The following is a 243,793-nucleotide window of genomic DNA, read 5'->3' on the forward strand; positions in this document are numbered from 1 at the left end:
TGGCACTAATCCTACATTATGCTGTCACTGAGGCACATGAGAACACACCCAACAGTCAGTCTGGTTTAAAACTTTGCCCACCATAGTAACATAATCCTCTAAAGGATACCCACCCCAATACTGGTTATACTTAGGTTGGCACTGCCGGATGCAATTCTCATCAATTAAGGACCCACAAAACTCACAAATACAATAATCCTCAGATGATAGACCTTCACACTGTCTCCAATTTTCCAACATAGCAGATCTCTTAACAATTACTGTACTGGGTTTGGTCAGATACTCCCCCGGTTGGTTTAGCACTCCTTCTCCCAACTCCACTTCATTGATATCACCATCAGCTCCCCTCTCCGTCCTCTGTCCTCTGTCACAGAAACCAGAGATCCCGAAACAACCCAAGATAATGAGAACTCTGGGAGAAAACACAAAGATAACCACAGCAGACCAATCCATTGCTGAAAACAATGATCTACAAATTTCTTTAGCTCAGGTGTCTCACTGTAACCTTTAACCTTCCCGGTACAGACTCGCAATTGACAGGTCTACGTTATCTGCCTCGATTCTGCCTTGTCTCTCCACTGGTTAGTTGACCTTCTTACCGTGAGTGGAATTGACCTAAGTATCTCTCTCCGCCACTTTCAATGAAGTTGTACTCGTCAACAACACCTGATACGGACCTTCCCACCGATCTGGCAAACAACCTGAACGCAAGAAATTTCTGATCATATCAAATTCTCCAGGTTCAACATCATGACAGATTGTTTCAGGCATATCATGTGACAACAATTTCAGTTTTTGCTGTTTTAACTGTTTACTCATTGTTATAGGATACCTTACAGTTACCTCGTTGTTACTTTTCAAATCTTCCTGCGGACTTATAATCAAATGAGGTTGTCTACCAAACAGTATTTCAAAGGGGGACAGATTGAGAGGGGGTCTAGGAGTTGTCCTGATACTATGAAGGACAAGTGGTAGTGCTTCTGGCCAACCCAGTCCAGTTTCTGCCATGATTTTACTTAATTTATTTTTAATAGTCCCGTTCATCCTTTCCGCCTTGGCACTGGCTTGCGGTCGGTAGGGGGTGTGAAGTCTACTATTAATATCCATCAACTTACACATGTTTTGGAAGACATCACCTGTGAAATGAGTACCCCTATCACTTTCAATAATTCTAGGGTTACCGTATCTCTGCATACAAACTCCTGAACAATCTTCTTAGCAGTAAATGCAGCAGTATTAGTGGCAGCTGGGTATGCCTCAACCCAACTAGAAAACACATCAGTGCACATTAATACATACAGTGGGGCAATAAAGTATTTGGACAGTCACCAATTGTGCAAGTTGTTGCACTTTAAAAGATGAGAGAGGTCTGTAATTTCCATTATAGGTACACTTCAACTGTGAGAGACAGAATCTGGACAAAAAATTCCGGAAATCACATTGTATGATTTTTAAACAATGTATTTGTATATTCTTGCGGAAAAAAAATATTTGGACAATCAAAAAGTTTAACTCAATACTTTGTAAAGTAACCTCGGTTGGCAATTACAGAGGTCAAACGTTTCCTGTAGTTCTTAACCAGGTTTGCACACACTGCAGCAGGTATTGTGGCCCACTCTTCAATGCAGATCATCTCTAGATGTGTCATGTTTTGGGGCTTTTGCCAGGCAACATGGACTTTCAACTACCTCCACAGATTTTCTATTGGGTTGAGGTCTGGAGTCTGGCTAGGCCAATCCAGGACCTTGAAATGCTTCTTACGGAGCCACTCCTTAGTTGCCCGGGCGGTGTGTTTGGGGTCATTGTCATGCTGGAAGACCCAGCCACGTTGCATCTTCAATGCTCTTACTGAGGGAAGGAGTTTTTTCCCCAAAATGTCACGATACATGTCCCCATTCATCCTCTCCATAATACGGATCAGACGTCCTGTCCCCTTTGCAGAAAAGCATCCCCAAAGCATGATGTTTCCACCCCCATGCTTCACAGTGGGGATGGTGTTTTTGGGATGCCACTCATCATTCTTCTCCCTCCAAACATGGCGTGTGGAGTTTATACCAAAAAAGTTCTATTTTGGTCTCATCTGACCACATGATATTCTCCCAATCCTCCTCTGGATCATCCAGTTGGTTATGGGCAAACTTTAGACAGGCCTGGACATGTACTGGCTTACGTGGGGGGACCTTTCGGGTGCTGCAGGATTTGAATCCATGACGACCTAGTGTGTTACTAATGGTAACCTTTGTGACTGTGGTCCCAGCTCTCTTGAGGTCATTGACCAGGTCCTCCCGTGTAGTTCTGGGCTGATCCCTCACCGTCAAGATCATTGATACCACACGAGGTGAGATCTTGCATGGAGCCCCTGGTCAAGGGAGATTGTCAGTGATCTTGTATTTCTTCCATTTTTTAATAATTGCACCAACAGTTGATCTCTTCTCACCAAGCTGCTTGCCTATTGTTGAGTAGCTCATCCCAGCCTTGTGCAGGTCTACAATTTTGTCCCTGGTGTCCTTAGACATCTTGGCTATGGTGCAGAGGTTGCAGTCTGTCTGTTTGAGGGTGTGGACAGGTGTATTTTATACAGTTAACCAGTTCATACAGGTGCCATTAATACGAGTGGAGGATAGATGAGCTTCCTAAAGAAGAAGTAACAGGTCTGTGAAAGCCAGAAATCTTGTTGGTTGGTAGGTGTCCAAATATTTATTTTCCGCAAGAATATACAAATAAATTGTTTAGAAATCATACAATGTGAATTCTGGAATTTTTTGTCCAGATTCTGTCTCTCACAGTTAAAGTGTACCTATGATCGAAATTACAGACCTCTCTCATCTTTTAAAGTGCAACAACCTGCACAATCGTTGGCTATCCAAATACTTTTTTGCCCCACTGTACTTGAGATTCCTGCAGGGTGGTAATTGGATTAAATCAATTCGTATTACCTGAAAAGGTCCGTTGGTCGGAGGAATATGGGATGGTTCAGTAGGGATGATTTTCCCAATGTTTCTCCTCAAGCAGGTCAAACAGGACATTGCTTTCTTTTCTGCTTGGGAAGAAAAACCTGGTGCACACCAGTATGCTCTCACCAATTTGCACATACCTTGCTTTCCCAAGTGAGTCAGACCGTGCGCTGCCTCAGCCAGGCTTGGGTAGTACGCCTTGGGGGCCACTGGCTTACCTTGTCCGTCTCTCCAGAGTCCAGAAGACTCTTGCCCGCATCCCTTGGACCTCCAGACTGCCTTTTCCTGCATGGAACACAAATTTTGCATCTCAATTTCTGCATGTCAATCGTTTGAAACATCATTTGGTTAATTGGCACGTTCACTTTTAACCCTGCTGCCAATTTGGCAGCTTTGTCTGCCCTGTTGTTGCCCAGTGACACCAGATCATCTTCACATGTATGGGCTTTACACTTAATTACCAACACTGCCTTTGGCAAGTGGATCACTGTCAGTAGTCCTTTTATATGTCTGGAATGTGTGACTGGTGTGCCTGCTGCTGTCATAAAATTTCTCAGATGCCATAGGGCACCGAAGTCATGTACCACCCTGAAGGCGTACCTAGACTCAGTGTAGATATTAGCAGATTTGCCTTCTGCTAATTCACAAGCTCTTCTTAGTGCCACCAACTCCGCCTCTTGGGCTGAGTGGGGTGGACCAAGAGGTTCGGCTTCTATGATGTCTTCGTCATCTACCACAGCATAACCTATACATAACTGTTCAGTGTCAATCTGTCTATGACAACTCCCATCCATGTAAAATGTCACATCTACATTTTCTAAAGGTGTATCCCGTATGTGAAGTCTTGCAGTAAAGATTTGATTCAGATATTCCATACAATCATGTGCATCAAATACCTGCAGAACTGACCTTCCGCCAGTGACTCACCTCTCTCCACCCTTTGTGCATCCTGTTGCACATATGCTAAATACGTTGCTGGATTTAATGTACTGCACCGTTTGATGGTGATGTTTGCAGGTGCTATTAGGGCTAGTTCCCATTTTGTGAACCTAGCTGAGACATGTCTGGTTTGGGCAGAATTCAGCAAAGTAGATACAGCATGGGGTGTATAAACAATCACATTATGGCCTAATACTACATCCTCACTCTTACTGACCAATAGAGCAGTTGCTGCTACACTTCTTACACACGTTGGGAGTGATCTTGCCACAGTGTCCAATTGTGCACTGTAGTATGCTATGGGCCTACTGGCATCACCATGTTTTTGTGTGAGGACACCTGCTGCACAACCATTAGCTTCCGTACAGTACAAATCAAAAGGTTTTTCATAATCAGATATTCCCAATGCAGGTGCTCTTGTCAGACTATCCTTAAGATTAAGGAAAGCCTGCTCTGTTTTCTCTGTGTGTATGACACGATCGGGCTTTGAGGAAGAGACTAAGTCCTGTAATGGCAAGGCCAAAATAGAAAAACCTGGGATCCACATTCTGCAGTATCCACACATTCCCAAGAAGGTACGGATTTGCTGTTGGTTCTGCGGCAGTGTCATGGTCTGTATGGCTTGGATTCTGTCAGTGGTCAGATGTCGTAACCCCTGGGTTAGGCAATGTCCCAAGTATTTAACCCTGGACTGGCATGGCTGTAGTTTGTCCTTAGCAACCTTCTGCCCTGTTTGCGAGAGATGAAGCAGTAAAAGTTTAGTATCATTTAAACATGACGTATACGAATCAGAACACAACAACAAATCATCCACATATTGTATTGGAACAGATCCATTGGCAGGTTGAAAAGATTGTAAACTGTCGTGTAAGGCCTGGGAGAAGATACTGGGGCTGTCTATGAAACCTTGGGGCAATCATATCCATGTGTATTGTACCCCCCTGTATGTAAATGCAAATAGGTACTGACAGTCAGATGAAGAGGGACAGAGAAGAAAGCAGAACAGAGGTCAATGACAGTAAAATGGGTTGCAATTGGTGGGATCTGCATGAGAATGACAGCTGGATTCGGCACTACGGGGAATTGGCTTTCTACTACCTTATTAACCCCTCTAAGGTCCTGTAACAGCCTATAACCCCTCCCACCACTCTTCTTCACAGGAAAGATGGGGCTGTTGGCTACACTTGCTGTACGGACTAAAATTCCCTGTTGTAATAACCGCTCAATTATGGGATAAACCCCTATCTCTACCTCCTGTATTAGCGGGCACTGGGGAATTTTTGGAGCTTGCCTACCGCTTTTTAAATTTACCATTACAGGAGCTACGTTTGCCATCAATCCAGTGTCCTGTCCATCTTTGGTCCAGAGGGACCCCGGTATCTGAGATAACAGTTGTTCTACTTGAAATGGATTTTTATCTGAAACAATATATCCCTCACCTCGTGCACCACTCTCTCTGGAATATCTAAGAATATACCATAAGGGGTGCAATATATGACACATCCCATCTTACATAACAAATCCCTTCCCAGTAGGTTAGTAGGGGCCGCTGCTGCCAGGAGAAAGGAATGCCTGGTATGCAATGGACCGATAGTAACCTCTGCAGATTTGGTTAAAGGATAATGTTGCACTTTTACCCGTTACACCCATTGCTGCTACTGTTTCACTGGTCAAATATAAATTAGATGGAGATTTTATCATGGATCTGGTCGCCCCTGTGTCTACAAGAAAATAATGTTTAGTACCAGCTACGTCAATTATCATTACAGGTTCTTCTCTAACATCCCCAGTTAACCTGACTGGCTGTAGACTACAGGTATGACCTGCCCCCTAGTGTTGACTCTCACTCTCCAATACAGCATTTAAGGCCACCACTGGAGCAGGTGACTGTGGAACATTCCCTGCATTCTGCATATATCCCTTGTGTGGATATTTAGGTACTACCTGGTTAGGGGGTCCTACCCTCTTCACCTTACAGTTCCTAATTACACGTTCCACTTGGTTGCAGTTAAAACACCTTTGTGAGTTGGGTGGGGGAAAAGGTTGTGTGGGTTAGGCAGTAGAGAAAGATTGTGAGAGTGTGGGGAAGAATTTTGAGGGTAATATGGTGGCTGCCGGTAGTATGGGTTTTATGTAGAAAGGGAAAGGGGAAAAAGGGAAAATCGACGCACTGACCAATAGTAATGAGGTGTAAAGGTGCTGACATATAACCACTATTCCCTATTCATATCAAAATTCTAAATTTCGGGCAGTGGAGGTGCTCACTAGAGTAGAAACCTGATTGCAGACAAAAAAAGAAGAAAAGAAACTCTATTTTGTGAGCACTCATTAATAATGAAAAATAGATTAAAACATAACTTTTAATATCAACAAAGATAATATATCTATGATAAAGGACAAAAGACAACACAAATAACATATAACATGAATCCACCCACAATACAATCTGTAGGAAGGTCTATGGTCTCTGGATATATACCTATCTAGTGGTATGTCCTGTCGCATAGATCAATCCCTATTTGTCAATGCAGCGGAGGTTGGTGGTTAATAGAGATGAATACCTCTAGTAGTAATCACCATAAAATAAAGGTGATTATAATATCATTAAACAAGCGGCGAAAATATAAAGCAGCATAGTTGTCATGTAGTGTCCCAATAGCACTGTTTAAATCACACTAGTCTATATGACATGCCTCCTAATGAAAATGAAATAACAGAACAGTCAGGGTGAAGATTGATCCACCTATAATTCTACTGCCCCCCACTTAGCACAAGGCAATCAGTGAGGAGTGAGAGATCATCCAGTGGCGGTTAAACCCCTAGAAAGTACAGTGTAACCGCAACGTTACTCGCTATTTCACTTCTGCTGTTAAGGGTCTTACGTGACTGTTTGGACCTTATATGTGATGTATGACAATCAGATACCTTACATCTTATTTGAAGATAATTTCAATTAGTGTTATGTTTATTTTATTCTATCTTCTCTTGTAGAACATCCCCATTAATATGGTTGTATAGCTACAAACTGTCTGTAATCACTATTCTTATTTTCATGTCTTTATAAGTGAATATATATTGCACAGGAAAATATTCAAAAATGTCTTGATGGGGGATTCAGGTTAAATACGGGAGAAAAATGGTCAGAATTTGCGCATTAGAATCCTACTGTGTATTTGTCATATATGTAAATGACCATGAAATCCTGTGTTACCTTGCCACTACAGACAGTTCATACTTATTTCTCCTGCCTTATCATCAATATATACAGTGACGGGCTTTCTTTTGTTCTTTTTATATGCACCTGTCGACCTACGCTCTGTAGTTAAAACAATGAATAAGGAATAATACAACTGTACATGTGTCCATTAGAAAATGTTCTTCCAGGATTGGAAAAAGCTAAATAAAAAAATAAAAAATAAGTGTGTGTGTGCGTGTATATTAGATACATATATATATATATATATATATATATATATATATATATATGTTAGGTATGGGATCCCGGCTGTCAGAATACCGACACTAAAAGGCAAGATCCCTACCGCTACCCCTTCCCCATAGCCTAAACCCCCAGTGTTCTCTCCAGAATTTTTTTCCAGCCGGGTGGCATCCAAAAGTAGCCGGGTGGGGGGCCTTCGCAATTATGCGGGCTGGGAAAAGGGGTATCTCCCTTACCAATCCAGCTTGACAGGTCTCAGGCTGCTCCCTCACTGGCTCTCAGTCAATAGTGCCCATTATGCAGTGCCCCCTGTAGCTTTCCCCTATGCATTGGCCCTTGTAGTTTAACTTTGCCCTTATGCATTGCCCTCTGGCTGAAGTAGAGCCCCCAGACTGGTCCCTTATGTAGTGCCCTCAGGCTTAAATAGTGCCCCCAGACTGGCCCCTTATGCGGTGCCCACAGGTTTAATAGTGTCCCTTATACAGTGCCCCCAGACTGGTCCTGGCCCCAGCCCAGCACTTACTTTCATTTGCTGGCTGCTGCCTCGCACTGACTGGATTTAACGTCACCCGCGCAGTGCATCACTGGGAACGCTTGCCTCTGAAGCGATCGGAAGCTTCTTTAGTCTCCGGTCACTTCAGAGGCCAGCGTTCCACAACAGAGGTTGGCGGGGAAAAGTGCCGGGCGGCAGGCTGTTTCTGCCGGGCGATGCACCCGCAGAAAACAGCCTGGGGAGAACACTGAAGCAGCAAAGCTGGTTATACAAACATGACATTGGGGTGATTCATTTGTTTATAGCTCATGTCTAAAGTGACTGGGAGCTATTATGAATTTCTGTTTGTATCCTCCTGAGGTGTAAGCAGAAATCCATGTAAAGTAGGGCTTTGAGGCTGGTCGCAAGTGCCGGGCGCACCTTAACTGCAGTCTGCCTGGAACATAGCACAGGAGAAGCCGCATAACGCATCTAATCCCATGCATTAGAGTGGGAGAATGCATTTGTCATTACCATGACGGTGGTTGCTCAAACTTTGTAGATGCCACTGTAAAGATGATATACCTCAGGCTATTTATTTGTAACAGCAAATTTTGTCCCAGTTGGTCATGAACTGGAGTCATTATTATGGTTTTTTGTATGATGTCTTCCAGTGGACAAAGTGGGGTGTTTTGCCTTACTGGCACTTTCCTCATAGAATAGATAATCTAACTTACCTCTTGGTAATCAGTTACCACAAACAAATAAGACTGCAATGCAGAAGCCACAGTAGGTGAGGTTTCTGTCTTTCTACAGAAAATGGCTGCAACAAATCTCAGTAATAGACACTGCTTAGGATAGAATCTAATTCCGCTAAAAGTGATATTCTGATAAAACCTTTATTTAGCAGAATGAACAAAGCAGGAATTGTTTTGTTCTAGTTTACTCAGCCTCACTCTCTGCATCAATCTCGGGACACGTGCAGGTTTTAGTGATGAATACAGATTCTCATATGTGGAAAGTTGCCTGGATAATCGCATAATCCACAAATTGTTCTGAATTGCAGAGAACTACTGCAGTGATACTGGATCTAATTGTCTATCTTTTACATGCAGTGTATTCTCCATTTCTGTTTAGTGTGTGACATGAGAGAGGTGGGGGACACAGACTAGAGAACACTCCTTAAATTTATTTTAGCATTATTTATTAAAATAAGACATAAGCCTATCAAACTTCCTGAAGCTTCCGGCCATTCAGGTAGCTTCCGGCCATTCAGTTTTCCATACCTTCACTTCTAAATTCCAGTTTAGACCACTGTCTATATCTCCGCATTTTCAGCAATGAGCGTCACTTATCTTAATCAGAATCTTCCCTTCACTTATATGCGTTGTGTGACTATTAATATGAGCTGAGGGGAGGAGCTGATAGACAGGGAAGGCTGCTTCCCCTGGCTAGCAATTAACCCCAGGGTTGCCATTCCCGCTGCCAGCCTGTCACCCTGGTGGTCTAGTGGTCACGCGGGGTATGCCTCTGTGAGGGGGAGCCCGCTGCTAGCGCCTCCGGTCTGTCCCCAGAGACCGGAGGCAGCCGACGCGCGGCGGCCCGCTGCTTACTTGTTCACCGGCACTTCCAGGAGCAGTCATAGGGAGTCCCCAGAGCCCGGCTAGTACAGACTCTGGGGTCCCACCGTGATCCCCAGATCTGTACTGGGTGTAGGAGTGGCAGCGTGGACGTCCTAAAGGACAGTCTGATGCTGTCGCTCTGAAGAGTGAAGAAAAAAAAAAAATAAAACTCTTCTTCTTTAAAGAATCAGCTTAGGGGCTGCTCCTGCAGCCCCACTGCGCAAGGGTGACCCGACTTTGGCCGGGCACCAACTAAAACTGAGGTGCCTGTGGCTCGGGGGCAAGATATAGAGGAGGATGGACCCAAGTGCATCCTGTTAGCAGCAAAAGCTTTAACTGCGTGATGCCCGTGGATCCAGATCCAGCTATACCCCCAAGGTCAACCCTGTGGACTTTGTAGCAACCGAGATGACAAAGGTAAGTTCTTACCATATCTCTTGTTTTTCCAATATTCCTCTGTCCAATGTCTGTGTTCTTTTGCCCATATTAATATTTTCCTTTTATTGGCCAGTCTCAGATAATGACTTTTTCTTTGCCAATCTGCCTAGAAGGCCAGCATCCCGGAGTTGCCTCGTCACTGTAGACGTTGACACTGGCGTTTTGCGGCTACCATTTAATGAAGCTGCCAGTTGAGGACTTGTAAGGCATCTTTTTCCTCAAACTAGAGACTCTAATGTACTCGTCTTCTTGCACAGTTGTCCCACTTCTTTTTCTACTCTGGTTAGAGCCTGTTTGTGCTGTTCTCTGAAGGGAGTAGTACACACAGTTGTAGGAAATGTTCAGTTGCTTGGCAATTTCTCGCATGGAATAGCCTTCTAGATCAAGAATAGACTGTCAAGTTTCACATGAAAGTTCTCTTTTTCTGGCCATTTGGAGAGTATAATCGAACCCACAAAGGTGATGCTCCAGATACTCAACTAGCTCAAAGGAAGGCCAGTTTTATAACGTCTCTAACAAGCAACCCTGTTCTCAGTTGTCCTAACATATTTGCACAAGGGTTTTCTAATTATCCATTAGTATTCTAACGCGCTTGGCAAACACAATGCATCATTAGAACACTGGAGTGATGGTTGCTGGAAATGGGCCTATATATACCTATGTAGATATTCCTTTAAAAACCAGACGTTTGTAGCTGGTATAGTCATTTACCACGTTAACAATGTATAGAGTGTATTTCTGATTAATGTTATCTTCATTGAAAAAAAATGGTGCTTTTCTTTAAAAAAATAAGGAATATTTCTAAGCTACCCCAAACTTTTGAACGGTAGTGTATATATGATATATTCGTATAAGGTCTTTAGGGTGTGGGTTATAAGCCAGCCATTCTGTATGCCAGCCTCCAAGAATGAGGGGAATGTAATTAATTTAAACTGCATTTCATTACAGTGGTACAAATTATGTTGGTGTACAACTTGCATAAACCAGAAGACCCATGATGTGGTTTGCAAGCTTAAAGGCTCTATTTAGTACACATAACAACCTTCTCTTAGTGATATAGCCCCAAAAGGTATGCTATGATAGAAACGTTAAAATATATAAAGGATTTTAACAAGATAAGGAAGGAGACATTCTTCAAAGAAAGAGAAGTATTAGAACAAGAGGACATGTTCTGAAACTGGAGGGTGGTAAGTTCAGGGGAAATTTGAGGAAAAATTACTTCACAGAAAGGGTAGTGGACAAGTGGGATAGCCTCCCATCAGAGGTGGTAGAGGCTAAGACAATAGAGCAATTTAAACTAAGGGTGTGCACCGGCCACTTTTCGTGTTTTGTGTTTTGGTTTTGGATCTGGATCTTTCTTCGTGCCAAAACCACCCTTCCGTGTTTTGGTTTCTGGGTTTTGTGTTTTGGATCTGTATTTTTTTTAAAAAAAGCATAAAAACAGCTTAAATCACATAATTTGTGGGTTTTTCTGCTCCTATGCAATTATTAACCTCAATAACCTTCATTTCCACTCATTTCCAGTCTATTCTGAACACCTCACACCTCACAATATTGTTTTTATAGCCAAAAGATTGCACCGAGGTAGCTGGATGACTATGCTAAGCGACACGAGTGGGCGGCACAAACACGTGGCCTATCTAGGAGTGACACTGCAGTGGCAGACAGGATGGCAGTTTGAAAAAAAAACTAGGCCCCAAACAGTACATACTGCAAAGTATAAATAGGACATGCACACTTTAACAAACCAATCATTTCAGCGCCAGGGTCTGCCACATGACTGTGGCTGAAATGATTGGTTCGTTTGGGCCCCCACAAAACAAGCTGGCAATTAATGTGTCCCTGCACAAACTGGCTCTACGGAGGCAAGATGTCTTCCTCATCCTCCTCATCCACCAATTCCTTGGATAAAACAGGAAAAAGGGATTTAGGTGTCCCTGGACTGCTTACGGTCTTAGCCAAAGTTTCTGAACTTGACAGTAACTTTTTATGAACGCGCTGCAGGTGCCGTATAAGGGAGGATGTTCCTAGGTGGTTAACGTCCCTACCCCTACTTATTTCACCTTTACATATGGTACATATGGCAAGACAGTTGTTGTACGGATTTGGATAGAAATATTGCCAGACCAAAGAGGTGGAATGTTTGGTCTTCTGCCCAGGCATGACCGTGATGGGCTTTTTCATCCCACGGACAACAACTGTCTCCCCTGGAGCCTGATTTAAACAAACCACATCACCATCAGAATCCTCCTCGTCAACTTCCTCCTCAATGCCAGCTACACCAGTATCCTCATCCTGTTGTACTTCAACAGTGACATCTTCAATTTGCATATCAGCAAGTGGACTGTGGGTGCTCCTTTCAGCACTTGCAGGGGGCGTGCAAATGGTGGAAAGAGCCACCTCTTCCCGTCCAGTGCTGGGAAGGTCAGGCATCGCAACCGCCACCACACTTGGACTCTCCTTGGGGATTTGTGATATCTTCTTAGAACGCACAGTTCTTCGCTGTGCTTTTGCCAGCTTAACTCGTTTGATTTTTTTAGCGGGAGGAGGGCTTCCATCGTCATGTGAAGCTGAACCACTAGTCATGAACATAGGGAAAGACCTTAGCCGTTCCTTGCCACTCCGTGTCGTAAATGGCATATTGGCAAGTTTACGTTTCTCTTCAGATGATTTAAATGTTTTTTCAATGTCATTTTCCTGAACTTTGTCATTTGGGATTGTATGTGCCCTCTACTATGACATTGGGCATCGGCCTTGGCAGACGACGTTGATGGCATGTTATCGTCTATGTCATGACTAGTGGCATCAGCTTCAGCACTAGGAGGAAGTGGTTCTTGATCTTTCCCTATTTTATTTTTATCAGAGAAAGTTTGGTCCTCCATTTATGTTATATTGATATATACGTGCGGCTAAGGCGCACACAAACACAGAAAATAATTTTTTATTTTTGTTGGAGACTAGTGCACTTTGTGGGTTACACCACCCTTTAAGAAATGAGCCAGCCGGCGCTTTACTTATGGGACACAGGCGCACGCTTGGCGCTGCTCCTTTGATGATGCACGTGCAGCCACAGTGCACACAATTCACAAACACAGAAAATATTTTTTTATTTGGTTTGGAGTGTACTTTGGGGGTTACAGCACCCTTTAACGGTCAAGCCAGCCGGCCCTTTACTTATGACACAGGCGCACTCTTGGCACTACTTTGTTGATGCACGTGCGGCTACTGCGCACACAATTCACAAACACAGAAAATTTTTTTTATTTGGTTTGGAGTGTACTTTGGGGGTTACAGCACCCTTTAACGGTCAAGCCAGCCGGCCCTTTACTTATGACACAGGCGCACGCTTGGCACTACTTTGTTGATGCACGTGCGGCTACTGAGCACACAATTCACAAACACAGAAAATATTTTTTTATTTGGTTTGGAGTGTACTTTGGGGGTTACAGCACCCTTTAACGGTCAAGCCAGCCGGCCCTTTACTTATGACACAGGCGCACGCTTGGCACTACTTTGTTGATGCATGTGCGGTTACTGCGCACACATTCACAAACAGAGAAAATATTTTTTTATTTGGTTTGGAGTGTACTTTGGGGGTTACAGCACCCTTTAACGGTCAAGCAAGCCGGCCCTTTACTTATGACACAGGCGCACGCTTGGCACTACTTTGTTGATGCACGTGCGGCTACTGCGCACACAATTCACAAACACAGAAAATATTTTTTTATTTGGTTTGGAGTGTACTTTGGGGGTTACAGCACCCTTTAACGGTCAAGCCGGCCGACCCTTTACTTATGCCACAGGCGCACGCTTGGCACTACTTTGTTGATGCACGTGCGGCTACTGCGCACACAATTCACAAACACAGAAAAAATATTTTTTTGTAGCACTTGGGAGGAGCACCCCTGACGGACAGAGCACCCCCTGTACAACACTACAGCACCCCTTTAGGACTGGGACACTGCACAGGACTTTGGAGTGGACACAGCCCCTATGGACAACTGATTGAACAACACAGTCCAGCCAGCCCCTATGGACTTTGAAGTAGTGGACACAGCCCCTATTAACAACAGCAGCACAGCACAACACAGCCAGCCCCTATGGACTTTGAAGTAGTGGACACAGCCCCTATGGACAACAGCAGCACAGCGCAGCACAGCACAGCACAACACTACTCTGCACTACACTACACTACACTACACAGCCCAGCCAGCCCTAACTCCCACCCTCCCTCTTCACTGTCCACAGCCGAGTGAGAAAATGGCGCTGACGCGGGTACCTTATATAGGATCCAAAACCTGCGAGACCCGGAAGGCGGGATGATGACCTTTTGCCTCAATTTCAGATCCGAGTCAGGCGGGAAAAGTCGAGCCTGACTCGGATCGGCCTCGGATCGGGGGGGCTCGGGGAGGTTCGGATTTCAGAAATCCGAACCCGCTCACCCCTAATTTAAACCTGCATGGGATAAACATAAGGATATCCTTCAGAAGAAGTAGGGATCAATAAGCGTTGAGGTAACAATGTTTAAAAATGGGGCAGACTAGATGGGATAAGTGGCTCTTATCTGTCGTCAAATTCTATGTTTCTATGCTACTTATGGAGAAGAGAAACTCTCTTCTCCAAACTGTTCTCCAAAAGCTGACACCATTTTTACATGGTGTTAAGGTTAGATAAAACAGGAAAAACACACAAACAATGCAGGTACATAATTTTTTTAAAATATTTTTATAATTCCCTGCTCAAAATGCGATCACGGCCTTAGCAAGGAGACTAAAAGGACTAGAAATGGGGGGTGGGTGGGGTGCTTGGGGGCATGCCTGGTACTTACAGACATGCAGGGCTGCCCCAAAGCTCTCCTGTCTCTGAATAGATCCCGTGCGCATCTATCCACCAGCGGTGATCGCTACACCACTATTCTTCACACACGGGTTGGGATGGTACACGCCAGGTTTCAGCGTGGTGCCGCCAAAAGGGCAGTGCGCATTCAGTCCTTTTGAAATCGGACAGGATGCTATATATATATATATATATATATATATATAAATATATATATATATAGACACTCAATACAACACCAGCGTTCTGGGTGCCCAAACACTTCAGGCAGACTGCACTCACGCTGAAATTTCAATAATGGGTCCACAAGAACCTCAAGTTCAATGTTTCAGTTTATGAAACAAACTTCTGTCAGGAACAATTATAACCACATTAAGCTTACCTTTATAGATGCTCCACATAAATATGGATACCTAGCATCTACCATGATCCAGGCATGGCCCATGTGTACAGCAGCTGTCGGGTGGGTACTCCTCCCCCAGGATGGCAGCAGATCGGAGCAGGGATATTAGGCTCACTCGAAAGCCCTGGGCACAGACTTGCTGACCGAGGAGGAGTAGGCCTGTATTTGTACTTAATTCAACAATAACGCAGGGGGTTTCACCAGCGGTCACTGTAAATGGTGGCTGCAGATCTAGATGAGGAGGTCCCATGTGCTCCCTTTGGTAAAAACAATAATAAAAAACCTGATGACCTGCGCCTGTCAATTTAGTTGTAAATGCTGCAATTAATATGTGCCCCTTAATATTCAATTCCAAGGTACTGTGTGAATATTTGACTATTTGACCAATAAATATATGCTATTAAAGACAATGTAACAAAATAAACAATAACAGAAAATGGTATAAAGAAAATCCCTTTTATTAGATCACAGTGCTTCAAGGATGATGTGGAGTAGCCTGGAAAGGGGTACCATACGGAGGATATACCAGGCTTAGAGGTGGGCATCCCTCACCTCCAGTAAATGTGGATTATAAAGTCCTGGTGAGGCCCCACCTGTGATAAATCTTCAATCTTCTTGCTCCCTTGTTGATTCCTTCTTCAGGCTGCAGTCGATGGTGCTGACTATACAGCCACTTACTTAACTTCCGCAGTGCTCTCCAGGGTGAATACTGCCTCCAGTGCAGAATGAGGGAGAGTGTCTCTTGCGGGCTCGACTCTGCCAATTGCAGAGGAGACTAGATGGGCAGCCCATGCTATATGAGCCACTAGTAGAGAATGTGGCACCTTGCCAGGTGGTCGCAGTGTCTTCCGGGATTGATGGAATTTCTGGTGGTGCAGTCTAGCGAGATAACGTGGCCTGAACTGAGTCAGGTCCCGGGGATCTTTTAGTGAGAGTCTATGCCAGGATGTTAAAAGCAAACAGTCTTTGTGGGATAAACCTTGTAATAACAGGTGTTGATGACTGAACTTGAGTGTGTCGGTCAAACAAAGTCTTCGCCAGGTTCTTTTTCAACATTCGTTGCATAGCGAAATACAAATATTACCATTATAGTCAGCAAAAAGGAGATCAGTGCGATCACTGCAGTGATGGCGATGCAGGTTGGGATACTCGTTGATATTTTATTTTTAATCAGATCTACTATACTGATGTGTTCCCGTGTTGGCTTCTCTGGCTCAACAGTGATGTCTGAGTGCAGGACGTCATCGAAGATATTCTCTAGCTCTGCAATTTCCTTTCCTAGTCTCCGGGTCACTTTCAGGTAATAAAAGGACTCTGCTATTACATCGTTATCCTCATCCTTTATTTCACAAGCATATGTCCCCTGGTGGAATGATCGCGTAGGCTCAATTAGAATATGCAGGTCTGGTCCTGTATAAATACTGGTGAAGTAGCTCATATCAGTCACCCTGATGTTTCTCGCAAACTTCCATGTTACGGTTATGAACTCAGGAAGGGGAAAGGGCACGCTGCAATAAATGTTTGCCTCTGTCAGCTCTAATACGTCGATGTCTTCAAGTGGACACTCCACAGGTACCTGACAGTCCTCCACTGTGCATTCATCACACTTAAAGACACGTGCCGCTTTTTGAAGACCGCAGGTGGATATACAGTTTTCAGCTGGATTCTGCGAGACAATTTGTTTCACACCGTCTATCAAAGATCTTATCTTGTGTTCAAAAGCCGCTGTCCAATCTTTTGAAGAAAGTGATGGCTGGATCTCCTGGACAGTTTTATTAAAGCTTAACAGATACTCTCTAACTCTGATCATCTGTAAATACGGTAGAAGAAGCTCATCCATAGGTTGAAATCCTTTTCTTACTGTATTCAGGCATTCAACTGCATCCATCTTATCCAAGTTATGGGCATATTGGCAAATTCTTGCCTTATCCTCAGGTGTCACAAGACAGTTATAGCAACAATCATATACATCTGCTCCACAGAAAAGATATAAGACACAAAGAAGCAGGCAACGCTTCTGTACTCGCATGGTTTCCAGCAGCAGCGTTGTGTCTTCCTGTCCGCCAACAATCGTAGAAATTGTCACGCTTTAAAATGAAGAATAGCCTTAAGTATGCATCTCCTTCGGTTATAAATACCTTTAGGTTCAGCCTACCATTAGGTTATGAGTCTCTGTAGACTATGTATCATCTTAAGTAGGAGAGCATGTGTGCAACAATAGGCCATTGTGAGGTCACAGTACTGGTTTGTCACATGTCATGTGGTTACCAGCAGACTTTTATATGTGATGTTTGACAATCAGATACCTTACATCTTATTTGAAGATAATTTCAATTAGTGTTATGTTTATTTTATTCTATCTGTCTTGTAGAACATCCCCATTAATATGGTTGTATAGCTACAAACTGTCTGTAATCACTATTCTTATTTTCATGTCTTTATAAGTGAATATATATTGCACAGGAAAATATTCAAAGGCAGCAAAAATGTCTTGATGGGGGATTCAGGTTAAATAAGGGAGAAAAATGGTCAGAATTTGCGTATTAGAATCCTACTACTGTGTATTTGTCCTATATTTAAATGACCATGAAATCCTGTGTTACCTTGCCACTGCAGACAGTCCATACTTATTTCTCCTGCTTTATCATCAATATATACAGTGACGGGCTTTCTTTTGTTCTTTTAATATGCACCTGTCGACCTATGCTATGTAGTTAAAACAATGAATAAGGAATAATACAACTGTACATGTGTCCATTAGAAAATGTTCTTCCAGGATTGGAAAAAGCTAAATAAAAAATAAATAAATAACAGTGTGTGTGTGCGTGTATAATATACATATATATATATATATATATATATATATATATATATATATATTATATATATATATATATATTATATATGTATGTTGGGTATGGGATCCCGGCTGTCAGAATACCGACACTAAAAGGCAAGTTCCCTACCGCTAACCCTTCCCCCTTCCCCCGTATCTATCCCTCCCGCCTTAGTGCCTAATCATAATCCCTAACCTAAACCCCCAGTGTTCTCCCCAGAAATTTTTTCCAGCCGGGTGGCATCCAAAAGTAGCCGGGTGGGGGCCTTCGCAATTATGCATGCCGGGAAAAGGGGTATCTCCCTTACCAATCCAGCTTGACAGGTCTCAGGCTGCTCCCTCACTGGCTCTCAGTCAATAGTGCCCATTATGCAGTGCCCCCTGTAGTTTTCCCCTATGCATTGGCCCTTGTAGTTTAACTTTGCACTTATGCATTGCCCCCTGGCTGAAGTAGAGCCCCCAGACTGGTCCCTTATGTAGTGCCCTCAGGCTTAAATAGTGCCCCCAGACTGGCCCCTTATGCAGTGCCCACAGGTTTAATAGTGTCCCTTATGCAGTGCCCCCAGACTGGTCCTGGCCCAAGCCCAGCGCTTACTTTCATTTGCTGGCTGCTGCCTCGCACTGACTGGATTTAATTAGATCCAGCAGCCACGCAGGGCAGTCCCCTCACATTGCAGGTGACGTCATAACGTCACCCGCACAGTGCATCACTGGGAACGCTTGCCTCTGAAGCGATCGGAGGCTTCTTTAGTCTCCGGTCACTTCAGAGGCCAGCGTTCTACAGCAGAGGTTGGCGGGGAAAAGTGCCGGGCGGCAGGCTGTTTCTGCCGAGCGATGCACCCGCAGAAAACAGCCTGGGGAGAACACTGAAGCAGCAAAGCTGGTTATACAAACATGACATTGGGGTGATTCATTTGTTTATAGGTCATGTCTAAAGTGACTGGGAGCTATTATGAATTTCTGTTTGTATCCTCCTGAGGTGTAAGCAGAAATCCATGTAAAGTAGGGCTTTGAGGCTGGTCGCAAGTGCCGGGCGCACCTTAACTGCAGTCTGCCTGGAACATAGCACAGGAGAAGCCGCATAACGCATCTAATCCCATGCATTAGAGTGGGAGAATGCATTTGTCATTACCATGACGGTGGTTGCTCAAACTTTGTAGATGCCACTGTAAAGATGATATACCTCAGGCTATTTATTTGTAACAGCAAATTTTGTCCCAGTTGGTCATGAACTGGAGTCATTATTATGGTTTTTTGTATGATGTCTTCCAGTGGACAAAGTGGGGTGTTTTGCCTTACTGGCACTTTCCTCATAGAATAGATAATCTAACTTACCTCTTGGTAATCAGTTACCACAAACAAATAAGACTGCAATGCAGAAGCCACAGTAGGTGAGGTTTCTGTCTTTCTACAGAAAATGGCTGCAACAAATCTCAGTAATAGACACTGCTTAGGATAGAATCTAATTCCGCTAAAAGTGATATTCTGATAAAACCTTTATTTAGCAGAATGAACAAAGCAGGAATTGTTTTGTTCTAGTTTACTCAGCCTCACTCTCTGCATCAATCTCGGGACACGTGCAGGTTTTAGTGATGAATACAGATTCTCATATGTGGAAAGTTGCCTGGATAATCGCATAATCCACAAATTGTTCTGAATTGCAGAGAACTACTGCAGTGATACTGGATCTAATTGTCTATCTTTTACATGCAGTGTATTCTCCATTTCTGTTTAGTGTGTGACATGAGAGAGGTGGGGGACACAGACTAGAGAACACTCCTTAAATTTATTTTAGCATTATTTATTAAAATAAGACATAAGCCTATCAAACTTCCTGAAGCTTCCGGCCATTCAGGTAGCTTCCGGCCATTCAGTTTTCCATACCTTCACTTCTAAATTCCAGTTTAGACCACTGTCTATATCTCCGCATTTTCAGCAATGAGCGTCACTTATCTTAATCAGAATCTTCCCTTCACTTATATGCGTTGTGTGACTATTAATATGGTAGTCGCAAACTGTAAATCATTAATAGTAGTTCAAAGAAAGTAAGTTTGCCACCATATATCTTGCAGGAAACGTGATGGATTTACGTTTTAATATAATAAACAATCTTTAATGGGATTGCTTCTTCAATGAATGATAAAAGCAAATGTAATGCACAGCACGGTTTAAATTAATGTTTGATGGATATTGATTTCCGTAATAGTTCAAATTATTCTTGTCCTTGTTCTAGGAGAGAATGGGGGGAATTCAGTTCAGTGCGATATAGAATAGCCGCGGGAGGGAGCTCCTGCAGCTATAAATACACCGTGCTGTTTTGGCAGCTAAAGGATTTCTTCTCGCACCCCCCTGGGGATGCGAGGAGAAATCCAACAAAGTGTCGGGAGCGCAGCTGTTTGCTGGCTTAGCGCGGCGCTAACATCCGCACGCCCGGCACTTTGAGAGTGCCGGTTACCGCGTCTTAACAACCTGGTTAAGTCGCGAGAGCCGGCATTCTCTTACTTGCCTGCTTCCCGACAAGGCACACAGCACATTGAATTGAGTAGCTGCGGGGGGAAGCAATCGGCAGCTGGCAGTCGGCTTCCCGACTGTCTTATCCCGGCATGGGTGAAATGCCGGGCGTCTAGATGTAGACTCCTGCATTTCCCTGACGCCGGGAGACCGGCGCCCGGCATCACGATCGTAGTGATGCTGGGCGCCGCGAACGGACAGCCGCCGGGGGGGAGCTTTAGGTTTAGGGCTCCCGGGGGGGACTTAGGGTTAGGCACCCCCCCGAGAGGGTTAGGGTTAGGCTAGGGGGAGGGAGGGTTAGGGTTAGGCACCCCCGGGGGGGACTTAGGGTTAGGCACCCCCCCAGGGGACTTAGGTTTAGGCAGCGGGGAAGGGGGTGGTTAGGGTTAGGCACTATTAGGGGGGATTAGGGTTAGGCACTTGGGGGGGAAGTTAGGGTTAGGCACCCCTAAGAAGGGTTAGGTTAGGTTGGTGTATACTTACCTATCCACGATCGGGATTTCCAGCGCTGTCGGGCTTCCGCTGCTTCTAACTCTGCTCCTGTCGGGCTGCCGCTGACGGGAATCGAACATGCGGCCGGTGGTATATCATACCCATTCCGCTGCGGGAGCTCCCTCCTGCAGCTATTCATCATCGCGCTGAATTGAATTTCCTCCCCATTGTATTTTTGTCCCAATTGCGTGCTCTCTGTGTTTCCTTCCCCCTGTCTTAACGCATTTGTTTCCCCAGCTACAAAAAGAAAGATGCTGATCTGCTTCATGCACAACAACGCAATAAGGACCTAGAGGCCTTGCATTTCCGGAGTGAGGCAGAACTGAGTGCAGCCCTTGATCAGAAGCGAAATCTGGAAGGTGAACTGGCTGATCTACGAGCTCAGCTTGCTAAGGTATGTTGTGATACTGCTGTTATATATAATCATTGCTGCCCGTATCATTGCCTGCCATAATAGTTTCTAATACAGGAGACCTTCCTAAGTTTATGTATGTTTTAATGTTTTACAGCAGTACAATCTGTAAGACTGCTCATGATACATAAGAAAAAAATAAGATTCCTAATGTGTACTTTTATTTTATTTTTTTTTCCTCATGAGACTAATTTTTTTTTTTTTTTAACGGTATGTTATTGTGTCTTAGCCTAACCAACATTGCTAAAAGAAACCCATATCCCTACTCTTTATTGCTATATATTTTTTTCTGTTAATCTCTAATAAGTGCAGGGGCGGCTCTTAAAGCGCTCGACCAGTGCGGTCGAATATAGAAGATGCAGTTCTCCCAACCATCCCGATTTCAGGGCACTATCCCGCTGTTCCACCCGCAGGCCGAAGTATTCAGCAAAAGGATTAAGCTTTGAATTGGTGTCTCCCTGCATCTTACTAAGGTTTTGCATGGGCGGCCTTCTGGGGTTGGAATACATATGTATGAGCTGCTTCTTGGTGATCTTGTGATTTTATGGTGGTTATTGGCTTAAAGTTAATAAATGTAATCCTATAATAAGTGTTTAGCTTTGTAATGAAGTAAGGGAGTAATGAAGTCACTTATTGGCAGTATGTTGGTGTACCATTACTATGCAGCAATGCTTGCATAGGCATACTACATTGTGGGGACAGTTAGCTTGTGCACCACTCTTGAATTTACCAAATGTATCTGGGTGTTTTCGTAGAGGACTGTTTTTGGAAGCTTCTTCCATGCTAGTCTGTATGGAGGAGATGCCCAGCATAGGGCATAAGTCTTTAAGAGAAACTGATAAATGAAAGCTGTTATTATAATTACTAAACTGCTAAGTGAAGGTGGCATCTGTGTTTTGCCCCATATGAGCAGACCAGATTGTGTATGTTGCAGTCACCAGGATTATTTTAATATTGCGTCCCATATCCAAGTGACTTACTATTTACATTCAGCCACCCGTTTTGCCATTTTTGATCTTATTTCTACAGCTACTGATCATTCACAAACCCAATGCTAAATTTTCGACCTCTGTTTAAACAGATACCTATGTGCCCTGTTGTCGGTACTCTTATGGAGATTATATTCGCCAATAACGGCCGTAATTGCTTGTACATGGGGTGTTTGCCATGTAAGCTGTGAGACCTTGCGTGACATTGTATGAATTTACTTCTTGATGCACCAATGGGTTAAATTATTTTACATGTTTTAAAATAATTTGAGAGATCTAAGTGACCTTGAAGATTGCTCACTGAATGGCTACTCAACTAATATGTTCACTAAGGATTCATGTGACTCTTCGATATAATATCTTTAGTGCTAGACGTGACCTATTCTAATCAAAATGGCCATTAGAATCTCCCCCTATATGTTTGTCTGCTGCCCTTAGTAGGGGAGTTTGGGAACCCCAAATACATCGATAAAATTGACAGACTGATATATCAAATATTTTAATAAATTCTCAGCCCAATTAGAAAATCAATAAACATTAATAACTATAAATTTACAAGGAAGCTATACTATGTTTTAATCATCCTGGAAATATCACAATAACTAGAGTGAATATATCAATGTGAACCCAAAGACCCAATACATTTCCAATAAGGCACTCATAAACAATATAGATCATGATTAGTCGCTCACACACTTGTTACGTGGGTTAAAGCAGGTAGTACAGTATTAATTCACTCACTGAAGAAATGCTTGTAACCATAGGACTCTTTTGGAATATTGCAAGCTTGCTTATCGGCAGGTTATTTAAAAGGTCAATCTAATTGAAATGTATACACATTGGCTAAATAAAAACATGCTCACAGTTTATACAGTCACTTGTACAGTGTTGGGTAAATGTTACATTACTACTGTAAAATGTATTGCACGTGAATGGACTAAGTATGGTGCTTTAACAGGCTGAAGATTCTCATGCTGTTGCTAAGAAGCAACTGGAAAAGGAGACTTTGATGCGTATTGACTCTGAGAATCGCTGCCAGAGTCTGAGGGAGGAGCTGGAGTTCAGGAAGAATGTACACGAGGAGGTGGGACCATTTCTACACCTTTCCTGTTACTACATGCAATGGTTATAGACCATCAGGGGCCATTCCTGTATCGTAATTTCATGTTACTATCTGCAGGAATTCCGAGAGACCAGGAAGCGTCATGAGCGCAGTTTAGTAGAAGTAGACAAAGGCCAAAAGTATGACTATGAGTCCAAACTGGCACAGGCTCTGGATGAGCTGAGGAAACAGCATGATGAACAAGTTAATATGTACAGAGAAGAGCTGGAGCTGACATACCAGGCAAAGGTATTATTTTTGTTTTTTTTACATTATACATATTGTTTGTTACATTACCTCTGCACCCACACAAATGTATCCATCTGGAAAACCACTGGTGAAAAGGAATCCTATGCAAAAGGCAAAATGTAGATTTCAAAGCATGTATGATGTTTATATACAACTCTTGTGTTTACAGCAGTAAGTAAGAGCTAAAACCTTTCTTCTTGTAGAGGTTTCCGTGTGGTTAGATATCTCTTTACTCCTTGCAGTTGGACAACATCAAGCGTTCTTCGGATTACAATGACCAGGCTGCAGACGTAGCTCGTGAGGAGCTGTCTGAGGCACGAATGAGGATGGAGACTCTCAGTTACCAGCTGACCGGCCTTCAGAAACAGGTACAGCCCAGGAAAGAACACGCTTTTGTTTTTTATGCTGTTCTTATTCTCATTTATTATTGTTAGTTTGTTTTATGGGGCTTATATATATATTATCTAATAGTAAATGAGGTTATATTTTAACATTGCTCAGTTTTTCTTTGGTATTTATAGGCAGTTCTGCTGCTGAATATACAGTTTCTGACTTTTATAATATGTTCATTTCAGCTGAATGCAGCAGAGGACCGCATACGTGAATTGGAGGATTTAGTATCAAGTGACCGTGACAAATACCGCCGACTGCTGGACCATAAGGAGAGTGAAATAGCAGCACTGAGGGACCATATACAGCAGCAGCTGACTGAATATCAGGAATTGCTAGATGTGAAATTTGCTCTAGACATGGAGATAAATGCTTACCTCAAGCTGCTGGAAGGAGAAGAGGAGAGGTAAAGAGTTTTCAGTCAGTGGTGACTTTAATGGTGTACCCATAAACCCAACAAGTCAATACACAAAGTACTGGTATGTGTGTGTTTTTAAAGCTGAAAGGGATTTAACTGCACGTAATTACCTTATTTGTATTTAATGTACTGATACTTTAGTTACTTTTCAAATATGTTTAGTTTGTAGACAACAGATTTTTTTTTCATGAGAAAATACACCATTAATCAAAAACTGAAGCCCGGACCACAGATTCATGTGGTGCCTTTGCTTTAATGAACAGAAATTGAGGATATTCTATAGTAAATAGCAATACTACAATACATTTTTCAGGTTATGATTTTAGGCTTTAATATAAAAATAACACTGAGCTGAATGAATTCTAGTTGCTTAGTGACTGGCGTAGGGACATTAAGCCGAACAACACAGAAATCTTCCTTTTATAAGAAAACCTAGATTACACTAGTTATAAATGCTGGTACTGTAGGGACTAGGAGTAGATGCTGGTTTCGATGCTGGTTTCCAGTGTGACCAGCCAGCTGTAGAGAGGACACAGTCAGGTGTGTAGGGTCATTTGATGTTGATATGTGGGGTCTCTGGTGCTGGTATAATGTGTTGGGTCACTGGTATATGACGGCTCTGTTTATGCTGCAGATAAATTCCAAAGTTATTTAATGGATTAAATTGTGTTTTTAGCGGTAATTCTCTACACCAGACTGCCTTCCAATTGTAACAGATGATAAGCACATCTTGCATTAAGCAGTGTGGCCTACTTTAAGAGAGGTCATATAACATGAGAAGAATAAAGAAACAATGGGTAGCGCTACTAAGAGTCCCTTTGAATCCAAAATTTTGTACTCAATATTCACTGTCTATAAACACTTCAGCTGCTGCACAAAGAAACCAGGTAGTGTCCTGGTGTAATATAGAATTATAAACCACAAAAGAATACAGCAGCGCTTGGAGTGTTCAGTCAATGAAAAGTACTTTAATTCTTAGGTACTATATACAGATGTTCGTAATAACCAGTGTAGAATTAACATTAAAATACAGGTTGAGTCTCCCATATCCAAAATGCTTGGGACCAAGGATATTTTGGATATCGGAATATTCCGTATTTTGGAATATTTGTATATCATAATGAAATGTCTTAGGAATAGGGCCCAAATCTAAACACAGAATGCATTTATGTGTTATATACACCTTATACACACAGCCTGAAGGTCATTTTATACAATACTTTCAATAATTTTGTGGCTCAAACAAAGTTTGTGTACATACATGAAATTCATTTATGTTTCATATACACCTTATACACACAGCCTATAGGTGATTTATACTTTATTTTTAATAATTTTGTGCCTTTAACAAAGTTTGTGAACATTGAACCATCAAAAATCAAAAATCTCAGTCATGCAAAAAATATTCCGTATTTTGGAATATTCCATATTTCGGAATATTTGGATATGGGATACTCAACCTGTAATACATTTCCTTATTGAGTAAAAAGAGGAAAAATACCCACATGAAAAAACATAAAAATCACAGGCTATGCATAGGCCGAGGAGGGGGTGTGTCCTTGGGACTCTCCTCCAATTTGTCACACTTGGGGCTTCCAGAGGTGCTGGGCTTACCCCAAGCACTCCCCTCTAGGTGTAGAGATGCCGTGCGTATGGTTACCTGGCGGTGATCTGTCACCGCAACTTTTCCCACCCTCAGGACACTGTCCTGTGTGTAGGGAAAGCAAGGTGCTGCAAAAAGGAGAGGGCGCATTTTGCCATTTTAAAATCGAGCAAGGTGCAGCGCCCCGCTAATACATGATAGCCGGAACACTATTAGAATTATGCAGTTTCTGCCAAGCTCATTACTGGAGAAATATTTGTCTATTTTCAGAGTGACAGTTTTACAAATGATTCACACACTTGCACATTGTACCCTAGAAATGTCTGGGCAAATCTTAAGATGTTCACGGGTTGTTTATTTTTTTTTTCATTAGAGAGACTTGAAATCTTTGTATAAATTATTTTTAAATGTTGTAATAGCATATAAACTATTTTGACCACCCATGTTTTATGGCTACTGTAGCGATGCATAAAGTAAGAATTACTTTGCTTTTCAAAATGCTAGAACTACTTTTAAATACTGACTTGTGTTTCAATTTAAAGGTTGAAATTGTCACCAAGTCCACAATCTCGTGTTACAGTGTCACGAGCTACATCCAGCAGCAGCTCCTCTACCACCCGCCAATCTCGTAGCAAGAGGAAACGTGTTGAAGCTGAAGAAAGTGAAGAAGGTGGCAACATTCAGACTTCTGGTAGCTGGAGTAGGATCTCCTCACGTGGTTCAAGCAGTGCTGGTGGAGTAGAGGGCTCTGGCATCACTAGTGGACGAAGTAGTACTAGTAAATTTCATATATCGCAGCAGTCAAGTGCTACTGGTAGCATCACTATAGAGGAGATTGATCTGGAGGGAAAGTATATTCACCTGAAAAATAATTATGACAAGGTGAGTGCCCAGACAGAACATATCAGCATTTTATTGCACATTATTTTCATATTTGTAGATTAAAATCTCAGCATAGTGTTTCTTCTAGGGTTGGTAATAGGCAGAGCGTCTCTCATTGAAGGACACTACTCTGCGCATGCCTGAAAAAGGGGCATGGTCACTAGAAAAGGGCATGACCGTGAGACGCAGTTGCCCCCCAAGCTTTCCCCGCAGTGTGAATTGATGCCATGCTCATTGCCAGTGATTGTTTCACCTGAACTCCCGCAGTGGATCATGTTATTGTGGCCCTTCCCCCTGCTTCACGAGGCGGGGCCACGATGTGGTTAAACCCCCAATGCCATGGCAAGTTCCTACCACACCCCCCCAAGTGTGCTACAACGTGTGTTAACCTGTAGCATGTAACACCATATGGCTGTTTTTCTTCTCATAGGGGTGTATCCGATTGGGCCCAATAACCCGTTTTTCTCAGAAGCTTTAACCAACTTTCTCCAAAAATGGTTATTGGGCTATCTTATTAGCCGTGGCTTTCTTATATGCGAAATCTTGGGACCAGGGGTATTTTGGATATTGGAATAATCTGTATTTTGGAATATTTGCATACCATAATGAAACATTTTGGGAATGGGACCCAAATCTAAACATGGAAAGCATTTGTTTCATATACACACAGCCTGCATATAATTTGATACCATATTTTCAATAATTTTGTGACTCAGTTTTTGTACATGCATGAAATTAATTTGTTCATATACACCTAATACACAAAGCCTGAAGGTAATTTTAGTTTTAATAATGTTGTGCCTTAAACACAGTTTGTGTACGTTGAACCAAAAAGCAACGGTGTCACTATTTCAGGCATGCTTAAAATATTCCGTATTTCTGAATATTTGGGTTTGGGAGACTCCAGCTGTATAGGAATTATTCCATATTTCTTTTTACTAACTCAGAGCAGGTGATCAGTTCTGAAAAACCCCTATTTTTGGCAATAAAATGTTGGGACTTGGTGCAGGACCACTGGGACACCCTCCTTAATTACTAAATAGGCAAAGCTAATTTTTAATTGGCTTAATTTGGCCAATACTGACATTTCATTTTTGGGGTGAAAAGTTAAGTGTTGGAAAATGGGTTTAAAGTAGTGGGACAGGTATGCTGGATGGATGGGACAGGTCATTTAAACATTGGAGGTGCAAGTGACAGGTGTATTTTTAACTTTGAAAAGATAATGTCCTTTAATGACACAAAATTACGTACACCTATTTTAATGTACCCCTAATTTTACTACAGCATTTATTTTAGCCAAAAATATTGCTTTCTATAATTTTTTTTGCTGTTAGAGAGAAATGCATATAACCTTGGATTATGGCCACTAACGCCCTTCTATACCATTACCCTACCTTAGTTTACCTTTTTTGAGGTACAGGCTGATTTAACCACCTGTACTTATCACCTGTCATCCATGCAAGAATTATAGCGAAAGTTGGTAATCTCCTGTTTTGCAATAGGATAGCCCGATAAACGGGACAGCGCAAACATGCGATAAGTGTCAAATTTGGGAGAATAATCCAATAGGTTTTCAGCGAGATAATTATTATCGGTGCTAATTGGATATCCCCCTGAGTGTAGTGTATGTGCTTCTGTAGTGTCTTACCTTTTTAAAGGATAAAAGAATTGAGGAGAAATTTAATTGCTACACTTTACATCTTTTACTTCCTAGGACCAATTTCTAGGGAGCTGGAAGCTAAAGTTTCAAATTGGAGAAAAAGAAATCGTTTACAAATTCACCCCCAAGTATGTGCTGAAAGCAGGCCATTCTGTTAAGGTGAGGTGGTTTTTTTTGTTTTGTTTAATCCTTTAAGGGGCATTTCACATCTTGTGAGTCCTCAAGTAGCTTTCTGTGAAGTATGCTAAACCATTGATTTTGATGTGTAATAGTTTAAGTTGTCTAGATTTTTAATGCAGCCATGTTTCACTAGATATACAGTGCAGATGCAGGCGTGGCCCATAGCCCTCCTTCTGTCTTGGTCTGGAAGAACCAAACTTCTTGGGGAATAGATGGTAACTTCAAAATCTCCTTGGTGAACAGTGATGAAGAGGTACGTCTAAAGTATTATATTTAGAAGGCATCAACATTACTTGGATTAACCGCAGGCTAACTGATATGACTTTTATTGTATTTTTGTTATGTTTGCTTTTGCAGCATTCCCTTAAGTCCAAGGCCTGTTTTTACGTTTAGGACAACTGGTTAGAGCATTGCACAAAGTGACAGTGTTTGGACATTTTGTGTCATTTGTGACCTGATCATTTCTTCACACCATTCTAACAGGAAGTGGCGGTGAGAACACTATTAAAGTCTGTTCTCTCCAGTGTAGAGGAGGATGAAGAGGACGAAGAAGCAGATTTTGGGGATTTTTGTGCAGGAAACATAGGCCCGTATTCAATTTGAAGCAAAAAGACGTTTTCACGTGTTTTTGGCGAAAACTTTTCGCCGATGACGTCATTTTCGCCTGTTTTGATTTTACTCCGTATTCAATTTGGAGGACTTTCCGCCTAGGCGGAAAGTCATTGAAATGTAATAGGCGAAAAAGTTTCACCTATGAATACCAGACGGAAAAAAGTGCAGAATTGGGGTTTTGGGGTGCAACATTGCGGGAACCCCCGTGCAGCCTTCAGACAGTTTTTAAAAAAAAAACTTAAGGACACCCCAAAAAATCACTTTGAATTTGGGGGCACAAAAAAAATGTTGGGGGACAAAGTTAAAAACTAGCGAACTTGACTCTGGGGACAATATGTCCCAGGTGATTTTTTTTTTTTCCATCGCAGGTGCTTGCGGCAGGTGGATTTTTCACAAATTTTTTTTTTCAACTTCACTTTAGCAACTTTAAAATATGCTGACCCCCATTTTCAAGTACCCCAAATTTGCTGGGATAAATTATTTTCTGCAAAAAAAAACCCAGAATACTATTCTGCATCACTTATACAAAAACGCTATTTAGCAGCTTTTGAGCCTGTTTAAAAACACCAAATACATTCAGCAAGCCAAATCGGGGGGTACCATAGTGAACCCCCATGTCAGAGCATTTTTTGGGGGGTGTCAGGCTGATTTTCCCAAATCTGACAGGACTTTCCACTTATTTAAGTTTCGCTGGGTACCGTTTTCGCGTCCTTTGAAATTGAATACGGCAAAAAGGGTGTGCGGAAAGTTTTCTCCAAAAACATGCGATGTAGGCGAAAAATCCGCGACTTCGCCTCAAATTGAATATGGGCCATAGTCTGATGCCAAGAGAAGCTCCTAACTACAATGTACGTATTATGGAGAGTAGTGCGTACAGGCCTTATTTAGAATTAGTCTTTGTTGGGTTTCCAATTCTATTGTCATTTGGTAAAAAGTAAGAGTACTCTTTTATACAGTATAAATCAGTTTATTTTGTTATACTATATTTTAATGAATAGAATTTGAATAAGGTGCAGGTCATTTCCCCTATTGCAGCCACCTATACTGTATGACTAAATATACACAGTACTATCTGGCTCTCGATCATTAATACGCCCCTATTCTCTGCACCCTCCACCCCTCCTTATTTTGGCTCACCCTTTCATTCCCACATTTTGTCTCGTGAATACTTTATTTTACACTTTCTAAAATGATAACTTTATTACATATGCAAAACAATGTGTATATTACTTTCAAAGTATATTTTGGTTTTGCATATTTATTCATTTATTTGTGTTTTAGTATTTTTGGAAATGAAAACAAATTATTGCACCCAAGAATATATAATTACAATGTCATTAAACAGGAAACTTGAATGTTTGTCCTTAATTAGGCTCCTCTTACCTCAAAATGAGCAAATGCCCCCTGGAGTGATGTATCCAATAAAGCCGTTCTGAAGCCGGGTACACACTTGTACGACCGGCAATCTTGCCGATGGTCGCAGCGATTTACCTGCGCCTCGGGCCATGCAAGATTGCCGGTACACATTACAAGCTTTTTTATTGGTTAACTTGTTTGTGACACTGATGGCCTACTTTTAAAGTTTGAAATGTTTTTAGGACTCTTGTTTCCGTTGCAACGTTAAGATGTTCTAGGAGTATATATGTAGCTTAGATGCTCAGAGGCCAGGCTAGAGCTATGTGTCTAGTCGGCTGGTCACTGGCAGGTCTCTAACGCTCAAATAGCCAAATCTTTTGTTAGATATCCAACCAAGTGATTTCAAGGCAGAAAATCCCAAACACAAGTTGTGTCTTCTTATCAGTAAACCATTGTATTTTACCCCATCATAGCTGACACATATACATAATTTTTTTTACTTTATCTGCAGATTCTTAGTATATCTGTCAGCACTGGAAAACTTAATAGATAAAGCAATGTTTAGTGGTCCCTCAAACTTCACACCATAGTTGTAAAGGCTGGTGCAGTTCTAAAAACAACTTTAACTGGTAAAAGCTATGCTGTGAATTGTTTTCCTGTGTTCATACATTATGGTATTGCAGGATGTTGGGAGAAAACTACCATATTAATTGCAAAAAGAGTCTTATGTAGGTTTAAGTTTGTTCTATTTAAAGTTACGTAAAGTGATATCTGACTTAAAAGGTAATTTCATTTGATCTCAGTATCCTTCATTTTCCCAGCTAAAAGCACCATGGGGTCCTTTGCCAGGTACCACCTTGGTTTGGGAAACCTGTCCCTGTCGTCGGCATGCTTAACCCAGCATTGGGCAGAGCTGCAGCACCTGTATTGGCATTGCAAATCTCCTGGTTGCCAAGCACTGGCAAACTTCTAAACTAACTCTGATTTAAACAGCTGCTTTTAGTCAAGTGGACAAGAAGTATTGTGCTGTGGTCCATATTTCTAAACAGTGGTGCCCGGCATGGAAAAATTGGTTGTATAAATTGAGGTGAGGGGAGATGTTGGTAGATTGCTGTTCTAAAATGTGTGACCTAATCTTTCAAAGCTGATGAATCGTAGCCATTTAAAGTAGATTTGTTTCCTTGTTTGTTGTATGACTGTATCACGAAGCTTTGGGTTAGTTGGGGAATTGTGCAGAGTGTAGCCATGTACTACACAAGTATACTGGCCAGGAGCTGCACTTTATGCAACAGAAGGAAAAAGGTTACATCCATTGTCAAATCATCCCAGCATGTTTCTTATAGATTAGCTACCACTAAAAGATTGATCCATCTCATCAGCTATCTGGAGGTGAGGCAGTGCTTTATGGGGGGTATCCACTTAGTGATATACAAACGAGAGCACAATTGTGACATTGCAATCGTGCTGTCGTTTGTATAGCTAGTGATGTGCCTAGACTGAACGCTCACTCGTTCAGTCCCGGCACATCCCTCATCCCCGCACATGCAGAACCTGATGAGATTGTCAGGTTGACCTGCATGTACGGGCGATGTCGGAAGCAACCCGCGGGCACACACATCGCAGGTCGCTTCCGTCCACAACATGCCCGATGCATGCATGATGCATGCGCAATTTGCAAGCGATTGCACGATAACGACATCGTTATCGTGCAATCGCTTGTTTAAATTGCAAGGTGGATACCCCCCATTAGACCATCTTCTGATTTGTGTATGTGTGTTGCATTTAAAACATTCATCCCGTTCCAATAGCTTTGTTACAGATGTGTCTATTTTCCAGGCAACCCTGGAATTAGAATCTACAAAGTGCTGACATTAGGGCGGTTCTATCTTCAGGCAGCAATAACCTGTTGAGAGGAGGAACTTTGCTGTTATATAACTCTAAGCTCTTTGAAAAGTGTTTTGTTCTACCTGGGAGGGGGGAGAGATGTGGTGGCTTATGATGACTTAATGTTCCAAAATATAATGTTCATATTTAAATTTTAAAGGTCACATTACTGTGTTAATCAGGAAAAATAATTTCATGGTTGTGTAATACTGTTGTTTTGCTACTAAATGTGAGACAGGATTGATCCATAATTACTGTCAAATCACGTTCACACATTGCAATAAATATTTCTATTCAAGCAAACTGCAATGTAATTGAAATTGCTATATATTGGAGTAAGTTTGTATGGTAAATAAGTTTTATGTTTTAGTCTATTAAGCAAAAGTGGTGGTTACCCATTTATTCCCACCAACCTTTTATTTACGTCCTATCGAGTTGTGCGCTCAGGACTCCAATATAGATAAACAGCAGGTTGTACCATCATTGCAGCTTGGTTGCTGGTAAGAGCCCATAGATCCAGTAAGGGGGATGGAACAAATTACTTTGACTCTTGGGGCCTGATTCAGACTTGGGAATAGAGAGAGAGATATCTCTCTCACCTGATCATCTTGGTGAAGCCATGCTGCACTGCAGGTGGGGCAGATTTAAATGTGCAGAGAGAGTGAGATTTGGGAGGAGTGTTTCCAAACTGACATCTAAATTGTAGAGTCATAATAAAGCTGTGCAGTATTTGTGGGCTACATGCAAAAGCAGCCAATATTTACCCCACATGCAAAAAAATGTATGTATTTACACCCCTTGCATTGCAACATGGTTTGTCCAGGTAGACAGTTAAGTGCTATCTCTCTCTCTCTATTCCCAACTCTGATCAGGCCCTTGATTGCTTACACTGTCTTCAGTTGTAGTGGTTCCATATTAAGTGATGGGGGGATACACAGACAGGGTCACCCCTGCATACTAGCTCTATTATATTATAATCAACTTATTTATCAGATTTTGAATCCAAATTACATATGAGATGCTATCACTTTTTGCTTTTTAATACAATTTTTAAACCCTCTTTCAAGGAAAACAGTGTCCTACATTGTTACAGTAAAACATTCTGAGAGCGATTAATGTCACTGAAAAGTAAGATTGTCCCCAAATATCAGTTCACTTTTGGAACTTAAATTGTGGAACTGTATCGGACCTTATTTAAAGTATAACTGTTTTATATCTTTATACTCAGAACTGCTCAGTTACATTTCGGTGTAAAGTTCTCGACAACACAACTGCATAAAGTAACCACAATCATGGTAAAGTATATTTAATTTTCCTGTTATAGAATGTCTGGGAACTATATCTAATATATTCTCTATCCAACACCACATTCTTAGACAATGGTAAATGTTTTAAGACCTCTTCTGACCACCCACCACGTTTGTATTTTGTTCAGTTTACCATTGGGATTCCATACATTGGTTTAATTAGTACATTAGTTTATTTTAGGATCTAATCAATATTTTTCTCAATACTAGTTTGTGTTTATTTTCCAAAACACATGTTTATGCACACCTTATTTTTTTTTGTGTAAAAACACAGACGTTTGTCTTGCAGGTGAGGGATCACATCATACGCCTTCTGGTTTTAGATGCTACATGTTAAATAGATTGTGTTACCGCTAATCTAAGCAAAAGGCATGATTTATAAATAGCCATGCTGTTTCCATTGTACAAGTGCCTGTTGGAGCTGACCCTCCTAAAGCCTGTGTTTTGGCACCTTTTGATCACTGGCCTTTACTAGTTATGGTGTATTTTCACAACACAAGTAATATATCGTTTTCTTTCAAACAAGTATCTAAATGTTTCCACGCACAGTTAATGTACTGTATTCATGAATTTTATGCATTAAATGGGTATTTTGCTGCACAGACACCACTGAGACTTTCAGCTGTCTTATTAGCATTGTGAAATTAGGCCTATGTATCAAGCTGTTTTTTACTTAAAATTATGCAGAAACTGCAGTTTCTGCATAATTTCATGTAGTGTACCTATGTACTAAAAACACAATGCAGGAGATTTCCCAGAAATCTCCGGCAAGTGTTATTTAGCGCTGCAGATCGCAGTCCTCATTATCGATGAGGACTACGATCTGACCCCTATGTACTAAACTCCAAAAAGCAAAGCTTTTTGGAGTTTAGCCACGGTAGTTTACACCATCTTCAGATGGTTTAAACTGCTGTAAGCCTATGGAGGCTCCAGGGGCAGTGTCTCTTTCCCCCGGGAAAGTTTTCAGTTCTATGAATGATTTCCACAGGGACAGTGGAACCCGCAACCGGTGTCCCTGTGAACCCCCATTGGTACATAGCGGGGATATTTTCTTTTAAAAAAGAAAAATATCCCCTGCGAGTTGGACTAATAATTGTGGCAGTAGCAGGATTATTAGTACATAGAACCCCAAAAGCAGCAAGCTTTATATGACATGCAAGCCTCTGCTTGCAGTGTATAGGTCGGCAGGATATTTTTACTAGCACTACTGTACAGTTTGTGACTCTAAGCCATATATAATTTATATGCAGTTCTATTGTGAAAGTTGCTTATAAACTTGCTTATGCAAGTCCTCACATTAATGGGAAAACATCATTGCGTTTGAAAACTAAACTGAAACATGATTTTTCTTCATCCACTTGTACTTTCTAGCAAGCGAAAGGTTGCAAAGCGTTGTTACATATGCTTCATAAATTGTATGCTCCAACGATTAGTGGCATATGAAACGCTATTCCCTTAATTCCAAGGGGTCATACACACTAGCTTCATAGTGATGTGTTCACCTGATGTCTTAAACTGCATTGTGCAGGGAGACTGACCTACTTTGTCCATATACAATGCAATTTAATGACATTGTGACTAGTGAAGTGAATAACACTCCTGTGTATGTGTCGGGCAGATGCTATCTGTTCCCTGAAGTATGTGGACAATGGGCTGTTAAATACTCATCCCAAAGCCTAATTTAGGTGAGGTAATATTGCCTCATAACTAGCCTTCTATTTTCTATTATTCTGTCAACTAATTTTGTATTGCTTGCTTTATTTTGTAGTGCTTTGATAGTTTATACCTTGCATGTAACACAGCTAATGCTGAATACTTTTTCGCAGACTCTAATATTCCATTTGGTTTCCATTGTGCAATCTATGCAGCTGGTATACAGATGTGCCCAAATACGCCTAACTTCTATACGCCATAAGGAGCGTGATGCCCAGCACAACTGAGCCTGGGCTGCAACTTTAACGGTACAGGAATTAGTATTAATCACATACAAAGTCGCAGATGAAGCACAAGGGTACACAATGCTCTGCTCCTGGAATTCCCAATGAATTTAGGATTGCTGTCACCTGTGTTGAAACACCTTTCTCCTCAATTAACTAGTTTGACACAGGTGACTGTAATCATAAAGAGAAGTCCAGGAGCAGAGAATTTTGTACCTGATGCAAGGGGTCATGTTGGGGGGGGGGTCTGTTATGTGACAGATACAAAGATACATAAGCTTTAAAAACATTTAATTTTTGCCACAATGCCTGTGAATTCAGTCTGCATGGAGGCCTGTATTGCAGTCTGCCTGCGTAGTATTAATTTGAAAAGCCATAAACAAAGTTTAGACCAGGAGCTTCAGAAGTTGCCCTCAGTCCCACTAGGAAGCAGCTCTCTATTTGCAGATAAGCATCAGGTGAGATCTGAGCACCAGCCTGTATTTTTTTTTTTTTTTACTCGAGTTGATCTGAAGATGGTACCATTTCATATTACAATGATTTACTAATCACTGAGTTTGCCACCTCATCATTAGTGAGGACCACAAGGGCCTGTGTGAGGGCTCTCTGTGCACTGCTGGTTTATACACTTATACAGCCTCAGCTAACAAAGTATGCTGCAACTATTATTACAGTGCAAGAGAGATTCTCATTGCAGCAACCTGTAATAAGCAACAGGAGCTATAGACCATTTCTCCAGAAAATGGCTGTATGATATGGTGGCTTACTGAATTATGTTCCCAAACACTGGATTTTCTAAGTATATATGTTATCAGATAATGTTTCTAGACTGATTTCTGACTGTGAATGAAACCTACTGTGACCCTTTTCTTCATACATATCCATTACTCTTTTATAGCCGTGTACTCTTCATATTTAATTTTGTATTTATGGCTGAAAAGCATACTTTCACTTGAGCCTGGTAACATGACTGTGCATCCGGAATCTAAATACAAATTGGAAGAAAACTTGTATTAATTTTAAAGAGAAAAAATAATTTGGAAACAACAATTGCATGAAATACTTGGCTTTTATTTATTTATTCATTCTATATCATGTATAATTTTTAACATGTAAACAAGAAATGTTAGGCTATAGATGAGGAAATGGAAAATCGTACATAATTATCCCAAAATAACGATGTAGTACTTAAAATGACTAGCTGCAAAGCAGAATACATTTCTTTATTTAGTAAAGCTCTTTTTGGTAAATATGAACTAAAGTCTCTTATCTAGCACCCACCACATATAAATCCTAATACTTATGTCCCTTCCCCACTTTCTAATTTTTTATTTATTTTTTTTAAGTCTTACATGTATATTGCAGGCCTGTTTCTCATTGTGGTAGCTGTCTTTTTTTTCCTGTACATATTAAAAAATAAATAAATAATAATTTTAACTCGTGGTAGAAAAAGTTTCAACGAAGCAGGCGTCTGGTGCAAGCAAAGTTTTTGGTATCTTCTGTCATATTGTTAAAAAAAAAAAGTTATGTTTATAAATATCAGTGTAAAACACCACTAAATATGAGGAACACTTTACACAATCATCTGCTGACCTGTATAAAGAAAAATCTTTCAGCCCTGTCCTTATAATCGTAGTACTCCGAGGTGGATAACATGACCCCTTCCATCAGGTACAGAATGCTCTGCTCCTGGAATTCCCTCTTAATTTATGATTGCAGCCACCTGTGTTGCAACTCGATTACTAGTTCAACACAGGTGACTGCACTCATAAATTAAGTCGTCTAGGAGTAGAGCATTTCTACCTGATGGAAGGGGTCATGTTGGGAGGGTATAGAATATTTTTTATTATAGGAGACATAAAGAAGTTTTAGAAATGCTAACTTTTTCTTCCAAAATTGAATTAGGAAAAACAGTATTAAATATAAAAGTGGTATAATTGATGAAAAGGCCTAGATAGGGCCATATTCAATTAGGGAGCGAAAATTCCATGCTGGACTTTTCACTCCACATCGGAACTTTTCTGGGGATAAAGTATCGGGCGCGTGCCCACTTTATCCCTGTATTCAATTTAAAAAGAGCGAAAACGGGACCCGGCGAATATGGATCTACGAAAAAATAAAACTGGGAATTTTTGGAAAATGTGCCTGGAACCCCCCTAAAGGTTTCCAGACATGGGAGATCACTATGGGTACCCCCATTTTTGCCTGCTGAAGGAAGTCGGGATTTGTAATAGCCGCAGCAGGTGCATATGGCGGCTATGAAGAAGTGAAGAAGAATATCACTTAGATTTTTTTTCGGGGAAAAATAACTATTAACTATAACTATTGCTATCAAATTTGGGGTACATGAAAATGGGGGTAAGCATTTTTTTTAAGTCCCGAAAGTGATTTTTTAAAAATTCTGCAAATATGCACCAGCCGCTACTCCTGCAATGTAGAGAACACCTGCTGTATACTTAGGAACCCCTCTGAATTTAATTTGAGTATTTTAGAAGTGTGTTCCCTATTTTTTTTTTTTTTTTCTTTTTAACCCCCAAAATTAGTTATTTTTTTGGGGTGTCCCGATTTTCTTTTTTTTTGGACAGTTTATTTTTAAATAACATTCCCAGGGGTGCAGGCTATTTGTTTTAAGCCTGCACCCGTAACCCCAATGCACTTTTTTTCACCACCTATTTCAGTGGTGAAAAGTTATCCCTGTTTCTTTTTTCAAACCTACGAAAAGTCTTTGAAATTGAACACGGGGGTAATTGAAATTACGTCATCAGCAATAAATTATCGCAGATTGCGACATTTCGCTCCAAATTGAATATGGCCCATAGTCTTAAAACCTGCAATACCAATCTATAAACTGAGTACAGCAGTGTTTTTCAACCACTGTGCCGCGGGATACTAGTGATGGACAGATCAGCACAGTTGTACTGTAGTGTGTTTCATTCCTGAGGAGGCCAATGCGTGTGTATTTTTTTATGTGGGAGCCAATGTGTATGTTTTATCATTGATTACTCATGCCACATCGCCAGGATAGTGTGCCTTTGCAATGTTAAAATCTTGCGTAATGTGCCTCGAGTAGAAAAAGGTTTAAAATCACTGCAGTACAGTATTCTATTTACTCCTGGCCCCCACCAGCATGCTGTCACTGTTTAAAACAGTGCTTCTTAAACTCTGTCCTCAAGACACGCTAACAACCCAGGTTTTAAGGTTATTCATTCTTGAGCACAGATGGTTAATCAGAATGACTGCAATAATAATTAAGTCACCTGTGCTCAAGTATGGGAAGCTTTAAACTTAGACTGTTGGTATCTTGAGGACTGTTTGCAAAGCACTGTTTAAATAACCAGATGCCAGAGTGGTGGGAATTAGGTGTAGATGGAAGACTTTGTTGTCCTATCCAGACAAAAGAAAAATGGAGAGCCTGTATTAGAGATCAGAACACTATATATCTTTTATTTTACTGTTGTATTTATATAATATGAATATTACAGAATAAATAAAATATATAACAGAGCATGGGTAACTATTACATGCTTGCTGCGCTTACCATTTTAGTACAGTTCTGTTACTTGCTTTCTCTTCCACGTAAAATCTTAACTACTTGCAGAATACTCTTAATTCTTTTTGAGGCCACTTTTTAAAACTCCATATATTGAAATAAGACCAAAATGAATTGCCTTTTGTGGAATGGGTCATTATTTTGGTAAGTGCTGGTAGAAATTTACCAGTATATGAGCTACATACTTAAAATGACAATATGTAATATGGTATATGCTTGCTTCAAGTAGTCTTATTTGCATCTTCGTAATCATTACGGTATTGTTTATAAAACACACTATGGGGTAATTCCTACTAGCCGTGAGATCCTTCGTGGCATGAGTAAGTTCGGCTGTATTCCGCACTTGCGTAACCTCCGGACAGATTTTTGGTCAGTCGTGTACAAAAATCTGCGAGAGCAGTCTGTTAGGGGGGCTAGTTGCTGTGCCATTGATTACATTTTGACTCTGTTGCAATGGCAGCTCGCCCCCTTTGCACCAAATAGGAAAGACGCCCTAAGTCTTAAGATGTGATATTTTTATTTTGAGCAATTTTTGAAATTTATACTTGGAGGTAGAATCAGTTACAAGCTGCTCCTGGGACCTCGCGCTGTACACAAGCACAATGGTAGCAGTTTTCTACTCGCACCTCTGCAGGTTATGAGTTGAAATGTGGCGAGACACAATGCAAAGCCACTGGTAGCTATTCCAGTGGTAGATCACAGATAATTGAATTGGCCTTTAAGTTTTCAGGAATGTGATTGTTTGAATTTAGGCAAAAAATGTTGCATATCTAGACTTAATCATTATCCTTATTGTATATGCATGTCAAATGTTTTTTTATTCATCTTTATTTGTTTTGCAAATTTGTTGCTTACACTGTTAGACTAGAATGTTTTTTGTTTGTAAAAAAAAACAAAAACTTGGCAATAAACTTTTTTTGAGTTCAAATAAATTGTTTTGATGTAGATGCATAGCACTGATGCAATTCAGTGATGTCTGTTGACGGTTTGGGTATGCGATCCAGGCTGTCAGGATGTCTGCTGTAAGAATACAGACAGCAGCATCCCAACAGTCACAATCCCGACACTGGAAGGTAAGTTCCCTACACCTAACCCTCCTCGGTGCCTTAACCTAAACTCCCTTCCCCCCCTCCACTTTAGTGCCTAACCCTCACCCTAGTACCTAACCCCTGATACTTACCTTCGGGATGCCGGCGGTCGGAATTCTGGAGCCGGGGTCCCGGCGCTGGTATTTAGACCATCTGCATCCCGTCTGCCCAGATGCTCACTACATCCCCTGTTGACAGTGATACTTTCCTCAATGAGGTATATCTGACACATGAATATTTTATGACAGTGGAGTACAGAAAAACTAATGAACAAAGGGATTTCACACTTCTGTATTGAATTCTCAAATTATACCACTACTTTAGCTCTTTTACTGTTTTCATTAGTGCTACACACTGTTTGTGTACTGTGCAATCTCCTGTATGTAATAAAACAAAAACTGCACAAAAGAAAACTATGGCTTTATTGCAGGACCTGAACATGGCATCTAATACTGATATATTGTGAATGTTCAGCATTCCAATAACAATACTTAAATTAGACATGACATTGGGGACAAATGTTTTGTAGTACATGTCTGTTGTATCTGAAAATTTGCAAATCATGGGCTGAAATATTTTCCTAAATGTAAAATGTAAGTAGCTAGCAGGTCTGTTGCAGAATGAATTGCACTTCTGATGTAATGTCCTCCTTTGGATGTATTCAATATGCCATACTTGTAATAGCCCCTATTTCTTTGAAACTGATGCCTGGTCCCTGCTGTAGTAAATTACATTATATAACTTTAGTCTGTAAGAATATCAAGGGAGAAACTGAATAAGTATCAAATATTGAATTCCTTTATCATCCTTCTGGGAGATGCCTTACATATGGGTTATGTGTGTAGTGATGGGTGGAGTTGGACACTAATTGAAAACCGCCTTTCACCCCCTATATAACCTTCCTAACCACCGTAAGCTCAGGCACTAGCTAAATAGGTCCTAGCTTTTAGTTAGGTTTTATTTCTTTTAATTTGTTTGAATTTGGGTGTTTAGTCCCTGGAGACAGGCGACAAACACTAAGAGTGGGAGTTATATAGATTAGAGTGGGATACAGGTTCAGCCAAAACCTTCTAAAAACCCCTGAGAGAGTCACCACACTAGCATGTTCCTGGGTCTCTCTCCAATCCAGCACACAGCTGAGGGGAAAGGTAGGATTTACAACTAAAGTGTTAAATATTGTTGCCATATTACTGCTGCCTGGCACACTGCTTTTGAGCAGATTGGCCAGGGCTTGGAAGTACTCACGGTCTAATGGAGCAGGCTGGTCTCACACCTCCAGGGGTGGTTAGCACAACACTGCTTCAATCCTCACAAGAGAGGGTAACAGAAGTAACAACATGCTGCTGCTTTATGTATAGAGAGGGGATTTGCTGGTTCCAGGATGCCACTGACACGTTAAGTGCCACCACAAACTGAGGTTGCAGGCTGAATAGTAGCGCTGAGGTGCCGGCGGCGCGTGACATCAAGGACAGCGGGTGCTCGGGGGAGTTGTGCGTAGATCACCGCTACATGTAGAGTTGCATAGCGTTGACTTAATCAGACGGGCCATGTTGCCAGGGAATTTACTGGTGTCCTGAATTAACAAGTCACTGCGGCCAGCCACGTCTCTATTTCCCCAGGTATTTATAGAAGATTGAAGGTTGCTGTAAGAGGCAGCTGAGGACCGTGGAGTCTGGCACTGGGGGATGGAGGCATGACAAAGCAAACTGCAGTAAAAAAGGATTTGTACTATATAGTTACCCTGGTGAAATTGGCTGATGGTTATTGTAGTTACTGCACTGTTATCATTGATGGGCAATAGCTTTCGTGTGTGTGTATATAACTCTTAAGCTGCATACACACGTAAAGATTTTCTGTCCAACCATCCAACTAGTTGATTGGTTGGAATGAAAATCTGGTAAGGTATAAAAGCAAATGACAATCAGCAATTTGCTCCCAAACGCTGGAAAATGGACAAAAACTGTTTGAACAAATTGTTTTAAATCAAACATTTAACAAACTTGTCTAACAACAATTTTCATCTGTGTTCTGGCATTTAGGAGCAAATTGCTGATCATCAGTTACTCCCATACGTTACCAGATTTTCATTCCAACCAATCAACTAGTTGGATGGTTGGACAGAAAATCTTTACGTGTGTATGCAGCTTAAAGTTGCATACACACGATTTTGTTACCATCGATTTTATGAACGATTTTCTGTCAGATTTTTTAAAGTGTAATGAACGATTTTTTGAACTACAAATGATTTTTGTAACTTCCCTTAATGAAAATCGTTCAGTTGGTCAGTCAGAATGAACTATAAACGGGAACGCGCATGAACGTTAATCGTTTATTGTTATAACTCAGAAACTGAACGATTTTTTGGAACGATAATGACGTCGTTATAGTTAAATCGTTCAAAAATCGTTACGTGTGTCTGCACCTTTATTTTACCTCTATTATTTTGGGCTGCACTTTTAGAATTTAGATGGCAATAGGCTTGTCTTCAGTATGGATAAATCAGAGAAGGGGTCTATTCTGTGTATATTTGTACAAAATTGGAGAAAAAATTGCTAAAAGGTACAGACCAAGGGTCGCTCTGCAGGTTGTTCAAAGGAGGTTTCATTATCAGGAGGTTCGGTAGAACAGTTGCTGATCTATGGCAGATGCCATAGGTGAACTGTCATTTCCAGGATAATTATGTGAGATCATGTGATCAAGCATTTTTGGCTGATCCCTCAGTGGAGCGCGAATGGGTGCAAAATATGGGGCGATGTCTCAAGTGGCGAGATCTTTAAATAATTTGGCACAGTCACAGCCGCTAAAAAAGTCACATTCCTCTACAGTTTTTTCAGGAGAAGAGGCCACTGCTTCTTCGGAAGAGGGGGAATTGGATTATGACTGGGAAGACACCTCAAATTGGGAGGGTGATTCACATTCACATTCAGGGGCTTCTCTGTTGATAGATGCTGTAAGAGCAAGTCTGCAGTTACAGGAGGCAGCTATGATAGAGGCTAGTGGAAGTTCATTCTTGAAACATAAGAAGCAACATGTTTCCGTTTTTCCAGAGTTTTCTCATTTCAAAGAAATATTAAAGGAAGCCTGGTTAAAACCTGGTTCATGATTCCGTATTCCTAAGAAGTAAAGGGGTCTTTGGTATCCTTTTAAGCAAAAGGGTAAACTGGGAAGTTCCTCCTATGGTAGATGCTCCTATTGCTAGGTTGTTTAAGAATACGGTTATCTCCACTTCTCAGTCGGTTACTCTTAAAGATCCTATGGATAGGAAAAGTGAGGCTGTGCTAAAGTCTTCAACTTGACAGGGGTTTCTCTGCGGCCAATTCTGGCCAGTGGGGATATTATGGGTGGAGAGACCAGGCAGCAAACAGTTAAAGCTTCAGCTCCCAGGATGCCTTGGGTCCTCCTCCATAATATACCCCGCCCCTAGTCATAGGACTTCAGTTGTTTGTTTGGAGCGGCAGGATCAAGACGCACCTTTGTAACAGGACTGCTCAGGCAGTCCTAAGCTTTTATTTGATGATTTATTTAGGGTTGGCAATACTAAGCGTCTGAATTAAGACGCACGTACTGCAGCTCCATCTACCTCCGCCGGACCACAACACCAGTAACTCGACTGGTGATTCCAGAGGATTGTGGCTGAGCTTGCTAGCAGGGATGCTGCAACCGGACGCACGGGGATGTCTTGTAAGGCGATTCCTTGCTTACGAGGAATTGCGCACGGCAGTACTTGCTTCTGGTGAGAAGCCTTGGGATTGTCCGTTCTCACTACACCACCGGGGCCTTTATCATTTGACGCCCGGGGATCGGCAGCAGATGCGGTCCACGCTCACTGCACTCTGTAACTGTTGATCTAAGGAGTGTTTGGGTTAGTATCCCTGTATAACCTCTCCCTTGGTTAAGGTATATAGGGCCTGATTAAGCAAGGGACGCAAGTGCACACACTCAGCCGCTGCAAATATATGCTAATCAATGTATACGTATGGCAACCGCAGCATGCAGAAACCCAGCACTACACAATGCTGCCCACTTCCCTTTATTCAAAGCCTGAGTAGTCCGCAAGACAGGGCAAACATCTGTAACATCGAGAACCATGCACACAATAGAGGTTGACCTGATCTCATGCAGGATTTTGGCCACTTTCTGCGTGCACTGAGTCGCCTTGCTGCGTATGCTGGCGCACTGCCTTAATTATGCATGCCCCTATAACAGCGTCCAATGCACAGGCACGTCTACGTTTGCCCGACCACCCCGTCACCACCTGCAAACTGCACTTCCTGTCAATCAATATTGGAAGGGTCTATGTACACAGAGTGCAGCCTGCGTACCCTTACTCGCTCACACTGGCTAATTCATACACACGCAGTGCGAATACATCGCCCGGGTGTGTACGAATTCTCAACTGCGTTTCTTGCAAAATCGTCCCCATAATGCTCTATATCCTACCATTCCTTTGTGTTTGTGTAGTTGATCTAGAGTCGATTTGTAATTATACATATGCATTGTATGTGACTGTTCGCTAGCTGCTTTACTGACACGGTCTTTTATTTCTGTCTGTCAATTATAACTCAGTTTTGTTTATTTTTCTCTCCATCCTCTGGGATGGAGGTTTTTCTCTGAGTTCTTCACATTCATTAAGATTTTGAGAAGGCTGTCACATAACATTGCAATCATTGCCTTTATTGAACATGTCAAAAGATAAAGGGAAACAGGAGGGGGAGCCACCTGTGCTGGTTTCATGTAAATCATATGTATGGCCTGTGTGTTTCTTGAGGATGTAAAGGATGGTTTGTGTGTTGTCTCCGTCCACCCGGTGCTGCCGCTGCTTGGCCAGTGGCCATCCCTCTCATCCGTGTCACTGCTGATCTGTGTCCCCGGCCGTCCCCCAGGCAATGCGACGGCTCGGTCAGCCCTCATCTGGGCAGCTAATCTGTGTCCACCCACTCCTCTTGACGCTGCTGCTTGGCCACCCCTCTCACCTGGGCGGCCGCCGATCTGTGTCCCCGGCCGTCCCCCCACCCGCACCTTCCAGTGCTGCATTGGTTTGGCCAGCCCTCTCATCCGGGCGGCTGATCTGTGTCCCCAATGCGGGTGCAGTTGTGTGACTGACAACTGACTATAGTCGGCGGCATCAATACCCCCCTCCCTCCCATTCTAGCTCCACCTCTGTCCTTGGCCAGTAAAAAAAAAAATATATATATATATATATATATATATATTATTTTACAATTTTTATGGCCACTGATCATCGATGGTTTGCAAACCATTGATAGTCTGACATGTGTTTTTGCCATCGCTGACTGGTATTGTTGCTGCACCAACAATGGCAGCCCCCAACTGATTTTAAGGAAACATCAGTGGCTGCAGTCTCAAACCATCGAGTTTCTATCAGTGGTTGAACCCATTGGCCACCGATGGTACAGTTGTCAATGGCCATCACTACAGTATACCATAACAATTCCTATATTTATGGTATACGGTGTTTGAAAAAAATAATTTATAAAATCGTGCTGGAAAAGTTTTAAAAAGATGTTCTTGACCTAATTCAATCATAAAAGAAAAGTCAATTTCGCAGCATTTTTTGGGAAAAAAAAATTGTCAGTTAAGTGCTTAATCCGAAATGTTACAATACATATTCCGTCGGCATCTTCTTTGAAGGATTCCACAGATGAAAATATTGAGTAAAGACATGCTTCAATTTTTCTATCATCTAGAGCTGTTACTCGTACAGTTATGGCTGGAGCCTGGGTAGCGAAAGCTGTTGAAGAAAGGATGGGGGCATTGGAAGACTCTCTACCGGAGGCTACCAGAGAACAGATGATTTTTATCTCCCACATATGGGAAGCACTTCCTATCTGGGAGGAGCTGCAGTAGATGCTGGAATTTTAGCTCCTAGAGGATCAGCAGCTTCAATAGTGGCACGCAGGGCCCTTTGGTTAAGAACCAGGAAATCTGATACAGGATCAAAGAGGGAACTGGAAGTCTTACCTTTCTATGGAAAGGTACTTTTTGGAGCAGAGTTGGATAAAATAATAGCTACTCTGGCAGCTTCAAAATCAGCAGGTCTGCTATCCACGGCTATAAAGGCTAAGCAGGTTTCTTTTCGGTCCTTCTGTCCTCAGAGATGAGCTAGGGTACAGTCTCCCTCTAAACAGACTAGTTTTCGCAAAACAACAAGGCGACAAACTAAGAAGTCTGGCCCGGCAAGACATCCAGCTTCTAAACCAGATGACAAACCCTCGGCCTGATGGAGCGGGCTCCTCCTGGGGGATCCCAGGGTGGGAGGCCGACTTCTTCAGTTTGCAGATTATTGGCATCAAATGGCAGATTCCTGGGTCTGAGAAGTGGTCTCTCAGGGGTATGCCGTCACTTTCAGGAGGCATCCTCACCTTAGCCCTACAGGAAGCCATTCACTCCCTGCTGCAGGCCGGGGTTATAGTCCGTTTTCCTGTGTTGCAACAAGGAAATGGTTATTATTCCAATCAATTTCTGGTTCAGAAACCGAATGGGGCCTATAGCCCTATACTAAATCTAACAACACTCAACTGGTTTATCCATGTACCCAAGTTTCGTATGGAAACTCTCCGGTTAATTATTTTGTCATTGGAGGCGAAGTATTACATGGTTTTCCTGGATATTCAGGATGCATATCTGCATGTTCCTATTATACCATCCCACCAGCACGTTTTATGGTTTGCTGTCCTTCAGCAACATTACCAATTTCGGGCTCTACCCTTTGGCTTATCTACAGCTCCCCCAGGTCTTAACCAAGATAATAACAGTCATGGATACTCAGGCGTCGGGGAGTCAGAATTCTGCCATATCTGGATGACCTTCTGATATTGGGGCAGACTCCGATGGTTTACAAAACCATCTTCAACTGACCATAGCCTGCCTACAAAGGCACGGCTGGATAATCAATTGGAAGAAATCATCACTTTCTCCAACACAGCAGATGGTACATCTGGCAGCGTTTCTAGATTCTCAAGCACAAAGGGTGTTTCTGCCAGAGGAGAAGATTGCGGCCCTATCATTGCAAATATGCAAACTGCTAAGCAAGCGAATAATATCCATTCTGTTAGCAATGCGGGTCCCGGGGTCAATGGTATTCACCTTCGACATGGTGGGATATGGTCAGTTCCATTCCATGCCTCCGCAAAAATTGATTCTCTCCAGGTGTAATGGACAGCATCATCTAATAAGGTCCCAGAGGATCCTTATCACTCCATAGGTTTCACTCCCTCCTGTGGTGGCTGAGAAAGGACCATCTAAACAAAGGGTGCCCGTTCTCGATTCCAAATTGGGTGCTTCTCACCACGGACGCCAGTCTTCACAGATGGGGCAGTGACCAGTCATCACACCTTTCAGGGAAGATGGACAAATCAGGAAAGTCATCTGCCAATAAACACTCTGGAATTACGAGCAGTATACAAAACACTTGTCATGGCACAGGACCTGCTCCAGGGCAGGCCGGACCAGATCCAGTCCGACAATGCAACTGCAGTAGCCTACCTCAATCATCAGGGAGGCACGAAAAGTTATGCAGCCATGAAAGAGGTGACACATGTTCTGGTTTGGGCAGAACATCATCTTCCAGCCGTCTCAGCAATATTCATACCTGGAGTGCTCAGATGGGAAGCGGACTTCCCAAGTCACCAGGACATACACGCCGGAGAGTGGTCTCTCCATCTGGGAGTGTTCCAGCTCCTGGTAAACAAATTGGGTCTACCAGAGAGATCTCATGGCATCACGCCACAACCACAAGGTCCCCAGGTACGGGTCCAGAGACCCATCAGCACCCTTTGTGGACACACTGGTAGTAAGATTGGACTTTGAGCTGGCGTTTCTCTTTTCTCCAATTTCTCTCCTCCCAAGAGTTCTCTGGAAGGCGGAACAGTAATATTTGTGGCTCCTGCTTGGCCCAGACGTCATTGGTCCACAGACATACAGAATCTATCCGTAGACAGTCCGTATCTGCTTCCTCTATGGCAGGATCTGCTAATGCAGGGTCCCTGCCGACATCTGGATTTGCCCCATCTGGCTTTGACGGCGCGGCTCTTGAATCTTCAATCTTAAAAGCGAAGGGATTTTCCAGTTCTGTAATTCAAGAGCACGGAAGCCTGCTTTTGCCCGCATCTATTACAGAGTTTGGCATTCTTTTGGTCAATGGTGTTCTCATAAGAAATATGATCCTAAGGTGTTCAGGATTTCCAGGGTGCTGGTTTTGCTGCAGGCAGGTTTAGACAATTGTCTCCACCTGGCAACTTTGAGAGTGCAGTTTCTGCACTGTCAGTCTGGTTTCAGAATTTTTTTCCAAGGGTTTCCTTGAGTTCAGCCTGCTTCCACTAGTAGTACTGTGGGATTGTCTTCGGTTCTTAAGGGGTTACAAGCTTCCCCATTTGAACCTTTAGGGCCGTATTAATTTGCCGGCAAAGTTTTCGCTGATGACGTAATTTCGCATGTCGGAAACGTTCCACCATATTCAATTGCAAAGACTTTTTGCCGGTGCGAAAAGTCTGCGCCTTGTAACCAGCGGAAAAGATTTGCCTCAGAATGGAGGCGGAAAAAAAGTGCAGAATTGGGGGATTGGGGTGCAAAGTTGCGGCAACACAACTGGAACATTGGTACAGTCCCCCAAAGGTAAACTGCGTAAAAAAAAAAGTTAAACATTTACTTAAGATCACCCCCAAAAAGTACTTTCGTTTTGGGGGGAGTGTGTCCCGAAGTAGAAGGGTCAGTGGAGAGTGAGGGGTCTGCACCACCAATGGTCTGAAACCTACAATATATTCTGTCACTTTGACAGCGTAATGGATTGCAGCCAGTTGTTTGCACATTCATAAAAACCTTTCAACTGGAGAAAGCCTGGAGAAATACCCTAGTGGTCTACTTGTTGTAGCAGGACCGCTGATATAGACTCTGGACCAGCATGGGCCTAAATGGCCATTTCACCTTTTGGATGTGGAGTGGCTAACACTGGAGCAGAGGAAAGATCTCTTCCTGGTAGAAAATGCCACTTCCTGTGTTTTTGCCCAGTCTTTTAATGAAGGTGCCTCACCTCTTAGCAGTTCATAAAGGGGCTTTGCTTTTTCTGCAAAATCCTCTATAAACTTCCTTTTATGAAGTCTGCAAACCCCCAAGAAATAGCGGTCTTTTCGAGTGCCAGGCCTGGGAAACTTTACTATTGCTTCAATACGGGCAGCCATTATACCTTTTGTACCATGAGAATTCTTAACCCCTATGAATATGACCTCTGACCTAGCCAGGTTTGCCTTATGGGGGCTCAATTCTGTAGAAGAGTTAAGTGCTCCTCCATAGTTTCAGTATGGAGGAGTAAATCATCCACATATTGCAACAGGCAATCTGGTTGTGAAAACACACTCAACACTTTGCTAGTGCCTGATGAAAATTTGTGGGACTGCTGTGTAATCCTTGGGGAACTGCACAAAACATGTATTGAGTATCATGCACAGTGAATGCAAGATTGTAACGGCAGTCTTCTCAGAGGCGTCACTAGGGTTGGTGTCACCTGGTGCTGTAATACACGGTGACACCCCCCCTCCACAAAAAAAAATATAGGGACCAAGATACATGCATATATATATATATATATATATATATATATAAAATTAGGGGTGAGTGGGTTCGGTTTTCTGAAAACCGAACCCCCCCGATCCGAGTCAGGCTTGACTTTTCCCGCCTGACTCGGATCTGAAATCGAGGCAAAATGTCATCATCCCGCCTTCCGGGTCTCGCGGGTTTTGGATTCTATATAAGGTACCCGCGTCGGCACCATTTTCTCACTCGGCTGTGGACAGTGAAGAGGGAGAGTGGGAGTTAGGGCTGGCTGGGCTGTGTAGTGTAGTGTTGTACTGTGCTGCTGTTGTCCATAGGGGCTGTGTCCACTCCTCCAAAGTCCATAGGGGCTGGCTGGGCTGTGTTGTGCAGTCAGTTGTCCATAGGGGCTGTGTCCACTCCAAAGTCCTGTGCAGTGTCCCAGTACTAAAGGGGTGCTGTAGTGTTGTCCAGGGGGTGCTCTGTCCATCAGGGGTGCTTACCTCCAAGTGCAAAAAAAAAATTAAAAAAATTTCTTGTGTTTGTGAATTGTGTGCGCAGTAGCCGCACTTGCATCAACAAAGTAGTGTGCGCCTGTGTCATAAGTAAAGGGCCTGCTGGCTCATTTGTTAAAGCGTGCTGTAACCCCCAAAGTGCACTCCAAATATATATATTTTTTCTGTGTTTGTGAATTGTGTGTGCAGTAGCCCCACGTGCATCAACAAAGTAGCGCCAAGCGTGGACCTGTGTCCCATAAGTAAAGGGCCAGCTGGCTTGTCCGTTAAAGGGTGCTGTAACCCCCAAAGTGCACTCCAAAAATTTTTTAAAATTCTCCTTTTTTTTTTCTGTCTTTGTGAATTGTGTGGGCTGTAGCCGCACCTGCATCCTCAAAGCAGCAGCGACAAGCGTGCGTCTATCTATTAAAGGATTACATCGGTGACAGCATCCAAGTAGGCATGTCAGACAGTCCGTACCTGTACTGGCAGGAAAAAGAGGCAATTTGGAGGCCCCTGTACAAACTGGCTCTATTTTACCTGAGTTACCCCCCCCTCCAGTGTGTACTCCGAAAGAGTGTTTCGTGCAGCCGGGAACCTTGTCAGCGAAAGGCGTAGGAGGTTGCTTCCACAAAATGTGGAGAAGATGATGTTCATAAAAATTAATTATCAACTCTTCCAGAGAGACCAGCCTCCAGAACGTACAGAGGGACCTGCGGTTGTGGATTCCAGCGGGGTCGAATTAATACTCTGTGAGGATGAGGATGTACACAACACTGAAGAGGGTGAGGAATCGGTGGATGAGGACGACATCTTGCCTCTGTAAAGCCAGTTTGTGCAGGGACAGATTAATTGCCAGCTTGTTTTGTGGGGACCCAAACGAACCAATCATTTCAGCCACAGTAGTGTGGCAGACCCTGGCGCTGAAATGATTGGTTTGCTAAAGTGTGCATGTCCTGTCTATACAACATAAGGGTGGGTGGGAGGGCCCGAGGACAATTCCATCTTGCACCTCTTTATTTTCTTTGCATTATGTACTGTTTGGGGCCTAGTTTTTCAAACTGCCATCCTGTCTGCCACTGCAGTGTCACTCCTAGATGGGCCACGTGTTTGTGCAGCCCACTCGTGTCGCTTAGCATAGTCATCCAGCTACCTCGGTGCAACCTTTTGGACATAAAAACACTATTGTGAGGTGTTCAGAATAGACTGGAAATGAGTGGAAATTAAGGTTATTGAGGTTAATAATAGCATAGGAGCAGAAAAAATCCACAAATTTTGTGATTTTAGCTGTTTTTATGGTTTTTTTCAAAAAAATACAGATCCAAAACACAAAACCCAGAACCCAAAAAAACGGAAGGGTGGTTTTGGCAAAACCAATCCAGATCCAAAACACGAAGAAAGATCCAAAACCAAAACACGAAAAGTGGCCGGTGCATACCCCTAATATATAATATATATACGCACACAGTATGTACGCTAACACACACATACAAAAAAACTTAGAGTAGATAAACTATTTAAACTTTTCAAAATATTTTTTTTTAATGATTAAAAGGAAAAAAGCACCTTTTTAAACTGGAGAAAAATCCATAAAGGCTTTAGGGCCAATTTGTCTATAATAGCATACTCAATGAGATCTAGGCGCAATATTAGTGCCCATGATCGCATTGAAGTATGCAATGATAGCTCCGGGATGTATGAAATAGCACCCACAGAGACAGGTGATCTGAATGGAGCCCATTCCTGCGATGTGAAAGGAGTGAAGAGACCGCATCAGCATTAATGATATATATGGGCCCTTAATAACTGAAAATTGTGCTTACTTGGCATCCTTAGGTTCATTTTTGCGGTGTTGAATGAACTTGATCCTCTGTCCAGTCGTGCCTCTTTTGATCGCCAGCCAGCAGCCAATGGGTGAGGCTGCAGAGGCACACATAGATAATGTGGGCTGAGGCACAATGTGGATAGGCAGCACACAGAGGAAAAAGGGACAGGGGCATAGATAGGTAGGGGGCACACATTTTTTGGGGCCCCCTATCCCCACCCAGTACGTATATGCACGCAGGGAGTGTGTCTCTGGTGGAGCTTGTCAGCCCACAGTGCAGAAACCCTGGGGGAGTGGAATCAGGAGATTGGAGGAGATAGTAATAAGAAGAAAATCTGAGTGAAGAGGAAGAACTGAGAAGCCATATAGTAGGTGTGTGTGTCTCTCTGTGGGTGGGTGGGAGGTGGAAGTCAAGATGGAGGTATCGTGTTTTGGGTAGGTTTGAAGGGAATGGGGGTGCAGCTTGGTACTTTACCACTACAATCATTGGTAATATTGCTGCTGTTACAGGTGTATTGCTAGCACCACACAAATGTAAATAGAAAGAAGGGCTATTTGCTCTATAAATGCAATATAAATTTTGTTATAGCAAAACTGAGTTACAGTATTAGCAAAATAATAAAAGTTTTATTATTTGGCCAACTAGTAAAGTGCAAAATGCGCCTGGGTGGGATTCTGGATTTTTTTATCAGAACAATGGGGAGCCCCTGTGTGCAGCCCAAATTCCCTCAGCTCCATCTCCCCCCTTCACCAGCATACCTCCACTGCCTGCACAAATTTCTTTAACCCAGTCCACACTTACCTGCGGCAGCTGCCTGTCCTGCTATGCCGTCCTCCTTCCAGGGTGGTCAGCTCACACCCGGTTCCAGCTCCTCTGTTCCAGCGGCGTTCCAGGAGGTGTTTGCAGAATTAGTAGCCAGATGGGGATCTCCAGATATAGATTTGATGGCTTCTCATTTAAACAAGAAGCTTCCAAGGTACGGAGCTCGGTCTCTGGATTGTCAAGCAGTACTGGTGGATGCCATGACAGAGCCTTGGTAGTTTCAGCTGGCATACATATTTTCTCCACTGGTAATGTTGCCAAAGGTAATTCAGAGAATTTGACAGATGGTGTGTCCGGTCATTCTCATAGCCTCAGACTGGCCATGCCATCATTGGTATACAGGGCCTGATTCAGAGCCGGACGCTATTTGCGCTCGCTCGGTCAGAAAAAGGGGCTGGCTATTTAAATTGAGTGCTTGCTCTTTGCGGTCTGTTGACGCCTCTATGTCTGATCGAGTGAACAAAATATGCGCTCGCTATTTTGTAAAGACGCCCCCTGGCCGCTCGCATTCCTACGTCATCTCCGCTATTTATTTGATTAATCGAGTACATCGAAAGGCGTCTGAACTGCTCGCAGTGCTTGTGGTAGGATTTTCCTACCGCAATCATGCGAACAGTTCAGGCTAAGAAACAACCAAGTGACGTGGTCGATGACGCTGCTTTGTTAATTATGCACACCCTTAAAATGCCCGTTTTGACCTTTTGGCACGCCTGCGTTCGGATCACCACTCCCCGTTTTCAAGCACCTTCCCCTGTTACCACCCACAAACGCCTCATCCTGTCACTCAAATTAGCAGGCACTCGCTACTTTGCGAGCGTTCGATTTCTGACTGCAATGACTGGTTGGCGCATGCGCATTATGATCCATACGCATGCGCAGTTGTGCGAACATCACTCGGAGCGAACAAGCGGCGGCTTACGAGCGGCTCTGAATCAGGCCCACAGTTCTTCAGGGCATGTTGGCAGACGTTCCATAGCGTCAAGACCTGCTGTTTTAGGGTCAATGCCATCACCCCAATTTGCCTCACTTGGCTTTGACGACATGGTTCTTGAATCCAGGATACTGAGGGTCTGCAGTGAAAACCATGATAGAGGCTCTTAGGCCAGTTACTTCCAAAATCTATCATAGGATATGGAAGATATAAATTATTTTGGTGTGAACAAAACGAGCTTGGAATCTGTATGTTATACCGCCGGACGTTAGCCCGGTGGATGAAATACCAACAAGGTAAGTATAAAGGCTAACCCTCCCTTAGGGGTGCCTAACCCTAACCTCCCCCCATAGTGCCTAACCATAACCTCCCCCAGGGGTGCCTAAACCTAACTCCCCCTCACCGCACCCTAAACCTAACCCTCCCAGGGGGTGCCTAACCCTAACCTCCTGGGGGTGCCTAACACTCCCGGAGGGGTGCCTAACCCTAAAGCTGCATACACACACACCGATTTTTTGAACGATTATCATTAAACTATATCGTTTAACGATAATCGTTTGAAAAAATCGTTCACTTTCTGAGTCAAACGGTGAATGATAAGAGCCACGCCATCAGAGATAGATGACCTAGATCCTGGTGGAGGCAAGGACCTTGAGACAACAGGTCCGGGTGTTGAGGCAACAATGTCGATGGAGAAACTCCGAAGGTTTGAGTACCATGGACGTCAGGGCCATGCTGGAGCCACGAGCAGGACCGTGCCTCCCTCTTGTTAGAATTTTCGAAGAGCTCGAGGAAGAAGGTAGATTGGAGAAAACAGGTACACAAACTGGAAGGTCCACCTAACTGACAGAACATCCACCAAGAAAGCCTTGGCATCTCTTGTCCTGGACCCGTACTGTGGCAGCTTGTGATTTAGCCGAGAGGCCATGATGTCCACATCTGGAAGACCCCACCTGTCCACTAAGAGCTGAAATGCTTCTTGATGGAGAGACCATTCACCGGGATGCATGTCATGACGGCTGAGGAAGTCCACTTCCCAATTCAGCACTCCCTTTAATGAACACCGCCGATATGGCTGGTAGATGGCCTTCCGCCCATGTCAGAATACGTGACAACTCTGTCATTGCTGTCTGACTTCGAGTTCCTCCTTGATGGTTTAGATAAGCCACTGTCATGGCATTGTCTGACTGCACCTGCACAGGTTTTCTGTGAAGCAACAGCCTGGCTTGCTGCAGAGCCCTGTAAACTGCCCCATAGACTAGCATCCATCGTCAGAAGGACCCAGTCCGAGATCCAAAAGGGACGCCCCTTGTTGAGGTGGGCCGTCTGTAGCCACCAAGTCAATGACAGGCGCACCTCCGGAGAGAGCACCATCAATTGAGTCCGTATATGATGGGGTAATCTGTCCAACTTGGACAGGATCGATTTCTGCAGAGGCCGGGTATAAAACTGGGCATACTCTACCATGTCGAACACTGACATCATAGATCCCAGCAACTGCATCGCCGAGTGTACTGACACTTGGCAACTGTGAAGGCATCTGTGTACTCGCATCTGCAATGTGGAGATCTTCTCGGCTGTCAGAAAAATCCACTGCTGTTGTGAATCCAACAGCGCTCCCAGATGGAGACTGAATCAGTGAGGACTTCTTCCAGTTGACCAACCACCCATGTACCTGGAGCACAAATATCATTGGCTGCAGGTAGTGGTGAAGGACCTCTGGAGACCCTGCTAGCAGCAAGAGGTCATCCAGGTATGGTAACAGGTGGATCCCCTGCAGCCGCAGATAGGCTGCCATTACCGCCATGACCTTTGTAAACACCCGAGGTGCAGTTGCAAGGCCAAATGGTAGAGCCTGAAACTGGAAATGCTGTTGTGATACAGCAAACCTGAGAAAACATTGGTGAGTTGAAGTAATTGTAACATGCAGTTATGCATCCTGGATATCCAGAGACACCATGAAATCCCCAGGTCCATAGCCAGTATAACTGAGCGTAGGGTTTCCATCCTGAACCTGGGTATCCTGAAAAATTTGTTCAGGGACCTGAGATTGAGAATAGGATGGAAAGAACTGTTTGGCAACCGGGCTAGAAAAAGTGCTGGAATAATACCCTGTTCCTTTTTGGGACATCGGGACCGGTACAATGACTCCTGCCTGTAGCATGGACTGTACCACCTGTTGAATAGCCAAAGCCTTGTCCGCGTTTTTCAGAAGCCCTGTGCAAAAGAGACAGACCACTTCCCTCACCCAGGAATCCGTGGTAGTCTGACACCAGTGCTGGGTGAACTGAAGAAGTTGTCCTCCCACCCTGGGGTCCCCCAGGAGGAAGCTCGTCCCGTCAAGCAGAGGGCTTGTAATCAGGTTTGGCAGCCAGGTGTCTGGTACTCCAAGGCTGCTTTTTAGGCCTGGCTGATTTCTTGGAGGTGGATGGCCTGGGAAAGGACTGAATTCTAGCCTTACCTGGGGCCTGATAAGTCCAAAAGGCCGGAGTCCGAGCCCCTGAAGAAGCCGAAGGCAGACAAGCCGACTTAGCTGCTGCTAAGGTATTCACGATCTTTTCCAAATCAGGGCCAAACAAGACTTTACGATCATAAGGCAAACATTCCAACCCCTTCTTGGATTCCGCATCAGCTCTCCAAGAACGGAGCCACAGAGAGCGTCGAGCCGCAATGGCCGCCGAAGAAACCTTGGCATTTAGTAGGCCAATATCTAAAGCTGTCTCATTTATCTAGGTAGAAGTATCTAAGAGATTTCCCACCAGATTCAGCTGCACCCTGGTAGCATTAGAGGCTAAAGATGTTTCAAGGCTGTTAGCCCAACATTCCATGACCCAAGCCACCCAGCAAATAGCCATAGCTGGTCTGCACGCAGCCCACAAAAGGGAATAAACAGATTTAAGGCATACCTCTACCTTCCTATCTGTAACAACCTTCGGGGTCAACATGGAAGGCATAGGAAGCGTTGCGCTTCTTACCAAGCGTGTGACATGGGAATCCACCACCGGTGGAGTCTCCCATTTGGAAAAATATTTCTCAGCAAAAGGGTAAGCAGAGACTAGATGCTTCTGTGGTAGATACCACTTTCCAGGTGTTTTCCAAGCTACTTCCAAGTGATTCACCAATTGGTCAGACAATGGAAATGTAGTCTCAGTCACCTTTTCTTCCATGAAATATGCATGCCTAGATTTAGGCACAGGAGGCTCATCCTCAATTATCAGGGCTGTCTTTTCGGCTTGTATACGCCTGGAAAATATATTTTAGACTTGATCCCTGCCTCCAGAGGAGTTGGCTCAGAGTCAAACTCATCCAGAAGCAGTCCATCATCAGATGATACCTCCTCATCATCCCATACAGTAGATAGCGACGATAGCAAGACCATTTTAGCTGGTCTGCTGCTAGTTGCATCATTCTGACGTACCTCATTCTGACGTACCGACAGCGCCGGTCGTAGCGGGTCTCTTTCCAAAGGGGGCGAGCTGTTGATGTTGATTGACAGCTCGCCCCATTTGGAAGGCGGGCCAGGGGGGTGGCAGCCCAAACGGAGGCATTCCCATGGGAACGCCTGCCATTTGGGGGAGGCCCCACTGACATCACTAGTGATGTCAGTGGAGAGCTTCTGGTTCTGACAGAGCCAGAAGCTCTCCGGGGCTTACGACAAGTGAGACCCTACCCTAGGGTCTCATCGTAAGCCCCGATGGTCGCGATGGTCTCTGACCATCGCGACCATCACCCGAGCGGTCGTTAGAGCTGTGGGTGTTAACCCACAGCCTAACGACCGCAACAGAGGTGGGCGGTCAGGATGCAAGTGGCGGCCCAGTTTCTGAGCGACCGCTTGCATCCTCCGACCGCCTCTGAATGAGGCCCTATGTCCCCTGCACCTAACACTGCTGTACATTTTTTACAGCGCAATTTAATAGGGGTAATTAGTCATATCCCTCTCACTGCCAGACACAGTTAAGAGGACCACTTAATAACTGAGACTGCATCTGAGACTGATCTCAGCTTGCAAATTATGCCACACCCGCACAACACCAGTGCTATGGCTCAGAATAGGTACAGGGATACCAAAAAAAGAATGACAGTTTTTAGCAAGAAAACAGACAGCGCTAGCATACAGTCGCAAACAAAATGCAGAAAACGACAATACCTGCACTTAATGGCACTTCCTTAAGTCAACTACAGAGACTTAGCGTCTAGTAGGACAAAAGTGCTACATACATTGACCATCAACCTTAGGAGGGGGTGTGTAGGGGGACCCGTACTCCGTACTGCCTGTCGAGATCAGCGACACACAGCCAGGAGAATGAACATAGAAGAACTCATGGGGAGGTGGAGCCGGAAGCTGTCACAGTTCAAGACAGACCGCAGTGGAAAGAAGCGCTGAGCAGCATGGAGGAGCCGACTTAAACAGGGAAGGCTGCCTTCCCTGGCCAGCGTTTAACCCCTGGGATGCTGGAGTGTTCCGCAAAACTTCAGCCCCAGTCCCAGGTGGCTTAGTGTGGATGCAAGACTCAGTGCCTGGCTACACTTGCTGTCATCTCCAGGGTGTCCCCCAACCCTGGAGGAAAAAGACTGCGACTCGGCACACACCACCATGGCGTGTTGCTTACCTGCACCCCGTATCGTCCGGCCACAGTCTGGGGATCCTCCGGGGTCCCTGCTAGCCAAGACCCCTGAGGCCTGCCGAGAGGCACGGATCAGTACTGGCATCTCGGCACCAGCGGGGTGATGATACAGCAGTGCGAACTTCCACTGGACTGTTCGCGCTGACTGTACTTATAAAACAACTTCACATTTTCAAGGGCTTTTAGCACCAGCCCCACTGCGATACAGTGACCCGACTCCGGCCAGGCACCAAACAAAACTGAGGAGCCTCCGGCCTGGAGGCAGGGTATAGGGGGAGGCCCCATAGCATACTGGGAGAAAAATGTTACTGTGTGGTGCCTGGATGTCTTCACTATCACCTATACTCCAAGGTTCCCTGCGGACCTTCTATGGACCCTGAAGTAGAAACTAGTATTACCTATGATGACTCCTACAGTCCATGTTATCGATTCCTACCTATCTATACACCCTAAATGTCGCTATTTAGTGTTATAAGTCGCACAAGGATTAATTGCTTTCAAGACTTTGATTGTTTCCAAAGCACAAAAAGATATTATTCACCAAAAAGCAGATAGTTACACGCTGTGATCTAAATACAATTAGCGCAAACAGATTATACAATCACTAGGTACAGTCAAATACATACGCATGCGCTCTGAATCCAGATTCCCGGCATCAACTATGAAACCTCCGTCAACAGCAAAGAAAAGATGACTGACTAGCAGATTCAGGATGCTTGCATATAAACCCTTGCAGAGATAGGCAATACAATAGAACAAGTTGGCATAATCCCATTGGTTCTTCCTGGTTTTCCTGTTACGATGCAGTTCATAGGTCAGTTTGTATTGTAATAGTTCAGCCTCCAACAGCTTCTTTGTGGCCGTTTTCCAGCTGAAGAACAAGTCTAAACTGGCTAATTACATTACATGAACAGGGTACATTTCAATGCCTATCTCTCTATGATCCATAATTCCCAGACACATGTTGCGATTTCCTTGGAACTGGAAATCTGCAAATAAACAGTGGTTCAGAATGGCACCAAACACGGTCTGCTTATCATGTACTAAACATGAGATCTTAAACACAGTCGCTTTATTACATAATTAATAATGAATAAAACCTCGGATATTAACCTTAATGCTAGGGAACCTTTCTATGTAAGTGTGCAAAGTGTAAGTGTAAGGATATTAAGAAAAGACGCTAGTTAGCGTTGTGCAACTACGTGTTTGTGGAGTACACCGCGGTACGTGTTTTGCAGGGTTGTTCATATTGTATGTTTTAGTAAATGTATGTATTTATATAAAGAGGACTTTTAACATTGTTCTATTGCATGGGAATCGCACAACGCTAAAAAATAGCATCGCCGTATGTAGTTATAATGTGTGAGATTCGCTAAAATGGCACTGGGCGGCCATTCGCAAAATGGCATCGTGCAGATTTTAATTTTAACAGATTCTGTCTCAGCCAATCATCCGGCTTCGATAGTCCACCCTTTGGTAGCCAACAACATGCTATTGCACTCTGCAGGTAGTGGTGAATTTAAGTTAGGCTTACATTATGATATTATATAATGTTATATTATGGGATGGCACAAGGTAGTTCTTAAACCATCAATAATGTGTTTCTGGGGGACATAAAACTACCCTTATACGCACACCGTCGATCTTGGGAGATCATAGGAAAGATGTGGGGATGCATTTAACCTATAAAGGAAGTCTTGAAGGGGATAGGGACTTACATTATTTAAGATGTTTAAAATAACATTTCAAAATACATTTCATGCATGTCTAAATCTATATATCATTTGATGGTATATTCTAGTTCAGGGTTTTAATGCAGTCCTTCGTTTACCTCAGTATTCATATTGTTACTACTAACCACCATCATAATTTCATTCCTTCGATTTACCTTCTCTTTACATTTTCCACATTTCAACACAGTAGGAACACATTTGACACATGAGCCAATTACTATGATGACAACCAAAATAAGGATCAGGAGTTTACCTATGCTAGCAACCATTTCCTGGACCCACTCTCCTAAACCGGAGAACCATTTCACTAGGTTCAACCAAGAGACCCATCCTCTACCTTCTCCTCTACTTCAGCCACTGAAGCATTATGGTTCTTCCGAAATTCCCATTTTAACAGCAGAATTTCATCCATCTTCCGGTCTATCACCTCCTTGGGGTCACTAGTATTATTTGTAATATATGTGCAACACTTTACACCAAATTGGGTGGCCAAAGTTACACAATACCCTCCAGTGACAGCTGTTAAATAATTGAACACTATTATTCCCAGTTGCACAAGTTCTTTCTTATAAGCTTGTAACTCCCTACCTGTATACCTAAACGTGCCATCATACATCTCAGTGATATTATCTATTAATTTAGCAAGATCTTGGACATATCTAAAATTTAGTGTACCCTGAGAGATCCTGGTGGGATCCAATGTGACTAAAACTTGAAAGCCAGTTGTTTCACTAATCAATTGTGTGGCTTTATGTACATCACCAGGTATCATGTTTCTTTTGTCTCTATGTTCATACTGTGTGTGAAGATATGGTGATGGTGTGTTTGTATGAATACCAAGCATTTCACCATGTGTAAGGGTCATAACCTCTGGGAGTACTCTTCCCAGATAACACAAACCTTGGGAACTCGGAGAGAGCCACTTATTCGCTTTCCTTCCACATATAAAATATATATCATTGGGGAGAACATAAGGAATAGAATGCACCATGATCATCCAACACATTTCCCTAACAAATTATCCTATCTCAGGTTCTCCCATCTGGCTAATACACATTTCTGGTTGTATAACCCTGGCACAGAACCCTTCTGGTACTCTGCCAACCATTTCTTTGATGTTACTTAATGTATACTGATACCGGAAGTGTCCACCTAATTGTGCGTAACAGTTCAAAATTTATAGGCTCATAATCAGCTCTTAGTGAGAAAGTCATCGTCTGGTTATTCCCAGTCACCTCACAACTTCCTGGTTTATTTGAGTTGGTGATTTTCAAATATAAAAGTGATTTATCTACTTGGTACTGGTGGAGTTTAAAATGAGGTGGTGTGGTGTTGAGAAATTTTCCATCCTGCGTTTTCCCTTGTTGTAATTCTAAGACCTCAGAGACATTTAATGGGAATGGCACTAATCCTACATTATGCTGTCCCTGAGGCACATGAGAACACACCCAACAGTCAGTCTGGTTTAAAACTTTGCCCACCATAGTAACATAATCCTCTAAAGGATACCCACCCCAATACTGGTTATACTTAGGTTGGCACTGCCGGATGCAATTCTCATCAATTAAGGACCCACAAAACTCACAAATACAATAATCCTCAGACGATAGACCTTTCCGATTTTCCAACATAGCAGATCTCTTAACAATTACTGTACTGGGTTTGGTCAGATACTCCCCCGGTTGGTTTAGCACTCCTTCTCCCAACTCCACTTCATTGATATCACCATCAGCTCCCCTCTCCGTCCTCTGTCCTCCGTCACAGAAACCAGAGATCCCGAAACAACCCAAGATAATGAGAACTCTGGGAGAAAACACAAAGATAACCACAGCAGACCAATCCATTGCTGAAAACAATGATCTACAAATTTCTTTATCTCAGGTGTCTCACTGTAACCTTTAACCTTCCCGGAACAGACTCGCAATTGACAGGTCTACGTTATCTGCCTCGATTCTGCCTTGTCTCTCCACTGGTTGGTTGACCTTATTACCGTGAGTGGAATTGACCCAGGTATCTCTCTCCGCCACTTTCAATGAAGTTGTACTCGTCAACAACACCTGATACGGACCTTCCCACCGATCTGGCAAACAACCTGAACGCAAGAAATTTGTGATCATATCAAATTCTCCAGGTTCAACATCATGACAGATTGTTTCAGGCATATCATGTGACAACAATTTCAGTTTTTGCTGTTTTAACTGTTACTCATTGTTATAGGATACCTTACAGTTACCTCATTGTTACTTTTCAAATCTTCCTGCGGACTTATAATCAAATGAGGTTGTCTACCAAACAGTATTTCAAAGGGGGACAGATTGAGAGGGGGTCTAGGAGTTGTCCTGATACTATGAAGGACAAGTGGTAGTGCTTCTGGCCAACCCAGTCCAGTTTCCGCCATGATTTTACTTAATTTATTTTTAATAGTCACGTTCATCCTTTCCACCTTGGCACTGGCTTGCGGTCGGTAGAGGGTGTGAAGTCTACTATTAATATCCATCAACTTACACATGTTTTGGAAGACATCACCTGTGAAATGAGTACCCCTATCACTTTCAATAATTCTAGGGATACCGTATCTGCATACAAACTCCTGAACAATCTTCTTAGCAGTAAATGCAGCAGTATTAGTGGCAGCTGGGTATGCCTCAACCCAACTAGAAAACACATCAGTGCACATTAATACATACAGTGGGGCAATAAAGTATTTGGACAGCCACCAATTGTGCAAGTTGTTGCACTTTAAAAGATGAGAGAGGTCTGTAATTTCCATTATAGGTACACTTCAACTGTGAGAGACAGAATCTGGACAAAAAATTCCGGAAATCACATTGTATGATTTTTAAACAATGTATTTGTATATTCTTGCGGAAAAAAAATATTTGGACAATCAAAAAGTTTAACTCAATACTTTGTAAAGTAACCTCGGTTGGCAATTATAGAGGTCAAATGTTTCCTGTAGTTCTTAACCAGGTTTGCACACACTGCAGCAGGTATTGTGGCCCACTCTTCAACGCAGATCATCTCTAGATGTGTCATGTTTTGGGGCTTTTGCCAGGCAACATGGACTTTCAACTCCCTCCACAGATTTTCTAATGGGTTGAGGTCTGGAGTCTGGCTAGGCCAATCCAGGACCTTGAAATGCTTCTTACGGAGCCACTCCTTAGTTGCCAGGGCGGTGTGTTTGGGTCATTGTCATGCTGGAAGACCCAGCCATGTTGCATCTTCAATGCTCTTACGGAGGGAAGGAGTTTTTCCCCCAAAATGTCACGATACATGTCCCCATTCATCCTCTCCATAATACGGATCAGACGTCCTGTCCCCTTTGCAGAAAAGCATCCCCAAAGCATGATGTTTCCACCCCCATGCTTCACAGTGGGGATGGTGTTTTTGGGATGCCACTCATCATTCTTCTCCCTCCAAACATGGGTGTGGAGTTTATACCAAAAAGTTCTATTTTGGTCTCATCTGACCACATGACATTCTCCCAATCCTCCTCTGGATCATCCAGATGGTTATGGGCAAACTTTAGATGGGCCTGGACATGTGCTGGCCTACGTGGGGGGACCTTTCGGGTGCTGCAGGATTTGAATCCATGACAACCTAGTGTGTTACTAATGGTAACCTTTGTGACTGTGGTCCCAGCTCTCTTGAGGTCATTGACCAGGTCCCCCGTGTAGTTCTGGGCTGATCCCTCACCGTTCTCAAGATCATTGATACCCCACGAGGTGAGATCTTGCATGGAGCCCCTGGTCAAGGGAGATTGTCAGTGATCTTGTATTTCTTCCATTTTTTAATAATTGCACCAACAGTTGATCTCTTCTCACCAAGCTGCTTGCCTATTGTCGAGTAGCTCATCCCAGCCTTGTGCAGGTCTACAATTTTGTCCCTGGTGTCCTTAGACAGCTCTCTGGTCTTGGCTATGGTGCAGAGGTTGCAGTCTGACTGTTTGAGGGTGTGGACAGGTGTATTTTATACAGTTAACCAGTTCATACAGGTGCCATTAATACGAGTGGAGGATAGATGAGCTTCCTAAAGAAGAAGTAACAGGTCTGTGAAAGCCAGAATTCTTGTTGGTTGGTAGGTGTCCAAATATTTATTTTCCGCAAGAATATACAAATAAATTGTTTAAAAATCATACAATGTGATTTCTGGAATTTTTTGTCCAGATTCTGTCTCTCACAGTTAAAGTGTACCTATGATCGAAATTACAGACCTCTCTCATCTTTTAAAGTGCAACAACCTGCACAATCGTTGGCTGTCCAAATACTTTTTTGCCCCACTGTACTTGAGATTCCTGCAGGGTGGTAATTGGATTAAATCAATTCGTATTACCTGAAAAGGTCCGTTGGTCGGAGGAATATGGGATGGTTCAGTAGGGATGGTTTTCCCAATGTTTCTCCTCAAGCAGGTCAAACAGGACATTGCTTTCTTTTCCGCTTGGGAAGAAAAACCTGGTGCACACCAGTATGCTCTCACCAATTTGCACATACCTTGCTTTCCCAAGTGAGTCAGACCGTGCGCTGCCTCAGCCAGGCTTGGGTAGTACGCCTTGGGGGGCCACTGGCTTACCTTGTCTGTCTCTCCAGAGTCCAGAAGACTCTTGCCCACATCCCTTGGACCTCCAGACTGCCTTTTCCTGCATGGAACACAAATTTTGCATCTCAATTTCTGCATGTCAATCGTTTGAAACATCATTTGGTTAATTGGCACGCTCACTTTTAACCCTGCTGCCAATTTGGCAGCTTTGTCTGCCCTGTTGTTGCCCAGTGACACCAGATCATCCTCACATGTATGGGCTTTACACTTAATTACCAACACTGCCTTTGGCAAGTGGATCGCTGTCAGTAGTCCTTTTATATGTCTGGAATGTGTGACTGGTGTGCCTGCTGCTGTCATAAAATTTCTCAGATGCCATAGGGCACCGAAGTCATGTACCACCCCAAAGGCGTACCTAGACTCAGTGTAGATATTAGCAGATTTGCCTTCTGCTAATTCACAAGCTCTTCTTAGTGCCACCAGCTCCGCCTCTTGGGCTGAGTGGGGTGGACCAAGAGGTTCGGCTTCTATGATGTCTTCGTCATCTACCACAGCATAACCTGTACATAACTCTTCAGTGTCAGTCTGTCTATGACAACTCCCATCCATGTAAAATGTCACATCTACATTTTCTAAAGGTGTATCCCGTATGTGAGGTCTTGCAGTAAAGGTTTGATTCAGATATTCCATACAATCATGTGCATCAAATACCTGCAGAACTCACCTTCCGCCAGCGACTCACCTCTCTCCACCCTTTGTGCATCCTGTTGCACATATGCTAAATACGTTGCTGGATTTAACGTACTGCACCGTTTGATGGTGATGTTTGCAGGTGCTATTAGGGCTAGTTCCCATTTTGTGAACCTGCTGAGACATGTCTGGTTTGGGCAGTTGAGCAAAGTAGATACAGCATGGGGTGTATAAACAATCATATTATGGCCTAATACTACATCCTCACTCTTACTGGCCAATAGAGCAGTTGCTGCTACACTTCTTACACACGTTGGGAGTGATCTTGCCACAGTGTCCAATTGTGCACTGTAGTATGCTATGGGCCTACTGGCATCACCATGTTTTTGTGTGAGGACACCTGCTGCACAACCATTAGCTTCCGTACAGTACAATTCAAAAGGTTTTTCATAATCAGGTATTCCCAATGCAGGGCTCTTGTCAGACTATCCTTAAGATTAAGGAAAGCCTGCTCTGTTTCCTCTGTGTGTATGACACGATCGGGCTTTGAGGAAGAGACTAAGTCCTGTAATGGCAAGGCCAAAATAGAAAAACCTGGGATCCACATTCTGCAGTATCCACACATTCCCAAGAAGGTACGGATTTGCTGTTGGTTCTGCGGCAGTGTCATGGTCTGTATGGCTTGGATTCTGTCAGTGGTCAGATGTCGTAACCCCTGGGTTAGGCAATGTCCCAAGTATTTAACCCTGGACTGGCATGGCTGTAGTTTGTCCTTAGCAACCTTCTGCCCTGTTTGCGAGAGATGAAGCAATAAAAGTTTAGTATCATTTAAACATGATGTAAACAAATCAGAACACAACAACAAATCATCCACATATTGTATTGGAACAGATCCATTGGCAGGTTGAAAAGATTGTAAACAGTCGTGTAAGGCCTGGGAGAAGATACTGGGGCTGTCTATGAAACCTTGGGGCAATCATATCCATGTGTATTGTACCCCCCTGTATGTAAATGCAAATAGGTACTGACAATCAGATGAAGAGGGACAGAGAAGAAAGCAGAACAGAGGTCAATGACAGTAAAATGGGTTGCAATTGGTGGGATCTGCATGAGAATGACAGCTGGATTCGGCACTACGGGGAATTGGCTTTCTACTACCTTATTAATCCATCTAAGGTCCTGTACCAGCCTATAACCCCTCCCACCACTCTTCTTCACAGGAAAGATGGGGCTGTTGGCTACACTTGCTGTACGGACTAAAATTCCCTGTTGTAATAACCGCTCAATTATGGGATAAACCCCTATCTCTACCTCCTGTATTAGCGGGTACTGGGGAATTTTTGGAGCTTGCCTACCGCTTTTTAAATTTACCATTACAGGAGCTACGTTTGCCATCAATCCAGTGTCCTGTCCATCTTTGGTCCAGAGGGACCCCGGTATCTGAGATAACATTTGTTCTACTTGAAATGGATTTTTATCTGAAACAATATATCCCTCATCTCGTGCTCTCTGGAATATCTAAGAATATACCATCAGGGGTACAATATATGACAAATCCCATCTTACATAACAAATCCCTTCCCAGTAGGTTAGTAGGGGCCGCTGCTGCCAGGAGAAAGGAATGCCTGTTATGCAATGGACCGATAGTAACCTCTGCAGATTTGGTTAAAGGATAATGTTGCACTTTTACCCGTTACACCCATTGCTGGTACTGTTTCACTGGTCATATATAAATTAGATGGAGATTTTATCACTGATCTGGTCGCCCCTGTGTCTACAAGAAAAGAATGTTTAGTACCAGCTACGTCAATTATCATTACAGGTTCTTCTCTAACATCCCCAGATAACCTGACTGGCTGTAGACTACAGGTATGACCTGCCCCCTAGTGTTGACTCTCACTCTCCAATACAGCATTTAAGGCCACCACTGGAGCAGGTGACTGTGGAACATTCCCTGCATTCTGCATATATCCCTTGTGTGGATATTTAGGTACTACCTGGTTAGGGGGTCCTACCCTCTTCACCTTACAGTTCCTAATTACATGTTCCACTTGGTTGCAGTTAAAACACCTTCATGAGTTGGGTGGGGGAAAAGGTTGTTGTGTGGGTTGGGCAGTAGAGAAAGATTGTGAGAGTGTGGGGAAGAATTTTGAGTGTAATATGGTGGCTGTGGGTAGTATGGGTTTTATGGCTGTTTGTGATAAGTGGGGTAGGGCTGTGCTTGTGGCGGTGCAGGATTGGTGAGGGCGTGTAGCTGTGGAGGTGTATGTGTCTGGTGGCTGTGATGGTATATTCATTCCTTCTAGAGCTTGAATGCTAATAGCCATTAGCTTCTCGTTCTGGGTCTCTCTCTTCTTGAGCATGTTTTTATCGTGCTCAATAGCAGACTCCATGAGTGTGTCTTCAGTGACTCCCCTCCAGCCAGGTAGAGAGGTCTGGACTCGGGTCTTTAGATTGTCTTTAAGACCATCCATAAGTACTGTGATGACCATTTCCCTATGGTGAGTGCTATCTTTAATATCTTCTATCCCAATGTACTGGGTGATAGTCTGCAGAGCTCGGCTACAGTAATCTTCTGCATATTCACTCTCTTTTGTTTTATGGTGAAAATTTTACTCCAGTTAACTACTACCACAAAATATACACCCAATTGAGTTATTATGCAGGTAATCTTACCCCGGTTATCCTCATCTGTTAAGGGAGCGTCTCCCTCCAATACATAATCCGTGATAAACTTTTTCACGTCGGTATTGTGTGGAAGACACACTCTTAACACCACTCACCAATATTTATTGGTTGGCTCGTGAGCATTACCCAAGTTTTTCACAAATCTTTGGCATTTTGCTAATTCCTTCTTAGAGTCAGGGAAGTCGGTCATTATGGAATTTAGTTCAGCTCTTGTCCAAGGACAATGCATCACTACATCTCTTGTGGGCACCACACCATTCACCATTCACACCCCTAAGCCATGTTTCCCCCTCATGCTGCCATAGCTTTAAACAATCGTTATACTTTATCTTTTTCTTTCGAGAGTGCACTATACAGATGCTATCTCGGACACTGTTCAATACCTCCTTATCAAAGCTGCCAATTCTGGGAAAAGGTTTAACACTCATTCTCGTCATCTTAAACCATACATCACAGTACATAGTTGCGTACGCACTGTACTTTGTATGCATTATATGCCATGCTGAACCAATCGGCACTTCCAAGAGCAGCACATCATCTAACATCTCCCGTTTGCTTGGCTCCCATCTTGGGAAAATAACACTAAACTTTTCAATAGAGATTTAAATCGGTGAAAAAATGTCAAGGCTACTTTCACTTACCTGTGGACGATATTAACAGTATGCGCCCACCAGGGGCTGGCTGACCACTTTCAGCCTGGGGGGCAAACAAGGGCAAGTGGCCCAGCTTTTCTACCAGCGAATGCAATTTTAAAATGGGCGTGACAATAATGTTGGAGGTGTGGTTTGCGTAATGTGGCGGCGCTGCAGAGCAGAAAATATTTAATTTTTTTGTTTTTTGCAGGAGTCCTATCCTATATGTGATAGCTATCTATGGGATGGGATGAAATATATTGCAGCTGTCCCGTATGTTTGTTACTTATGTATCATGCACATTGACATTTATGTAGGGGGCAAATGTAGTAATTATTTAGGTGACATGCACATGTGCAAGTACAACCTACATAAATATCAATGTGCATGATATATAAGTAGCAAAAACATAAGACACCTACACTATATATCATTCCATCGCCTAAATAATTACATATAGTATAGGAGGACCCCTGCAATATATAATAGTGAAGTGTCCTATGTGTTTGTTACTAATATAAAATATGCTGGCAGTGGCACTTACGTTGCACTTGCGTGTGTAGTAATTGTTTAGGTGACATTCACATGTACATGTCACCTAAATAAATATATGTGCAAGTGCAACATAAATGCATGATATTTTATATAATTAGTAAACACATAGGACCCCAGCAGTATTTATAATACATATAGTATGCACAGGGCTGGCAACAGAAACTTTGGGGCCCAGTGCACTAATATCTCTGGGGCCCTCAACCCCCCCCTTCCTCGGGATCCCGGCGGTCAGAATACCCGACGCCGGCATCCTGACAGGGTTAGTATATCGACACTCGTCGGTCGGTATCCTAACCCTCCCCCTTCTCCTTCCTCCCTGATGCCTAAACCTTACCGTCCCCCCTAATGCCTAACCCTAACCCCCCCAAGTGGTGCCTAACCCCCCCACCGTGGTTTCTAAAACTAACCCTCCCTGCCAGCGACTTACAACTAAGGCGCCCTGCTATATCTACAGGATTCCAGCGTCGGTATCTAAACCTAGCATCAGAATTTTGACGCCTATGTTTAGTTCCAGGTCGGGATTTCGACACTGGGATTTATCAGCTGGCATCCCGTCTGCTGGCAAACTGACTGTGGCCCTCATTCAGAGCTGCTCGTAAGTGGCCGTACGCTCGTAGCGGTCTGATGTTGACAAACCACGCATGCGTCGGTGTAACAGTGCGCATGTGCGTACGGCTGTTTGCGTTCATTTTTTCTGTCGTTCATCGAATAGCGAACAGGAAGTGACATGTGATTGACAGAATTGTCCATTTTGGGGCGGTGACGGGGGTGGAGAAGGGAAAACGCAGGCGTGGCGAGGCGTTTTTTGGGCGTACATACATTATCTGCTGCGAACGGCCAATGTGAACGGAACAAGTGTTACGTCACTGTCGGATCAACTTTCCAGGCAAGCTGCTCGCTCAGCTTGTGGTCTGGTATTCTCTATTACAATGACGATGGTCTCTTCGTTCCTCCCGTGGCTCATCGATGGTTTCCCGATTTATCAATTGAGGGCTCAAAAACAATCAGTTTTGAATTGCAAAAATGCTTGTAATGTGTTAAGAAAATAGCCTTTTTTTAGTAGCAAAAAACCGTACGCAGGTGAACTACTCAGCTGATAATTTCTGGGTTACACAATCAATTAGCTTACAAATTTATTTTCAATTTGCGTGTTTTTCCAAAATTAGTTTATTACTTTTTTTCGGCCAACAATATTGTAGTCCTGTTTGTGATTTTTCTGCTTTTTTTAGGGGCCAAGAAAGTGTTAATTTAAACTCTTAAATGGTTTTTAACCCTTTGTTTTTGTTTAAAAAAAAATGTTTACATTTCCGTTGTATTGTTTGTAATTTTGTGTGTGGGATTACCTTTTAACCAGTTTTTGAATAAATTTACAATACAATTGTTCATATTTTCAACATTTTTTAATTTTAAAACAATTTTTTGTGGGTTTTTTTTTTTCCAAATTAAATATGGATAACTAAAAATAAAAAAAGAAATGTTTTTAGAAATGCGTAAACAAAAAAAGGGGCTTTTTGAAACCACTATCAAACAAACAAAATTTAAAAACAATTCACAAGAAAGGAGAGGGAGGTTTTGGCCATTAAGGAATATGGGGCAAACACAGAGAAGGAATGTGGGAAAATTAGCCAGTGCTGTCATCGCCTTTTGGCCGGGGTAGGGAGGGAGCCTGAACGGGTCCGGGAGGTCCTTCGGCTGGCATGGCCAGAGGCAGATGTTGGGGCCTCTGGACTAGGCATAGGGCTAGGCACATTTGGAGGGATGGCTGTTGTTGTGCCAGAGGTGGAGGGTCCTGATGTTCCGGCAGGAAGGGAGGCCGGCTCCAACATGTGCTGGCGAACGAGCTGCTCCAGGGCATTTGCAATACAGACGTTGGCCCCAGTATTTTCTGCTAGGGCCTGAGCAATGGTCACGTTGGCCACAGCACTTTGCTCCAGGGCCTCTGCCACCCGTAGCAGAGTGGCGTCCAGTCTCACCAGAATCTCAGTGTGCTGATCCATTTTAAGATTGAGATCAGTGAGGAGGGCCACTGCCTGCGAGGGGGATTGCCCTGGACTGTCTGCCACAGGGTCCCCATCCTGATCTACTGGTTCCTCCCCTGCAGAGCCAGCAGAAGTTCTGCGCCCAAAGCTCCCCTCTGGAGCAGACTCATCCGCCTGTGTCTCTGTGAAAAAAAAGAGAAAAGAGTACCATTATAATCTAGATGTTGTCCCAAACACATTTCTGAGTTATTAACATTACTACATTTACCTGAGGCAACATGAGGAGCCGCAATGTCTGGCATGTCGGTATCCATGTTCGACACGCCAAACACCTCCTCATCCTGCACACACCCCTGGGCCTGCTCCTCCAAATCGTTGAGCTCCAGTGACACAGGGGTGGGACCCCCACCTGTCCCCCCTGCATGCCTAGCCCTATCAGCCAGTTTTTGCTTCAGCCGATATTTGAAGTTGCTCCATCTGTGGGTTAAAAAGTTGGCATTATTCCTGCAGTATTTGGACCTGTAAACACTTTTTAATAAAATGTAGTTTGTACGTAATGGCGTTTGACATCCCGGGTTGCACGTTCAAACTCACCCACCATATTGACAGCACTGGCTATGCCATTCCACATTTTCCATTTCTGGCTTGCACCCATATTCCTTGGGGCCTGCGGCAGGGTGTCAACACACATTTGGATCAAAACCTCCATCTCCTTTCTTGTGAATGGTGGCTTCCTTTTTTTTTCGTTTGTTTAGTGGGCCTACTAGGACCAGCAGCCTCTTCCATTACATCCTCAACACCTTTTTGTAAATTGGAAATAAAATTTATAATGTAAAATGTACCTAAAATGTTGGTTCCACATAATCCTTTAGGCCCAAAAAGACAAATACTTACCTGGCGCCTCTTGGCCAGTGCTTTACTGCTCTGTAGCCATTTTTGACTTTCAGGTCTCACTACAGCAGACCGATTGGGGTTTTCTGTGACGTTTTTATACATGTGTCAGCATTATTCGGCCGCATCATTGATTATGCGCTCCTATTGTCCGTCCTTAGTTTGAGCGGGAAAATAAACCCTATTTATGGCTTGGTGTGACTCGAGTCGAGGTGGCGGGTGTTGAATGTTGGAGGTTTTGCTTGGAGGAGTTGATTGTTGGCGTGTTTCGGAGTTTGAGGTGGTTTTTTGGGTTCTAATCGTTTTGTTTGTTTTCTTAGTTATTTAATTTCCATTAGTTTTTTTGGGATTGTTTTTTTTTCTTTTTTGTTGCGTTTTTGAGTAAGTCTTTTTAAAAACCCTCGTAAAAAAAAATATGAAATACTTTAAAAATGTTAGTACTTTATGGTTTTTTTTTTACATTTTTACAGTTATTTTGGCATTGCCCCCGTGATATTTTTGGACTTTGGGTTATTTGTCTGATTTTGGTAAGTGTTTTTTGTTTTATGAAGTGACAATTTCGATGTGTTGGTCTTCGCATATGTTTCGCTAAGTAAAATTTTTCTTTTTCTTTAACCAATCATGTCTTAACATGAAATATAGCGTACTCTTTAGCGAAATTTTGTTTGAGTTGTTTTTAATGTTAAATGAGCGAACTATTTAGCACACTAATGTCTGCTTATTAAACAGTAAAAATTGCGAACTATTTAGTGCACTAATGTCTGCTTATTAAACAGTAAAAATTGTGAACTATTTAGCGCACTAATGTCTGCTTATTAAACAGTAAAAATTGCGAACTATTTAGCGCACTAATGTCTGCTTATTTTTTCAGTGTAAAATCATGTTTTACCACTAAATGTAGCGTGCGTTTATCCAAACTAATGTGTGCTCCCTTCTCTTTTTTTTTTACGTCAAAAATGTCTTTACAATCTAAGTTTCGCAAAAAAATAGTAAATATATTTTCTACTTTTGAAATGTAGGTTGGTCTACTCATGACAAGACCCCGGCCTGTAAGCATCTTTGGATTTCTTTAAAAAGATAAGTATATTTTTCTTTACACATTTGTCTCAAACAATAACTACCTGGCTTACCATTTCACGTTGATGGTTGTCGTATTATCTTGGCCATGGTTCCAGAACCCGACCAACCTCAACTTTGTCCCAGGCGTAGGCATCGTATGCGTGCAAGGCCCCAGATATATAGAACACGTGTCACCCTTTTTGGAATGCCAGATGATGTCTTAAGACGATACCGTCTTCCTCCACAAATCATCATAGACACTCCCTCATTAATAGAGAGTGATCTTGAATGGCAAATTGTCAGTCCTACAGCAATACCACCACTTACACAATTAATGTCGGTGTTACATTTCTGTGCCTCAGGATCCTTTCAAACCACGGTGGGAATAGTTGCCGGAAACTCCCAATCCTCCTTTTCAAGGATCCTGAGGGCAGTGTTGGAGGCCATTTTTAAGCACTTCCATCATTTTATTAAAATGCCAGTGGATATGGGTTCCCTTAGTGTGGCGAAGGCCAATTTTTACCAAATAGCTGGCTTCCCACACATCATAGGAGTTGTGGATGGCACTCACATACCACTTCAGCCTCCAGCAAGGCTGGAAGCTATTTTTAGGAACTGCAAACACTTTCATTCACTGAATGTAATGGTGGTATGTGATGCCTCCCTCCAGATCCTGTCCCTGAATGCCAAATTCCCCGGGAGTGCACATGATTCTTCGTCATCCGGCAATCAGGGATTTGGCACAAATTAGACAACCTACAAGCTGGTGATGCATGGCTTCTGGGTAAGTTGACACCTTCTGTTGCAACCACTGCAAAGCTTGTTACACAATGGTCCTGATGTTTGTTTATTTATTTTCACAGGACAGTGGTTACCCTTGCACGCCCTGGCTGCTCACTCCTTATTTGGCTCCCACACCAGGGCCACAAAGTGAGTATAATTCCGCACTTACAGCCACCAGGCAGGTGGTGGAGCGCTGTATCAGCCTTTTAAAAGGCCGATTCAGATGCCTCCACCGCTCTGGTGGCGACCTCATGTATTAGCCGGATATGGTTTCGAAAATTGTGGTCCTGTGTGGGATATTTCACAACATCGCCATAAGGAGTGGGGTCCCAATGCAGCCAGAGGAGGCTTTGCCTGAGGATGGCCCCCCCGAGGTTGGTCGGAGGTCAGTATGTGGGGGGGCCATACGCGATGATGTGGTGGCCAGATATTTTAGGTAATTATTGTCAAACATTTAGTTAATTGACACAATGTAGACATGTAAGATTTTAATGGCCAATTTTAATATTTGTTTGTTTTTTTTGTCTTTTATTCCCTAAAATTACCCAAAAAAACGATGCCTACTACCTGATCCCCAAAATTGTCTTCATGTGGCCACATTGGATCTAACTTCGGGAACAATTATTTCTTCGCCTATTTTTGTGGATTCATGTTGGCCTGCTACTTCTTCAAACAGTTCTTGAGTGTTTTTTGTTTTTGGGTGTTGGTTGTTTTTTGGTGTGTGTTTGCACTGTGTGAATTGTTTGTCACAATTCACTTTATGTTTATTATTTGTGTGTATTAAATTTTTGTTTTACGTTAAAAAGACTTTTCCTTGGTAAATTACAAGCATGGGTAACCTGGCGCAAAAAAGGCAAACTTTCTTAATGGCTAATCCTGTAATGTGTTAAATTGTTAAGTATTTTAACATGCTTTGTGGCTAAAAACAAACACCAAAGGTATTATGGTGAAACAGTATGTTTTCTAAACTAGGCCTAAGCAGGTTTGAATTAATATTTACATTACCCACCAAAAATATATAAAAAAAATGCTGGTAATTCTCCAAACCTATTGGTATTGTTAGGTGTTTAATGTGCCAGTTTACATACTTACAGGCGCTTTCTACAATCTGATTTACCTTACTATAAAAAACATGCTCCAATAGTCAACTTATGGAAGGTTAAACAATCTAATATTTACAGACAAGGAATGAGACTTTTGAAAAAAAAAAAAATATTTTATTGATAACATTTTTAGGGGGGTAAAAAAACAAAAAAAATTAATGGCGCAGGACCGCCAACATGTGGTCAAGGACCACAAGCATGCCAATTACATGGCCCCGCAAAGTCTGCAAGCCTGTCTGCATTTCTTGCAGTCGCCTCTGGTCCTCTGTGGGGAAAAAAAAATGTGTGTATTAATAAAATGACACCTTAAATTATATGTAAGCAAACAAGATAAAAATCAGACTCTACTTTTAAAAAAAAAAACAATTTTTGTCCCCAAAAAAATTAATGGCAAACGCAAAGATGGTATAAATACAAACTATAAATATTACACATAAAAAGCCAACCAAAAAAAGGGCGAAGTACACCAAAAAAATAGATTTGTTGGTACCGTAAACTAGAAAGACTCAAGTATGAGTGTTTGGACATGTGTGATATGTGTCAGGGGAAAACTTCCTAGACATTGCTTAGCAAAAATATATAACCAAAACATTAGAAATACTTAACAATTTGGGAATGCACAGGAAAAAGGACAACATCACCCAAAAATGCAAAAACAACCATAGTTTAAAAGGGAAACATACCGGTCATTGGGATGCCTGCTCGTTGAGCCCCGACATCCTCCTCCTCGGAGGTGGGCCAGTGCTGGTCCAATGGAGGAGGGGATATCTGGCTCATGTGGAGGGGGATGAAAAGAGAGGGGGGGGTGGAGGGAAGGGGGATGAAAAGAGAGAGGGGGTGGAGGGGAGGGAGAATATGGAGGGATGGGCAAAATTGGAAAGGGAGGGGCCTCAGGGACTGGCCGGTCTGGGGTGGAGGGGGAATTTGGGGAAGGTTGGGGAGAGGAGGTTTGGCTGGGAGTGGAGGATAGGGGACAAGGGCGACGTCGGTTTTGGACTCGACGTTGGAGTCTGTGCTCAGCCCCTAAATGATGGATGAAAAAGGTTTAGCTTGTTTTTGGGGTTTGGGTACAAATTTACAACAAAAATTTTATAAAATTATAAAAACTGAAAACATGCACACACTGGTATGTCCTAAATCAGCAAACAGGGCTAGACTGGAAACATGCACAGGCTGGTATGTCCTAAATCAGCAAACAGGGCTAGACTGGAAACATGCACACGCTGGTATGTCCTAAATCAACAAACAGGGCTAGACTGGAAACATGCACACGCAGGTAGGGCCGCAATAAACAAACAGGGCTATACCAGAAACATGCACACGCAGGTAGGGCCGCAAAAAAATAATAAACACTTACTTTGACTGATCTGCAACCGCAAACATGGCGTGGCGTGCGGCAGCGCAGATCCGACCACCTGCGCTCCAATTGGCATACGCTTGCGTAGATTGGTGATGGGGGGAGGCTGGCTAGTGATCATCTGGTCCATGACCTTGGTGAGGACATGAGCTCCCGCCTACTAAATGCGGAGGCTCTCATGATGGCAATGATTTTTTTTACACAAAATAGTTTTAATAAAGGCCCTAAGAAAAATTTGATTGGCTAATGTACTTTGTAAATTAACAGGAACCATTCTATTGGTTATTGTATGAGTCATGTGACCTCCAGCCTCAGAAATATAATGTGAGTTATGATAGGCTTGATGCAGTGAAATGCGTAAGTTAATTTAAAAAACAAATTAAAGTACTAAAATATGCCTATCACAAACAATGGAAAACATTAGTATCATTCCTAAAAACATTTAATTTTGAAAAAGAAAACATTGGTGAAACCGTATGTAGTCTGCGGTACAAATGACACACACTGACAAGAATAAAGTTTATTGACAAAGAAAAAAAAAAGGATTGAAAACATGTGAAGAGCAATTAAGGTAATTAATCTATTGATTGGCATGAAACGATTAAAGTATGTTTGAAGAATGAAATTGCAGGAAATCGAAAACTGACAAGGACACTTCCGGAATTGACTTGTGCGAGCGTTGAACGCAACCAAAGAGACGGACGGTCGCTATTTTGAACGGACGCTAGCTAGAGGAGGGGTTGGGAGACTATAGGGCGGAAAATTAGCAACGAGCAAACTTACAAGCGAGCGCTTGAATTTAAATATTTCCGCTCGTAAGGCGGACGAGCAAACTGCCACTTGCGTCCGGCTCTTAATCAGGCCCTGTATCCTCTCTATCTAGCTCATGTAAAAGTTAGTGTAAAAAAAAAAAAAAATACAGTGTGTATATATATATATATATATATATACACACACATATATATGTATATATATATATATATATATATATATACACATATATATTCATATATACTTACACACACAGCAAGAATAGCGGCACTCAATGTTTACAGAAATACTCTAATATATATATATATATATATATATATATATATATATATATATATATACATACATACACACACGCATATATATGTATATATACACATAATAAATAAGGCCCAAGGGGAGAGCTGCTGCGGCTGGGCATGTGCGGCAGGCCTCCCGCGGTCATTTTAGTATAGGGAAGCCTGGAGCCAGGACTCTGATGCCCGATCAGAGCTCACCTCGGGTAGCTGCGGCCGGGTAGGTAGTGTGGGGCGGCTTGGCATAGGGGGACATGATGGGATCGGCCCAGCGCCGGTGGCCCGATCTTCTCTCAAGCTGCGCAGGGAGCAGGAGCATCCGCTGCCTGCCTGCTGGAGCCTGGCGGCCCGGGAATATTAAAATTGTATCGGCCTGGGGGGCAGATGGCACCCTGCCCCCCAGCCCAGCCCGCCACTGGCGCCCACACACCTATGGAAGAATAACCAGGCTGCTTCCACGCACCTAAGCCCTTTTTGAGTACTTTGTACTGCTAGTATTTAAGCATTCCAATAACACTTATCCTTTTCAGCGATTTCGTCCACCACTACTCAGTTCACAGCAATCACAAATATGCCACAACTGTGTGGTTCAATCACAATGCCCAATAACCCTAACTGATCACTGGATGCTGCAATCACACTGAGAGCCGATACCTAACACAAAACAACTACACCTGCTGTATGTATAGACTTCGGAATCTACTACCGAGCCACTAGGCCGACACCAGGCGCCTAGCCCCTAAAGGTCCTACACAGAAAGGGTAGTGGACAAGTGGAATAGCCTCCCATCAGAGGTGGTAGAGGCTAAGACAGTAGAGCAACTTAAACATGCATGGGATAAACATAAGGATATCCTTCAGAAGTAGGGATCAATAAGCGTTGAGGTAACAATGTTTAAAAATGGGGCAGACTAGATGGGCCAAGTGGTTCTTATCTGTCGTCAAAATCTATGTTTCTATGCTACTTATGGAGAAGAGAAACTTTTCTCTTCTCCAAACTGTTCTCCAAAAGCTGACACCATTTTTACATGGTGTTAAGGTTAGATATGCAGGTACATAAATTTATATATATATATATATATATATATATATATAATATATATATATATAAATTCCCTGCTCAAAATAGGTCAAGTGGTGACCAAAATTTGATCACATTCTGTGGCACGTGGTAATCCTAATGTTCATGGTGCATGCCCCTTTGTGATCACGGCCTTAGCAAGGAGACTGAAAGGACAAGAAATGGGGGGTGGGTGGGGTGCTTGGGGGCATGCCTGGTACTTACAGACATGCAGGGTTGCCCCAAACCTCTCCTGTCTCTGAATAGATGCCGTGCGCATCTATCCACCAGCGGTGATTGCTACACCACTAATGCGCAGTGCGCATTATCCTTTTGAAATCGGGCAGGATGCTATATATATATATATATATATTTAATATTATATATGTGACACTCAATACTACACCAGCGTTCTGGGTGCCCAAACACTTCAGGCAGACTGCACTCACGCTGAAATTTCAATAATGGGTCCACAAGAACCTCAAGTTCAAAGTTTCAGTTTATGAAACAAACTGTTGTCAGGAACAATTATAACCACATTAAGCTTACCTTTATAGATGCTCCACATAAATATGGATACCTAGCATCTACCATGATCCAGGCATGGCCCAGGTGTACAGCAGCTGTCGGGTGGGTACTCCTCCCCCAGGATGGCAGCAGATCGGAGCAGGGATATTAGGCTCACTCGAAAAGCCCTGGGCACAGACTTGCTGACTGAGGAGGAGTAGGCCTGTATTTGTACTTAATTCAACAATATTAATAATGTAGGGGGTACAGCGCTCACTGTAAATGGTGGCTGCAGATCTAGATGGGGAGGTCCCATGTGCTCCCTTTGGTAAAAACAATAATAAAAAACCTGATGACCTGCGCCTGTCAATTTAGTTGTAAATGCTGCAATTAATATGTGCCCCTTAATATTCAATTCCAAGGTACTGTGTGAATATTTGACCAATAAATATATGCTATTAAAGATAATGTAACAAAATAAACAATAACAGAAAACGGTATAAAGAAAATCCCTTTTATTAGACCACAGTGCTTCAAGGATGATGTGGAGAAGCCTGGAAAGGGGTACCATACGGATATACCAGGCTTAGTGGTGGGTGTCCCTCACCCCCAGTAAATGTGGGTTATATAGTCCTGGTGAGGCCCCACCTGTGATAAATCTTCAATCTTCTTCTTGCTCCCTTGTTGATTCCTTCTTCAGGCTGCAGTCGATGGTGCTGACTATACAGCCACTTACTTAACTTCCGCAGTGCTCTCCAGGGTAAATGCTGCCTCCAGTGCAGAATGAGGGAGCGTGTCTCTTGCAGGCTCGACTCTGCCAATTGCAGAGGAGACTAGATGGGCAGCACATGCTATATGAACCACTAGTAGAGAATGTGGCACCTCGCCAGGTGGTCGCAGTGTCTTCCGGGATTTATGGAATTTCTGGTAGTGCAGTCTAGCGAGATAACGCGGCCTGGACTGAGTCAGGTCCCGGGGATTTTGAAGTGAGAGTCTACGCCAGGATGTTAAAAGCAAAGTCTTTGTGGGATAAACCTTGTAATAACAGGTGTTGATGACTGAACTTCTACGCGTGTCGGTCAAACAAAGCCTTTGCCAGGTTCTTTTTCAACATTAGTTGCATAGCGAAATAAAAATATTACCATTACAGTCAGCAAAAAGGAGATCAGTGCGATCACTGCAGTGATGGCGATGCAGGTTGGGATACTCGTTGATATTTTATTTTTAATCAGATCTTCTATACTGACATGTTCCCGTGTCGGCTGCTCTGGCTCAGCACTGATGTCTGAGTGCAGGACGTCATCGAAGATATTCTCTGTCACGGCCAGGGTATTTCAGCATGGCTGTCCGGTGGCTGAGCTGGTGTCTGGCGGGGTGCTTTGGCTGCGCGCGTTGTTGTGCGGGGCTGTTGTCACTCTGCGCTGGTAAGGCCTGGTGGCGTCTCCATTCCGTTTGGCATGGGCGCCGCCATCTTGCCTTCTGGCCATGTGATGCGGCTGGCCAATCCTGGTGAGTCACATGTTCCCTCTGGCCAGTAACAGCACGGCATGGGGTATTTAGGAAGGGTCAGTGCCTTCCTTCTTTGCCAGTGCAACGTGTATCTCAGCCTAGCTGAGAGAGAGTTCTCTGTGCTTATCCTGTTTCTGTGAATCCGCTGTCTGCCAGTCAGCTCCTAGCTCCCACTGGACTACCCCGCTTCCTCCATCACCCTTGCCCATACCTGTGCCTGCTGACATCCTGCGCTTCTGTTCACTACCTGCATACCTGGCTTGATTATTTTCAGTTCACTACCTGCATACCTGGCTTGATTATTTTCAGTTTCACTACCTGCACACCTGGACAGCTCTAATTGTTTCTACTTGGACATTAACCCTTTTACTCCCACCACAGACTCTTGAGCACATTTATATATTCCTGGACTTTTATTTACTGCCACATTATATGTCTACTCAAGCACTTCCTAGTTTTATCTATCAAGCACTATCCTAGTTTTATTTTCAAATCTGCTTCTGTGATTGCTCCTGCTACCACCCCGGGTCCACAAACAACCCCGAACATAACATTCTCTAGCTCTGCATTTTCCGTTCCTGCTCTCCGGGTCACTTTCAGGTAATAAAAGGACTCCGCTATTACATCGTTATCCTCATCCTTTATTTCACAAGCATATGTCCCCTGGTGGAATGATCGCGTAGGCTCAATTAGAATGTGCAGGTCTGGTCCTCTATAAATACTGGTGAAGTAGCTCATATCAGTCACCCTGATGTTTCCAGCAAACTTCCATGTTACGGTTATGTACTCAGGAATGGGAAAGGGCACGCTGCAATAAATGTTTGCCTTTGTCAGCTCTAATACGTCGATGTCTTCAAGTGGACCCTCCACAGGTATCTGAAGCCTGGAATCAGCCTCACCCTTCCAGGCGTATCCTCTCTTTCTATCCCCTGCCACCGTCAGACAGAACCAGATGGGAAACTCCACGACAAAACCGAAGCCTTCCTTTTATGTCATTTCATCCACAGGTCGTGGATGCCCCCAATGCACATTTGGCCAAGGCTACTACTATTCCTCTGCCAACTGTAGCCTCTCGAAATGATGTAACTGATAGGAAACTTGATGGGTTACTCAAATCTATTTTTACCACCACGTCTCTCACTTTGACCAGCAGTCTCCGCAGCCTGGGTCAACAAGGCCATGGAACACTGGTGGACTCCTTAGATGACTGACTTCATCGTGGTATGTCATGTTTCGGAGCTGTTACCTTTGGTGGAGAACCTTAAATTGGTACCTGAAGTGAAGTGGCTATTGATTCAGGGGTTTTATCTTCTAGGACCTTAGCTTCTGCCATCGCAGCCTGTTGTGCTTTGTGGTTACACACTTGACAGGTGCATGCAGACTCTAAAAAGGAACTGAAGTCTATTCTGTTCAATGGTGACGTCTTTTTTGGCCCTGGACTGGAGAAGATCATTGCGGCAGCATCCAATACCGCTTTTTGCCTTCCTCTACGCCAAAACCAAAGCCTTCCTTCTGGTCATTTCATCCGCAGGGAACACCAAGGTTTGTGTTGTTGTCATCCCCCCCTCAAGGGAGCATGCAGTCTCTTTCCACCCAGGTCCTTCCCGAGGATCAAGATCTAGAGGTAGTCAAGCGGGACCAGAGCATCGTACTGTGCCCAAGCCGACCAACACATCTCCTTCCACACCATAAAGAGGATTCGACGGTGGGTGCTTGTCTGCTCAGGTATATTTCTGGTGGTCGACGTGTGGCTCACTGTACTCGGTCTTGTTGGGGTGCCTCTAAAGCACAACTTTGCAGAGCTTTCACTTGATCTTCTACCCGTACTTTTATTAAATTCTACCGCTTTAATACCTTTTGCTTCTCGTGATCCTTCTTTCGGTCATCGGGTGCTATCTTCTGCACAGGAGCACTCCCTCCCTCAGGGACAGCTACGGGGCATCCCCATTGTCTCCAGTGTCCCCCATAGGAAGGCAGAGAAAACAGGATTTTGGTTCTTACCTGTTAAATCACTTTCTCTGTTTCCATGGGGAACACCATCCCTGGCGCTCCCGGCTTGTTCTTGGAGCATGTTGGCTTTATGACCATCCTTAATGTGAATGTGTGGTTGCTATTGCCTTCCTTTTTCTCCTCTCTTTTCTCCTCCCTCTGTACTTCCGGCTGTTAGTAAAACTGGCTGGCAGGGGGTGGGGTATAGAGGGGGAGGAGCCTATGCAGGAATATCTTTAACATTTTAGTGCCCATACTCTCTCTGCACCTGCTATACCCATTGTCTCCAGTGTCCCCCATGGAAACAGAAAAGGATTTAACAGGTAAGAACAAAAATCCTATTTTTAACAACTTCAATCAGGAACAGGATAATTTCATCAGTATTCTCAATATTAAAATTCTGTCTTGTGTCTCTGTATAGGTCCTTAAAAAACTGCAAAATGGAAAATCACAATATTGCTTTGTGTGCAAGCATGTGTACCTCACACCATACTTGCCTACTTAAAATAAAAAATAAAAAAGCATTTCATTTAGATTGTGAAAGCAACATATGAACGCGGCGCAAAAGTGGATGTGGCTTGCTACATCTGAGAGGTGTGTCATAAAATTGACTAACATCGAAATGTAAATGAGCCCCAAAGCAGTTAGTAGGTTCTACTACTAAATGAAAACACATTATCCAATTTGAATATATATATCTGCAGTGGCGTGACAAGGGGGGTGCGGCCTGCACCGGGTGTCACCCTTCACGGGGGTGACACCAAAGAGAGCAGCACACACACCCGCGGGCTGCACCCCATCCACAGCCCCTTCCCTGGCACCTCTGCCAACCCCAAACAGGCTGGCCCTGCATGCCGCCGGGGGTCATTTCATGCTTTCTCTCACCGCGGCCGGCGTCCAGCGCCACACACACACAGAGCACAGAGAATCTCTCTGTGCCTGTGTGTGGCTCTGGACGCCGGCCACAGTGATGTCATCACGCATGTGGCATGCCGGATGGAGAAGGAGGTGTGCGCCCAGACATCATGAAGAGAGGTAAGTAGTATTACACAGGGGAGGAGGAGGCACAGCATTAAGGGGCATTACTGGAGGCATTCTGGGGCCACTGCATAGGGGCACTACTGGGGGTACTGTATGGGGGCACAGTATAAGGGTACTACTGTCTGGAGGCACTGCATAAGGGGAGCTCGTGGGGGTATTGTATAAGGGGCACTACTGGGGGCATTGCATAAAAGCACTACTGGAGGTACTGTATAAGGGCACTACAGGGGGCACTGCATAAGGGGAGCTCCTGGGGGTATTGTAAAAAGGGGCACTGCATAAGAGCCCTACTGGGGGTACAGTATAAGGGCACTACTGTCTGGAAGCACTACTGGGGACACTGCAAGAGGAGCTCCTGGGGGCACTGCATAAGGGGCACAGCGTAAGGGGCTTTAGTACAGGAGGCAGTGCATAAAGAGCTATAATACAGGGGGCATTGCATAAAGGGGCACTACTAAAGGGGGAACTGCATAATGGGCACTACTACAGGTGGCACTGAATATGGGGCACTACTACTGTGGGCATTGTATAAGGGGCACTACTGTGGGCATTGTGTATAAGGGTCAATAATGTGGTCATTGTGTAAAATGGGCACTACTGTGTTTCAGAACATAAATAAGGGACACTACTTTATGGTGTAATGTGATTCAGGGGCACTATGGCCCTGATTCAGACCCACTCGCAGGTCTGAAGGGCGTTTTTTTTTTGTCCGGCCTTCTGGCCACTCACTAAGCTGTGGGTGACAACCCACAGCTTTTGCGAGCAGCCAGGTGATGGTCGCGACCATTGGGCTTGCGACGAGACCCTTGTGGTAGGGTCTCGCCTGCCGCAAGCCCCAGTGAGCTTCCTGCTCTAATAGAGCAGGAAGCTCACTACTGACATCACGAGTGATGTCAATAAGGCCGTCCCCAAACGGCAGGCGTTCCTTCGGGAACGCCTCCGTTTGGCAAGCCACTCCCCACCGACCCACCTACAAAACAGAGTGAGCTGTCGATCAACATCGACAGCCGCCCCGTTTGTAGCGAGCCCCGCACTGCCTGGCCATCGACCCGCTTGCGAGCGAGTCTGAATCAGGCCCTATGTGCGGTGTAATGTGGATAAGATTGTGCTACTGTGTGGCATAATTTGAATTTGGGATAGTATTGTATGACCATGCCCCTTTCTTTCGAGATCACGCCCCTTTTTTGCGCCACAGTTTAAAAAATCCACAGATGGAGCTAATTATTTCACTTATTATTCTGTAAGAACATCTGGAAAGCATGCACTGTTAGTGCTTCCTGTGCAATGAGTTTATGAAACACTGTCCTAGGGCAATGAGACCTGCAAAACACAAATTGGGCTGCCCCCTCCCAAGGTAAAAACAGTCCCGAACCAGTCAGAAGCTTGTCCCCTGCTCAGAGCAAAGTCTCTGATTTGATCATGAGTAACAAATGGGAAAAAATGGTCATGGAGTATTTTCAATAAATGTTATGGTGTGTTTTTATTTAAAAATACTTTTTAGGGCAGAGTTGTCCAAACTTTGCCATCACATTCCTGGTTTTAAGGATATATATGCTTGAGTCCAGATGGTTAAATCAAATTGACTGAGGAACTAATTAAGTGATCTGTGCTGAAGCATGGATATTCTTAAAACCTGGACTGTAATGGCAGCACTTGGGAATCTCTGCTTTAGGGGGACAGTCAGTAACTTAAAGGGGCACATCCACTAGACGATGTACTCCCTGTCCAATCTCTAAATGATTTTCCCTTGATTTTTTCCCTTGAAATTTTATCTTTCAGTCTGAACGATTTGCAAACGATCTTTAATAGATCAAGTGACACTGACCTGCATGTTCGGTCGACTGACGAGACGATCAAACGACCAGCGGGAGCGCGCATCGTTGATCGTTAACGACCAAACACTGCACGATTTATAAATGATTTTTAAACGATTGAACGATAACGACGTCGTTATCGTTCAATCGCCTGCTAAAATCATGTAGTGGATTCCCCCCTTTAGTGCCAGCATGCCCTGGTGGCTATTAAATGTGGGCATGAGAGGACTTGCTGAAGCCTTTATTTCACCAGCAAAAAGAAGACCTCAATCTGAGCAGCTGATGTATAAAGCACAACAGAGTGAAGTAGCCCATAACAACCAATCCGCTTTGAGGTAGAATATATCATGTACAATTTATAAAATGATAGGTGCAAATTGGTTGCTTTAGGCAACTTCTCCACTTTGTTTTCCTATGATTATTACCTCACACCTACTGCCTAGGGGTGTGGGAAGCGCTCAACTGGTCTCAATACAGGGCTGTCTCTTTCATCCATGGGGGACACTGGAATGTGTTGCATATAGGTGGAGCTGAAGGAGAATGGGCACCAAAAGGTTACGTTTTTGGACAGCCCGGGCTCCTCCTTCCATATACCTCACCCCCTGCCTGCAGCCTTCAGTTTAATTTTGGTGCCCAAAGGAGCAGGGCACTTTTTTTCAGCTGCAGCTGGTTATTTTTTATTATTTATTTAATTTGGTTTTTATGCTTACATTGGGATGGCTGGTGGTGACCCTGCAGACCCACCACCCTGCTCTGGCGGCTGGTGCACTGTGGGGAGCCAGGACATAGCAGCAATCCCCCTCTGGCTGGGGAGGCTGCCGGAGGGTATGGCTCAGAGACATCCCGGTCCTCTGCTCTGCCACTAGGACCACCAGGGACATACTTTGCAACGGGATGCCATTAGAATGGCGGCAAGTCCCCAGGGGTCAGCCATGGTAGAGAAGCCTTGGCCCATTTCTCTCCTCGCCCAACCTTTTAGCATACACTCATCCATAGGGCTGCTCACAAAAGGTCCCTGCAGTCTCTCCATTTAAGTCATTGGCAACCATTTTAAATAACTGGCTATTTCAAATATGACCAGCCTGGCTGGCCAGTCTATGCCCCATGTAAATTGTCTGACTGTTACTTATATTCTACTATATTTAGTGTGGCCACAGGTTCAATTCTATGCCGGACAGGACTTATAGTTACTGTATTTCTGTTATAGTCCCATGCCAGGTCTATTTCAGGAAAGTGCAAATCCTTTCAGGTATTATACCTCGCAAACTGGTGCCATGGTATAGTGTCTCTGTCCTTAACTCACCTTTATAGGTGTCAGCTGTATAGGACATCAGAGCCGTAACTACTTTTTGGTGCCCTGTGCCAGAAAGAGCATTGGCACCCCACCCCATCATTTTTCAAATAGGGACATAAGATACGCACCCGAAAAAGGGCCATGACCTCATGGGGAAGAGATAGGGGAGGCCAGGAGCTGCTGGGGGTAAAAGAGGAGGTACAAGTGAGAATGTTAATAAACAGAAAATTGACAGGCCCGAACAGTGCCCCCTGCCCTGTGCCATGGCACAGGTCGCACTACCCTAGTTATGGCCCTGTAGGACACTGCCTAGTTTTTCTTTGCAGGCTAAATGTGGTGACACTTTCATGTTTACACTGTTTTATTTTTTACATACCTCAATGTATACATTTATAATGAATTACATAGCATAGTATAAACTGTTTTCCTATTGTATATATTTATACTACATATCTTCAGCTAAAGCGCCTGTTCTATAGTTACACACAGAACATGCAGCTTATCTCTGAAACATTAAAGCAACATTTATGATAGTGTGAGCTTTACAGTTCAATGCAGTCTCCCTCTAAGGGCACTTTACGTGCTATTTGCTGAACAAACCTCCCGGGCTCCTATCAGGTCTGCTCAGTGGTGTTTCCTCAGTGTAGGGGGTATTAATGCTTAACTCCCTCCCCTATAGAAATCACTAGTCCCTGTGATACATGCTCCACCATGGTGCAGCAGTCTAGTTCCACAGTGGTTCAGCCCAACATGGGCTTCCATCCTAGACCAGGCTTGCCGACAATCAGGCTGCCTCTTCAGGGAGGAGACAGGCAGCACGGCACAGAGGTGGGAAAAGGGGGCGTGACTCTATTTTGAGGGTGAGGCAGGGGGCATGACCACGTGATCGCATCATCGTGGCCCTGCTACACAACGCAAAGATTATCGCCATTGTGTAGCTGGGGGTGGGGCCATGATGATGTGATTCAGCACGAAACATGTCATCAGTTCCCCTGACCTAGCCACTTTGACCAGGTAAGAGCGGTCGTCGGTGGGGGGTTGCGGGTGGGTTGCGCCGGCCGGGAGGCTTGCCCTCTCTTCCGGGAGGTCGGGAGTAACACACGATTTTTGGGAGGCTCTCGACCATTTCGGTAGGGTAGACAAGTATGTCCTAGACCATGTTCGAGCTTGTAAAACAATGCTTTTGTCTAGAATAATGGTTCTCAAACTCAGTCTTTAAGACCCCACACAGTTCACAGTTTCCATGTCACCCAGCAGGTGCACAGGTGAATTCATTACTCACTGACACATTATTAAAAGATCCACAGGTGAAGCTAATTATTTCACTTGTGATTCTGTGAGACCTGAAAAACATGCACTGTTTAGGGTCCTGAGGACCGAGTTTGAGAACCTGTGGTCTAGCCAGTCTCTCTCAATCTGTGGGTACCACTATCCAACTCTGTTTGTACCACCACTGGGGCTACAGGGTTTTGACAGTCGGTACTGTGTCTAGCTCAGGTGTCCAGTTTACTACATCATACGCTGAACCTGTAGTTCCTCTGTATACATAGAGGCTACAGTAAGAGTACGAGATCTCCTTCCTGTATATTTACTAAAGAGTGGGCTTATAGAAGTGGCAATGTTGCCCATAGCAATTAACCAGATTATAGCTATTATCTTCTAGAAAATGCTAGATAAATGTTAAAAGAATCTGATTGGTTGCTATTGGCAACACCTCCACTTCTATAAACCCACACTTTAGAATTTATACCCCCAAGTCTCTAAGTAACTTTCTGAGGAGGGAACAACCTGGTCCAGTGACAGTTAAGCCCTTAATAGAACGGGTTGAACCCTCTCTTTTGCTACTAGCAGTGTAAACTATCCTTCCCAGGGCACGTCCTTATTAAACACTACCTAGACCCAACCTACTTATTGGTTGACAGGTCGTTAGAAACCTTATAGGTTTGTTTTTGTCCGCTCTCTCGAACTATTGGAGCCAGAGGAGAATCCCCATCAGGAGCAAAAGCTCAGATGTTAAATGTTTGAAGCAGATTGGTGGTATCGGACGACACACACAAAAATATTATATATGACCAGTGCATTACTCACTTAACTAACGCTGCTTATCTGCTCCTTCCTAAAATGGAGGAGACGTGGTCAGAGATTCAGACCACGTGAAGCACTCTATCCTGCTGACAGCCGCTACGGGATCTCATGTAATCTAATTTACCTTAGTTATACTTATAGCTAAGTAAATTCCTACATATATTTATGCTACAGAGTTGTATTTAGAAATATTCGATATATAGGGGTATTCAATATGGAGCGAAAACTTCGTTGTTGCGATGTTTTCGCACCAATGACGTCATTATCGCAGGTTTTAGTTTTACACCGTATTCAATTTCAAAGACTTTTCGCAGGTTCGAAAAGTCTTTGAAAAAAAACGGGGATAACTTTTCACCACGAATAGGTGGCGAAAAAAGTGCAGAATTGGGCTTTAGGGGTGCAGGCTTAAAAAAATAGCCTGCACCCCTGGGAATGACATTTTAAAAATAAACTGTGTCAAAAAAAGTTTTAAAAAAAAAATAGGGACACCCCAAAAAATGAATTTAAAAATTGGGGTGAAAAAAAAAAATGGGAAAAAAGTGTTTACAAATAGGGAAATAGGTTCAGGGCTATTCTGCAAGTATGCGGCAGGTGTATTCTAGAATAGGCTATTAGCGGCAGGTGCATAGTTGCAGAGTTTTTTCAAACTTACTTTAGGGATATAAAAATATGCTAGTACCCATTTTCATGTACCCCAAATTTGATGGGACCACTTTAAAAAACGAAAAAAATAACCTAAGTGCTCTTCTGAAACACTTCTTCAATGTTGGGAAAAAACACCTGCTGCGGCTATTTAAATCCCAGACTTTCATTTGCAGGCTAAAACATCCCCCATGTTTTTACAACTTTAGGGGGGTCCTACAATTTATTCAAGGAAAAATTCGTTTTTTTACGGAGATCCCATTTCGCACCTTCCCGTTTTCGTAGGTTTCATATTGAATACGGGGATAAAGTGGGCGCGCGCCCGATACTTTATCCCAGGAAAATCTCAGATGTGGAGCGAAAAGTCCAGCACAGACTTTTCGCTCCCATATTGAATACCCCTCATAGTCTTCTGAACTGTTGACTCCCCAGCTGACTCTGGGTAGGGTACTTCTTTATAGATTAAGATCACAACCCTGAGGTTAGTGTGCCTTATCGTTATCCGTGGTATGGTTCAGGGACTGTTTTTCAAGTGCAGCCTTTGCTCTTTCATTAATCTGAATGTCAGTTTGCTGGTTCATCTGGTCTTCCCATATTTCAGCGTACTTCCTGTCCATACTCATACTGCTAGACGCATACTACTGTATAAGGGTGTGTATTCGCTGGCATTGGCAATAGAGTGCAAGTTGCTCTGCCAAAGCCTCATTTTCTAATTATGTGCTCCTTGCTTTTCCCTCTGTCAGACTACATTATTAATAAATATAAAACTAACATCTCACCAGGATAGGTTTGTAGTCACTGTTTTCCTACTCTCCACCATGACCCCTTCCATCAGGTACAAAATATGCTGTGCTCCTGGACTTCCCACCTAATTTATGATTGCAGCCACCTGTGTAGAACTAGGTAATTGATGAGACAGGTGTTTCAACACAGGTAGCTGCAATCATAAATTAGGTGGGAAGTCCAGGAGCAGAGCATTTTGTACCTAAAGGTGCCCATACATCTGCAACGGATTGCTGCGATTGGATATTTCCGATCGCCCTCCATTGATGTTCTGCAATCTGTCCCCGGATCGCGGACATTTGACATGTTTAAATATCCCTGTGTTGACGATTGCGATAATTTTTGGATCGCGATCGTCAAAATCCAACATGTTGGATTTCTGCGATCCTGCAATGCCGGGTTGCAGCATCGCGACAATCCATCGCAGATGGATGGGGCCCATAATGGAAGGGGTCATGTTGGAGGGTCTGTGTTTTATGGACTATGGGGCTGATTCTGTAAGGATCATAATTGCAAATCTGCACTCAGGCAGCTTTGCAATTGCGATCCTTTGCAGATATGGTAATGCGGCAGGAGGCATCACGCCCCCTGTGCATTACTTAACCGAGCTGCGTTGTTCAACGCAGCATCGGTTAATCTGCGTACCATCGGCCGGCTGCGGGACCCATGGGAGATGGGTCACCCGACGTAGATCCTGGCGTCTTCCCTCCACCCCCAACGGCGGCGACATGCCTCTGTTTCGGGTAACGGAGGCTGTCACCGCCCCCTCCCCAAACGGCAGCAGACTGTCAGTCACTGACAGTCTTCTGCCAGTTTGCAAGCGGACTTGCAGACCCGTTCTGCACATGCGCAGAACGGGTCTGGCGTCAGCGCAGATTCCCAAACATCGGGAATCTGCGTTCAGCAGTGCACTGCTGAATCAGGCCCTATGTCCTCATAAGACAAGAGTACCATTTAGAGCCCTAAGTCAACATTGCTCATATAATGATAATGTATATGCTGTTAACCCTGTCAGTTGCACCTCACGGAGTATACACTTACTCACCCCTCACAGCGTATACTACAATTGCTGTTTTCTGTGTCCTTCCCAAATATGGCAACAGAGGTCAGGTACTCTATCACCAACTAATGCAATACCACATTTGCATAATAGCGCGTTCTCAGCTAATAATCCCATAGCTTCAAAGACACATCATATCGTTTGCTAAATTCCCAATTTACTGGTTCTTTGGGATATTTCTTTAGTACCTGAAGTGGTTACGCACATTCCAAAGTCGCTTTCTCCTATAGTACGACTTTGCCAGACCTCTCTTGATTTGCATTTGAATCTATGTAAAATTATATTTAATTACTTATAGGGTATATGGTGTTACTGAACTAACCCCATCGGTTGGTGTGCCCTTGCCTGACATATAATTTTCAATATTTCCACAGCCACTCTGATTATGCTGTTTCCCTTGTGGGTTATTATATTTCTTTCAGAGTTCAGTTGGTGAGTTTTTTGTGAGGGTACTTTACATCTCTGTATGACTTTCTTTTCCTCGTTGTGGGTACAACAGGAGTTAGCTTTTCTTTAACTCTGCGAATCTCTAGATGTTCCGCTGCCTTTTTACAGATTTGGCCAAGGGGCTCTTTGTACATTTGCCCTTAAATTGAGGATCTTTGGCTCTCTCGACCTCTGTCTACAGACAGCTTGCAGTTTGTCCTGCGGTACAAACTTCAGCCAGCTCTCCCTTGTTTTCCCAATGGCACTTTTCAGGTCTAATTCTGGGTCTAAGGATTCTTCAGCACCTTCTCTTTTAATACAGTATTTGGCCTCAATGGGCTTTCAATGAGTGTGTTCCTTCAGGCTATCTCTTTTGCCTGGGGGAATTCTGAGTTCACTGACCTGTTTCTAAACTCACTTTAGGGATTTTTCATCTTGTCATGATTTTTCTCCACTCGTCTCTTGGCTGTATCGACGGGGACATAGTGGTTCTCTGCCATCGATGGCAGACTAGGATCAGATGTTTTTTTTTCTTCCTGTCAGCACAGAGCTTAGCCCCACCCCCAGCAGCTGCTAAGCCCCACTCCTATTGACGGTGGCCATTGAGGGTTGCAAATCATCGATGGTTCATCATAAATGGTTTGGTGCCATTGAAGGTAGACACTGATGGAGCCATCGATGGACAGCTGACCGATGGCCATCCCTAGTCCTAGACGCTAGGCATCTATCCTATGACTTTTGGCATTACAGTTTAGTGCACCTCGTGCAGAATGCTCCAGGCTGCATACTTTTGCTGGGTACACACAGAACAATCATCAGCAATAACGATATAGCTGAATGATCTTCCTTTAAAAAATCCTGGTGTGCTAGATGAATGATATTGTTCATCCACACACCCAAAAACCACCAACGATCGCGGATCCCTATGGAGACATAACTATATCGTCCAGGTTGGCCTGCATGCATGGACGATGGTCGATATAGTTCTCGTCCAGCGGGTGCACGCATCGTTGGTCGATCGTTGCATCGACACGAAACAATATATCATTGAACTATATTGTTTTCGTTCTTTTCGTTAAGATATATTGTTCCGTGTGTACACACCTTTACTGTGAAGGCAGCAGGGTTAAGTGGTGATATAGAGCATGGGTTCTCAAACTCTGGGCCTGATTCAGACCCACTCGCAAGCAGGTCGATGGTGGGGCACTGCATGCGCGAGCCCCAGAGCGAGTGAGAAATTCACTCGCTCCGGGGCTTGCTACAAACAGGGAGGCTGTCGGTGTTGATCGACAGCTCGCCCTGTTTTGTAGGCAGGGAGGGGGGGGTGACTGGCCAAACGGAGGCGTTCCTGAAGGAACACCTACCGTTTGTGGACGGTCCTACTGATATCACTCGTGATGTCAGTAGTGAGCTTCCTGCTCTATTAGAGCAGGAAGCTCACGGGGGCTTGCGGGAACGAGACCCTACCGCAAGGGTCTCGTCGCAAGCCCGATGGTCGCGACCATCACCTGGCCGCTCGCAAAAGCTGTGGCTGGTCACCCACAGCTTAGCGAGTGGCCAGGAGGCCGTATTTAAAAAAAAAAAAAGCGGCCGCCCTGATTCAGAGCGAGCGCTCGCATTTTGCGATCGCCTCTGAATCCGGCCCTCTGTCCCCAGGACCCTAAACAGTTCTCCACATCACACAGATCTACCTCTCATGGCTCCCCCATCACACAGGTCTGTCTCCTCACAGCTCCCCATCACACAGCTCTACTCCCTCTCATTGCTACCCCCAATCACACAGCTCTTCCCCTCACACCGCTCCCCCATCACAGCTCTGCCTTCTTACAGCTCCATCACACAGCACTTCCCTCACACAACTCCACCCCCCATAGCTCTCTCCCCTCACAGAGCTCTCCTATCACACAGCTCACAGCTCTACTCCCTCTCATAGCTCCCACCATCACACAGATCTCCCCTCACAGATCTTCCACCTCGCAGCCATCTCCCTCACACAGCTACCCCCATCACAAAGCAGTCCCTCCTCTCGCAAGTCTCCCCAATCCCACAGCTCTACCCCTCACACATTCTATAGACAGCCAGGTAGGGATGGCCATAGATGGTTACCATCGCTGACAAAATAGAAAGTGGCCATCGATGGTAACCAACTATGCAATGGATGACCATCAATGGCTTCACCAACCGATGGTCATCCCTGTTCCATGACTGACTGGCCTGTGGGCCAAGCAGAAATGGGGGCGTGGCTATGCTGTGTGCCGGACCTTGGAAAAAAAAATAATTCAGTTATGTTCTTCCATCGACAGAGGGATACTATCTGGTTCTCTCCCATCGATGGGAAAAACATTTGCCATCGGCCATAAACTATTGATGATTATGAATCGTCGATGGCCACCCCTACAGTCAGGGTCAGAGAATTTCCTGGCATGCAGTTGTGTAGGGCAGAGGTTCCCAAATGCTGTCCTCAAGTTTCCAACAGTCAGGTTTTACAGATATCCATAGCTGAGCACAGGTGGTTAAATCAAATTGACTGAGGTACTAATTGTCACCTGTGCTTAACCATGTATATCTCTAAAACCTAAACTGATGGGGAGCCTTGAGGACCACAATTGGGGACCTCTGGTGTTGGGTTATTGGAAGTTACACACACTGCGCAGCAGCATTGTCAGGACTTGGGACAGTCAGCTCAGAGTCACGGTGTACAGTGTTCGCTGCTCAGTCATTTCACTCAAATGTTTACCTAAGTAGTGGCGTAGCTACCCCAACCGCAAAATATAGCAATACAGTAATAGTGGGTTATGCCTGATCCAGCATTAGGGGGAGTCCGGCTAACATGCTCCAATTTAGGAACCAATTTGTTTTCTATTGGAAGCACCTCTATTGCTAGCAGCCATTTACAGTGTGCAGGGAGGGGGCCGCTCAATCCCTTCTGTGCACCCTCCTGCCCTGCACCGCTTTCATAATATTCTTTTGTCCTAGACTGTACGTCCCCGCCATGACTGCTTACAGCCGCGCATGCGCTCCAGCGGACGGCGTCGGATGTACACAGGAGGCATCGGAGAACTCCAACTACAGGCATGCTTTGCGGCATCGATCGTAACGTGTTTCCGGTCTCTAGTTCCAACTTCCAATCATCCTGCAGGAACAGGAAGCAGGCGGCACGTGTGTGACATTGAGCCGCGGCCGGGCAGCAGCTTAGGAGACATGGACGGACTGGGCTATGACTTCTCTCCCTCAGCCTCTGGCCCTGGCTCCGGCAAGGTAGACACAGGCGCCATCATGGAGCAGGTTAAGGTCCAGATCGCGGTGGCAAATGCACAGGAATTGCTGCAGGTCAGTGATGATAGATACACGAACCCTGACCTGGTGACCTGAAAGAGAGAGAAGCCCCCCCTTACCTGTCACATAACCTGCGCCCCTGCCTGCCCCCCTCGCCCTCTCCTGACCTTGTTGCTGTTCCGTGCAACAATTGAATTGCTCTGACAGGCGCCAAAAAAAACATTTTAATTCCTCCATCTATGTCCAAATTACGATATGTGGCATCAATCATCAAATGCATTAAAGAGTATGGTTTCCCTTTTGTGGTTTGAATTGATTTCATAGTAAAAGTGAGCAAGGAATAGGATTTAAATCCCGACAGCTGCCTCCCGACGGGATCAAGATCCCGACTGGGGCAAGTAAGTACCCTAACCCTCCCTTAGTGGTGCCTAGCCCTAACCTACCCTCGGGGGTGCCTAACCCCCACCCCTAACCTCTCCCTGGGGTGCCTAACCCTGTTTTCCCCCCTCCAAAACTAAACCCCGCTAGACTGCCTAATCCTAACACCTTCCCCCCCTCGGCTAATGCTAAGGGTGCCCCGGACTTACCTTCGTTCGGGATGGTGTTCCGGCGTCGGTATTCAACACTTATCATAAATCCTTAGCCGGCATTCCGATGTCAGGATTGTAACCGACATAACTACATCCTGTGAGTAATGTGCTGGAAATATTGTAATTGCATTTAAATTGTATTACATCCATTTGTGTTGTATTCTACTTTTATTAATCATTTTCCTCTTCCCTTGACAGAGGATGACTGATAAATGTTTTCGAAAATGTATTGGAAAACCAGGAGGATCCTTGGATAATTCAGAGCAGGTATTTGTCTTATTGTGTGTGGTTTATCTATCTCTATCCCGAAGATGATGAAGTAGATTCAGCTAGAGGGCCTATTAGCTGCAAAATATGGATTTCTAAAGTATTGTGTGATTATGTCTTTATTCTATATATACATGCTTATTGTTTTTACAGTGAAATAAAATATTTTGTATAATTTTTATTTCTGTCAAAACTTTATTCCTTATCAAGTTCCCTGACATAACCACTTCATGACCTGGGTAATTCAATGCATATTTCAGTAACAATTCTGTGTGCCTCTGGAAATTTTGGGGTATGGGTAGGGCTTTTTATAGATAAAACACTTTACTGTAAAAGCATTATACAAACAAAACCAGGAACCATCAATTTCCGAGGCTCTTCCCATAGTTAATTTTAACACCGTAACTGAATCCGTAGAAGAGAGTGAGTCCTCTGTTCTCTAGAGTTATAGTCTGTGTGTACTTTATGGTATGTAATATATGCTGCTGTTATAGGGCCTGGGAACTGTTATGTTTTATGTCTTCTTCTTAGGGCATTTCTTTTTATTTATTTTTTTTAAACCATGGCTCTTTTGCCAGCATTGTTGGTACATTCATTTTGTTTAGGAACTAGCAGATGGTCACCATCCAGGTGGGAAAGTGTTGATGTTATTTACTTTAGTTACTCATTCCATTTTTAAAATTTGGTAAATCCCGAAAGTTCTGAGCCATTGCTTCTCCAAAAGTGAACTCCTGAGTTTTCACCCCAGCCATTCTGAGTTCAGTATTTGAGGGCGGGTACATTGATGGAATACTGATCAATTTGATCCAAGTTGACTAATCAACCGTAGTGTAAACTACAGCTTGCGCTATCTCAAGGTTTTCATGCTTTTCGAAGGTAGGCCCTTTGGTCTCACGTTTTTTGTCCAGCTTATTGTGATCTGGAATAATCTAATGAAAACCTGTTGTTGGTTTTTGTTTTTAATGCTTTGTGTGGTGAGGCATGTAGAGCATCTCAAAGACAATTAGTTTATTTCAATTGAGTCCTGATTTACACACCATAAAATGCAAATGTTTTCATGTACTGTAGAAATGCATAGGTGTAAACTTCACTTTCAGTTTTTTACACTTATCTGCTTTTAGTGCATTTTAAAGTGTAATAAAAACTATCAAAGGGCTTCTGATTTTGGTACTTGTGTACTTTACGGATTCATTGCAGAGAGAACCAATGAATGTTTTAAATGGTACTTGTGTACTTTAAGTAAACAAGTACCGAAAGTTGTCCGCTCTCCATGCTTCGGGCTCATTGGCTCGCTACGCTTGCCACAAGGTTATATTCCCCCCTCTATGCCCACTTGGATGGTAGGGAATGACGCTAGAAACTGGCTGATGACGTCAGGGTACTCTCCGTGAAGGGGATTTAGACATTACCATGACTGATAATAAGAATGAATGTAGGACACTTGGGTTCCCTCTGCAATGAGTCCGTAAAGTACACAAGTACCCTGATTTTTACTATTGCACCCAAGATTAAAATACAGCATGTACTATAATATGTCTGCTATTAATGTGTGGAGAGAGTAAAGGTGCGTACACACTGGGCGATTAAAGTGGACGACTGAACGATAACGATATCGTTATCATTCAGTCATCCACTTTATCGTCCATTTTTAACACAAAAACGATGAACGATAACGCGCGTTCCCGCGGGTCGTTCGTCATTATCGTTCATCAAGTAAACATGCAGGCCAACCTGACTATGTTGTCAGGTTGCTGCATGTTGGGGAATGGGGGAGAGAGCCCGGCGCTGAACGATGTCGTTAATGATATCGTTCAGCGGGTGTGCTCAGTGTCATGAACGACATTGAGCACAACCTGCCGGAGACACACTAGACGATATCGCTCAGGGAGCATATCGTCTAGTGTGTACGCTCCTTAAGACTGGCACTAGGACACAAGTTTAAAGAACTTGTTTTGTAGTTTTATGGGGGTGTGTTTTTGTACACATGCATATTAATGTACATATGATTTGGGAATGCGTGTCTAGAACCTAATGCTCTTCATCTTCCTCCATAGAAATGCATTGCCATGTGTATGGACAGGTACATGGATGCCTGGGGTACCGTATCCAAAGCCTACAACTCCAGACTACAGCGAGAGCGTGCTAATATGTGACATGCGCCAGGACACCTACATCAAACAGTACCCTGCACTCACTACCACTGGGAGTTAATCTCTCCGCTGCTAGCCAGCTGTTTATAACAAGGTGGATCTACTACATTATGTAGCAATTGACTACTAGCAGTGAATGGGTTAAATGTAGGGAAGTAATGGCTATGCCATTGATTGCAAGGCACCTACTTTTGCTATACCATTTATCTTGTTTTACTTTAATTGACATTTTAAGCGTCTTTTTTTTTTTCTTCTCTCAGTGAAACCTTTTTTGTGCAAAAGTAAAACAAGGTAGAATTTGTGACCTTTGTCAAGACCATGTCTTCATGTATCTGATCCAATTGTATATGCCAGAGGTTCCCAAACTCTGTCCTGAAGGCACCCTAACGGTCAAGGTTTTATGGATAACCATGCTTTGGCACCGGTAACTTAATTAGTACCTCAGGCTTCTACTTTAACCATCTGTGCCCAACCATGGATATCCTTAAAACATGGGCTGTTAGGGTGTCTTGAGGACCAAGTTTGGGAACCTGGTATACGCTCTACAAACTGACATGTGATGCTATTTTCCCACTCTGTTGTGGTAAACCGCATTGTTCAGTTGTTTGGAAAACATGCATTTCTCAGGAACACAGTGGGTCGGCTTAATGTTGGGATCATTCATCTGCTCCAATGATTTTGGACTTGAAGGTTTGGAACAGACATGCATATTCAAAAAAAAAAAAAATAAAGTTGCACCTGTTTAGTTTTCAAAGACATGAGGTGTATTTAGTTACAGACTTCATTATTCCATTTCTTCTCAGACCACAACTGCTAGGTACCACTGTAATTCACATAGGTTGTGAGACTCCCTGAATATTAATGATCTGCCTGCCGATTATATAACAGATGAGAGCTGGTGTGGACACTCTTTTTTAATCAGTATAATATTTTACTGGTTTATCTTAAAAATATCAGACACTGTATGCACTCACTGTAAACCAAATACAGATTGTCAGAATGTGATCTCTAAATTCTCCATGTCTTCCCTGTTTAAGCTAGAAATAAATCACTCATGTGTTTTTGTTGTATTTAATCTTGTGTCTATATGGACACAGACATAGCAAATTAAACATATTTTGATTGAATTAAGTTGTAGTATGTCTGTTAAATTTGGACTTATATCTTTTTTTTTTTACGTGTGTACATTTCCATGCAGCAACAGAATATATTTACTTATATATATGGTGTGGTTTGTTTTATATTTTTCTCCCCTGTCTATAGAAATAATGTGTATCTATCACCTACACACATTACAGGCAGACTGTGTTTAAGCTCAAAAACACTTCCTGCCTCAGTGGTGCTACCAGTTCCTAGCGAATTGATAAGCCACAGCCTACAACATGCCCTCATCAACTATATGGAGGCCACTGGTACACTTCCTTGTTTCCCTAAGTGCACCAATGTTCCGTTGGAATTCTTCATCATTGAGTCTGTCTCCTTTCACTTGGGAGCTCAGGTCCGTATCGTCTTGAGGACTTTTCTTTTGTTTTTTATGTCATGTCAACTAACAAGGCAGAGATTGTGGTCTTGGCCTTTGGAATTCCATCTGGTATTAAAGTATAGTTTGCTGTCAAAATTGTGTATATATATTTTTCTACTTGTCGAAATTTGGGTTGCTAAGTTTTTTTTTTTTCCCCATTTAAAATATCTAGGAATACCCTTTTATCACGTTACACTTATCACTGTAATCATTTGACAGCGTTCCTACCTTAGACTGACATTTTAACTCATTAAATATTACTTTTCTCTTATATAGGCATACTTGGTAACGTGTGTCAATAGGATTATTCTGAAAATCAAGATACACATTTGTCGTATACAAAATCATCATTTTGATGTCACAATAGCAGGTCACGTTTATTAGCGAAAACATGAGTAAATGTCCTTTTGTTTTCATCCCATCTTCTAAGGTTAGCATCACTGTCCTGCAAGTGTCTTGTTTTATCATTTGGCCGTCTTGCTCTGCCCCTCCCTGAGTCCATACGCTCATAATCGTAAAGTCTGTCCAATCCAGTTACGGACAGATGTTATCCTGGTGTAAACTCCTGGAAAGTAGGGCCTTGCACAACCATAACCCCAGCTGGTTATTCCAGCCAAAAACCAACGACCAGATGTCTCTCTGCATGCTAAAGGTCCTCCAGCATCACCCTGAAAAGACAAATATAAATGTTATATTGTGAATATAAAATAAGTACATGTCGACCCTTTTGTATACATGTGTATGAAAAATAACACTTGAGGCCATTCATGGTAAAAGCATCTCAAACACTACTTCAGAATATAATGATAGGCAAAAATCTAATTTGATTCCTGGAGGCAGGCGCTGTTGAAGACCCAGGAGAATGAATTCAGTCAATAAGTCCTCTTTCTTTCTTTTCCAAATAGTCCTTCCAAACAAATGGATAGATGAGGGGAAACAAAGAAAGAGAATAATGTGTAGAAGCAAGTCCACAGTGCTATACCTCTGTGGACTTGCTTCTTGGACTGATTCACATGCCTCTGGGGAACCCTGATCTATAGTGGCACCATTCCGGAAGGTACCACAGATTTGTTTACCATCTCAGGATCCTTTTTGGCATAGACTTTCCTGAAGCCCTTTTTACTGTGATTCTGCATATTTATGGTTAAATATACTTATCTACTATGATGTTGGACCGATCATAAAGAAACCTTTATGAGAAGGGTGTTATACGTCTTTGATGTAGTAAGGTACGCTCACCTTTATATAGATGTTATTCCATATTACACTCACCTATCTATATATAGAGCGGGGTACATGTTCTGATGATCCATTAATTTGGGTCCATTTCTTCACCCCCCACTCTTGGTTGACATATGCACATTATCATCTCCTGTGTTCATGTTTCTCACTTTATCCATTTGGATGTTTTGAGGACGTGAGGAAGGAATAATCGGACTGGGTGGAGAACCGGTTTAAAGAAACCCCTACACGTTTACACCTACTCGTATTTAAGTGAGTAGGGTACGTCTCCATGTTGTTAATACCTATGTTGATGCAAAATTCCAGCTAAAGAAACCTTTATTATCTTTCCCTTGCTCACTTATTAAAGTGAGTACGGTATAAGCGATTGGCCGTTTATTATTAGTTTGAGAAAAAATTGATACATTGAGAAGGATTCTAAACATTATTCTCTCTTTGTTTCCCCTCATCTATCCATTTGTTTGGAAGGACTATTTGGAAAAGAAAGAAAGAGGACTTATTGACTGAATTCATTCTCCTGGGTCTTCAACAGCGCCTGCCTTCAGGAATCAAATTTGACTTTTGCCTATCATTGTAAATGGGGGTGTTGGGTGACACCCAGATTCCTGTTGAAGTGAGCAGCTGTTTTTTGTGCAGTGAAGTGTTTTATTGTTTGTACTACTTCAGAATATGCTGACATGTATAAAAAAGAAAAAAATGTGGTGGAAAAAAATAAAAGTAACTAGTGTTCCCGCCAGGCTGTTTTAGCAGGGTGCCGCATTCTGCCTGCTTTAAAAATGCGAAAATGTACCCTACCCTTATGGCGGTGCCCCACAGAATTGACCTACGGAGTGCTATCTCCACCCCTGTTCAACAGTGTCCTGTGGGGGAGAACAGTTGCTGTGAATTGATGCGGCAGCTGTTCACACTGCAGGGAAATCTTGGGTGCAGCCCAGCATCTTTGTGAGTGCTGGGCACGCCCCCACAGTGATGTAAAGCGGGTGCATCTCAAGGACACGCCCCCTTTTCAGAATAACCACACCCTCTTAGGCACGCGCAATAGTGCCCTTTTGCCGGCCAGACGCCTTGCCCCCTGTGCCCCTCTAGAATGAACACTAAACTGTCCTCATACAGAGATACTTTGATCATTGGAATTTACTGTGGCCAATGCCTTCTATTTTCAAAATAAAAATATTCATTACTAGAACATCTTTGGAAGTGGTGGGAGAGTGTCAGTCATAGGATAAGATGTTTTAATGCTAAATGTAACATTTTGCTAGCATCCTACATTCCTCTCGCCCTATGCTGAAAACCATGCGGACCATTCTCACAAGGTATTGCTGATTTTAATTGGCCTTCCTGCATGCACCTCTCCCCTCTATTGGCCATTTTAATGTAGCAAATGGCATTAGTTTAACCCTAAGAAAAATTGCTGCATGGAGAAGCCCCTGGCCATTTTAGTGCCCTTAGCAATACAGAGAGCTGAGTTTCCAGAAGAGGGCACTACAAAGTTAATGCTTTTAAAATGTTTAATCAAAATGTAATTATCTTTAAAAAACAGCATTTTAATTGCTAATTTGACATCATAGATAAGGTAACTATGTAGCTGCAAAGTTAAGCCGCACATCTACTAGGCGACTAGGGAAAGACATCGTAAATGTACCATCATTCCCTGCAGTGCCTACACTGAACGATTAGTCATTCAGTGTAGGCACCCTCCCTCATCCCCGAACATGGCCAATCTGTCGTTATCGGCAGAAAAACCGGCATGTTCGGGCGATGATTGATATCGGAAACAAACAGCGGGAGCGCGCATTGCTGGTTATTTCCGACATTATAGTGCACGATTACGATGTCGTAATCGTACAATTGCTTATTAATATCGCCTAGTGGATGTGCGCCTTTATTTAAAGAATCCTTTGTACCTAAATTACGTACGTTTTACAAAATACAGTCAGTGGCAACATGTCGCAAGTGAATTGGGGCATATGGATGTTTTATGTAATAAGTTTTTAACAATTCAGATTGCTGATGTGACTGCACATGAAAATTTATATTAAATGCACAAAGATATGATACTTACAGAACAACTATCAACACCTCCTTGCATAAAGCCAGCACAAAGCATTCTCGGACTGATCTGAATAGGGTAGAATTTTTTACAGGTCTGATCCCCAATAATAGTGACTGAGGCCTTTTGTAGCTGTCTTGACATAGAGCCTGAGAGGTATACAAGCAAGTACGGGTTAATATAAGAATTTTACAATTTTCAGAGCAGCATGGGTTATCTAGAAGAAGTGTTTAAAGCCAAGTAAAGGAAACAACTCTGCAATAATGAAGTAAAGTCTGTATGAAGAAAAACAAATAAAATACCGAGCAACATAGGCCTGGGAAATCTCTTCAGGGGGCACCTAAGGATCTGAGAACCGAGAAGATAATTTGTAGTTGGAGCGATGGGACTGTTTCCTTTCTTGAGCTCTATTCCTATGGTAAACATCCACTTTGATGCAGTGGGTTATTAAATCATCCAAGGATGACAGCAGCTCCCTAAATATCAATTCGTCCTTAAGTCATTCAGATAACACCTACCAGAAGGTAGTGTCAATGCTTCATTATTCCTATCGTGTTCAGAAGTGAGTCCTGAAATGTACAGCATATTGGCTATGGATTGGGTCCCCAATTTCAGGTGCAATATCAGAGTGGCTGCATAGGTCACTTGCCTGTGCTCATCGAAAACTTTTTTTTTTAAAGGTGTCAGAAGTTTGCGCTATTGTACATTGGTATAGTTTCTCTCCCATAAGGGGGAGGCCAAAGCAAAGGCCTGCCCTGACAAGGAGATTATATAAGCCACACTCATTCTTTCCATAGGGAAGTTGGCGGTCTGTATTTTAAATTGTATAGGAAACTGGTTCAAAAAACCTAACAACTTTTGGTCTCCATCAATCTTTGGGGGGTTTGGTATTTGTAGCTGAGACAAGGCTCCTGCGACTTGAACTGAAACTACCAGAGGTAGAGCAGACTCTGCCTTAATAGACTGGATAGCATCAACTCACTGATCAAGGGTCTGCAAATACTGCATGATCTGGACCTAGTTCTGCTCTTGTCTCTCTACTCGGTGAAACAGGTGTTCTAGAAATTCCTTAAGAGAAGAGTCACCAGCGTCATCCATGTTGGGGCCAGAGTATACAGTCACAACTCTCGCAGGTATGGGTGGATGCTGCCCATACAATTATTATTGGCATTGACCCAGAACAGAGGCACAGAGTCTAACTTATTGGTGGCCTTCACTTAAACCTCCGTATACGAGTTTGGACTTGCCCGAAAAAGTCTGTCACAATGCGATGTACTAGGATGCACCAGAAGACTCTGCTGATTAATTTGATATGCAACATATATCTGTATATGACTGAGTCTATAAATGAAGCACAACGGAACTTGGCGTGGTAAAAAGCTGCTGCCTCTGCATCGTAGAACTTCGTATACAGATTCAGAGATTTGGTCGCACACAGATATATAAGTGTTGCGTTATCAATTTTATCAGCAGTCTCCTAGTTGCGTCACATTTAGACTAAGATGCATTTTCGGGCAAAAAAGATACCCAGTTGCACGCTACCTGGTACGACTGAACAGTGCCCAGAGACTCTCCTTTTTAGAGTGAAGTGTTTTTTTTTTTTTTCTAGTGTTGTAGGGATATCTAGTGCATCCTTATTGCTAGCCTGAAATTAAGGCTAAACAACGTAACATGGAGGAGATATGTCATTTAAAGTAAAATTCTATACAGCATATTGAAAGTGTCTGGGGATCTTCAAACATTGTGAATTATTTCTTCATGGTGGGATTATTTCTAGGTGGCATACATAACAAGTCCCCATATTTTAAATATTTTTTTGTTATTTAAAGAAAACATTTTGCTGAAGCAGTTCTCAGCCATCTACATGACTAGGCCATAAAGTTTCCATTTTGCTTTACAAATACTGCATTGGAAAGCCATATAATTTACCTGTGCTACTTCAATAGTTCTAGCTCATCTCCTAATTATTTTTTTTTGAAGAAGAGTGTGGCTAAATAGGTGTCATTAGTTGTCTCCCAAACCACTGTATGATCATTCAAGTTAACATTGAGACTATAGAAAACTCCTGTGAACCTGGCACATAATTGGTAATCTGAGGAATGATGTTACAGAATGGGAATATTTGTCATAATTTAAGTATGGGGGTCACCACCATATCTATTTTAACCAGTAACGGAGAGGTTAGTGATGACCCACACTAAGTACTCCACTCTCCATATATGTGGTGCTGGAGCTGGCAATACCAGAGCTACATCAGTTCTGGAGAGTGAATCATGGGTGTGAGAATAGCAGCATAGATTGTAAGCATGGCATAGATTGTAATTACTTTGCCTCCTTGTATCAACTAGCTGTAATTCAGAGATTAGGGTGGCATCCAATTACCCCTGAATATAGTTCTAACGCTAATGGATAGCCGCGATTGGCAAAAAATGGGGATCATCCCTGTTTCTCCTTCATACTTCATGGCAGCCTTACCCTTAAGATTACATCCCTTTCCCTTAGATTAGACAGGAAGTTTTTTTCCCTCCTTTAGGCTCCGCCCACTCCGGGTATATAGGTTCCCTCCGACTAGTCTTCATAAGTCTTTTGAGTGTCTCCTAAATTTAGGGAAAAAACGCATAAGGGAGGGAAATTATAGGCTGCCATGAAGTATTTCGAAGAAACTAAATTATCGGTAAATCATAATTTTCTTTTTTTCTCCTTCATACTTCATGGCAGCCTTACCCTTGAGACATACCAAAGCATAACCATACGGGAGGGAAATAAATAGACCAAAGCAATAAAGATGCTTGAAAACTTGAAATTTATTCAAGTCACTGCCCCCTTGCGGACATGACTTCCGAAGTGGGCTTCTGCAGCATCCAAAACATAATGCCTTGAAAACATATGAACAGATGGGTGTAGTATGTAATACCGCCGGCCGCATTCAAATTCGCCGGTTCAAATCCCGACAGCGGAAGCCCACCAGGGGTGAAAAACCTGATCGCTAATAAGGTAAGTATAACTAACCCTATTTTCCACCCTACCCTCCCTTAGGGGTGCCTAACACCCCCCCTGTCCCCGCAGCTTAAACCAAAGTATCCCGGGGGGGGTGCCTAACCCTCCCGTGGGGGGGGGGGCGTTCTTGACCCAAAGTCCCCCTGGGAGCCCTCAAACCTAACCCTCCCCCCCTGCGGCTGTCCGCGCCCGGCTAACCTTTGGTATGGCGGGCGTCAGGCTCTAGGCATAGGTCTAATGACAGGCGTCGGGTTTTCGACGCCTGTCATTAGTACCTTGCCGGGATTTGACAGTCGGGAAGCCGGCGGTCGGCATTTAGACCGTCGGCTTCCTGACTACATCCCGAACAGATGACCAGCTAGCTGCTGCACAGATATCCTTTACAGATACTTCAGCCTTCTTTTCCCATGAGGCCTCCATTGCTCTGGTCGAGTGTGCCTTCAAATTTTCTGGAGCTTTTATACCCATTTTCTTCATATACAAACATAATGAATTGTTTGATCCATCTTGCAATCGTTTGTTTTGCGGGATCCCCACCTTTCCTTGCACCTGTGTGCAGGACAAATAGATGTTTGGTCTTCCGAAATTCTTTAACTCTTTCTAAATAGAAATGTTCCGCACTAGATCTAACATATGCAGTCTCTCTTCCTTATCATTTTTTGGATGTGGAAAAAATGAAGGGAAAATAATTTCTTGGTTTAGATGAAAAGATACCACTTTTAGGTAGAAATTTGGATTTGGAAATAGGGTTCTTCTGCCCTTAATGCTTGAAGTTCACTCACTCGTCTTGCTGAAGTGATAGCTGTAAGGAAGACTACCTGTCAAGTCAATAAATTCAATGGAATTTGATGTAATGGTTCAAATGGAGTCTTCATTAATGCATTCAAAACCAGATTCAAATCCCACAGCGCTAAAACTGATCTCACTTGAGGACGTACTCTCCATTGCTTGGCAGAATAATCTTATAAGATTTTCCTCAGACAATCTCTTATCCAACAATATACACAATGCTGCTGTCTGCACTTTAATGATTGAAGTCGCTAAACCTTATTCAAACCCATCATGTAAAAATTTTAATACTTCTGGTGTACTAGCTTTCATGTCAAATCTTGGTCCAGCCCAGAATATAAACGTTTTCCATATTCTATAATAGATATCAGAAGACACTTTCTTTCTTGCAACAGAAACTGTGCCACCTGTTCAGATACTCCCTTCTTTAGTAGTTCCCGTTCAATTTCCCTACCATCAAATAAAGATTTTGAAGATTTGAATGTAGCAGTGGTCCTTGGTGTAACAAACCTGGCATGACTGGTAATGTCCATGGATCTGCCACCGCCATTCTTACTACTGACGGGAACCATGCTCTTTTTGGCCAGAACGGAAGTACTACTATCACGTTTGCCCTGTCTTCTCTGATTTTCCTCAGTACACGAGGAATCATAGGCAACGTTGGGAACACATATCCCAGTTTGAGAGTATGTGTCTACTCCGTTTGTTTGCGCTAGATTGTATCTGGAAAAGAAGCGTGGTACCTTTGTGTTCAGATGAGTTGCCATCAAAACTATCTGTGTACGACCAAATTTTCTTACTATTTCCTGGAACACTTGGATATGCAATGCCCATTCTCCTGATAATACCATGTTTCCGCTGAGAAAATCTGCAACTACATTGTCCTTTTCTGGAGCATGAATGGCTGTCAGAGAACGGAAATGTTTTTCTGCCCATTCTAGAACTGTTGATTCTTCTTCCATTAGGACTCTACTTCTGGTGCCACCTTGATGATTCAGATAGGCCACTACTGATATATTGTCTGAGAATATCTTTAAATGTTTTCCTTTCAGTTGATCTTGGAAACCTTTTTTAGCATACCAAACTGCCCGCTTTTCCTTTTTTATTTGATAACATTTATATTTATTTGGCATTCCAGGAACCTTGCAAATTTTCATATAGAAAATTCTGCTCCCCAGCCTGTCAAACTTGCGTCGGTCGTTATAACCAAATACTGCTTTTCTGACAGTGATGATGTTCTGAAATTTATTTCTGTACTTTTCCACCAATTCAGAGAATCTCTCGTATCCTGATGTAGGATAGAGGAATCCTCTCCTGCGGTACCGAAGTAGGTTTCACTGTAATCTCCTCTCCACTGTAGTTTCCATCTCGCCCACGGTATCATATCTATTGTAGATGATGTTACTCCCAATAGACGTAACCCTAGACGTAGCTTAATTTTGTCACATGCTTGAACAAGAGCAGTCAATCTTCGAATCGTTATATAGTTTTCTTCTGATAGTGCTAGATTGTATTTTCGAGTGTCTATCAGCACCCCCCAAAAATTGTATTTGTTGCGATGGAATTAAATTGCTCTCTTCCCAATTTATTAACCATAGGTAACCCAGTAGAAACTCTATGGTCCTCTGCACGGCTTTCACTGCTTCTGCTGAGTCTCCAGTAATCAGTAGATCAACCAGGTATGGCCATACTTCTATACCTTATGTTCTTAGACAAGATACATTAGTCACCAACACTTTTGTGAATGTCCTGGGAGACATCGCTAGACCGAATGGTAGACAAGTAAATTGGAGATGTTTTCCTTGAATGCAAAATCTCAGGAATCTCCGGTCCCTACTGCACACCGGAATGTGGAAATAGGCATCTTTCAGATCTATCGAGGCAAGAAAATCGTTCTGTCTTATAACCATTAGGATGGTTTTCAGCGTTTCTATGACGAACTTCTTTACTTTTACACATTTCTTCAAATATCTAAGATCCAGGATGGTTCGGAATCCGTCTGTTGCCTTTTCTATGAGAATTTCTTCTCTTCCAACTGCAGCACAAAAAGTTTACTGCTTTTGAACTGAGTAATTTTCTTATACTGTTTTCCAACTTTTTGATTTCCAGCATAGACTATGGAACCCACAAATTTGCTTATTTTCGGAACATTCAAAAACTCTATTCTGTATCCTCTTGATACTATATCCAACACGCAACGGTCTTGAATCAATCTTTTCCATTGACTGTTGAACTGCAAAAGTCTGCCCCCTACCGGCACATGTCGGTGTTCTGTAATAGTCATTGACTCTGATTACCTCTCCTGTAGGATTGTCGAAAGCACTGTCTCGTCATCCCTGAAGAATATCTGCTACTGTACTGCTGCCCAGGCTTATAACTTCTGGCTTGTTTATACTGCTGTTTTGACGATGGCATACGGTACCTGTTACATTTATCTAGGGGTAATCTTACATATTTACTCCCTGACATTTTAAGTAAAATTGTTTCCAATTTATTACCACAAAGAAGTGAACTTTCAATAGGTAGGGAGACCAACCTATTTTTTTAATGGCTGTCAGCTGCCCAAGATCGCAACCTTAGGGCTCGTCTTTCCATCACTCCTGTGGTCATAGACTTTGCAGATAATTCAATCATATCCAATGAAGCCTCATACAAATATTCCATAGCTTTGCTCATAATAGAAAGACTTTGCTGGAAATAATTCCTTTACATTTTTTCTTCTAACTCCGTTTGCATATTAGCTGCCCATAATCTCAGGGTTCTGGACACTGACGCTATTGCGACACCAGATTTCAAGGCTACTGACAGTTATGTAATTTCTTTAAATAATTCTCAACACTCTTATCCATACCGTCTTTCAGGACTGCTCCATCCTCCAAAGGGATGGTGGTTTTAGAAACCACCTCAGCGACTGCTGCATCAACTTTAGGGACAGTACACCAGGCCAAAAACTTCTCATCCTTAATAGGATACATCTTATCAATCCTTTTGACATTCCCCAAACGTTTATCAGCACTTTGCCATTCTTTCTCGATAATTTCTTTCATAACCTTATGCACTGGAAAATGTCTGCTTTTCTTGACTCTATCACCAAAGAGAAAATCCTGTTGTTCTCCTACTTCCTCTTTTATCAGTATACTCGTGAAAGATATGCTGACCATTATTAATCATCACAGGGATCCATTAGATGAAGCCTCCACTTCTCCCCAGGGTGCTACCCTCCTCAGCCGCGGCTACCAGAGGCGCATTTTGCTGGAACAAAAATAATAAAAGTTCTAGACTAGCTCTGCTAAACTTGCTCTTGGAAACTATCCTAGCTTGATGATATACATTTTCCTGGAACAGCCTCAGAATAATGCAGGTTAAATTTTTTTGAGGCAAACTATGCTTGGAGCATGGCACTTCGAAAATCTAGATATCAGACATCATTCGTAGCTTGTGCCATACAAATTAATATAAACCACATGAAGAATAAGAATTAAACACTATACAAACTTTTTCTCTGTAATTTCCCTTTCCACGGACGAGGTAGATTTATGCCAAAACTGTAATATGGATCAAAGGACTTGATTAATTACGGATCGCTATATTGACTGCAATCACACGCAGGTCTGCTGCAAAAATATGCTAATGAATGCAATCATAAAGCCATCATAGACCAACATAGAGATACCCACATCCTCTATCTCACATTCGTAATACCTTGCAATCCAGTGAAAACATCGCAGTACCATCAAGTAATATCGGAGCCTTACGCACAATTACAACAGACCAGACCTTGCTCAGAAATTGCTAACCTTTCTGCACACAGTGAACACTCAAGCTGTGTATGCCGTCACAGTGGCTAATTTATGCACGCCCATGTAATGGCGTTCAAACAGTCAGGCACGCTTGCATTTCTCCGAACACCCCCCCCTTCACCACCACCAAACCTTCATTGTCTGTCAATCACTCTGCGATGGCTCTCCGTGATCGCAAGGATACCTTTGTGCACTGCGACGCATGCACAGTATGCAACAATCGGCCGTCTTCATACATTTTAGTTGCGAACCATGCTGAATCAGGCCCAGAGTCCGAAAGGACAGGAATAAAAAGCATTGAAAGTGACTGCGTTCGTTCCAAACAGAAGAAAGGAACGATTCAGAAAGCAACCTTATACCTCATGTGTGGCTTCATCTCATTGTAAACTCAAATATGCTCCAAGGGCATTGACAGCAGACTCCCTTATCCATGGAGTCATAAAACTGACTATTGAGTTTAGGTGTGTATCCTTCCTGTATTCTCAGGGATGTTGGGTGCACTGGACACCATTTCTCTACAACTGTTCCTTGAAGAACATTTACTTTTCTATCATGATTGGCACAAATGTGTTATGGAAACCACTGGAGAAGTGGGTGTTGTGTCCACCACCACTCCACAAATTGTTCATGGAAGCTCCTTGAGGACTCTCCAGAAGTTAATCTGGTGCATAACCAGGTTTTGAAGTCCTCTACCTGAACTGCCTAATGCCTCCTTATTGTGGTCACTACTAGTTAATGTGGCAAAGCTAGTTTTGCTGGACAGGATCTGTTTTTATCAGGAATGCGATCTATCTTTGACCTTACTGAGCTGATAGCTAATTAAATTGATATCAGCCAGCACCTTGTCTGTTTTGTAGGTGATATTGCTGCAGCAGTCTCTGACATTGTGGGCTCAGGCTTTGTTACTTCAGATCCATAGATATTTCAGCCTGGGTCTCAGGTTAGATGGTCACCACAGGTTCTGTGTGTGGTGGTAACCATGCAGTTTCACTGCTGACTGGCACAGGTGTTCATGCTTAATAAGACATGGTATGTTGAAAACGAGTGCACACCAATATTCTTGCATTATATGTAATATGCTAATCTAGTTTAAGAGACAGTCTGCTAATGGGAGAGATCGAGCTCAGAGACATCACATCAGTTCTTTAAGATCTCCATCACAGCCCGAACGTCCTATTTCAGATGCTACATTGATAATTTTGAGAATAAGAGTATATACTGTGGTGTATCAACTGCAAATCTATAAGTGGAACTCAAAATCTTACAACATATTCTGTTAGGACACTGAAAATAATTTTTAAATATTATAGTTTATGGGTGCAAATGAAGTGTGGGAACTACATTCCAGAATATGTGTGATGTACATGGCAATTACAGAAGTACAGAGCTCCGTAAGTAAATCTTATTTTGGGTTTGACGTGACCGTAAAGCTCAGAGCACAGTGCGTCTCCTGTCTGATTACCTCCTTCCTTAGTAGAGCCCCAGCCTGTGATGAAGCACTTTGTTCCCTCCGGGAAGCTGTGACTGGTGTCTGGGAGACAGATGGGCTTGATGAGATTTGTGAAGGAGAGGGTTGAAGGCAGCTCCAGAAGTGCCACATCATTATCCAGTGTATAGACATTGTAGAAGGGGTGTTTGTGAATGCGGAAAATCTTCTCTACCCTTCCCTCTACCCCATTGAGGAAAGGGGTACCCAGGTATGCTGCCCACTGCTTGGGATCACTGTAACTGTTAATAAGAAAAATAGAGCAGTTATAATTTACAGCTACCCTGGAGAATAATTTTAAATAGATCTACTCCTATCCTCTCCTATAACCCTCTCTCATTTTACATAATATTCATAATCCCTCATACATCCCTATCTAATAGACAATACCCAATACACAATGTGGAAAGCCCTGCCAATAGCTACATGTCAAAGCAGTGGGCAGCAGACAGCAGCCATCGGTCCGAGATCAGGACTGCTCCACATTTGTGCTCCTTTCTCCGCAGCCAGAGACTAACTTGCCACGGCCATTCTCCTCGCAAGGAACCGCTTCCTCCCACTATCTTATTAAAAGGTAGTACAGAGCCTGAGCCACAATCTGGGAAAGAGAGAGAGAGACAAAAAGCGTTATATGGAAAATATATTCAAAAGATAAAGTATTTAATCATTATGTATTCTTTATACATGTATGCTTTAGCAATGAGTATAATTCATCCACTGCTGGCTTATATAGTTGTATACTCTTTGGTCAATGAGTACACGTTAGTATATAGGTGCCTTAATAAGCAAAATTACCTGAAACCTTCTGAGTTAAATATCTGGAATATTCCAGGTGAACACTAAGTGCCAATTAACATGCAGCAATAACGCGGAGGATTATGCTACTTAAAGCACCTGACTGAGACAGGAACACTAAAATTGAAAAAGGTCACAGGAGTGACCAAAATGTGTTGTTGTTCCTGACATTACCATTCGAACACATCAACATCCTTATCTTGTAGTCGAATACTGGGCCTAATTCGATGTTGGCCCAGTGCACATGCGCACGAGGGAGCCGGCACCATCGTGCGCATGCGCGAGACCCGGATAGCGACGGCCAAGCCGTCGCTCCGGGTCTCACTACAAAGGGGCGTGCTGTCGATGGTGAGTGACAGCACGCCCCCTTTGGTGGGCATGCCGGGGGCGTGGCTGCCCAGACGGAGGCGTGCCTATGGGAACGCCTACTGTCTGGAGCCGGCCCCACTGACATCACAAGTGATGTCAGTGGGAGTGCTCTCGGCTCTGATAGAGCCGAAAGCACTCCAGGGCTTGCGGCAATGAGACCCTACCACAAGACCATCGCGACCATCTTTTTGGTCGCTCGCTATAGCTGTGGGTGGTTACCCACAGCAAAGCGAGCGGCCGGGAGGCCGCTCTAAAAAAAGGGAGGACGGCCCTGATTCAGAGCGAGCGGCTCTGAATCAGGGCCACTGTGCGTGATGGCAAGCTGTGTATTTTGGAGTGAGAAGCGAGACCCAGGAACGGCTTTGCGAGCAAGCTGCACCGCCATCAATAGTGGTCCAGCATATTTCTCTATCAAGCCAGACACAGACACAGGTACTAGTGACCTACAAGGTGGACCAGGGGTACTTGCATTTATCAGCCCATACACCGAAGGTAACATTGTGGTGTTCCGAAATTGACCTGTGTTTATTTTACACACTTTGAAGAAAAATTACGAGTCATAAGCGAGACTGTTATACAGTGCCTTGCAAAAGTATTCACCCCCCTTGGCTTTTTACTTTTTTTGTTACATTACAACCTGTATTTTTAGTTATTTTTTTTATCTGAATTGTATGTGATGGATCTGCACAAAATAGTCTAATTCGGTGAAGTGAAATGAGAAAAATATATATATAAAAAAAAATTTTTTTATAAATAAAATTCTGCAAATTGGCATGTGCATATGTAATCACCTCCTTTGCTATGAAGCCCCTCAAAAGTTCTGGTGCAACCAATTACCTTCAGAAGTCACATAATTAGAGAAATGAAGTCCACCTGTGTGAAATCTAAGTGTCACATGATCTGTCAGTATAAATACACCTTTTCTGAAAGGTCCCAGAGGCTGCAACACAACTAAGCAAGAGGCATCACACCATGAAGACCAAGGAGCTCTCCAAACAAGTCAGGGACAAAGTTGCTGAGAAGTACAATTCTGGGTTGGGTTATAAAAAAATATCAAAATCTTTGATGATCCCCCGGAGCGCCATCAAATCCATCATCGTCAAATGGAAAGAACATGGTACCACAACAAACCTGCCAAGAGAGGGCCGCCCACCAAAACTCACAGACCGAGAAAGGAGAGCATTAATCAGAGAGGCAGCACAGAAACCAAAGGTAACCCTGAAGGAGCTGCAGAGTTCCACAGCAGAGACTGGTGAATCTGCATGTGACCACAATAAGCCGTACACTCCATAGAGCTGGGCTTTATGGAAGAGTGGCCAGAAAAAAGCCATTACTTAGTGATAAAAATAAGAAGACACGATTTGAGTTTGCCAAAAGGCATGTATGGTGACTCCCCAAATGTATGGAGGAAGGTGCTCTGGTCAGATGAGACTAAAATTTAACTTTTCGGCCTCCAAGGAAAACACTATGTCTGGCGCAAACCCAACACATCCCATCACCCCAAGAACACCATCTCCACAGTGAAACATGGTGGTGGCAGCATCATGCTGCGGGGATGTTTTCCAGCAGCAGGAAATGGGAAACTGATTTGAGTCGAGGGAAAGATGGATGGTGCTAAATGCAGGGATAGTCTTGAGAAAAATCTCTTTCAGTCTGCCTGTGATTTGAGACTGGGACGGAGGTTCACCTTCCAGCAGAACAATGACCCGAAGCATACTGCTAAAGCAACACTCGAGTGGTTTAAGGGGAAACATTTAAATGTGTTGGAATGGCCTAGTCAAAGCCCAGATCTCAATCCAATTGAGAATCTGTGGTCAGACTTGAAGATTGCTGTTCACAAGCGAAAACCATCCAACATGAAGGAGCTGGAGCAGTTTTGCCTTGAGGAATGGGCAAAAATCCCATGGGCAAGATGTGGCAAGCTCATAGAGACTTATCCAAAGCTACTTGCAGCTGTTATTGCCGCAAAAGGTGGCTCGACAAAGTACTGACTTTAGGGGGATGAATAGTTATGCACGCTGAAGTTTTTTGTTATGTTGTCCTAAATGTTGTTTGATTCACAATATTAAAAGAAACACAACGTCACAGTTGTAGACATGTTCTGTGAATGAAATGATGCACACCTTCAAACAATCCATTTTAATTCCAGGTTGTGAGGCAACAAAACATGAAAATTGCAAAGGGGTATGACTACTTTTGCAAGGCATATACATTGGTCTTTGAACTTTTCTTTGAACATTTCTTTGGACCTTTTTTATATGTTTGAATTAGATCATTTTTTTATACATTCAGAATTTACACAGCTGCTTGTTGCGACTACTTAGTGCTATTATTTATACTTATGTTTTAATAATTGCAATTGCTACTATACAGATAATTTGCACTAGTCCTGTCTTTTGTATATTTTTTATTTTCTTTATCTTTTGATTATGTTTATACAGATTAACATGTGTTTGTACAAATAATAAAAAATGTGTTGATTATAACTATACCCTCCAGCGCATAATTTTCAGTTTTCTATTTATTGTTTTTTTATAAGGTAAGCAACACCTCATATTATTCTTCTGCAGAAAGGTATAGAGAATTTTCCCAGCAAGTGGTAATCAGGCGCTGAGAGTAATTAATTAATTACAGATTGCTTATATGGAAAATATACCCTATTTATAAGAACAGTTTGTTTCTGTTTTCTATGCATATACCTACCATCGAAACATCTGTGTCTAAGTTATGCAGCAAAGAGAAACCAAGCATCTACTATTGCATTTAGCAATAATGGAAGTGGACATTAAATATGTATTGGTCATCATCATTCAGACACCCCATTGGGAGAGAGACCAGTGTTTTATCATGATACAGAGAACATTGCTTCCTTTTAGCCATGATCTACTTAAGAATTATTTTTAAACTACAGTAGGCAATATCTCAGTACACTGATCTTTGTAAATTGTCACTACAGTTAAGTATGGAATTTATTTATGTTTTTAAACTATACTGTGGTCTACAAAAATAAATACTTATGGTTACCCTTCAAAATTGATGTTTATTGCTAATCTCTGAGGGCTGACATTCATTTGTAGCTATAATTGCTAATATCATGACAAAAGGACTTCTACTTTTTCTGCCAGTGATGGACATAAGCCTGCCTGCTGATCCTTCATTCACTGCGCCCTGCTGCTTGTGGCTTTGTGCCCCATCAGTACGTTTCTATGTATTTTGCCCCCTGGGCCTCCGCTCTTATCCTCTGCCTTATGTCTATTTGCCACAGCTCTTATCCTCTGTTTTATGCCCCAACAAGTGTTACCTATGGTCAAGCATGAAATTGGGCAGGCTATAAAATAGAGAATAAGGTGTATATTTACTAAATTGATAGTTTTTAGAAGTGGAGATGTTGCCCTTAGCAACCAATCAGATTCTATCTGTTCTATCTATTATCTTCTCAAAGGTGCTAGTTAAATGTTAAGTAGAATCTGATTGGTTGCTATGGGCAACATCTCCACTTCTAAAAACTCTCACTTTAGTAAATATACCCCTAAGACTGAACTAGATTTTATTATTTGCCCAGATCAGTCGACTTCAAGATCATGTTGGGTAGTTATTCAGCCCCAGCAGCACACCTGAGATTAGAGGAGGAAGGACATGCAATATGCACTATTAGCAGGGATGTTTAGTCATTAGATTAGTTGTGTCTCTCAGGAAATCTCATTAATTAATGAGTGGGGAAAATGAGAACTATTTTATAGGAAGTCTGAGGGACATGAGGACGCATTTGCCTACTCTCCCAGAAGTTGCAGAAGACTCACGATTTTTCGTGTAGCCCCCTGTACCCCTAGAATATTGCCCAGATATCACGCATTTCACCCACTTCCTAGTGAAGAGGACAGAATGGGGCGATAATACTGGGAAACGCTGGTCCGTAGGAAGGGAACAAGGTTAAAATTACGCAAATCGCATTGTTTTAGCTCTGCCCCTCCACATGGACCTGCAATTCATGCCATTTTGCATGACAAAGTTAGTCCTAATGAAGTGAGAGCCCGGCCCCGTCCCCTAAAGTGGTCAGCTGCATCTTCTCTCTGGGCTTCTCCCTGAGAGGAGACTTCAAAAGTTGGCAAGTATGAATGATGAATGTGAGGAGTGAGGCCAAATGAGGATTGTTTAGTGCAAGTGGGAGGTGTAAGATGCATTTTGTGTTGAATGTGATCCTAAACAGTATATGAGGATAATTTGAGGAACGTGGAGGGGTTTTATTGGGGAAATAGGAAGGATATTATGCTTTAGATACCTCTTACTTTAATGAAATGTATTACTTGAACTTATCTTTGCGATAAAGGGGCCTGTTCATTAAGCACAGCAGAGCGGCAGTGCTAATTTAGTTTCCAACTGGAGTACCACAGCAATTCTACACTGCTCCTTTTCGTGTAAGAGCTGATTTAAAAATCAGCTATCCTTGTAATTCCTATCACTACTACTTCTGTAGTAGTAAAACTTAACACTTACAATGTGTGACTCTTTTCAAGCTTGCTTAATGAGATACCCGACTGCTTGCGGAAGGATCTCTTTTCGCGACCCTAGCCTCATTCCCATAGGAAGGAACAGTGGTCTGGGAACTGTTGCTATCTGAAGATGGCGTCTATTCCCCAGTCAATTTCCGAAAATGTGGTATCTTCAGAGCTTGATAAATTTTGTTTCACATCGGCATTGAGAGGGAAGCAGCATATTTTTGTGATTCTACTGCATTACCTTTGTAATGAATGGCATAATTACTTAATTTCTACTTTTGTAATAATGAACAGCCCTGCCCATGTGGCCAAAATGGCGGCCACAGCATTGAAAATGGCACCATGACATGAGTGTTAACCTCGTCAAAGAGACCTATGCAAATGGAGCTGTTGAGTAACTTGCAAATTATGAAGTTGTAACTATAATTCACAGTACACAATAAATGAATACAGTTAGATGACTAATACAAATATTACGGAGGTTACGACAACACTTCCACTCACCACAGTTCTGTTCATCAGAGCCATTGTTGCAGTCCGCGATACCATCACACTCAGGGTTTGTTTTGCTGATGCAGAGTCTGTTGGAGCATTTGTATGTGGAAGATGTACATGGTACTAAGAATAAGATAGAGAGAATAGGGAAATCACCAATGTAATATTTATCAACTAATATCACATTTGGCATATGTTTTACAATCATTTTGTGATGCTGCTATGTACAGCCATGGCCAAAAGTTTTGAGAATGACACGAGTATTGGTTTTCACAAAGTTTGCTGCTTCAGTGTTTTTAGACCTTTATGTCAGATGTTCCTATGATGAGAGGCAATCGGGAAGCCGACTGCCTAAATACCGGCAGCTGGCTTCCCGACTGTCATTTCCCGGCAAGGGTGAAATGCCGGGCGTCTAGATGTAGATGCCCGCATTTCCCCGACACCGGGAGACAGGCGTCCGGCATCCCTACGATCGGGATGCCGGGCGCCGCGAGCAGACAGCCGCGGGGGGGGAGAGTTAGGTTTAGGGCTCCCGGGGGGGACTTAGGGTTAGGCACCCACAGGGGAGGCTTAGGGTTAGGCTAGGGGGAGGGAGGGTTAGGGATAGGCACCCCGGGGGGGATTTAGGGTTAGGCACTCCCTGGGGGACTTAGGTTTAGGCAGCAGGGAAGGGGGGATTAGGGTTACGCACTTGGGGGGGAAGTTAGGGTTAGGCAACCCTAAGGAGGGTTAGGGGGGTTAGGTTAGTGGATACTTACCTATCCACGATCGGGATTTCCAGCGCTGTCGGGCTTCCGCTGCGTCGCACTCTGCTTCTGTCGGGCTGCCGCTGACGGGAATCGAACCGCCGGCCATGCGGCCGACGGTATTTCATACCAATTCCCCTATGATATACTGAAATAAAATTACAAGCATTTCACAAAATGTGTGGGTTTTTGTTTGTCCACCCGCCTCTTGAGGATTGAACTGTAGTTCTCAAAGGGATTATGGTCTGGGGAGTTTTCTGTCCATGGACCCATAATTTTTATGTTTTGTTCTCCTAGCCACTTAGTTATCACTTTTGCCTTATGGCAAGGTGCTCCAACATGCTGGAAAAGGCATTATTCGTCACCAAACTGTTCTTGGATGGTTGGGAGAAGTTGCTCTTGGACGATGTTTTGGTACCATTCTTTATTCATGGCTGTGTTCTTAAGTGAAATTGTGAGTGAGCCCACTCCCTTGGCTGAGAAGCAACCCCACACATGAATGGTCTCTGGATGCTTTACTGTTGACATGGCACAGGACTGATGGTGTCAGTCAACTTTCCTTCTCCAGACAAGCGGTTTTCCAGATGCCCCAAACAATCTGAAAAGGGATTCATCAGAGAAAATAAATTTACTCCAGTCCTCAGCAGTCCAATCCCTGTACCTTTTGTAGAATATCAGTCTGTCCCTGATGTTTTTCCTGGAGAGAAGTGACTTCTTTGCTGCCCTTCTTGACACCAGGCCATCCTCCAAAAGTCTTTGCTTCACTGTGCGTGAAGATGCACTCACACCTGCCTGCTGCCATTCCTGAGCGAGCTCTGCACTGGTGGTGCCACGATCCCGCAGCTGAATCAACTTTAAGAGAGGGTTCTGGCACTTGCTGGATGTTCTTAGGTGCCCTGAGGCCTTCTTCACAACTATTGAACCTCTCTCCTTGAAGTTCTTGACGATCCAATAACTAGTTGATTTAGGTGCAATCTTACTAGCAGCAATATCCTTGCCTGTGAAGCCCTTTTTGTGCAAAGCAATGATGACTGCATGTGTTTCCTTGCAGGTAACCATGGTTAACAGAGGAAGAACAATGATTTCAAGCTCCACCCTCCTTTTAATGCTTCCAGTCTGTTATTCTAACTCAATCAGCATGACAGAGTGATCTCCAGCATTGTCCTCCTCGACACTCTCACCAGTGTTAACGAGAGAATCACTGACATGATGTCAGCTGGTCCTTTTGTGGCAGGGCTGAAATGCAGTGGAAATGTTTTTTGGGATTAAGTTCATTGTCATGGCAAAGAGGGACTTTGCAATTAATTGCAATTCATCTGATCACTCTTCATGACATTCTGGATTATATGCAATTGCCATCATAAAAACTGAAGCAGCAGACTTTGTGAAAACCAATACTTGTGTCATTCTAAAAACTTTTGGCCATGGCTGTAGTTTCTTCATGTTTGTTGCATTTAACTGATGTTTTTAGGTTTAGGGTCTAGATGAGATACCATTAAAAAAAAAACTAAAATTTTGTGTACATATCTCTAATGGTAAGATATTACAGTTGACACTTAAGGGTCAATTAGGGGCAAGCAGGGCGAAGTGCCATTGCAACGGCATGGATAAGTGCAGTATATGGCAGCACTTACACTGCAATTCAACTCGCGGCTAATTGAATTGACCCCCTTAAAAATTTGTCTTGCTTTGCTATGCCAATATTTAATGTTTGTACATAGCAAAGTACCTTCCTATAGTCTGACACTGACATTGTTGCTACTGAGTCAAAGCTAATGGTAAAGTTACGTATTTCCATTTTGTGATTTGTCTAATGTAAATACTAACAAATTTATAATATTAATCTTGACCCACATTAGGTGGGAATTCAGTTAGACCCAATATTTTTTCAGGCGATTAAAACAGGATTTTAACGCTTGAATTGCCTTTGGGCAATTCAATCAGATCCTGTTTTATTCGCCTGTTGTATGACTTCTTCAGTTTGCGGATTGTTGGCGTCAAACAACAACAGATGCCTGGGTCTGAGTAGTGGTCTCTCAGGGGTATGCCCTCACTTTCAGGAGGCATCCTCCCCAGAAGTTTTTTTCTTCTTTTGCACAGATCCTCCAGCAGATGCAGTAAAGGCTTTGGCCCTTCAGGAAGCCATTCACTCCCTGCTGCAGGCCGGGGTAATAATCCCGGTTCCTGTGTCTCAACAGGGAAGGCGTTATTATTCCAATCTATTTCTGAGCCCGAAACCAAATGGGGTTTATCGTTCTATCTGAATCTAAAAACACTCAACAGGTTTATCCATGTACCCAAGTTTCTTATGGAAACTCTCCGATCAACTATTTTGGCAATGGAGCCGGGGGATTACATGGTTTCCCTGGACATTCAGGATGCATATCTCCATGTTCCTATTATACCATCCCACCAGCAATTTTTACGGTTTGTTGTCCTTCAGCAACATTACCAATTTCAGGCTCTACCATTTGGCCTGTCTACAGCTCCCCGGGTAATGGCAGTCATGTCGGCCTATCTCAGGCGTCAGGGAGTCAGAATTCTGCCATATCTGGACGACCTTCTGATAATGGCACAGACTCTGGCTGTTTTACAAAACCATCTTCATCTGACCATAGCCTGCTTACAAAAGCATGACTGGATCATCAATTGGAAGACATCATCACTTTTTCCAACACAGCAGATGGTACATCTGGGAGCTCTTCTGGATTCATTTAGCAATGTTAGCAGTGGAGGTCGAGGGATCAATGGTATCCACCTTCAACATGGTAGGGTATGCTCAGTTCCATTCCAGGTCTCTGCATAGATTGATTCTCTCCAGGTGGAACGGACAGTATCATCGAATAAAGTCCCAGAGTATCCTTCTTACTCCAGAGGTTCGTCACTCCCTCCTGTGGTGGCTGAGAAAGGATCATTTGAACAAAGGGCGCCCATTCTGGATTCCAAATTGGGTGCTGCTCACCACAGACGCCTGTCTTCGTGGATGGGGAGCAGTGACAGGTCATCACACCTTGCAGGGAAGATGGACAGATTAGGAAAGTCAGCAACAAAAACATTCTGGAACTGCGAGCAGTATACAAAGCACTTCTCATGGCACAGGACCTGCTCCAGGGCTCGCCGGTCCAGATCCAGTCCGACAATGCGACAACAGTGGCCTACCTCAATCATCATGGAGGCACAAGAAGTTATGCAGCCATGAAAAAAGTGACAAGGTTTCTGATTTGGGCAGAACGTCATCTTCCGGACATCTCGGCAATATTCATACTGGGAGTACTCAATTGGGAAGCAGACTTCCTAATTCGCCAGGACATACACACCGGAGAGTGGTCTCTCCATCCAGGAGTGTTTCAGCTCCTGGTAAACAAATGGGGTCTACCAGAGATAGATCTCATGGTGTCACATCACAACCACAAGGTCGCCAGGTATGGGTCCAGATCCAGAGAGCCATCAGCAACCTTCGTGGATGCACTGGCAGTAAGATCTCCCTCCTCCGAAGAGTTCTCAGGAAATTCAAGCAGGAAGGTGGAACAGTAATACTGATGGCTCCAGCTTGGCCCAGACGTCATTGGTTCACCGACATACAGAATCTGTCAATAGACAGTCCATATCCTCTTCCTCTATGGCAGGATCTGCTAATGCAGGGTCCCTGCCGGCATCTGGACTTACCTCGTCTGGTGAGGTACCTTTGGCGGCGTGGCTCTTGAATCTTCCATCCTAAGAGAAATAGGTTTTTCCAATTCTGTAATTCAAACGATGCTTAGCGCATGGAAGCCTGCCTCTGCCCGTATCTATTACAGAGTTTGGCATTCTTTTGGTCAATGGTGTTCCCACAGAAAGTATGATCCTAAGGTGTTTAGGATTTCCAGGACTTTGGCTTTTCTCCAGGCAGGTTTAGACCCTGGTCTCCACCTGGCTACAGTCTGGTTCCAGAGGAAGATTGCCTCATACCAAAATGTGTTATTCCAAGGAGTTCTGCGAGTTCAGCCTCCTTTTGTTCCACCAGCAGCACCGTGGGATTTGTCTTTGTTTCTAAAGGGGCTACAGCTCCTCCATTTGAACCTTCAGGACTCTGTAGATTTGAAGTGGTTGACAGCGAGAAGAAAAAGTGTCTTTGCTATCTCTTCTGCTCGCAGAGTCTCTGATTTGGCAATGCTTTCTTGTCACTCTCCATTTTTGATTTTTCACCAGGATAAAGCTGTTCTTCGTACAAGGGAGGGTTGCCTTCCTAAGGTAGTGTCCCGTTTTCATGTAAGTGAAGAAATTTGTAGTTCCAGCTTTTCAGGCTCCAGATCTTTCTGTAGGTGAAGCCTCCCTGGATATAGTTCGTGCTCTCCGTATCTACTGTATGTGGAGTGCACAAACCCTGTTAGAAAATCAGATGCTCTTCTTGTATTATATGGTTTTCACAAATGAGGATGGCCAGCTAGTAAGCAGACTCTGGTGAGATGACTACGGATGACTCTCTCTCAGGTGTACACACAAGCTGATCTCCCTGTCCCAAGCACGGTGACAGCACATTCTACTCGGTCTGTAGGGCCATCGTGGGCATTTAGTTGTGGTGCCTCTGCTGAACAATTGTGTAAGGCAGCCATGTGGTCTTCTGTCCACACTTTTCTTAGGTTTTATGCCTTTGATACTTTTGCCTCTCAGAATGCTTCCTTTGGGCGACGACTTCTCCTTTCTGCTCAGGAGCGTCCCCCACCCTAGGGGAACTGCTTTAGGACATCCCCATGGTATCCCTGTGGATCCCTATAGACCCTGAAGAAGAAAATGATAGACTTACTTAGATAACTTCTCTTCTTCGAGGTCCATAGGGTTCACAGGGCACCCACCCTGACCCACCTGGCTACATGGGTAATTTTTTCTTTCGGTCACAGATTCCCTCATCTTGTATAAGAGTGTTTCTGGTGTACGATTGTTCTTCCTTCTCCTCTTTCTGTCTCCTGCCTTGAGGCTTGTTAACTAAACTGAAGTCCTATGGCTAGGGGCGGGGCATATATGGAGGAGGACCCGTGGTATTCTGGGAGCTGAAGCTTTAACTGCTTGGTGCCTGGTCTCCAACCATAATATTTCCCATCATATCCCTGTGGACCCTATGGACCTCGAAGAAAAGGAGTTACCTAGGTAAGTCTCCATAACTAAATTTTTCTTCTGAGGGGGGGAGGGGCATGCTTCCCGCGATTAGGCCATGCCCCTGATTAATGCCATATTCAGGGCTAATTGAATTAGCCTGGGGGATCAATTAGCCGGCGGTAAAGTACCTTGGCTAATTGACTTCCTTCTAGGTGTTGATATCTAATCAATCTAAACTCTGCAGGCAAAAAACAGCTTGTTTTGTATGTTAGGTTTATTTAACAAAGTGCATCTTTTAAAATCACAGTTTTCAAAGATTTTTCTGGTGGGATTTATAATTTTGTAAAAGGCAAAACTCAACATGGGTTTTGCCACTTAAAAAAAATTGCTGCTTTAATACCCCGAAAAAAACAAACAAAAATCACTGAAAAGTGCATATTTTGACAAATGAAACCATGCTAAATAAACCCCTTTGTCTCCTCAAAGAACTCCTGACAATTCTCTGTGGTAATCATCTAACCTAAAGCACAATACTAGCTAACAGGTTTGAACTCTTAAGGTGCATACACACGGGACGATCTGTACCACCAACGGCATGAAAGATATCTTTCAGTGAGTCATCCTGCCACATCTCTGAACATGCAAAGTTGACAATATCGTCCAGATTGGCCTGCATGTACGGACGATCATAGATATCATTATCGTTCATGCGGGAACGTGCATCGTTGGTCGTTCACTGAATAAAAATGAACGATATGAACGATATATCGTTGAACGATATATCGTTGAACGATATCGTTATCGTTCATATCGTAACGATATATCTGTCCGTGTGTACGCACCTTTAGGGCCAGGCTTAGGTATTTGGGCAGAGAGCAGACGAAGTGATGAAAGGGAATGCTGTAATATAGAATTTTGGCAGCATAATGTCGACATAGTCTGTTCAAAATGTAGACATACAACATGTAGACATTTACAATGTTGACACTCAATGTTTACACATGGTTTCAGAGATAGGTTCAGGCTTAGGTTTACATTTTAAATCCCATTATCGACAGTCTAAAGGCGCACATCCACTAGGCGATATTAATGAGCGATTGAAAGATAACGATATCGTTATCATTCAATTGCTCATTAATCGTGCACTATAATGTCGGAAACGACCAGTAATGTGCGCTCCCGCTTTTCGTTTCCGACATCAATCATCGCTTGAACATGCCGGTCAATCTGCCGATAATGACAGATTGACCATGTTCAGGGATGAAGGAGGGTGCCTGCACTGAACGACATATCGTTCAGTGTAGGCACTACTGGGGATGGGGATTGACTGTACTATTACAATGTTGTAATCGTACTGTCGTTCAACTATCTGCTAGTGGATGTGCCCCTTAACTGTCGACATTCTGGAAATGATGGCATTATTTCAGTGTCAACACTGTGAATGTTGAGATTCTGACAACATCGACATTTGGAATCTTGACATTATGCCAGTGGTTCCCAAACTGTGTGCCGTAGCTCCCTGGGGTGCCTCGGGACATTCTCAGGGGTGCCTCAGGTTGGTGGTCCAGCACCAAATCAATCTACTTATGGTCAAGGTAATTCTCAGGGGTGCCTCAGGTTGGTGGTCCAGCACCAAATCAATCTATTTATGGTCAAGGTAAGAGACAATAACATAAAATATTTGGACAAACAGAAGCGCACCCCTGTCCACCGCCACATAACTGAACCTAAGGATGATAGGTAAGCACAATTTACTTAATCATATTTTCCTGAATTTCTCAATAACAAACTTTTGGCTTAGGGATGCCATGAAAAAAATGTTGATACTCTAGGGTACCGTGATTCAAGAATGTTTGGGAATCACGGCATTATGCTGTCAACATTCTGAATGTCAACATAATATACCACACTCAAAGAACCATTTTACTACCAATATTAAGAGAAATACTATGTGTAGAGGATCTTAAGTTTAGCTATGGAAATGTTTAAAACCTGGCTTATTGGGTAGCTAAGGAAATTCTGCAAACATGGCCTTTTGGATAGCTCAAGAAATTCTGTTATTTTCAGTGGTGGATCTTACCTAGAGCATCCCCAGTAAAAACCGCCACCCCCCAGTGAGCCACTGAGTCCGTACACTGGCTTCACTCTGGCAGTGACGTCCCATTGGAAAGACTATCTGCTAATCACAGCCGGACAAGCAGTCACAGGGAGGTGCTTTCTCCCCTTGGGACTGCCAGTCCGGGCTGCAATTCACAGAGGGAGTGCTTCCAATGGGAAGCCACTCCTCTGCCTTGTCATCAACCCTATGACCCCCGGTGTTTGTGCGTCAGGTCCGTCGCTGTTTATGTACGTGCGCCGGTGCCTACCAGTTTCAATACACAGACGCTGGGACTGTCAAGAAGTCCGGACTGAAGCATGGGGAACCCCCTTAGTCGAAGAGAGTAGGAGCCGCCGCTGATTATTTTGATTTCCAGTTCTTTCGGTATCCTATTGTGATAGGTTTGAAGCATACAGTTTCATACTGCCAATAAACTCCATTTCTCTGAGACACAAAATTCTGCTTATGTGACTCCTGCAGACTGTTTTCTGACTAAGTTATTACTATTAAATCCAGGAATTAATGTTAACATATATATTATTAAGAACCATATTATGCACACGCGCACGCAGGGGGGGTTTCTGAGTACCTAGAAACCCCCCCCTGCTAGCTGCTCCATTGCCGCGCACCTGAAATTTTTTTTTTTTTTTTAGTAAAGAGAGTCTCCTCACGCTCCTGCCAAAGCTCAGGCAACTGTGCCTGCTGTTATACTGTGCTGGCTGTAGGGGGAGCTGCATCGGCAGTACGCAGCCCTCCCAGGCAGTTCACAATCACATGAGAGCACCAGCGTTGTGAGAGGCTGAGAGTTGCTGGCGGCATTCTCTCCTGGAGCCGCACCGCAGGTCTGTGTATCGGCAGGGTGGGAGGTGTTCTTTAATAAATGATGCCAGAGCTGTATTTATTTGTGTTTTTGAAGTGAGAGGTTTTGTGTGTGTATGTCAATGTTTGTGTCAGTGTGTGTGTCTGTGTCAATCTTTGTGTCAGTGTGTGTCTGCATAGACTGCGTGTGTGTCAATGTTTGTGTCAGTGTGCGTGTCTGTGTAGTCTGTCTGTGTGTGTCAGTGTAAGTGTGTGTCTGTGTAGTCTTTGTCGGTGTGTGTGTGTGTCTGTGCCAGTGAGCGTGTCTTTGTTTCCAGTGGAGGACTCGGTGTTGCCTTTTTATTTCTTGTAGGAGCTAAAACGCTCCACATGGGATTTTCTCTATAATTGAACTAAACCACTTTATTCAATTCATCCTGAGTACTGGACTATGGGACAATGCAACAGTATATATATATATATTCAGTCAGATACAGGCAGCACTCCTCTGGTACTCAATAATCCAAGCTCGTTAATCCGTTACTGTGAAACATTTCAGATGCATTTTCCTTCATTAAGACATTGACGAAATATGTAATAAATGCATCTGAAATTTTTGCACAGTAATGTATTAGCAATCTTGGATTATTGAGTACCCAAGGAGTGGTACCTGTATGTGTTTCGATTTTTTTTGTCATTGGTTTGGAAACCCCTCTTTCAAAATCCTGCGTTTGCCACTGCATATAAACTTTCTTTCAGCTCCCAGTAGACCTAATAATTGTTCTATATAGATTATTAAAAATACCCATAACTACCCATAGACAAAAAGTAAAAAATAAATATAAACTAAAATGTGTTTAAAAACTGCATGTTATAAATATCTATTCATGTTAGAAATATCTGTTTATGCATATGGCACTTAGAAAGGCGCTTCTTTACATTTTGCTGACTACAAGCTGCCATAATGATGGCGTTTGAAGTGTGTTAAAGAGAGCGAATATGGTTTCCATTGCATTATAACCTACTGTTTATGTCTGTGGTTTCATCACAACATAACAGGAAATACAACTAATAATAAAAATCATGTACCTAATTATAATCACTATATTGGGGACTAACATCTCCTTCTACTTAAACAAGATTTCTGTGTGAAATTGGCTTGCTTAAACATAAGACACCATGTTGCTGCTATTTGACAAATAGTTTATGAATAACTGACTCTCCGTAGCAATCAGGGCTGTAACTAGGGGTGTGCGGGCAGTGCCGCTACACAGAACGCAGGGCTCTTTGGGTAGCACCAAAGCTGCTCCACAGTCCCTGCCTGGAACGGCACCCTGCAGCAAGTGTCACTTTTGCAGCGCCGACGTTGGATGCTCCAGACATGCTCCTTCCCCGAGGGGGTGCCTAACCCTAATCTCCCCCCAGGGGTGCCTAAACCTAACGTCCCCCGTATCGCCAGGGAAACTGCAATACTTACCGGGGTCTGGATGTTCAGGATTCCGGCATTCGGGATGCCAGCGCCGGTATCCTGATCTCCTTCGGTATATTGGTGTCGGCATTTTACTGGGCGACGAGATTCTGGCGTCGGTATTTCGGCCGCCGGCAATTTAACTACATCCCCTTTCGAGAGACCTATATCTTCTGCATACTAGGGGGTGGGTGCAAACATACGCAGTGATGATAATGACTACCAGCAGCATCATTAAAGCTGCTTCTGATTGGTTGAATGTGTATGGACCGCTTTAAAAATAATTAGCTTCATTGCTATATTATTCTAAGTAACGGCTATCTATTGCATTACATAATTTACATATTTATTTGTAATATTGCAGACTATTCCAATTTAATGTTTAATAGGATAAACAAAAATTGTAGAGGTGCTGAAGTATTCCCTAATGCTGTTGGAATAACCTATTGTTGTTTTGTTGTTGTAAGTCTGCATTGGCAAAATATATATATGATTAAGCTGTCTTTAAGTAAAAGCATTGTCATTTATTTTAGAGTGTATTTGTGTGGAATTATTTCAGTGCTCTCTATTACAAGTAAGGTTTGTAAGTAATCCAGAACTATCAGCGCTATCACAGTGTAGGATTTGCAACACCCACAGGAACTTCCTAGCAGTGGCTTTCCATTGGAAGCGCTCCCTGCTAATCACAGCCAGCCAGGCAGTCCCAGGGGATGTTTTCTCCACCTGGGACTGGCAGTGTGGACTGCAATAGGCAGATACAGCACTTCCAGTGGGAAGCCACTCCCCTGCTTTAACGGCATCCGTATGTGGCTTCTATGGGCTGCAGCTGATGCAGTTCCTGGAAGACTGGGCTGATTGTCAGTTTGTGCACATATGTGGGATTGTGATCCCGACCGTGCACACAAGACAAGCCTGCTACACATTTCAGACCAGCAGAGAGCAGAGCCCCCAGGAGGTACAGGTAGGTGCAGCCGCTGGCGGTATGACATAATAGATACTGTTGACCTGGATGTAGTCCCAGGATTGTATCATTGAGGTGACCTATAGCAAAATTCTGGAAATGAAGCCTCATTTTTTTTTTAAGTTCCAGAGCTTGGAGCAGATAGACCAGCAGAGCTGAACCTCCCTTTGTTTTTGGCCCTATAGTCTCTGCACGCCCAACAACAGCAGTAATTCCACAAATGTATCGAGGCATTTTAGACTTTTCCTTTAAAATTTGATATGATAACCTTAGCAATTACCTGGTCTTTGAGTGGGTTTGGGTGGCTCAGTGATCCTTGCAGCAGTAGTGCTAGTCTTGGCAGTAGTTGTCCTTTTGCTAGTGGCTTTAGTTGTAGTGGACTTTGGAGTGCTTTTTGTAGTTTTAACTTGAGACGTTGTGGTCCTAGCTACTGTGGTTGTCCTACGAATAGTAGAAGTTGGTGGTCGCATAGTTGATGCTCTTGTTGTAGTGGTCATGAGAGTTGTAGGAGGCATAGTAGACTTGGGAAGATTCATACCACTATCAGTAGTCCTCAATACAGGAGCCACAGTGTCCAAGAGCCAGTCCTTAAGTTTTGTTACTCTGGTATAAACGCCTGGCTTTTTTGCCTGGGCACATCCAATACCCCAACTTACAATACCAGCCAAAAAGAAAACACCTGGACTCTCTTCACATGCTAATGGTCCCCCGGAATCTCCCTTTAAAAATATACAATACGAGTCAGTAGACACATTCTTTCCATACAGTTAGAAATAGTGCATCTCAACCTCACCTGACAAGAGTCCACTTTTCCATCTAGGAATCCTGCACAGATCATCCGTTCTGTTATAGAGAAGTTATAGAGCACACTGCAAATTTTCTGGTCAATGATACCCACAGATGCTTTCTGAAGAACCTCAGGCTTAGACACTGCACAGAAGATAGCTACTGTAATTCCTATCGTTCTTGTGGAAAGGGGGAAAAGAAATGGCATACACATACAGTAACAGAGCCCCAGTGCACATTTAGCTCACATGCCCCTCACTATGTATGAAATTCATATAGGACACAGCCTGTCGACAACAGTGTATGCACAACACAAAAGATTAATCACAACATTACAGTCTTTACCAAATGATTCCTTCCTGTAAACATGCCATTCCTACCATTGCCTTCTTTGATGTTGCCCCAACCAGAGATCATGCACTTCCAACCAGCTGGAAATTTCTGCAAGGCAGAAGGAAGACACACAGGCTGTACAAACTTATTAAAAGTCAGGGGACTCATCAGTTCCACCACAGCCACGTCAAAGTCCAGGGTCAGTGGATTGAAGTGAGGATGCTGGATCACCCTCTTCAAACTTGTCTTCACAGCCATGGTGTCAGCTCCGCTAAGTGCAGTGGAGCCCATGTGAGCAGTGACTTGGTCCAACTTAGTTCTGAAGATGCCAAGAACAGAACACATGTTAATTAATAATGATTTATCTTAGGATTTTTATTTAAAGGTAAGTGCCGTGGCTACCAATATCAAAACGCACATTTTATATTTCTGAAAGGAAGCCAGTTTCCCTTATGTTACCTTATCTAATAAATAGGTTTCCAAAATGATGTGAATGATAGTTTACAAATGTACTCAATAACCCCTCAATCGCCAGACGTGTTCTATAACTTAGTGACCAGATAATTTCCTCCAAATATCTGCAATGTATGTCATTTTAAAAATGGAGTTTCAAATGAGTTATAATGCAATTACATTTTTGTTCCTTAATATTGTATAGTGTACTTTATAGTGCATTAGCGGACACATGGAGAATGCAGCTAGAAATTACATAAACTAGGGATTTGTATAATCAAATGTTCTTTACTATCCAATTCTTTATAAAAGAAGATGGCTCCTTCTCACACCCCATATTCAGCATTTTAAATATTATTCGATGGTCTATCTTGCTATTGTTAGCTCTTCCATCAGTCAGTTATTGTATGTTTCCAAGTGTTTGGAAGCTTTTATAAGAACCTTCAAACAGTGCATGTTTCTGCAATAGGGTAGCCCTAATAACTATGGGCCTGATTCAGACCCACTCGCGAGCGGCTGTACGCTCGCAAGTGGGTCGATGGTCTGCACTGAGCATGCGCACGACGGAGGGAGCTCCGTCGTGCGCATGCGCCAGACACGACGAGCGAAGGACTTTCCTTCGCTCGTTGTGTCCGATCAAAGGGGGCGTGCTGTCAATGTTGATTGACAGCACGCCCCCTTTGGTGGGCGTGCCGGGGGCGTGCCTCCCTGACGGGGGCGTTCCCACGGGAACGCCTCCCGTCAGAAGCCGGCCCACTGACATCACTAGTGATGTCAGTGGGAGTGATTTTGGCTCTGATAGAGCCAAAATCACTCCGGAGCTTGCGGTTGAAAACCTCAACCGCAGGCTCCGGCTCGCAATTTCGATGGTCGCGATGGTCACGACCATCGCGGCCATCAAAATGCACGCTCGTATAGCCTGTGGGTGGTGACCCACAGCTATACGAGCGTCCAGGAGGACGCTCCATGAAAAAGGAGCCCGGCCCTCATGCAGAGCGTGCGCTCTGCTCAGAGCGTACGGCTCTGAATGAGGGCCTATATACCAAGAAAAGAAAAACCTCTACTAAAGGTATTTTACCTGAATTTGACAGTGTGTGCAAGACAAATATGGTGAGATATTAATGCAAGAGTTGAGGTGAACACATAAAGGACAAATGACAGGGGACATATTTTGAAAAGTCTACATTATTGTCGCATATGTTTGCCATCTACTACATAATTCTTTAGGATCATATTTTTTTAGGGATTTAAATAAATACAGCTCTGAGTGATGTTATTTAGCACTTGTCCATTAATCAGGATCTACCCCCATAACATATTATTTAGTTACTTTTAGATTCCCCTTTACAATGCCAAAAAGTAGAGGTTGCAGAGCAAGTAATGTTCAACAGCTCTAATAACTGAATAGAAATTGAGATTCGCTTGCGACAATTCCCAAATGCAGACTCCCATTGTGCTGGAAATCCTGACATCTGTTACACTGCTGTGTCAGGAGGTCTTAACACATTCAGGGGGAGATGTGCTAAGCCTTGGAGAGTGATAAAGTGATAAAGTACCAACCAATCAGCTCCAACCTGTCATTTTTCAAACAGCCTGCAAAGTGTCAGAAGCTGATTGGTTGGTACTTTATCACTATCCACGACTTAGTACATCTCTCCCTCAAAGTCAGAATTCTACTTTTGATGCAACAAAGGGGAATGTATTTTCACAGTTTCAGCCTTTTCTTTCTCTACCCAATCATTTTAAAGGGAACAGTCATCCTCATGAATTTATACATCATGGCAGAGAATACTCACTGGTTAAAGCAATGAGCAGCAGAAACCAACCACCGATCCCCAATTATTGTTGCCCCACAAAAATGATGGGCGCCCTCCTTCAGACTGGCTTGCCATGGGACTTCCCCTCTGACAGCATCTAATCCTCCTACTATTTTGTTGGGTTTTGTTAGGCCGGGACGGCTGCCACATTCTGCAATGATAATTAGTTCTTAGTATTTACCAACAAATCAAGGCAATTTTCTTTTTACCGTTTTGCAATTCTGATTTCTTGAAAATAAAAATACTACTGTATCTACAATGCCAAGTTTTAAAAATATATTTTCTATTGACATATTTATAAAAAATACTATATGAAAATTTCCAAATTATAAGCAATCTACATGATAATAAGGACTCCTCTAATTGGAAATAGTAGTCAGTGCTGTATTTCACACTTAAGTACATACCAGATGTAGAACGGAAAAGGTTTTGTAATGATTTTGTCTTTTATTTTCATGTATTGCTGGCCATACGCCTGCACGATTTCGGGCCGATTCCCCGATTTCCGATGAGTCACAAGATGGATCTTGTGAAAATCGTGTATTCTAGTAAGATACAATCCGATGCGCGCTCCCGCAGCTCCTATAATCGGATCTTATGATCAGATGTGCAGTACATCTTGTCCATCGTATCGTGTGCAGATTGTGCCATTTATCTTTTTCATGCAATCCATCGTGCAGCAATTTAAGTCATTTCAATGACTGTTTCCCTTATGAGCCTGTGAGACACAGAATCGATCTTACGACAGATCGTGTGCTAAGAAAAATAACAAAAATGCTGCCGGGACTGCCAGGAAGCTCCGGGGAATCGTAGGGAAATCGTATGATGAATCTGATCTTATGCTGGTCGTGTAGGTGTATGGCCAGCATATAATAGGCCTGGCCAACATGTGACTCTCCAGCTGTTGTGAAACTACAAGCCTCTGTACTCTTTACCAGTTGATCGGTGGGAGGGTATGCTGGAACTTGTAGTGGAGAGCCACAGGTTGGCAAGGCCTGATGTTAAATGTTTCTCTTTTCTTGGTCTGTACTAACCACCCAGGGTTAGTACAGCCAGAGTTGAGCCAGGGAAAATGAGGCGCTAAGCCAGGTACTAAAGAGGGGTTGGAGTAAATTGAAAAACAACTAAGGGGGAGTGAATAGTTGAATTATGGGAAAGGGAACAGGCTTGGACATCAAGGCTGTTTGCTGTGCCCTGTAATTTCCCATGTTTGTAACTGAAAATAATAGAAGTGTTGGTTTGAAGACTAGCTTGTAGAGACTTTTGGTCAAGGCAGTCATTCTCTCTGCCCATAGTCTGGCTCAGAGGTAGCCGTGGATGAATGAATAGCCCATTTATCACCAAATTTTTCAACAGTTCTATTAATGGAATCAGTATGATTTACCGCCGGCCGCATGGAAGCCCGGCAGGGGTAAAGATCCCAAAGCTACAAAAGGTAAGTATCAACCAACCTTTTTTTTACCCCCTAACCCTTACCCTCTTTTAGGGATGCCTAACCCTAACCACTCCCTCTAAGTGCCTAGACCTAACCCCCCCCTTCCCCGCAGCCTAAACCTGGGGGGGGGGTCAGGATTTCGACGCCTGTCATTTGTACCTTGCCAGGATTAGACAGTCAGGAAGCCGGCGGTCGGCATTGCGACCGTCGGCTTCCTGATTGCATCCCCTATTAATTGGGTGTGGATTGAATGATAGGCAGTAAAAAGGTCGACAGTGTCTAGAAAGACACCAGATGTTAGACAGTTAATAGGTCGACAGGGACAAAAGGTCGACACACTAAAGGTCAACAGGGACAAAAGGGCGATGTTTGCATGTTTGTATATGCATTCATATGGACACTGATGCATGGGTTTCAACTGCTATGCTCTTTATTCAGCAATTTGCAAACTATAGACATACTGTACACCAGACTACACCCACTTCCCAGCATTCCCCATGGTCCTAGGGACCGTCACTGAAGATCCAGGCTTTCACATACAGTTAGGGAGTGTCTACAAACATTAGGCATATCTAATGCAATAACATCACAGTCGACACAATTTTTTTTCTTTTTCTAACCCTAATTTTCACCCTGACCCTTCCTCCTGGTTCCTAACCCTAACCGTTGGGGTAGGTGTCTGACCCTAACCGTCCCTTCTAGTACTTAACCCTCCAGTAAGTGCCTAACCCTAATCATCGTGTTAAATGCCTAACCCTAACCTATTGGATAAAGTGCCTAACCCTCCGGTAAGTGCCTAACCCTCCGGTAAGTGCCTAACCCTAAAAACAAAATAAAAATAAATCATGTGTCGACCATCTGTACATGTCGACCTTTAGTGTGTCGACCTTTTGTCCCTGTCGACATATTGACTGTCTAACATCTGGTGTCTATCTAGACATTGTCGACCTTTTTACTGTCAATCTATAGACTGGATCCCCAGAAATTACTCCAAACAAATACCATAATTCCATTTTGGATACTAACAGATATATTACATTATTTCTTTTAAACCTGGTATAAATTTTTTGCACAAAAGAAATGATTTTTATCCTGCACAGGACTGAAGAACATAAGTAAATATAATTTGCTAAGATGGAGTATGATCAAACATGTTGGAGGGACGCCCCTGGGTAAATAAGTATAAATGTATACCAGAGTTGTTTTGCAAAAGGAGCAAAAGCGAAAAAAGAAAAACCCTTTGCAAAAGGGTTTTTATAAATGCTTGTACATATACATATGAAATTATGTGATTATATTAATTCATAGGAGATTAAGGGGTTTATTTATCAAGCAGTGAAAAACTTAGTGAAGCGGATGTCACGGCCAGGGTATTTCAGCATGGCGCTAGGCGGGTGTTACCTGTGAGGTCGTTGTGGTGCGGGCTGTCTGGTGGCGGAGCTGGTGTCTGGCGGGGGACTTTGGCTGCGCGTGTTGTTGTGCGGGCCTGTTGTCACTCTGCGCTGGTAAGGCCTGGCGGTGTCTCCGTTCCGTTTGGCATGGGCGCCGCCATTTTGCCTTCTGGCCATGTGATGCGGCTGGCCAATCCTGGTGAGTCACTTGTTCCCTCCGGCCAGTAACAGCATGGCATGGGGTATTTAGGAAGGGTCAGTGCCTTCCTTCTTTGCCAGTGCAACGTGTATCTCAGCCTAGCTGAGAGGGAGTTCTCTGTGCTTATCCTGTTCCTGTGAATCGCTGTCTGCCAGTCTGCCTGTCAGCTTCTAGCTTCCGCTGGACTACCCCGCTTCCTCCACCACCCTTGCCCATACCTGAGTGCCTGAGCCTGCTGACATCCTGCTCATTTGCCTTAGTTCACTACCTGCATACCTGGCTTATTATTTCCTGCATCACTACCTGCATACCTGGTTGATTATTCTAGTCTCACTACCTGCACACCTGGACAGTTCTAATTGTTTCTACTTGGACATTAACCCATTACTCCCACCACTGAACTCTAGTGCACGTTTATATATACCTGGACTTTTATTTACTGCCATATTTTATGTCTACTCAAGCACCTATTAAAAAACCTAGTTTTATATTCAAACCCGCTTCTGTGATTGCTCCTGCTACCACCCGGGTCCACAAACAACCCAGAACATAACAGTTTGCACTGGCCCCATGGAGCCGGCCATGGGTCAGGAGTCAGGAGTGGATTTGTTCCGGTGCATTTCTGGTCGTTTAGAAAATCTGGAAAACATGCAGCTTCAGATGGTTCAATTCCTGCAAGAGATGTCTAAGCGACAGGATAGTTTACAAACTCCTTTTCTACCCCTGGAGTACCAGCAACCGCATCTGCATCAGCATCTGGGAATACAGGAGGCAGATCATCTCCCCGCTTACATCTTCATTTAACGGCAACCCTAAACTCTGCCGAGGATTCCTAAATCAGTGTGACATACATTTTACCCTGCAGCCTGACAACTTTCTAACTGCAAGAACTAAAGTGGCTTATATAGTCTCTCTGTTATCTGGCCAGCCCTTGGAATGGGCTTCCCCACTCTCGGAGCGCTCAGATCCGCTGCTGGATAATTACGCAGGCTTTGTGTCATCCTTCAGGAGGATTTTCGATGAAGCTGGGCGTACTGTATCAGCATCATCAAACATCATGACACTGAGACAAGGGGTCATGTCAGTCAATATGCTGTGCAATTTAAAATTTTAGCATCAGAGCTCAAATGGAATGAGGAAGCCCTCACCTCGGCCTTCTGTCATGGGTTGTCAGACCGACTAAAGGATGATCTAGTCAATCAAGAGCTTCCTACTAATCTGAACGACATGATTTCGTTGTGTATAAAAATTGACCTACGCTTCAGGGAACATCAGGCTGAAAAACACAGAACTGACCGGCAAAGGTCAATTGCCCCCGCCATTTCTACCCATCCCATTCCTTCTCCTACTGAAGAGGAGCCTATGCAGGTGAATCATACACACCTCTCCAAAGAAGAACGTCAGAGAAGAATGCAAAAGAACCTCTGTCTGTACTGCGGAGAGTCCGGTCACCTGCTGATCTCCTGCCCCCGTAAACCGGGAAATGCCAAATCCTAACTGACCCTGGAGACATCAAGTTAGGAGTTATGAGCCCGTCTCCAAAAATGTAAGATTTCATGATTACCCTAGCTTTGGATCTTAAACCCAAACCTGTCTTTGCTACTGCTTTACTTGACTCGGGAGCAGCCGGAAATTTCATGACGTCTAGTTTCATAGATAAATTTCAGATTCCTTGTTTGTCTCTCAACCAGGCCATCTCTCTGACCTCTATAGACGGACGCCCTCTAACTAACGGGATAGTCACCAAGGAGACTCAACCAGTATTGGTCCAAATTGGGGCACTTCATTCTGAGTCCTTAAAATTCCTGGTGCTATCAGAGGCCTCTCAAGAAATTGTTCTTCGTCTACCCTGGTTGCGTCAACATAATCCCAGGTCAGATTGGAGTTCTATGCAGATTCTGTCATGGGGTATGGACTGTCAGAAATGCTGTCTTCCAAAAATTCGACCTGTAAGAAAGACAGTTCCATTAGTTTCTTCTGCCATTCCCAAGGAATATCAGATGTTCGCCGACGTGTTCTCTGAGCAGCAAGCAAATATTTTACCTCCTCATAGAGAATGGGACTGTCCAATTGATTTGATACCTGATAAGATACCACCTCGTGGTCGTACCTATCCACTGTCCTTGCCTGAGACTCAAGCCATGACCGAGTACATCCGGGACAACCTGGCAAAGGGGTTCAATTCTCCCCTCTACTTCACCTGCCGGAGCTGGATTTTTCTTCGTTGGCAAGAAGGACGGTGGTTTAAGACCATGTATCGATTATCGAGGCCTTAATGACATTACTGTAAGGAATCGATACCCTCTTCCCCTGATTACTGAGTTGTTTGATAGGGTCAAGGGCTCTGTCATTTTTTCTAAATTAGATCTGAGAGGGGCTTACAATCTCATTCGTATTCGAGCTGGCAGTGAATGGAAGACCGTTTTTAATACCAGAGATGGACATTTCGAATATTTAGTAATGCCTTTTGGATTGTGCAACGCCCCTGCTGTCTTTCAGAGTTTCGTTATTGAGATTTTCCGGGACCTGTTATATGTTTCAGTTGTTGTCTATCTGGACGATTTACTGATTTTTTCATCCTCTGTAGCTAAACATCATGAACATGTTAAAGAAGTTTTGACCCGTTTGAGAAAGAACCACCTTTATTGCAAACTGGAGAAGTGTGTCTTTGGAGTGCCCAGTGTACCTTTTCTCGGCTATGTAATTTCTGGCTCCAGTTTGGAAATGGACCCCAAGAAGGTACAAGCAATTCTGGATTGGACCCGACCTCAGACACTGAAAGCCATCCAGAGATTGTTGGGCTTCGCCAATTATTATAGACGCTTCATTAAGGGATTTTCTACATTGCTGGCTCCCATTACAGCCTTGACCCGGAAAGGTGCTAATCCTGCCCAATGGTCACCTGAGGCAGAGTCTGCTTTTCATCTTCTAAAACAGGCCTTTATCTCAGCACCTGTTTTTCGACAACCAGATCTGGACAGGCCTTTTTTGTTGGAAGTAGACGCATCATCTGAAGCTGTGGGAGCAGTCCTGTCTCAATGTTATGAGGACAATCGAGTCCATCCTTGTGGATTCTTTTCTAAAAAATTGTCACCTGCCGAAAGGAACTACACCATAGGTGAGCAAGAACTACTAGCTGTAAAGTTGGTGTTGAAGGAATGGAGATATTTGCTAGAAGGCGCTAAATTTCCATTTACTGTATTTACGGACCATAGAAATCTCCTATTTCTCAAAAACCTTCAATGTGTGAGTCCTCGTTTGGCCCGCTGGGCAATATTCTTTGCCAGGCTTCAGTTCACCCTGACCTTCCGGTCTGGAGCACTTAATCAGACGGCTGATGCCCTATTGAGATCTCTCCTCTGTAATGATCAATCTGAAAATCAAAGCAATACTCCTGTCTTGGAATCAAGAGTTTTCGCCGCATTACAGGTTCAGCCTCCTACAGGAAAATCGTTTGTGGTCCTGGAATTAAGGAAGCCGCTTCTCACTTGGGCACATTCCTCTCACTTCGCAGGGCACTCAGGCACTCGGAAGACTTTGGAGTTCCTGAAAAGACACTATTGGTGGCCTTCTATGAAGGCAGATATAATGGATTTCATCTCTTCCTGCTCCTCCTGTGCCCAGCATAAATCATCACGACAAGCTCCAGCTGGGGAATTGCTTCCACTACCCACTCCATCACGTCCATGGACGCATCTCTCCATGGATTTCGTCATAGACCTGCCAGTCTCTCAAGGCTTCAATACTATCTGGGTTGTAATAGACCGATTCTCTAAGATGGTCCACTATATACCTTTGAAGAAGTTACCTTCTGCTCCTGACCTGGCACAGTTGTTCGTCCAACACATATTTCGTCTTCATGGCCTTCCTGCTGAAATTGTCTCTGACCGTGGTGTGCAGTTTACTGCAAAATTCTGGAGGGCTTTGTGTTCTGTTCTTCAAGTGAAGTTAAACTTTTCCACGGCCTACCATCCGCAAAGCAACGGCTCCACCGAGAGAGTTAATCTAGAGACTATCTTAAGAATGACATCTTCCCAGGACAATTGGGCTGCCTTGCTGCCGTGGGCCGAGTTTGCACATAATGCTTCCTACCACTTGTCAACTAACCAAACGTCATTTCAGGTTGTTTATGGCCTTCATCCTCGTGTTCCCGAATTCCGAAGCCTGCCTGTTTTTGATGTTCCGGCCGTGGAGGACACGGTGCGGAATTTTGCTGCCATCTGGACTCAAGTACGGTTTGATTTGCTGAAGGCATCCTCTCGTTATAAGACCCAGGCCGATAGGAAGCATAGAATAGTTCCACGCATGCAAGTTGGAAGCCAGGTCTGGTTGTCCACCTGGAATCTTTGTCTGAGAGTTCCTTCAATGAAATTCGCACCATGCTTCATTGGGCCCTTCACCATAACAGAAGTCATTAATCCAGTGGCCTATCGTCTACAGTTACCCCCATACCTAAAAAAATCCCTAATTCCTTCCATGTTTCCTTATTAAAGCCCCTAGTTCTGAATAGGTTCCACAGTGCTCTACCTGCTTCTCCTCGAGTCCAGATGGACAGAGAAGTTGAGTTTGAGGTCGCCCAGGTCTTGGACTCTCGTCTATGCAGAGGTCATCTACAGTATTTGGTAGACTGGAAAGGTTACGGTCCAGAGGAACGTTGCTGGACCGATGCTCGTGATGTCCACGCTCCCACGCTCATCAGGAGATTTCATTCTGCCCATCCGGAGAAGCATGGTGAGTGTCCTGAGGCCACCACCAAAAGGGGGGGATACTGTCACGGCCAGGGTATTTCAGCATGGCGCTAGGCGGGTGTTACCTGTGAGGTCGTTGTGGCGTGGGCTGTCTGGTGGCGGAGCTGGTGTCTGGCGGGGGGCTTTGGCTGTGCGAGTTGTTGTGCGGGCCTGTTGTCACTCTGCGCTGGTAAGGCCTGGCGGCGTCTCTGTTCCGTTTGGCATGGGCGCCGCCATTTTGCCTTCTGGCCATGTGATGCGGCTGGTCAATCCTGGTGAGTCACATGTTCCCTCCGGCCAGTAACAGCACGGCATGGGGTATTTAGGAAGGGTCAGTGCCTTCCTTTGCCAGTGCAACGTGTATCTCAGCCTAGCTGAGAGGGAGTTCTCTGTGCTTATCCTGTTCCTGTGAATCGCTGTCTGCCAGTCTGCCTGTCAGCTCCTAGCTTCCGCTGGACTACCCCGCTTCCTCCACCACCCTTGCCCATACCTGAGTGCCTGAGCCTGCTGACATCCTGCTCATTTGCCTTAGTTCACTACCTGCATACCTGGCTTATTATTTCCTGCATCACTACCTGCATACCTGGTTGATTATTCTAGTCTCACTACCTGCACACCTGGACAGTTCTAATTGTTTCTACTTGGACATTGACCCATTACTCCCACCACTGAACTCTAGTGCACGTTTATATATACCTGGACTTTTATTTACTGCCATATTTTATGTCTACTCAAGCCTATTAAAAAACCTAGGCCCTCATTCAGAGCCACTCGCTATTTGCGGTCGTTCGTTCTAAAACAAGGGGTGGCTATTCAAATGAACCGTTCGCTGTTTGCGGTCTGTTCACGCCTCTAGGTCTGAACGTGCGAACAAAACTTGCATTTGTTTTTTGGAAAAATACGCCCCCTGGCCGCTCGCATCCTACGTCATGTCCGCTATTTATTAGATTAATCGAGTACATCGACAAGGGTATGAACTGCTCGCTATTCTTGGGGTTGGTGTTTGCTACCACAATTTTGCAAGCAGTTCTGACTATAAAATAACCCAGTGACGTGGTCAATGACGCTGCTGTTTTAAATATGCACACCCATAAAACGCCCGTTTTGACCTTTAAGCACGCCTGCGTTCTGATTTCCACTCCCCATTTTCAAGCACCTTCCCCTGTTACCACCCACATACGCCTCTTTCTGTCACTCAAAATAGCAGGCATTCGCTGTTTTGCGAGCACATGAATTTCGGCCGCATTGACTGGTTAGCGCATGCGTATAACGATCCGTACGCATGCGCAGTTGGGCTAACATCGCTCGGAACGAACGAGCGGCCGCTTACGAGCGGCTCTGAATCAGGCCCCTAGTTTTATATTCAAACCCGCTTCTGTGATTGCTCCTGCTACCACCCCGGGTCCACAAACAACCCAGAACATAACAGCGGAGCAGTGAAGTTGCCCATGGCAACCAATCAGCTTTGAGGTAACATTTATTAAGTACAGCCTATAAAATAATAGGTTGGAGCTTATTGGTTGCCATGGGCAACTTCTCCACTGGTCTGCTTCACGAAGTTTTTCACTGCTTGATAAATAAACCCCTAAGGAAGTAGTATTTTGTTACGGTTCCCATAAGGAATAAATGGTGATCTTGAAATTATACACCTATTCCAGAGGTTGAAAGTCTAGCCTGAAATGACCCATCCTTTGATAAAACAGATAAACAACTTGACACGAGCAGGCCATTTTAGATTTAAACAGAGTAACCTCTGGTGAGATTTTAAGCAAAAGGAAAAGTGACAAGAAAAATATATTTTTGGAAATATTGGCATTCTATTTAATCTTGTGGCGGAAAGAGTAGACACAGAGAACATTGAACATTACTTTTTGGGATTATGATGGAGTAAGTGTTGAAAATGAATAATTAAAAATGCCAATAATTCCTAATTATGCTGGCATATACCATATTTTTTATTAATCGCTAGATTTTTTCTCAACTCGCTGACCACATTTTGACAATTGCTCGTGGGTTTTGGACATCAGGCACCATTTTCAAAATCACAACTGCATATTAGCATTGTATGACTATGGGCCTGATTCAGCTTTGGGAATAGAGGCCCTGATTCAGAGCCGGATGCTCTGAAAGAGCGCTCGCTCTGAATCATGGCGGGTTTTTTTTTTGTGCAGCCTCCTGGCCACTCGCATAGCTGTGGGTGACCACCCACAGCTATAGCGAGCAGCCAGGTTGATGGTCGCGATGGTCAAGACCATCGCGACCATCGGGCTTGCGACTAGACCCTTGTGGTAGGGTCTTGTGGCCACAAGCCCCAGAGAGATTTCGATTCTAACAGAGCCGGAATCTCCACTGACATCGTCAGTGGGGCCGCCCCCAAATGGCAGGCGTTCACATGGGAACGCCTCCGTTTGGGCAGCCAACCCCCCCGGCCCACCCACCAAAGGGGGCGAGCTATCACTCAACATCGACAGCTCGCCCCCTTTGGTGCGGGACCCGGAGCGACGGATTGCCCGTCGCTAGCCGGGTCTCACGCATGCACACGACGGAGCCGGCTCCGTCGTGCGCATGCGCTGTGGGCCACCATCGACCTGGTTGCGAGCACTCAGCGCTTGCGACCGGGTCTGAATCAGGCCCAGAGTGAGAATTAGCACTTAACTGTGTACCTGGACAAACCATGTTGCAATGCAAGAGGTGTAAATACGTAATTTTTTTTGCATGTAGGGTAAATACTGGCTGCTTTTGCATGTAGCTCACAAATACTGCACAGCTTTATTATTGCTCTATAATTTACATGTCAGTTTGGACACCTCTTTACCAAATCTAAATCTCTCGGCACATTTTAAATGTGCCCCACCTGCAGTGCAACATGGTTTCACCAAGATGATCAGTTAAATCTCACTCTGTTCCCAAAACTGAATCAGGCCCTCTGTTACCTATTTAAATCTTCACCTTTCTCTCTATTGTTAGGATACAAAACTGCATCAAGCATTAAATTATTTATAAGAAAAATAAGAGAAAAAAATTCATAAGTCCCCATGAATCTGTTTTCCTATAAAAATGTATAATTTTATGTTAAGCAGACTCGTCTTACAAGGAATGCAAAATCTCACTGAACAAAACTAATCTCCAATGTCTGATAACACGTTTGGTGACTTACGTGTAAAAAAAAACATAAAAAGTACAGTTGTACGAACACAATACAATATGTTAGATAAAATGTAGCATTGCTTTTCATTGGCTAATAATGCATTTCATTGTTGTACTATCTCCAAATATCAAAAGTATGCTGCCTTCCAGTCTGTGAGTCTGCCTTCTCAGGGAGTAATCTTACAGGTCTTAGCGCAATAGTTTTCACACACCAAACATTGAGCTGTTTTTTTTAACTCTGTCTACGCACCTTGAGGCTTGGATGTGCTGAGGGGTTTCTGGGTTGGTTTTGCTGGCAGGGTACTGCTGCCTGGCTTAGACTTGGTTGTGGAATGCCTAGTCAGTGGTCTAGCAGTGGTGGCCTTGGGGTTGGTTGTCTTTTTTATACTACTGGTGGTAGTAATCAAGCTTGTATATAGTTCCAGTAATGTAGGTGCTGAAATGACATCTTGAATCCAGTTTCTAACCATGCTTACTCTCACATAGACCCCAGGTCTTCTGGCTTCAGCACATCCCACTCCCCAGCTCACAATGCCTGCCAAAAAGAATTTGCCTGAAGCTTCCTCACAAACCAGAGGTCCACCTGAATCACCCTGCAAGGATACATTTTATGTTGTTACTTTATCTATTAACAATTGATTGGTAAAACATTTAGACAGAAGTGTATAATGTTGATTGACTAATTGCAGTTTAAGAAGTAAAGCATGAAAAAGGCTACAGTAGTAGCCGAAACACGTTGCTGCTCTCCACACAAGCCACTGAAGCTATTCCCCATTTGGAACCAGATGCTGCTACATTGACAACCAGCCTGAAAGACATCCTGTGAGTTTTGGATTCATTGTTAGACCACCGCCCAATTAGGTGGGTCTCCCAGGTGCATTCTCCTCTGGCGTTCCATGCTGGATAGTGGTTGAGACTGAGACGGATTGTCCTGCCCGCAGCATCCTCCGGTGTTCACTCCAGATGCGGATCTGAGTCACGTGACTGCTGACGGAGGTCCCGGCGGCTGTCAGCACAAAGACGGGCATTGACTCCGACCACGAGAGAACAAGCGGGCTACAGACGTGTTGGACACTTATGCTCAGCATCTCCCGCTGAACTATATCAAGCAACTCCAGCTCCAATCTCCTTTGTGTAAAGGGACGGCATGGTTCTTATCTACAGGTATTCATCGGCAGCTTTAATTATCTAGGTACCCAGCAGAACTCTGCGTGACTGGTTAATGCACAATAGGGTACATTTCCACTTGCTATATACAGGCGTGTTTTTGGATCACACGGTCAGCCTCACTTTCTATATCTGAGAACGGCCATACCATCTGTGACTTTGATACTAAACTGAAAAAAAACTTTTTTCAACGGGTTCCTTTAATATCATTATTGATACATTGTTGGGGATAGCTAGCCAGTAGCTATAGGCTATATCATTGCCTTTATAAATCTAATTTGCTACAGCATTATATAGTTCATATCTATACAGGTATATGACTTAGCCAATAATATAGGAGAGTGTGTTTTTAGATTTTGGAGCCTGATCAACTCCCTAAATCTGCATGCTTGCGTTACATTTATTATGAGCTAATTTAGCAGTGCTGATTATTTATTTCACATCCACTATATTGTGTTTGCATTTGTGTTTTTTGTTTTTTGTTATTATTTTAAAGTATTAAACTTTTTTATATATTGATGAGTCATTCCCATGTCTCAACCTAAATGTCAGAGCGCAGTTTTTTTCTTCTATAGCTTATGCTTGTGAGGTTGGCAATCACCTCTTTAATACTGCTGCACTGATATTTGAATTACTGGCTCATTAGCGCTGAGGTGTTTTCTGTAAGAAGTAAAACATATCAATATGAATATCTTCCCAAAGAAACAGTCCTAACGAAAGAGCACTTATTTTCTGAACCCAGTTGCCTATTCTGGCAGTTTTTCAATCCTTAGGACAAGCTCCAAGTCCTGATAAGATGAATGTTATCAGTATTGTTACTTACTATTAAACTAAATTCAGTTTTTCAATCCTTAGGACAAGCTCCAAGTCCTGATAAGATGAATGTTATCAGTATTGTTACTTACTATTAAACTATTCAGACAGCAATGTCTGAAACACTTCAGAGTGGGGAGCAAGCATGCTACTAAGCTTTTATCATTCATCTTGCTCATCTCATGTTGGATTTGGGACACTCCAGAGAACCTAGAAAGTTATAGTCATATGCACATATACTCAGTGGTCACTTTTTTAGATATACTTGTTTGTAAACACTCACTCATGTGGCAGAGACTGCATAAAAGCAGGCATATATGATCAATAGGTTAAGTTGTTGTTCAGACCAAACCCCATGGGGAGAATGTCATATAAGTGACTTTGACCATGTAATGATTGTTTAACACAGACAGAGTGGTTTAATATCCCAGAAACTGCTCATCTTCTGGGATTTTCATGCACAACAGTCTCTAGAATTTACAGAGAATAGTGGGAAAAACAAAAAACACAAAGGATAGAATGGCCAGACTGGTTCAAGCTGAGAGAAAAAAAAATAGCTAATTATGATAGACTAAAATAATGAAAATACTGCCTACATGCAGTGTTCTCCCCACGCTGTTTTTTGCAGAAGCATCGCCCGGTAGAAACAGCCTACCGCCCGGCACTTCCCCTTGCCCAAATGTGCCGCGTCCCCGGTCACCCTCAATATGTCCTTGTTGACACGCACTTTGAGAGTGGAACCAATGTGCCGCTTCCGGGGGAACCTGATGGCAGTTACACCGTCCCCACGTGCAGCAGGGTCCGGCTCTGTTCCTGCGGGAACTTCCTGTGGTTACCCCAGTGCTGCTGCCCATGTGGAGCTGGCGTAATCAGCTGTCAGGTAACAAGTTGCTGCTGCGCTGTGTTACACATAGGGGTGTGCACCGGCCACTTTTCGTGTTTTGTGTTTTGGTTTTGGATCTGGATCTTTCTTCGTGTTTTGGATCTGGATTGGTTTTGCCAAAACCACCCTTCCGTGTTTTGGGTTCTGGGTTTTGTGTTTTGGATCTGTATTTTTTTTTAAAAAAGCATAAAAACAGCTAAAATCACAGAATTTGTAGGTTTTTCTGCTCCTATGCTATTATTAACCTCAATAACCTTAATTTCCACTCATTTCCAGTCTATTCTGAACACCTCACACCTCACAATAGTGTTTTTATGTCCAAAACGTTGCACCGAGGTAGCTGGATGACTATGCTAAGCGACACGAGTGGGCGGCACAAACACGTGACCCATCTAGGCGTGAAACTGCAGTGGCAGACAGGATGGCAGTTTGAAAAACTAGGCCCCAAACTGTACATAATGCAAAGAAAAAAAAGAGGTGCAAGATGGAATTGTCCTTGGGCCCTCCCACCCACCCTTATGTTGTATAAACAGGACATGCACACTTTAACAAACCAATCATTTCAGCGCCAGGGTCTGCCACACAACTGTGGCTGAAATGATTGGTTCGTTTGGGCCCCCACAAAACAAGCTGGCAATTAATGTGTCCCTGCACAAACTGGCTCTATGGAGGCAAGATGTCATCCTCATCCTCCTCATCCACCGATTCCTCACCCTCTTCAGTGTGTACATCCTCATCCTCACAAAGTATTAACTCGTCCCCACTTGAATCCACCACCACAGGTCCCTCTGTACCTTCTGGAGGCTGGTCTCCCTGGAAGAGCTGATAATTCATTTTGATGAACATCATCTTCTCCACATTCTGTGGAAGCAACCTCCTACGCCTTTCGCTGACAAGGTTCCCGGCTGCACTAAACACTCTTTCGGAGTACACACTGGAGGGGGGGCAACTCAGGTAAAATAGAGCCAGTTTGTACAGGGGCCTCCAAATTGCCTCTTTTTCCTGCCAGTACAGGTATGGACTGTCTGCCATGCCTACTTGGATGCTGTCACCGATGTAATCCTCCACCATTCTGTCAATGGTGACAGTATCATATGCAGTGACAGTAGACATGTCAGAAATTGTTGCCAGGTCCTTCAGTCCGGACCAGATGTCCAAACTTGGTCCTGCCTGCCCTGCATCACCGCCAGCGGGTTGCTTAGGATACCTAAGTTTTTTCCTGGCAGCCCCAGTTGCAGGAGAAAATGAAGAAGGAGCCGTTGACGTGTCACGTTCCGCTTCAGCTGACAGTGTGTTCACCAGCAGGTCTTTGCACCTCTGCAGGCTTGTGTCGGCCGGAAAGAGAGACACCACATAGGCTTTAAACCTAGGATCGAGCATGGTGGCCAAAACGTAGTGGTCTGATTTCAACAGATTGACCACCCTGGAATCCTGGCAAAGCGAATGAAGGGCTTCATCCACAAGTCCCACATGCCGAGCGGAATCGCTCCGTCTTAGCTCCTCCTTCACTTTCTCCAGCTGCTTCTGCAAAAGCCTGATGAGGGGAATGACCTGACTCAAGCTGGCAGTGTCTGAACTGACTTCACGTGTGGCAAGTTCGAAGGGCTGGAGAACCTTGCACAACACGGAAATCATTCTCCACTGCGCTTGAGTCAGGTGCATACCCCCTCCTTTGCCTATGTCATAGGTGGATGTATAGGCTTGTATGGCCTTTTGCTGCTCCTCCATCCTCTGAAGCATATAGAGGGTTGAGTTCCACCGCGTCACAACCTCTTGCTTCAGGTGATGGCGGGGCAGGTTCAAGAGTGTTTGCTGGCGCTCCAGTCTTCGGCACGCAGTCGCTGAATGGCGAAAGTGGCCAGAAATTTTTCGGGCCACCCAAAGCGTCTCCTGCACGCCCCTGTCGCTTTTCAGAAAATTCTGCACCACCAAGTTTATTGTGTGAGCAAAACATGGGACGTGCTGGAATTTGCCCAGATGTAATGCCCGCACAATATTGGTGGCGTTGTCAGATATCACAAATCCCCAGGAGAGTCTAAGTGGGGTAAGCCACTGGGCGATGATTTCCCTCAGTTTCTCTAAGAGGTTGTCGGCGGTGTGCCTCTTACTGAAACCGGTGATACACAGCGTAGCCTGCCTTGTAACGAGCTGGCATTTCTGAGATGCTGCTACTGGTGACGCTGCTGCTGTTGCTGCGTAAGGTGATACATCTACCCAGTGGGCTGTCACAGTCATATAGTCCTTAGTCTGCCCTGTTCCACTTGTCCACATGTCCGTGGTTAAGTGGACATTGTGTACAACGGCATTTTTCAGGACACTGAGGACACTTTTTCTGACGTTTCTGTACAGTCTCGGTATCGCCTGCCTAGTGAAGTGGAATCTAGACGGGATTTGGAACCGGGGACACACTACCTCCATCAATTGTCTAAATCCCACTGCACTAATGGCGGATACCGGATGCACGTCTAACACCAACATAGCAGTCAAGGCCTCAGTTATACGTTTTGCTTCAGGATGACTGCTGTCGTACTTCATCCTCCTCGCTAAGGACTGTTGGAGGGTCAATTGTTTAGTAAAAGTAGTGGTGTTCCTACTTCCTCTCTGGGATGATGAACGACTCCCAGCAGCAGCAACAGCAGCAGCGGCAGCAGTAGGCGTAGCAATGCAGGATCCTCCGGAGGAATCCCGGATAGGAGAGTCAGTCATGCCAGTGACATGGCCTGCAGGACTACTTCCGATCCTAACTAAGGAGGAAATTGACGAGGAGGGAGTTGACGGTGTGGTTTGCAGGCGCTTGGATACAACAGGACAACGGGATTTAGGTGTCCCTGGACTGCTTACGGTCTTAGCCAAAGTTTCTGAACTTGACAGTAACTTTTTATGAACGCGCTGCAGGTGCCGTATAAGGGAGGATGTTCCTAGGTGGTTGACGTCCCTACCCCTACTTATTTCACCTTTACATATGGTACATATGGCAAGACAGTTGTTGTCCGGATTTGGATAGAAATATTGCCAGACCAAAGAGGTGGAATGTTTGGTCTTCTGCCCAGGCATGACCGTGATGGGCTTTTTCATCCCACGGACAACAACTGTCTCCCCCGGAGCCTGATTTAAACAAACCACATCACCATCAGAATCCTCCTCGCCAACTTCCTCCTCAGCGCCAGCTACACCAGTATCCTCATCCTGTTGTACTTCAACAGTGACATCTTCAATTTGCATATCAGCAAGTGGACTGTGGGTGCTCCTTTCAGCACTTGCAGGGGGCGTGCAAATGGTGGAAAGAGCCACCTCTTCCCGTCCAGTGCTGGGAAGGTCAGGCATCGCAACCACCACCACACTTGGACTCTCCTTGGGGATTTGTGATATCTTCTTAGAAAGCACAGTTCTTCGCTGTGCTTTTGCCAGCTTAACTCTTTTGATTTTTTTAGTGGGAGGAGGGCTTCCATCGTCATGTGAAGCTGAACCACTAGTCATGAACATACTAGGGATCGACCTTAGCCGTTCCTTGCCACTCCGTGTCGTAAATGGCATATTGGCAAGTTTACGTTTCTCTTCAGCTGATTTAAATGTCTTTTTCAAGGTCATTTTCCTGAACTTTGCCATTTGGGATTGTATGTGCCCTCTACTATGACATTGGGCATCGGCCTTGGCAGACGACGTTGATGGCATGTTATCGTCTATGTCATGACTAGTGGCAGCAGCTTCAGCACTAGGAGGAAGTGGTTCTTGATCTTTCTCTATTTTATTTTTATCGGAGAAAGTTTGGTCCTCCATTTATGTTATATCGATTTGATATATACGTGCGGCTAAACACAGAAAATAATTTTTTTTTGGGTTTGGACTGGAGTGTACTTTGTGGGTTACAGCACCCTTTAACGGTCAAGCCAGCCGGCCCTTTACTTATGACACAGGCGCACTCTTGGCACTACTTTGTTGATGCACGTGCGGCTACTGCGCACACAATTCACAAACACAGAAAATAATTTTTTTTTGGTTTGGACTGGAGTGTACTTTCGGGGGTTACAGCACCCTTTAACGGTCAAGCCAGCCGGCCCTTTACTTATGACACAGGCGCACTCTTGGCACTACTTTGTTGATGCACGTGCGGCTACTGCGCACACAATTCACAAACACAGAAAATAATTTTTTTTTGGTTTGGACTGGAGTGTACTTTCGGGGGTTACAGCACCCTTTAACGGTCAAGCCAGCCGGCCCTTTACTTATGACACAGGCGCACTCTTGGCACTACTTTGTTGATGCACGTGCGGCTACTGCGCACACAATTCACAAACACAGAAAATAATTTTTTTTTTGGTTTGGACTGGAGTGTACTTTCGGGGGTTACAGCACCCTTAACGGTCAAGCCAGCCGGCCCTTTACTTATGACACAGGCGCACGCTTGGCACTACTTTGTTGATGCACGTGCGGCTACTGCGCACACAATTCACAAACACAGAAAATTATTTTTTTTTTGGTTTGGACTGGAGTGTACTTTCGGGGGTTACAGCACCCTTAACGGTCAAGCCAGCCGGCCCTTTACTTATGACACAGGCGCACGCTTGGCACTACTTTGTTGATGCACGTGCGGCTACTGCGCACACAATTCACAAACACAGAAAATAATTTTTTTTTTGGTTTGGACTGGAGTGTACTTTGGGGGTTACAGCACCCTTTAACGGTCAAGCCAGCCGGCCCTTTACTTATGACACAGGAGCACGCTTGGCACTACTTTGTTGATGCACGTGCGGCTACTGCGCACACAATTCACAAACACAGAAAATAATTTTTTTTTTGGTTTGGACTGGAGTGTACTTTCGGGGGTTACAGCACCCTTAACGGTCAAGCCAGCCGGCCCTTTACTTATGACACAGGCGCACGCTTGGCACTACTTTGTTGATGCACGTGCGGCTACTGCGCACACAATTCACAAACACAGAAAATAATTTTTTTTTTGGTTTGGACTGGAGTGTACTTTCGGGGGTTACAGCACCCTTAACGGTCAAGCCAGCCGGCCCTTTACTTATGACACAGGCGCACGCTTGGCACTACTTTGTTGATGCACGTGCGACTACTGCGCACACAATTCACAAACACAGAAAATAATTTTTTTTTTGGTTTGGACTGGAGTGTACTTTCGGGGGTTACAGCACCCTTAACGGTCAAGCCAGCCGGCCCTTTACTTATGACACAGGCGCACGCTTGGCACTACTTTGTTGATGCACGTGCGGCTACTGCGCACACAATTCACAAACACAGAAAATATATTATTTTTTTAGCACTTGGGGGGAGCACCCCTGATGGACAGAGCACCCCCTGGACAACACTACAGCACTCCTTTAGGACTGGGACACTGCACAGGACTTTGGAGTGGACACAGCCCCTATGGAGAACTGACTGCACAACACAGTCCAGCCAGCCCCTATGGACTTTGAAGTAGTGGACACAGCCCCTATTAACAACAGCAGCACAGCACAACACAGCCAGCCCCTATGGACTTTGAAGTAGTGGACAACAGCAGCACTACACTACACTACACTACACAGCCCTAACTCCCACCCTCCCTCTTCACTGTCCACAGCCGAGTGAGAAAATGGCGCCGACGTGTGTACCTTATATAGGATCCAAAACCCGCGAGACTCGGAAGGCGGGAAGATGACGTTTTGCCTCGATTTCAGATCCGAGTCAGGCGGGAAAAGTCGAGCCTGACTCGGATCGGACTCGGATCGGGGGGGCTCGGGGGGGTTCGGATTTCAGAAATCCGAACCCGCTCACCCCTAGTTACACAGTCACCTGTAGCCCCGGGTGCCGGTGTGAGCGGCGTAATGCGGGGGCACCAGGCTGTACTATGCCAAAAGCGGTAGCAAAGTCTGATGTTACTTCCACTCCAGTATTACTGCTGGCGCGCATGGGGTATTCAGTGTGTGCACTAACTAGCTACACAACTTACTGTAAGCTCCCTGTTCCCATACACACTAATGCTGTCTTGTTTAAGATAGAAGCGCTAAATTCCCCGAAGCTCTTATATACAGCTAATACATACGTGTTTTTTCCTATATGCATAATGTGCTGTAAAACCATTGAGTTCTGGTGTAATCACTTTAGTGTTAATGAGGAAAACTTATACTTATAAGGAATAATGACTTGGGGGAGACGGGCATATTTCTACCGGCCCCTGTGCCATTTTTCCACAGTGTCCCCCCCAAAAATCTGTGGGGACAGTATTTGGGAGCCTGCAAGTGGGGCCAGTATCTGTGGAGCTGTAGAAAAACATATATTCTGTGTAGCCTTCAAGTGTGGACAGTATCTGAGGGTTGTGTTAATGATAATTTCTGTGGTGCCAGCAAGTGGGGCCTCTAAGAAGAAGAGGAGAATTAATATATAAATTGTTATTTCAAGTTTAAATCATTATAAGGTCAGGATTTAAAACATTTTATTATTGCGAAGGCCCCTACCAGGCTACTTCTTGATGCCACCCGGCTGGAAAAAATTTCTGGGGAGAACACTGTACATGCATTTCATTTTAATACATTGTCAAAAAAAATATTATCATTCATATATATAGTGCCATTTCATTAATAATATGAACTATATTTTTTAAAAATGAATGATTGATCCTTCAAGTTCATATGGATAAAACAAAAGGCTGGTTTCCAAGCAATGGAATCCTATGACTGTTAATGAAGACCAGCCAAAGACTCTAGAGCACAGCGGCTTTTTAAGGATTGTAAGGAAGACGGTCTCACTGGGCACAACTTTTATTATATCATTTTATATAAATTCATTAAAACATCTCGGCCTGGGGAAGAAGTTCTAAAGGGGTTTTGCAGAGAGGTAACAAAGAAGACTCTTTTGGGCGGCACGCTTTTATAATGGTTGAAATAATTCAAAAATAACTTTTATTATATACCTCTAAAATAGTGTAGATAACTCAATAATTTTGTGTGTGGGTCACTGTTCTTTAAGTTAAAAATGTATGTATGTGTCTGAAAATAAAACTCCCTATAATTCTTGTGATTAAGTTTAGTAATTAAGGTGATGGTTCTTAAAAAACAGCTAAGGAGGTATTGAGGCAAAAATGTGAGCATAATCTCAGCTCACGTGAATCTGTGTTTATAGATTTATACTAAATGCTAAGGGGTAAATTTACTAAGAATCGAGATTGGTCGAGTATAGTTTTTTTTTTTAATCTTGATTTGCATCGCCGAATATCGGATGATTTTCCTGTTTTTCATCACTGAAATTTACTAAGAAGTGAGTTTAGCTGAAAGTGAGATGGCCGATGGTGAAGCAGATTGAGATATTTCCCCCAAGTTGCATGGGAAGATGAGATTACGCACCCGAGATTGCAGTGTTTTCTCTCTGCAAATCTCTCCAGAGCTAGCAGCCTGCACATATCAGTGAGTTATGTGAAGGCTGCTTGTGTGTAAAAGAAGGGTTACATTTTGTTAAAAAAAAAGACGTAGGGTCTCCCTCCAAAAGCATAACCAGCCCTGGACTTGTCAGCCAGTCCTGGTTTTGAAAATTATGGGGAACAAAATTAGTAGGGTGCCTTCGTAATATAGGAAGTAGGAACCAGAACCTGGCTGCAGGGCCAGTGCTAGTTTTAAATATAGGGGGAAAAAAATTGCGTTGGGGTCCCCCTATATTTAAAACCAGCACCGGACCAAAACCGACCAGGGTGTAATGCCACAGCCAGGAGACCCTATTACCGGGTCTCCAGGGCCAAAGCATTCTCACACCAAGCCGGTCAGGCCAAGCCGGGGATCTCAGGGGAGGTGGGGACCCCCACAAGAAGGGGTTCCCCCTCTCCCAAAACCCCAGGCTTGGTCTGAACCCCTGGGCTGTGGGTACGGGGGTAATAAATTATAAAATCAAAGTAAACTATTGTATTTTACAGTGGAACTACAGGTACCAGCATGCCTGCCCTTTGGCACTTGTGGAACTACAAGTGCCAGCAGGCGGCTGGCACCTGTAGCTCCACTGTAAAATAAATAGTTAAATAAAGACACAACACACACACTGTATATAGAACAAGTTTATTACACACATACCTCAATCACATATACTTACCTGTACCAGCCGGTCTGTCCTTTTCTCCAATGTAGAAATCCGTGTGGAATGACCTGCAAATAAGATCCTATACTCACCTCCATCCTGGTTCTGCTCTCCGTAGCATCCAGGGTCTTGTTAAAACAACAAACCAACTTACCCGAACATGTGTAAGTATATGCTCGCAAAATTAGATGACATCTTGGTAAATTTGAGAGATGTATCTTTTAGGTGAAGTACTTCCGCGTTGTCCCGATAGTGAGTTGATTCGAGTTTGCTATCTCACCTGAGTTTTACGAATGAGAAGAAAGATATCTCTCTCTAACTCACCCGACTTTGCCTTTAGTAAATTTGCGAGATGAAAATCATGTCTAAACTCACCCGAGATTGGCATCTCGACCTATCTCGAATCTTAGGGGTAAATTTACTAAGTATAAGCCGAGATTATTCTTTGGTACAGCTGAGCCTTTTTAACCTGTTAAATTGACGTGTTGGGGACCCCTGATTTGTGCCATTTTAGGGCGTGACCGCGTGCCACGCCTCCATTCTCGTCACGCTGAGGGATGGTCCAGTGTTACGGGAACTCATCGGACATGGGGGTGTGGAATGAAGGATGCGTGAGTCATCCATCACTGCTGCTCGCCGCTCTGTGACACCATCTGAGGGGGTTACACCAAATTAGCAGAGCAGCTCTGCTATTTTGTTGTCACCCCCTTGGATGGTGTCACCTTGCGTGGCCTACATACCTTTAGTGACGCCACTACATATCACACAAATAAGTCCCTAGAAATGAGCATAACATTCAATAGAAAATCACTAATTATTTGTAATGTTTTCATTACTATCTGGTACAATAATGTTCCTATTTATGGGACTGGTTAACACTCATTGCCGCTGGTCATACGAAGGGCCCCTGCAGTTCTTCGGCCTAGGGGTCCCGAATTCCTAAATCTAGTTCTGGAGACGGGGGCCATGCAACTCAGAATTCCCTGCTAGAGCCCCCTCCTTCTGTCACCCGGGGCACATGAGCCTATATACCCCTGTTAGAATGTACATATTTTACATCTAGCATAGAGCAGGTGCAAGTAGTAGAGAATAATATTAAACCAGATATATTTGCTGTCTAAGGTGTGTATGCAAAGACGCATGAGACTCTGAAAATGCAGTAATTATTGAACAGTGATTTTAGGAGAGTGGTTTTGATTGATACCTAGCACCTTCCTCAACATGTTACAGGACACCTCTTTCTGAGGTATGCTGTATCATTCCAAAAAAGTGCTTATTATTGCAGCTAGTTTGTTTTGTTTGTTCTGAAATCAATCATTTGGAACCCCATTCTTTAATCAATGACCCAACCATGCCAGGCAGTGCATTAACTGACCTAGGCCAGTATTCAATTAGAGGCGAAAAGCTGCGAATGCCAAAAAATTTTGCCGATGCGCGGTTTTGGCCACTTTCCAAAGTATCTCCCTATTCAATTCCAGGACGTTTTCACATGTGCAAAAAACGCCATTGGCTAAAACAGGCGAAAAAGTTTCTTCACCCAAAGGCAGGAGAGAAGTGCAAAATCTCTATTTTGAGCTAAAAATGTGGGGACTTGGTACAGAACCCTTAGGACACCCCCTAATGACTATTAAAGCAAAAACAACGTAAAAAAAATCCAAATACCCAACACAAATGTCATGTCATTTTTGGGGCGAAAAAGTAAAAAATTATGGAAAATGTGTCTAAAGTATTGGGACAGGTATTTTGGGGGGCTGTATGGAAGGGGCAGGTGCATTTTTATAAAGTGTTTTAAAATGCACTTTATTAACTCCAAAATACACTAGTACCCATAAAAGTATGAGATAACTTCGCCTCAAAACAGGCGAATGAGGCGAAAACATCGCGCTTATAGCGGATCTCGGCTTTTCGACTAATTGAATACGGGCCATAGTTGCAAATGATGTGACCTGTCAGAAATGCACAGTGGACGGCTGCCGGAGGATAATCTTTCAATAGCTGCCAATAACAGAGGGAACTCCCAGCCCCTCTGCATCCCTGCAACCTCCCCCAGTGTCTGCCATGTTCCTGATCAGGAGCAGCCGCTGGAGAAATGTAAATTAACCACCCCTCAGCCACTCACTGTATACCTGGCGACTGCTCAAAGGAGCAGCCACTGGGGAAATCAAAGTTGCGAGGGTCCCAATATTCCAAACATAGATGGTCCGATATAAAAAAATTTATGTAAATGTTATTTGTTTTTTTTTTTTAAATTATATATTTTAAATAAAAATGTGTTAAATAAGTTTTAAAATAGATGTACTTAACTTAATTCAATCATAAAAAAATCCTGACAATTTCTGATCGGATTTTGGAAAAATAAAAATTGCCAATTACGTGGTTAAACCCTGCAGTAGCTCATGGGGAAGGGCTTCATTAAAACTCTAGTTGCCAAACCGTGGACACTGCCACATCTATTTTTTGCTCTCTAGTAAATGAAGAAACATAAATTGTAAATAGAAAAAGGGCCATATGTTATAATAAAATGTTTTTGCAATTCTTTGTATTCAGTAATTTTAAGGATTCCTCTTTTGATCAATGTGTTATATGCCTAGATGTTATTTTCCATCCCTAGCTCCTGTATCTGAGAGTAAATGTGGAGAGCTCTCATGCCTGGCTTCTCTGTCTCCAATGATCACGGTCCAGTGCACATAGGGATCATGGTTCCAGGGCAGCCCCTGCTTGTCTTACAGTCCCGTTCACACCTAATCCTGCAGCCGTTGGCTGACTAGACAAACCACTTGTTGTGTTTCTACATTAACTGTGTCTCTCACATATCACTCTCAACCCTCTTTAATGACGGTCATGTATTCCTAAATGCATTTACTTCAGGCCCATCAAACCCGTATAAAACGTTTACATTATAAAATAGGGATTTACCTGATTATGATGCACAGTATGTGTTTCAAACAGAAAGGGTTGTAACATGTTACTAGGAGATGTATCTTTTGCAAGTACTTGAGGCCAGGTGTAAAAATAAAGGACGATGATTATGACAAGTAGCATATGTAACTATGGGGGAGATGTATCATCGGCGACATCGCCGATGCGGTACATTCCCCCCGACTTCGCGTACATACCGCGGTTAATTAAAGCGGCATGTACCAAGAATATCGCAAAGAACAGCTCTCTCGATGAGAGCTGTCCTTTGCGATGCTGCCGGGCAGAGGGACTTTAACCTGAAGGTGGCGTTACTTAGCAACGCGAAGCAGCAGAATGCAGCGCATTCTGCTGCTTAATACATACGGGGAATGCGGTAAAACCCCCGAAAACTGCATTTTCGGGGGTTTTACCGCATTTTTGCCGTCAATACATCTCCCCCTATTTCTGATTGGTTGTTTGCATACTGACCCCTCATTTGCTAGCATCACAATATTACATATTCTATCAGGTTGCAGGTTGTATGCCTGATATAGAAATACTGTAGATTTTGAGTATGATGTATCTAGAGATAAGTTCAAATTAACATACACACATAAGTATGCTTTTTACTGCCATAGAATTTTTACACATACATTTGGAACGCATAGTGCACCAAGCTCTAAATAAGGCCTTATGGACCTGATTCAGAGGTGCAGGCCATTGCAGCTGCAACTACGTCTTTTGCTGCAGCGCGACTGTGTCTTTATGCTGATGTCACAGCCGATGGCATTTGTACAGAGACCCCGCTGTCTGCAGGAATAATCTGCCTCTGTCCATATTGGTTGGTACTTTATCTCTCTGCGCTTTATCACTCTTCAAGGCTTCGTACATCTCCCCCATAATCTTTCAGTGCATGTTTGCTATATAACCTTGTTGGAGCACAGGTGTATTCATTACTGAATGACACTTTTTAAAAGATTTGGTTCTAATTAATTTACTTGTGATTCTGGGCGGGATGCATGACGCATTGCACTCACGATGCATTACGCCAGTCATCGCATGCATAACGGCGTTGGTAACGCCGGTATGCATGACGATCACCGCAAAGGACCGCTCTGTCGGTAAGAGTGGCCCTTTGTGGTGGAGGGACAGAAGGGGGTGCTGGGAGGGTTCCATTTGGATCCCTCTATGAGCAATCTGCGGAAAGAAGCCCATAGGCTTCTATGGGTAACGCTGTCTGGAAGATGGCGTTACCCACTGCAACTAAGTCCCGGACTGCATTGCACTGCATATGAGAAATGTGGTCATACTCGCATTTTCGGGGTTTGACTGCATTTTTCCTATTGATGCATCTCGCCCTCTGTGAGGGGACTTGGAAAACATGCACTGTTATATGGGGTACACACTTGAATGACAAATCATTAGATCGGCCGCCCTACTAACCAATCTAATGATTTGGCAAGGTTATGCACAAATGACCTTGTACATACACACTTGCCAATCGGCCACCCGATATGTCTGGCCAGAAGAACTAGCTGTGATGCCATTATCACTGGTTCCTGTGGCCAGCATATGGGTTGGTCGGTTGGACGTGTGTGTAGTTACAAGCAGATATGAAAGATATATCTTTCAGATATACCACATCTGCCATGTAGCACACCCAATGTAATATATACACTGCCATCAGCTGTACGAATGATATATCGCTTAGTGTCTACCATGGACATAACTACCATAGGTGCAAGGGGTGCAGCTGCTATGGGGCCCAGAGCTGAGGGAGGCCCATTTTCCTTGTCTAAGTTACATGTGTTATATACATTTACCACCATTGGATGGTACATTGGGGCCCTTACAAAGCATTAGTGTGTATGGAGGACTGGATTTGAGAAGCGCTGATTTCAATAGTCATCACTGATGACTACTGAAATGTAAGTGGGCATATCTTTGGACTCATCAAAGAAATATGTGTATCGTGTTGAGGCTATGTTTTGTGTGATTTAGGGCCTGATTCAGAGATGTAAGCAAACCCGATGGTCCAATATCCAAAGAGCTGATTTCTAAGAGCTGATTTCCTGGCAACACAATATTTTCACAGACAAGTCATGTAAATAAAATCTATCAGTACTTGTATTATGGGCTGGCCCATCAGAGTCTCTTTTGATTCACTGGGGTTTCTCCTGGCAGTACAGTAAATACCGTTATTTAGATCCACCTCAACAAAGCAGGCATAAGTTTAGACAAGAAAATGCAATTGTTTACCTGGCATGAATCAATCTTGCCCTCCAAATAACCTGCACACACCATCCTGTCTGTTACCACATTGCTGTATAAGCTGTTGCAGAGTGATTGATCCATCAGGGCCACTGTAGCTTTCTGTAAAACTTCAGGTTTCACTACTGAAATTAGAGAAAAAAATCCAAACATTTAGACTAGTAGCACATTCTGCTCCTGCATACAGTAATATCAGAAACCCAGCATTTATCGGCTGCATTTGCCTGTACTTGGTGGGCAATGTAAATGCTGGCTTCCTGACACACTATTGATAAGTATGACTGTGAACTCTGCCCGCTTACCCTTATACACATGCCCTATTAGGAAACTGAAAAGCATAAGGAGAAAAAGAAGACAATTTGAATCAAATATTAAACAACATTCAGTTACATATGTTATATTATAGTAATACAGAAGCAATGTCTCTTTTATGAAAAATCTAAATCGCACTTATCATCTGTTCAGGGGCGTATCTTCCTATTGGCCAGGATGGCACTCGCCAGGGGTGCCGGCTGAGGGGGGGGCGCCGGCGCCACCTGGCAGTGCTACCCACGGCCAATAGTACTGCCTGTCAAAAGTGCTGCTGTTGTTCTCTCAGTCACCATCAGCACTTGAAGAGTGGGGGGAGCCGTCAGTTTAATAACAGCAGTGCAGTGCCCTGATTAGTTAGGAACTGCAGCGTGGTTAAAAACTGCTGACCTCTATGAAGCCCGTACAGCTGTCTGTCTAATAACAGCAGCGCCTGTTTTCAGTAGGAACTGCAGCACGGCTTAATTTCTAATCCTACTTCTTGCCTCTATCAAGCTCCGGCTCCACCCACGTGATGTGTGCTCTGCCTCTGTGCAGCCTCAGCGCTGCTGCTGTAGTCAGCCCCCTCCACCCCACAGCAGTGTGAGCTACAGCAATGTTGCAACCCCCCCTCCCGCAGTGTGAGCTGCTGCTGTAGCCTAGCCAGCCCCCTTCTCTCGACAGCAGTAGGGCCCCCCCCCCGGTATGAGCTGCTGCTGTAGCTGGCCCCGTCCACCCCGCAGAGGTGACCAGCCCCCTCGAACCCCACCCCATGCACATTGATCTTCTGCCCATGACAGGTGCAGCAACAAGACCCAGCATAAGCGGCCAGATGGCACCTTTGGGTAAGTTTTACTGAAAAAAAAATTGTGTAGATTGCTAAACAAAAAACCCCCACAGTTCTCTCTACCTGTCTTATTTGCCAGGGGCGCTCAGACCCCTAGATACACCCCTGCATCTGTTCATGAAACGTAGTCTACACCTATTGTATTGCTATTCAATCCTAGCTTGCCTTGACCTCCGCCACCCTCCCACCCACCCAACACACACCCACCCTCCTCCACTGCTTCCCTAACCCTACATATAAGGCTTTCAATTGTTGCATCCCACTTATCAACATATTGCTTACTTTCTTCTTTACCCCCGTAATCATTTTCCTCACTCCCTCCCCTCCCCCCTCCATTCTATTGTCCTATTATGGTATTGCTACTTTTTGTACTATTTTAAAACGTCTTTAAAAAGTGGTGTAATATTTAATATACTATGGATTTAAAATGTAAGTATTGTACGTATAGATTGTGTGTTATAGATGGAATTTATTTGTTTTAATTAACATTTGAATCTTCGCCCCAAAGTTAGATAGTTGGAAACTTTTTTTTCTTATGAAATACCTTTAATGCGAGCTGAGCCTGTCTCTACTTCTCATATACATGACTGACATTACAGGGGAATTACCAGCAGGAGACAGAGGATTCAGATTCAAAAACATAATTTAGTAAGTATGAACCTTTCTGTACTAAATGGCAAACTTGGCATATAGTCAATAGTGTTTATATGTTACTGAATCACACTCTGTGTTAATTCATTTTAGGAACATTTTAAATTGTTGAAACAGTGACCCACTACCAGGAACAGTGATAATTAGTGTTTGAAACGTAGTTTATTAAAAAGAAAAATATTCTGTGTAGTAAGGTATTCACCCTACTCTACAAATGATGTTTAGGATTCGTTGCGTTACTCAGGTTATATTACGGCACTAAGGGTCTCTTACAGTTATCCTCTTTGAGGTATCCCCATCCAGTGATGATGCACTTCTTGCCCATAGGGAAGACATGAGTGGATGCCGGCAGGCAGATTGGTTGGGTGTATTTGTTGAACCGTAGTTCAGAGTCCAGTTCCAGTACAGCCACATCGTAATCTGCTGTGTCTGGGTCATATGATGGGTGCTTAACAATGCTTTTAATGGAAGCTTTCACTGTGTTGCTATCTGAGCCACTCAGAGACGTAGATCCAATGTAAGCCACCCACACCGCTGGATCCTGAAAACTGCCAAATACCCAGAAATGTAAGAAAGATACATTCAAGCAAGGCACACAAGGAACATTATTTTTATCATCAGTTATTTATGTAGCACAGCATATTCTGTTGTGATTTACAATTGGGTACAAACAGTAATAAAACAAGACTGGGTAATAACAGACAGACATAGAGGTAAGAGGGCAGAACATGGGCATGATCATGGCAGATAAGTTTCATCAGGAGAATGTAATTTTGGGACATGTGGTTGTCATATCACAGGGAGCAGAGGGTTATAATTGAGGCATATTGGGCTATAAAAGGGACAGATCTTCCCCATTCAGCGTCATTGGTAAAAGTGTGACCTTGTCAAGAAATAATCTGTGCTTAGGGTTCAGGTATATTGTTTGCAATTTGGTGTTATAGGCATTTTGTGTATATGAATACATTATCTGCGGTGTACTTTAAAGAATTATGAATATCTTACATGGTGGCCAGGCAGGGGATAGTATGTGGAGGAAATACCTTGCATTGTGGTGATATTTAATATAAGGATCAGGAGTGGAATGCATGGCTATAAAACACAAAACATAAATAATACATCAGAAACATTATGTATTGTGAGGGTTGGTTTAGTTAGTATAATGTGTAATGTAAATAAAGAAAGAAAGACGTGAATTTCAGGAGTGGAAGTAGTGATCATTATAGAGCACAACTGATGGTTGAACCAAGATGTATTACGGTACGGTGGAGGAGATACTATACATAAGTGATGAGCAGGTTTTTGCCTAGGAGAGATCGTTATGAAACTAATGAAAGTAGATCAGGGTTCTAGGATAGAGATTGATATATTTAGTAATAAGATCAGCTATACTTACTCGTTGAAGCAATGGGCTGCAGAGACCAGCCACTTGCCACTTATGATGGTGGCTCCACAGAAGTGCTCATTGTTCTCCCTTAGACTGACCTGCCATGGGAACTCTCCCTTGGAAGCATCTGATCCGCCAACTATTCTGTTGGACTTTTTCATTGCAGGTCGAGTACCACAGTCTGTAGAGTGAGAAATAAGAGGGACATAAGTAAAAAAGCTCACTATGGGAGTCCTATCACTATATCATAATCATTCCAGAAATGAGCTAGTAACACCCTAACAGTAATTACAAAAAAAAGTAAATAGAATAAAAAGTCCATTTCAAGGATTTAGGGCAAGAAATAAGAAATGACATGTATGCAAGTTTTGAGTTCCCCCAGCATAAAAGCAGCATCATTCGTTACTCTAAGTATTGCAATTCCTAACGCTGGTGCAGGAGGAGACTTCTCTGAGCTCTCTGGGGTGAGCTTTGTGTGAGACTCACTGCAGATCTTCTCATCTGATCCATCTTTGCAGTCGCGAACGTTATCACATTCTGGGTTTTGCTTGTTGATGCACTGGCTGTTCTTACAGGAAAATACTTGAGGAGGGCAACTCCCTGTGGAAGCAGCAAGCGGAGAATCATAACTATATAATCAATGACTTGGGACAAGTTTAATAAGGAGAAATGGAAAGATAATGAGGGGGAAATGTAATCAGAGGGTGATGGCACAATGTAAGTAACACGTAGTGGCACAGAAGAGTGAAAGAAGAGCAGGAATTTAGAAGGTTTTAAAATTGACAGCTGTAATATTCAGCTCAGCCCTTGTGCAGCCATCTTCAGCCACACAATGGGCGTGATTCAGAGATCGACGCAATATCAATATCTACGCAGTTGAGCAATTACAGGTGATTTGTGCATGCGTATGAGTTACACTTCATGTATCAAATGACATTAGGCCTGCCGAGTGATTGAAAGTTAGGGAGCGTCAGGGGGAGGTAATGGGAGGGGAGACAAAAATGCAGACGTTTCGTGACCATTTTGGGCATATCTCAAACTGCGATTGTGATCCCGTAGGCAGCAAAATGTCTTTGTGCACAGTTACTTGGATTTGCGAAGCTGCTGGTGAGTCTCTCAATGTAAACCCTGGCGGCTGCAGCATTGGCGGATTTTCACACAGCCGCAGTGTACAAATTGGCAGAAGCGGTGACATTAGCATCCATCTCTGAATAAGGCCCAATGTGTGTCATTTCTTGTGTCCAATATTACATCCTATGTACACAATCAGGCAACAATGTTGTCTGTTTATCCCAGACATAAAGGAAAACATCATAGCTTACCTGATTTCATACCTACAGAGTAGAAGGATATCCCTTTATTATCTGCAATAAAACAGATTATTTTTTTTGTTAGTATTCAAATGCTAACAGATAATAGATGAATAACATGATGCAATGATCAAACTTGATCTACCACCATGCCCCGCTAATTGCCACATTTCCATACCTACTAAATTATATTTACTTTCTCTACTGCATATATCTCTTGATATGTTTGAAGGTTTTGTGTTTTTTTGCAATCAGCTTTTATTATAAAGGAGAAGGTTACCATTTCAAGTGCACAGGTACGCACACAATATCGCACAGAGGGCCTGATTCAGAGCCGAACGCTCTGACCAGAGCGCTCGCTCTGAATCACGGCCCTCCTCCCTCAACTTGGAGCGGCCTCATGGACGCTCGCATAGCTGTGGGTTACCATGACGGACCTCCCCCCGTCGTGCGCATGCGCAATTCGGCACCATCGACCCGCTTGCGAGCGTCCTGCGCTCGCGGGCGGGTCTGAATCAGCCCCAGAGGACACAGGCTACTGCTTTATACAAAGTTGTTGAAGCACCATATGGACTGTAGTAAATTATATGTACTGTATACAGTTTATAACTTCCAAAGGAGAGTTTCAGAATATATGCAGATGTGCACTGACAATACTGTAGCTATACTAAGGTGAGAACATATCAAAGGACTTGATCTAAAATGCACAAACAACATCTCCAATGCATCTGATAAATCTCCTAAGGGTGACTAGTATTTGGAGCAAAATGAACTTGTACCACAAGGGAGAGTGGTTGGACGTGAGGGAAAGAGAAAAGGAAAAGGAAGACCAGGAGGAATAGGACAAATGGGCATCTAGGCCACACTTATTGGTGACTTATGGGCCTATTTCTAGAGGATTGGCCGCTTAGTCAAGATCAAGAACCGTGAATCAGAATTCAAGGGCAGAGTGGGCAGCAATCAGGTGCTACAGCATCATAAAGCATTTGAATCGGTACCTATAAATTCTAACCACCTTAACCAAACAGAATAATACTCTTCAGATGTGTCTGCCTAGAGAGAATTAGGCTCTCCATTAGATGTCTAGTCTTGAGAGCCAATCTTTGTTCTGGGGTTGATCCAATAGAGATCGGTATAACTGTCATTGCAGCACTATTGATATGAGGGTTTTTATATTGTGTAGTGGCATGTTAGGCAGTTTCAAAAGTTCTGGTACTTCACTCTAGTAAAGCTGTGCATGTGACCATCACCTTCAGCATATCTGAACTTAGGTTTTCATTATATAATTGTTACAAAAATAGAAATGAGATTTCCCACAGATGTGCTGACCTATGGTTTATATTTGACACCTCAGGGGTGAAAGGATCGTCAAGTCCTTTTAAAGGGGGGAAAAAAAGTCTGTACAACAAGCCCTATATTTAATATGCAAAATTTCATTTTTATATGTTGGTGCAAATGTAGGTGCACTCATATATGCGTCATACTCTGCAAGCAGAACCTCTGATTTATCCTACACTTCCCATAGGCCAATGCAAGTGTTTGCTCCACACAGATGATTTCATCTTGACCTGCAAAGTCAAACACTTCCTGTTAAAATTGAGAACACATGCATGAAAGTAGACTCCCTGAAATAATAGCAATCTCCCTGTCTCCATGAAGAGTCCTGCAATCTCCCTGATTGCACCTTACCCTCATCATGAAGCTATATTAAAAGAACAGAGATATATTGTATACATTCAAATGTGATCATTAGTGTAATTTCCCTGCATTGTTTATAAGGCACAATGATCCCTATGGCTACATGCATTTTCTGAAAAGTATTATTATTATCCTTTATTTATATGGCACCACAAGTGTTCCGCAGCACCTTACAGAGTACATACAACTAGTAAGTGAACAAGAAACAAGTAACTTACAGTATATTACAGTGCAGGACAAGGACACGACATATACATTGCTGCAATAGCATTTATAGCACTCACAATAAGCAGCAGGGAGTTAGCAGTCAAGTGTTAGGTGCCCTTATGGGGAGTATGGAGTAGAAGAAAATGTAAGGAGAGGCACGTGAGGGAAGAGGTCCCTGCTCGTGAGAGCTTACATTCTAAAGGGGAGGGGCAGACAGACAGGCGTGACACAGAAGGGGAAGATAGGGAGGAAAGAGCATGAGGTGGGTTAGGATGAGTGCTGAAAGGCCTTGATGACGTAGTGGGTCTTGAGAGCCCGTTTGAAGATTTGTATAGAGGTGGAGAGTCTGATAGGAAGAGGGAGAGCATTCCAAAGGTAGGGAGAAGCACGTGCAAAATCTTGGATGTGGGAGTGAGAGAAAGTAATCAGTTCGCAAGAGAGGCGGCATGCATTTGTTGAGCGAAGTGGGCGGGCGAGAGTGTGAAGGGAGAGAAGGTCAGAAATGTATGTGGGAGAGGATTTGGTGAGGGCTTTGTAGGCGAGTGTAAGAACCTTAAATTTGCATCTGAAGGGGAAGGGGAGCCAGTGAAGGGCTTGAAGGAGAGGGAAAGCAGATGTAGAACATCTGGAGAGGAAGATGAGCCGAGCAGCAGCATTGAGAACCGACTGTAGTGGAGAGAGGTGAGAGACTGGAAACCTGTGTGGTTTAAAGGAGAGGAAGGAGTCTAGGATAACTCCAAGACAGCGCACTTTGGGGCTAGAGGAGATAGTAGTGCCATCAATAGATAATAAAATTGTGGGAAGTGAGGTAGTGGAAAAGGGTGGGAAGATGATCAGCTCAGTCTAAGACATGTTAAGTTTAAGAAAGCGCTGGGACATCCATGAAGAAACATCAGTGAGAAAGCTGGAGATACGGGTGAGGAGTGAGGGGGAGAGCTCAGGGGTGGAAAGGTAAATTTGAGAATCATCAGCATAGAGATGATATTGGAGGTCAAAGGAGTTTATGAGTCCACCTATAGGGAGGAAAGGAGAGGTCCAAGAACAGTGCCTTGGGGAACTCCTACTGTTAGTGGAAATGGGGGGGAAGAGGAGTCATGAGAAGAGACAGAGAGGTAGGAGGACAGCCAGAAGAGGGCAGTGCCACATAAACCAAGAGAGTGAAGGATTTTCAGGAGGAGAGGGTGATCTACAGTGTCAAATGAAGCAGAGAGGTCAAGGAGAATGAGCAGAGAGTAGTGACCCTTGGATTTGGCAGCATGGAGGTCATTGCTGACTTTCGTGAGGGCAGTTTCAGTGGAGTGGAGAGAACGGAAGCCAGATTGAAATGAGTCAAGGAGGGAGTGGGAGGAAAATAAGGCAGTTGTAAACAATATGCTCAAGGAGTTTGGAAGCAAAAGGAGAGATGGGTCGGTAGTTGGAGAATATGTTAGGATCAAGGGTAGGTTTTTTAAGAATGGGGGAGACAAGGGCATGTTTGAATACAGATGGGACAGTGCCAGATGACAGGGAGAGATTAAGGAGGTGAGCAAGATGGGAACAGGCAGAAGGAGACAGGTAGGAGAGGAGAGGGGAAGGGACTGGGTCAAGAAGGGAAGTGGAAGGAGGGGAGGACCGGATGAGGGCCATGACTTCCTCTCCAGAAACAGGAGAGAAGGATGTCAGAGTTGGTGAGGCAGAAGGGGAGGAGTGGTCAGGGAAAGGAGGGGCAGGTGTGCTGAGGGTCTGATGGGATATGATGTACTCACGTAAGGAGTCAATTTTAGAAGTAAAGTAGGTGGCAAAGTCAAGGGCAGAGAGCGAGGAGGGGAAGGGCAGAGGAGGGAGTTGAAAGTGGCAAAGAGACGCCGGGGATTTGAGGACTGGGAGGAGATGAGGTTCTTGAAATATGTTTGTTTGGAGAGGGACAGGGCAGCACTGTAGGATGAGAGAATACATTTGAAATGGAGGAAGTCAGCCTTAGAGCGTGATTTTCTCCACTGACGCTCGGCAATTCTTGAACACTTTTGCAGGTATCTGGTGCATTTGGAATGCCAGGGTTGTGGTGTGGATCTGCGAGGGTGAGTAGTTATTGCCGGAGCAACAGAGTCAAGAGCAGAAGTAAGGGAGGATTTGTACAGGGAAGTTACTTGTTCAGGACAGGAGAGAGAAAGGATAGGGGAGAGAAGAGAGTCCACAGGGAGGAAAAAGCAACAGAGTCAATAGCCTCAATGTCATGCTTAGTAATGGTAGCCTTAGGAGGTAAAGGAGGGGAATGAGAGAGGGATAGTTTAAAAAAGAGAAGGTGATGGTCAGAGCGGGGAAATGGAGAATTGGAGTAATCAGAAATATCACAACGGTGAGTAAAGACCAGGTCAAATGAGTGCCCATTCACATGGGAGGGTGATGAGGTCCATTGGGCGAGACCAAATGAAGAGATGAGGGTAAGGAGTTTAGCAGCAGAGGATTCTATGAGAATGTCATTAGGAATATTAAAATCACCTAGGATAATGGAGGGAAGATCTGAGGAGAGAAAGTGAGGAAGTCAGGAAGCGAAGTTATCAAGGAACTTGGAGGGAGAGCCAGGGGGACAGTAAATGACAGCTACTCTGAGGTTTACTGGTTGGAAGAGGTGTATAGCATGAACCTCAAATGTGGGGAATGTAAGGGATCGTTCAGAGGGTATTAGCTGGTAGGAATAATTGGTGGATAGAAGGACCCCAACACCAAATACCAGTATCAGGGGCCTATTTATCATACCTAAAAATTCTCTGGAGGTAATTAGGTTTAGAACGCGCATGTAGTTCTACTTAATTACCGGAGGAATTCATCATTCCTCCTCTCCATAACTATCTATTTCGAAAAGCTGTCATTTTTGCGATGACAGCTTTTCAGGAAATAGTTTCCCCTCTCTACACTAACTTACCGCAACTGGAATCCGTGCTGCGCATGCGCTGTTACATCTGTAAAACCAGTGCATGCGCAGCACTGCCTACAGATACAGTAATTTTGTGTCCCCCCTCCCCGCACTTACCTGCCCGCTGCAGCTCCTCTGGCTCCGTCCTGCTGCTCTGACACGTGGTCTCCCAGCAGCACTTGTGATAAGAGCTGCCCTTTGCGAAGCAGCCTACGCCGAGTGAGGGGGTCTCTGTGGGAACCCGCCCCCTCCGAGCCCCGGGAGTTTCCTGCTGGTGACTAGTGCAGGAAGCCCCGGGCTCCTCCTTCTCCTCCTCCTCCTCCTCCTAATCTTCAGGTGCAGGGAGGAGGTGGAGGACCCAGCAGGAGCACTGGATGGCAACCAAGGAGAGCAGGTGAGTGGGGGTCAGTGCTGGGCGACGGCGGTGAAGCATCGGGTGCGGTAAGAAGCCCATAGGCTTCTATAGGGTAACTCCAGGTTTTTCTGGCGTTACCCTCCGCACCGGTAAAAGGGTGGCCGGGGCTTAGTACATATGGAATTGCGGTTAAAAACCCATAAAACATGAGTTTTACCACATTTTTCCTTTAGTACATCCCTCCCTTTATGCTCAAAGAAGCACTGATTTGGCCAGGGGCGTATTAAGAGAGAAGGAGGCCTGTGTGCAGTCTCTGTCTGGGGTCCCCTTTTCTCTCCGGTGGCCGGCAGTCTACTGCGTATGTGCAGTAGGGAAATCGCCGGGAAAATGCCTCCCTCGCCATTTTCCTATCGATTTCCCTAGTGCGCATGCGCACAACACTGGGAAAATGGCCGTGGACATTTTCCAGGCGATTTTTACAGTGCTGATAGCGCCGCCGTGGGACTCCAGGGAGGTAAGTATTAAAAATATGGGTGCAGGGTGTGCGGTGTGGACCATGTGCCCCGCACACCCTGCACCCATTATAGATACGCACCTGGATTTGACTTTCTACCTCCAAGTTTCCTGTAGTGAACAAGATTACTTCTCTTTACTACAGTCAAATGTCTTGTACCTTTATGTAATTAAGTCTAAAACAAGTGCACGCTGGTATATTCTCTCAAGGTGACATGTGAGGAGACGATGCCTTTATAGGGTCAGCCACAGAATTTTGTCCCTTAGGCAAGGTATGCTCTTGCCTAAGCCTAAACCTGTAAACGTCATAAACACAACCTTCTGCTGTTCTTAGAAAGAGAGTTATTGTTCTCCCTTACAAATTCCCCATGCAGACCGCTCCTTAATCATCTCTCTGTAATTTTTCTTCTCGTTTTTTTTTTTTTTTTTTCAATATTTTTTCATTTACTTCAATCGTTCTTGGCATCTGTAAAAAGAATCTGCTACCCTCTGCCATTGCTCGGATTACAAGGCAATGTTGGCAGACGTTCAACACCTTTACTAGCCCAGCTCCTTCCATGCTTGTTCTGCATTTTTTAACTCTACTAATACAAGATGTTAGTATGCTGCCAGCCTGTATTTATTAATGCTACACCAAGCAGCTGTTCTAACCTATCTGCGAAATTATCAACTACAATGAATGAATGGGAGCTATAATTAAAGATCTGTTTTGCTTGTGATGCTTTTCATTAAACATGGAATGGTGGTGCTGATTGGTCACTGGTTGATCATTTATGGAAACATACATTCATGCTTATTATATTCTGAGGGAATATTCAGCTGTATAATATACCACCATTGTGTGAAATTAAATGGAGAACAGTATAGGAGAAAATCATAAGAAAATACTAAACAGTGGTCTTTCCCCTACTAAAATGAATTATGTTGTTTATATTGATCCGAAAAATAATGACCACCTCATTATTCACTTTAAATATCATTGCTTTGGCTACCATCCTATTCCATCACCAGTATATTTTTCTACCCACTATTATTCATAGAGGCTAGGTGGATTTATATTAAAAAGACAAATGAGCTACAACATGAGAAAAGAGTTAATAATCTAATCCATTAAGCTAACTGGCATCCCGACAGGGTTAGGGTACCGACAACTGTCAGTAAGTATTCTAACCCTACCCCTCCTGGTTCCTAAGCCTAACCCTCCCAGCCTAGTGCTTAAACCTAACCCCCCCTCCCTCAGTCTAAACCTAACAGGTGTAGGAATTCCGGCACCGGCATTCTAAACGCCGGCATCCCGACTGCTGGTATTATAACTGCATCCCGAAAACACAGCTCTAGACATAATGTGCAAAGCTGCCAAGGTACAGTGCAAAGTCCGCTTTGGTGGCGTCAGTGTAAACTCCATGTTGGTGATGTCATGATTTCATTCCATGAAAGGTCTAGGGTTTGTAGAGCAAGATGGCAATGTTTGCGGTGAAGTGTGCATTTATTATGAAGCACAGCAAATGTACCTAGTTCTGTTAGGGCAAAAACAAGATTTGTTTTGCATGGCAAGATTATTAAATGAGAAAGGTGGAGATGGCACATGTGTGGCAGGGGGCACAGCCATCTCTACTGCACTTAAGAACATGGATTTTTCACAAACTTAGAGCAGCCACACTTAAGGATTTGACCCTATAATAATAATGGTACCCGCTTATTGCTATCCATCCGCATTTTAATGCATTTCTAGGTATACTATCATCAATGTAGCAAAAAAATAAATAAATTATATTAATTATGTAATCACAGGGTGGCCCCAAAATGGAGCAACTCTAGTTTGTGAAGGTGTCTTCAAAGAGCAGAGAGTAAGTGTCCTTCTTGAATCTTGCTGAGTGGATCATACAAGACTAAAACTATTTGTGGTGCACATCCAGTTCACATCATAAATAAAAATATTTGAAAGCATTATGAAGCAAAATGGCAACATGTGTAGAGGAGCAAAAGTTTGCAGCGGCCAGTGGGGGAAGATGAGCTTGTTGCTTAAGAGATTAAAAGTAGATACCTCACTTTTATGATCACTAACTATCACAATCCCCATGTCACGCTCAGGCTATCATTCTACATAAGGACAAGGGTGTTTTGCTCTTTATAACCACTCCCATGCCTAGGGCAACAACCAGTCACTTGTTTCATCTTCTTACAACTTTTTGACTCCTTGGTATGCCAGTATAAGATATCAACAATCATTTTTAATTATTTTTACTGATAGCATACATACAATATACCGGGTAAAGTTCTTTCTGCATTGACTACCTCCTGGAAAGTGGACATACCTGCAAGCACAGCGGATGAAATGTTCCCATAAGTGTACACTGGGATGGGTTGTCCATTCAGTGAGGAAGCCAGGCCCTGTCTGAGAGTGTCTTCAATCCGCTCGCGATCATCAGTGTAGACAGAAGACATAAACTGCATCTTAAGATGGGCGGTGATGCTTTCATTCCCCCTGCTGTGGGACCATTTCAAATAGCATAGAAACATTTCTGTCATTTATGCTTTCCAATCCAAAATGTAATTTAAAGCATAGTCTGAAAGTTTTAGCAGAAGATAAACACCAACAGGCCTACTCAGTGTACACTTTTCAGTTTATTTTTCTTTATTACATTACTGTATACAGTATATCTAACCCATACTAACGTTCCAGATTTAGAAATCAGGACATTTTAGATCAGGCCTGATCTGGTTATTCCACAACCATATTCCCCTAATTACTTAGTCACACAACTTTTTGCCTAAGTTGTTATTGGGTATGGTAATCACTTATAATATTTTCCAAACAACAATAAACTTTTAAAGCTATTAGGTTGTGTTTCTCTGACATTTATTGAGCCCCTTAAAATTTATAAAATGTACTTAATGTGTTTGTATGCTGAGTTTTTAAACATAGATTATGCTCATGAAAACTTGTACCATTCAGTGGTACATCCGGAGTAAAATGGCATAAAATGCAGGCTGTCTAGGGAAGTTAAAGCATTCAATAATTTTTCTGAAATTAGTAACATATTCATTCAGACATGTTCATAATGGGCTCTAGAAGGGAGTATGAGAACTGTAGAGGTAATGATAAAAAAAAATGTTTTATGTTGTCCTCATTATCAATCAGAAGCTGTTGTTTTTATTGGCAGACCCTATAGATAGTATAGATGGAAGCAGTGTGTGATAGAGGTCAGTCTACACGATAGATATGTTATCGGGTATCGTATTAACCAGGTAGAACAGGTTTGCAGGATGACATGTTTTTAGCAGCAGGTATGAACAACGGGTACACAGTGCACATAAAATGTATGTACCAGATCCAGCCAGGAACGTATACGGGAGCACAGGTGGTGTGCCGATAACGGGACTCACCCTGGCCCATATACAGTACTATAGCAGTGGTGGTGCAGTGGAACTCGCAGAGTCACTGGCCTCTACAATGACGTCTCTCTCTACTATGGAGACTCTCAAATTCATGTCCTCTCACCATGGGGGATGGAGCTGAAGACACCCTGTAAGGCCATACGTGTGCAGTAGCTCACAATGTCATAGGTCATGCCAGCAGTCCGGTGTCCTAGTGCCATTGGACAGGGATAGCTCAGGGCGCACTCTCTTAACAGCTTTCACTTTGGGCACCAAAGAGTGTATATCACTGACTTGGACATACTGTATAACTCATACGTCATTGCATTTTTAAGAAGCCTATTGCAACACATTTCTCAGATCTTCATCAGTGCTGGGGGGGCAGAACTGAGTCAGAATCCCAGAGACAGCTGGACAAGAATATGCCTTTCAATACAGGAGATTGGAAGTAAGGCTATACCTCCATCCTCTGTGTACTGATATTTCCCTAATAAATTATCATATGTAGACCCAATATCAATAAGAGAATATGGGATCCCTCTTCAGAAAGTGACAAACCTTCCAAAGGGTATTTCCCAATCTGACCCTTTTCTCCATAATTATGACCAGTGCCTGTAATAAAGGTGGCCCTATGGCTAAAGGAGCAGTGGTAAAGACCTCTAATGGAACAGTCTATCTGGGGGTAGATAGCTACAGTGTGTCCTCAGTCTGATTACACAAAAGTTTCCAATCCAGAGCAGGGTGATGAGCATATAAGGTTGGAGTCCAGAAACCGAGGTACAAAGAATCTCCTCGGGAGCTTTGGCCTCTGTTTCCAAAGTTGGAAGAGTCATCATAGAGCTTGGCTTCTGCTATTGTAACGGATGACTGACCTCTTTTCTTTTCCCTTACTATTGCAACTTTCTACTATGACAAGTCTATGAAGAAACTTTAATTTAAGGATGGTACTCTGTTTCAGCTCTTCAGCTGCCAGGACACTCTTGACCATATGAAAGGCAGACACAATGGTTAAGGTCTGGTGTAAGCAGACCCACTGAGCCAGGAAGCAGGGAACAAATTATCAAATTGTTCCAGCACCACAGATTCCATTTTCTGACAACAATAGGTGACCTTGGCTGTAGTCACTTGTTGATATAATTTTACTGAAATTGTGCAGAGATGAGAGGCTGTTGGACACAGATAAATGGCCAATATGTTTCTGGCACGAGAGAATGACAGTCAAAAATAGCTGTTTTGACCTTTTAACTGCCAAGTCCACATACTGTAGGTGTAGGCCACTGGTTATAGCCCTAGGGACTATTTACTAAGCAGTGTTAGGAAACAGAGTGAAAAGTGATAAGGTGCCAGCCAATCAGCTCCTAACTGTCATCTCACAGGCTGTGTTTGAAAAATGACAGTTGGGAGCTGATTGGCTGGCACCTTATCACTTTTCACTCTGTATCCTAACACTGCTTAGTATATAGACACCTAAGGTATTAGAATTAGATGGATTGCCCAAGAACTGTCAGCTCAGTTCTCAATTGGGGCCACTCCATCAATAAGGTTATAAAGACCTAAATGAATCATTGCATCAAGGAAAAAAGTTGCCATTATTGCCTCTGCTTTGAGCTTTTGCCTCTTATTAGCATATGTCACTCCCAATGATACAGGATAAAGAGTTCTTGCTGCTTTTGCAACCATTGGTGTCATATCTCATTCTAGAGCTAAATGTACTTTTGGACATGGGACTTCATAATGGCACTCTTCAGTCCTGAAGGCAGGATTGAATCCCACTTCTAGCACAAAGGTCAGGGTTAGGGTAGGACTCGAAAAACAAGCATATAGTTCAATGGCAGCTTTATTAGGCCAAGGGCAGGAACCAGACACAGCTACACAGGAACAAGAGTAAGGGGGGGGGGGGGATTTTGGGATTGAAAGGGGCTATATACGTTGGCAGACAATAGCATAGAGGGAGTCCAATACACTAAACTCTTTTGTCTTAACATCATCCTTTATTCTGAACACGCTTGGTCTAATTAAGGGCATAAACCCACCCAGGGCAGATCTATGGCATGTTCTGGAAATATTAACCCCTTCTTCACGTGCAATAGACTCCCACCCTGCTACAAACAGATGTGTGTTTTGAAGTGTTAAAACTCTTACCTGTAGTGTAAAACAGTAAATCCGGTATAACTATCTTCTAGAACAGTATTCTTAAAACTGGATTTCAACTAAAACAAAGTAAAAATGTCAAAATATGTATACTGTACTGATCAAACACTGGGGTTAAACAGTGCTAATCAGAACCTGACCAAAGATGAGATAATGATCTACAGAATAAAATTTTATTTTAAATATATATTTCCGTCAATTTTGTTCCTCCCGCAATATCTTCCTATCAGATGCTGCAGCCTTAGGCACTGATTCAGAGTCGGACGCTCTGACAGAGCGCTCGCTCTGCATCAGGGCCGTCCTTCCTAATTTTAGAGCGGCCTCCTGGCCGCTCGCATAGCTGTGGATGACCACCCACAGCTATAGCGAGTGGCCAAAAAGATCGGGCTTGCGACGAGACCCTTGTGGTCGGATCTCGTTGCCGCAAGCCCTGGAGTGCTTTCGGCTTTATCAGAGCCGAGAGCACTCCCACTGACATCACTTGTTAGGAGTTCCCATGGGAACGCCTCCGTCTGGGCAGCAACGCCCCCGGCACACCCACCAAAGGGGGCGTGCTGTCACTCAACATCGACAGCATGCCCCCTTTGTAGCGATTCCCATAGCAACGGCTTGGCCATCGCTATCCGGGTCTCGCGCATGCACACGACGGAGCCGGCTCCCTCATGCGCACTGGGCCAACATCGACCCGTTTGCAAGCGCTCAGTGCTCGCGAGCCGGTCTGAATCAGGCCCTTAGTTTGTTCTGTTATAAGCACCATTTATGCAACTGTTACAGACATACTAGTATTAAAACTACAACTTCAATTTACTGTAGTTAGACAGATATAAATACATTGCCACATGCATGCCTTGTCCCAGTGGCATGTAACACAAATATAAACAAACATATAAAATGAGTTTTTATCCCAGTTGTTTACATGTGACAACAAAAACAATTATAAATGTTGGTGTGCATAAAACAAGGATATCCATGAGTGATAATCTTCTCGCTAAAGCTGAGTACACACAGGGCCTGATTCAGAGCCGCTCGTAAGCGTTCGCTCGTTCGCTCCGAGCGATGTTCGCACAACTGCGCATGCGTATGGGTTGTAATACGCATGCACGAACCAGTCAATGCGGTCGGAAATTTTGTGCTCGCAAAATAGCGAATGCCTGCTAATTTGAGTGACAGAATGAGGCGTTTGTGGGTGGTAACAGGGGAAGGTGCTTGAAAACGGGGAGTGGAGATCCGAACGCAGGCGTGCCAAACAGTCAAAACGGGTGTTTTAAGGGTGTGCATAATTAACAAAGCAGCGTCATCGGCCACGTCACTTGGTTGTTTCTTAGCCTGAACTGTTCGCATGAGTGCGGTAGGAAAATCCAACCACAAGCACTGCGAGCAGTTCAGACGCCTTTCGATGTACTCGATTAATCAAATAAATAGCGGAGATGATGTAGGATGTGAGCGGCCAGGGGGCGTTTTTTAAAAAATAGCGAGCGCATATTTCGTTCACTCGCTCAGACATAGAGGCGTCAACAGACCGCAAAGAGCGAGCGCTCAATTTAAATAGCCGGCCCCTTTTTCTGAACGACCGTTCGCAAATAGCGTCCGGCTCTGAATCAGGCCCAGAGTACGGTGTACCCAGTGATGCGACCCACGAACCGATGGCCGACATATCGGCTGGTCCCCACACACGCAGTGATCTGGTGGCCGACATGCCCCCCCCCTCTCCATAGATCTGCATGGGATCGCTTTCATCGCTTCTCCAGATCTCTTGTGCATGCAGAAAGATGTGGAGGAGCAAAGGACGATATCGTTTCAATCCGTCGGATCGGCCGCTGTATCGCTCTTAAGACCTGTATTTAACAAATAACTAAATTTTTCTGTTACTACCATATCTTATCCCTGCACATCGCAGCCATAGAATACAATGTACCATCACAATTGAAGGGGTTCCTCTGGGAGCTTTGCTATAAAAATCCACAACCTGAGATGCTTAGCTTTTCATTACTAGTAAGCTGGCCAAAGTTGCCATCCCCCTATAGGTCTCTGCATTTAACCTCTTGTTAAATTGTGCATCACGCTGACATTCTCTGGAATTTTCACTGGACATATGGCTTATCAACGCTTAATAAACAGACCACTGAGTCAGTGAGCCAACTGCTGTAAGAACATGCCCCATTGATAATGTGATGATATGACTGAAGAGTGTTAATATGGTTGCTGTTACAATCAGCCCTTCAGAGCCTATATTTGAATGTGGGATACAGTCAATAACCCGGGGGCCACGATGCTGGCGCTGATATTACCGGCGCCACCCAACTCCCCCCCCCTGAATGCAGTGTGTACTGGATAAAAGAGAAACACAAAAATGCATCGACCTGTCTCCTAGTAATCAACAGAAATAGGAGACACTACATCAGCCATGTGACTTACCATTCTCTGTAAAGTAGTGGTTATGGATTTGTAGTACATAGAGGTGCTATTTTGTAAACTGGGATCGTAATGAAGACCTTGTAATTCCAAAGTATGCACCACAGTGAGGCTCTGTGTTGTTGTTAAATACACTAAAGAAAGATGGAAAGAAAGAGAGATATTTAATGATTCCTTCTGGCTTCTTGCTGTCAACCTTCGTCTTACTTTCATATTACTTTACCTTGCATGTGCCATTCTGCACCCTTTAATGAATACAATGCTTTTCCATTATATATTTTTTTAAATTCTGAGGGCAGGTGTGGAAAACAGAATCCACCAACCTTACTGGAGAGCCTGGTGATGCCACTGGAGACTCCTGGGCCCCCATTCTCAGTAGAGAAGACCAAGGGCTGTTTCTCAGTATGACTTGGTCTGGCCACGCACCCAGGTCAAATTCTCCCCCTCATACTTGCTGCCAATTGTGCCATCTTTCAGGCAACATATTTTGAAAATATATTGCTGGCACAAGAGATATCAAAGACTATCTTTTATTATGCATGCACCATCTTTCCAAAGACAACAACAGACTGCTGTATTGGGTTGTATATATGCTGTGAAGCCCTTGCTCAGTTCTTGTGAGAGCAGAGCGAAAGCCTCAGGGTCTGTCACTGCCTGGCTCACTTCCAGGAGTGGCCGTACCCCCTGCAGTATGGCAGTTCTGCCACTGTCACAGGGCAATGAGAAACAACTTCTGATGTATACACATGGATAAAAGCACAGGATGCAGCTAGCAAGATAAACCAATAAGCTTAGAAAAGTTGCAGGAAGCATGTGTAAGCATAGAAGTGTAACCTCACATTAAAGATCCTATTTAGCTTTATTTATATGAGGTGAAAAAAGTAGTTTTTTTATTGCCACTTATCGTTGTTCAAAAATATTATTTACAGCTAAAAATGTAAATTCATAATGTACTGTGCTTATTTTCCAAAATCATCCCTCACAGGTTTATATGGTTTGTCAATGTTAATTTAGGAATCCCCTTGTTCTTCAACATTCCCCAATGGCATGGTACTATTTCCTCTTGTTCTGATCCCCTCCCTGCAATCATATTATGACACTGCCCATGTGCAGTGTCAGAAAAGGCAGCAAAATACTAGGGAAATAGAGAAAGCTTCTTCATAAAAAGCACCAAAACTTCAGATGTAAGTAAACGATCATTGGCTAGATGCATTCAGAAATAGGCCCATTAGTACTTTTAATGGTCCACATGTTTTGTAGACTTGCAAAAGATTCATTGAGGTGATTTAGACATTTCATTGTCTATTTTAGTGTACTTATATCTGCATTACTGGATAGGGGGAAAACCCCACCATTCCCCTTCCAGGAGTCTCATCCATGTAGCAGATTTTCTGTAGGTTCCAAAAGCAGGGTCTGTGTGACACTATGCAGGCTACAAGGACCAATACAAAAGCTCAATCATTTTAACTATATATTGGTTCATGGGGTCACACTGGGAAGTGGCTAATTCAGAATTGGAAGCAGTCTGTTTTGCGTATACACCTAGGGGTATATTTAGAAGTGAGAATTTTTAGAAATGGAGATGTTGCTCATAGCAACCAATCAGATTCTAACTATTACCTTCTAGAAGGTGCTAGATAAATGATAAGTAGAATCCGATTGGTTGGTATGGGCAACAACTCCACTTCTAAAAGCCTGCACTTTAGTAAATATACCCCTTACAGTCAGTTCAGTTGTATGCATCTCAAACATGTCTCCACTTATGGATGAACAGGCACAGCTGCGTGTGGAAGGCCATGAGTGCATGTAGACGCAAATGCAGGAGTTGTGCTAAACGGCTGTTGCAAGCGTGCAGTGTTAATGATAGCACCTATTCAACTCAGCACATAGATGGGGACGGTGTGATTGCATAGACGTGTACAACTCATCATATGGATGAATATCAGCATCTAGTGCCATGCATTCCATGCACACAGTGCAAGTGTAATTGCAACCGAGATGCATGGATCGGCCCCTGGAATGGAGCTTTTATAGATTATATTTATTCTCTTATTGCAGAGTCTACGTGGGGGAAACATACTTACTAATTAATAATCCTGCAGTGACACTGATGGCCGTGCTTCCAAAAATTATAGAGGCCAATGTCCATTTGCAGCATGCTGTGTGTATAAACTTCACCTTATCCACGTCCAACACGGGCTCTGTATCCACTCCCCGCTGGCCTGCCATTGTAACAAAAGAGCTGTAGAGAGAAAACTGATATCATGAACACTTTCAAGTTTAAATCTCAAAAAAATTAATTCAATAACCTGTGCTCTGAACTGCAGCTTGGTCCACAACCAAGGTACACTCATCCTCCAAACGTATGCAACACCACAAATGGAATGATGTATCCCAAAAAGTGCTGTCCTACATACAAATATATCTCAATTCATATGAGAATACCCAGTTCCTCTGTTTATCTTGGTTTTATTTCCTCCAATATTTCTTCTTGTTTACATGAGCGAATATTGGAAGAAATAAATCTTTGTCTTCCATACACCAAGACACACAGAGGAACTGGGTCTTCTAATAAGAATTGAGATCTATTTGGGGACAGCACTTTTTGGGACACATCCATTTGTTGTATTATATACTTTCAAGTTTAGACGATACAGCACAATCTAGACAAGCCCCATGCATATATATTTCCTTCATCAGGCACATGCTTGAGAAACACATTTGTAATACAAAAAGTTTTCTAAAGAATTACAACAATCCTGTTTGATTTGCCTCCGTCCTGTTGTATCACTTTTACTGTGGGATTGATTGAGTGGGTGACAGATAGACATTGTGGATGTGGAGGACAAAGAATTCAGATAGAGACACAAGTTTAGTGAATAAGCCAAATGAGGATGGGCAGGGCTTGGAGTGGCACATGGCACATGTAATTTTGCAGCTTGTACAGCAGACACAGGCATTGCAAGCAGAGATGTCCCGACTACATGCCTGGCCAACCTGTGGCTCTCCAGCTGTTGTGAAACTGCAAGTTTCAGCATGTCCTGCCAAGTTTTTCTATTCGAAAATGCTAAAACTGTGGCAGGGCATGCTGGGACTTTTAGTTTCATAACAGCTGGAGAGCCACAGGTTGGCCAGGCCTTTGCTAGAGCATGCTTGCCGACATTCTGGCTGCCCCCTCCGGGAGGGGACTGCCAGGTCGGCATAGAATGGGAGGCGTGGTGCGGCATATGGTGGCATAGCAGGGACATTATGAAATTAGGGGCGTGAGAGGGGTGTGTGACCACGTGATCGTGTCATCATGGCCCCGCTCCCCTCTACACAATGCCGAGATTACCAGATTCGGTTTTGGATTTTTAAAAATGTGATAAAAACAGCTAAAATCAGTCATTTGAACCTGTTTGCATGCAATCCAAAACCCTAAATTCAGTTTTTAAATCTGAGTTCCGAACTTACAGTAGACCTGAGTCGGGACTCGGTTTTACTCGGAAACCCCAAATGTGATCCGACCCAGGGACTCGATTTGACTTGGAAAGGCTCAGACCATGGACTCTCTTTGCATGTTGTCAGGCATCTTCTGTAACCGTGCATGCACCACCGTCTTGCTCTGCAGTGTCCAAAGGGTTCTGAATCAATTCCCCACATTTGCACCGCAAAATAGAGATTTTGCACATTTTTCTGCCTGATATTCATTCATCTCGCGGAATGGCCCGATACTGTCCCCATACACTAGTATGGGGACAATATTCATCAAGCTCCGAACATATAATATTTTCAGAGATTGACTGTGAGAGCATTCGCCATCTTCCCTATGGGAAGGTCCGGGTTGCGAAGGGAGATCCTTTCGGATCCCTCCACTCCTGTCCGGTTCCTTTCCGCCAGACGTCAGGGCTCTTGTGCGCATGCGTGACCTGTAGGTCATGCATGCGCAGTCCCGTCACTGCGCAGTGAAAGGATTAACTACTCCGAAAAGGAGCAGTGAAGCTGCTCGCGGGGGCAGCTGATTTTGCATCAGCTGTCACCGCGCCGAAGCTATGATGAATTGCTTCGGCAGCCGCGGCGAGTTAGGATGTTAATTATCGGGGTCCGTTCGGACCCTGATAATTAATATGATGAATAGGCCCCATAAACTCTTCCTTTTACTGCGTAATATTCAACAAGAGGTGGGGGTAGGGGCTTACCTGATCTTTGGCTTTACTATTGGGACTGAACAGGATAACCTTTGTTTTTATACAGCACAATATCCTTATATTGACTACTAGCAGATTAGACATCAAACACTTACTGATATCACTCTGCCTCAGAAGCCCTTGCTCACCATTTTCAGTTGACATGTTCCTTGTATCCTATTAGAAAAGGTGTGTACAGCACTTTATTTGACTCACTATTAGGTCTACAGAATCAATGTTAACAGAACTGGGAGAGCATTTGATCTCCCTCACAGAAGTGGCAAGGGAAAAAATAATATGTAGCTCAATATCCATTTAATGGAGCCCATTTATCAATGATCGCTTTTGCAATGCAATCAGGGCATGCCAGTAACACCCATGATCGCATTGCAAAAAGTGATCCTATCGTCCGGATGTATCATCCGGGACATGCAGGGACATGGGCTCGAAAGAAACCCGTTCCTGCGATATCTCTAGAGAGCTGCCGGCCAGTGCAGGGAGCGCTGCGCATGCGTGGTCCCGTTGACTGCACATGCACATCTGCCATAGCCGGGGAGAGTTCCGGTGGATCCCTACGCTGGCTAATAGTGCATGATGTGTAGCCCATAGGCTACAGTGGCTAACGTCATCTTAACATGGCGTTAGCTGTGGGGGCCAATATATGGAATGCATGACATTCCGGATATTGGTAAATTTGCCAGCATTGCATCCCCCATAGAAACCTATGGGGGATGCGGCTGCCAGCGGTAATGGAAAATTCACAGCAGGTATCGGAGACCTGCTGTGGTCCCTCCTTAATACATATGGGGGACACTTAGTATTTGAGGTAAACCCCCCAAAACGGGTGTTTTGGGGGATTTTACCACAATACATCTACATTCTCATATGTATTAAAAAGGTCCACAGCAGGTATCTCCAATATCTGCTGTGGACCCATGACACAGCAAGGCCCAAAGGATTCTAGGGGGCTGCGATGTGCCCATATGCAGCAAGCTCCTGAGCTAGAGTCTGATAGGCAACTATAGATAGCGTACCCTATAATATTCTATGGCCTTGTTGTCGTATAAACTCCACGGAGAGGGATCCGAAGGCCGCGCATAAGCATTAGAATTTCCTGGACATAAACCCAGAATTCACTTCTTCACCAGGACAGCTGGATATAAGAAAAGCTGGCCCAGCAGGTATTTATGCACACCAACATTAAAAAATACAGGTATGTATACAAATGGAATTATCTTCATATATAATGAGTCTAAATATGAGTGTTGGAAGCACGGTGAAAACTTCCTTCATATTCCTATCCCATCACCTGCTCTGTAATCTGCTTCAGAATATAGAGAAACACTGGCAAAAGTGGTTTCCCATTTCTTGGCTGAGCTAAATTCCCAATGGCTAAGGTTTGGTTGAAAGCCATTGAGACCTCCCCTCCTTCCCGTTTCTGCTTTTAAAAACTTAATATGGTTTATGGCACACATGGAAAAAAAAAATCACATACCAACTCTATAATAAGGAGGTTAGCTTTACATCTGTCTAGACCTTATGGCTAAAATGATCATGAAAGTAGACTCATTAATCTAGCAAAGTCTCTGTGTGGCTGTTCACAGCATTTAGATTACAAGGAGCACACCCTTTGCTGACTAGCTATTTTCTGTGACTTCTGTGGAAATAGTTTCTTTGAACAATCACTCCCTTCTGAAGCGATCGCACGTTTCTCCCAGGTACCCTTTCCATGCTAATTTGTTACGGCTTGGAAGCAGCCTGGATGGACCCTATGGCCTATTAACATCTAATATCTAGAGCGGCCCCCCACTAGAAAATAAACCCTATCACCAGACACGCTTCAGTAAATGGCTTCCTTCTACCCTTGTCCTCCCCCCAATTATTTGTTCTCTCATTACCTTCCTCTCTTCTTGCTCTCGCTTTTTTTTTTTATCATTTCCAGAAGTTACTGACCTTGTTACTCTTTGTTATCCCAATTTGGTTTTTGCATTTTATAAAATATTCTCTAAATGTAAACACTTCAATAAAAAGCTATTTATAAAAATATATATATCAAACCAAAACAAACAGATTGAAGTGTATGGCCAACAAAAATGTATTTATCACTTTAGTACCCGAGAATATCAAGTTACAATATGCGAAAGATATACTAAACTAAAAGTTACAGTATCTACATATCATGTTAATTATGAACATACAACACAAGAATGTTTTTTGTGTGTATGTTCTAAGAGGGACTGTCCTTGCAGTGTAAAAAAAAAAGGTGAAGAAAAAAAGCTGAGCTCTATTTAGGATGTAAAATGGCAGAGGCGCTGAACATAGGGGTACAATAAGGTCTTTGTTAGGTTTTCATTCTACCTCTGCTGTCCAGTGGAAATACCTAAATTCCAGACATCTCCTCCCTCTGTTGATTTTATCACAGGCTGAGAAAAAGGGGGGTTAGAAGATTCACCAGCTCTCAGAAACCAAGGAAAATGGAATGAAGAAAATAAGAACTGCACATGAGACCACTACAGAAAACTGTGAATCATGAAACTGGTGGAGAAATGTTACTCTAAGCACACATCTTTGCAAGGTAGCAATTCACTATTCAAATAGTGTAACAATATCTCACTGTTGATATAATCAGTCAGGCAGTCTCATTCACAAAGGAAATCTCATGCATTAGCCCCCTGCACTAATGTTACTAGACTAGTCAAATAACTCAGTTGCAAAGGTTGCTCCTCTTTTTCTTACTTCTAAGTGGCAATTGCTGATAGTAATTGTTTTCATGTTAGTTTGTGTACATCCATTTTTCAACTACACATTCATACTTGGATTCAGTTAGTCCTAAAAAAAAAAAAGTGAAGTAAAAGGGATTTTAAATAACTGTTTCAGGTCCATAATTAAGTCCTGTACATGTGTGAGCACAAATAAAAAGTGTCACACATCTTATAGAGGCCTATTCATCATGATAAAAAAATGTCATGTGATAATCATGTTTCGAACTTGCAAAAAACTATTATTATACAATAATAAGGAGCGCAAAAAATATGTCAAGATATCAAAAAGATATTTAATAAGCAAAACATATATCTATAAACAAATTCATAAAGTAACAATTTACACAATGAATATTAGTATACATAAAAAGACATAATAGTTATATCCTCAGAAGTAGTTAATAAAATGTGCTGAGAAATTAATGACCTCCGTCTAATGAGAGCTCAATTTTGGGAGCAGTCAACTAATGTACTTTTTAGACAAAATGATGTTCATTTGCCTTTATATGGATAGTTTTATCCTTCTCTCCAGAGAAAGTAATTTCACCAGCAGTGTTACATTTTTTATTTTTTTTTGTGGAGATCTAAGTAGTTAATATTGTTATAATTAATTGATAATAAAAATATGATCTGTTTAAAACATCATTTAGATAAAAATTGTAAATTTCTTCCCTGCTTGAGCTAGAACCAGTGGCTTCGTGGGAACTGGCTTGTTGCCCTGACCCGCTGAGCTATAGAAGCTCAATAATTACAAGACAAATTTTTTTTATATACTTATGATAATGTTAAAGCATTTAATTTTAGTGAAAAACGAATTTCCCTAGATACAACTGGTTAGAGATATTTACTGTTCATTATATTTGTATGGGTCCTGCTCCACAAGAATATCAATATAAATGTGTTCTAATTGTTTTTTTTAGGCTATTAAACGATCACTTAAGTGTTTAATATTGTTATAATTAATATTAAATTGAATATGACAAAGATAACAAATTGCTTCCCTACCTGGGTTTGCTGCCTTAGTCTGCTGAGCCATAGAAGCTCAGTGATTACAAGAGAGATATTTTGGAATAGTTATGATTTAATGTTAAAAAAGAAATTCAATTGAAGTAAAAGATTTTATTATTTTTCCTAGATGCCATTGGTGAGAGAATTTACAGTTTATTGTTTACTATATGTGGATACTTTTTTATAAGAGTACTAATACAAATGTGTTTTAATTATTTTTATTTTGAGTTTCAAAGCAAATGAATATCGTTTGTCTGTGCTAATTACCTGATCACAGGTGTGTTTAATCACTGGAACATTTGGATTGGATATGAGTCCTTTAAATACCTTATAGGAATATTACAGTGACTACACCTATTTTCTTGCCTTCTGAGGAAACCGATACCCTAAACAGCGGAGAAACGCGTTAAGGTACAGGGACTCTCCGTCTTAGAGCAGCCGCATAAGACGATCTATTGCCGGAATACCAGGTCTCTTGACCAGAAGCTGGCTAAGTGTACTTTTTCATTCTACTCCCTCCTGTGAAGTGTGCCATTCCTCTCCACTATCAGCCTGCGTCCTGGAACAGTGGCAGCAGATTAAGCAGAGCTTTACTGCCTTCATGAGTGACAGTTCAACAGTGGAGATTGATTAAGCAGAACCCTCACTGCTTCCAACAGCGGCAGTGGTAAGATTGACTTTAAAATCTTTTGTCATCTATGGGCTGCTAATATGAATTAATTTATGGACACTAAATATAAAGAGAGTGGAGATCTAACACTGCTGGTAAAATTACTTTCTCTGGAGAGAAGGATAAAACTATCCATATAAAGGCAACTGAACATCATTTTGTCTAAACAGCACATTAGTTGACTGCCTCCAAAATTGAGCTCTCATTAGACGGAGTTCATTAATTTCTCAGCATTTTATTAACTACTTCTGAGGATATAACTATTATGTCTTTTAATGTATACTAATATTCATTGTGTAAATTGTTATTTTATGAATTTGTTTATAGATATATGTTTGCTTATTAAATATATTTTTGATACCTTGACATATTTTTTGCGCTCCTTATTATTGTATAATAATAGTTTTTGCTTGTTTATCTAGAGTATTACAGATTTACTCTGTAAGAGCAGCAGAAAATCACTGTCAGTATAACTTAATTGCAGACCAATTTTATATTAATAGTTTTATCATATATGCGCTTGAATTTTATTTGTTTTGTTAATGTTTTGAACTTGCAGTGAGTTCAGTGCAAATATCGGAGGCATCATGCCTGCCTTACATAATTATCACTTAAAAAAAACGCTCTTTCTGCAGAGGCAGCTTTTTGGAAGTGCAAGTTAATTCCCCTGCTTCCTCCGCTGCTCGCTCACATCACATCTGCTCAGCACTGCAGGAGTCGGCTCACCAGCATCGTGCTGCCAGCCCCATCTATACTGACAGAGGGTACCCGGCGCTGAGTGCAGGCATCTATCCTCCTGTCTGTCTGAGTTCTCCCTGATGCCGCTTCTCCCCTGTGGCCTGGCTCCAGATGACTCTGATCACCCCAGCACAGTGCTGCTCCATGTCTATGGGGCTGTTTGTGTCACTTCTCCCCAATGTTCCCTCTCACTCCCCGCATTCTCTGCCAGGTGTCCACTTCCTCCCCATAACCTTTCCCCAATGTCCCCACACCCTCTCCCCAGTGTCCAGCGCTTCCCTCCCCACATCCACTCCCCAATGTCCATGCTCCCTGATCTTCCTGTCCACATCCACTCCCCAGTGTCCACACTCCTGATCGCCCTGTCCACATCCTCTCCCAGTGTCCAACTCTCCCTGTGCTCCCTGCCCACACACTCTCACCAGTGTTCTGCACTCCCTCCCTGAATCCTCTTCCCATGTCCACACTCCCTGTCCCCATCCGCTCCCCAGTGTCCATGCTCCCTACTGGTATCCTCTCCCAGTGTCCAGCTCTCTCTGCCCGCATCCTCTCCCCAGTGTCCATGCTCCCTGCCAGCATCCTCTCCCAGTGTCCAGTTCTCCCTGCCCGCAACCTCTCCCCAGTGTCAAGCTCTCCATGCCCGCATCCTCTCCCCAGTGTCCAGTTCTCCCTGCCCGCATCCTCTTCCCAGTGTCAAGCTCTCCCTGCCCGCATCCTCTCCCCAGTGTCCAGCTCCCCAGTGTCCGGGTCTCACACCAAAACGTGGTAGCTGTCGATTCTGATTGACAGCTCGCTTTGTTTTGGAGTGGGGCTGGGGGGGTGGCTACACAAATGGAGGCATTCCCGAAGGAACGCCTGCCGTTTGTGGGAGGCACCACTGACATCACCAGTGATGCCAGTGGTGAGCTTCCGGCTCTATTTAGAGCCGGAAGCTCACTGGGGCTTGCGGGAACGAGACCCTACCACAAGGGTCTCGTCGCAAGCCCCGATGGTTGCGACCATCGTGACCATCACCTGGCCGCTCACATAAGCTGTGGGTGGTCACCCGCAGCTATGCGAGCGGCCAGGAGGCCGAAACAAAAAAAACAAAACCGTCCTGATTCAGAGCAAGCGCTCTGAAAGAGCGTCCGGCTCTGAATCAGGCCCTCTGTCCGCATCCTCTCCCCAGTGTCCATGCTCCCTGCCCGCATCCTCTCCCCAGTGTCCTATTGATTTAGGAGGATGTTTAAACATTTGCAAATTAGTAGCCCATAGGTAATAGCTATCAGGGCCAAGTTCTGGAATACTTCGCATTCTGGAGCTTGGTAAATCCGGAAGCACAGCAGCCCCCATAGAAACCATAGTGATGTTCAATTAAAAATAATTTACATAAAATGTCCTGCTGTTCACCTCCTTCTCTTGCATGGATATAACCGATACACAGAAAAACCCTGGCACTCAACAGAACCACCTGTAGCTATTAATACAGGATGTGCCAGCAGCTGAAAAACAACAACTACAAGTGAGATACAGTATGCCGGTCCATTTTCTCGTAGTGCTGGAGGACTTATTACATTGCATGTTTTTTTATTAACAAATTATCTTCTGTCACCTAGATAATTGTATACATTTTATCTATATTACAGTGCTTTATTGCATAGAGATGTAGTTGCTGAGCACAGCACTCCCTTTGGAGTAATAGTTTTATTAGCACCGACTCCCAAGATCAATTAGGTCTTGTAAATTTGTTCATTCTGAAAAATAAACATCTTGCTCTTTCAATTTAAATTGCATATTGTGTTTGTGTGATGTTCTGAGCACGACAACAAATTTTGTTCCATGGACATAAAATAAGCTGAATATATAATGTTTAGAAGTTAAGTATCTGCTAAACTGAGAAATTCATCACCAGTAAAGAATAATGCTGACATTTTTAAAATTTACATTATTGTTTAGGATTTGCCCGAGACAGTGAAAGATTATAATAGGAGCAGATGTGGCCACTGCCTTGGACTCAGAGCAGTAGGGATCCCAATCACCTGTCCAATCTAATGATGTGGCCCCCACAAATTAATTGCTAGTTGGCCACAAAACAGAGCAGAAGACTACATAGACCCCTAGCAATTCATGCTTTCAAGATCACATGCAAAGTATTAAAATGTACACTTAAACAGAGCACCAGCTAGGACATATGGACAACATGAACTTTAGGGCCTCATTGATATATTTAAGCAATTATGATATTAATGCAGATCGAGTGAATGTTGCCATTGAGCATGCATATAAGCCGTACTTAGCATGTGCAGCGAAAGCATTGCAACTACGGACGCAAGGAGTAATCAATTGCAAAGTTAATGACAGGTTGTCAGCGTTTGGGAGTGGTAACAGGGGGTGGTCAGAAAAACCCAGGCGTGTCTGTCTGTTTGAACGGCACTACATGGGCATGCATCGCAGATTCCCGAATCCCTCACACAGTAGTACAGTCTACAGCACACTTCTACACACTCACAGCAGCAGCAGCTGTGAGAGTCTGAGACCACCAGTGTGACTGTGACTTGACTGACAACAAGACAAGATAACACATACTTGCCGACTAATGAATTCTCCTCCCCGGGAGAAGCACGGGAAGGAGAAGCAGGTGGGCGGAGTTGGAGGCGGATTGGTCGTGTCATTAAATCTCCGCCCCCATGCGGGAATTTTCCGCGAACCATGCCTGTTTCAAATAGGGTGCAAAGCTAAATGGCGTGATTCTCATAGAATTGCGTCATTAGGCCCCTCCCCCAATGTATAGACCTGTCGATTCTAATATTCTCCCCCATTCTGCCCACTTCACTAGGAAGTGGTGAGAATGTGGGAGAAGGGCCTATCCTTCAGGGGTTCGGAGGGTTAACCGAAAAATTGGGAGCCTCCCAAGAATTCCGGAAGGGTAGGCATGTGTGCAACAACAGTGAAGGACAGCCAGGATAACAGTGTGACTGACACTTTTGCTGGGTACACACTGGGCAATAAATCGGATGTTCAATCGAACGGCCAATATACCGCAATTGCGTCGGTTGGTGTGTACCCCCCGACAGGGGTGTAGCGAGGGTGGTCCCGGTGGAGCACGTGCTCCAGGCGCCTGCTCCAGCCAGGGCGCAGGACAAGAGATCAAACATCCAACAAGGGGGCGGATCACCTGCAGAGCCTGCCCTTAAGTACATAGAGATATCAGTGATTCCAGACAGTGATCATGATGTGGGCGGCTCCACCCAAACCACGCCCCCAGTATTGGAGGCACTGATCTCTCTAATCACTATGTGTTTCAGACTCAGCAGGCGATCTGCTTCCCGCAAGGGTTTCTTATCTCTTGCACCATGTGAAAGTGAGGAGGGGTTAAAGGAGAAGAGTAAAGGGGGAGCGCTGTGTATGGGGAACTCGGTGTGTTTGAGGGGATGGGGTGTTGTGTGAAGGGGGAGCTGAGTGAGGAGGGGAGCTGTGTGGGGGGCTCTCAGTGAATGAGAAGAGCTGTGTGTGAGGGGGCTGATTGAGGGGGGAGCACTGAGTGTGTTTGAGGGGAGGAGAACTGAGGAAGGAAGAAGATCTGTCTGTGTGTGGGTGGGAGATCTGATTGAGAGTGGGAGAACTGTGTGATGTCGAAGCCGGACGATTGGCTGAGACCAAATCTTAAATCAATATCGGGCGACGCCATCTTGTGATGTCCCTGACGACGCCACCTTGCGTCGTCAGCACGAAACCATTGATACGATGCTTTACTAGATTATTAGCGTCGTACGACTGCTTTGCTCCCGTATATTGTTAAAAGTTCTACCATACCCCATATGCACATTAAATAAAACATATAAAATATATGATGCACAGCGCACAGTTGCGCTGTTTATCAAAGCACTTTACACATAAACGCATCACGCATATTAGCGACTTTACGCAATATTCTCACACTTACACATACCAAAACTTATAAAAAGGTTCCTCCACATTAAAAGCTTAATATTAGAGCGTTTATTAGCGAATACTTATAATGTGAAATGTAATGTATACGATATTTAAGGTACATAAGCTAGATATATCATGTTTGGTACCGTTCTAAATCACTGTTTATTTGCAGATTTCTGGTTCGACCCACAAGGAAATCGCAAGATATGAACTATATGAAATTAGTGGTTAGAATGTAAAGCTGTATGAAGTGTTTTTTACTAATTTAAACCAATTCTTCGGCGGGAAAACCACACAAAGCAACAGCTGAGGAACTGGGACATACCTCTAGTGATGCTATATGAACTGTCCAATGACCTGCATCGTACAAAACCTGTTAACTAGTTTCTTTGTTCTGGGAGGGTATATAGCTTGCATACTGGTTATAGTATACAGCCTTTCTTCTTGGATGACCACAGGCTTCTGGAGTGACAACTGGGACCAGTGCGCACGCGTATGTATCGGCTTGTACCTTTTGTATTTAATTGTCTTTGCGCTAATTGTGCTAGATCAAAGCGTGTAACTTTCTTTTACTGCAATAAGAACTTTTGTGCTTTGGAACCACAATATAAGTCTGGAAAGCAATTATTTCTTATACAACTTGTATCGCTAAACAGCGACATTTAGGGTGTATAGATTAAGGGGTATCGATAGTGAGGATTTTATATACTGTATGTATTTATATATACATTAATATGGGACCCTGAGGGGGGGGGCGCAGTAGCACGCACATGCTACGGGCACCATGGCTACATGCTACACCTCTGACCTCCGATATGTCTGTAAACGACGCCGTTAAGACATTATGCGTTGGTTGCACAGCACAGCCAATGGCTGATACATCTGCAGATATATCTGCACATCTGTTTGTGTGTAGTTATGGTCCGCTGACCACCCGTACACTTCCTGCAGGTACTGACATCACAGCTGAGCCGGCAAATTCAAGTGCCCGCCCAGCTGTCATGTCAGATGTCAAGCGTCTAATTGGTAAGTATGTATACTTACCTGAATCGATCGGCATGACGGCCAGTCAGCCGTCAACCCAACCTAGTGTTTACCCAGTTTAAGTCTCAGTGACAATGCCACAGACTGTGACATGACTGTGTCAGGTAGGGAGGTACTCGGGAGACAGGCACATGCTCACGGAGATGGAGCAAGACGAGAGTAGCCACCTTGCCCACCTATGAACATAGTGAGAGTGGGTGGGGCTGCTGACTGACAGCTAAGGCTGTCAAGTCAACACACACAGCTAGAAGAGGGCGGGCAAGGAAGGCAGCAACAGACCAACATCAGGCCCACCCACCCTTCCAACAGCACTGCAGAAGAGTGTACATCTAAAGCTGGGTACACACTAAACAACGTGTTTATCCAGCAATGTGACCGGCGACCCCCCCCGCTGATGGGCCGACATACTAGACGATCTGGTTCCCGACTGCCCGATAAGTCGGCTCCTGCCACATCCCACAGCATGGGGTGGTCAGCTGCATTGTCAGGTTAGCCTGCATGTAGGGTCGATGCGACTGATGACCCCACGGGAGCGCGCACAAGACAATTTTGCATATTTGACATTCTGATCCATTGGAATCAGGCAAATCGCTCAAAAAAGCATCTAATGTGTACCCAGCTTAAGGCCCACTTAAGCAATGCAGCGTGCTGCCCAGAAAAATCGCAGCCAGTGCAACAGCATACAGCTACTACTGGCTGACAGCGCAGTAGCTCTGCACTGCAGTGCCAGTGTAAAATAAAAAACATTGGCTGGAGGGCCCATGGCTACAGTCGATGGTTGAGAACTATTTGATTCTCCACCATTGATGGCAAAACCATCGGCCATTGAGTAATGACCAATGATGGTTTTTAATCATCAATGGTGATGGCCATCCCTACACTGAGCTGTGTCACAAGCCCAGACAAGGTGACCCTAAGAAGGAGGGCACTGGACTGGTGGTCTGCGCAGTGAGAGCTGACAGTCTTGAGGGATTGCAGAGCATGAGGAGCTGTGAACAACACCTGCTGGGAGGTCTTAGTTTGGAACTGAGCGGGGGAGGTTTTGATGCACCTCTGAGGAGGGATATTTCAGCTGTGTTTGAGGAGGAATCAAGTTCAGGTTCCAGGACTTGCACTGGTGCAAATAAGTAACCTTAATTTACCAATCTCTGATATTCAAGTTGGTTATGGACTATGGGCCTGATTCAGATGTGGACACAATGCCGATATTTACGCAGTTCAAGCGCACGTGCCAAGTTACTTTAGTAATGCCGCTCACAGTGAGGATTTCTTTGCAAATTGAATGACATTTAGGAACTGTTTGGGCGTGGTATTGGGGGGTGGCCCAAAAACGTAGGCGTTTTGCAGTCATTTTTGGGAAGTATCTCTGCATACTGCTGTAATCCGGTACACAGAAAACCTGGTGCCAGTGTCTCAGTTCCCGCTGCCATTCTGCGTGACCATAGGGGCTACTCAGATGGTGGATGATTGAAGGATCTGTGATCACCGCTACTTGTTTGTACGCATTTGCTTGCTCTACTTTCATCCACGCTGCCTTATTATTGTGTTGTTAACACTGTTATTTCATACTATCCCAGGGTATATTTTTCTCTAAAAATCAGAAAAACTGCATTTAGTTGTTCCAGTTCAATGAATTGGTTGGCTGCTGAAGCACGCAGTGTGGTGCAGCGTGTTAGTACTGGACAGGAGGTTTCCAAATCTCCCCTTGGTTTATTTCCAGCACACTCCCCATAAGAGAAAGCCGTGATTCAGGTGGAGGAATTAAAAACCAAGTACAAAGGTGAGAAGCACATACATCATTCTACAGTATATACACCTCCATAACGAATACTTCAGGAGGGGGTGTTAGATGTTTAATTTCAATGTAACGCCTATCTACTGTGCAGTACCTATATGTATAATTTATTGTGCTACAAAAATGTGCAGACCAATGGCTAGTTACAGGAGAGTAGCTAGAGCTATGGAGAACTCATAGCAAAATTTCCATGGGGCCCCCATAGGTCTAACTATTCTACCCCCAGAACTACTCACCTCCTGAGCCCAGCGCCCGAACTCCTCGCTGATGCTAAGAGGAGGCATGGCCATGGTCCTAGCAGGCTCAGCACAGCCACGCAGAGCTGATGATCCCTGCAAACTGCTTCCTAGTCATAGGCTGAAGTGTTCCTGTGACAAGCAGTTCGAAGGAGGGATCAACAGTCACTTTTCTCACTGTAATGCTGATGAGGTGAGCTGGATGCTGGAGGAGGCATGCAACTGCTCCCACGGTAGCTACATCCCTGAATAGTCCATCTTTCCTGTTTCCACCTTCTACTGTCTCTACTCATTCCAATTATACCACATCCCCGCAGGGCTGCCAACAGCCTCGCCGGGCCCAGATGACAGGGGTTGTGGCCTAATCATTGGAGGTGTGACTACGGCCATTTAGAAAAAACCTGAAAAACAAAAAGTATTTTTGCAGCACCGCTTCATGCTGGGGGTTGAGCATGCGGCCGCGACGCAGTTGCGGGGCGGCGCTGGTGCGTGTCAATTGAAGAGATGGGGGCTGAACTGGGTGTTGGTGAAGGGAATATAGGTAAGCTTATATTTTTGTATGATTTGTCTTGATGAAAATTCTGATAGGAAATTGAAATGTTGACCTTGACTTGTGGAAACTCTGTGTCCTTATTTCTTTTGACCGCCTGAGTGCCACCTATATTGCTGTGTACTTTTGTATTGTTGAAGGAAGGCAACGGCCACATTTGCAGCTATTTAGGTTACAGTGCCGAGTATTTGGATTTATATATACATACACTATGTATATATATATATATAGTATATATACATACAGTATATATATACAGTACGTGAGTGTATATATATATATATATATATACACAGAGATCTTTACATTCAAATTGGATCATTACTATAATTGCCCTGCATTGGTAGTAAGGCACAATGATCCTTACATGCATTTTCTGAAAAGTATCAGTGTGTTTTCATCAAATAATAGATCTTATTGACTGCTTTGGGGCTCACTTACATTTGGATATAAGTAAATGCTATGACCCGCCTCTCAGATGTAGCTGTACAAACACACGTTACCACTGCACTCATAGGTGTTGCTTTCACAACCTCTCTGATATGCTTTTTCAAAAGTAGGCAAGTATGAATAAGTGGCTACAATGGTTCCCAAACTTTTTAGAATCATGGCGCCCTTGAGTACTAGCATTTGTTCCACTGCACCCATGAGCCAAAAATGTCTTATTGAGAAGTTCAGGAAAAAGTAAATGAATTGTGCTTATATGTCATCTTTAGGTCCAGTTATGAGGTGGGTGACAGGGCTGCACTTCTTTTTGCCCACATATTTTTTTTGATTGGTAGCCATTAGCACTGGTTTTACTTATCAAACTATTTGGTACTTGACCACCAACCTGAGGCACCCCTGCAAGTGCCCTGTGGCACCCCAGGGAGTAACAGCACACAGTTTGGGAACCACTGGGCTAGTTTAATCCCTTTTAACTTCTTATTTTTGGGTTGGTTCAATGTCTCTGTCCAAAATGTTTAGGCATGTTGAAGTTAGCAGTGGCTTTTATCATAGAGCAAATATTACAATACACAGTATGCTTCTTAAACTGCAGCAGACTCATACCAGCCAAATGTCACTTTCTACTCGTTTGCTGATGGTCATTTTTAAGCCTTTTTAACAGTGTAATATACCTAAAGTAGAGTAGTTATCATATAAACATATGAATTAACATGATTCACATGACCTCTACAAAGTTTTTAGATGTCCTCAGATGCACTCATAATCCTTATTAAACCATTGGATTGTGTGGCATGTTAAATATGTCCAGGGATGGTGCCTCACCTATTGAAGGAGCCAGATGATAATCCGATTGAACTTGATTTGATCATTATTTGACATGTTGGCACCTATATTCCTGTGTGAGTTGTTATATCTGACTGCATAAATAGGCACTGAAAGTATGGAATTATGAGGCAAAATATGCAAAGTCTATAGAAAATAAATGATAGTGTATCATAATTATATCTAGTGCTACTTTAGTGCAAACCGAGACTCCACCCCAAAAAAGTGTCTTCAAAGTATATCAAGTACTACTAGTATTTTTGATCTGCAGCTTGCTGGCTCTTTAGGGAGTGTGGCTAGTGCTGCAGGGTTCCCCTCTGTTTCCTGCTCACCCCACTCTCAGTAAACTTGTCCTGTCCATTCAATAGTAGGTAACTCCAAAGTCCTCCAACTTTCATGAATAGTGGATGGTCAGGTGATTCTTAGACACAACATGGTCCGTTGAAACAAATGGCATATGTCCCCATATAAAAAAGAATATGTAGCATATAGTGAAGTACAGTTTTAATACATAAAACATATATAACAAAAGCAAAAGAGGATGCTGGCTAAAATTTCTGGAAAACCTGACATGCAGGAACAGGAATGATTCATGTGCTATAATCTACAGTACATGAATAGTCACCAAGGAGAAACATTGTTGCATAGTAAATCCTAAAACTGTTACTGCACTGGATACATTTTTGAGCCACAAGCTTGGGAGACTGTTATAAAAGGTGGAAATATATCTGAATATAGATATACCCGCTTACAAAGACCTGACTACTGCAAGTTTTTTTCATTCAGCTGGTAATTGTTTTCATTTAGGCTGGTGTGGGGATTCCATTCTAAAAGAACCTACTGCCTGTCACTATATGCTATTGCCAGTAATTTCTGTGGATTCATAAGAAACTATTTCTTTATTTATGGTGCTTTTGTTATATATGTTTTATGTATTAAAACTGTACTTCACTATATGCTACATCCTCTTTTTTATATGGGGACATATGCCATTTGTTTCAACGGACCATGTTGTGTCTAAGAATCATCTGACCATCCACTATTCATGAAAGTTGGAGGACTTTGGAGTTACCTACTATTGGTTTTAAGTATATATATATGTAATAGCGCTGCCAGTGTGGTGTCACTCTGGTTGTTTTTGTGCATTTTGGTGGAGGGTTAAGGATACCTCTTTTTTGACACTATCCCACTAGCTGCTTTTAGGGCTTGCGCATTTCAATTCTGTACACCTTTTTTTGTCCTGTCCATTCGTTGCAACAGTAGGGGTTCGTTGGGGAGGGCGAGCACATGTTGAAGACAGGACAGAATATTCACAATTAGAAAATAGACTAGTAAAGGGACCCGGCATATGTCAGGTCATCGTGGTACGCCACCTCCTGGCCCCATCCAGCCACCTCACCACTCTGCCACCCTCTGTGCACTGCTTCACCAAACACGCTGATCTGCTCCATTCCACTCCCACTCTGTACCATCCTGCCCCCTCTCTGCTCATTCATACTTCCCGCCCCGCTGCTCTGTCCTGCTCTGCCACCTCTCCCCCAGCTCCTTCATCTCGTGGAGGATTATTATATAGATTGTTTAGGGGGAATGGGGGCAAGGTTGTGGCATGCTCAGAGTGTTTTTTTACTTCATATGATTTGGTGGGGGGCATGCTCCGTGCATGTCAGGTTTGCCGTGCACACATGGCTCCAATGTAATTAGATCATTTTTAGAAGCACTTGATTTTATTTATATAATTATCCTGTCCTCTGCTAATCCACTCCATTTGGTCCCCTGTGCTCTGCGCTGCCCTTCTCTACCCACTCCTTCTCCCCATACCGCCATGTTGTCCGCTGATCCATCCCGTCGTTGTTATGATGTATGTTAAAATAAATTTTATTATATTTGTATCCTGCTCTAACTTAATCACTGGACATCGCCCGAATGTTTTATGATCAAAAACCCAAATTTACTAATCAGCATATTTGACTATTTACATTCGATGGTGATAATCAGTGATTTCTGTCATGCGTGAGATCAGCCGATTTGCCCCATTTACAATAGACACTGCTGTCAAATCAAAGCATTACCCCAAAAATAAAATGGGTCCCTCCTCCTGAGAATCTACCAGCCATGGGCTGAAAGCCCAGGGCTCTTCCCTGCACCCCTGGAGGCTGTGAGTAATGTGTACAATATAGATTAAATATTGTTCTTTACAGTGGAACTATAGGTCCCAGCAAGACTACTCCCGGCATGCTGACACTTGGAAAAATACAAGTGCCAGCATGACCAGACAGTAAGAACCTGCTGGCACCTGTACTCCCATTGTAAAGAAAATATTTTAAAAAAAGACTCACACACCGACTGATTTAACATACAATTCATATTCACCTACTCCTTGGCAGTGCTCGGTCCCCTTGTCCATATAGTAATCCTGTCTTTGAAAAATAAAGGCAGCTATTCTGTGGCCATAACCTGTACTATAAAGCAGTATATGGGGGTCACTAATGTTGTCTGTAGTAAAAGGTGGTCACTGATGCTGTCTGAAGAATATGGTACTTATTAATGCTGTCTGTAGTATATTGGGGCCACAAATGCTGTCTGTAGTATATAGCAGTCACTAATGCTGTCTGTAGTATATTGTGGTCACTTTATGTCTGTAGTATATGGCAATCACTATTGCTGTTTGTAGTGTATGGCAGCCACTAATGTTGTCTGTAGTATATGGCAGTCACTAATGCTGTCTGTAGTATATGTTGTTCACTAATGTTGTCTGTAGTATATGGGGATCACTAATGCTGTCTGTGGTATATGGGGGTCACTAATGCTGTCCGTAGCATATGGTGATCATTAGTGCTGTGTTTAGTATATGGTGGTCACTAATGCTGTCTGTAGTATATGTGGGTCACTAATTCTGTCTATAGTATACTAGTATACTAATATGTGGGTCACTAATGCTTTCTGTAGTATATGTGGGTCACTAATGCTTTCTGTAGTATATGTAGGTCACTAATGCTGTCTATAGTATGTGGCACCCAATAATGCGGTTTGTAGTATATGGCGGCCAATAATGTTGTCTGCAGTAAATGGCAGCCACTAATTATGTCCATAGTATATGTGGGCCACTAATGCTTTCTGTAGTATATGTGGGTCACTAATGCTGTCTATAGTATGTGGCGCCCAATAATGCGGTTTGTAGTATATGGTGGCCAATAATGTTGTCTGCAGTAAATGGCAGTCACTAATTATGTCTATAGTATATGTGGGTCACTAATGCTGTCTGTAGTATATGTGGATCACTAATGCTGTCTGTAGTATATGGCACTCACTAATGCTGTCTGTAATATATGTGAATCAATAATGCTGTTTGTAATAAATGGCAGTCACTAATGCTGCCTGTAGTATATGGTGGTCACTAATGCTGTCTGTAGTATATGTGGGTCAATAATGCTGTTTGTAGTATATGGCAGTCATTATTGCTGTCTGTAGTATATGGCCCTCACTAATGGTTTCTGCAGTATATATTGATCACTAATGCTGTCTGTAGTATATGGCACCCAATAATACTGTCTGTAGTATATGGGGATCACTAATGCTGTCTGTGGTATATAGTGGTCGCTAATGCTGTCCGTAGTATATGGTGATGATTAGTGCTGTGTTTAGTATATGGTGGTCACTAATGCTGTCTGTAGGGTGGCGGTCACAACTGTGAGTTGGAAAAATAAATATGGGGGATTCAATAGTTTTTGGGTGCCCATAGCTCCTGTCTAAAGTGACGAGAACTATTCATTTGTTTGTGCTGCTGAGCGCAAGAGCTGCGGGCGCCTAATACTTATCACAGATTTCTGATTGCAGCCTCCTGAGGTTGAGCAGAAATTTGCCCAAAGTAGTGCTTTTGGGTGTCTTAATGGCCTCTTTAGACCGGATTAGCTGCTTTACGTGGCTAATCCCCTGCATTTTGGATGCAATATCAGTGATTTAGGGTGCGATATGCTTATCAGAAAAAAACTAACTGTTCATCACAAAATAAAACAACACATTCGAAGTATTTGAAAAAAATCCTTAAAGCAGAGGTTCCCAAACGTCTTTCTCAGAGCACCCCAACAGTTCAGGTTTTAGAGATATCCATGGGTGAGCACAGGTGGTTAAATCAAATTGACTGAGGTACTAATTAAGTCACCTATGGTCAAGCATGGGTACCCATAAAACCTGGACTGTTAGGGTGCCTTGAGACCAAGTTTTTGAACCTCTACCTTAAACTTTGCCTTTGAAACCTTACAAACAGCAAAAGCACCAAATCTCAAAGATAAACTAGTCTATCTACATTTTTTAGAATTGTTCAAAATAAATATTCTTTTTCTAAAATTTTAAACTCAAATGTCTGAAATGTCCAGGATCACGCAGAAATACCAGCTTTGCTAAATTTGTTGCACTGCAGACTCCAGTATTCCCTGGTACACTACGCTATTACCCTGTGGGAAGCTGTGAATAAGCAGATAGATGCCTAAAAGTATAACATTTCGCAAATGCAGTAAAACACATGATCTCTGCTCTCAGCGTGAAATGTACCCTCAATGAAACCTAACTTCTGGCTTTGTCGATTGTGGATAAAAGTACAACAGTTACTAATGCGGAAGCCTCTTGCATACAACTGTCAAGTGATCTAATGACTGTGGCATGTTTAATAGAATGAAGGGTCAGTTGTAAGCCAGTAGCAAAATAACCTATTAACCTATGTTTAAGATATAGGGTCAAGCTTTTTAAAGAATCCGTTTAGTGGAGAATCTGGAAAAAAGTCATGCTAATTAAACATTGTGCAATCCCATGGTCAGTTTGTAAAACAAATTAACAGTGCTGTAACTAGGGGGGGTCGGGCAGGGCATGTGCCCTGGGTGCTGTTGGTCCGGAGGTGGTTGTGGGCCGCCGGCCGCCCAGGTCAGTGGTGTCGGTGTCTGCATTACACAGTAAAACGCACCGGCACTGGGTAGTCTGCTCACTGACAGTGAGTGTACTACCCGGTGGTGGTGTATTTGTTTTAGCAGCCTATAAGAGTCAGACAGACTCTCATTGTCTGCTGCCCCCAGGGGTGGAGCTGCCGGCTGGAGCTCATGCATAATCTCCACCTTCCGCCTCCCGCAGAATGTGAAGGGAAAGACATCATGACGTCTCTCCCATAGTGCCGAATGGGAGAAGCGGACAGCGGCAGGCGCAGTAGCAGGAATTTGGGTAAGTGTTGTGTTTTGTGTTGTATGTGTCTGTGTTTAATTTGTAAGGGGCACTATATAAGGAGCATTGTATAAGTGGCACTGTATAAGGGGCACTACTAGGGCACTGCATAAGGGACACTATTGGGGACACTGTATAAGGGGCATTGTTTTGGAGCACTGCATAAGTGGTGCTGTATAAGGGGCATTGTATAAGGGGCACTACTGGGGGCACTGTATAAGGGTTACTACTGGGCACTGCATAGGGGCATTACTGGGAGCACTGTATAAGGGGCACTGTATAAGTGGCATTGTAAAAGGGGCACTGCATAAGGGGCACTGTATAAGGGGTATTGTATAAGGTGCACTACTACAGGGGGCATTGCATAAGGGGCACTACTACTGGGGGCATTAAGGTGCATATGGAATGGAAAGGAATGTTTCCAGAGTAACGAGAAACAGTGGTGTGTCACAATGACGCCCCATTTTCCAGTGGCCACGACCCATGCCCGTCCACTTTTTTGGCGCACGTGCCTCCTGCATGTACACAAAGTGGAGGCACCATTGTTAATCTTGCCCTGGGCTCTAGAACCCCTAGTTAAGTCACTGATATATAGTATATATGACCTAAATACAAAGCTAGAACTTTCAAAATCTCCTATGTAAAATTACACTGATCACTGAGCAATGTAGTTATATAAAGGACATTTCAGGCTAGAAGAGCATGTTGTCCAGCAGCAGTATAATATGCCTCAGAGTGTCCAAAAACAGCTTATTTAATAATAAAGGACATTGCACCACATAGACTATAAGAGAATACATTTCCTAAACTTCTGATACTCTGCTTGCTGACAAAATCCTGGTGTGTGAGCATAACTGTATAAATGGATGGTTGGGTACATTTTTTGTAATATTTATTTATTTTTTTTGACAGACACGCATAGGGTTGGATCTGTCTTTGGTCAGTGGGCAGAAAATCTTTATTTTCCAATTTGATTTGATGTTCAAATGAGTTAAATGCTATAATAATAATGAGCAAACATTGTGCATGATTCAGAGATGTACACTGTAAACTGCGCATGCGTCTATGTACTATGCCTTGGAAAGAGATAAAATGGGCAGATATAAAGTACCATCCAATCAGCTCCTAACGATCACTTTATGGCCTGTGTTTGAAAAATTATAGGAGCTGATTGGTTGGTCATTTATCTCTGTCCACTTTGTCTCTCTCCAAGGCTTAGTACATAGGGTTCTATGTCACACTGTGCATGTGTCAAGGTACATTACCGTAGTCATACATAGTGACTTTTTACTCACAGTGTTAAACAGTTAGGGAGCATTTTAGTGGTGGCAAAAAAAGTAGATGTGTCACAACTATTTCTGGGGAGAGTCACCCTCCACGTCTGCTATCCCGTATGCAAGAAATATGGCTCCGGCGTCTCAGTTCCCATGGCCGTTCTGTGGGACCATAGGCTCAGGACTGAGATAATCTAATGATCTGCATCTTATTATGCAGATCTCCCGATGTCTGCAAAATTTGCATATTTTTGCACAGAAGCTGGGTACACAAACGCAACAGCAGCTGCATTAGTATACAACTCTGAATAAGGTACAACGTTATGATCAACAAAACTATACAACCAGTCATTTATGAGACATATGTATAAAACTAGAGCTAGGCAACATTATTGAGACTAAAACTTGTTGCATGTCATAAATAATGCTACATTTTTCTAAATAAACTTGTGTCTGATTTGTTATGTCGACTAATTTCCCCAATTTGCTCTAACTGCTAAAATGTGTTTGCATCCTCAAAACTGCCATATTGATAAGCTTAGATGACTTCTGGTGGAAAAATCACCCTGTCAGGATTCAGCCTGGGATCGGCTCTTACTTAGCGCAGCGCCAACTTCCCCTGACTAGCAAGCGCAGTCAGACGTCAGGTGCGGCAGTGGTAGACACGCTGAGTATTCTCCCCGGAGTCTCAGGGAACTTCCACGCAATTGTCCATATCAGAGTTCCCGTGGCGGTTGTCATGGGTGCAGCCATGTTGTCTGTATCACCTTATCCAATGGTAACCTTGTCAGTTCTCAGCTGACTCTCTCCTCCAATGCACAGCTACCTTAGGCCTTAGGGTATAAAGCAGGACTCCAGGAAACAGGAAGTTGCCTGAACAACTCTTCACTACACCTAGAAGCTGCTTGCTCCTAAGCCTCGTTTTTGGATCCACGCTGAATTACTTCCAGTGGCAATCTCCAGTACTAATCCGTATGCTGATCTCCAGTGATTAACTTCAGTACTTATCTGCATGCTGGTTTCCAGTGATTGACTTCAACACTAATCTGTGTGCTGATCTCCAGTGATTTACTTCAGTGCTATTTCTGTGTACTAATCTCCAGTGATATACTTAAGTACTACTCTGCGTACATTCTGCAGAACTATCTTCAGTGATAATCGTCAGTGATTCTCTGCAGTACTATCCACAGTGTTATTCTTTAGTGATAATCACTAGTGCAGATCACCAGTGTTAACTCCAGTACTAATCTGCGTCCTGCATTATACTTCAGTTTTATTCAGCATCTGGATCTCCAGTGATTTCACCAGTAATAACTACAGTACTATTCTGCGTCTGGATCTCCAGTGATTTCTCCAGTAATAACTACAGTACTATTCTGCGTCTGGATCTCCAGTGATTTCTCCAGGAATAACTACAGTACTATTCTGCGTCTGAATCTCCAGTGACACATTCAGTGCAGACCTGCGATACATTTCAGTGCTAACCTGTGTACTATTCTCTAGTGATACACTCCAGTGCCAGTCTGCATCTGAGTCTCCGGAAATACACTTCAGTGCTAACCCATGTACTAATCTCCAGAGACATTCCTCAGTGATACTCTGTGCAGCAATCTCCAGTGATATTCTCTGTGCTTCCTGTGTCCTACAACAGTCACTACTGATACTCTCCAGTGTTCCCTATATCAGTCACTACCAATACCCTCTAGTGTTTTCCTGCTGCCTTCCCACCTAGTACCCTCGACTCCCAGTCTCCGGACTGGAATCTCGCGGCCAGGTCCTGACACCAGTCCTCCGACTGAAGATCCCCAGAGCCAGGTCGTGACACACCCAAAAATTATGGGGAAAATAGCCCATAATATTTAGAAAGAAACATGGCTTTTGATTTAAATTATAGAGAATTGGAAAACATACATGTATACATTGGAAATCAAATGGTATTATATTAAATAAACTAAGGGGTATATTTACTAAAGGTCAATTTTAATCAATCTAAATTGATCAACACTGATGTTGTAGTTTTGGGGCTAAAACACACATTTAATAATACTTAAACAACCAAATCAAAACTTGTCTGTAATTAAATGTGTGATTTAGACACAGACACAAAACATCGATGTCGATCAATTTTCATTGATTTTAAATTGATCAAAATCGACCTTTAGCAAATACACCCCATTGCATTTTTTTTTACCAATCACTGCAAATGAAGAGATCCTCCTTCCCAACAGCAACACCTTAATAAAACCTTTTTTGGCATACCTAAATGAGAATAACTACAAATATACCCAAATTTGCTACAAGTTGTTACTTTATAATAGCCAATCTTCCATGGTGACAATTGACAAAGGTTTTCAGAGATACATTAAGCATTAGTCTACTAATTTTTGTAATTTACCCTGGCTGCTTGGCAGGGGTAAGTGCCTTGGTTGCACAAGTTCTTAGTTTCCTCAATCTTCTGTATAAATATGCCCAATATCAGGGCCGGCTCTAGGGGTGTTCGACCAGTGCAGTCGCACAAGGGCGCCATCCGTAGAGGGCGGCACCCCTCCGCAGCATCCCATTTTCAGTACTGTCCCACTGTTCCACCCGCGGGCCGAAGTGGCCAACGGGTGGTCAAATCGGTAGGCTGGGGACCCCCACCGCCGCAGCTGTGCCGGACCCCCGGAGAGTGAATGGATGCCGCGCGGCAACCATTCACTGACATGAGAGGGCTGGGGGAAGCCCAGCCAGTGACGGAGTGCTGGGCTTTACCCCCAGCCTGACGTTATTTGGAGGCGTGCCATGCGAGCACGCCGCCCAATAACTCCACACAGGGGGCGTGGCCTTTGGTAATTAGGCCACACCCCAAATTTGGTCGCGCTCAATCTTAGGGCGCTCTCTCAGGGTCCGGCACAGGGTGCTCAGAACCCTGGAGCCGGCCCGGCCCAATATTCTGTATTTTCTTGCTGCCTTTGTCAATTGTTTATTGGCTTGTACAATTGTTGTCATTTTGCATACTGAGATTTGTTCTGTTCCTAAAACTTCAAAAACTTGCAGCCTTGCCATGCTTCACGCTATATTTGTAAAATGAAGCACCTATTAAACATTTGGTAGGTCACTTAGTAGGAATGACCCCTTTATCATAAGGGTAGGACACTGCTCCTTGTGTCTGTATCTCAGCTTTGTGGGAGGGAGTGTGAAATAAAAGCTATTTTCAGATAAAAAGGGACCTTGAAGCTAAATATCATCAGACAAAAGGATGAGGCAGGATCTGTTGCTGCCATATTATAATCTCGATCCTTTCAGCAGCAAATGCTTTTGTCTGAAAACAGAGAGAGAACTGAAAACCCATGGGAACTCCTCTTTTGCAGGATAATTTAACTATTGCAGCTAGTGAAACATTTACTGCTGAGATTAGAGTGTAAAATGGCCGCACTACACAAATCTCTGTCTAGGATAAGTTGACCAGCAGTGAATTGCACTGTGGGTATTACCTGACCTGGCTTTACCTTTATGTACAGTACATCCAGAAAGTATTCACAACGCTTCACTTTTTCCACAGTGAAAAATATAGAAAAATATCTGCTGCTTTGAAGGTCCCAATGAGCACAGTGGCCTCACTTTTTTTCACAAAGGATTATTTCACTTCTTCTTTGGGAGCCGGGGCTGTTCTGCGCATGCGCGGTTTGTTGACCATGCATGTATGGAGCCCATTGCTGGGGAGCCCTTTCCCACTCATTTTTGAGGGATGTAGCACATAGGTTATAGTGCCTAACTCTATCTTCAGATGGCATTAGCTGCGGGGGCCAACCTCTCAAACTTGGTAAATGTGACAGCTTTGCTGGCCTCATATAAACCTATGGGGGCTGTGGCCACTGTCGGTAATGGAGTGACCATGGCAGATGTAGAGATATCTACTGTTGTCATACATTCGGGGGATCCTTCATATTTTCAGGTAAATAGTGGGAGACAAATCCTCATCTCCTCAGTTTATAATGGTCATGTCCTTGGTTTACACTGTATATAGGACTGGTTTTGAATTAGCTTACTAGGTATAGCTGATACAAACAATTAGAAAAGATTTTAAAAAATATATATATATTTATAATCATCCTGTGGCAAGTGGATATTGATAAGGGAAGTTCTAACAGAGCCAATTATTTTAATGTATATCTATTAAAATATGTGTTTTTTTTTTTCAATACATTTCATGATTTTATTTAGGAAGGCTAGCATGTCTGGTCCTATCCAACACATGAGTTACTAAAACACAAATTGCAGGAGAAGTTAATGCTGGCTATGATAGAAAAGTGTCAGAACATACAGTGCATTGCAGCTTACTGCTTATGGGGCGTAGTGCCCATGCTGACAGCTGTCCATGGCCGAAAGCACCTACAATTGGCCTATAAGAGTTAGAACTGGATCATGGAGCAATGGAAGGTGGCCTGGTCTGATGAATCACATTTTCTTTTACATCATGTGGACGACCGGGTGCGTGTACGTTATTTACTTAGAATAGAGATGGCGCTAGGATGCACTATGGGAAGAAGGCAACCTGGCTGAGGCAAGCTCTGGGCAGTGTTCTGCTGGGAAACCTTGGGTCCTGACATTCATGTAGATGTTACTTTGAAACGTACCACCTACCTAACTTTGTTGCAGACCAAGTACACCCCTTCATGGTAACGGTATTCCCTGATAGCAGTGGCCTCCTTCAGCAGGATAATGTGCCTTGCCACACTGCAAAAAATGTTTAGGAATGGGTTGAGGAACATGACACAGAGTTCAAGGTGTTGACTTGGCCTCCAAATTCCGAAGATTATAGTCTGTTTGAGCAACTGTGTTGGAAAATCAAGTCCGAGCCTTGGAGGCCCCACCTCGCAACTCACAGGACTTAAAGGCTCTGCTGCTAACATCTTGGATACCACAGGCCTCAATGGGTCAGTGCTATTTTGTTTGTGGGACCTACATAATATTAGGCAGGTGCTTGCGCCTTCATGGCAAAAATAGCATATAAACAACCGAAGGTGCAGCACTCAGGGACCAAATAATGAAGACACTGTTGCCACCGTTACACATTGTTTAATAGATTGAAACGTTGATGTATCTGAAATCTGTATCTCTGGAGAGTGAAAAATAACATCTGTTAAGAAGAAATGATAAAATTCTTAAAATGTTCTGTTATTTTCATTCACTTACTAACTAGATAAGTTTGTTATAGATTGCATGCATATTTGCAACAGGAATATTATTCATTATTATTGTATATTTTTTTATTATTATTACTAATGATTAATTATTAAATATGAAAAATTCTATTTAATAGATATCGTAATATTGATCCTTAAATGTGTTTTGCTTAATATTGAAAAGCCTGATCATCAATACAAAAAAAAAAAAAAAAAAGTCTGAATTGTCCATTGGGCATATTTCTCGTCAACCAAGTATTATTTATAATAGCTCGAGGGTAATAAGATTTGTTCTGTGGTAGAAGTAAATTTCATATTGTAATCTTCTGGGGAAGTATATATATTTAGGAGTATTAATGAGGGTGTGAACAAGCTGTAGTAAGTCAGTCACCACATTGGCTAAAAAGGATCACATTGGATCAGTGTCACAGGAGCAGAACTATGAACAAGCCAACAGTAACTATCAATACTGCTTAAGGGTTGTAACTGTCTTTTTTTATGCTACACAATAGTATGAGTTACTGCCTCCTTTTCTTGGTATAATTTTTAATACTTCTAACTAGTTCCAGAAACAGGAAGAAATCAGTGAAATCGAGGCTGCCACGTACAACGGGTGGGTAGTGAATCACGGCATTTTATTGGGGAGGAGGGGTTAAAATGCCAAGATTCAATGCAAATTGCACCATTCAACCCCAAGGCCACCCACTCAGGAAGTAGGTAGAAGCGAGAAACTGGTCAACTCTGTCAGGAGACCCGGGGAAAGAGCCCACGTAAATTCTGGGATATTCAGAACGAGTTGGCAAGTATACAGTGAAATTCCTTTACAAATGAATAAAATAAGTAAGTATCTGAAAACTTGTACATGGAGACTACTATAAATAACCTATAACTTGAGGTGAGTATACACCTTTTTTCATAGAAAAAACAACATGTATTGAATTCAGAAATCATTCTAATGATTATTATACAATGCAAAAATAATTCCAGTGCTGTTCTAGTGACTAATACAGAGCAATGGAATACAGAGAGCACATTACTGAATGATGTATAACACCATACAATGTGGTAAAGGCATGGCCATTGGTGGGTTAACCATCAAAGATGATGTCGGTGATTAACATTGATGGCATGAAATAATCAGCGCCGTATATTAATCGTTAGCCGTCCCTGCTACGGGAGCATGGTGGGCCATGGGCCAGTCAGATCTGGGGGCAGAGCATAGCAATACAATGTGGGCAGGGTATATCAATGTAGGGGGCTGGGATCCCACCGTCATTAGAGTAAAACATAGCTGACAAGCTGCCACTTGAAGGCAAAACCATTGACCAGCTGTGGGAAACCATCTATGGTTGTTAACCATCAAAATGTCAATGTCCATCCCTAATGTGGAATTATTTTAGACATGACTACTTTACTGCAAACCCTACATTTTTGGAACTGTATAAAAAACACCCCCAATATCTGGTGGTTAGAAAATCCAGAAATGAAAACTCTGCTGGCGATAGAATGCAGACTGCTGATATTGCATGATGCTACAATGCAAGCAGCTACACCTTAACAAATTCCCTGCGAGTTGACAAGTGAGGCTGTTCAAGCCAAACAGAGCAGTTGAATTTAGGAAAATGAACAACACTGGCACCATTCAGGTCAGGGAGATGTGTTCCGGCCTTTAAACTCAGGTACACAATGCAAACTTGATCTTTGTGTGGGTGACAATGATGCAGGACCATTGTCTTGCCGTAGTGCCAGTGAAGGAGCCACCACAGCACTGACGTAAGCCCATACCGTTCACTGAAGGCCAGGATACTATTGTACATTGATGTCTTATATAGTGCTATTACATTCACTGCAGTATGATTTTATTATTCCTTTCCTAAAGGTGCTATAATTGCTGTTTTTGTATTTATCGCTTTCTCTGATAGGGGCAGATGTACTAAGCTCTGGAAAGTGAAAATTGGATAGTGATAAATTACCAACCAATCAGCTCCTAGCTGTCATCTTCCAAACACAGCATGTAACATGACAGTTAGGAGCTGAGTGGCTGGTAGTTTATCACTTTCCATAGCTTAGTACATACATGTGTTTTATTCTCTGCTGGTAACATTTTTGTTAAGAAACCTTAAATATTATTTATTATTATTATTATTAGATACTTGATTGGGTGTGAAATTCACTGCTCCTCTCCACTAACTGACCAGTGCAAACTAGTCATAGGGTAACCCAGTATCATGATGCCTATCAACATTTCAAATCTAAAATATAGGACACTTTAAGCAATGTCCAATCCAGGTGCCTGGTCAGACCTGCCCAGCCACAACCTGTTCCAGACTAGACACACCATGCATGACCTTTTGCCACAGAAAAATAGTAACTCTTCCCTAAAAGATGGGAGAAATTTGTGGAATATGATTTAAAATGTATTAGTCATTATTAAACACGTTAAGGTGGCTGGAATTCCTCAGAAAGGCTGGACTCCTAAGATAAAATGGAGTCTCTTCTCACGAGGAACAACCAGCCCTGAGCTATTCCCCTAACCCCTTGGTGGTGGGTGCAGGGTTAATGGTAAAATAATAGAATAATATTGTTTATTACAAGCAGACTACAAGTCCCAGCAAGCCAGCTCCAATGGCTTGGGTGGTTGGTCCTCGGGAGAAAGGGTACATTTTTAGGAGAGGGGGGGGTCCTAACTTTCAGAGAAATTCCAGCCTTGAACTGACTAGTTTGGGGCTGGTTAACATTATGGCAGGGGGACACCATTCCATTTCCACCCCCCTATTTATCCATACAAGTCCAGGCTGAGAGGTCCAAGGCTGGTTATGGATTTGAGGCGGGGACCCCACACTTTTTTTAAATTGTAACTGTTTCTAACCTTTTAAACCTAATTAAGTCTGCACATATCATTCCTGTATATTAGTCTAATCCTAGCACACCATTATACAACTCTGTATGGACAGGACTGTCAGGGCCGTAACTAGGGTGGTGCGACCAGTGCCATGGCACAGGGCACCGCAGGACAAGGGACGCTGTTTGGGTCTGTCAATTTTCTGTTATTAACATTTTCACTTGTAGCTTCCTCTGATTTTATCCCCAGCATCTCCTGACCTCCTCTATCTTTTCCCTGGCTCTTCCCCATGAGGCCATGCCCCTTTTTTGGGTACTTTATGCCCCTATTTGAAAAATAGGGGGGCGCCAATGCTCTTTCTTGCCCCGGGCACCAAAAAGTGTAGTTACAGCTCTGAGGACCGTGCATACAGAAGGTGCGAGAGCATCAACAATTAATGGTGATAAGGGTAGTTGAAAGATTATCAGCTGAAAATATGCCATGCAAAATTATTGTTACATTTTTTGTACCAAATACATTAACAACCCATTATATGCAATAGAATGCCAGATTATGTAATTGGTATCATCATGCAAATTTGGTCCACAAGCCAGCAATTACAGGAAGGAATAGTCCCGCTGTGCCCGGCAATACAACATCTTCATACTTAAATTCCCTCTTTGGTGGCCACCAGAAGACCTGATTTTTACTTTGTTGAGCTCTTCAATTTACTGCAGTTTTCCTGAGCGCTCAAATAAACCATGTTGTATATGGAATCGGTATGATATGCCGGCTGTCGGGATGCCTCCTGTCAAATACCAACAGCGGCATCCCAATGGTCGGTATCCCGACAGGGGGCCAGTAAGTATATTTATCCCCCCAACCCTCCTTTCTGGTAGCCTAACAGTAAGCCTACCCACCCGCACCCTAACCCTCCCCGTTAGTTCCTGAACCTAAGTCCCCCTCCTTCGTGCTTAAACCTACCCCCCAGTCATGCCTGACCCTAACCCTACCCTCCCCCCCAAAACCTAACGCTAACCCTAACCTTCCCCCCCTGCAGCTAAGAGGACGGGCGCCCCGAACTTACCTCGTTCGGGCATCCGTCCGTCTGCTTTTCGGCGTCGGAATTAAGATAGGTGTCGCATTTCGACGCCTATTTTAACTCCTTTGTCGGGATATCAGCGTCGGCATTTAGACCGGCGTCTTCCGGTCAGCTGACTACATCCCTTTGTTTACATACCAGTAATTAAAATGTTGATTAATAATACAAGAAGATATTCATTTAAATTGGGATATCCTGCTTTACATATTTGAAAGTTGTGAATTTAGCTGGACACTTTCCTTGGCCACTATGGGTTAATTATATCTTAATTACAATTGGAAGGCGGCTTATGTACATTTAGAGAACAAAATTATTTGTTGGATCAATAATATTTTTTCTCGATGACAAGGTAGCACCTAAATAAAATGGCTTGCCGCAAGTTTTGACAACTGGACAATATTCGTGAATTATTCAACCTTTATTATCTACTGATATTGCATTGTTATAGCCACTAGTTGTCCCTGATTTTCAGAAAGGTCCCACGTTTTCAGCTTCTGGATATAGAAATGTAATACATACTGTCAGGGGTGTATTAAGAGAGAAGGAGGCCCATGTGCAGTCTCCATCCGGGGCCCCCTCCTCTTTCTCCGGTGACCGGCAGCACACTTAGCGCAGCGCCGCAGCAGTGGACTCTGGGCACTAGTGTGCTGCGCATGTGCAGGTCACCGAGAAAATGATGTGGCAGCCATTTTTCCAACGATTTCCCTACTGCGCATAGCAGGGACGTGCAGTCAGGGGAGGCAGAGCCTCCTCTGTCATACTCCCTCCCCATCATACTCCCTGTCATACTCCAAATGGCCACGGCGCCATTTTCCAAGTGATTTGTGCAGCGCTGATACCACCCGTTGTGGGACGTATCTAGAACTTTGTGGGCCCCATAGACCCACTAAAAGCATCTGACACGTTTTGTGCCGTAATCGCACTTTATGAAGGATGGCTTATCCAGACTAAGGGCTTCTTTTTTATAGTAATATACTATAAAAAAGGAGCCCTTAGTCTGGATAAGCCATCCTTGATAAAGTGCGGTTACCGCACGAAACGCATTGAAGGCTTTTAGTGGAGACCGGCAACAAGAAGAACTCACATATCAGCACTGTCCGCTCATCACACTGCCAGCCCGTGGCATGCAGCAGTAATGTCATCGATAACGGCCAGCCAGGCCAGTCACAGCGGCCACAAAGAAATAAGGCAGCGTTGATGGGAGCAGTCAGCATGAAGAATACACCAGCCCAGACCTGGCAGATTGGACTGATATTATCGTTACCAGCTGAAGACAGAGGTAGGGATAGTATGGTGTATAAAATCACCACTGGCATCAGTATAATACACCCGGTCTCCACTAATATATTATAAAGGAGTTTGTATGTAGTTGAAGACAGGGAAAGGAAGGGTTGATTCGTAGTAAATTTCATCTCATTATTTGATTCCGAAGCAAATTTATGAGGTAGGAGGGGAGGCATTTACATTTACTCATTCACATCAGTCCTTGCCCAAGATGAGCTCTTCGGTGGTACCAATTTTTTAAAAGAAAATCAAAAGGGACATGCAGGAGATGCAGTCTGCGGCCATAAAAGTTTCTGGACATTTTTGGCATTCATCGACCGCATGTAGAAGATTTCAACGGCTGTGGTACTTCAACAGAATGACACTGCAGTGGCAGACAGGATGGCAGTTTATTAAACTATATGACCCCATAGCAAGAACCCAAGAATGTTTACATTAATCAAGATCTAGGTCAGAGGCCAAAGTGAGATGGAGTTTGTATATAGTTGAAGGCAGAGAAAGGAAGGGTTGATTCGTAGTAAATTTAATTAAAGTTTTGGATTCCAAAGCAAATTTAAGAGGGAGCAGGGGAGCCATTTACAAAGAACATTTACTCATTCACATCAGTCCTTGCCCCAGTTGAGTTCTTTGGTAGTTACTAATTTTTTTAAAAATGAAAGGGGCATGCTGGAGACACTGTCTGTGGTCATAATTATTTCTGGACATTTTTGGCATTCATCAACCGCATATAGAAGATTTCAGTGGCTTTGGCATTTCAATTACCAACATAGCACATCTAGGAAAGAGAATGGCACTGCAGTGGCAGACAGGATGGCAGTTTAATAAACTATAACAATGTTTGTCATCTACATTAAAAGACAGTCAGCAATGCCCTAATCAGCGCATAATGCAAAGAAAAGAGGTGCAAGATGGAATTGTCCTTGGGCCCTTCCACCGGCGGGAGTAGTGCCGATGTCGCACCTGCCCATTTCAAGTCTTGAAAGAGGTGAAAGAACTATTAATGTGGCAGCAAACAAAACAGAAGCGCTGAACAGGAAGGGGGCAGAGGGATTATTAAAGTCTGTCACTAAACATCTCTCATCATCGTGCTTGTAGGATTATGTATGGGAAGGTTGGGAGGGGAGGGGGAGAACATCTCTAGATACCATCACAAAATATCCTGTTCATTTGGTGCTTGAGTTGCATCTGACCAGACATAGCTGTTATGATCAAGGAAAGCCAAGTCCATCTGTTGTTACACATTAGAATTAAAGTTTAATAAAAAAGGCAACCAGATTGGTATCTACAAATAAAGGTTAAAAAAGGCATAAGAGTATTTTGCAAGTATATCTTTTTGTGATTTTAGTTTAAATAAATACAGTATGAAAAATAAAAAGAAAAGTAAGCGACAGACCAGCAGCACAAAAGCACGGCAGTTTAAAAAATATAGGAAACATTGCCACAGACATAGCAGTGGCAGACAGGATGGCAGTTTAATAAACTATAAAAACAGCACATAATGCAAAGAAAATATGGAATTGTCCTTGGGCCCTTCCACCCACCCTAATGTTGTATATATTAAACAGGACATGCACAGTTTAACAAACCAATAACTTCAGCAAAAAGGACTGCCACTTGTGGCTGAAGTGATTGGTTTATTTGGGCCCCCACAAAACAAGCTACCAATGGGCATAAAGCAGCTAACAGTATTGTTAATCCTCTCTACAGTTGAAATTGGAAGAGGTAATTCTCCTCATCTGATTCCTCACCCTCAACAGTGTGTACATCATCCTCGCAAAATATTAATTCATCCTCCATAGAATCCACCATTACAGGTACCGCTGTATTTTTTTATTTTTTTTTAATTTTCAGTTAATTTTGATGAACATCATCTTTTCCACATTTTCAGGAAATAGCCTCCTACGCCGATCGCTCATAAGGTTCTCGGCTGTGCTGAAAACTCTTTATGAATACACACTGGAGGGTGGGCAGCTTAGGTAATGCAAAGCCAGTTTGTATAAGGGACTCCAAATTGCCTTTTTAGTAGTCCAAGGGATTCTGTGACATGCCTATGAGTATGGTATCATGAAGATAATTCTCCAACCGTCTTCGGATGGCGACCCTATCAGATGGAGTCACGGTAATGGTGCAACTCATTTTCAACAATTCTTTTAGACCTGACCAGATGTCACAAATTGACTCCTCTGCATCACCACTTGGTCTTTTGGGGAGGCTGAGTTTTTTCCTGGCAGCTGCCGGAGAAACTGAAGGAGATGTCATCTTGTCGTTTGCCACTTGAGCTGCCACCTTGCTCACCAGAAGCTATTTGCATCTCTTAAGATCTGGGTCAGTTGGAAAGAAAGACACAACATACGACTTAAATCTAGGATCAAGCACAGTCGCCAAAATGTAGTGATCCGATCTGAAGATATTGGCAACCCTTGGCTCTGGCGAAGCAAACAAAGGACTTGATCTACAAGTCTGAAATACTTAGCAGAATCGCTTTGTTTAATCTCTTTTTAGATACCCTTACTTAGACCCTCTATGCCCTAGAGAATCGGCTTTAGTAGATTACGTTGAAGGACTAGCGTCGCTATCAGTACTGGTGGCAGCAGCAACAGTATTTGGTTGCTCGTCTTCTCTAAACGTAACGTTATCCATTTTTCAATTCACAGATCACTGTCTGGCTTATATATGCACGTGAACAAAACAGAGCGCACCAAACAGTATAAACAATACAATTGTTTTTATTTTTTTTGATGGTGCAGCTGTATTCCTGCATTACTAGAGCCACAGGGCTTATATATACACATGTGAGCAAAGTGCTCAAAACAGTACAAACAATACAATTATTTTTTTTTATGTGTAGTTATATTCCTTCATGGACTGGAGCCACAGGGCTTATATATGTACAGTCTATACAGCAGAGTTAAGCGCAGCATACAGCAGTGTGCTTAACAAGGAAATGGCGCCAAGTCCAGTTTGCGGCACCTTATAAGGAATCCAAAACCTGCGAAAAACCGACGCCGCAAGGCTGACATTTTGCCTCGAAGTGCAATCAGAGTCAGGTGAAAAGACTCGGATTCCCAATGTTCGGATGTGTTCAGATTCCAAGGAATCCGAACCGCTCATCTACTGCACTATATACACATATGCTATGTATATACATATATAGGAAGCCCGACGGGTGAAGATCCCGAAGCTACAAAAGGCAAGTATTAACTAACCATTTTTTACCCCTTAACCCTCCTTTTGGGGTGCCTAACCCTAACCCCCCCTTCCCCACAGCCTAACCCGGAATCTCCCGGGGGGAATGCTTAACCCTAAACTCCCCCCAGGGGTGCCTAACCCTAACTCCCCCTTCCCCTAGCCTAACCCTAACCTCCCCCCCCCCCCCACGGCTGTCCACACCTGGCTTACCTTTGATCGGTAAGCCGGGTGTCAGGCTCCCGGTGTACGTCTAATGACAGGCGTCGGGATTTCGATGCCTGTCATTTGTACCATGCCAGGATTAGACAGTCGGGGAGGCGGCGGTCAGCATTGCGACCGTCGGCTTCCCGACTGCATCCCCATATATACACACAGGGACGTAACTAGGTATTTGAAGGCACCATAGCATAAGTTTGTACAGGCCCCTATGTACCACCCAATGGTGAAAAATTTATATAACACATGTAACTTTGACAAGGAAGATGGGTCCCCCCTCAGCTCTGGGCCCCACAGCAGCTGCACCTCTTGCACCAATGGTAGTTACGCCCATGAGGGGAAGCATGTCATTTCCTGCAGATGCGAGGTATCACTTTCAATGCCCAAACAGCTGCGGCTATTGAAGCTGCAGGGAGCTGTGGGTGTCATAACAACTACAAACTCAGGACACATTGGGGCCATTCAGAGAGGTGCGCATGTGTACAATGGAGGAGGCAGAGTCTCGCTCGAAGCCTGCGGTAAGCACAAATTAGTGAAATGCGAAGAGACTGGTGTGCACGCTGCAGGGACTGTTTGACAAAGCCTGAGAAGTTGAGACAGGCTTGACAGATGCCCTTAAGGAACAAAGGAGAGTGGGCAGTGAGAGCCAGAGAGCTAGAAGCCTGCAAGTGTACCAGATGGTTAGTGAAGAAGCCACAGGTGGCAACCCGGTGATAGACGGAATTAATGCAAGCCAGCCAGGTCCTGTCACTCACAGCTAAGAGTCTGACACAAAGATTTTACAAGTGGCTACAGCATAATCCAATCCCTGAGACAAGCTGCTTGTAAGAAAGAACCAAGCTGCAAGCAAAATTGACTGCTGATAAAAGTATTCCAGTGTGTTAGACTGTTGTATTTAAAGTATACATATCAATGCTGAAATGAGAGACTGCATTCTGTGTGTTTACTTTAGAGGCCCAACTGTACATACAAAGACCTTAAATTAAACCTAAGTTTGCCACCATTCAAACCACTTAAAGAGCTCTTATATATTGTATTGTGAATGTGATAAAGCATTCTTGAAACTTCTTTGTAATTAACTATTTCATTGAAAGAACCCATTATAGCATCTTTTTGTGACCATTACAATTAAAAATATACATCTTCTTTCATCTTGCCTACCAATCCTGTTTCTTGTGGAAAAAATCCTTACCTCTCTTCTGTGGTGTAGAGGAGGGAAGAAGCAACAGTGTTTGCCACAACAAGAGCAGATTCCTGACAACACATCACAACCAGGTACCATCGGATGCAACACACTAAACCAACATCTACAATAAATTTATTTGGGGTACCAAAATAGAATTGTGCATGTTCTCTTTACATTACATTTTTCCCATTCAAGTAATCTCTATACATAGCAATATCAGAGTCGTAACTAGACTTTTTGGTGCCGTGCCAGAGAAAACATTGGCGTCCCCTCCCCCATTTTTTAAATAGGGACATAAGATAGTGCACCTGAAAAAGGGACATGGTCTCATGGGGAAGGGCCAGGGAAGAGATAGGTGAGGCCAGGAGATGCCGGGGATAAAAGAAGAGGAAGCTACAAGTGAGAATGATAACAGGAAAATTGACAGGCCCAATCAGCGCCCCCTGCCCTGCGGTGCCCTGTGCCATGGCACTGGTCGCACTACCCTAGTTACGGCCCTGAGCAATATCATACAATGAATATAAAACTATACTCTTTGCAGTAACACTGATAACATATGTTAGTAAGAAATTGAACATAGCAAACAGTTTATTGTAAAACAATAAAGGATATAGGGCTTTTAACATTTAGCCCTAAGAGCAAGTACATTTGAGTGTCCCATGGTAAGCATTGCCACTTCTAATACTTACCATAAAAAGTAGTAGAGGAAGAATGAATAAACTGGCAGCCATGCACTTCTTCAAGGGCTCATGAGGGTAAACTTCATTTAGATGTATTATCGGTGGCGGAACCAGAGGGGGCAATTTTGTATAAGCCCACTCTGAGCTGTATTGATTAGAGGATGACCAGTGCCAACCACCTCTCGCATGTCTGTGCCTGAAAAGCAAGTCGGGGGATGTAGTCTGGCTGCTCCAATGTGTTTAAAACACAAAGTGTCCGGGCAAGATCTTCTGTCTGCCTCTCGGCCACCAGAAACTTGTATGTATTGTATGAGGCAGTTTGCTCCTCATCTTCATTGATCCGCCACTGTGTGTTAGTCCTATGTTTGAGTAAATGCTTTGAGGAACACAGTCTTGTCCCATTTTCGGGAACCAATACATAATTTGTGGAAAATAGACCACAGTTGTATAGTCCTGCATTATGGTTAATGACTTTGTATGTTAGTAGACATATTTTATGCCTGATTTGGTAAGTATAGGAACCAAAGTAGGTACTAGTACCGCAAACTGCATTCAATAAAAATTGGAGGAGTGAAAATCTGGTGGGAAGATCAGTACTCAGGGAAATGTAATAGTCAATGCATGACGTTAGGGGTGCATAGATTACAGTTTTTGTAGAGTCTTGTATGAATTAGTTCTAAGATGTATGTACAGGAATTACAGATACAAATAGAGATGTGAAGTGGGTAACTGGTGGAAAAAGTATTGGCTCCATATTTAGATGGAGTTTGAGGTGGCTAGGGGACATCTAAGATTAAATGTACATTAACCACTTGCCTGGCATGGTCGCATTTTTCCGACCACACCAGGCTGTGCGTTATCTGATCTGGTCACAATAATGGGACCACTCAGATAAACAGTGTGGACGTCTGCAGGAAGAGAATCTTCCCGCAGCTGCTGATCTCAGAGGGACCTTCTGGGAAACGCAATGGCAGGGGCCCGCATGACTTCCCGGCTCTCCAGCTAGGTCACTCGCTGCTCCTCCCTGTCCATTCCCACTTGTGCCCAGCCACTTTATTTCTGGAAAATCACCATCTCCTCCTTGTTTGTTCTGTAACTTTAACCGTTAGTTTTGCGCTCTTCTCCTCAGCTTTCTGCCTCTATGTCACTGACTGAGAGTCTCCTACCTTGTAGCTTGTATTCTGGCTTCGCAACTTCTCCTCTGTAGATTCTCCTGAGCAGTATAGGTGAGCAAAGTCCATCCACATGGAAAGCTTCAATTGCTATATAAAATAAATATGTACTTTTTCAGCCCTTAATCGATTAATTATAATAAATATAACATTTTGATATTTAAAAATTAATAAATAGTGCCTGCTTAATACATGTATCTCTTTTCTCGCACGCAAATAGCATGTTTTATCATATAGCATGTGTAGAAGCGACTTCATGTATTGTTGCATATCACTGTCTGATTCTGAGTTGAACAGATCATTGCCAGATCTCGCTTTGCCTAAAATGGGCATTTTGGGGTGGGAACGGGGTGGTGACAATGTTATCACAAGGAGCTGTTCTGTCTTGTGGGAGTGTCGTGGGCATATAGCTAGAGGTACGTGCTATCTGAGTCGTGCGTACAGGCAATGGAAGCCTGTTTTTGACAGATCTCGTGCACCTAGTATTGGGCCAATACTAATGATGACAGTTACATGGATCCATGTAACTCCCGATGCCGGCAGACCGACAGCAGTGAAAATTCCGACAAGGGATTTAGATAAGTATAGCTAACCCTGCCCCCCCACTAACCCTCCCTTAGGGTGCCTATCCCTAACCTCCCCCCCTAGTGCCTAACCCTAACCACCCCTAAGTGCCTAAACCTAAGTCTCCTGGGGGGGTGCCTAACTCTAACCTCCCCCTGGGGGAGCCTAACCCTAACACCCCGTCCCCTAGCCTGACCCTAACCCGCCCGGGGGGAGTTCCTAACCCTAAGTCCTCCCTGGGAGCCCCTAACCTAACCCTGCCCTCCCGTGGCTATCCGCGCCAGCCGCCCGGCTTACCTTCGTTCGGTATGCCGGGCGTCGGGCTCCCGGCATAGATATAATGACAGGCGTCGGGATTTCAACGCCTGTCATTAGTACCCTGCCCGGATTTGACAGTTGGGAAGCCGGCATTTTCAACCATCGGCTTCCTGACTGCATCCCCCTTGCATTATACCTATAGAAACTCGCATTAGCATAAGTTGGTAAATTAGATTTCCGCGGCATCACGCAAATACACACATTCTGTGGCTTCTCACACACTGACATACACTCAGTGCTTCTCACACACTGACATACACTCAGTGCTTTTATTTAGAAACAACCCCCCCCCCCCAAGAAAATCCTGCGTTTGCCCCTGTCTTCATGTGCCCCCCCAAGCCACATGATGACAGGGGCAGAAGCAGGATTTTCTTGGGGGGGGGAGGGGGTTTCTAAATATACATATATCTCATACACTCACACATAAACAGTATACACATACTAACAGATATATACACATTAACATACATACACACTAACACGTATACACTGTAACAAATATATACACATGGATACATACATACAGGGGCATTTCTATAATGGGTGCAGGGTGTGAAGGGAACACGGACCCCTGGGTCCAGGGGGGGCGCACACCCTGCACCCATATTTTTAATACTCACCACTCCGCCGCCGGAGTCCCACGTCGGTGCCGTTATCAGTGCTGTCAAAATCGCCTGGAAAAGTGCCTTTTTTACGGCGTTTTGCGCATGTGCAGTAGAGAAAACACCAGGAAGCTGGCCACGTGCCATTTTTCCAGTGACCTGCGCATGTGCTGTAGACTCTGGGCACACTCTAGTGCCCAAAGTCTACAGGTGCGGCGCTGTGCCCAGTGCGCAGCTGGCCGCTGGAGAGAGAGGAGGGGGCCCAGGACAGAGGCTGCGCACATACTGCAGGTATAGGTTGCAAAAGGAGCCAGGCACCTTGATTCATTAGGTCCCGCCCCCTCAACGTAATGCCGTGATACACTGGGATATGGGAGCAAGGCTTGCCGTATTGGCTCTGCCCCCAATGAGGCCAGTGTAGAGGGGAATTGGTGTGTCAGGGGGGTTTCTAGGTTCTCAGAAACTCTCCCCTGCATGCGCTAGTGTGACTGTGCTGCTGCATGCAGTAGAACAGTCTCTAGACACCTGTTCTTGGCAGGGTCACATCGACCCTGTGTGGGGGACCCAGGGCGGCCGCCCCTGTTGCCACCACCCCTTAATCCGGCCCTGCCCACACACACACTCTGTGCCTCATACTGACACTGATCTCTCCCTATGTGCTCAGCTGCCTACAGTCTCCTCTCCAGCAACTTCCTAACACCTTTAGCTTCCTCCATTCCCCTTAGTAAGGGTTGGGGGGCATGTCTGTGCTCCGATTGGCTGAGTGACTGCGACTGATTTGTTACTCAGCCTATCGCAGCAAAGTAGACACTACTGAGGAGTTCCTGCACCTGATAAGGAAAGTCCTCAGCATTACAGACAATAGGTGCAGTAAATGGAGAGAGGAGAGCTTCTGCACATGCGCAGAAGCTGCCCCTGGAGACTGAAGGGGAAATGCTGCTAATTGGAACTGAGCTCCGATCACACGGCAGCCGGCCACGCAGCCAAATCAGCCTGGCTGCAAGCAACTTAAGGGAGGATGGAGCCGGCCCAGCGGGAACTGTCCTGAGTTCCCAGTGGCACAATCCGCCCCTGAAGGATTCCTCTGCCAGCATCCATCCAGCTGGCAGCCCTGTATCACCGCCGGTGATTAACCATCTCGCAGCTCCCATTCCCCCAAAGGCAGCCCTCAGCCCTCACCGATCAGATCGATCAGCACTGACTGTCTTCACAGTCACACACTGTGACACACAGACACAGCCAGGTGCAGGCGCTGCTGGCACCTGTATCAAAGCTGGCTTGTGGCTTGCCTGACAGTAACGCCGGCACAGGCACAGCAGTCAGGGCGGCTGCCTCTCACCCCTCACTTCATTGAAGCAGGCACCGCCCCCAAGCCACCGCAGGGGCTGCAGGGACAGTAGGTGCGCCACTGGTATACCCATGTCTTTTTTAAATGTTGATCTTAAATTATTTGCTAAAATCCCAGCTAGTAGGTTAAATAAAGTCACTACAACTGTAATACACATAGATCAGGTGGTGTTTATTCCCGGTAGACAAATTTCTGATAATAATAATAGACACTCAATAGATGTTAAAACTAGATATCAAATCAAGTGCTAATTGTAGCAAAAAGTAAACCAGTGTATTTTACTCAGAAGAGTATAAATTAGTAACAAACTTCATAGAATTAAACCACAGTATTGGCCATAATGGAACAGATATATGATGTTCTACAATTATTTTTGGGAATTAATGTCCAATATCAGTGTTCCATACAGAATACATTCCACGCTTACGTATGGTGCTGAACAGATTTTTCCGGACAGGTAGTAAGTGTCCAGCTGTCCTTCGGTCTTGAAACTAGAGAACAGTAACCCCAAAAGCAGTCCATTGAATCAAGGGGAATTGGGTTTGAAAAATATACCCCAGAAGAGACTTAATACTAGCACAAAATTGGGAAATGTTAGGGCACTACCACCATATGTGGATAAAGTCCCCTACCTGGCCACAATCCCGCCAACATAATGTGGAGGATGAAGGGAAGAGCTTATGTAATCTGGTAGGAACCAAGGGCCCGATTAGGACCCGCTCGCTAGATGTGTTTGCACGCTGCCATAGGATGCAAATCCCATGATCGCATGGCAAGGCATTAGCACACCCACTATGGCTTGGCGTGCAATCGTGGTGTGTATTTAGACGCCCACTTATGCACGTCATCTCCAGGAAGTGTATGCAACAATTGGTAACATCGAGTACCATCGGAAGCGAACGCAGCACTTGTGGCTGACCATACCCTACCACAAGCACTGCGAGTGCTTCAGTGTGTTAAACAACTATGTGACATGTACTATGATGCTGCGTCTTAATTATGCACACTTCTGAAATGGTGTTAAAATGCTCAGACACGCCTGCGTTTGCACCACCACACCCCGATTTTCATTGACCATCCCGTCACCACCCATAAACGGCTCGTCCTGTCACTCATTCTAGCGAGCTGGCTATGCGCAGCTCACTAGAATTGCAAAACATCGGCAGGCTACGTGCAAACGCAGCCTAGCGAGCGGATCTGAATCGGCCCCAGACACCATCTGATGTAGATTTTGAATTTTCCTTAATAAAGAATGAAATAGAAGACTGTGTCATATTTTGTCTAATGATCCTCTATGAATACTCCCATTGGGGGGAGGAGGGACCTAGATCACTCTCCCAACCACTTTCGTGAATGAGAATGGGATCTGAACCTGGGGAGCGAAGCAAATCATATAAAATAGAAATAATAACTTGTCTCATGGGAGAATAATATAATAGTCTCTCAAAAGGCGTGAGGGGCATAAATACAATTGACCTGGGTAAAAAGTTTGGATAATAGTGTGGTTGTAACTAATCATAAAATAGGGGCCGGGCTATATTATTTTTATGAGCCAGAGTCTCTAAAGAACTGCAAGAGGAACCATCAATGAGATCGGAAACAAATCTAGGATGTCAAGCAGCTGAAAACAGGAGTGTGAACGGAGACAGAGCAACCCGAAGGAAAGTCTGGGTTATTCTATAAGGGAGTAATCAGGGAGTGGTGGGAGGTGAGGCCAAAACATCTAGTACAGAGAAGCCAAACCAATGGGGTGAGCCTGGTAGCTGGTCTGAGATCATAAACCCTGCAACTAAAGGTAACCAGAAGGAGAAGAGAAGTTAGTGAGGATAATTTAGAGTCCGCTGTTTCAAACAGAACCCAAGGTAGAGAACCAGGTGAGTGTCTGGCTCAGATGATCCCTTTAATTAGCTTCTGGTTAAGGTGGAGATATTTAGTCTTAAGATGGCCACACATCTAAAGATTATCTGTCCAACCAGACAACTAGTTGATTGGTTGGAATGAAAATCTGGTAAGGTATGAAAGCAAATGACAATCAGCAATTTGCTCCCAAACGCCGGAAAAAAAACAAAAACTGTTGTTGGAACAAATTGTTTCGATCAAACATTTAACAAACTTGTCTGACGACCATTTTCATCTGTTTTCTGGCATTTAGGAGCAAATTGCTGATCATCATTTACTCACATACGTTACCAGATTTTCATTCCAACCAATCAACTAGTTGGTTGGATGGACAGATAATCTTTAGATGTGTGGCCAGCTTAAGGGGCTTATCTATCCAAATAAAGCTGCACTTGACGTAAAGCCACAGTAAGAATGGGCACAGTCTGAATATAATAAAGGACTCTAGGCAACACATTAATTTTTACTGCAACCATGCACCCAAACCATGAAATAGTCTACTTCTTTCAAGCTCTAAGGTCAGACATAATTGCCGCAAAAAGGGACAGTATATTCTCTTTATATTGAGACCCATAGAAGCCTATGATATAGATACCTAGGTACTTAATTTTGTTTAGAATGCTATGTAAAGTTAAAATTTTGGGCGAACAGGGCCCTGGTGTAATCAGAGATATGTAATGGTAAGGCCTCAGATTTAGAATAATTTATTTGATAGCCAGAGATAGTGGAATAAGAAGACAAAGTCTGAAAAAGAATGGGGATAGAAGTGTAAGGAGAAGTAGAGTAAGTAAAACATTGTCTGCGAATAATGATAGTTTATCCCCAACAACAATCCCTTTAATATTTGGACTGGAACAAAATTAAATGTGCAAGGGGCTCTATAGACATAGAAAATATTAATGGTGAGAAGGGACACCCCTGCCTAATACCATTACTAATTTTAAAAATATTAGAATCCCAATTATTTACCTGAACCCGGGCCGCAGTTTTGGAGTACAAAGCTTGGATTCCAGTTAATAGGCTTCCCCTAGGCCGAATCAATTGAGAGTAATGAACATAAAGGGTCATAATAGCCTATCAAACGCCTTCTCGGCATCTAAGGGAGGAGCAGAGAAGGCGTCTTATGCTTTTCATAACACGAACAAGAATTATTGTTCTCCTAGAATTATCTTTTGCTTATCGGCCTGGAACAAAGCCCATCTGGTCTGCGTGAATTAGCTGTATAGAGAACCCCATTTAGTCGTGCGGTCAACATTTTACAGAACAGTTTAATATTATTAAGAGGAGAAATGGACTTATAACTTGAACAAGTATTAGGGTCCCTCTCGGGTTTATGAATCAGAATAATCGACGTTTCAAACATACGAGGAGACAATGGTTCACTCTTGAGGAAACTATTAGAAAGTCTACAAAGGTGGGGCAATAAGATAGATTGAAACTTCTTATAATAGGCTAAGACAAACCATCTGGTACAGGGGCCTTGCCAGATTTTTTAAGTTTAAAAATTCTCTCCAATTCTTCTATAGAAATCTCAGAATCCAGCTGAAGTACTTTAGAGTGGCTTAATTTAGGAAGACTGAAATTAGCAAGGAACAAGTTAATATCTTATTACCTAAAGAATGAGAAGGAGCTACATTGTTTTTGCTGTTGTAAAGTGTGTAGTTCCCCAATTCTAGTTTAATATATAAAATATTTTTACTTTACTTTGGCTCTCAATTTCCTTGATAAAAGTTTATCGGCCTTGTCGTCTTTTTGGTAATACAACTGGTTGAGGCGCCAAAGGCACAGTTCAGTCTGATGAGAGAGCAATATATTAAGCTCGCCCCAAACCTTTATAAGCTGCTCCAAAACAGTCGGGTTAAGAGATGACTTGTGGTTGGCCTCTAGTCAGTGCAGTTTATCATACTTATGCCATATTATTTTTAACATAAAATATGTGAATCTATAATGTACGCTCATTCTAGGGCAGTGTTTCCCAAACTCGGTTCTCACACACCTTTAAGCTGGCCACACAGCTAAAGATTATCTGTCCAACCAGCCAACTAGTTGATTGGTTGGAATGAAAACCTGGTAAGGTATGAAAGCAAATGACAATCAACAATTTGCTCTTAATATACCCAGACAGGGCCGGATCATCCATTAGTAGATCTAGGCCTCCCTTTGTGGCCCACCCACTGCCATCAAACACTTGTAGGGGTCATCGGTCGGCTGAACTAGATAGAACTGGCCACACCCACTCCACACTTATCACACCCCTTCCGTTTCCTACAACAGGTTGATCATTTTCAGCCCAGGCCCATTATGCCTTTCAACTAGCCCTGTGTGTGTGAGGGAGGGAGCGGAGGGGATAGGGGGTGACACATACATTATAAAAGATAGGTCACAACCTGGATGAAAAGTTAAATTCTTACGCTCTTTTATTAATAATGTAAAATATTGTATGGTGGGGACTGCAGTGTTAAATGAAAACATAACAGCAAAGCAAGACTGAGTAGAGACGGCAGGAGAAGGAGGGGAATTCAGGGGACCACAGAGCCAGGAATCGGTAGCCAGGATTCCCGGCAGCGGCAGGCCGACACTGGAACAGATCCCGATTGTTGTAAGGTAAGTATAGACTAACCTAACCCTCCTTAGGGGTGCCTAACCCTAACCTCCCCCCAAGTGCCTAACCCTAACCCTCCCCTTTCCTGCTGCCTAAACTTAAGTCCCCTGGGGGGGTGCCTAACCCTAAGTCCCCCCCGCGGGTGCCTAACCCTAACCCTCCCGGGGGGGTGCCTAACCCTAAGTCCCCCCCGGGTGCCCTAAACCTAACCCTCCCCCCCGCGGCTGTCCGCTCGCATCGCCCGGCATCCCTTCGATCGGGATGCCGAGCGCCGGTCTCCCGGCGTCGGGAAAATGAGCGGCGTCTACATCTAGATGCCGGGCATTTCACCCTCGCCAAGATATGACAGTCGGGAAGCCAGCTGTCGGTATAATGTCAGCATCCCGGAATCGGTATGAAATACTGCTGTCGGTATAATGTCAGCCGGCTTCCCGATTGCATCCCCAGAGCCAATATGCCGAACAAGAAAATAAGCAGGAAGAAGAAAGGTTTGGGACCTGCAAGATCTTATAAGCCCAAAATCTCAGACTGGTCTGAGCTGAGAATCATGCTGTGTGTGTATATAAGGGAGTGTCTGGCGGCAGCATATATATATATATATATATATATATATATATATATATATGTACTGGGTGTTACCTGTGAGGGGTGCTACTTTGCAGTTTGCTTTATATGGTAGTATAGTAAGGTGGAATTCAGTGAACGTTAATAAAATGATTTTGAATGATTATTTAACTTGCAGGCCTTCATTGGGTTCCAAGCTATTACTAGTCCCTTGGTCAATGATAGCCTTGGGCCATTAAGACTGTCTAGTGTGAACTGACTGCACTCTGAGCTTGTAGTACATGTGCATGTATTCAAATGAAGGATCCAGTATTTGACATCCCGGGCACGTACACACATTATATCATGGCTGTATTCTTTATACATGCAGAATGAAATATATGTATAAACATCAAAATTAAAATTAAATATAATAGGTCCTAGTTAATGAATAGCACCCTCTCCATACTTTGCATACAGATGTTATGTGCAAACATGTATAACATTTCTTTGGTTTTTTTTTTCTTGTACACCTTTAACATACAGAAAGCAACAACATAACATTATAACATTAAGTTTTTATCAATAAATATATTTTCTGTTAATTATATTCCCAATTGTATTGCTCCCAGAACTACTATCGGTTGTGTTATTCTTTTTTTATTTGCCCCTAAATAAGTAATTGAAATAAAATAGGTTGTGTAACAATCAATACCACATAACCTTTATCTACAATTCCATTGTACTTTTTAGTGAACTAAAACAAGCCCATCTGAGACTGATTGGGGTATAACAAAACACAAATCCACTATTTATGTCCAGTGCTTTGTATTTTGAGCACAAAAGTCTCACATGTACAACTATAAGTAGACAACCAGTATCACTGTGCTGGTCACTCATTTGTAAGAGTACTTATTTAAAACTGTGAGGCACAATCACACAATACAAAACAGCAATGATATAAAATAATATGCTCACCAGTCCTGGATGAGTGTGTGCTCTGTATAGGGGAGCCCTTCTGTATCCTAAAAGGACAGTTCCCAAAACCACAGCTATGTCCCATAAAATTCCCTTGCTGCATAGACTGTACTGGTTACCTGAGTCAATCCTTTTTGTGCTAAGAGGGGAGGAGACAATAAGCTCTGTGACCTATGAATATTCAGATCTCAGAGCTACATAGGATTGGTTTGGATGGGAACACATCTTTCTGGATTGAGAGACAGAACCGAGCTGTCCAGGGAACAAGGGCTACTGAGGTAGAAAGTGTTCAGAAGTGTAGCAGATTTCGAGGTAAAGGTAGACAAACTTTGCTTTCTGTATTTAAGTTCATCAGTCATCAGTGTAGGAACTTGAAGACAGTATTTATTTTACATTCCTTACTGATAAATGATAATAGAGCTCACTTTTTACTTGTCACGGTCACATCCTTGAATATCACACTAAGGGCCGGATTCAATTCGCCACGGAAAGCCGAGATTGGCAAAAAGCACAATATTTTCGACTCATTTGGCAAAGTTTTTGTCTACTTAATGCACACACCCGCTTTTTGCCCTATTAAATTGTAGAACAGGCGAAGACGCATATTGGCGAATGCGAGTAGCAGAACTGGCGAAAAGGTCAGTTTTTTGGAGGGGAATCAGTCTGTATCCCCAATAAGCCTAACTCACCTGGGGAATCAAACTAGAAGTGTATTTAATAACCATAATAAAAGTAATTGAGTCAAAGGGCTGTAATATGCATATTTGCATAAGTGTAGAAAAATTATGGAAAGCTTTTTTTTTTGGGGGGGGGGAAATAATTGATGTAATTAAATTTGGGGTACATTAAAATGGATACTAGTATATTTTGGTTTCTATAAAGATTTAAAAAATGTAAAAAAAAATACACCTGCTGCAGCCACCTGTAATCCTAAAAACACCTGCCCCATCCATACAGCCCCCCCCCCTCCACAAATACCTGTCCCAATACTTTAGACCATTTTCCAACACTTTTTAAATTTTCACCCCAAAAAAGACATGTCTGTTTTGGGGTGAATTCAGATAGATATTTTTACTAGTTAGTCATTGGGGGGGGGGGTCCAAAGGGTTCTGAACCAAGTCCCAACATGTGTACCTCAAAATATACATTTTGCACTTCTTTTCTCCTGCCTTTTGGCGGAGAAACGGTTTGGCCGGTTTTTGACTATGGAGTTTTCGCCTAGGCGAAAATGTCCTGGAGTTGAATAAGGCGATACTTCGGAAACAGGCGAAAACCGCGCATCGGCTAAATCTTTTAGTCGATCATGGCTTTTTGCCTCTAATTAAATACGGGCCTAGGGTGTGAATCTCTCTTCCCTTATTCTATATAGGCACACCTGTAAACTGTATGGGGTATATTTACTTAAGTGCGGGTTTTACTGTATATGTGTGTGTGTGTGTATATATATATATATATATATATACACACACACACACACACACACAGTCAGGTCCATAAATATTGGGACATTGACAGAATTTTCAGATTTTGGCCTCTATTCACCACCACAATGGTTTTGAAATGAAACAAACAAGATGTGCTTTAACTGCAGACTTTCAGATTTAATTTGAGGGTAATTACATCCAAATCGGGTGAACGGTGTAGGAATTACACAGTTTCAATATGTGCCTCCCACTTTTTAAGGGGCCAAAAGTAATGGGACTATCAACTCAAAAGCTATTTCATGGACAGGTGTGGGCTATTCCCTCATTATTTCATTATCAATTAAGCAGGTAAAAGGTCTGGAGTTGATTCTAGGTGTGACATTTGCATTTGGAATCAGTTGCTGTCGACTCTCAATATGAGATCCAAAGAGCTGTCACTATCAGTGAAGCAAGCAATCATTAGGCTGAAAAATCAAAACAGACCCATCAGAGAGATAGCAAAAACATTAGGTGTGGCCAAATCAACTGTTTGGAACATTCTTAAAAAGAAAGAACGCACCGGAGAGCTCAGCAACACCAAAAGACCCGAAAGACCACGGAAAACAACTGTGGTGGATAACAAAAGAATTATTTCCCTGGTGAAGAAAAAACCCTTCACAACAGTTGGCCAAATCAAGAACACTATCCAGGAGGTAGATGTATATGTGTCAAAGTCAACAATCAAGAGAAGACTTCACAAGAGTGAAAATAGAGGGTTCAGCACAAGATGCAAACCATTGGTGAGCCTCAAAAACAGGAAGACCAGATTAGAGTTTGCCAAACAACATCTAAAAAAGCCATTACAGTTCTGGAACAACATCCTATTGACAGATGAGACAAAGATCAACTTGTACTAGAGTGATGGGAAGAGAAGAGAAGGAAAGGAACTGCTCATGATCCAAAACATACCACCTCATCAGTGAAGCATGGTGGTGGTAGTGTCATGGCGTGGGCATGTATGGCTGCCAATAGAACTGGTTCCCTTGTATTTATTGATGATGTGACTGCTGACAAAAGCAACAGAATGAATTCTGAAGTGTTTCAGGCAATATTATATGCTCATATTCAGTCAAATGCTTCAGAACTCATTGGACGGCGCTTCACAGTGCAGATGGACAATGACCCGAAGCATACTGCAAAAGCAACCAAAGAGTTTTTTAAGGCTAAAAAGTGGAATGTTATGCAATGGCCAAGTCAATCCCCTGACCTGAATCCGATTGAGCGTGCATTTCACTTGATGAAGACAAAACTGAAGGGAAAATGCCCCAAGAACAAGCAGGAACTGAAGACATTTGCAGTAGAGGCCTGGCAGAGCATCACCAGGGTTGAAACCCAGCGTCTGGTGATGTCTATGCGTTCCAGACTTCAGGCTGTAAATGCCTGCAAAGGATTTGCAACAAAGTATTAAAAAGTGAAAGTTAGATTTAGGATTGTTTAGTTTGTCCCATTACTTTTGGCCCCTTAAAAAGTGGGAGGCACATATAGAAACCATTGTAATTCCTACAGCGTTCACCTGATTTGGATGTAATTACCCTCAAATTAAATCTGAAAGTCTGCAGTTAAAGCACATCTTGTCTGTTTCATTTCAAAGCCATTGTGGTGGTGAATAGAGGACACAATATGAAAATTCTGTCAATGTCCCAATATTTATGGACCGGACTATATATATATATATATATATATATAAAAAAAATAAAATAAAGCAGCTTCATAATGGGGGTAAGATACAATCAGGGAGATTCCTATGGGTAATACTAAGAGGAAAGTTTTTAAGAGTGGAGATGTTGCCTATAGCAACCAATCAGATTCTACTTAATATGTATCTAGCACCTTCTAGAAGATAATAGCTAGAATCTGATTGGTTGCTATGGGCAACATCTCCAGTTCTAAAAATCCACACCTTAGTAAATATGTCCTTAGTTGTAAGCATGTATATACACTTCCAGCTGGTCAGGCATACCAAGTTATGGGAAAAAAAGACCCCAGCATTACCAATACAGATGAAAATATGCTTTAATGAAATTCAAATTTTTCTAAATAATAAACAAGCATAAATGTTAAAAAAACACACAAAAGATAGAATAGAAACCAATTATGTGTAATGACGACATGTTTTATATGCACATAGGTGTATTCTCAATGTGTGCATAGTTCTTAAAAATGCAGGATAATTGCACACAAAAAAATGCACATTAGACAATACGTTGCCCGATTCGGCGGATCAGGCCGACATATTGTCAACATCAGCAAGTGTGTACGTACTATGTCGGCCCATGCACACTCATGCTGGCTCGTTCATCACATCAACAGATCTGCCGTACGTGCTGCTCAATCTCTCAATGTGATGAATGACCCCATGCATTTTGGATGCGGCTGGTGAACGACATATCGTGCAGTTGTTCACAAGATCGTGCGGTGTGTATGGACCACACACTATGTCATCCATCACATCGTGGGTCGCCTGGTTACACACGTTTAATGTGTACCCAGCTTAAGGCCAGGAAAAATTTAGATTGGTTCCTGGCTCCGCACCTAGTCCATGAACAGATATAAATGACCAGTCAGGTAAAATATTGCAAGTACGCTATGTACTAGTAATGTCATCACCCAGTACAATGTGAAACACTATCATCCACTTTACAGGCCACTGGACTAATGCTATATGGTAGCTGCTTGGCTTCCGGGCTGCACCCTGAAGGCACACCAATATAGATTCTCATTGTTCTAACCGGAGAAGGATCTCTTTCTACAAACCAGTTGCAACCATACATGCATCTTCTTCATACACACTAGAAGTAGAATCAGTCAATTCCTACTAAAATAGGTTTGTCCAGACATAGATTTCTCATCTCTTTTTTATATACAACAATCCAGAAACCGCTCCTCTCAAGGTGACACTGGGTTAGCCAACACACCTGGTATTTACCCTTCTTATTATACACTACGTAGACAACAGTGATTGTGCAGGGATAACAAATAGATCAATGAGACTTTATTGGCGTCAGTACTTTGTAGGTCCACCACGTCCGGTGATTACTGCAGAATCCTTTCTTGCCAAACTGTCCACAAGTTACTGGACAACAGCAGGCGGTATGTTTTGCACTTCCGCTTTAATTACAGTGACCAACTGTCACACTGAAGGTCGAGTCGGCTTAGAATGCTCCCGTTGCTCCAATTCGTCCTAGAGGTTTTCAATGGGGTTAACATCTGGACTCTGGGCTGGCCAGTCCATCCGGGTTACTGAATTTTCTGTATACCAGTCCAGCATCGACCTGGAAACATGACAGGTGGCATTGTCATCCTGTATTAAAAACATTAGTTGTTTCCCTAGAACTGCAACTGCATGGGCCTTCTTACGAAGTGTTCTTGTCAAAACCGGCACATAAGTGGCCATTCGGAACTCGCGTGCAATGGTATGCATTTTGGTTACGTGAGGGTGTCCAATCACTTTTGTCTACATAGTGTATAACCAAGTACACCATCCCATTAGACCCAGACTAAATGGGCCAAGTGGTTCTTCTCTGCCGTCAAACTCTATGTTTCTATAGACACATAAGCTATTTTTAATACATAAATATTTTTATATACTTATTCTACCGTACCCTAATTGTCAAATCTTAGTTGGGGTGCCCATCCCAAGTGCTTGACACTGCCCACACGGGACATAAAACAAGTGTCCCAGGTGTCTGCTTCAAAATTAAAATGGCAGATTAACAAGAGATTGTTTAGTAATAAATGCTCCAAATATAGCTGTATATAATAAATTACTGTATATACCCTGATAAAAGTTGATGGTAATCAAACATTATTTTATTTTTCATAAGATTGGTCTATACTTTATTTTGGATCTATACCCAATGTAATTTTTCACTGCAAACAGAATTTCTGATATGGGGAGAATATAAAAAATATAGGGGAATACCCAAATAAATTCCACCTATTAGAAGCAAATAGGAGTTTTGGATATGTAGGATTCTACACAAACATTTTGTTAGAAGCCAAATTATATTTTTTCCTAGATCATATATGCTACAGAGATTTTTTTTTCCCAAAGGATATTTATTTTATTTATTTATTTTATTATAGATATATTTCCATGTGTCAATTTGCTTTTTACATTTGGCATCTATATTCTTTTGAATATAGGTATGCTGTGAAATCTAATTATAAAACTTTTAAAATATATAGAAATTCCAACTTATCAGATACAGCTATGGCCAAAAGTTTTGGGAATGACAAGTATTGGTTTTCACAAAGTTTGCTGCTTCAGTGTTTTTAGACCTCAAAACTGTGTCATTCTCAAAACTTTTGGCCATGGCTATACAGTTAAAAACCAAATGGCAGTATGGAATTCAGATGGGAACCAAAGCAAATCTTCTCTGCATCATCGGTACCTGTGTATAGAAGGTTTATATTAATTCACAACTATATAATACAATAAGGATATACCTGCTGGACATAGGTGGTACTATAGCTTTTATTTCTTGAGCTCTCATTTATTTGACAATATATGACTTTACAACAGGAACTTGCAATCTTCCCTAAAATGCCTGTAATTTCACAGCATGTATCATTTCCTCCATAAATACGATTAGTATATTAAAGATGCACCAGAAGTTTCTGTATGTCTAAATTTGCAACTATACAATCAGAGTAACTTCTATTCTGAATCATGGTACAATCCTACAACAATGACATCTGGGGAGGTTATTTGGATTTTTAGCAAATGTGAACTGAAAATTGTAAATCAACCATGTATCTTACAATGAGGCTCATTTATACAGAGAAGGGTCAGCTCTGTGAGACAAGTGTAGAATATGGGGAACACTAGGCAACAGGATTCTAAATTAAATTCTGAAATTCACTTTGAGATTATTATGATTCATTTCTACTTCTAGCAGCAAAATTAAACTTGTTGTGAGCTTGTTGTAGATAAAGTTGGCCAAATTGTTAGTTTTCCACCAAATGGGCCTGACATCGCATATTGTGTGGCCAGTCACTCCGATTAAAATCCAGTCATATTTGGTCAGGAAAGAAATGCGACTTGCCATCTATTTCTTTTGACCATCCTGACACACAACCTGATCTGAACAATGTGGCTATTTACATGTGTGAGCCACATAACTGGACATTCAGTTTTCGAATAGAGCAATAGTGGGTGCAGGGGGGCCATTGCTATGGGGCCCAGAGGCTGAGGGGGCCTAGACCCAGGTCATGCAGTTGTTCACCATGTTCCTACAATTAGGTCTGGCAAGTTGCCTAGCCTATAAAGGGAGATTCATCAGCGCTCATATCAGTGGTGGTCTCTTTCTTTCCTATTCAGTAAAAATCCACACTGATCTGATCCCTCTTCTACTCTCCTGTTTTGCACTCACAGGTACAGCTGAGTTAATCTGTGAGCCTGGCACTGTTGGAGAATAGGCTTCTTCTTGATAACAGCCTTTGTGAAGTGAGTAAGGGACGTAGTGAGCAATGTTACATAATGTGAACTCGGGGAAGTAGAATGTGTCATAATATGAACTGGGGGCACTGTGTGGCATAATGTGTACTGGCAGCCTAGTGTGGCATATTGTGAACTAGAGGCACCACATTATGGCATAATATGAATTGGGGACACTGCATAAATGTGAACTAGAGCATTACTATGACAAAATTAACTACAGAACAACTATTCAGCATAACATTAACTAGGGCACTACTATGGTTCATATAATGAACTAGGGCACTACTATGGGGCACAAAATGGACAACATATATGGTGAGAGGAAGCATTGGGCGTGGGTCCCTTCAAAATGTTGCTATGTGGCCTCATCTCTCATCTCCCTGCAGTCCTAGGGAGCTTCACAAAACTGGTGAGTGTTAACCATAAAAATGATTACAATAAACAAAGAAGGGGTTTATAAGTTACATATATCGTCTTTGTATTAGTCTAATAATTTTTATATCAAATCTCAGGAGTATGACAGGGGAGGCACCTTCCTAACCAGACTGCACGTCCCTGATTTCGGCATACATGTGGAACGATTATTCATTGAATTCTTTCATTACACATCATCAGTAATACAGAAAGAAATCCTTCCTCTGGAAATCTGACAGTCCTAACTGTATCTCAGTCTAAAAACAGGCAAAGGTATTGATGTGATAATAAAAACAGTAATAGTCTTCAGGTGCTAATAGACTCAAACTTAATTTTCTACGATGTAAAAAAACAAACCCTATCAGCAGGTACAGCATATAGTCCACAACGGTGTAATTGAACTAATTACATATTGACATTCTTTTAAATTGTGCACTGTGGAGTAACTTTCACTTATGTCCCTTCTTCAAGGTGTGGAGGAGCATTTTGCACCCAGGCAATGATTTTTGACTGGTAGAACAACTGTAATTCAAACAGAAGGTATGAAACACAGGAAGAAAGCTCAGTCTGGCAGAGATCTCTCTTCAGCACAGCGCTGCCAAACTCTTTATTTGGGATCGTTTACACAGATAGTATCTTAGAAATGGGTTTTAGGCCTTATTGCCCCCTTAAAAACCAGATCAACAAGTTCCGAGACAGCCTGAAAGGGAAAGCCAACCTTTCAATTTCCTTGGCAACAGTTTAAACACATTTGTCTATGGCCATTTTTGTTTGTCCTACGGCTTTAATTCCATAGAATCCCACAGGGATAGAAAGGGTTTTCCGAAAATTTGAGTTTAACCTGGAATTAAATTCACTATCTGGCTTCAGATGAAGTAAAAGGACATTTTAAGAAAAAAAAGTTTTTTTTCGCTGTGATCTGGAAATACTGCGAAAATACTTTGCTAACATGTACATGACCTGGTTTTACTCCGAGTGTGTAAAGCAGGAGGAGAAGTACTTCATTCTTCTTAATTAACCACTATCATTAAAGCCCCATTTGTCAAGGAAGTATCAACAGAATTCAGTTATAGCTTGATTTAGTAATAGTAATTATAAACAAATTTGCAGGTTCAAAAGGCATGCTATAAAGCAGTGGTCAGGGAACAGAGGTAAATTACCCCACATGGGGTAAAAATGAAATTCCTGGGTGTAATGGGCAGACAGCCGGGAATGCATATGAATCATTCTATAATATAGAATGATTCATATGCATGCCCGGCTGTGCCGCAGGGAGGCTCTAAGCCGGGCGCCCGGCTCCTTCCCTGCAGAGCCGCATTAGCCGGAGGCTGGAGTGCTCTTCTGAACTCCAGCTTCTGGCTCTCTCCATGCGCACTATGGGAGAGACGGCATGATGTCTCTCCCATAGTTCCGAGGAGCAGCCGGGCGGACAGGATGGCGGCGGATGCAGGAGCGGGGATTAAGGTGTATCACTACAGGGGCATTATATGGGGGCACTATATCAGGGCACTACTATATGATTTCCTTCCTTTCAAATCAAGGGGGTAACGTTGGCGTATCTAAATATATTTTGGGGTAAAAGGTAAAAAAGTTCCCTGAACCCTGCCATAAAGGGACCCAAACACCAGTGGCGGATTGTTGCGGTGCTGCAATACCCAGATGCTGGATCGGAGGATCGGTGAAATCCAACATGTTGGATTTCACAGATTTGCCGATCACAATCAAAATATGATCGGGATTTGCAAATCTGTGAAATTTAACATGTATAATTTCACTGATCGTCTGACAGATCGGGGAACATTGATGGCCGCCGGTCAGCATTTCCGACTGGCAGATCAGCGTTTCCAATCCAATCGCACAACCGGTCAGTAGGCATTTCCTTCCGGATATTATACTTTCAATTTAAAGGGTCAGGATTAGTATCCATCTCCATAGAGTTCCATTAGCACAGATGATCACAGTCTTTAATAATATCAGAAAAATTGTCAACAGGTGAAAAACATTTAAGAAAAACAAATATCCCTCTCTTTCTTCTAATACAGAACCAGTGCTTGAACATGCTGACAATTTTACTGATATTACTACTTTTTTCCTGTAAATGTTATATTCTAAAACAAGAATTTATGTAATAATTATGTGGTTCATACTGCACATACCAATTACATGTGGACTAGAAATAGTTGGCTTGTTCAGCAGCAGTTACAGTGTTCCTTTGTCTGGGGAAGGAGGCAGTCATCTCCCCCTAAACGCCTGACAGTGAACAGTGCAGCCTAGCTGATGCATCAATTATTGCAAACACAAAAGGTTGTGTAAATGGAGATATTGTAAAGTCATTTTCTAAGCATATTTGAATGTCGGCAACTTTCCAATATTAAGCACGTTCATCATTCTTCAGTATGGGTAAGTTATACTATATCCTAAATCACATCAAGAGATTAAGTCCAATTTATACCTTTATTTCTCAATTTCTGATCTGTACTTTATCTATTGGAAGTTTCTACTTCCAGCACTATCCACACTACATAAGCAAGCCTACATTTAAGCCAAGAAAATAATTCTAGAGTTCAATTAATAGTCTGAGCCTTATACTACTTTCTCAAACACCCCCTACAGCTACTGTAATGAGCTGACGGAAGGCTTGAAAATAAAGATAATTGACTGTTGCAAAAGGTGGTTACACACTGCAAAGATATATCTGCAGACCGACTGATCCACAGATATATCAGCAGATGAGGGTTGTTTTTACACACTGAACAACCATCACTGCCCCTGGCCGCGGCCCTCCTCCCCGCTCGCGTCTGCAGCAAGTGTACGGGCGGTTGGCTGACCACCCGTACACACAGCACAATGAGCAGATATATCTGCCATATGCTGTGCTGCACAGCCGACGCGATGTGTCCGTGAACGTTGTTCACAGACATAGCATCTGTACACACTGGCTGACGTGCACGATATATCGGCCATTCAATTGAACGGCCGATATGTCGGCCTGTGTGTACCCAGCATAAGAAGATGATAGCTATAAAAAAAATCTATTAAAATAACTCCTCAGTACCTGAGTAGTTACTGTATACAAAGTAGAACCCAGGAATACAAATACCAGCACAAATGTGTAGTGTACATGACACCATAGTAGTGGTACATAGATACACAGTACAATGTTGCTACAGTCGTATCTGTTTACAAGAAACAGTTTGAGGCTGTGATTTCTGTCAAAGCTGAAGAACTGACTGACATGGTATTAAATGTACCTTAAAATGTAACTCAGCCAGTTGTACATCCATAAGCTCTTTCTCAGTTCCGTGGATGAATTGCTGATCGCTTCATAATCGGGGGATCGTCCTTTATTACTATTGTTTATGCCATATTTTCTTTCTCTATGGATATTGTTTTTGTAATCCTCCACTGTAAATTACTATACATCTCTTTTACAAATGTGTTGTGCTTTGCCCATTATTTTTTTTACTACAAAACATTAGAAAAGATAATCATATTAATTGGTTTTCTGGTAAAGCAGAACTGAACTGAATCTTTGCTAGCTTTGTTTGTGTATGCTTTTTATTTATCTTGTCACTCTGTGCTTGGAAATGAGGTGTACCCTCTCTATTATATTACCTTGCTCATATGTTGTACTGTATTGCCAATCACTACAATAAAAATAGTTTTGGAATAATAAGAAAATATGGTATGCTTATACTTGTAACCTGCAGAGGTGATCTTAAATTTGTTTATTATATAACATTTGCTTATATCAGTGACGTGCGGTGAGGTAAATGACTGGGGAGGCACTGGCTAGTATGAGAGCCAGATTTACACATACATATATGAACCTGAGGGATCATGTGGGAATCATACAAAGGTGCAGCAGTATATATAGTGCAGAAAATTTGAAGTGTTTGATCAGGGATTTGCTGAAAAGGTAGACAGGGGAGGCAGTGCCTCACCTGCCAAACTTTTTACTCCATAATTTTGACTATAAAAAGGATTAGAATAATACAATGAAGAAATGTATATTTTCTTGAATTTTTTCTTATACTTATTTTTATAGTCCAAACTCTGGAGTATACCTGACAGGAAAGGCTGCGCCTCACCTTACCGCACATCACTGACTTATATAGCACCAGCATAATCCATTGTTCAAATGGGGCATACACACTAGACGATCGTCCAGTTTGTATGCACTGAACGACCAATCGGCGTTAGTCATGGCCGACATTGGTAAGTGTGTATACGCTTATCAATGTCGGCAACCCTGCCAGGTCCCACCACAGACGATATCGCCGCATACACCCATCATCTAGTGTGTATGCGGCATTAAAAGATTCAGTTGTGTGCCCAAAGTTTTGCATATCCTCAGATTAGTGGGTGGACAATTTACCATGAACTACTTAACCACTTAAATTCTGCTGAGTTCTCCCCTTTGCGATTAAAAATGCATAACTTTAGTCCACATAAGTGAATTTCAAATTTTTTTCTTTACGGATAGGGTTTTATTTCAGTAGACTATACTGTAATTGGGAGTGCTTTCAGAGGCTTTTTTTTTTATTTTTTATTAATTGTAGTTACATTTTGAAACTTATCTTCCTTGTGATCATAGAATTTTTATTGTGCAGTCTTGCACTATGTATTCAATATAACTGGTTTCAACAAGGCAATATGAAATGTTACAGGTAATATCAGAGAGGGGCTCTAATTGCGCAACCACATTGTTAATCAGAAATCTTAAATGGACCAATATATTTAAATTGCAATTTGGCAAAGGGTTATTGGACACTGATGTATATCCTATCTCCAACCTTGAAACTCTGGACAAAGAGAGTGACACATTGTTATGGGCCAATTCTGCCAAAGGTGAAAACTTGAAATAGTCATCCTGTAAGTCCTACACAGGGCACCCAAGGTATTGTTCTAGGGTCTGGTTGGTAAGTTAGTTCTGGCCATTTGTTTGTAGATAATAGGTGGATTGATACCCAATTTTTCACAAAAGCTTTCCAAAATAATTAGATATACTGTGAGCCCCATTCATACACTATATTAACATAGATCCCATTGGAGGCTGGCAAATTCATCAATGAAGTCCATGGTCAGGTGTGTTAATGATCTGCTTGGCACTGGCAAAGGCATTAATGGACTAGATGTTCAGGTTCTAGTAACCTTTTTCCTAGCACATATATCACATCCTGCCACATACTATAGTGTCTCTTTCTTGATGGAAGGCCATCATAATTCCAGGCTGCAATCTGTGGCCATGAATCTCTGTAAAAACCACCTGTGTCAGATATTTTTGATATAATTATATAGTGCATTTCTGCAATACCCTGAGCTGCAAGCAAAGCATGCAGAATGTATGACTTACAGTAGGAAGGATGGGTACATTTTATAAATCATGTTACTGTAAAACATAATGGGACAGAATGCCCACTTATTCTTTAAACCAATTCTAAAGGAAATTGTAAACTCTGGAATTTACCCTTTTAGAATATTTTAAGAATCGCAGGTTTTTATAACCTGTATACTCAGTATAATGGAGTGCCCCTGTATACACAGCAGTATAATGGAGTGCCCCTGTATACACAGCAGTATAATGGAGTGCCCCCGTATACACAGCAGTATAATGGAGTGCCCCCGTATACACAGCAGTATAATGGAGCGCCCCCGTATACACAGCAGTCTAATGGAGCGCCCCCGTATACACAGCAGTCTAATGGAGCGCCCCTGTATACACAGCAGTATAATGGAGCGCCCCTGTATACACAGCAGTATAATGGAGTGCCCCTGTATACACAGCAGTATAATGGAGTGCCCCTGTATACACAGCAGTATAATGGAGTGCCCCTGTATACACAGCAGTATAATGGAGTGCCCCTGTAAACACAGCAGTATAATGGAGTGCCCCTGTATACACAGCAGTATAATGGAATGCCCCTGTATACACAGCAGTATAATGGAGTGCCCATGTATACACAGCAGTCTAATGGAGTGCCCCTGTATACACAGCAGTCTAATGGATTCCCCTGTATACACAGCAGTCTAATGGAGTGCCCATGTATACACAGCAGTCTAATGGAGTGCCCCTGTATACACAGCAGTATAATGGATGCCCATGTATACACAGCAGTCTAATGGAGTGCCCCTGTATACACAGCAGTCTAATGGAGTGCCCATGTATACACAGCAGTATAATGGAGTGCCCCTGTATACACAGCAGTATAATGGAGTGCCCCTGTATACACAGCAGTATAATGGAGTGCCCCTGTATACACAGCAGTATAATGGAGTGCCCCTGTATACACAGTAGTATAATGGAGTGCCCATGTATACACAGCAGTATAATGGAGTGCCCCTGTATACACAGTAGTATAATGGAGTGCCCCTGTATACACAGCAGTATAATGGAGTGCCCATGTATACACAGCAGTATAATGGAATGCCCCTGTATGCACAGCAGTATAATGGAGTGCCCCTGTATACACAGCATATAATGGAATGCCCCTGTATACACAGCAGTATAATGGAGTGCCCATGTATACACAGCAGTCTAATGGAGTGCCCCTGTATACACAGCAGTATAATGGATGCCCATGTATACACAGCAGTATAATGGAGTGCCCCTGTATACACAGCAGTCTAATGGAGTGCCCATGTATACACAGCAGTATAATGGAGTGCCCCTGTATACACAGTAGTATAATGGAGTGCCCATGTATACACAGCAGTATAATGGAGTGCCCCTGTATACACAGTAGTATAATGGAGTGCCCCTGTATACACAGCAGTATAATGGAGTGCCCATGTATACACAGCAGTATAATGGAATGCCCCTGTATGCACAGCAGTATAATGGAGTGCCCCTGTATACACAGCATATAATGGAATGCCCCTGTATACACAGCAGTATAATGGAATGCCCCTGTATGCACAGCAGTATAATGGAGTGCCCCTGTATACACAGCATATAATGGAATGCCCCTGTATACACAGCAGTATAATGGAGTGCCCATGTATACACAGCAGTCTAATGGAGTGCCCATGTATACACAGCAGTATAATGGAGTGCCCATGTATACACAGCAGTATAATGGAGTGCCCCTGTATACAAAGTAGTATAATGGTTTGCAACCTTCTTTCAATGCCACCATTCTTCAAATGCTAATTGTTGGCCATCTACTCTCTAATGCCCATATCATAGTTCATTTTAGCTGACGCAAAAGTAATTTAAAAGTATTATTACTTTCTGTTTATAAAGGCCCAACGAAGTGTACCCAATGCTATATAGGATAAACATTTCAGAGTAACATAATATTAGAATATAAGTACCTTTCTCAAAGGCAAAACACAGCATAAGTACATAGCAAAAGCACAAAACATTAGTATTACACCATAAACTAGGTAGGACAGATAACAGGGACATGGGTAGGAAAACTCGCTGAAGCTAGCAGGAGTCACGGGTGGCAATCTATTCGGTACTCAGTGATCCTGTACTAAACGTATAGGTGAGCAGGCAGAGTCAGCTACTGAAGGAGACAAGGGAGCAGAGTACATGGAGTGTGCAAGGGAGGATTACAAGGGAAAAGGGCCTTGCCCGTAAGCTTACATACTAAGAAGGAAGGGGCAGTTGGAAGGTGAACTTGGAAAAATACATGGTGGGGAGGTTGGAGCATAAAGTTTTGAATTAAGAAGAGGGCTGATACGCTATAATTAAAAGGTACGGTTTACGGGTGCGTTCAAAACTCTCCTTGTAGAGAGTCTGACTGGTCGAGGATGGCGCACTCTGAGCAATATCTTAGGGGCCAGCGGGAGAGGAAGTGGGAGGAGAGGCGCTGGTGAAAGAAGTGGAAAGGGCACAAGAGAATATGGATAGAGATGAGATTAGAGATGTAGGCAGGGGCTTTGTAAGTGAGTATAGAGAGGGAGGATAGAGAGAGGGAGGAAAAGATAGGAGGACCCTGGAAGGGAGGGGGAAATATTTGTTCCGTTTTGGCCATGTGAAGTCTCAGAAAGCTATGGGACATGCAGGAGATGTCAGACAGGACATTGGAGAAAAGGAAGCAAAGATAATATGCACATGGCTGTAGTTTACCATCCACTATACTATTCTGGGACAAATGCGCTGCTGCCCACACTTAAGATAAACCTAAGTAAAGCCACCAGC

At 43.3% G+C, this 243,793-nt stretch overlaps 5 protein-coding genes across 6 annotated transcripts; 2 read left to right on the plus strand and 3 right to left on the minus strand.

The window, feature by feature from the left end:
• Positions 1-16,124: 16,124 nt before the first annotated feature.
• LOC148505417 (sperm acrosome membrane-associated protein 6-like) lies at positions 16,125-17,132 on the minus strand. Its single transcript, XM_088448230.1, has one exon. The coding sequence runs from the start codon at positions 17,130-17,132 to the stop codon at positions 16,125-16,127; it is 1,008 nt and encodes a 335-aa protein (XP_088304356.1).
• A 4,053-nt stretch (positions 17,133-21,185) lies between these two features.
• On the plus strand, positions 21,186-28,960 carry LOC148505418 (lamin-B2.L-like). The gene is made up of 8 exons (XM_088448232.1): positions 21,186-21,336; positions 23,302-23,427; positions 23,524-23,694; positions 23,937-24,062; positions 24,270-24,490; positions 26,648-26,987; positions 28,702-28,806; positions 28,934-28,960. Exons 2-8 carry the CDS (start codon positions 23,353-23,355, stop codon positions 28,958-28,960), a joined length of 1,065 nt encoding a protein of 354 aa, XP_088304358.1. The 5' UTR covers positions 21,186-21,336; positions 23,302-23,352.
• Positions 28,961-80,523: 51,563 nt separating this feature from the next.
• Positions 80,524-83,024, minus strand: LOC148505419 (sperm acrosome membrane-associated protein 6-like). Its single transcript, XM_088448233.1, has 3 exons — positions 82,955-83,024; positions 81,506-81,882; positions 80,524-80,757 (listed from the first exon to the last, which is right to left on the minus strand). The coding sequence occupies exons 1-3, from the start codon at positions 83,022-83,024 to the stop codon at positions 80,524-80,526; spliced, it is 681 nt and encodes a 226-aa protein (XP_088304359.1).
• Positions 83,025-95,157: 12,133 nt separating this feature from the next.
• On the plus strand, positions 95,158-99,497 carry TIMM13 (translocase of inner mitochondrial membrane 13). Its single transcript, XM_088448368.1, has 3 exons — positions 95,158-95,417; positions 96,152-96,220; positions 98,275-99,497. The coding sequence occupies exons 1-3, from the start codon at positions 95,289-95,291 to the stop codon at positions 98,371-98,373; spliced, it is 297 nt and encodes a 98-aa protein (XP_088304494.1). The 5' UTR covers positions 95,158-95,288; the 3' UTR covers positions 98,374-99,497.
• Positions 99,270-228,352, minus strand: TMPRSS9 (transmembrane serine protease 9). Of its 2 annotated transcripts, XM_088448367.1 has the most exons (21): positions 228,322-228,352; positions 219,462-219,557; positions 180,108-180,265; positions 178,027-178,157; positions 175,603-175,670; positions 172,398-172,570; positions 164,429-164,470; positions 163,593-163,706; positions 163,116-163,287; positions 161,993-162,267; positions 159,922-160,058; positions 144,094-144,436; positions 132,924-133,095; positions 130,722-130,993; positions 130,349-130,485; positions 129,836-130,274; positions 118,421-118,534; positions 112,683-112,854; positions 112,233-112,498; positions 103,197-103,333; positions 99,270-100,560 (listed from the first exon to the last, which is right to left on the minus strand). In XM_088448367.1, the coding sequence occupies exons 3-21, from the start codon at positions 180,250-180,252 to the stop codon at positions 100,399-100,401; spliced, it is 3,471 nt and encodes a 1,156-aa protein (XP_088304493.1). In that variant the 5' UTR covers positions 180,253-180,265; positions 219,462-219,557; positions 228,322-228,352; the 3' UTR covers positions 99,270-100,398. The 2 variants fall into 2 exon arrangements, with proteins under 2 accessions (XP_088304493.1, XP_088304492.1); XM_088448366.1 differs by lacking the exons at positions 180,108-180,265; positions 219,462-219,557; positions 228,322-228,352 and having other exon boundaries at positions 178,027-178,109.
• Positions 228,353-243,793: the final 15,441 nt, after the last annotated feature.

This window comes from Taudactylus pleione, unplaced genomic scaffold (genome assembly GCF_031769625.1).
Source record: "Taudactylus pleione unplaced genomic scaffold, aTauple2 ptg000454l, whole genome shotgun sequence".
In the NCBI taxonomy this organism is placed as follows: Eukaryota; Metazoa; Chordata; class Amphibia; order Anura; family Myobatrachidae; genus Taudactylus; species Taudactylus pleione.

Bases quoted from the DNA above. Each gene is read 5' to 3' on its own strand.
- LOC148505419 (XM_088448233.1), bottom strand. From the start codon at position 83,024: ATGCTCCAAGAACAAGCCGGGAGCGCCAGGGATGGTGTTCCCCATGGA. The intron at 81,883-82,954 runs GTAAGAACCAAA...TGACGGTGGCAG, and splicing joins CAGAGAAAGTGATTTAACAG to GGGATAGAAAGAGAGGATAC. The intron at 80,758-81,505 runs GTTATGTTCGGG...GCCGTGACAGAG, and splicing joins AAAATGCAGAGCTAGAGAAT to AATATCTTCGATGACGTCCT.
- LOC148505417 (XM_088448230.1), bottom strand. From the start codon at position 17,132: ATGCGAGTACAGAAGCGTTGCCTGCTTCTTTGTGTCTTATATCTTTTC.
- TMPRSS9 (XM_088448367.1), bottom strand. From the start codon at position 180,252: ATGGCAGGCCAGCGGGGAGTGGATACAGAGCCCGTGTTGGACGTGGAT. The intron at 130,994-132,923 runs GTGAGTATTCTC...TGGCATCTTCAG, and splicing joins GCTGCTCATTGCTTTAACCA to AACTAAGTTGGACCAAGTCA. The intron at 118,535-129,835 runs GTAATTGCTAAG...TCTTATTCTTAG, and splicing joins CAAACCCACTCAAAGACCAG to TACCATGTACATCTTCCACA.
- LOC148505418 (XM_088448232.1), top strand. From the start codon at position 23,353: ATGCGTATTGACTCTGAGAATCGCTGCCAGAGTCTGAGGGAGGAGCTG. The intron at 23,428-23,523 runs GTGGGACCATTT...TACTATCTGCAG, and splicing joins GGAAGAATGTACACGAGGAG to GAATTCCGAGAGACCAGGAA. The intron at 23,695-23,936 runs GTATTATTTTTG...TACTCCTTGCAG, and splicing joins AGCTGACATACCAGGCAAAG to TTGGACAACATCAAGCGTTC.
- TIMM13 (XM_088448368.1), top strand. From the start codon at position 95,289: ATGGACGGACTGGGCTATGACTTCTCTCCCTCAGCCTCTGGCCCTGGC. The intron at 95,418-96,151 runs GTCAGTGATGAT...TTCCCTTGACAG, and splicing joins ATGCACAGGAATTGCTGCAG to AGGATGACTGATAAATGTTT. The intron at 96,221-98,274 runs GTATTTGTCTTA...CTTCCTCCATAG, and splicing joins CCTTGGATAATTCAGAGCAG to AAATGCATTGCCATGTGTAT.